Genomic DNA, 255,512 nt, shown 5'->3' with positions numbered 1-255,512 from the left:
GAAAGACGTGCTGAATGCCTGCAGCCAGTGGACACATGCACTCCTGCTCCCTCTAGTTAAGTTGTTTGCTTACCAAGGGTCCTCTGTGTTTGTCCCCCAGTTTTCTCTATTTGCTTATTAAATTATGTCCTTGGCTAAATGTCACATAATCTGATAAAATGCATATGAAAACTGTTAGAAATCTTCAAGGCAGATTGCTAAGAAAATTGTTCTGGCAAGACTGCTAAACAGCACTGGAAATAACATGAGAAAGTCTAAGAATAACTGCCTTTAGAGATCCTGTCAATTGTGCTAAAACATCAAACACTGAAAATAGTAGAAGATGTACTCAGGGTGTGGTTTATATAAGAAAGCTAATTCAGAGCTCCACTCAGGGGACTCTTTCTCAGTTCCTTGTCCTGTCAACAGTTTGTGAATAAATAAGCATGAATATGTTTTGAGATAAAATTAAAATTTTAAGATATAGTTACATAATTTTTAGTGATTTCTGCTTTAACTGATTTTTTTTTGTGTGTGTGTTTCCTGTGAAGGAAACACTGGTCCTGTTCAAATAGATAAAATAATGCCAGAAGGATTCAGGTAACTAACAGACTGTATGGTTTTTGCACCCAAATGGGTTTGGATATGCAAACATTTTGAGTTAGGCATAGAGAAATATAAATTGCTTTAAATAATAAAATGAGGAAAATTTGAAGTTCCCTGGGCCAATCTAGGAAGAAGGGAGTGAGGAGGAAAAAGATAAAAAGAGAAAAGCCTCAAGACTTCAGGGTATGATGAAATACTGGGGAGGATTTTTGGGTCTTTCTATAAGCATGCAATGAAATTCAAAGTCCTTTTATCTAGATCCCAGGTAGGGTGACCCTACTCACACCCAGATTGCTTTCGTAGACTAGGACTGCGACTCTAAATTCAGCACCAGGGCCTAATACTGCAGGCTGACAGCTTTATTTCTTGTCCTTTCTTTTCTTTTCCTGTTTCCTGGAGTCCTCCTCCATTCCAAGAGGAAATCTAATCTTTGAGCAATGTCTTCAGCTCCCTCTTTCCTGAGCCCATTTTGTGCAGTGTTCCTGTGTGTTCAGCAAGGGTTGGGGTAGCTGATTGTTATACACTGGCCAGGGGCAGTTGGAAATCTGTTCAGTTTCCTGGTGAGTCTTGGATTAGCTCCTGTGTCCAGATGGCTGTGTTTACCTACTATGGGAAGTAAGTGCTAGAGATGGTAGGACTGTAGTAATATATCTCAGCTGTAATAAAGTTCTCTGTGCTCTGCAAAGAGCTTTATTGTTTTCTCTTACCTGAAACACAGCAGAAGGAAACAGGCACAGTCCGTTCCCAGAGAGTGGTTACTTGGGCTGTATTTCAATCCTGAAAGGGGAACTCTGTGTTTTCTTATAGAGGAACCAGGTGTTCCTCTTGTGTTTTTCCCCTTACGGTGGTGGCTGAAGGACTCCTTCATTATAGCTTGGGAAAGAAGAAAAGAAAACAGCTGTCAGATCCCTGAAGGGTGAACCCATGAAAGAGCTTCTGCCAGTTTTGTTCACTGATGCATCATCCTTGGCAGGTAGTTGGAAAGGCAGGGCAACCATTTCAATAACAGAATGGTGTGTCTTGAGATAAACAAGCACTTTGAGTCCCAGGAGGCAGTTTGATATACTTAAACAAAAAACAAAGAACCACAAAACTTGGAGCTGCGTCTGAATCTTGTTCTAGCTGTTTGCTAAGCATTTGAATTTTGGGGGCAGAATACCTACATTTGTTTATCTTCAGTTTGCTCATTTCTAAAATAAATTTAATTTCTATTCTAGCCAATGAACCTGAGCTGCAACCCTTGCTAAGTTTGGACATGGGGAGGTATGCCAGATAATTGATGAGATTTGCCTAAGCAATATACAGAGTTGATTCATTCCCAGGGATACAGCCAAGCATTCAACTATAGAGCTTAGTTGCCATATTACTAAAATCTGTCTCCAGTCCAGCCTATACATGCATGTCTTAGTTCAAGAGAGCAAAAGACCTGGAATAAAAAAAGTGAAGGAACAATTGGACAAAGCACTGAATAGAATATTAAATCACAAGTATCACGGCTTAGGGGCCCTCTAGCGGGCTCCAGTACGTAAAGGAGAGGGATGCTGTTCCAACTTGGTCAAAGATGGGCACACTGCTCTAGCACTTTACAGATCCTGCATGGTGGTGTCAGGGTCAGCTGGAGCTGTGGCAGTGACCAGTGGGGACTTCAGTATATTAGCAAAGTGCCCCTGCCAGGGGGAAGAACTCACTGGAGACCCTGATGCCCATAGCAGTACCAGCACAGCCAGGCTTATTGGATGATATTCAAAACGTGTCTAGTGAACTCTAGAAATACTCAGAGGAGTGACTGTGAGTGAAAATTAACTATTGCTGCTGTGAACTTCACAGATTCCAGAATGGGAAAGTTGGGTCATTAAATAAGAAAGTGATATAATGTTCCTGTCATGTAATTTTGGTGCCCAGCTGTTAGTTATTGTTATTCTTTGACTCAATTTTCTAGGTAGTAGAATTGATTCCTCCTTCTTTGGTGCCACTTTTTTGCATAGTAGGTATTTCTTCTTTAACCTTAATTGAAATTTTATTTAACTGAAATTAAATGGAAAATTTAAGTGCATACCAACATTATTATATTAGAAAAGACCTTGAAGAAATTTCAGTTGTAATCAAGAAATGATATGGCTAGATGTGATTAAAAATTAATCCCTAAGACAAATATTTGGAGTGTACCACAGGAGCAAAAGTTCAAACTACATTTATTTGATATACTTCTTTATTGGCTTAAGTATATTTACAGTGACCCACAGGATATATTTGAAAGAAAGAAGTTCTAAAATGCTATAATTAGAAAAGAGAAAATTAATTTGTCAGAATACTTAAAACTTAGCAGAATTATTTTAAGGTTGAACAAATGTCTGATGAAATAGGATTAGACTTACAGTGATAAGAAGACGAAAGGGAAGAAAGTTTTCTTAATCCTTCGAGGGTGCAAAAAACTGACAGCCCAGAGACACAATATATCATATATTAATTGGAACCACATTCTGCACATATCATTCTTCCTTTAAAAATTGAAAGGAGTTATATGGTTTTACTATTGGAATAATGTATCGGTTTTGACTACAATTAGCTTTTTGTATTTGGAGCCAAGACTTTTTTCTTTTAGGTCTCAAACATCTTTATAGGCTTTTAAAATCCCAGAGGTCCAGACGGTGATGGAATGACACTGATAAGTAAGGATGTAAAATAGACAGTGAAAAAGAAGTTAGGCCCATTTTTATAGTCCAGCCTGTTACAAGCACCCTCAACATCCCTGTGAAATGAAAAGTGAGAGTGTTTAAACTAAGGTTTGCCAGAGAAGAGGAAGCTAAGAGTCAACAAAACAAAGTACAAAGCTGTAAATTTGTCAGGAAAGAAAATACAACTATATTGAAGAGGTAAATGTAGGGGCTAGTGACAATTCTTGGCAAAATTATTTGGAGAGAAACCTTTAAGGGTAGATTGGAACAACAACATGAAATCAGCAGGAATGATAATTGATGCAGGAGGTTTGGATTTTATCATGAGCAAATGGAGGAAGTTGGATCCAAAAGTTTCTGGCATCAGTTTCCTAGTATATTACTTATTGCTGTCTAACTGCCACTCAGGGTGTACGGTGCTGCTGATGAGAACTTGAGTTTAAGTTTAAAAAGGGGAGAAAGAGATGACAGCAGTTGAGATACCCCTGTTCATGTTGAAGATTTCCTGAAATGGTGTACACATATGAAACAAAAATCCTCTCCAATCATACTATGTAAATAGCATAGTGAAGATTACTGAGAGGATGGAGAGGGCTGAGGACCTAGAATGGAAGCTCAGCTAAGACCAATAGAGAAGAAGGATGACAATACTAAGGTCTGAGCCTACGACAGTTTGACTTCATCCAACCATGTACTCCTTCTTGCTGGTAAGTGTCACTTACTAAATGTCTGTATGCAAGGAAGACAACAAACAAACAACATATCTATATTTAAAATAGAAATATTGGGCTTGGAGATAAGAGCCTGGAAAATCATAAAAGTGGAAGTGGGAGATAGCTCAATGTCATAAGAATTAACATCTGTCACTTAACACCTACTGGGCATTTGCTTCTCCAACTATCTTCTTTATATTCATTATTTCATTGACTCTTCCTATCTCCTCCTCCTCCCTTCTATTTATTACTGGAGTCTCAGTAATGAGAGTTTTATTTTGGAGAGTTTTATTATCTCCATTTATGGAGGAAGGAAACTGTGAGTCCAAGATCACATGAGTAGCAAGTGATAGAGCCAGATATAGGGTCACTTTTGTCACACTCTGGAAGCAAAGCTCTTTCTTCTGAGCCCATTAGCAGACACTGGGGACTGAGAGCTGGCTAGGAGGGCACAGGGTGACTCATCTGAAGGGTGAGAAATGAGCCCAACTTAAATGACAAAGAAGGGACTTGGGGAGGGAGAATGGGGAAAGTTGGAGAGGAGAAAATTTGATGCGGAAAGGTATAAAAGAGTTGGGCAAGGATAAAAGACCTAAGGGGAGCAAAACAAATGAGAAAAATGGCAAAAACTTGAGAGTGCTTGATTTATAAGGATATGATTACATGCCACACAAGCAATTGTTTCGTTAGCTTTTTTGAAAAGAGGTTATAAAAATAGATTACCCCAGTAGCTGTTTAAGTGGAGGGGAAAATAATTTTCCCTCTACTCTTCTGAGTTCTTAGCTGAGACTCCAGTAATAAAAGACAGATTAACAAGAGAAAAACAAACACAAGTTTATTAAAATGTATGCCTTATGTATAATTGGAGATAACCCAGGGAAAAATGAGTAACTTCCAAGGTGGCTTAGAATTCACTTAAATACCATCTCACTAGGGAAAGGGTAGAGAAAGTGATTTTTAGGGAAGATGAATGAGCCCTTAGAATAGATGTGACAAATTGTGGTTGAGCATGGTGTCCACTACTAGTCTCCTCTCCTGTGAGGGGTCAGTCTTCCTTGATTAGTGGGACTCTGGGGAAAGGGACTTATGACAATTGAATTCCTTTTAGAGGATATATTTTTAGGCAAATGAGGGGAGTTCAGAGAAAGCCTCTGCATTTGGAGTTTTTCAAATGCCTACAGCTCAAAGTAATCAATATACCAAAACAGCCTTTTTTTGGGGTGGCATATTTTGCTGCTCTTCATCGTCTACACTTAACTTCCTAGGCGATCTCATCCATGGCTTTATGTACTCTCTATATGGTGATTGAACTTAAGTTTACGTCTTGAACCCTGATCTCTTCCTGAACACCAGACTGAAAAATCCAACTGTCTTTATGTTTCTATTGGGATGTGGAACCAAAGTGTCAAGCATAGCACGTCCAGAACAGAGGTCTGGATTGCATCCCCTCTAATAATCTTCACCACCCCAGGAAATGGAATCCTTATGCACCCTGTTTTTAATCAAAATCCTAGGAATCGTCCTTATTCCTTTCTTTCCCTCAACCCCACATCCTATAGGGGGCTCTTCCTGTTTGCTCTGCTTTCACATTTCTCTACAAGGTCCACTCTTTCCATTTTTACCACACCAGTCCAAACCATCATCTTGCCTGAGATAGTGTCAGAGCCTCCTAACTTACCTCTCTGCTTCAGCTTCTGTCCTCTTACAATCCATTTGCAACTCAACAGACAACAGATTTTTAAAAAATACTGTCAGATTATGTTCTACTCTTTCCTAAAACTCTCAATGGCTTGCCATTATATTGATTATAATAATGAAAATAACCACATCTGATATTTATCAAGGGCCAAACATAATTTAAGTGCTTTATATAAATTAACTCAATAACTGCAAAAATCTATGATGTCAGTTTCATTATTATCCCTATTTTTCAGAAGGGGAAACTGAGGCAAAAATGGTTAACTAATTTGAGGTCGTTACACGTGTTGAGTGTTGGTTCTGGCATTCAAATCTAAGCAATCTGGCTCTAGAGTCTATATTCTTAAGCAGTACCACTATATTGTCTCTCAATAGAATCTGACTTCATAAATTCATATTGGGAAGTATTAAACTTTTGGATCTCTGGACCCCTTCTTAAAAATTACTGAGGCCTAATTAATATACAGTAAAGGAGCCATGGGTATACAATGGAGAAAAGATAGCCTCTTCCACAAATGGTGATGGCAAAACTGGACAGCTACATGTAAGAGAATGAAACTGGATTATTCTCTAACTCCATACACAAAAGTAAACTTGAAATGGATCAAAGACCTGAATGTAAGTCATGAAACCATCAAACTCATAGAAGAAAACATAGGCAAAAATCTCTTGGATATAAACATGAGCAATTTTTTCTTGAGCACATCTCCTCGGACAAGGGAAACAAAAGCAAAAATGAACAAATGGGACAACATCAAACTAAAAAGCTTCTGTACAGCAAAGGACACCATCAGTAGAACAAAAAGGCATCCTACAGTATGAGAGAATATATTCATAAACAACATATCTGATAAGGGGTTGACATCCAAAATATATAAAGAACTCACATGCCTCAACACCTAAAAACCAAATAATCCGATTAAAAAATGGGCAGAAAATCTGAACAGACACTTCTCCAAAGAAGAAATTCAGATGGCCAACACACACATGAAAAGATGCTCCACATCACTAATTATCAGGGGAATGCAAATTAAGACCACAATGAGATACCAATTCATACCAGTTAGGATGGCCACCATCCAAAAAACAAGAAACAAGTGCTGGCGGGGATGTGGAGAAAGGGGAACCCTCCTACACTGCTGGTGGGAAAGTAAATTAGTTCAACCATTGTGGAAAGCAATAGGAAGGTTCATCAAAAAACTAAAAATAGAAATACCATTTGACCCAGGAATTGAATTTCTAGAAATTTACCCAAATAAAACAGGATCCCAGATTCAAAAAGACATATGCACCCCTATGTTTATTGCAGCACTATTTACAATAGCCAAGAAATGGGAACAACCTTAGGGTCCATCAGTAAATGAATAAAGAAGAGGTCGCATATATACACAATAGAATGTTATTCCACCATAAAAAGAAAACAAATCCTGCCATTTGCAACAACATGGATGGAGCTAGAGGGTATTATGCTCAGTGAAATAAGCCAGGTGGAAAAGACAAGTACCAAATGATTTCCCTCATTTGTCGAGTATAACAATGAAGCAAAACTGAAGAAATAAAACAACAGCGGACTCACAGACTCCAAGAAGGGACTGGTGGTTACCAAAGGGAAAAGGGGTGGGGAGGGAGAAGGGGATTAAGGTGCAGTATAATTAACACGCACAATATAGGTAGGTCAAGGGGAAGGCAGCATAGCATGGAGAAAACAAGTAATGACTCTGTAGTATCTTACTGCGTTGATGGGCAGTGACTGCAATGGGGGGGGAGGACTTCATAATATGGGTGAATGTGGAAACCACGATGTTGTTCATGTGAAACCTTCATGAGCTTGTGTATTAATGATACTTAAATTAAAAGAAAAAGTGACTGAGGCCTGCAAGAGTTTTCATTTATGTGTGCTATTGATATTTACTCAATATAAATTTTAAAAATGTTATCTAATTATAGATAACATAAAGCACATTACATTTTAACATCAATTGATTTTTATGGAAATTAACTCTATTTTCTAAAACAAAAAGTGATGAGAAGAATAGCCTTATTTTACCTTTTTGCAAATCTCCTTGATGTCTCTTTAATAGAAGATAGCTGGGTTCTCATATCTACTTCTGCATTCAGTGTGTTTTAATTTATTATTTTGGTTGATGTATATGAAGAAAACCTAGCCTTATGTAAGTACATAGTTGAAAGAAGGGAGGAGTATTTTAAGTCATTTTGAGTAATTGCAGATAATGTTTGATTCTATACCCAAAGTTGGCAAGTAGTAGTTTTTTAAAGGTTAGTTGGAATTTGAAATTTGGAACCATATCAAGGAACTTTTATACTCTGATATATTAAAATATGTGGGACTGTCTTGCACTCTGAATGAATCTGTCATACATGCATGACTTAACATCATGCACTGGGTATACTTAGGAAAATCATTATTTACTGAGTTACACAGATGTTTCAAATGTTAACACATTTCATTATACAACATCAAAATACCACACTTGTTATATCACCATCGATCTCATTAGGGAAGTCTTTAAGTATCAGGAAGATGTCCAGCTCATAGTCACAGATCCAGTTTTCTAGAATTTTAATTTTTCACTTGTATGCTTGAATTTCATCATTGGTGATGCCACTGTCAGTTGTATTCCTTGAAATGACAGGCTCACGTGACTTACTTTTTGCGAAAATCTCTGCCAAACACCCGTCTCAATAACCATGATTTGTCTTTCAAGTAAAAATGGTTTCCGTAAAAAGGCTACTAGTTCAGCTTGCAACTCAAACAATCACACAAATGATATGTGGTGGGTGAAGAATGTAATGACTACTAGTAGAGTTTGTTGCCATGGCCCTGATTTGTGCTGAGGTGACACTTTTTATCCCCCATTATTTTTGAACTGTTAATACTAATGTCAACAAAGAGAAAAAGGCAAATAACATTTTCGTGTTATTATGAAAATTACTTTTGACTTTGCTGAAGCCTGAAAGTGTCTTGGGGATCCTCACCCAAGGGGTTGATGGACTGCACTTTGAGAACCACTTCTTCACCTTGTAATTATCTTGTCATATTGCAGGGCCCACCTATCACTCTCTGCTTGCTCACAAAGTTCCACCCGCTTAAGGGTATTTGCATCCACTATTTCCTCTGCCTGCAACTCTGCCACTTGGTGTCTTTATCAGATTTCAACTCCAATGGCACCTCCTACAGGCATTTCTTGTGATCACCCAGTTTAAAGAACACCTCTTCCCCTAGTCATTCTCTGTAACATTACCCTGCTTTATTTTCTTTATTAAAGTTATTGTTTGATAGTCTCTTTTTAAAAATAATTAATTTGCCTCCTCCATTAGAATTTTAACTGTGAATTCAAGGAATTGAACTTATTCTTTCCAATAGTATCTCCATCTTCTAGAAGAGTGTAGTCAAAATTCAATACATGTTTATTGAATAAATGGATTTTTAAAAGGACCTTGAGAAATTAAAAGGCGAATGTGACAGTAATTTCAAAAGTAAAAAGCATTGTAAGGTAGTTTGCTGTTGTTTTCAATATTAATCTTGCAATGGTCATTATCTCCTGATAATTATTTTCCATTTAAAAAGTGTTACTATAATCAGACTTTAATAATCTTTTCATATCAATATGGAACACATATTCTTCTATTTTTTTCATTCTCATTGTTACACGGGTGAAGTGCAAAGTATTTTTGGCTATAGAAGAAGCTAGAAAGACAATATAATCTTTTTTACTTGTAAAAATAAGTAAGTAATTTCTTCCATAGTGTCTTCAGGGAATAGTGTAAGGTTTACAAACTATGAATGTGATCAATTTGGGGATATTTAAAGTCTTTAGTATAATGAGTCTTCCTTTTCAGGAACATAGTAAGTGTGTCCCTTTATTTATTTATTCATTGATGTATCTAAATGCGGTCTTACAACAATATGCCTAATGTATATGTAGCTAGTTCTTTTGCCTGTCCACATGTTTGACGATGATATTGTTTATGCCTTCAAAAAGTCTGCCAGTATTTTTATATAAATTGCACTAAACATGTATATCAATTTGGGAAGAACTGCCATTTTTATTATGTTTCATCTTCTAATCTATGAATGGTCACCTTTCCATTTATTTACATCTTACTTGATTATTTCATCAGAGTTTTGTAGTTTCCATCATACAAATAATTATCATACTTCTTTAGGCTTATATCTAAGTATTTCATTTTTTTTTTTTTTTTTTTTTTTTTTTTTGAGAGGGCATCTCTCATATTTATTGATCAAATGGTTGTTAACAACAATAAAATTCAGTATAGGGGGGTCAATGCTCAATGTACAATCATTAATCCATCTCAAGCCTAATTCTCGTCAGTCTCCAATCTTCTGAAGCATAACGAACAAGTTCTTACATGGTGAACGAATTCTTACAGAGTGAATAAATTCTTACATGGTGAACAGTACAAGGGCATTCATCACAGAAACTTTCGGTTTTGATCATGCAATATGACCTATAAACCATCAGGTCAAATATGAATATTCATTTGATTTTTGTACTTGATTTATATGTTGATCCCACATTTCTCCTATTATTATTATTATTTTTATTTTTAATAAAATGCTGAAGTGGTAGGTAGATGCAAGATAAAGGTAGAAAACATAGTTTAGTGCTGTAAGAAGGCAAATGTAGATGATCAGATGATCAGGTGTGTGCCTATGGACTAAGTATTAATCCAGGCTAGACAAGGGCAGCAAGACATCCACGGATGCAGAAGATTTCTCTCAAAGCAGGGGGGGTGAGGTTCTGAGCCTCACCTCTGTTGATCCCCAAATTCTCACCTGATGGCCCCCCTGCGACTGTGCCTGTCTTAGGTTGTTCCTCCCTTGAGGAATCTTACCCGTCTCTGGCTAACCAGTCATCTTCCGGGGCCATACAGGGAAATGTAAAGTTGGTAAGTGAGAGAGAAGCCATATTGTTTGCAAAGGTTAGCTTTTAACTTCTTTGCAGATTTATGCCCTGTGGCTTCTATGCCCAGCACTTGTCTCGAGGTATCTTTACCACCTGGAGGAATTATGATACTCGGTAAATTCGATATGAGGCACGAATTCTATTTAAGGTTTGTAATTAGGAAGGAAGAAGAAAAGCTATAGATGTAGCATATGAAGGAAACTTGGGAGGATTGATTATTTCTTTGACATATCTTCTTGTATAGTACCTTAAGTATGTATAGGTTTTAAACTACTAACTAATTTGCACACACATATTAACATAATAGGAATACGGTGACATAAACAAAGCAAATCTATAATTACCAGCCATCTCCAGTGAAGCCAAGAAAACCATTTAGGCACCCTAGGCATTTGTGAAAATTTATCTATGATATGATGGATATTGTCCAACTGTACTTGAACCATCAGACACATTAAAGCAGCCCATTTCTGGGATCTGTTCACATCCCATATGTTCTTTTAACCATAGATAGTCTATAGTCATGAGATTTTGGGGTGCTACAACTTGCACCCCTCCCAACTCCTGGTTGAGTTCCAACAGTACAGATCCAGTCAAATTCGTTGTCTCACTGTATGCACATGCCAGCCTAGACATCTCCCTCCTCCTTCTTATGGCAAGTCCAGGAGACGGTGGGCTGGATGCAGCCACAACCGCAGCATCGTCCGGATCCCTGTGGAGGCTTTTTGATGATCATCCCCCGGCACGAGTCCTCCAGAGAGTGCTGATGCCGGAAGCTCCTCCTCATATCGTATCTTAGTTCATTTTCTGGGTATCCAAGCTAGGCCTTGATCTTCTGCGTAGAAACAAACAGACCCTTTGCCCACACTTTGACATGCCCTCTATACCACTGTGCAGAACTCATTGGAGGTCAGCACACAGTAACTGCTTTTTTTTTTTTTTTTTTTTTTTTTAATTAAGAGAAAGGAATATTATCCGAAAAGAGTACCTCCATAGCTGATCATCTGACACCCTTTAAGTGATCAACATTAAGGATATTTAAAGCATGCGTTGATCTTTGATTTACCAATAGTTTTATCCTGTTAAGGAGTAATCCCCCTTTTCTTTCTTCCTTTCTTTTTTTTTTTTAAATTTTTAATCTACACTTACCTGAAGAATACTATGTTTACTATGCTCTCCCCTATATCAGGTCCCCCCTAACAACCACATTACGGTTACTGTCCATCAGCTTAGCAAAATGTGGTAGAGTCACTACTTGTCCTCTCTGTGTTGTGCAGCCCACCCTCCCCTTTCTCCCACCCACCCCATGCATGCTAATCTTAATACCCCCCTTCTTCTTCCCCCCCCTTATCCCTCCCTGCCCACCCATCCTCCCCAGTTCCTTTCCCTTTGGTACCTGTTAGTCCATTTTTGGGTTCTGTAATTCTGCTGCTGTTTTGTTCCTTCAGTTTTTCCTTTGTTCCTATACTCCTCAGATGAGTGAAATCATTTGGTATTTCTCTTTCTCCGCTTGGCTTATTTCACTGAGCATAATACTCTCCAGCTCCATCCATGTTGCTGCAAATGGTTGGATTTTTCCACTTCTTATGGCTGAGTAGTATTCCATTGTGTATATGTACCACATCTTCTTTATCCATTCATCTACAGATGGACATTTAGGTTGCTTCCAATTCTTGGCTATTGTAAATAGTGCTGCGATAAACATAGGAGTGCATCTGTCTTTCTCAAACTTGATTGCTGCGTTCTTAGGGTAAATTCCTAGGAGTGGAATTCCTGGGTCAAATGGTAGGTCTGTTTTGAGCATTTTGATGCACCTCCATACTGCTTTCCACAATGGTTGAACTAATTTACATTCCCACCAGCAGTGTAGGAGGGTTCCCCTTTCTCCACAGCCTCGCCAACATTTGTTGTTGTTTGTCTTTTGGATGGCAGCTATCCTTACTGGTGTGAGGTGATACCTCATTGTAGTTTTAATTTGCATTTCTCTGATAATTAGCGATGTGGAGCATCTTTTCATGTGTCTCTTGGCCATCTGTATTTCTTTTTTGGAGAACTGTCTGTTCAGTTCCTCTGCCCATTTTTTAATTGGGTTATTTGTTTTTTGTTTGTTGAGGCGTGTGAGCTCTTTATATATTCTGGACGTCAAGCCTTTATCAGATCTGTCATTTTCAAATATATTCTCCCATACTGTAGGGTTCCTTTTTGTTCTATTGATGGTGTCTTTCGCTGTACAGAAGCTTTTCAGCTTAATGTAGTCCCACTTGCTCATTTTTGCTGTTGTTTTCCTTGCCCGGGGAGATATGTTCAAGAAGAGATCACTCATGTTTATGTCTAAGAGGTTTTTGCCTATGTTTTTTTCCAAGAGTTTAATGGTTTCGTGACTTACATTCAGGTCTTTGATCCATTTTGAGTTTACCTTTGTATATGGGGTTAGACAATGGTCCAGTTTCATTCTCCTACATGTAGCTGTCCAGTTTTGCCAGCACCATCTGTTGAAGAGACTGTCATTTTGCCATTGTATGTCCATGGCTCCTTTATCAAATATTAATTGACCATATATGTTTGGGTTAATTTCTGGGGTCTCTAATCTGTTCCACTGGTCTGTGGCTCTGTTCTTGTGCCAGTACCAAATTGTCTTGATTACTATGGCTTTGTAGTAGAGCTTGAAGTTGGGGACTGAGATCCCCCCTACTTTATTCTTCTTTTTCAGGATTGCTTTGGCTATTCGGGGTCTTTGGTGTTTCCATATGAATTTTTGAATTATTTGTTCCAATTCATTGAAGAATGTTGCTGGTAATTTGAGAGGGATTGCATCAAATTTGTATATTGCTTTTGGCAGGATGGCCATTTTGACGATATTAATTCTTCCTAGCCATGAGCATGGGATGAGTTTCCATTTATTAGTGTCCCCTTTAATTTCTCTTAAGAGTGACTTGTAGTTTTCAGAGTATAAGTCTTTCACTTCCTTGGTTAGGTTTATTCCTAGGTATTTTATTCTTTTTGATGCAATGGTGAATGGAATTGTTTTCCTGATTTCTCTTTCTATTGATTCATTGTTAGTGTATAGGAAAGCTACAGATTTCTGTGTGTTGATTTTGTATCCTGCAACTTTGCTGTATTCCGATATCAGTTCTAGTAGTTTTGGAGTGGAGTCTTTAGGGTTTTTTATGTACAGTATCATATCATCTGCAAATAGTGACAGTTTAACTTCTTCTTTACCAATCTGGATTCCTTGTATTTCTTTGTTTTGTCTGATTGCCATGGCTAGGACCTCCAGTACTATGTTGAATAACAGTGGGGAGAGTGGGCATCCCTGTCTGGTTCCCGATCTCAGTGGAAATGCTTTCAGCTTCTCGCTGTTCAGTATAATGCTGGCTGTGGGTTTATCATATATGGCCTTTATTATGTTGAGGTACTTGCCCTCTATTCCCATTTTGCTGAGAGTTTTTATCATGAATGGATGTTGAATTTTGTCAAATGCTTTTTCAGCATCTATGGAGATGATCATGTGGTTTTTGTCTTTCTTTTTGTTGATGTGGTGGATGATGTTGATGGATTTTCGAATGTTGTACCATCCTTGCATCCCTGGGATGAACCCCACTTGGTCATGGTGTATGATCCTTTTGATATACTGTTGAATTCTGTTTGCTAATATTTTATTGAGTATTTTTGCATCTACATTCATCAGGGATATTGGTCTGTAATTTTCTTTTTTGGTGGGGTCTTTTCCTGGTTTTGGTATTAGGGTGATGTTGGCTTCATAGAATGAGTTTGGGAGTATTCCCTCTTCTTCTATTTTGTGGAACACTTTAAGGAGAATGGGTATTATGTCTTCTCTGTGTGTCTGATAAAATTCCGAGGTAAATCCGTCCGGCCCCGGGGTTTTGTTCTTGGGTAGTTTTTTGATTACTGTTTCAATTTCTTTGCTTGTAATTGGTTTGTTTAACTTTTGTGTTTCTTCCTTGGTCAGTCTTGGAAGGTTGTATTTTTCTAGGAAGTTGTCCATTTCTTCTAGGTTTTCCAGCTTGTTGGCATATAGGTTTTCATAGTAGTCTTTAATAATTCTTTGTATTTCTGTGGAGTCTGTCGTGATTTTTCCATTCTCATTTCTGATTATGTTGATTTGTGTTGACTCTCTTTTTCTCTTAATAAGTTGGGCTAGAGGCTTATCTATTTTGTTTATTTTCTCAAAGAACCAGCTCTTGGTTTCGTTGATTTTTGCTATTGTTTTATTCTTCTCAATTTTGTTTATTTCTTCTCTGATCTTTATTATGTCCCTCCTTCTGCTGACTTTAGGCCTCATTTGTTCTTCTTTTTCCAGTTTTAATAATTGTGATGTTAGACTATTCATTTGGGATTGTTCTTCCTTCTTCAAGTGTGCCTGGATTGCTATATACTTTCCTCTTAAGACTGCTTTCGCTGCATCCCACAGAAGTTGGGGCTTAGTGTTGTTGTTGTCATTTGTTTCTATATATTCCTTGATCTCTATTTTGATTTGTTCATTGATCCATTGATTATTTAGTAGCATGTTGTTAAGCCTCCATGTGTTTGTGAGCCTTTTTGTTTTCTTTGTAGAATTTATTTCTACTTTCATACCTTTGTGGTCTGAAAAATTGGTTGGTAGAATTTCAATATTGTGGAATTTACTGAGGCTCTTTTTGTGAGCTAGTATGTGGTCTATTCTGGAGAATGTTCCATGTGCACTTGAGAAGAATGTATATCCTGTTGCTTTTGGATGTAAAGTTCTATAGATGTCTATTAGGTCCATCTGTTCTAGTGTGTTGTTCAGTGCCTGTGTGTCTTTACTTATTTTCTGCCCGGTGGATCTATCCTTTGGGGTGAGTGGTGTGTTGAAGTCTCCTACAATGAATGCATTGCAGTCTATTTCCCTCTTTAGTTCTGTTAGTATTTGCTTCACATATGCTGGTGCTCCTGTATTGGGTGCATATATATTTAGAATGGTTATATCCTCTTGTTGGACTAAGCCCTTTATCATTATGTAGTGGCCTTCTTTATCTCTTGTTACTTTCTTTGTTTTGAAGTCTATTTTGTCTGATATTAGTACTGCAACCCCTGCTTTCTTCTCACTGTTGTTTGCCTGAAATATGTTTTTCCATCCCTTGACTTTTAGTCTATGCTTATCTTTGGGTTTAAGGTGAGTTTCTTGTAAGCAGCATATAGATGGGTCTTGCTTTTTTATCCATTCTATTACTCTATGTCTTTTGATTGGTGCATTAAGTCCATTTACATTTAGGGTGACTATTGAAAGATATGTACTTATTGCCATTGCAGGCTTTAGATTCGTGGTTACCAAAGGTTCAAGGTTAGCTTCTTTAGTATCTTACTGCCTAACTTAGCTCGCTTATTGAGCTGTTATATACACTGTCTGGAGAGTCTTTTCTTCTCTCCCTTCTTATTCCTCCTCCTCCCTTCTTCATATGTTGTGTGTTTTGTTCTGTGCTCTTTTTAGGGGTGCTCCCATCTAGAGCAGTCCCTGTAGGATGCCCTGTAGAGGTGGTTTGTGGGAAGCAAATTCCCTCAGCTTTTGCTTGTCTGGGAATTGTTTGATCCCACCATCATATTTAAATGATAGTCGTGCTGGATACAGTATCCTTGGTTCAAGGCCCTTCTGTTTCATTGCATTAAGTATATCATGCCATTCTCTTCTGGCCTGTAGGGTTTCTGTTGAGAAGTCTGATGTTAGCCTGATTGGTTTTCCTTTATAGGTGACCTTTTTCTCTCTAGCTGCCTTTAAAACTCTTTCCTTGTCCTTGATCTTTGCCATTTTAATTATTATGTGTCTTGGTGTTGTCCTCCTTGGATCCTTTCTGTTGGGGGTTCTGTATAATTCCATGGTCTGTTCGATTATTTCCTCCCCCAGTTTGGGGAAGTTTTCAGCAATTATTTCTTCAAAGACACTTTCTATCCCTTTTCCTCTTTCTTCCTCTTCTGGTATCCCTATAATACGAATGTTTTTCCTTTTGTATTGGTCACATATTTCTCTTAGTGTTGTTTCATTCCTGGAGATCCTTTTATCTCTCTCTATGTCAGCTTCTATACGTTCCTGTTCTCTGGCTTCTATTCCTTCAATGGCCTCTTGCATCTTATCCATTCTGCTTATAAATCCTTCCAGGGATTGTTTCACTTCTGTGATCTCTTTCCTGACATCTGTGATCTCCTTCCGGACTTCATCCCACTGCTCTTGCATTTTTCTCTGCATCTCATCCCACTGCTCTTGCATTTTTCTCTGCATCTCATCCCATTGCTCTTGCATTTTTCTCTGCATCTCTGTCAGCATGTTCATGATTTTTATTTTGAATTCTTTTTCAGGAAGACTAGTTAGGTCTGTCTCCTTCTCAGGTGTTGTCTCTGTGATCTTTGTCTGCCTGTAGTTTTGCCTTTTCATGGTGATAGAGATAGTTTGCAGAGCTGGTACAAGTGACCGCTGGAAGAGCTTCCCTTCTTGTTGGTTTGTAGCCTTTTCCTGGGAGAATAGCGACCTCTAGTGGCTTGTGCTGGGCAGCTGCGCGCAGACAGGGCTTCTGCTTCCTGCCCAGTTGCTTTGGGGTTTATCTCCGCTGTTGCTGTGGGCTTGGCCTGGCTGGGGCTGTTCCTCCAAAATGGTGGAGCCCCGTTGGAGGGGGAGCAGCCAGGAGACTATTTATCTCCGTAAGGGGCCTCTGTGCTCCCTGCTGCCCAGGGGGTTAGAGTGCCCAGAGATCCCCAGATTCCCTGCTTCTGGTCTAAGTGACCTGTCCTGCCCCTTTAAGATTTCCAAAAAGCACTCTCCAAACCAAAACAACAGCAGCAACAATGAGAGAGGGAACAGAAAGAAAGAGAAAAAAAAAAAAGGAAAAAAAGGGGAAAAACAAGCGATTTTTTTTTTTTTTTGTCCTCAGGTGCCGGTCCCAGGCACCCGCTCACTGGTCCTGCTGCCCTGTCTCCCTAGCACCAGGGTCCCTGTCCTTTCAAGGCTTCCAAAAAGCACCCACCCACCGGTCCCGCAGGGAAGGAACGCTCAATATTCTTTGTCCTCAGGCACTGGTCCCACGCACCCGCTCACCAGTCCCGCCGCCCTGCCTCCCTAGCACCGGGGTCCCTGTCCCTTCAAGGCTTCCAAAAAGCACTCGGCAAAAAGAGAGAAAAAAAAGGGGAAAAACGCGCGATTTCTTCCGTCCTCAGGTGCTGGTCTCAGGCACCCACCCACCGGTCCCACAGGGAAAAATGCGGGATATTCTTTGTCCTCAGGTGCCGGTCCCAGGCACCCGCTCACCAGTCCCGCCGCCCTGCCTCCCTAGCACCGGGGTCCCTGTCCCTTTTAGGCTTCCAAAAAGCACTCACAGAAAAGAGAAAAAAAAAAGGGGAAAAACGCGCGCTTTCCTCTGTTCTCAAGTGCCGGTCTCAGGCACCCACCCACCGGTCCCGCAGGGAAAAACGGGGGATATTCTTTGTCCTCAGGCGCCGGTCCCAGCCACCCGCTCACCAGTCCCGCCACCGTGCCTCCCTAGCACTGGGGTCCCCGTCCCTTCAAGGCTTCCAAAAAGCGCTCGCCAAAAAGAGAAAAAAAAAAAAAAAGGGGAAAAACGCGCGACCTCCTCCGTCCTCAGGCACCGGTCTCAGGCACCCGCCCCCAGGTCTCGCAGGGAGAAACGCAGGATATTCTTTGTCCTCCGGCGCCGTTCCCAGGCACCTCCTCACCGGTCCCGCCACCCTGCCTCCCCAGCAACGGGGGCCCGTCCCTCTAAGGCTTCCAAAAAGCGCTCGCCAAAAAAAAAAAAAAAAAACCGCTCCGGTTTCTCTCCACCCGCCGGGAGCCGGGGGGAGGGGCGCTCGGGTCCCGCAGGGCTGGGGCTTGTATCTTACCCCCTTCACAAGGCGCTGGGTTCTTGCAGGTGTGGATGTAGTCTGGATGTTGTCCTGTGTCCTGTGGTCTCTATTTTAGGAAGATTTTTCTTTGTTATATTTTCATAACTCTATGTGTTTTTGGGAGGAGATTTCCACTGCTCTACTCACGCCGCCATCTTGGCTCCCCCTAAGTATTTCATTTTTTGAGTGATTATAAATGTTATTGTATATTAAATTTTCTTGTCCATGTATTCATTAAGAATATACAGAAATACAACAGATTTTTGTTTGTTGATCTTATATCATGTGACCTTGACCTTGCCTTGTTTACAATCTTGAGGAGGAGTGGGGACAATTCAGTCTTTCACCATTAAATGTAAACTGTAGTTTTGTTGTAGATGAGCTTTATTCAATTGAAATTTCCCTTAATTCCTAACAATTGTTATCATTAGTGGGTGTTGAATATTGTCAAGTGCTTGTTTTGATCAGTTGATAATATTATGCAATTTTATGTTGATGTGATACATTACATTAATTGATTTTCAAATATTGAACCATCCTTGCTACCCTAGAATATAACCTATTTGTTAACTGTGTACAATTCTTTTTATATATTGCTGAATTTTATTTGCTAATATTTTGTTAAGGGATTTTACATCTATATTCACATTAGCCTGTAGTTTTTTTTTTTTCTTCTTCTTCTTCTTACCTTTTTTTGATCTCATGGTCTTCCCAGCTTGCAGAACTATAGATAGAGATTTCTATTGTTTAAGCCACCCAGTGTATGGTAATTTGATACGGCAGCTTGAGTTGAGGAATATAGCATGGTCTCACCGCATGGTTTCTGCACCTGGTGTTTTCCCTTCCTGGAGTAGTCTTCATGTGTCTTCATGGCTCCATCCCTCACCCTCACGTTATGCTCAATATTGCTTCAGTCAAGTTTTCTCTAACCACTCTGTTCAAAATTGCAATACCAGCCTGTCTATCTCCATCTTTTTCCCTTGCTCTGCTTTACTGCTTTATATTTTGAACCATTTGATATACTACATACCATACTTTTTTTTTTTATTTTGTTTCTCCCCAGTTGAATGTACTATCCTTGAAGGCAAGGATTTTTACTTACTTTGTTCACTGGACTAGTCCCAGTAACTAGGACTAGGCACAAAGGATGTCTACTGAATGAATGAATGATGTTTGTTTCAATGAATAAATGGAAAGAGTTTATATTAGCGAGATTTTAGAGTGAGGTAACTAAGGATTTATATAAGAGTGATTATTAGATTTATGTAAGTTCATACAAATAGGTCATGGATATTCTAATAAAAACCCTCTAATTTCAAATCCAATTCTTTTTGCATCAAATGCAGCCATTTGAACGTCATTATATTCTAATATTTGAATGTGGGTCATTTCTCAAATCAGTACAAACAAAAAGGATAGGCATGCAATGGTCCTTCCAGAATTCAAAAGTTGGATTCATACCGAGGATTTAATATGGCACAACTTTCAAATTAATCTCCATCTAGAACTATAGCTTCAGTTCTTTTTTCCTGGCAACAATCTCTTTGGTTGATGACTGAAGCAAATTTTGAAATTTTTTTTCAAATGATCACTGAAAAGCCCAAATCCACCATATAACCCAGAAATAGTTTCTCATTGAATCTAAAAAATATGTAACTTTATTAAACACAATGGCTTTTTGAAAAGATCTAGATGGATTCAAGATGGTTGACTGGGTTGAATCTTTCCTAGGATACAGTACTGGAGATAATACTGAAATATTAATATGCAGTAGTAGGGATAATTAATGACCAGAGGTAATGGATATTCCTTGTAAAAAAGTTCACAGATAACAATAAAAGGGAAATTTCACATACTTCTGAGTAATTACTACATTATTCTCACTCAAATCATAAATTGCTATGTTTCTCCAAATGGATCTTTAAAAAAAAGTTAACAAAATAATATGAATATATGGTATCAAATCAAATAGGATAAAAAAATCTTACGATATCCCTACATCTCAGCCCCACTTCACATAGGAAATTTTAAGTCCTGATTCCCTGTTTTGTAAGTTGAGAATATTATTGCCTCTGTCATTGCCTCCATTGTTCCTGCACATCTCTCATTCCAACAGCATAGAAGTTATATCGTCCAGACTGCTGACATTTACATTCTACTCTGCAAAAACAAAGAAAAAAGCATGCCATGTGACTAACATAAGAATCTAGGTTGTGCTATTCATTTTGCATGAAGCCATCTGCTTTATAGATCCAAATGCAATTATCTACATTCCTCATATTGTTAGAATTTGAAACAAATGAAAAGGTAAATTTTATGGTTGACAAAATTGAAAAGAATTGATGTATCTAGCTTATCTCTAGAGCTGGTACTGCATATTTATTTTTTAGACATAGTATAAGTAGTATGGCATCAACTGCTTGGATGGTTTTGACTAGATTGGTTATTTCAAACAAATTACCAGTAAACCTTATTAAATGCCCCTGTTAACCTTATTCTTCTACTGCAAAGAATGGATTCCATTTTAGCAACCTGAGAGGCCAACTTGATGAACATATTAAATGTTCATTTGAGAATAGTGTATTTCCAAATACGTAGCTAATACAAATACCAAGAAAATTGTCTAGAATTGATTCTTCAAACTCTAAGTAGAAATAATAATTACTGCTGCATGGGCATAAACTGATAGGAAGTTTAATGAGTTACTCAGTTGTTATTTTTGAAGCATAATGTTTCAGTCCTTACCTTGGAACTTGTCACTCTGGGTGGGTTCCCACTCAGAATCACAAGGCCATTTATCTCTTCGTGACAACAGTCTCCTCAGTTAATTGACACAGCGTCCACAGTCCATGGAGAACCCAGATCCACGACCCACTAGGGTTCAGTCCCTTTTGTGATTGAATGCAAGGGCTTTTATTAAAGTTACTCACTAAAGATCCATCAGTAACTCTGTCATGAAGACTGGATTGGGTAGATGTTTTCTCCTGAGTAGTATCAGACCTGAAATGCCAAATTAAGTGATAGCCAAAGTAAGCTAGATACCAAAAGAACATGTCTACAACATGTTGGTGGAATGGGGAACTGCTTTCTGTATGGAGAGTATTGGTGAAAAAATTTCCATTTCTACAAGAATTGATATATTAACTCACATTTATTGGTCTGGCTAAATGTACCATTTATATGTATCTCACATTATATGTATCTCACATTTATTGGTCTGGCTAAATGTACCATTCTTACTATTATGAATTCAAACTACCAGGCATTTCATTATTTTCTACAAATGGCTTCATGCAAAAAAGGAATTGATCACTGTAATGTCTCATATTTATGCTCCAGATTTTAAATTCTTTTATCAGGATATGGCTTGAATCAATGACAATTTCAATGATTTTTTTCACACCACTTCTAATTTATTTCCTATTTCTGGATAAGCAAAGGAGAACAAGGTAATGCTTTATGTGACTTTAATTTCTGTTGTCTTCCTTATATATTTATTTTTCTAATCACTAACCACAAATACTATTACAGAAATGGGTTTAAAATTAAATATTTGATTTAATCAAAAAAATGTATTATGTCATTAAGGTATTTACCTCACTGAGTTTTTTTTATTAAGGTATCATTGATATAGAATCTTACAAAGGTTTCACATGAGCAACATTGTGGTTATTACATTCACCAATATTATCAAGTCCCCCCCCACCACACCACAGCAGACACTGTCCATCAGCATAGCAAGATGCTAGAGTCACTACTTGTATTCTCTGTGCTGTACTGCCTTCCCCGTGCCTCCTCCCAACTTACATTATGTGTGTTAATCATAATGCCCCTTTTTCCCCCTTATCCCTCCCTCCACACCCACCCTTCCCACCCCCTTTCCCTTTGGTAATGTCTAGTCCCTTCTTGGAGTTTGTGAGTCTGCTGCTGTTTTGTTCCTTCAGTTTTTGCTTTGTTGTTATCCTCCACAGATGAGTGAGATTATTTGGTGCTTGTCTTTCTCCACCTGGCTTATTTCACTGAGCATAATACCCTCCAGCTCCATCCATGTTGTTGCAAATGGTAGGATTTGTTTTCTTTTTATGGTGGAATAACATTCTATTGTGTATATATGTGACCTCTTCTTTATCTATTCATCTACTGATGGGCCCTAAGGTTGTTTCCCATTTCTTGGCTATTGTAAATAGTGCTGCGATAAACATAGGGATGCATATGTCTTTTTGAATCTGGGATCTTGTTTTCTTTGGGAAAGTTCCTAGAAATGGAATTACTGGGTCAAACAGTATTTCTGTTTTTAGTTTTTTGAGGAATCTCCATATTGCTTTCCACAATGGTTGAACTAATTTACTTTCCCACCAACAGTGTAGGAGGTTTCCCCTTTCTCCACATCCTCACCAAAATTTGTTGTTTGTTGTCTTTTGGATGTTGGCCATCCTAACTGGGGTGAGGTGATATTTCATTGTGGTTTTAATTTGCATTTTCCTGATAATTAGCAATGTGGAACATCTTTTCATGTGCCTGTTGGCCATCTGAATTTCTTCTTTGGAGAAATGGCTGTTCAGATCGTCTGCCCATTTTTAATTGGGTTATTTGGTTTTTAGGGGTTGAGGTGTATGAGTTCTTTATATATTTTGGATGTCAACCCCTTATCAGATATGTCTTTTATGAATATATTCTCCCATACTGTAGAATGCCTTTTTGTTCTACTGATGGTGTCCTATACTGTATGGAAGCTTTTTAGTTTGATGTTGTCCCATTTGTTCATTTTTGCTTTTGTTTCCCTTGTCTAAGGAGATGTGTTCAGGAAAAATTGCTCATGTTTATATTCAAGAGATTTTTGCCTATGTTTTCTTCTATGAGTTTTATGGTTTCATGACTTATATTCAGGTCTTCGGCTATATATATTTTGTTTTATATCAGGGCTCTCTATTCTGTTCCATTGATTGATGGGTCTGTTCTTGTGCCAGTATGAAATTTTCTTGATTACTATGGCTTTGTAGTAGAGCTTGAAGTTGCGGACTGTAATCCCCCCAGCTTTATTTTTCCTTCTCAGTATTGCTTCGGCTATTTGGGGTCTTTTGTGGTTCCATATGAATTTTAGAATTATTTGTTCTAGTTTGTTGAAGAATACTGTTGGAAATGCGATAGGGATTGCATTGAATCTGTAGATTGCTTTAAGCAGGATGGCCATTTTGACAATATTAGTTCTTTCTTTCCTTGAGCACAGGATGTATTTCCATTTATTGATGTCTTTAATTTCTCTCATGAGTGTCTTGTAGTTTTCAGGGTATAGGTCTTTCACCTCCTTGGTTAGGTTTATTCCTAGGTATTTTATTCCTTTTGATGTAGTTGCAAATGGAATTGTTTTCCTAATTTCTCTTTCTGCTAGTTCATCATTAGTATATAGGAATGCCACAGATTTCTGTGTATTAATTTTGTATCCTGCAACTTTGCCGAATTCAATGATTAGTTCTAGTTGTTTTGGGGTGGATTCTTTAGGGTGTTTTATATACAATGTCATGTCATCTGCAAACAGTAACAGTTCAATTTCTTCCTTACCAATCTGGAAGCCTTTTATTTATTTATGTTGTCTGATTGCTGTGGCTAGGACCTCCAGAACTATGTTGAATAAAAGTGGGGAGAGTGGGCATCCTTGTCTTGTTCTTAATCTTAGAGGAAAAGCTTTCAGCTTTTAAGTGTTAAGTAGTATGATGTTGGCTGTGGGCTTGTAGTGTATGGCCTTTATTATGTTGAAGTACTTGCCCTCTATAGCCAGTTTTTTGAGAGTTTTTATCATGAATGGATGCTGAATTTTGTCAAATGCTTTTTCAGTGTCTATGGAGATGATCCTGTGGTTTTTGTCCTTCTTTTTGTTGATGTGGTGGATGATGTTGATGGATTTTCAAATATTTTACCATCCTTGTATCCCTGGAATAAATCCTACTTGATCATGATGGATGATCTTTTTGATGTATTTTTGAATTTGGTTTGCTAATATTTTGTTGAGGATTTTTGCATCTATGTTTATCAGGGATTTTGGTCTGTAATTTTCTTTTTTTTTGTGGTGTCTTTGCCTGGTTTTGGTGTAAGGGTGATGATGCCATCATAAAATGAGTTTGGGACTATTCCCTCCTCTTCTACTTTTCAGAAAACTTCAAGGAGGATGGGTATTAGGTCTTCACTAAATGTTTGGTAAAATTCAGCAGTGAAGCCATCTGGTCCAGAAGTTTTGTTCTTAGGTAGTTTTTTGATTACTCATTCAATTTTATTGCTGATAATTATCTGTTCCAATTTCCTGGTTCTTCCTTGGTCAGTCTTAGAAGGTTGTATTTTTCTAGAAAGTTGTCCATTTCTTCTTGGTTATCCAATTTGTTAGCATATAATTTTTTATAGTATTCTTTAATAATTCTTTGTATTTTTGTGGTGTCCATAGTGATATTTCCTTTCATATCTGATTCTGTTTATCAGTGTACAGTCTTTTTTTTTCTGATAAGTCTGGCTAAGGGTTTATCTATTTTTTCATTGATTCTTTCTATTGTTTTATTCTTCTCAATTTTATTTATTTCTGCCCTGATCTTTATTATATCCCTCCTTCTACTGATTTTGGGCCACATTTGTTCTTTCTCTAGTTTCACAAATTGTGAGTTTCGACTGTTCATTTGGGATTGTTCTTCTTTCTTGAGGATATTAATATATAGTTTTCTCTTAGAACTGCTTTTGCTGCATCCCACAGATTTTGGGGTGTTCATCTGTTTTCATTTATCTCCATATATTGCTTAATTTCTGTTTTTATTTGGTCATTGACCCATTGATTATTTAGGAGCATGTTGTTAAGCCTCCTTGTGTTTGTGGGCTTTCTTGTTTTCTTTGCATCATCTATTTCTAGTTTCATACCTTTGTGGTCTAAGCTGGTTGGCATAATTTCAAACCTGAATTTACTGAGGTTCTTTTTGTAACCTAGTATGGGATCTATTCTGGAAAATGTTCCAGGTACACTTGAGAAGAATGTGTATCCTGTTGCTTTGGGGTGGAGAGTTCTGTAGATGCCTGTTAGGTCCATCTGTTCTAATGTGTCTTTCCGTGCCTCTGTCTCCTTACTTATTTTCTGTCTGGTTGATCTGTCCTTTAGAGTAAGTGGTGTGTTGAAGTCACCTAAAATGGATGCATTGCCTCCACCCGCTCCCTGCTCCATTTCTCTTCCTACCACTGGTGAGCTGGTATGGGGGTAGGGCTTGGTCCTGCTGGATCACGGCTTTGGTACTTTACCCTTTTCCGTGAGGTCTGCTCTGTTCTCCAGGCGTAGGCAGTCTGCTGCAGGCTTCTTTCCTATTGCTCTTTCAGGATTAGTTGTATTTGCTATATTTTCCTATTATATGTGGTTTTGGGAGGAGGTTTCTGTGTCACCTCTCTCACTGCCATCTTTAATCCCAAGTCTGATTCTTTTTTATCTTCTGTGGCCTTTCATAGAGAGAATTTTAAAATCCTTTAAAAGTATATAACCTCCCTGCACTCTTTCCCTCATCTCCCATATTCCCTTTCACCTTCTTTGCAATTTGCATTTTCCTCCCTCTTCTGCTTCACCCCAACCCTGCACATATTTGCTTTTCCACCAAATAACTATTTCTGTGGGTATTAAGTTGAAGTATGGTAAATTTCTTCTTAGGTCATTAAAATCCTAGGTTCTTACATCTCTAAGAAATTCAAAGTTCTTGCAAAACAGTGAATGCCAGGATCATAGTTTAAACAGTGGTTATACTGCAAATCCCCAACCAGGAGGATCTCAATTCCTTTTCCACTTAAGTGTAGTTGACATACTATATTATATTGGTTTCAGGTGTACAACATAGTGTGCAACAATTATATACATTATGAGATGCTCACTACTGTAAATATAGGTACCAAACATCACCATACAAAGATACAATATTACTGACTCTTAATTCTTAGGAGAATCCCTGAACAAAGTGGAATTCAGTAGTGTCATCACTCTAAGGGGTAGGATTTTCAGTCTTTCCAAAAGGTTTTACTGCAATAAGAGGCTCCAGTATTTAGAGGGTGATTCATAACTCTTTCCTAGGCACCCAGCAGTTGAGAAGCAAATATTTTAATAAATTGTCTCCCTGTCCCTAGTCTTGAAGAATAAGCCTTTCTTGTAGGGAAGGTTTATTGTAAATATTCATATATATCTAATACTTATAAGTTATGCCTCTTTGCTTATCTCCGTAACACAAAAGTGCTTTATTTTTGGTTAAAGATGAATGAAAAAGATTCCGTAAAACACTGCATGGCTGAAAAAAAACCCTGAATAGTTGAATTGTACAGCATGATTTTAATCCTTGACTCCTGGGGAAGAAAAATCTATCAGATCTTGAAGAAATCCTTCTTAAGGATTCTTATGATGATAAAAGGGTTGATTCATTTATATTTGCTAAGACTAAAAAATATCAAGGTTAGAATAATTTTCAAGTTAGAAATCTCTCTTGCTTACAGGAATAAAAGGAAAATAATCCCAATAATAGTGACTGTTAAAACATTTCCAATGATACAGGCAAAAATTTCAGCTAAATTTACAGAACCCATACCAGGTGCATCTTGTTAATAGCTGCATCCGAAATTTATATCACTTATCAGTTTTTCTGGCAGTTATTGGATGCTTACTAATGAACTTAATCTTAAAAATAACACGTTAGGATAGATACATAGGTTCAGTAACTTATGGAAGATCAGCTGGTAAGTGATAGAGTCAGAATATTAGGGGCACTCTGGCTCCAGGATGACTGCTTTAATCATGACAAATACACTGTTCTCAGCTCCAAAGATATTTATTGAGTCTCTACTATAGATAGGTTAATCATTGTTGTGGGCAATAAGGACATATGCATAAATAGTTGGAAACATTTCAATGAAATCAAATCTTTATTAGGATGGGGGGGTGGGTATTTTTCTACTTTAAAGTGGATACTATAATCAACGTAATAGATTACTTAGTAGTGTTTAGCATTACATCGCGTAGCAGTGTAACTGTAATTGTGGAAAATGTTAGGGTAAATGAAATTGCCTCAATGAATTAGCATAAAGCAGTTTCTAATTAAAAAAAAAACTTTATGTTCCAAATGCTATAGCTCCGCAATTTGGGCATGTAAGGACACCCTTGCTGCCGTTCTTCCTTTAGTCTTTTTATACCTTTGAGCACCGCAGGGGCAGTAAGAGGGCTAGAAAAAGGTAATGACAACACCAACGAAATGTCTTGGGCGAAATACCTTTGGGCTCTACTACGAGGAGACCATCAGAATATTCGTGGAGGACGTGATCCACGGGGCCCAGACCAAAAAGGAGCAAGCCGAGGCCAAGACTTACAGCCTCGGAGACCAAGCTACACCTGCGGCCTCTCCGTGGAATCCAGAGGCTCTTTTCTGGCTCATAACGCCAAAGACAAAAGATGTTAAATTTCAGCTAAGCGAGCTTGTGCTTGCTGTGTGTGAAGAAAGCATTCCCATCTAGTCTAGCATTCTAGTCTGCGAAGATTGGCAGCCTATGAGGCTCACAACTGTCACGGTATGCTTAGGAAAGCTCAGATGGCCAGGTCCCTCCGAAGCCTCTTTTGGAGCCAACTCCCCACACTGCTGCGCGAACAGCAGGCACGTCGGAGTTTGCAGGAGGCAAGGCGCGTGTTTCAAGGCAGACAGAATTCAGAAGAGAGGCTGTGCCCTCGCTTGATGAGTACTGTTGCTCACAGTGCCGGCTCTGGAGTCAAAGATAACTACCTGGCTAGGAAGCTGTATTTTGTGGAAAATCCACCTAGAGGGCACAGCAATGTCGCGCACACCCTGCGATCTCAATTGCTACAGCCATTTCTTGCAGGAGCGCTTCGTACTTGTAGACGGAGTTCCTCTTGCGGATTTTTCTGTTTCTAACCGCGGCTCCTTAATTCTTAAGATATTCTTTTCGTGAATATTGAAATTTCAGGATTCAATAAATTCAACGGAACCCTCAATTTGGAGCAGCCGGGTCCTGGATATTCAAATAAGAGGCTATGTAAATGAGGACTATGAGTTTGTCCATTGATTGGAGGGAGCTGGGGGGGGCGCTCCCTCGGCCGGCGCGCTAATTGGGAATGGAGTCTGCCTATCATTGGCCACCCGAGCCAAGGATGTTGCGGCGCCCAATGGGAAAGCGCTGCCTGGCGTCAGCGACTGGTGGGTGGAGGCAGTTCCGGTGTGATACGTTGTATTCTCACACTCGGACCGGAGCCGTTGGGGCGGTTTTCTCTCGCTGGAGTATTAGGCGAGAGGCAGACATGTCTGGTCGCGGAAAGCAGGGCGGCAAAGTGCGCGCAAAGGCCAAATCCCGGTCCTCCCGCGCCGGCCTGCAGTTCCCGGTGGGCCGAGTGCACAGACTGCTGCGCAAAGGTAACTACGCGGAGCGAGTAGGCGCCGGGGCGCCGGTGTACCTGGCGGCCGTGTTGGAGTACCTGACAGCCGAGATCTTGGAGTTGGCTGGCAACGCCGCGCGTGACAACAAGAAGACCAGAATTATCCCTCGACACCTGCAACTCGCCATCCGCAACGACGAGGAGCTAAACAAACTGCTGGGGAAAGTGACCATCGCCCAGGGCGGCGTCCTGCCCAACATCCAGGCCGTGCTGCTGCCCAAGAAAACCGAGAGTCAGAAGGCCAAGAGCAAGTGACCCCGACGCCGCCACCGGGGAGCTGGCTTCCCCAGCAGAGGCTCTTTTCATAGCCGCCCCGCAGTGTTTTTGAATATAATTCCATGGCGTGGAGGGCCGGCGCGGTCTAGTGGGGAAGTGGGCGACGACGGGCCCGCCGGGGTCGGGGGCCAATAAAGTCGGTGAAAATCGTGTGGTCGAGAGAGCTATGTAGTCGCGGATGACCCCGGGGGGCGACCGCGGGCCTCCGGAGCAGGTGCTGGTGGGTCGGCTCGAACCGTGTTCTGGACTGCTTGGTTCCGCAACGGTCAGATGGGGGAGACCAGGAGGGACCCCCTGACCTCGACGTGGGCCGAGGTGGGAGCTTTCCCTACCCGCCTTAAGCCAAAGGAGAGGGAGTAGCTGTCGGTGCGGCAGCTCTTTTGCCTTGTCTAGGCGGTTCAGGACCCGGTTCTGGAAAGAGGCGGTGGGGGGCCAGCTGGTGTCAGGCAGGAAGCTGTCTCTCCTGCCATACTTTTCAGAAAGTGGAGGAGTTTCTTTCGGTCCTGGAATAGTGGCTCTGATGAGTGTCGACAGATTTTTCTTAGCCTAATAGTTACTGTGTTTTCATGCTTTGGATATCAGATATTTTTAAATGTCACTTATGTTCCCATTTCTTTAAAATGAAGGGAACACCCCATAATACCTGTACTACAGAAGCATGAGTCATGAGGTCGAAAATTTGTTCCCTTGACACTCATGTTGGGTAACAATGCCCTATCTTTAGTTTGGACTTATTTATGTTTATGAGCTTCTGAAATGATTTTCTCAAGTTTCTAGCCTCATAATGGTCTTGCCTCCATCATGTGATACTCCCTTGGAAGTGTAATTGCTTTGATTTTGCTTCATAACCTGCTTCAAGCCTTCATAGTCTCCCTCTGGCCTGAAGCAATGACCCAATTTCAACATCTATAGGGGTTTCATTGCTTACTGTCCGGATAAAGTTTTAATATATATGTGAAAAGAGGTAAGGACAGATGATTTAAGTTCAGGAAGAAACGTATTTCAGATCAAGAATCCACGTTTTAAGTTAAACACCAGCAACCCTCCTCTGCCTTTGGTTGACCCTCCATACACTCCACCTGGCCCACAGATTTCACAACTTTGGATTTATCTTTCCTGTGAGTTGGAGTTGAAAAGTCTTCCTGAAAAAAAGTATGATATGTCTCCATCCTTGCCCAGTTTCCCTCATGGGCTTTCTTTCTTTCCCAGTATTTATTGAGCTTTTGTATAGGCCGTGTTCGGGGCTGGGTGATGGGAGTAGAGCTGTGAAGGAGGCCAACTAGTGCCACTCTCTTAGGGCTCTTTTTTTTTCTTCCCATGGGAACTGAAGACAGGACAATGAACAAATAAGTTACTATAGAAAGGATTCCTTTTTAGCTTCTATTAGTACTTGTGTCTCTGTGCTACTTGTGGAAATGAAATGTTGGGATTTCTTCTCCCCGTGGTCATCTCTAAGGTGTACAAAGGCCAGGCACACACATACCTCTGTTAGGAGGCAGATGACTGCATCCTAATTCCTGAGAAGAGACCCCAGTGGTACTGTGGGCAGGTCTAGCTAGTTACTCCACTCCCCACCTTATATGTAAAATCATTATAACTATTTTGAGACAGATTGTTCATTTAGTGTAAGTATTAGACACATCTTAGGCACTCAATAAATTGAAGTACCATTTCCTACAGGATAAGAACTTATCCTTGTAGGTTAAGGTATAGATGACTATAGCTAACAGCATTTTATTTTATTCTGTTTTTTAATGCATCATCATTAGGACTCAGTGTTACCATTTTGGAGACACGGTGGGCAGTGGAGCAAAAGAAAAGAAAAATGTGCATGTCAAGTGCATGTTTTGTCATTTCAGTCTTAATTTACTAGGAGATTTGAGGTATCTGAAAGATTATAACCAAAAGAGTGAAGACATGGGGAGAGGGGCCACCAAAGCATAAGAAGAAAACAACAGGAATCTCTCTAACCCTGTTACACGAAGAGCAAGGCAAGCGAGGGAGAAGTTGCAGTGACTGCCCCCAATCTACCCACCCGCACTGCCACTTTCCCAGGGAGTCTTAGGTTCTCCTGAAATACGGTCCCTGCAAAGTTCAGTCAGACCCTCACTATTGCCGTTTTTGAGGTGTTTTTTTTAACCTGAATTATTTATTGGCAGTTAAAAATGTGAAATCAACTTGGCATGATCCCTGATGAGCGAACAGTCTTGCCAACATATGATTGTTAAGTTAAAAGGCCAATATTTCTTCAAGCATAAGACCATAAGGAAGAAGACTTAAGACAAAAGCTAGTGGGGTCTGAATTTTGATTCATAATAGGTTTATAATCCGTAGTTGTACTTATAGACACATACACTTTTTCCTGCAGGGAGAAACCATTCAGTGTGGCAGGCTCTGACTTGGGCAGGATTTGTTTGTTCTTTGTTTTCCCTGCCAGGCCTGTGTTCCTGTCTCTGAGAACTGGTCTGTTTAGTTTTGTCTGCCTGGCATCAAAAAGGCTTTGGCTCCGTAACTGGTGATGACTGGCCTACTATATGCAAACGCTTCACCTTTCGAATGATTGAAAGGTCATATGCCATGGTGTTTAAGAACTCACTCTCAACAGTGAGACTTAGATTCCAATCCACTCTGCTCCTTACCACTCTACTCCTTACTACTTGGAATGTTACTCAATCTCTTTAAAGTCAGTTACATCTAATAAGTGGACATAATAATAGAATTTACATAATTGGATTTTATGGGGAATTCAAGGAGATAATGTGAATGAGGGCATTAAGTTTCCTATATAGAAATGTGCCCAGTGAATAGAAACTCCTCTCATTTCTATATGGAACTGGATTCAGAGCGAGTAGCAGTAGTTATGGGACCTATTGAAATAGGGAAACATGGCATTCTAGCAATCTTGTGACTTTCCTGATAGCAAACCATAAAAACAAGCTTGGTGGCAGGTTTACTAATTACAGGACATCCACAGTTCCATCTAGAACAGAAAAAAAGTATAATAAATGGTTAAAGCTTTGAATCTGAGTTTGCATTTTCTTCCTCTTTGTAATTAATTGCATGTTAAGCACACCCTGTGTGCCAGTAGCGCACATGGTGATGTGCTCAGAAAAGAGAACACACAAAGGCATGGGAGTCAAAAGACTACCTGCAGATGGAGTGAGGGAGAGGGGAGGAAGTCTGGCCTGGATGTAAGAACTGGGGAGTCTGACACATGGGGACAGCAAAAGCAACTTTTTAAAACTCTGAGGAAAATATTGGTAAAGAATCCTTTAAAAATATATCCTTTATTATATCACTCCATTTAGTTGAACACAGATTTCTACATGTCTTAATTTCAACGATGTAATTGAATTAAGTTTTAATTTTAAAGAAGTTACAGAAACAGTGGTAACTTAGTAAAACCAATGTAGGTATTTTATTTTATTTACTTATTTTCTTAAAGATAGCTAGCTATTAAGTATCACTGGTAAAAAGTTCTTTTAACTGAGCTATAATTAATATACAATATTATCTTAGTTTCAGTTGTACAATAAATGATTAGATATTTGTATATATTGCAAAGTATGATCACCCCAGTAAATCTGGTTGACACCCATCATCACCGTAGCTGCATGTTTTTTTTCTTGTGATGAGCACTTTTAAGATTTACTCTCTTAGCAACTTTGAAATATGCGATACAATATTATTATAATATAGCCACCATGCTGAACATTACATCCCATGACTTGTTTATTTATAACCAGAAGGAAGTTTGCCTTTTGACTGCCTTTATGCATTTCACCTACTCTTCACCCCTTACCTCTGGCAACCACCAACCTACCTACCAATCTGTTCTGTGAGCTTTTTGGGGGGCTGGGAGGAAGGCATTTTTTTTCTTAATTCTGATGTAATATGTGATATCATGGTATTTGTCTTTCCCTGTCTTATTTCACCTAGCATAATGCCCTCAGTCCATGTTATGGAAAATGACTGTATTTCATTCTTTTTTTTTAATGGTAGAATAATTTTCCATTGTATATATACTGCATTTTTTTATCCGTTCAACTATCGATGGACGCTTAGGTTGTTTCCATACCTTGGCTATTGTAAATAACATTGCAGTTGAACATGGGGGTGCAGATATCTTTTCAAGCTAGCATAATATCGGTATTTTAGAATGTTGAACACATCAGGAATTTGACCCTGACAAACCGAATTTTTAAAAATCAGCTAATGTTTAGTTTCCCAGGGGTGGGAAATAGAGAGTAAGAGCAACAGAAAAATAAAAAGGGGTGGGGGGAAGCTGGCTGACTTCAGGCAGATACAAAATTATCGCTGCAAAGCTTTATTTTGAATACAAGGACAGGAAAGAAAGTTGAGGTATTGAAGAACCATTTTTAAAATATACATACACAAGAGAATGTCCGCACGTTGGGATAGTAACTCAGGTCCTTCATAATTTTACCAAGCTGGCCAGTTAAACAGCTGGTGCTCCTTAACTCCAAATTGTGGAAACAAAGGGGGAATGAGCCCTGTATTAGACAACATTATCTTTCTTTTTAGACAAGCAATCTGCTCATGAGGATTTATTTGCCTTTTGTTTAAAAGTACTTCTCAAAAGAACTGTTTTGTTCCTGTCCAAAGCCCAAGTGGTACCTGCAGTCCTAAAATATGCCTGATGAAATTGTGCCTAGTAGAGGGGTAGGTAGGTGTACAGATAACCATGAAAATATGAAAATGAGAAAACAAGAAGGAAGCAGGTGTTCAGCCTGCTCAGCTTGTGACAGCTAGGAAAAATGCAGTGGTTTATAAAGATGGGTCATTCTGATCCTCAGAACTTGGCCAATTATCACTGATGGTGGGTCAGGAAAGAAAATTAGAAGGTTCTCAGGGACACACAGGCAAGAGTGAGGAAGAAGTCTTTATCAGATGAGATATGGCAACATAAAGCAAAGTTTGTCTTAGGTCACTGGTCTGAGGAGGCTTCTTGAACTCCTCAGCCCTTGGGGATTAGCTCAAAAACAGACGTGTCAGACCCATGTCCACATTCTCTTCTTGTGGACTTTGCCTCTTGTAGGCAACACTCAATATCAAATACCAAAAAAGTCCCAAGAGATCAGGGAAGCAAAATAAACAGCACTGAAGAGCTTCATGCCCACAGAGCGGTCTTGCTTTTGGTTCGGTTTTTCCTGGTCCCAGAATGGCCTTATCCGGTGGTGGTAGTCTGTGAAATTGTTCAAGTTCAACAGAACCTCATGAAATATAGGGACTCAATTCAGCACAAACTTCCCTCCCAGCCCTGAGCAGGTGACACCTCACACAGAATCACAAGGGGTCTCAGATGTACGTGTTTCCACTGACTTGAGAGTCCTGGTCCAAGCAATGGGTGCTTTCACGGAACCTGTATTTTTGACTATTCCTTCCAGCCAGAGATCACCAGCAACACACCTGTGGTTGAACAAGTTGAGTTTATAGCATGGAGAACATACTGTGGAGAGGTGTGGGGTGTCTCACTAAGAGGATGTTGGAACAGATTTATTGCAGGTTTTCGGTTTGTGTTCATTGAGTTAGGGGCTTTGCCCAGGGCTGCATGCTCTTGGGATAGATTGAAGTCTATGGGTTGGTAACTTACTTACATCTAACGAGGTGTAAGGAATGGAGGGAGGCTCCAGTGATTGGTGGATCTGCTGATACATATTAGCCAGCATAGGGGCCTGTTTGGTCATTTTTGTAGTTTGGGCAACACTCATGTTTTTGTGTTCAGGCATGATTACATAGTCGTCTTGCTTTTATTTCAATTTTTCACGGTCATGGAATGGCCTTATCTGCTGTTGGTGTTCTGTGAAATTGTTTAGGGTCAATGGGACACCCTGCCGTAGCCAGGCCAGGCCAACTCCAAGCAACACCAAGGCCCGGCCCATTGTCCAGGCCAGTTGCTACCTGTTGTGGGCTGCTTTTTCCTGTGTCAATAGCTACAGAAAAAAATGTGACACTCGAAAGGGTGTTTGCTGAGCAGTGGAAGGAGACACATCTCAAGGCAGATGTTAGGAGTGTCTGAGCACCATGGCAAAAGAGGAAGTCACCATCTAGGGCTATTTCGGTCCTACGTGTATGTGCTTTTAGCATCCAGACCCTCTAACAGCGCCATGATTTTTGTTCAAGGAACTTTATCTTGTGTTTCTCGTGTGTCTTCATATAGGGTAAGAATGTTCTGGTTTCTTTACCATGATAATCCATGCATTTCTAATAATAAATAATGTTTTAAATTTAAGTTTCTATTTATATATACTTACATATAATTTTTATACATTTGAATGTACATAATTGAGTAAGTACTATGTCCTCTCTCTTCTCCCTTCTTCCAATATCCTGCTTCCCTTTGCCCAGCCCAGATAGGAATCAGTAAGTTATTCTTATTGCAACTTGGGTCAGAAAAAAATATTCCACCCAGTACAAATCTAGGCATTTACTTATAAGCTTGCTAAGCTTATAGATTTTCTTGTGCATAAAAGTAGGATAATAATATCTATCCCTCACCATAAAGCAGTTAGTGACTAGTGCATGGTAAGAGCTCAATAAATCACTGCTGTTGTAATGATTGTTATTTTATGTTTTCAACTTCTCTTTCCTCCTTCCCTTTTGCATGCCCATCTCTCATTCAGCGTTTATGGTATACATCCCCTCCCTGTCTCCTGAGTGCCATGCTTCACCTTATGATTTCCAGGAGGTTTTCTCTCAGGGGAAGGCCTCTCAGCCTTGGCCTCTTCCAAGCCAGACCAGCTCCCTTCATTCCACACCCCCTCCCTGATGCTACTGGGTTTGAATTTCTGCTCCCCTAGTTGTGTAGCCCTGGGTGAGTTATTCAGTCATTCTGTCCACAATTGATACATCCCTAAAATTAAGGCCATGTCAGTAGCTACCTCACCAGGTTGTAGTAAGGATTAAATAACTTAGTCCACAGAAAGCACTTCCAAGAATGCCTGGCACACAGCACACGTCCTACGAGTGCTAGCTGCTGTCACCATCCATCTCCTTCTCTCTGGGATCTATACCCTTAATAAACCAGCTTCACATCCTGCATTCCCTAAATGATGTCACTACTATGCAACCAAAGCCCAAAGCTAGAGACCCCAAATTCCTTTTTCCCTTCCTGCCCACTGTCCCACTGATTATCCGGTTTTGTGCTGTCTGGCTCTGAAATGCACCTTTCAGCTCCTCTTCTCCACCCTCCTCTGCTGGTCTGGCTACTCTTCATCCTTTGCCTGCAGTGGTCTCCCAGCACGTCTTCCCACTTCCGATCTGTGACCCTTCAGCCCTACATCACCTATTGGCCTTCATCTCCCCTACATCACCTCCATAGCCTGGTTTTAAAATGCAAATGTCACACTAACCAACACCTTACATTTACTGCACCAAACGCTATCCCAAGAGCTTGGATAATCAGCTCGTTTGTCATCTGTCTTCAGTGATTTCTCCCTCTTTATTTATTTTTCCAATAAATATGAAATATATTTATTTGTTCAATAATAAAAATAATAAATCCTATAGTCATTCAATAAATCAGGTGCTACATCAGCCAGGATCCTGCCAGGCAATAGATGGCATGCCCGAATGTAGTGATTTGAGAAAAGTTTAATAATAGGACTATTTACATTGATGTGAGGAGTAGGCAGGGAGATGCACTGAAGGGCTAGAGGCAGCTGGGCTCCTCCACCGCCCCTAGACTGGACGCGGTGAAGGAAGGAGTGGTCGCCAGACCTGGTCGGAGAAGCTTGTGAGCAGGGGGCCTGCACTGGGAGGAGTCGAGGAGGGCTAATCCAAGTCAGCCCTGCAGCCACGAGCCAACGGACTAACCCTCAAGACTGTGCTCCCCTCCCGTCCTTCAGTATCCTGCCTCTCGCTGGCCAGCCCACGTGAAAGCCAAGTGACAGAAGGCTCATTGAAGCCATCTCTACAACTCAGCCTCCTGAGGGCCCAGGGCAGGGTGGGAACGTGGGAGGAGGGAATCTGGAGTGGCTGACCTCTTAGTTACCGGAACATAAGGGGAGCAGGCACCGCTGCCCTGCGGGAAGCACGTACTGGACCTTTCCTGGCATGACAGTGGTTACCCCCTCCCAGAACCCTCGACACAGTGTTCTAGTTAGAGGACACGTGGGTCCCTGTGTTCCTAAAGTTTTGCAAGAGTAGTCTTTAAAAAAGTATAAAATGTGTGGATTCCAGCCTGTTCTGCCATTTTTCACATAGATGTATAGATATATAGTACATATATGTTTATCAATCACCAACCATCAAATCTACCTCTTGTCTCTTCCAGTGGCAGGGGGAGGAGCTCCCACCTGTTCTCTTTGCCTCAGCCTCTTGACTAGGACCAGCTGGAAGCCTCATCTAACTGCGAAGAAGGCTGGGAATTGAGGAGCGGATGGGATATTTCAGTGAGAACCAGTGTGTCTGGCAGTTTCTCAGCACATTGTTTGCTTGCTTCCTTGCTCTTGGTTTTGTTCTATTGAACAAACCTCTGAAGTGAAGCCTGCCAGTCAATTGGATTCTCTTGAAATTTTTTTAAGAACAGAAATGACAAAAAGTTTTCTCATTAGCTGGTACACATAAGCTAACAGTGCCTAATCACTTGCCAGAAGGAGCTTGAGAAATACTCCATTTTTTTCTTTTTGACAAAGGAATTTGTGCTTATTTATAACTAGGTTGTGATAGTGGGACTAGAGAAAACTGAATTTTCTTTGTCTTGGCGTGTACCAGTGTGTGTACCAGTTATGAGTTTATTACCTCTGAGTTCCACATTCAGACTTCAGCATCTGCTCTGAGATAATAGGTGGAATTTCTTTAGGCACTTGGCCATTTTGGTATTAGGCTCTTCCAGGAGAAAGCTCTGGAAGGACTTTGCAGGAGGAAAGAACATCTTCTGCAGGCTCAGGCCACTGCGTGGTTGTGGGTCAGTAGTGAGGGTGTAAGGCCATCAGAGGGCCTCTGTCCCAGCCATGGCCCAGAATACACAGCCCCTCCATGGCCTCACAGCCTTGGCTGGCTCTGGGGACCACCTTCCCACGTCCTTCCCAACAGGGAGACTGCTCTAGGCCTCCGGCCTTCCACAGTGCCCTAAGTCCCCGCATGCCCACCTCCCCAGAGTCTATGTCCTGAGGACCTTTCCATGGGGGCGTGGAGTATGACAGGCCACCTGCCTGTAGCATGTTTCATACTAAGAAGGTAGGGTTGAGTACTTGTGAGAGAGACTGAATAGCTCACAGAGCCCAAAGTATTTACCATCTGGCCATTTATAGAAAGTTTGCTGATCCCTGTGCTAGTCTGTGAGTGGAAACCAATCAGCAAAATTACAAAATAAACAAACACAAAGCATCTATTTAACTAATTCATGTTGCTCTACTAGTTTTTCTCTATAAATGTGGTACTTTCAAGCTATTCTTTACTCTTATGTTACTCTTATTTTTTGTGACTATGTATTTTATGAATAAACTCACAAATAGGAATTTAAAAATACCTCCTCTTGTGATCTGGGTTACTCTGCAATATGAAAAGTCTTAAGAGCAGATGCGATGCTGGATTTATACTCTGCTTGTGTTTTAATTTCCTGTTATTCAAAAAAGCCATTAGGCATTATTTGCAGTAAATCCTTAAATATCACAACCTTCATTAATTACCAGGAACAAGTCTGGCCTTCATAAAAATAATATGACCTTTCATTTGTGGGTAGTGTATTTTATAAAACCAGACAAGATTTTGGAGCCAAACTAGTATTTGTTTTTCCCTTCCCCCTGCCTGAACTTTAGCTGTCACCTTTCTTCTTTCTTTACCTCACTCCCCATTTTATTGGGGTCAAGGTTGCTGGGTGCAGTGAAAACAAATAATGTAGCTAATTCTGTTTTACCTTGGACTCTAACTTCTGTGGCTTTCTATGGATATAGCCACTATTGCATTCGAATTTTCCTCACAAACTATTGTTAGAAAAATATAACTTTTTTTTTGTATCTCACAGCATTTTTAAAGTGCTAATTTTCCTGCATATCAGTTATTTATATTCTGCAAATGTGGTACAATTCTTATTAATGTGGATTCATTATGGTAAGCTGCAATAGAAAACAGGTTATTTTTAGGCTTTAGGTGCCTAAGAAGAGGAAATACTCTTTTGAATAGGATACGTGGTCAAGGGAATACACATAATTGGAGATCCATGCTTTTTTATCTTTGCAATTAAAAAAAATGTTTTCTCTATTTTGTTGCAGCATCATTAAGGTAAAATCAGTTGATACTGAGTATTTTTTAACTTTCAGAGAAAACATTTCCATTTTTTAACTTTCAGAGAAAACATTTCTTTAAAAAACTAACAAAAATGATAAAGGTATGAATATGCCTTCACTGGCCCACATACAGCAATCGGATTTTTTTTTTCTAAAATTGTTCCTTAGCAGATTTAAAAAAAAAATCTTAAAAAAATTAGCATTGGTAAATACTGTAGTCAAGGAATAAATTTATATAGACATTGATGCTTTATCTTCTAAAATTTCCCTAAAGGCCATGACTGTAGGGACTTCATCTGATTTTGCTTGCCACTGTTTTCCCAGCCCCTAGCTCATGGAAGGCACTCAAAAACTCTCTGCGGAGTAAACAGTTTATCCTCTGACTCCCACACCCTCCCAACTCAGGCATCTCTTCCGTCAGTTACCCTTTCTCCACCCTCTCCCGCTCTCCTGGCTACTGGCCCTCAGCAAAGCCAGCATGCCCATTCAACAAAATCCCTCTGCTCACCACCTCCTTAGCCATCTGCCCTCTGCCCTGCCTTCTCTTCCTCAGAACCAAACTACAGGGCCTTCTTAGAGACAAGGTAACTGAGGACAGTTAATTTGGTCTCACAGAGGTCCCAGTTCTGACAGTTGCCAAAGCCCTTATTTCCAGAGATGTAAATTCTCCACATCTTATTTATATTTTCCGGAACCCAGGACTGGGGTGTGTAGAAATTACCTACAGCACGACTCAGTGAGAGCTTTGCGCTCCAGAAGTTGTGCAGTAAGGCCTGCCTTCCAAACCAATTCTGGCTGAACATTTTTAGGTATTACACCGGCTCCAGTGTGAGTTTGGGACAACTGTGTGCAGTTCAGTATGGGGCAGTGCACTTCTCTGTGCATTTCTACTTGGGTTGGTGATTGTGGCATCTGGTCTGAAGAATTACTTGAATGCAGCAAAAAATAGTTTAATATTAAAAAATGTCCCCAGCTCTGTATACATAAGGAGGTATTTTAATAAAAAGCACAAACTGGAATGTATACAGAGAATTGAAACTAGTAGGAGCTTGGATGTCACCTAGGGCTTTATGTTGATTCCATGCATGGGAGAACATTATTGTGGTTATTCTTAATTCATATTTTATAGTACCTAAAGCCCAGAAAGAGTAAAAGGAACCTCAAAATTATTTTAAGGAGCAATTAATATGTAATAAAGTAGTACTTTGATAAGGACACAGTAATGTTTATTTATATACTTGGAGATCTCTATCAAGCTTCCACTTCATAGCAGTCCAACCAGAGCAAACACTTTTATGAAACCTCGACCTAATCTGTCATGACAACAAATGCTGACCCAGAATCTACCCAGACTCAGAACTGCTGCTTTCCTGCAGATCCACTAACATAGGAAACATGTCAGATTTTGCAACTGAAAAAATTTGCAGAAAACTAGGAAAATTAGGAAATTACACTGATAAACTATCAAGTTTCCTTAACTAATGTGACTCTCCCAGAAAAAAATCTTAATATTAAATGCTGCAGATTAAAGAGGAATTGTTTATGCTTAGATTACAATATTGATTTAACTGTGTTCTATCCTTGCATCTAAGTAAGACTGAATTCACCTGCTGATCTTCACTGATTATACTAAAAAAAAAAAAATCTAAAATGGTCTACACTGCTTGGCAGGATTTAATGTAAAAAGAACAGCTTTCAAGAAAAGTCACATACACACAAGATTACATAACAGAAATCTGAAAATGCATCAGAGGTAAACTCCAAGAAAATGAAAAGCCTTATTACTGTACTGCCTTTTGGGATATCACTAATTTTTGATGCTGTGGGAGTCACATGAAAGGCAACCAAGATAAAATGGAAACTCAGTGCATGCCCTGTGTGTGTGTCTGTACGAAATAGTTCCGGCTACTGGAAACTTAACTGGAGCACTTTTGCTCCAGTGCTCTCAAACGTAACGTGGAGAAAATTTATGTGAAATGTCACTCCCAAGGATTAAGATAGATGAACTAGTTATTAAAGTACTTTGTAAAGAAAATGTCATCAGTGCAAATCAATAGTGTTAAAACATTCTAATTGTTTTTATGTGCTTTTAATAAGTTTATACAACTGACATTGAAAAATGAGAAAGAAGTAATCTTTCCTGGCTAGCTAGTATTTAGGAATGATTTAAAGAAGACTTTGCCACTCAGTTATCAGTTCACATAGCTCTGGAGTGGTAATAAGTCATCTTTGAGGATAAGATTTATCTTCTTAGCAATAAAGAACGTCTCTCTCAATTTCTCCAAAGCCAGTATGAAAATCCTGAAGGGAGGTAATTATTTCTGTTCTTTATCCTATAAAACTTAACTGTTTTAACATTTTCAGTAAGATTCTGTACCAGAAAACCCAAGTTTTAAGTACTTGTTTCTTTTCTGTCTATAAAACAGGTATCATGTTTATACATAATAGTAACACAGAAGATATCTTGGTGTAGAACATTTATTTATTCCATGAAACACTCAAGGTTTAGGTCAGTGGGAAATAACTTTAATCTAAGAATTGTACATTTTCTTCCCACATATCTTGCTTTGTATTAGGAAATGACATTGCAATCCATTTCACTAAAATATTACAAAATATTTACAAGAAAATATTAGAAGTAACTCAGATATGAAAGGCAAGATGGGGTGCATCAGAAATCTCTACTCCAGCGCCCACAGCACACAAAAGGAGAATCAAAACAAGTAACAAAGATCCCCCTGATCACAGGAAGGGAAGAAACTGGATGGCAATGGTGGCAGAAGGGGAAAGGATGTTAGCAGCACTGCTTCAATAACCAATCTATTCTGAATGACATACACTTTATGTAGCAAATTTTGTGCAAGGCTAAACTCCTTGAACTGAAATTAGAAAATACCCTGACAGTAGAAGTAGCTCTTTTCCCTAAGTTTAAAAAGAGCCTCTTTCTCCATGAGCCACTGATGTGAACAGAAACCTGTCTGGCATCAAAAGCTGTCACAGCAGCCCTTCCATCTCTTTCATGAAAGCTTCATAAACGTCATCCTTAGTTTGTACTGAGACAGGAACAGATGGACCAGATTTGGGGGCTGCTTTGGCGAGAGGCACAGCAGAATCATCCTCTGACTTTCTCTGGGGAGCAGTGGTAGCCCCTTTATTCTCCCGACGAACCCTCAGTGCGGTGGGCACGAAGCGAGTGATCTCAGCCTTGGGATTAGTGATCTGTGGCTTGGCACTGATGGTTGCTGTGGCTTTCTTCTCAATGGTGGCTGCGCTTGTATCATCCGCCTTGGGTCGCTGAATCAAATTGGGTGGAGCACTTAAAACCCCTGGGTTTGGCAAGGGAGCTGGTGGGAAAAGCCCAGGTGGGGCAGGTCCAAGTGGAGGCACCAAAGGTGGGCGCATCATGCCAGGACGAGGTGGGGGAATACCTAAAGAGAGGGAAAACAGGCAGATGACCATAGGAACTAGTAAAAGGTAACTATAATTAAGGATGTTCAAAACCTAGGTTGATAATTTTTAAAAATGGGCAATGTATTTACATATTCTGACAGTAAGGAATATTAAAAAAGTGAAGTGACTGTATTCACTTTCAGTCTGTACCCCTGTCCTTATGTTTTCTTCCTCTCTGAGTAATGTACTACTTTATAAAGTAAATTTGGCAACATCAACTGGTTTCAGTTATGATTTCACATTTGTCAATTTCCACTTTGACAGCCCCAGATTCTACTTTAGCTATACAGCACAGATTTTATCAAAACCAAGATCAGAATGTGATTCCCATGCATTATTTACTGATTTCTATATCATTTCTCTCCTACAAAAGGTAACTCAACAGGCCGGAAATAAAATTTTAACCTTCAAACATGAGAATGTAACTAATCACAATATGTCACCATTAATGGAAAAGAATTCATGTCCCATTGATGGTTCAGATATATTTTCTTCATTTAACTAGAACTGTAGATTTAATTTTCTTCAAATACTCTTTTAAGATCAAATATAAAGTACCAAATTTCATCAAACCTAACATGCCACTGCTTACAGACTCAATTATTCCATATACCACAAAGAGAGACCAGGCTGGGAAACTTAACTGGGGACTTTCCCATTAAACTGAGACATTCAGTGGAGTAAACTGGAAATCCACCTGCTGCATATAACAAGACCACAAGGAACTCTGAACAAGCTAACTGATACTGGGTAGAGAGGGAAAAAAAAATCTCTTACAATTTTAAACTTTAAGTTGGTATTCATGTAAATGTATGGAACTACTTCGCAATTGTAAGTATAGTCAAACAAAATCAAGAACAAGAAAAACCTCGAATGGAAAACTTAATCCAAATGGTCTGGCTGAGAAAAGTCCCTCAAGTGATCAATGCAGTCAAATGCAAATACCCTGTGGAAGAACTCAACTTCAATCTAGACCAAAAGCAACTAATAAAACACCATTTTAAGATACCCTTCAATTTAGCATATTGAAATGTAAAAATCTCTTAAAGCAGATAAAATATATAGCAGCCAAGTTTTTATAGTTTTTATAATGGAAATCAAAAGCTTCACCTGGAGGTGCAGGGGGAGGTAGCCTTGGTGGGGGTCCCCGAGGAGGAGGGCCAGGCGGCAGACCTGGAGGTGGCCCTGGGGGAGGGCCAGGGGGTCGGCCTGGTGGTGGTCCTGGAGGTAAAAGTCGGGGCAAAGGCCCTCGGAGTCCCGGCATTCCAGGTGGTCTCAGGAATGGAGGAGCTCCTGAAAAGAGAAAATGGGATAATGAAGGTAAAATAAATATGAAGTAGTAGTTGTGGTATAAAGTAATTCAAACATGGTTTGTCTTATAATTTTAACCTGAAATCAGGTAACTTCAAAAACTGAAACATATGTGGAAACAGGTTTCATTCAACCAATATCTACACAACAGAGACAGGGTATTTATTATGGGATCATTTCTATTTCCCTTGAGAAACAACATATTCAATTACAGCTCTGCTGGGCTGACAATATACAAAGATGAGAATTCTTAAATGGTTCCAATATAAGCTGAAAATGGAATATAAAGCAGGGTGATTTAAAAATTCCCCTGAAACACTTAAACAAGAACTACTGAGAATGACATTAAGACAGGTAGTTTTCCTTTGCACCCATCAGAAAAGGATGAACTCAACTGAAAACTTAATTGGCAGATTGTAGGATGAGGGACTAAAATCATAAATAACCAAGTTGCATGTTATTTCAAATTTTAGTTAAATTTTCAATATTTTTAAACTAAAGACATTACTAATACTGATTATGTTGTCTCTAAAGGCTACACTGACATCCTGCAACCCCCAACTAAAAAAGAATACTTGATAGTATTTACTGTGCCCGAATCCTCCTCACTATCAATGTATCAACTTGTTACACTGAAAAGTAGTCCTGAAGAAACACTCAATTTCTGCCTGCTAAAATCAGACTAAAGAATGTAAAATTGGAAGAGCATTAGAGAAAAAAAGATGGCTGCCAGAAGTACTGAGTTGTAAACAATGCCGTGGGAATAACAAGTTGCACTTATCCGATTTGAGAATCTTTGGTTTCTTAGGGAATTGAACTAGACGTAGACAAGAAAACATCAATATTAATGATGTGTACTTTTTGGAATGACTCAGCTCTAACCACATTTAGACTTAATTGTTTATTTACAATGTATACGTGTTTACCTGGAGGTGGTCCAGGAGGAAGGCCTGTAGGTGGTCCAGGTGGCCGTAAAGGTGGAGCAGGTGGTGGTCCAAGAGGAGGAGGTCCCGGCATGGGAGGTGCTTGTATCTGAGATGGTGGAACAGACTGTGGGGGAACCTGCTGCTGTGAGGAAGCAGGGGATGTGCCATCAGAGAGAGACTCCTCTTTATGCTGTTTTTGTGACTGCTTTTCTGCTTCAGAATCATCGGAATCATCTTCATCATCGTCCTCGGAAAATTCCTCTACTTCCCGTCCCTCCTCAGGGATTTCCTGACCTGAAAGAAATGTTAAGCCAGGTAAATGGTCTTGATCTATTTTTTATTGCCGCAAAAGGGCAATGCCTGAAGACACAGGATTAATAAATGCTTTCTTAAAATTAACAACCAAATAGTTTTCTTCAATAAAATACTTAAGAGGCAGAAGAATCAAATGGTATCCCACCCATCTATGTTAGTGCAGCAAACTGGACTGAGCCCAGGCTTTAGAATAAGACAGACCTGATTTCAGTGTCAGTTGAACCATTTATTAGGTGTGTAACTTTGGGCAGCTTACCTTAATGTCTCCAAACCTTAACTTCCGTAAAGCAAGGATTTATTTACTTTGGGGCTGCTGACATACTAAATGGGACAATGTATGTAAAGCAACCGGTAGGAGGAAATACCAAAAGGTTCATAATTCTTTCCCTGCCTTACCTGCCATTCGAAGCATCATGGCTTGAAGAGGAGTTAGCTCCTTCATGTTCTTCTTTTTCTTCCTTGATTTTCCAGGCATGTCTGCAAATCGTACACTCAGACCTAAGGGACCAGAGGAGGAAGGGAATGGGGTGGGTTTGGATCAACGAAATTCAGTAAATGCTTACTATGTAATACTATGAGGTACTAGTATGATGTGTAACTGCTATTTGGCAAAAAATATGTGCAGAAATAGACAGTTGTATTAAAGATAGTGTATTAAAGTGCCAACTGGTGGCAAATTACGGTGCTTTACAAGGTATAAATTTTAAAAATTTAGAATACTATAAACACGCTAAAATACTGAACATACAGATAACAAGACAATTTTCTAGAGAATTTTAAATTACTAAAATCGGCCAAAGAAGTGGTAAGACCAGACATACAAAAGGTAGTCAAAGATCTATTCTCTAAAAGGCACCTAGCCCAAATTTTACCAGGATGTTGAGCCAAACATTAAGTTACAGAAATCATCCGTGAAAGGGCACAGGAAAAGCTGGGACACTATCCACAGCTCATGAAGCCAGCACAACTCTGATACCAAAACTAACCTAGTGGCCACCACAGAATATAAGCAAACTGAACCCAACAATGTTTTAAAAGAAAAATACATCATAAACATGTAGGGTTGGTCCCAGAAATGCAAGATGGTTTAAATATTAGAAAAGCCATGAATGTAATTCATTACAATAAACAACTTAGAGAAAAACCATTAACAACATTCTAACATTCTTAAAAAATATTTGTAATAAAAACTCTTATAAGGCACACTATAACTTCTTTACCTGACAAAGACTGTCCACTAGACACTATTAAACATCATGCTAAGTGGTGTGACATTAGGGGCATTCCATATGGCAGGGCTTTAGTTTTGTATACTTTGTATCCTTAGTATCTAAAAAAATGCCTTACATATTAATAAAATATCAGTATTAGCTGAATGTCATATCACAGTTAAGACAGCCATTTTCAGCGTATGTGCACTGATGAGTATATGTAAGTAAAATAGGTTGTCACAAAATGAGGAAAATGAGGCCAAAGACCACACAGTGCCAGGGAAAAATGGGGCTTTAAACTCGCTTTTTGGTTTGTAACCATCACTATTAGAAGTAACAGAGGAGAAAAATGTGTCACTACAAATAGTAATAGTAGCAGTATTAATACAGAATTACTGTGTTGTGGCTAAAAAATAATTACAAAAGGAGCCTCGTGACCACTGAGGTGTGAGTGATGACACATTTTGTATTGCTCAGTATTTATTATATTAACCTTTTCTTAAAAATGTCCTAAGTACTTTTTAAAAGTACATGTATCTCAGTAAGAATTTATAGTAATCAAATTAACATATAATGTACATTTTGGGTATAATGTTTCCATTAAATTTTGACTACACTCCAGGTGTACCTGAATTATAACTCTGGTTCTGGTTCATGTAGATGTCATGAGCACAAGAATTTAAAGGGCAGCAGATGTAGACATTTAAGCAGATTTATTAAAAACAAAAACGTGAATATGGTTTTCTCAACACAGGAGCTTATTTTCCTTTCTTTGCTATACATGTACCCATGATAGTACATCTTTATGTTGCTTAATAGCTTGTCTTTTTCTCCCAAAGTGGACTTTATTACATGGATTTTTAAAATAAGCAATATACACTGCTTATTTCTTTTCCTTCACAAATATCCATTGAGTACTTAGTATGTGTCAGTAACTGAGAGTTCTGAGATATAAAGATGAATACGGCTATCAACAGTCCTTTCAAGGAGCTTACAATTACTTCCACAGATGCATTAAATCAGGGCCTTCAGGGTACTATTTATTGATCAAAACCATGGAACTTTAATCTGCACATACCTGACTTCTTTTCTTCATTGTTGTCTCTCTCATTATCATCACGGCGTACAAATTCATCCCCTTCACTTTCTCCATCTGATCTATCAGTGTCGCTGTCATCAGTACTGTCATCATGCTTATCTTGATCCATGTCCTCAGGATAGCCGTCATCCTCACTGGTGCTGGACACATCATCATCATGACCCCGCTGAGCTATAAACGGAGGAGGGAGCAGGGGACAAGTACTATGACTGTCCCCACTACATGGTACCCCAAATACAGAAAATTATGCTATTTAACTCAGAATAATTTGTTTAAATAATTTCTGTGTATCATCTCAAGTATTCACTGTCTGACAATATTCATATAGCAACAGTTTTAAATTCTTTTTGAGAATGTAAAGATTTTTTTAAAAGGTTCAAATTTGAAAGGTACAAAGCCCACTTAGAAACTGTTACACACACACAATCAGTGACTCTACAATGATGCTCTAGTCTAATGATAAAGCTAAAAGGGAAACAGGTATCCAAATCTTAAGGAATTATAAGAGTGACAGCTCTAACAAAAGTCTAATTTAAAACACAACATTTCCATACTTCCTTCTATGATGCTTTTACTTATCTATGATTTATCCACCTGTTAGTATGTACATGGATTCTCATTTTTTTCCCAAGTTCTGAGGGTGGGAAACAATATTTTAAAGAGGGCCAACATAAAAACTGATTGTGAAAAGTTTATAAGAGCAAAGAATAGTCACTCCTTACCAAGTTCAGGACTGTATAACATGTCTTCATCTCGCCTACGAGGAGGAAGGTCTAGGGCAAAGCCCACTTTGCGGCCATACATCTGTAAGACCTGAGGGGGAGGTGGACCAGGGGGAGGGCCAGGAGGTTTTCTGCCAGGGGGCAAACGTGGAACACCATGTCCAAGAAGAGGAAGTATAGAAACTGCCCGAGTTGGAGGTCTGTAAAGGAAAGTTCAGTGACCACATTTACAGTGATGAGACATTTACTTCTTCCCGCAATATTCAAAGGATTTCTTACTTCACATTACATTAAATGAGGCACAGCTTAACATTTATATTGCCTTTATTTCCCACTGCACTAACTTTTGGCACTGGACAGTAGAGGACTCTTAATAAAATGAATGCTATTGGTTAGGCTTCTGCTTCCTTACCCATAGGCTGAGGTCTTCTTAAGGATGGACGGGGGCTGGGCACCAGGAAGTGGAATGTCCTGGATCAAGATGTTGGAAGGAGCATGTGGCATATCTGGCAAAGGAATACTCTCCACTTCCACATGCTGAGCATTCTGAAACAGAGAGAATCTTCAGTAGTTTAAGAGTAAACCACAGGCTCAACACAAAAAATTCAATGTCAGGTGTTTCATAACCTGGGTTTGCTTTCCACCTAAGTATTATGAAGAAATAAGAAAAGATAGCTTTGTCAATATTTCCAAAGACTGTCAATGAATTGAAAAAAATCCTTATCTCCACTAAAAGAACCAAAACCCAGCTGTTTTCTTCCCCTATCAATTAATCCTTTTTGGTTACGGTTTGAAGTAGCTGCTACTAGAAGTCCAACTGTTCAAAGTATGTAGCACCAAAGCCACCCTACTTAATATTCTTAATTGATGGTAAGTAACATACATCAGTTAACTTAGAAATAGTATATAAACCAGTGGTGGACCTTGGTCTCTAAAATTAGTTTGCCTTTGTTGAATTTCTGCCACATATTAGCTGTACGGCTAAGTAAGTTACCTTAGTTTCTATCTGTAAAATGGGTTCCATACCACCTACCTTTACAGAAAATTAAACCATTTGGCTTTTTACATTCTTGAGGCAAAATTTACAATAGAATGTATGAACTCGATGAGTTTTGACAAATGCATGTACCTCATACTAGTTCCCAGTCAATCCCTAACACTACCCCAATGTAACTACTGTTACAAATTTCTCCCTCCATTGTTCTGCCTGTTCTAGAATTTCATCCAAATAAAATCATAACTATAAAAGTTCAACATGTTTTGATATTTATCCTTTAAAAAAAATTTCTTTTACCCTATGTTGTTTTAAGTACCAGTAGATCCTTTTTTATTGCTGAGTATATTCAACTTAAAAAATATACTGGTTTGTTTATCCATTATCCTATTAATGGATGCCTGGGCTGTTTCCAGTTTTTGGGTATTACTGTGTTGGCAGATGGACTTAATTCTCTTGTATAAATATGTAGGATTAGATTTGGTGGCTCATAGGGTAGGTGTATGTTTATTTTGACAAGAAACTGCTAAGAGGAAGAGATTTAACGTGATCCATTTTCCCATTAACAATTTTAAGAGTAAATCTAAATAAAACATTTTAGTTTCTCTCTCAAAAGAAACCTGATTACCTTAACAGCATCAAAATATTGGCTAAGTTGAGCCCTCTTCTGTTCATATTCTACTTCTAGCTTCCTCAATTCCTTGTAAATATCTGGATTCTCTTTTTCGTAGAGTCGCAGAATACGTTCAAAGGTTTCACGCAGCTTTTTACGCTTGTCTTTCAGCACCTTCTCATTTAACTGTGGTTGTTGTACTGGGTTAAACTCTAAGAATAGAGCAGATATTAGAAGGATTATACACAGAAAAAAAGGTTACTCATTTAGGTATTAATAGGCTATACAACTTAATAAAAATCTTACATGTCTAAAGCCTTTACAAGGGATGTAGACCAGGTATATTTTTCAATTTTATTCAAAAGAACTGCAATAGATTTTAAAATTTCACCCATGATGGCCACTGACTTTATTTTCTAAGACATGTCATCTGATTAACTGATTTCATCACCACTGTACCATAAGCCAATTTTTACTCCTCTGTGCTAACAATGTATTAGAGTGAAGCTTCAGTCATCTGAGATCTTGGGCACTTTACTTGAATTCTCTGATCTTTAGCTTTTTCCTGTAGAAAATGGGGTTATCAGCTACTTTACAACAAAGCTCTTGATTAAATAGGATCATAAATATAATATCCAGTGGTGTCTGGCTCACCACCAAACTGTTATTTTTATGACAGACTGGTGTTATTTGTCCAGCTACCATATAACCCTTTGTCTTCCCATGTGTTCAACATGGGGCTCAATTTCAGGTCTTCTGCTCCAAGAGGGATTAGCACAAGACTCCCAGGCCTTTCTGATCAATCATACCTCCCCCTCCTGGGTCCTTCATGCCAGTGACTGATACAGGGATCAATTGGGACATGACCCAAATTGGGATCCTTCTCTAACACTTTAAGTGTAGATGTGGGAAAGAGAGGCCCTCAAAGGCAGGGATAAAATAAACCTAGAGCTGTCTGCGGCCTTACCTTCCAACCACCACAAATTCCACACACATTCTACCCCATTCCAAGAAGTATATCAGCAATATGCAGAATGAGAGAAGGGAGATGAACAGGCTTGGTAATGGTTATCTGGGTTTTTAAGGCTTGCTTCAGTTCAGGAATTCCCAATTACAGGAGTCAACGTATACTTTTTTCTGCTTTAACTAGTCTGTACAGAGTTTTACAAATTGTAATTAAAGCCCTATTGAAGTGTTCCCTTCTCCCTTTTCTAAAAGAATAACAAGTTTAATTATCTCCTTCCCTATATCCTATTAACTGTTAACCTTAGTGATTTATTCAAAATCAGAAGGTATAATCTTACAGAATCTTACTATTCCCAGGGTGATTAATAAAAGTGTTGAATGCCTGAGTTTTAATTCAGCTTTTCTACTTTGTAATAGTGTGACCTTGAGAGAGGTATTTAATCTCTCTGTACCTGAGTTTCCTTACCTGTAAAACAGGAGTACTACACCTACCCAAAAAAAGTTGTGAGGATTAAATGATAACGTGGGAAAGAACTGGTACTGAGCAAAGTAAGTGCTCAATAAGCCATAGTTACTATCATCTCCTTTTAAAAAAACATAAATCAATTTAGGGTCATCAACAGGTAATATCCTGGCACCCTAAGGGTAGAAATTGTCCCTATGGATATTTAGACCAGAGGCAACAAGTGCGATCAGTCACAGTTCAACAGGGAAAGATTTGGGATCATGTATCCTGACCCAGAACTCTTGCCCAGGCTGAATACACAGCTCTTCCACATCTTTTTGAGGAAGCTTGTAATACTATAACCTCAACAGTTCTTGAACCAATCTGGTATGTCACTAAGGAGCTCTACTGTATGTGTTTCACCTGCTATCTGTTTTTGGGCAAACCGTCAAAACTGGGTACTTTTGTAAAATTGTAAAGATCACTTTATATGCAATAAAAAAAGGTGGTGAGGCAGATGACAAAACTAGCAAAAACTTGACAGCTGAAAAACACATAGGCCTTAACACTAGACTTTTATTTTTACATGTCAGAACACTTCTATATAAAAAAAGAAAAATTAAAAAGCCCGCATTCTAATGTTGGGTGAATGGGTATTTGTGGACTGGGATAAAACTTCCAATGGCAGCATTACACAGATGATTCTCAAGCAACAGAGATGCACGGAAAGATAACAAGCAGTCACCTCATAATTCCAGTTATGACAAAACAGTGATACTGAAGATGCATATGAAGGGACTGAATAAAATTATTCAATAAAATGTGTAAAAAAATCCTAACACAGTATTTAAAAAAATTTGATTTTCAGTATTTGATTTCTTTAATAACCTTTCAAGTGGTCAAGCGTCTTTGGATGTTCCCATCAGATGAAGTGGCAAATTGTAAAGACTCATGGGGGCCTAATATTAGGTTGACATGGTAGTTTTCACATTAAAAAACAAAACAAGACAAACAGAAAACCCCAAGGTGATTTCAAAATCCAGATTTTGGTCTTTTCTCAAAATAAGAGCTGGTGAAAATGGGCTAGCATTACCTCCTAACAGTTAGCTCAAGCTAAGTAATGGTTATCTCTTACTCTAGATGAGGTCTTCAATTTACACTAGCCCTCCACCACTCCATTTTATCTTCTTGACACTAAAACTAAACCTAAGCGTCAAATGCCATCATGCTTTTGTCTTTCCTATGCCTGTGTTACTTCTCTCATTACCTGCTTGCCTGCCTCTGTGTATCAGACTTTTAGTCTTACTGTAAAATCTAGCCTTTTTACAAATTCTTACCCATTTCATCCAATTTCTCCATGTCCCTGATAATCTGTTTGGGATCCTTCATCTTCAAAACCGCGGCTCGTACCATCATGCGCTGCTTTTTGTTCTTAGACAAAGAACAGAGCAGTATGTCAAGGAACTGGACGTTAGTGAGTTTTTTTTTGTTTGCTTCAAGAATCTATATTTAAACTGAAGTCAAACTTCTCTTTGATTTCTGATCACTTGTTTCAAACGCCCTAACCAGACCTATATGATGTTTTGCTCTCAAAAATGTTTCAACTTTAGACAAAAAGATAAACATTAATTGCCAGGTGTGCTTTCTTAGTTAGGCAAGTATTCTTTTAACCTTATGATATCTTTAACAGCTACTTAAGATATTTTAAAGGTTGAAGTTAAAAATTACACATTAGCGAAGTTTTGCTTGGGTTTAATGCTAAACGATGACACAGGAACACAATTAAAAACTATAAAAAACCTGAGTTTCCTCAAGGTATTGAGGTATGATACTACAAAGTAAATCCTTTCTTATTCTGGAGAAGCACTTTGCCAAACTCAACAGCTACATAATCAGGAAATGAACACAAAGCTACTTAGCATCACATTTATTTATTCATTAACTCAGTAGCTTTTAACTAGGTAGTATATTTTAATAAACAGCAAAATTATTTTCAGTATTAAACCTAGTAGGAAAGGTAATCCAATAAACGATGTTACAATAACCTATCATGAGCTTATCTGCAGTTATTTCAGTTCAGTTTCCAAGTATAGCATTTTGGATTAGTAAATTTTATGGTTTGTAATAAGAAGCAAAGAATGTTATTTGAAAGCCACAAATGCAGATGTACTAAACACCTGGAATCATACCTTCTTTAATTCTCTCTTCCGAGCTTCTTTTCCTTCAGAGAGAGAGAGAGAGAGAGAAAATGTAAGTTTCAAGTCTTGAACATAAGCATTTCCTCCTATTTCAGGAGGCCGGCCTGTGCACTGTAGGACAGTAAGCCATATCCCTGGTCTCCACCCATTAAATGCCAATAGCACCCTTCTAATTATGTCAATCAAAAATGTCTCAGGAAATTTTTAAGTTTCTTAAAAAAGTAAGTATGAATTGGAAGGAAAAAGATGCTGTAAAATACTAATGAAGAACTTGCAGAACTGACTTCAAAATTCCAAATACAAAAAGAAAGTTTTAAGCCGATTCTACTTTGCAAGTGAATCAATTTAGAAAAACAGGCACTAATTTTTTTTGCATGTTTAAAGTTTCAATGATGTGCCCACAAGAACACTGTGTACCTTTATACATCTGACTCCCAGAACTGCTTATCTTGAAATTAAGACAAAATGAAACAGACTCCTTCTAAATACTTGCAATTTTTACCACTCTTCTTCATCATTCCACATTAATGGGCACTTACGGGCTTGGTCTGTGGGGTTCATAAATTTCCCACTCTTGGTGGATGATGTAGATCTCCGTCCCATGGTGATGACTTGTATGGTTTACTTGTTCATTAAAAAACAAAACAAAATTCTGCGAAAAGACAGAAATAGCTTATTTTGCCTATATTTACAAAACTTCTGCCTTTTTGTACATATAAAATTTCTTTCTACTTATTTCTAAAAAAAAACCATTCCTCTGATTACTGTTTTAATGGACCATAGCATGGATTCTGTCAACTGAAAAAAATCAATCAAAAAATGATTCAACAATATGGCAGAAACCATGAACATCAGTCGTTTTCCAACATCCACGTTTTATTTTTATGTAGAGTGACAGAGGAATAAAAAGGGAATGGGGGGAATGATCTCGGCTGAACAACAACAAATTCATCCATGTCTCTTTCCATGGTTTTTCTTGGCATATATTTCCAATACCACCAAGACAGTAAAAACTCTTTAATTTAAACTCATTTCAGATTTAGTTCTAATTCAGATGTATTTCTTGACTCTCAAGTTAAGGGTTTTAAAACATAACCAAAAAAGCAAATATTCAAAATGAAAGTATTATATGAGGAAGCTTCCCAAAATGCCAATATTAAGATACATATTTTTCTTGTACCTACTTGATTGATTTGTAATTTTGAGGTAAATGAAAGGGATAACTGTTTGCGGGCAAGTATTTTGTAAATCAAAATTTTTATTAGCTGAAGACATTGTCACTTTTTTCTTATTCCAAAGGAGTGAGGTTTAACTCTTTGATACTCTTCCCGATAATGATCATCAAAAATGTGCTTCCTTTTGAAAGCAGACACTTTTAAAAGAATAAGGGAAAATCATGAAGTACATTTTTTTAGTAGCCTATACAGTTGTACCTTCCCTTGTTCCCTTTATTAAGATTTTTGTCAGAACTTATTAGATAATGCCTCTTTCAGCAAGTTTTCAAGTGGCTTTATTTCTGCTAAATGCTTCAAAGCTGTTCCAGTGGCAACTAATCTGCCCCGTCAAGGAAGGGTTTCCTTCTCTAAGTGGAGGAGGCTGAAACAAAATTAGTACAAATACAGGCTTTCTTATCTTTGATGGCCTGTATTTCTTTTGCTTTCCTCCCTCAATAATCCTCAGGCAGACGTTCTGACCTCCCCTCTCACAAGTGAAACACAGAAAAGATGTAAATTACAGAAAATTTTTATGTTAAACACTGGAGCCTCAGTCTGCATAAAACACTTATTTTGTCTAAAGGCAGAGGCAATAGGGAAATCGGGCCACAAAACCGGGGGGAAGTCAAAACAGCCAGAGAGGCCCCAAGGGGACGAGCCCAGGTCCGCCGGGGGAGGCCAGGGCAGCAGCCAACGGCGGGCACCATGGCGACGGCTGACCCCGACTCGACACACATCACCCCGAGCTTAGGGACCCCAGGCGGGAGGCGGCGCTAACCGACCCGGGCGAAGTCTCTGAGCCGCTGGAAGCCTCGTCGCTCCAGGCTCGGGGACCCCACAGTCCGACCCAGGAGACCCCCAACCGCGGGGAGGAAGCGCGGGGCAGAATGGCCTGGTGACCCCGAGGCAACAGCGCAGGCTTCGGGTAGCGCCGGGAAAGGTGAGGAAACCGAGTGGCATGATCCCGCACACTCACACTTCTGCTGGGCTCCTGGGGCTGCGAGAAGCGGTGAGAGGATGATTCGTGTTCTCTCTTACTTCGCAGGGGCCTTCACATCAGCCTCCCGGTAAGCCACCCAGCCACCGCCATCTTGAAACCTCGCGCCCCTCCGCAATCCTACGTCACTTCCTGTCCCCGAGGGCCGACCGTCTCCGCCGATCTCCGAGCTGGTACCATAGAGAGTGACCGAGAACGCCAGGACCAGAGTCTCTTCCGTTTCATCAGTACACTACCGAATGGGTGGGTTATCCGCCGAGAGCCCGCCAATGCCATGTTGACTGACACTGCTTTCTACCAATAGAAATAAGAAAAGTGAGAGGATCGGACATGTGGTTGGCTGATGAGAAGACAGCTCGGTTTCTCAGCCCCGAGACATTTTGACGTAAGTTCCTGGAGCTCTGTTTATTGCGCCGTCGGAGACTTGCTGGTTCTATAGACGGGGGTGTTTGGCGTTGTTTTGTCTCCTGGACTGTGTTTGGTTTTCGAATTTCCTTTTTCTCGTGATGTAAGCAAGTGTTATCTTTTGGTAGTGTCTGAGAAGCAGCGACGCTTGCTCTTGTGTTTGAAGCGCTTCGCTAGCGTCAGGTCCACCTGTAAGTTGTGTCGTTTTCGTAGGGACACAACATTTCTAGGCCTGAGCAAATACATACCCTTGTTAGAGTCTCAGATTGATAATCTGCGGGATTAGTTTATTTAAGAGGAAATGTGGGGATACATGTATAGTCAATTTTAAATTTACGAGAGGCCCGGTTGACATATTGACCCCTCTCCTTTACGGTCTTTTCACCAAAACTCCTTTATGATGTCACTGTAGATACGGTGTTATTGACTTAGTAGACGTCTACGTCCTTACTTTCTCTTCTGTCCACCCCTTTTCTAAGACTCCTTCCCTGTTTTCCCCTTAAAGGTAAGGAAATTCTTTTAAAAGGCATTGTGCTCGGTTATTTCTGATCATTAATATCCCTTTTGGGAAAATATGTTAGAGGCCAATTATTACTATCAATTATGAATATTACAAAATGATGGAGATACATAAAAATTTATAGCAGAATATATAAATATGCACTTAACTGTGTCAGATTGGACCCTTTCCTAAACTAACCTTTGTCAGAAAATTCTTCATTTGGTTTTAGTCTGAAAGAGCAATAACAAGATCTTGTAGTTTAAAGCTCATCAGTCAGGTCATAAAAAATAAGATTGAATTTTGAAGTTGAACTAATTTCTGTAACTTTTCTTCTGAAACATACTCATACGTTTATTGAAAAAAAAAGAAAAAAACAGGAGGAGCATTAATATTGGGGGTGTTCCAACCACAGGAAAGAAAGAATTACGTGATGTTTTGGAAGTGCGAACTATTGCTAGTGGCAGTCATATATTACAATATATATATAGTTATATATATATAGTCATATATATATAGTTATATATATAATGTATCAAATCAACACGTGGTATAGCACCTTAAACTTATGTAATGTTATATGTCAAATTTATTCTAATAAAAATAATTCAGTGGGGGAAGAATGTATTATCCAATATATTAATTTTTTAGCTGTCCCCGTAAGAAAAAGAAAACATAAGTAGATTATACCATAAGTGAAATAAACAGCAGATGAATTAAAGACAGACAAGACGTGAAGCACAGGGAGTGATTTTTTTTTTAAGTTTTAAAATTAGCATATTGTAAAATCGTCCTTTTTTGAAAAGGAAATTTTGTTTTTCTGAAAACATCCATAGTTCTATTCATTTTCACATGTATACAGGGTCATACAACCACCACCACTGCAGTGAAGATGAGGAACTATCCACCATCCCAGAATACTCCTACTGCCACACCCACTCCCCACCACTAACTCCTGACAACCGCTGATCTCTTACCCATCACTACAGTTCTGTCCCTTACTGCCAGTAACTGGAAATAGTATATAGTCTTTTGAGACTATCTTCTTTCACTTAGCATAATGCCTTTGAGATTCATCTGTGTGGTTGCCTGTACCAGTATTTCATTCCACATTATTGCTGAGTAGTAGTCTGCTGTATGGATTCTATGTACCACTTCTTGTTTATCCACTCATTCTTCTACAGTAAATGCCCAGAAGTGGTGTTGCTGAGTCATATGGTAGCAATATGTTTAACTTTGTAGGAAACTGTCAATTATTTTCCAAAACAGCCATACTGTTTTGCATTTTCATCAGCATTGTATGAGAGTTCCAATTGCTTTGCATCCTTGCCGGCAGATATATCAGTACTTTTATCCATTTTAATAGGGGTGTAGTGAATCTCATGATGGTTTTTAATTGCATTTCTTTAATGGCTAATGATGTTGAACATATTTTCATGTGCTTATTTTCCATCCAAAAGTCTTGGTTAAGCGTTAAAATTTTTTGCTCTATTTATTTATTGATACACAGTTTTATATTACAACACAGTGGTTCAGCAGTTACCCATATTATTAAATCCTTATCCCCACTAGTACAACTACTAGCTGTCAACATAGGAAGATGTTACAGAATCATTGGCTGTATTCTTCATGCTGTACTACTATCCCCATGACAAACATTATGATTGAGAATTTTTGTGCCCCTTTATCCCTCTCCCCCTCCCCCATGGTAACCACCAGTCCCTTCTCAGTGTCTGAGTCTACTGGTGTTTTGTTCATTCTATTTTCTTTATATTTATATTCCACAAATAAGTGAAGTCCTATGGTATTTTTCTTGGTCTGGCTTATTTCACTGAGCTTTAATACCTTCTAGAGCCATCCATGTTGTAGATGGCAGGATTTCTTTTCTTTTTGTGGCGTAATAATATTCCATTGCGTATATGTACCACATCTTTATCCATTCTTCTATTGATGGACACTTTGGTTGCTACTATATTTTGGCTATTGCCAATGCAGCAGTAAACATAGGGGTGCATATACCTTTTCAGATAAGGGATTTTGTTTTTTTCAGGTAAATTCTAGAAGTGGCATTGCTGGGTGGAATGATGTTTCTATTTTTGGCTTTTTGAGGAACCTCCATACTGCTTTCCATAGTGGCACTCTACAACGAATTTTAAAAAGCAGTGATGAGAAAATGAGTACATTTGAAAAATTAAAGTAATTCTAGCCTTTTAATTTTTGAGATGTGCTGAGCTTTTTAAATTTCAAGACATTTCTTGGATGTAAGAATCAACTGTAACAAACACATTCTTGCATCAACAGCTCATTAATTTGTAAGTAGAACCTAAAAGTCTCAATGGGTAATTAATAGCTGGTGAAGGATTTAGAAAATGCTTGCATCTACAGAAGTTCAACTGAACCATTAGGACTTCATAGCCTCTAGGTTTTTCTGAAATCAGGTAATTAATGAAATGGGGTCCTTCAAGTTTTAGTAGCAAGAGCAACTTCCTCTGTTCTGCTAGTACTGAAAAGGAAATTTTGTTTTTCTGAAAACTTCTAAGGTAATAAATTATGACTTGCCTTTAAATGACAAATTCTTAAAAGAATAGCAACTTTCCTCTCCTGCATTCCTATGCATGTATAGATGGGATTTGCTTATTTGTTTTTTAAGTGTTTCAGAATATTCAAACATTCAATTGAGGGATATATAGTCATCCCACCACAGTTGATCAGGTTGGTTGCAAATGTAGAAACAGGACCTCTATCTTTTTAGTTTTAACTTTCATCTTTTAAAAATCCATCCAGATTATAGTGTGTAATTAGTATAAGTTTACACAACCATTGCCTCCTTTTGTTGTTGAAGTAAATTGTTATAAACCATATTCAGTCTCTTCCAGTTTATAGGAAATTGGATTTAAACTAATGTTCAAAATTATGGTAGTAGTTTTCTTTTCCACTCCAACGCCCAGGGCTCGTGTTTAGACAAAAGTTACTAAGTGTATTTCCTTAGAATTAAATGATGTCTGAAGCTAATGATAGAAATGAAAATCTCTACATTCAATGTAAATTTTAAAGATTTGGAGGATTAGAAAAGAAAGAGGTAACCTCTACATCTGCTCTTCTGCAATAGCGTTTACCCTAATGTTCTGGTAGAGCAGTAAGAAGACATCTTGTGATACAAGCTTTTACCTCGCAGGTGCTAGCACCAATCTATGAGGCATTCGTTGTTGACACAAAACTCAAGAACTCAACTTCTTCCCAGGTTGTTTACTGTGTTTAAGTCCCTTTTGGAAGCTTATAGAAAAGAAACCCAATCAAAGAAGCAAAACACTATTATTGAGAAGCAGAATAATATTCCAGTGGCAAATAAAGTGGCTGTTTATTTCATTTGGTGTTTCACTGTGTTGGTGACCTCAGTAATGGCGTGATGGTACTTTTCCGAGGCTAACTTGAATTCCACCAGATGCTTCTCATAACTTGTAATGGCTGCTTGAAGCTGTGTTTTCTCCACTGCTCCCAGGATAGCTCGGAAAATCATATCTATGCCAAGGCCAAGAACAGCAACTCCTATGCTACCAAGGAGAGAAGCACCAATTTGCGCTAACACAGTGACCAACTTGTTAATTAGGCCAGTTGTGACATTTGAGCCCACAAGTTTAACGGCCACTGCACTGGCTGCAGAAGTAGCTTCTCCTAGGATGACTGAAATAACCTTTTGTACTATTGCAATTTTGTCTGTTTCCCTTTCTTTAATATCCTGAAGTTTTCTATAGAGGGTTGGCTCTAGTTTATCTTTCAGCGCTTCATCAACCTTTTGCAATTCCTTTTGGATTTTCATCATGGCTTGGATGATGATATCACAGTTTTCTTTGATGGTCCCATCTCTTTTCATCTCAATGGAGGCCAGCTTGCACCCCAAGTGCGTATTTAAAACCCCAGTCAGCTTATTGGTGGCATGGAAGCTGTCAGATAAGCAGTCAAGGAGCTGCTGGTGAAGGCGATTTACTTCTTGCCTCCTCTTTGGGTTGTCTGGGTAGAGGAAGTCACTCTGAGCCATACTTCAAATCTGATCTCTGGAAAATAAAATAGTAAATCTTCACTAAAAACTTTGAAAATTATATGCTGTCTTCATAGATTGGACAAGGAAATCTTTTATTTCGTAAATAGAAAAGTAGCCATATGCTAAGGAGTTCCTCAGAAAACTCAACAGGCTCTTCAGGACAATTATTTTTGTTAATTATTTTATTGATTATAGTTAATATAACTTTATTAATGTAAATACTAATTTATCAATTATTTCAGGTTAAATTTTAATTGCAAAAATTGTGAGTCTGTATGGAAATATGTGTAACAGAATGCAACATATTGATGCATTAATTAAGACATTAGGTATCGTGGGGGGGGAAATTCTAGATAGGAAATATTTGTGTTTATCAACCACCTGATTATTGAGAAATAAAGCATGATATTTCCAAGTAATATTTAACAATGTTTTTAATAGGCACAGTTTGAAATAGTTAGTGCTTGATTACCAATGCTCCTTAATTTTCCCAGCTGCTACTCACCATATTGAACAGATATACTGGGATGATCTCTAGTATTTAGAGTTAAATTAGTAGGGCCCGAAGAATATTGACATCTCTTGAGTTTACAGGGCTATAAATACCTAATTTTGTTTATATACTTTTAATTTTCAATATTCAAATCTCTTTATATCTCTCTACATGCAAATTTATTCTCAGTAAATGTAAGGGACACCCAAAGGCAAAGCATAACATTAGAATCTTTACAAAAAATTCCTCATGATAAGAGTATTCAAGATTCCTTGGATTAAAATCTCACTTGGGGAGAAAGTGGGCATGGTGGCAATTATGACTATCTCTGATTCCCTGTTTGTATAGCTTATACATTATATAGCATGGTCTGTCTTGCACTTGACCCTTGTTCAGATTAGCTAGAGTTAGCCTCAGAAAGAAGATGCCATTTCACATTATCTTCTAGTAAATATTAAGGAATATGTACTAAAAGTACATTATAGAGTGAACAAAATAAGCCTGGTTGGAGTCCTCTTGTGTTTGTACTTCTGGTTCAGAGTATCACGCAGACAAAAAAAGAGAATAAGCATGTTCTGAGTTTATTTTGGTGAAAAAGTTTGAGCCCAGTAAGAACATTGTTACTCAATGTTCATACCTTGAGTAGGCTTTCTGTGTTCTTGCACTTTTATTTTTAGTTTACACTCTTGAGAGAAAAGAGAGAAAATGGAGATCTATTTCTCTGTGAGATCTGGTACATTGTCTCGAGTAAACATCCTTGTTAATTTGGGCCTTATTTATTCTAGGGCCATGGTTCTTAGCATAGATAGGGGAAACCTCAGAAGCATGGGTGAAGGAATGAAGATTGTTCTCAAGAAAGTAAATATGAAAATAACCTATCCTCTAAGTGTGAAGTTACAATTTGGAAATAGAAAGAGGAAATTTCTTAATGGAATAGGAACACAATCATTTATGCTGTTAAGTTTAGAAAAATGCACTGGCACCCCCAGTAGACTAAACCTTGTCATGGTTAGAAATTCATTTTTATCTTTGATTTAAATGCAGTACACACACACACACACACACACACACATACATGTACTTGGGTGTGTGACAGACAAAAAACTTCCACAGAACAGTACTTAGAAAATATCTCAATTCCACTTAAAGAAATTATTGGTCAAGGATCTGGTAAATGTTCCCCAAACTCAATTTGATTGAGTTTGCAAACTGCAATTTGATAACCATAAACTGAACTTTGATTTCCCTTTTTTTCTACTAGGAATTTTTCATTAAACATTTTTCTTTCTTTTCTTTTCTTTTCTTTTTTTGGTTCCTAGTTTTCAGATCTTATCATCAAGTGAAAATTCTGGTCTTTAACTGAATTCAGAAGATCACCAACTACATCTCTATTCAGATATTTAGGCGAGGGGAATCTCTGTTACCTTGAAAAAATGTAAAATACCTCTAGCAGCTATCATACCCCATTATCTGAAGGCATCCTTTCCAGAAAAGGTGTGTGGTTCTATTGACCTAAAGATAAACAAATGGAGCTATGAACCTTCCTCCTGGATGGGAGGCTGCATGCTGCCAAGTGGTCAGTTCCTTCTCAATTAATTCATTGTTTACACAATTTGATAATCATACACATCTGTAAGACTTAAATAGGTAACACTTTAAATTTTTTTAGAAGTAGTGATAAGACTGTTTCTTCCAATATTAAAATACCGTAACAATACAATATTAACCAGTGTTATACAGATATAGATGGAATTATGGAACAAAATAGTCCCCATACTCTTCTATACATTTGATTTAATGTATAATATAGAATCTCAAATCAATAGTAATCGAAGTTACTGTTTCATAAATAATCCTGGCATAATGAGCTAGTTTGGGAGATTAAAAGTTAATAAAAAAATGTTACCAGCATAATACATGTAAAAAAAATCAAATGCTAAAATAGAAGAGAATGGATAATTTTCAAATGTCTATGTGGAAGACTTTATAAACTTAAAGCCAATGGAAAAACGTCACACAAAAATTTGACTTAAAAAGGGTGACCATATAGCAAGAATTAAATGCAAATTGGGGAAAATGCAAGAAAAGTGAAGGATGAATTTCTAAAGACTTGTTATTAATAAGGAAAACAGTAGTAATCTAATAAATGAGCAAACAATTCTGAACAGATAGTAAAAGAACAACAGCAAATTAATTGATGAAAAAAAGTTCAATCATACCAGAAGTCAAAGACACAGTATTTTTTCAATTACAATATTTTCTTTATATACTCAAGCCCTTTACATGCACTTACCCTTCTTCCTAGTTTCCAGATATTAAACCATAATTTTGTGCCAATAACAAGTTTGAGTAGAGACATGATGTGCTCTGAACTACTTTTTACGTTTAATGAAAAAGGACTTTTTTTTTTTGTCTGAATCAGGCTTATCTTCCTAGCTCTTTTTTGCTTGGGAACGTTTCCTTCTGCAGACAGATTTTCAGCAAGCCTGCACCATACTTGCTTCTATATGGAATATAGTTCAATATTATTTCTATCCCAAGTGAGATAATGCTAAGAATTAGCTAGAGTTTGAAGGTGAAACCACTGAATTATTTCTGGGCTGGTGAAATTTGAAGAGCCTGGTGAAGGAGGCAATTTAATAATTCAGTGGCAATTCATCTAATGGAATAGTACCTTACTGTGTATAAGGTAGCACGGTGGGCTCTGTAGAGCCCACGGAAGTCGAAAAGACGTGATCCTTGTTTTGATGGAATTTCTAATGTACCTAGGTAGTTAATACATTTAAAACTCCATGTCAAATTGAAAGTAGTATGTTATTCACAATAGAGGTGGTGCTTGACTGCAGACTTAAAATTTAAACAACCCACACTTTAGTATATATTGACACTGGAGCCATATGGAGACATTTGGTCATCCAGGGGAGGTTAACAATTTGTACCTTTTCAAATGATCACTCTTTAATATGTGCATGATATTGAGAGGAGAGGTTACACACCACGTGGAAAACCGTAGTTGGTCATATGCAACGTTCCCACTATTGTCTGCGACAGTTCTGGCTCCTGCAGTGTTTGCTTCACTCAGTGAAAAGCCCTGCAGCTAACTGAAGTCACCGTCCTTAAACATCATAGTGTTACTTAACTATGCCTCTTACTACATTTTTAGGGATGACCTTGAAAATACTGCCTTTAAAATTCGATCTTTTAAAAATAATTTTAAAGGCACTTAGAATGTGACATTTAAAGATTGGCACCAGCTGGTAACTAAGTTGTGTAAATAACCCAGCTCTGATTACAGGTATCAATTGTATGGTAACTGAACTGCTGCATTACTTGTTACATTATGATAGTACTTCCTGTCAGGGTCAAATTCACTTTGGGAAGCTGCCAGCAGATGGAGCCCTTGGTCTCCTGCTGCGTATTCGGCCAGTGCTGAAGTGGCTGAGCTTTCTTGTGTTGCTCGCTATGTTTGGGTTGAGGATGTGTGGTATTTTATTTGATGAGAGCATTCTGTTGCTAAAACAAAGTTTGAAAATCATGTATTTTGACACTTTAAAATAAGCAAATTTGGAATGCTGATACCAGTGATCAGTATGTTTTAAGAAATGGGAATGGAAACAAAGACCAGCTTCAAATAAATTCTTACTGAACCTAACCTCCTCACTTTTGTTGAATTGAGAAGTAAACATTCATGATTAAAAAACATAAGAAATGGTAGAAGTATGTTGGTGATTGTGTCTGAAAGTTAAGGTTTATTTAGTGATACTATTAAATTTAAGTTTTTCAGGAAAGGAACCACCTTAAAAAATGAAAATGTATTGCTTATATTCAGATAAATTCTCAAGTTGCTTTTGTGAATAGCAATGCATTGATTGTCACATACTATAAAAATTTAAGGAGAGACATTTATATTGAGGTGATAAGAGGATGGTAGCATTTTAACATGTAAATTTTTACAGCAGGATAGTGAGTGTTTCAAAGTCAGAAATTTTGTGAAATATTGTTGATTTGGAGATCACAAAGTCAATTTTAAAAAGAACAGTTTTTGCCCTTGTGGAAATACATACTGAGTATGTTAATGATGGAAAGATTGGGTCTCTCAGATTTGTTTCCAAATAATCTGGAAGGAATAGTAGAGTAGGGTTATAGAGGAAATAAGTGTACCTTGTTTTGATAATATTTAAAGCTGGATTATGGGTACAGAGGAGCTTATTATATTATTGTCTCCACTTCTGTGTATATTTGAACTTTTCCATGATAATAATTAAAGACAGAAAAATAAAATATGACCCTGCCTAAGCCTCTGATATTTAGCCATTAGTGCTCTCTGAGATTTTATCTTTCTTCTTGCTCTCACTTTTCCGGTCTATCCATATTGGGTCCAGCTATCTTGCAGGGTTCACTTATTTGGGAGTGTGGGACTAAGGTATTGGTGAAATTGGAAGCTTTTCGGGAGAAATTAACAGCTACTAGCTAGTTCTGATCCTCCTTTTTAAATTTAAATCAAAAGCATGGCCTTTAATTAAACAACAAAACAAAACGAAGTCAGTCATGTTGTGATGACCCCTTTCGGATGTAAATTCTTCTAAAGAATATTTCTGGCTGGAAAGCAGAATATCAAGGTCCTTCATCAGCATTCATCACATGCTCTTTTTATCACATCCTCTACTAAATGTCTTGAGGCATTAAAAAAAAGTAGACAATGTTCCTTGCCCTCAAGAAGATAACTCTATTTAGAGATGCGCAGCAAATGCCCAATAATAGTTAGATTGCCCAACAATCTAACTATTGTTAAAGGCATAAAGGGGAATGTTACAATCCATGTAAGAAACACATTCACACAGGTGTCATTTCATCCTTAATCCTCTGCTAAAATTGCTGTCTACTGCTTTATCTTCCCTTCTGACTTAATCAGCTGTATAAACTTAATTTTCTTCTTTGGTGTCTTCAGAGAAGTTATAACAAGGAACATGCCATGGGATCCTCTTTAAACAAAGTTGTTTTGTTAATTTATTATATTTATGGCTAGAATTGCAGACATGTTATTTCAAATACCCTTTAATATGGAGAAACAGAATATTTTATCAGTACTGGTAGAAATATGCATATCGCTTACCTTGCTGCGTTCGTGAGTTCAGAAATCCCCACAGTTGTTCAGGAGTATTGTTGAAGTGCTTTTTCATCTGGTTTCATCTGGATGTTTCTGATGGAATGTGATGACTTACAGGCTTTGCTAGTCTCTGCTGGGTCCCTCTGCCTGTCTGGTTTGTAGAATATTTCTGCATGGCTTAGTTCTCAGAATTCCTGTATTTCCTATATTAATATAAAATTACTATATATTAAGTAATATAATTTGAAAGACTAATAAAGTGGTAAAACATGCAATTGTCTGTTCTTTAATGGGCTTTTTATTGTTGAAAAGTGCTATACAAATGAGCTGATTGAATTCAGTAGATAAGATGGCTCTTTGATGGCAGCTCTGAGTTGGCAATTTCCATCTTAGCAGCTATTTCAGATATTTCAACTTCTGTTGCATTTATACCTCTACCTGTTGCTGATTGCTTTGTCTAGGTTCCAGAGATATAAAAACAGATATTTCAGTCAGACATGTTTTTGCATGTGTGTTCTTCTCTCCTGGCTATGAGCTTTTCTCTTTATCTCTGTCTTTCTTATTGTCTTGGTGAATTGTCTTGACAATATAAAAACCTTAAAGACCAACCTGACTCCTTTCTCTTAAAGCCTAGATCAGAGTCTTCTGTGCAGCTTCCTCTAGATTCTGTCCTAATCCCCACTGACTCCTCTATAGCAAAGATACCTCAGTAGCAGGAAAATTACTCAGTCCCAGGATAACTTAGTGGAAAGACCAGAGACTTTAGAATCAGACAGTGCTGATTTTGTATACCCAAAGTACCACTTACTAGCTATGTAACTCTGGAAAGTCACTTAACCTCTCTAATTGTTTTCACTGGTGTAATGTATTAGTTCATACATTATGTCTTGTCATAAGGATTAAATGAGATAATACATGTTAGGCACTTGGGATAGTGCCTGATGTATGGCAGAAACTTGCTAAATGGTAGCTATACTCCTTACATTAACAGCAGTAATTCCTGGTGTTTTGCAGTGGGTAGAGGATGCAGAACCAAGACCCAGCTAGGAGACTTGTAAATCTGAAGGTGCTGCCCTATAGTCCTAAAGAATGACTGAATGGGGATTTATTTTACTTTTGTCCTGATGGGTCATTTTACACTTGATAAACCAAGGGTCCCATGATGTAAGGACATGGCAAAAAAAGGAAAACTGTATCTGTGGCCAGTGTATGTAAAGTAGGAATGCATGGGTAAGTAGTGCAGGTGCAGGGAACACTATGAACAAAGGAAGTGACCAAAAAAATGTAGAGCATTTTCTACAAAAGCAATCCACTGTGCTGGCGGTACAGGATATATGTGAAAGCAGTGAAGGAAAGGCAGGTAGTGGAAAATTGAGAGCTGTCTGTAGGTGGCTAGGAAATTGTATTTTATTCTCTAGGCAATACTGAACCATTGAAGTTTTTTTACTTTGTGATAGTATTAGGAGGTTTGTATTTCAGAAAAGTCATTTCATATAAACTGGGTTAGTGGGTATGGACAATAAAGCATGGGTTACCAATTCCAGTGTCTACAGTAGCTGGATAAGATATGAAGTAATTAAAACACTTAGTGTAAGACATTGATTGGGGTATAGAGGGTGAATGTCCTGTCTCATGTCAGTTCTAGGTAAATTTTCCAACTCAGAACATGGGCTTAGTGCTGCCAGTTAATCTTATTTTTCTAAAAATCAATAGAAATCCAGATTTCTGTCTTTAAATTTTAAAATTTGGCAACTGGTACAGATTTTGAAAATAGATCATTGTGGATCAAACAAAACACATCTTGTTGGATTTTGCCTGTGGATTGCCAGTTTGTGAGCCCTGGACCAAAAATATTAAGATCAAATGTGAGACGATTAAAATTGTCTAGATGAGAGGTTACTGGAGTAGTAGTTAGAGGAATGGAAGGGAGGGGATAGATTGAAATAAATTCACGGAGAGTAACAAGTCTTACGGACTGATCAACATGGGGAAGAGAAAATGAAAGTGGATTTTGAGCCTCAGTAATGAGGCAAAGGTTAGGAGAAAGTGTTTTTGAGATGAGTGTAGTTTGCCATACATTGTGTGTGGAATATACTGGTACATGGAGATGACCAATAGGTAGTTGGACAGGCAGATCTGGAGATCACAAGAACTGCCTTGCTACACGAAGAGATTAGGAGTCATCTGTGTACAGATGGCATTCCTGGTTGTGGAGACACATAAAGTCTCACAGGAGAAAGTGTAGAATATGATGAGGGGTAGAGACTCAGCCTTGGAGAGCACAGGAGACAGGAGCCTTGCAGAGATAGAGCAATGTGCTTACTCTGTCTTAAGTGAAACCATAGGAAGAGAACACTGTGAAATAAATTAGAGAGGATGTAGAAGGACCAGAGTTGTACAACATCTTGGAGGTCTCAGGAGGATAAATTTTTGAGGTAGGAAGTATTGAGCAATAATTGTAAATAATGCAGAGGACTCAAGGTACTTAGCGTCTGGAAATAGATCAACAGACTTGATAATCAGATGTTATTGATGACTTCATAGAAAAATAACAGGGACACAACAAATTACAATGACATAAATAATTTCTCTTGAGAAATTTGAGAATTAAAAGAAACAAATGAAATCATTACTTGAAGGGAAATCAGGGTCAAACTCTTTTATAACTGAGTATGTAGTGTAGTTAAAGAAGAAGGAAAAAATGAAGAGGGAGAGATGGAGAATGCAAGATGTATTAGTGTCGGCCGCCGTAACAAAATGCAATCAACTGGGTGGCTCAAACAACATAGATTTATTTTCTCACTATTCTAGAGTCTGGGGAATCTAAGGTCAAGGTGCTAGTCCGTTCACTTTTTGGTAAGGACTGTTGCTCTGGCTTGGAGGCAGTCCCCTTCTCTCTGTGTCTTCATATTGCAGGGAGCGAGGGAGGGAGCTCTCTAGTATCTTCTCTGAAAAGGACACCAATCCCATTGTATCCAGGCCCTGCCCTTATGACTTCATTAATCTTAATTATGTCCTTAAAGGCCCTATTTAAAATACAGTCATATTGGGGGCTAGGGCTTCAACATATAAATTTTGGTGGGGGACACAATTCAGTCCGCAGCACAAGAGAAAGGGAAGATAATTGACAGCAGAATCCTAGAGGAGAGAGAAAAAAGGAGAGGATCGTGAATGTTGGTGAGGGGCATCAGCTCTCCTCCCTGTAGCAGAAAGGATGAGCTGTAGTGTAAGTACAGAAACAGCTAAGACAGGACAGATGTTCTGGGAGTCTGCATCCAATGGCCTTGATCTTCTTTGGCATGCCACACTCTCTACTTCCTTGGTCTGCTGTTACCCACATTTCAGGGTTACCTGGTAGTTACTTCATATGTTCTATCCAGGGTTTTTAGTTGTAATCAGTGGATAAGATTGGATGGAATGTGCTTTCTTTCTCTCTCAAGTGAAACCAGGGTCCCTCTGTAACTTTCAATGAGTTATTCATTCTTCTCCACTAGATTGAATGATTATTGAGGGTAATACCTGAGAATAGTGTCCCTCCATGTATCATATCCAATTCAGGATCCACATCATATTTGGTATGTCATTTGTATTCAACAAAACACTCTTCTTTTACTCCTTTTAAATTATTTTTTTTCATTTTTGTTATTATTACAGGATCATTCCTGCCTTAAAGCTTTCTTACCCTTAACAGGAGCTATCCTCACATTTAGATTATACTTTGAGTCTCTTAATGGTTGATAAATATATTTTAGTTTTCATTTGGATTGCTGCTTTGTTTTGCAGTGCTGAAACATTTTGTTGGAGAAATGTCTTCAGAGTTAGAAAAGGAGAAAGAGAGGCTGGCTCAAGCCACCGAAATGTTCTTCTTTCACATGCAAGATCTTGCATCCTTCACAAACACACTTGTCGAATTGTTTAATAGCAGTATGAATGCTCAGATTGTCTCGATGGCTCTGACAGAAGATGTTAATACTAAGGATGTCTTTGAACAAATGTTCAGCATTTTTAAGGAGAGGCAATCTATAGTCAATGCAAGATAAGAGACAATGCAAAAGGAACTTTTATGCTCCCAGATTGCAATGGCTTTGTGCTCCAGGCTCGAGAAGAATGCCAAGGCAAAGGAGTTGCAAAAGTCAGCTAATGAAGGGTTCAGAGAGGTCCAGACACCACTCATTGTGTCCGTGCTGAATGATAGTAACATTCCTGAGAGTTTGGAATCTTCCCTTCTACTCTTGATGAAGTATCCTATCATGAATCTCCAATGAAGTGATTTATATAGAAAAGACACCAAAGACCAATCAGATGCTACCACATCTGAGAAAAGCTCAGGTCCAGGTCCATCCAAAATGCTACAGCTGACACCTTGAACAAGTTGCTGGATGCACTAAAAATTGAAAATGACAATAGTATTGTGTCAGCAGCAGAGCAGTTGGAGCAAATTGTTAAAAATATGGGACCAATCTTAGCCTCCAAAAAGCCATACAGAGTATGGAGATGAAGACTCCTGTGTTAAAGAAAGCCAATGACTAGTAGGAATGCATCAATGACTAGTGAGAAGGGCTCATTTCTGTCAGAAAATAAATTCAAATTCATTGTACTTTCTCACCTCTTTGCTGCCAGACAAGTGGTCTATTGGGGCTGGTAAACCATTCAAGTTTTGCTTATCCAAATAAAAATAATAAAAGAAAGCCTGCTTGAAGTGGCAGATATTAAAAGGTTATATTGTTCCAAAAGTCAAGGTAATGTTATATTTGAGGATGTTTCTAAATATAGTATTTCATCTTGAAGTATAATTAAAATGACCCTAATTTCTACTCTTAGTAATTCTATTTACACTTACTACAGTGTGAAGTCCAGGTAAATGTAAACTTACCGTTAGGTAATCTGGCGGAAAACTGTTATGTCCTAGGAAACGTAAAATAACCTGCAATTTGTCACTCACATACTGATTTCTGTATACTCCAGTGTCTTACCTGTTATAAGCCATTACTACATACTTTTGTCATTTATCCAGAAGTAAATAAGAATGATGAATAAGGGGAAATAGAGTTTTCTTGCTTACATAAATAAGACCAGAGCAGATGATCTGTTGGTATTTGTTTCCTTTTGAGATCTTATGATTAGGAGATATTAGAGATTGAAAAATGGAGGTGCTCTAAGCTTTCCCCAAGAAAAAAATCATAACACTTGTAGAAGTAGGATTTCTGAGATGTGCTGGTATTGGGAAAGAAAAGTTAGACAAGTCCATTTGACTACCGTAAAGTCTTTGGCTCTCATACACTATAAATGAGTGTTTGCTTCCAAGATTGCTCTAGTTATACCTAGTAGGCATTTTGTTGAGAAGAAGAAAAGCAATTAATAATTCTAGTTCTTGACTGGAATTTTCCTTTTGAGAATACCTGTTTTCCTCATTTAAACATTTTCTTATGTAAGACTTTAAATCCCATTTTCTCTTTTAAGAAAACTTTTCTGTACACTCTGTTAAAAAAAAAGCTGAAGCTTGAGACACTAAAAGGGAAAAAATTGAGCGTTTGATGAAGAGGGAGGAAGAAGGTATTCCATTTATATACTCTTCAGCTGCTCTGCAATCACTTCCAACAAGGTTAGCAGGTCACCTGCTTAGTCCTGGCTGCTTTGGAGTTGCACTTCTGTTAGCCTGAGCCAAGACTTAGCTCCAAAGTCAAGGCTGTCATTGTAATTTAAAATAATGAATCCCTTTCTTGCTCCTTACCAGTAAGAACTTCAGAATGTCCTGAGGTGAGGGTCAAAGGGATTTTGACCATTTCCAAGGCTAGATGGCCTGGGAGAAGGATGTTTCAATACATTCACTGTGCATTTTTCTCTCAGCTCCAAAGTGGAAACCTTGCTGTTTGCAACAGCTATCCATAGCTGTACTTTTTGAGAAGGCTCTTGAGCTGATCCATTTGCTACCCGCCCCTCAAAATACACATACCTAAGTGGGAGGAAGGAGGTGTGGCTCTTCCTTTGCAACTTTTTCTGAACCTGTGCATGTCCAGGGCTTCACCTGCCTTCTCTTGGTCTTAGGCTGTGTCCCAGGACATTGCAACAGCTAGAGTGTTCACAGGGAAATGAATGGGACACGGACCAGGGAAAGGCCTTGGGCAGAGTGTGTGAAATTAATGGGAGAATGAAAGATGGAAGTTCAAGAGAAGTCTTTATGCCAATGGATATGGCAGCTAGCACAGCCCCTTGATGTTACAGATGGCTAGTGCCCTCTTCAGTTCAGGTGGGTGGTCTTCAAATGCTGGTGTCCCTTGTGAGGTTGGCCACCACTCATAGTGCCTCTCACAGGCATTTTCCCACCACTAGGCATTGCCAGTCTCCCCAGTCTGGTGACTCTTTGTCTGCCACTGCTTCCCAGCTTGTGAAAATATCGGGGGGGCCTGCACTGATTATTCATACTTTATGGTTCTCTCAAATACTTTCGTTTTGAGTTTCTCTCTCCTTCTCTCAATTCCTTCAATTTTTGAAGAACAAAGTGGAGAAGCCTCGCTTGATTTTTTGTTTTTTCTTTTTTTTTCTTTTGGTATCATTAATATATAATCACATGAGCAACATTGTTGTTACTAGATTCTCCCCATTATCAAGTCCCCCCACCACATACCCCATTGCAGTCACTGTCCATCAGTGTAGTAAGATGCTATTGAGTCACTACTTGTCCTCTGTGCTATACTGCCTTCCCTGTGCCCCCCACTATGGTATGTGTGCTAATAGTAATGCACCTCATCCCCCTTCTCCCTCCCTTCCCACCCATCCTCCCCAGTCCCTTTCCCTTTGGTAACTGTTGTCCATTCTTGGGATCTGTGAGTCTGCTGCTGTTTTGTTCCTTCAGTTTTTGCTTTGTTCTTACGCTCCGCGGATGAGTGACATCATTTGGTGCTCCTCGCTTGTTTTTTTTTATGCTTAGTCTCATCCCTTCTCTGAGGCCATGAGCACAGTGTGGCCTCACTCTGATTGAAACAAATGGGGAGAAAAAAGTGAACTGCCACAAAGCAAAACAAAACAAAACATATGGTAATTTACTTTAAAAAGAAAAATGAAGGGAAGAAGGAAGGGAGTCTGTAGTAGTTGTAATACCTTTTTTTTTTCACTTACTAGTTGCTAGTGTTTGTACATCTTGATATATTTGAAAGCACATTGCTCAAAAAATGTGGAATTTTACCAAATCAAGAACTAGCTCATTCAGTAGTGTAAGTGAATTTGATTCAGATCACTAGACAATTTAGGCCAAGAATCCCGATTCCCTAAGCAAATCAAACACTACAGACATTTTTCTTTTGCTGTATTTATTTTTGTTTAGAGTTAGAGTAGATGGAACTTCAGAACAATTAGATACTAAATTATAAAGATAAAAATAAAATAATAAATGGAGCCACAGTATTTTTTTGTATATACAAAAAGGGGAGATGCATGTGTTATTTTACTAAAATTACTATAGGAGAAAAATGCTATGCAACTTTATAGTGTAGTTTCTTAACATCCATGTGAATTTATGCACATTTAAGGATCCATTTTACCTTCAGAAGACATCCAGACTAACAAAGAGTAGATATTACAGTGTACTTTTGGAAACCGGTCTCCTAAAGTTTCATGAACTTAGACTTTGAGGCAATTTAAATCAATGGTCCACTTTACTGACTAATGCACAAAATCTTTAGACAAGGAGAGATTGAGGGAATGTAAACTATGTCCATTCATCCTTAGCTAAACCCACAAATCTATGTAATTCAAAAGAATAATTTTTATCTCCAGAGAATTGTTCTGTAAAGCAGCATTAGGAGGAAGAGCTAAGTTATCTTTTTAAAAACTTGGCTATTCCCTTAAGGGCTGTGTTACTCACATAAATCACAGGCTTGGAGGGCTTACTAAACACACATGTTGGGGTTTCTGATTCCATAGATTTGGGATCAGGCCCTTAAATCTACATTTGTAACAAGCTCTGAAGGGACTGCTGGCTCTGGGAGCACGCTTTCAGGGGACCGATATAGAATGTCTTAGAAAACTGATTTCTCATGAATATCAAAAGCTGTTGGGCTGGCTTTTTAGTTTGACTGAGTGGCTTCACCTTTCCTCTCCAGTTCATGTTACTCCTTCACTCTGTCAGACCTATTTTCTGACCCTTATATACACTGATCATTCCTATACCCTGCCTGTCTTTTCTACTCAGCTCTCTCTTTTGCACTCATCTGAGCCCTGCCCCTACGCCTTATCTCTGATGGAAAGCTGGATCCAAGCACAGCCAGAGGAATCTCATTTTTCTCTGAACTCCAAGCACTTATTATCTATGCTTGTTTTTGGCACTAAGAACTTGCTACATATCCATGCCTAACTTTTTTATTCCTTCCTCTCACCCCTTGCTCTCATCCCAATGTCCTAAGGCCTCACCTAAATGCTGCCTCCTACTTGAAGCCTTCCTGGCTTTCCTTCTTGCCTCAGAAGAAATCTCTCTTTTCCTGAACTCTCATGAACAGCAGACTTGATTTTCCCTTCTTTTGGTATTTCCTTTGTATTCTTAACTTCTCTCAAGAGGTTGTAAACTCAATGATGATCTGGCCTAGTGTATGTGACTTTCAATCTCTAAAGTGCTTTGTACCTAGTAGGGCTCAATAAATACACTGCTATGGCACAGAAGAAAATATGTGCAAGATGTTAGGAGGATTTTCCTAACACAGTTTGCCACTGCTTCACCAAAGCTCACTACAAAGCTCATTTCCAGAGCTAGGCCCTCAGTACTCTCTGCTAGGTAGCCACTAACCTGCCAAAATGGGAGTTGTGTTTTGGAAATTTGATGCTTGCTTTATTAGGTGCAGAGGCCAATGCAAGCTAGATGATAGAGGTACACTTGGCCCTGTTCTCAAAATTCCAATGTGAAGAATGATGGTACTAGATGCTTGAATTCTCTACCAGATGATTTTATCCTGCTAATTCCCCATGATTTTATCCAGCTGATTCCTCTTTTACCATAACACAGGCCCTCCAGGAAGTCCTACTGGGTTAGATGAGCTGATTTCCACTTTTATTGCTTCTTATCCAAATCTCGGAGGGGCTAAAGCATGGACTTTCAGAATTCAAAGGTCTAGAGCTGGCCCCCATCTTCACTCCATTTAGCCCAGTACCTGGGTCCCAGGAGATCAGGTAAAACAATCCCCATCACCCCACCTGAACTGTATACAGCCTGAGAGAATATTTGGAGAACATTCCCAGCTGTGAAGGTCAATGAGTTATACTTTTTTTTACCTAGTCATTTGTACATAATGGAACTTAACATATCTTTGATATTTACCTGGTAACCAGATTGTTTTTTCCTCCTGCATCTTCTTTTTTATCTCTATACACATCCACGTGCTTTTCTAATAAATACACTTAAATTTGCAACAATGACTTAAAATCCAATTTGCTATAAAGTCATTCATAAATTAACATGAATTTTAATACTAACTTTTGTAGAAAAATACCAACTTTTGTAAAGTTTTGTGATATTTTGTAATGTACTACCCATTACTGGCAGCAAATGAGCTTTCATTAATGTCTTTCATTAACTTCCTGTTTTATTCCTCAAATTTCCATATTTCCTCCTGTTTGAGACTACACTGGTTTGGTCTTGAATGCTGGTGAAAATCGCAGAAGAAAAGTCACACCGTGATTATGTCTCTGGGGCTCAAAGCTTTTCCATTTGATGAAGAATTTGTCCTTTGCTTTCTAACTCAAGCTTCTTTGATTAGTTTTTATTGAGGACCACTAAATAAAAAATAAGGAATATCCTTGTGTTCATAACTCCTTTAATTGCTTGAGATATAAAACAATTCAAATTATTTAAACCAAAATACAATGTTTTGATTGATGTAATGAAAAAGCCCAGGTTTCCGACACAGTTGGACCTAGGGACTCAGATGTTCTCATTAGGACTCAGTTTCTTCTCATTTTTCAGCTCTTCCTTTATTGCTTTAGCTCCATTCTCAGGGAGGTAGCCTCTCTCTGGGGGCTGCTAGCCACTGGACACTCTGCTTTCACTAATCTCCATTCCAAAAAAAGGCCTCCACCCTACTCCTTCTCTCAGTTCCAAAAAAAAGTGCCCTGATTGTATCTCATAGGCTCTGATTGGGCCATTTTCTATCCAGCATGAATCTCTGTGTCCATGGAGAAGAAATATACTGTTACAGGCCCACTTGTAGGCAGTAGGCTGAGCCAGTTTTGTATCAGTTGATAGCTGTGCAGAGCGATTCCCCGAGGGTGCTCAGGGTGCCCTGAATGAAGCAAAAGTATACAGGGAAAACAAAGCCACGGAGGTTTTCTTATATTCCACTTTTGGAAGAGATGATGACACTGGTCAAAAATGAGAGAGAAGCAATCATTACATGATTAGGGACACACTTTTTGCTGGAAGCTGTAAAAACAAACAAAAAAGGAGTTAGAGATGTTTTAGGTAGCAGTTTTTTTTTAAGGTACTTTATGTCTCCTTTGATTCACTTTTCTTAACTTAGACAATTCCCAATTGAAGTTAGCTACTTTAAGAAAGTATTTTGTTAGATTTTTCTAGCTAATAGCTCAACTTGCTTATTTTGCAGATGATGAAATAGCACCAAGAAGTTAAGAGATTTACTTAAGGTTGCTCAGCTAGTTGGTGGTAAAGAGCTCCTGATTTTCCATGTTTATTATCACCAGCAGCATTATCACCATCTTAATTATCATGATTCATCACCATTATGAAACTTGATACTGATTTTTATTTCTGTGCCAGAATCTGTTTTATTAAGCACTTGCTAGAAATCAACTCATTTTACCCTCACGACAAAACCAGTGAGGTGTTTATTCTTTATCCTCCTTTTTAGTTGATAAATCTGTGGCATGGAGATGTGAAGAAACTTCCTGAACATCACATGTCTAGTATGCAGTGTAGGCAGCATCCAAACTCAGACAGCCTGGCTCAACTCTATTTTTAGCCCCTATATTGTCTTCCCACATACTGCATGTCCATTCATAGAATGTTTTTATTACAGGGTGGGCCAAAGTAGTCCCACAATCCTGCTTGGTGTATTTGTATGTGTGTGTGTGTGTTCAGCTTACACATACATGCTAGTCACAGGAAGTATGGGAAAGGTTAGCAACTAGTCAGGTGTGGCTGATGGAAGCAAAAGTGCAATACAGAAAATTGTCAGGTATAATTACTGATGGGAACACCATGTGATGAGGCTGTAGCATGAGGTGGAAGATGGAAATTTTTAAAAAATGCTGGAAATAAAAAGTGGAATCTATTTTCAACCAGCCCTCACTGATGATTTAGGGTAGAAAAGAAATTTGGGGTGTGAAGACATTGAACTTGGTAGTTGCCTCAGTATTTGATCATATCATTTAATAGGATGACCCATTGCTTTCACATAATATGTAAATTCCTTTTAGTTTCCTGGAATTTCTATTTGGAATTCTGTACATACTAACAGTAGTATTCAAAAAGAGCCAATTTTCACCAATAAGAGTAGACAAGGAAAATCAATAGTGCATATATATTTCTAAGCTTTTGTCAAAATTTGTGTTAAAACTGTGTTATCTGAATTCTCATAGGGACCTAGGAACCATTAATACCACTTCAGCAGGTTATTCATTAGAACGAATCTCAAATGTTTTTTTGTTTTGCTTTCTCTTCATTGAGGCTAGGAATCACAAGGACTCCCCAACTCCACCCTTTCTCAGTTTGTAAGGGGATAAGAGCCCGCAGAAGGGTCATTAGAAAATATTGATTGACAGCAAAACAATGTAACAGAGAAAGATTATGGGTTTTAGAGGTGATTAGCTCGCGTATTGCATCTCTGCTTCTAGCAATTTGACTGTGACCGTGTCAGCTATTTTCACTGGGCTTCAGTTTTCTCTGTAAAATGAGAGCATCTCGAGGTTTTGGGAACTACTATGGCCACTACCTCTGCTCTTCACTTTGCCTCACTGCTATTATAGTTTAGTATATAATGGGATGAACATACTGTGCTGTAGCCATTCATCTTTCAAAACCACCTCTTAAGCCCCCTTCATAATAATTAGGACGTTAAAAATAGCTTATTTGAATTTTTCTTTCTCAGGTTAAATACCTTTTCTTTTGTTACTTTTTCTCTACCTCACTTGTGGCCATTATCATTTCTACCTCACATTATTATTAATATTATTATTTTTAACACAGATAATGTCTTTATTTAGGAGAATAAATGAAAAACACCTGTGAATTAATTGCAATCTATATACTCTTTCATCTGAGTATATTTCACATTAATTTCATTTTTGTCTTTTTTCTTTTATCCTATCTAGTCAATGCTTTTTATTCCCTTTGTAGCCCAGTACAGTATTTTTCCAATTGGAGGATGTGGTCCAGTAACGGTTTGTGACATCAGTATAGTAGGTCACAACTATCATTCTTGAGTAACAAAACAGGTTAGAATAAAAAACATGAGAGTTATACTGCATGTGAAAAGATTACTGTTATTTGTGTGTTGGTGTATATTTGTAAATTTATGTGTATTCAAAGTGAGTTATGATGTAAACAGTCACAGTCACAGAAGACTGTAACTAAATGGTAGGTTCTCAATAACATTTTTGAGTCGACAGATAAATAGGAAAGCTATCTATAGAGAAAATTGTCCTGAACTTTTTGTCAGAAAACATGGGAAAGGATCCTACTTTTGTCATTTATAAACTGTGTGGATAGTCACACAAACCATTTAACTTCTCTAAACTAGTATTTACATGTCAGTATAGGAGGGTCAGTAATCCAATGTACAGTGTGGTTGTAAGAATTAAACTGTGTGTGAAAGCCCTTTGTAAACTAAGTTCCTGCATAAATATCATTTTACTGGCCTAACAACCTAATTTTGATCATCTCTGAGTTAGGACATACAGTCTGGGGAGAAATACATAATTTTTGTACCTTTCAGTTCCTTAAGTCTGAATCTGTGAATTACATCAAACAGTTCAGAAAGAAAAATCCAATCTCTTAAAAAAAAAAGGCAGAAAATGGTAAAACTGACAGGTAGTATCATTAATCCAGTATTTGGAGGCAAATGCTATCTCTAGCCTCCTTCCGTCAAAATACAGGATCTTTTAGAGTGTTACCTAGGAAGAAGTTGACATGCCAAAAATGGTGACATTGTTTCCTCTGTCTGTTCCTTTATTTCTAGTTTTACTGTCAATATCTCTGCAGCACAAATTTGTGCCATAAAACTATTATGTGGTTTCCTTGTGCAAAGTACTTTCCTGGAGTCTTTCATTGTGTTTGAGAGGGTGGATACCAAGTGCTAACCAAAACATCCCCTTCGGGCAAGTATTGCCCCCATTTTATAAGGACCAATCAGGCTCAGAGGCCGTCCGTTTCACAAAGCCACACAGATACTAACATATGCCCGCTTCTTACTGGCTCCAAAACCTGTTCTCTTTCCACCGTGCCACATGGCCCCTTTACTCATTCAATTACTCATTCTCTCATCTGTTCATCTGAGATGGACACTCTAGCTCAAGGTGAGTATGATGCCACAAATAAGGAAAACTAATCTGAGGTCACTGAAGCCCAGAGTAAAACAAAACAGGAAACAGGAAGTTAATAAATAATAGTAATGGTTATGGTAATAGTAGCTAAAAGTACTTACAGATGTGAGATGCTGTTCTAAGAGCTTTTAGATGCATTATTTAATTTGATCCTCACCAGAAGCTTTATTTGGTGTATTATATGTAAAGAAACGGAGGCACAGAGAGAGTAAGCCATTTGCCCATGTTTTTCTCCTGGTAACTGGCAAGGTTAACATGTAAATCAGACTTATTACAAACAATTGACATATTTTTTCTATGTACATGCTTAAGAATTTTGATTATGTGAATTATTTTAACGAATAAAACCCTCTTTGTGAATGCAGTGATACAGAACAGAGTATGTATTTGTGTGTCTACAGATTTTTGGCACAGATTATTTTGCTGAAAGAAGCAACATTTAAGGACAAATAACTAACGATGTATTTTGCGTCTTCCAGTTGGCATGAAAACCTGTTTCTATGGCAACCAATGTAGGTCATGTGAGGGGTGAGACAAGCATTAGAAAGGAAAGCTGTTAGTTTATAATGTCTTAAACAATTTTTCTTTTGTAAATTCTCTCCCTTAAATATGTTACCCTACCAATTTGACTTCTTGACTCTCTGAGGAAGACAGATTCCTGGTAACTCTGTGAGCATGAGGCCTGCAGTTAGAAGTTAACAGAACCTATTCTGAAATAAACTGAAGGCCTTGGGAAGTTACGCTCCATAACCTACTGCCTCTACATTGGGAGAATTAGTGTCCTGGCTGACCAAGTGCAAAAGTCTTCATGTTGTCTTTCAAATATCACGCCTGTCAGATTGTTGGTTCGTAGGGCCTTTTGGAGACATAGAATCGCTTGTCGTCTGCTAGTGAAAGAGCTGAGGGGATAGGAAACAGTTTCCTGAGAAGTTTCCAGTTTTCTTGAGGAATCAGAACACTATCTGTGAACTCCCTAGGCTGAGGTTAATGGTGTAGTTCAGGTGATTGGCTGGGGAAGTGAAGCAGGCAATACTGCTGGCAGCTATCTAGAAAAACAGCTCTGGGGAGAGTCCGCTGAGCTTAACTCCCTCCCAGTGAAGGACTTCCAGATAAGACAAACATACCACCTCCCTCCTCGCGTTGTTCGTGGGTGGATCGCTCTGATACTGCTCTAGGATGTCGGGATAGGTAGAGTGTTATGTGTCAGTTAGCAGAAATGTCTGAAGAAAGGTTTCAGAAATAGCTTACTCACTGAAGGGAAAGAAAAATTCTGAAGTCAAACTTTTCTTTTGGTAGTGAGTAGACAGAGGTGGATATTGGTTGTGTCCATTCCAAGACCAGTCTTTATGTCCTTGATTAAAGTGCTAACAGTCAGTGGCAGCCTGCGGCTCCCCTCCGGTGGCTTCCCAGTGAGGCACAGGGAAGGTGGGACCAGAGGCGGAGCAGCCTTCTCTGTAACTTCCAGTCAGAGCCTGAAGTCGGGGGAAGGATGGCGTCGCTGCAGCCTGAGTGTTCTCTCCCTCTTCACTCTCCCAGATGGTTGTGTAGCTGTGCTGGTTGGGAGGACCCTCCAGGTCCAGCTCTTGGAAGGTCATGTAGTGTCTGGCCAAAATATTGCCCTCTAAGACCAGTGGTATCTTTATTCTGCCATTTACAATCTCTTTTCCCAAGATTGTACAGTGGTGAATTTCTAGAGAAAATTTAGATATGGTAACTCACATTACAAGTGATCACATTCCAGATCATTTCATTGTGGCTGCAGCTCCTTACTCTTGACTAGGAATGGAACTTTCTAGAATATTTTCCTTTTCTAGCAAATATTAGAACATTTAAAAATCATTTGAATGATATCATCACCTGACCCAAGGTCTAGTTCACTTACTTATTCAACAAATTTATATTGAGCACCCCTGTGTGCCAGGGGACTAAAGTAAATAATAGTTAACACTTATTTGCTATTTATTATATGGTAGGGAATGTAGAAATAATTTAGTATTTTATCTCATCTTCACCAGAGCTCTAGTGGGCTCTCTTATGATGCTCATTATGTAGATAAAGATGCTTAGAGAACTGAAACAACTTGACTGAGAAGACAGCTAAGAAGTGGTAAAAGCTGAATATGAATCCAGACAGGGTGGCTCTGGGGTCAAACTGCTGGATTCCATGCTAAGCTCCTAAATATTATGTAGTCAAGCCCCCACCCACAAAGAGCTCACAGAGCAACACAGATCGATTGTTTAAGTATGATTTGTGATCTGCGATCCAATCAAGACCAACCAAGCTTCCAGCATCTAGTAATGTGCATGGCTAGTGCAGCTAAGCATTAGCCCAAAACCAAGTTTAAAGCTGTGTTTGAGTAGTTTCATCACAGGAAACCAAAAATCAGTAGCTTGAGGGGTAAGGGTCTTGAAATATTTTTCTTTGGAACTTAAAGTGTGGCAGAACATGGGTAATCATTTCTATTATATTACTCTTTTCCCTTAGTTTCCTGTTCCTTGACTTAAACATTAGATGATTTTGTACCTATTTTACGTGCTCATTAACCTAGTAGAAAAATTATCAGTCTCAGATTTATGTTGTGTCCTAAATCCTGGAACCGGGCTGTGAATGTTCACATTTATTCTCAAAATTTCACTATTTTCTTCCCATTCTACTCTAGTTTTTCATTCTCCTCTGCAAACACTCATTTCTGGGGCCCTGGAGCAGGTGCTTGTTCCCCTCATCTTGCTACCTGCCATGCTGCCACTGGGAGGAAGGGGAGATAAACATATTGACAGGTCACTCCACCCTGGTCTGTGTTCACAGAGGGCCAGAGTGCGCAGACCCCAGGCCTCAGTGAAACAAAACAAAAAATGATTTTGAGGGAGAAGGTAAAAATGCTATCTTGTTATGTCCTTTTTTTTTTAAAACCTCTATCAAGAATGCCTCATATATTAGTGCCATTGCAGAAACACATTTTCCTAGAGGTAGTTCAGGAAAAAGACAAGAGAAGAAATGGAGAAATAAGGCAGGTTTTTTCTTATCTGTCAAGTCCACTGTTACTGAAAAGCCTTTTGCATGTTTTTGGTTTTTTTCTCCCCACTCCCACTCAGAAAAATAATTTTTATAAGAGAGTAGTGGTCTGTGAAGTCCTGCTAAGGGTGGATTCAATTTAGATCAATAATAATAATACCTTCTAGCAGCTGACAGTTGTATGTGCTCAGGTTTCCAGCTGACCGCAGTTGTAACCAGCTTCCTCCTGCATGGATGCTTGTATTTACAACTTCAAATAACTCGTAGGGGGGAACCAGGACCTCCTTCTTGAGAGAGAATTCTTGTACAGGTGCACCCAAGCAGGTAAAGATGGTAAATACAGTTTGTCGCCCAAACTTCTGTGCCTTTTCTTTCAGGAGGGAGGCGGAGAGGAACTGACCAAATCGGATGATGGCGCCTCTGTGCGCTTCCAGGTAGACATCCTTCATCTCGTGATGCACCTCAAAACACAGAGAGTCATTCTTCATGACAATCTCTTTCCTCAGCAGCTGGATTGCTGAGGTCAGGTAGTAGTGGAGATATTTGAAATGGAATGAATGAATGTACTGCTGTGCAGACCGAGAAGCATTAGCCATGGCTCTAATAAAGTCCGAGGGAACATTGCTTTTCGATGTATAAACCAAGAGGGCCACAGCATGGGTAATATTCATGTTCTTGGGGAGCTCTTTTGCTCGGTTCAACCAGGTTAAGTGGGCATTCTTCCAGACCTTGTCATAATCCCTATGGGTTTTTAGCTCTTTTGTGAAATAATCTCCTCGACTTAGCTCCTCCATGACCTGTGGGCTGCAGCCTTGGTACTGATCATCAAAGGAATCTGGTGCCAAGTCAAAGTCAACTTTAATTGCAACCTATAAGAAAAGAAAACTATCGTTTCTAATTTTCCAAATCAGATGATGAATGTGGTAGCCGATTGGCCATACTCTGTGAGGCCAAGTCTTCGCCTCAAAAACCAATATTTGCTGAAGTATGTTTCACTCATAATCATTACACAGCTTTGTGCAGCAATGACCTGTGCTAGACTTTGAATTTGGTTTGATAAATATTACTGAAAGCTTAAGAACACTCCTCTTCTTAGGGACAAATGACCCTTTATGTATCACCAAAAACAGTATCCTTGCCTAGTGAGTACTTAGAAGAAAAAACTTGATAATCTTAAAGTTGAATTGTATTTTCTATTTCTTCTACTGACCCCCTTTGCTTTCTCTCAGGGTGCTTTATGGAATATCTCTTTTATGAATACCTAAAATTTATATTAAATCTTTGAAGTTGATTTAAGAAAAGACTTAAATAATGAGTAATGTTGGGAACTCCAAGGGGCCCCCTGGTAAATAAGGGGCCTGCCCTCTGCCCAGGATCTGAAAACATTGAGAAAAAAAGAGCAAATATGAAGGCTAACATATTTTTCCTGCTGAATGAAGCTATGTTGGAGCGCCCATCCTTAGGTCTGATGGCAGGTAGGGTTGTTAAGTAAACCCCAGAATGAGTCCAACATGCCCACCACTTAGCTGCAGACAGTATTAGATGTGGCCTGCCTGGCGTAGGGTCTTGTTGTGGAAGAACACAGAACTCAGGTCCTTTGCCAACAGGCTAACTCTCAGGAGGAGGAATAGCAGAGTCTCAGCATGTCTAGTTACTCTTTCTGATGTTGCCAATCCAATCAACTAAACTTGCCCTCCTCCAGGGAAGTCATGTGAGTAAGGGGTTAGGTGGCAGTCAGCAGAGTGCCTAGGAAAGTCCCTCCTCTTAGAAACCAGGAGTGGGAAAAAGACATTTTATCTTTTTGTAGCCAATTTAATATTATTTATTGATATCTAGTGCATATTAAACTGTAATTAAAGATTTAATACGAATTCATTAACTATCATCAATCTGTCATTTAGAGCCATGTTTTCTATTACCTAAATTCCAAGATATTTCCTTTTTGGCAAAGAAATGATGCTTACTAATAACCAGTACTCCTTAAGGAATATATTAAGAGATAAAATTCCATCCAATCAATGTCAAGGATGTTGCAGCTGGAACGCAAAGACATCCTATTTGGTATTTTTACTGTGTTACTTATGATGAGAACTCATCTAGTTATGTGTAGAACAAATTTTTAAGACTTTAAATAATTTTGACTAATAACTTTTTACAGCAGATTTACAAATAGGCCTATAGAATCTTGTTAAGCCAGATCAAAACATAATCAATAGCATCATGTTCTGTCAAATCTCATGAACTCTAAAACTTTAATATATTACTAGGTCTCAAACATGCACTCTGTTATCTCTTAACATTAGGTTATTTTTCTTTGCATAGAATTTTAAAATATAATACTTCTTTTGAATTGATCCATAGGATACAGTCTAAAGCCAAATAGACTTTGTTTATTTTGCATTATTTGTTCTATAGAAGCAGTGTTTTACTTAAATTTTATGGAGCATCAAGATGAAAAGAATGCTAGCCTCTAGCTTCCATAATGTCAAATTTATAAACTGTAAAGAATTCCACAATTTTTAATAACTGCTTTCAACACTCTTCACTAACACTATTTGTTTAAATGTCTGAATGAGACTTATTTAAATTAGATTCCAACTGACTAACGTTCATTTAAAGGTTGTTCCCAGGGGAAATGCTTTAATCCGGAGCTTTATTGGATCACCCCCTCATTGCACCTTACCTTGGAACTCCCAGCGGGTCTCTGCAGACCAGAAAACATCAGCAGGAGAAGCTGCCCTCGAGAGAGCCAGGCTCTCACCCCAGGAGCTGCAGGGACTGGGAGAGGAGTCCCCCGGCATCTGCCGGTCCATGGCCCGCATTTGCTTGTGTTAGAAGTTCTCCTTCGCTCTTGCAGCTTCATCCTGAAATGAGCTCTCCGACTCTTGCTTTGGGACTTTCTTTGGATGAGTCTCAGCGAGAACCTTCCTTGCTCATTTCTGTGTTGAGACTTCTGTCGATCACCACCAATTAGAAGTTTTTTTCCGAGGGAAGAAATCGGTTCCAACTTATTTGCAAAGCTGAAATCTGTGAAGTAGACAGACTTGTGCACCAAATAAAGGGTTCTAACGTGAACTCAAGTTAGTTTCCTATTTAAAAATTTCCTGATCTAGTCTGTATGCCGGGGAATTCCAAAGGCCTGTTATGGGCCAGGCTCACTCTCTCACTCTTATCTTTCCCAGGAAGGCAGGGAAAGCATGCACTGCACAGAGTTTGAGGCCAAATGGCATTATCTTGAGCTGTGGGCTTCCACTGCGAGTGATTTGATTGGCTTGTGCAGGCTGCGGCAAAGATGCCACGTCAGGGTGGGCCTGTGTCAGGTTCATCTGGGGATGCTGATAGGTCCTGCCCAGATGTGGCTATTATGAAGCAACAGGGACGCTCCCAAAAAGAAGGCTCTCTTTGCTGCTTTTCCATGGCATCGTTGAAGCCCTCCAATCCAGAAATTATACTCGCTGGAGTCACTCTTACCTGTTGTATCTTCTAAGGCTGTCAGATCTTTCATCCACACTATTTTAGTCTGTAACGAGTCCCAAAGACTACTGTCAGAAGACAGCCTCTGAAAGCTTATGTCAGTCAGCAGCAGGTTCTAGTGTGCCCAGTTAATCCAGCACAGGTGTTCTAGGAAACACTCTCTCAGACACTTTCCTTTCTAGCGAGAACATCCTTCCTATAGTCCAAATCCTTGGGATAATTGTTTTCCCATCTACACTTTCTGATTCATTATTTAATTGGGGAAGAAAAGCTAAATCCTGTTTTTGGAAATTCTTTTTTTTGCCCAGCATCCTAAAGTAGTTTTTAATCTAAATTTTCTGATGATCAGAGCAATTCTGTTTCATTACAAAAGTTCAAAATACCTAGAAAAGTGTAAAGGAGGAAAAGATTACCCATAACCATCACCTGCAGAAAGGGACTATTTAGATTTAGATTTTGGTTTCATACACACACACACATTCTGGGACTGAGATAATATAGTATGCAATTTTGCATAGTGTTAAAGTTAACATTTTAGTGTAAGCACATGTCCCCATATAATTTAATGCTTGCTGAAAACTTCAGTTTTTTATGGTTGTACAACATTCTACTATAGATGCTACCAGACAGGGAAATATGATAGTACTCAACTCATTGAATGCTTTGATATATTCATAACCCTTAAAATACCACCTTACACTGAGAAACTGTTCAATAAATAAAAACATCATTATTTGTACCAAAGTTTATAGAATAAATATGTTTTCCTTGACTGAGCTTTCCACTATTGTAAGTAATGATTCATGAACATGTTTTGGACATATATCTTTGCTTCTGCAAGTTTTAAAACAATTCTAGAGATGTGACCACTGGTCAATAATATACATATTTTTTGGACTTCGTGAAAAACATGAGTAGTGTATGAAAATATCCCTTGAAGTCTTTTGACATTCTTAAGATTCCTCATTATTAACTGTTAACTTAGGAATATTGAGGTGTCATGAAGAGAGCTAGAATTATTGTCTGAAAACTTCGGGGTCTATTTATACAGCTTTGCTGGCTAACTTTTAAAAAATGGGCAAGCTGTGCTGAGCCTCAGTCTTCTCAACCTTATAGGGTTGTCAAAATGAAATAAGGTGATCATAATAGCTTTTCATCGAGTCTACCATTCTTCAAGACCCTTCACTGTGTCACCTCAACCCATAAGACAGCTGTGAAGAGTGTGTATGCTGAGACCTGTGAGGTTAAATAACTTGACAGTGATCACAGGCATTTCCTCTCACCTCTGTGGCCCACTGTCTTCAAAAACTACAGGAGTCTAAGTGTCATTTTATTATTGCCTACAAAGGCTTTGCTGATTTTTCTAATGGGACTGCCACTTCCAGAATACAACCACTAGGGGGCAGAAGGAACCTTGGTAACGTTTCTATACAGTCTGGTCTGGAATTTAAAGGAGACCAGCAGAGAGGAAGGGAGGGACAGGCAGGGAGGCAGAGACAGGGACAGAGAGACAAAGACAGAAGAGCCAGAGAGACAGGAAAGAAGGGAGGGAAGAGAGGGAACAGCAACAATAAACTGAGGTAGGGAAAGGCCAGAGGTCTGGAGTGTACATGTATGTACATTTTTTGGATTAAGATGAAAAAAAAGTTTTCTGACAATGTTTATAGAGTCACTAAAGAAAACATCTTTTGCCTTGGGGACAATTTTATTAAAAGTTCCCATATGATAATTTAATACTAGTTAATTGAGAGCTTGGAGTTCACTATTTTCTTGATGATACCCAATTCTTTAAAAGTACAGCCTAGTGGTTCTGCCTTGGTGGGTAGAAGGGATATGGCTTTTGAAGCTGTGCAGAACTGTGTGGTTTGCCTCTATGACTTCCTCGCTTTCATGCATTTAGACAAGTTGTATTAGCTGTCTGTCTCGTTTTCTTCCCATGTGACAGTGGAGATGACGAACACCACCACTCTTGCAGGGCATGTGGACTATGAAATTGAGATACTCTATGAAATATCATTGAGTGAATCCACAAACTATATTGTTTTGGGAGAAGATTGATTAGTGAATAAAAATGAGCTCCTGAGAAAGACTCACTTGGTTCAATTCCTAGTTCTATCATTTCCTTAATGTTTGACCTTGGACAACGTGGTTTTACTTCTGTTCCTCAGTTTCTTAATGCCACTGACACTTAGCAGGTGCTCAAAGCGTATTGACTCTCTTCACATTCTATTGAGATGTTAGGGAGGAAGAATTTTCCTCTGTCCTTCAAGGTTGTTCTAGCTAGCCTAAGGGTCAAATTACCTGAGATGAATTAACAGGAGAAAAACCAAAGTTTAATTATGTAAGACATATGGTGGCCCAATAATAAAATTGAGACCCCAAAGAGATGACTAAGCCAGGCAGGTTTTAAACATTTTAGACAAAGAAACATAAATTTGTGAGAAAACTTAGGCTTGGGAGCTTCAGTCGGTGAGGAATTCTAAGCAGTATTTGGGCTATGGTGGTAAATGAGTAAAAGTAAAAAGGTTTGTTTATATAGGCTTCTTTGAATTCCCTGTCTGTCATGATAAGGATGTTTCTTTACCTCCTTGTGCAAGGAGGACACCTTTCCCAAGGGAGATTTATTTCCTGTGTTCAAGGTAAGGGGGAATGAGACAGGTCAAGGTGAGGGGGACAGGGACTCCTGTTTCTCCAGTCATTTTAAGTCAAAGTAAATCCGTATGCCATGTTGGAGATTCGCCTGCCCGTGGTCCCTACACAGATATTTGAAGACAACACAGGATATCCAACAAAGGGAAAGTTAATTTTTAAATTATTACTTTTTAAAAATAGCTGTTTAAGAAAAGGTTTTGCCAATTTTCTAGAATAAATTCTAGACATTCTAGACTCATTTCCCAAAGCCACTTTCAGAACATGGGTTGAAGTAGCTAGAAGGCCTTGCCCAGGGGCTAATTGTATCTTGTACTGTTGGCCTCAAGGTTTGGAAATGACTCTTAGTATTTCCTGTTTGGTGTTTGTTAAGCTCTTTTGGACTGGTATCAATTTAATGGGGTTGTTTTACTGCCAGAAGTCCTTGTTATCTAAAGGAAAATAGGTTGAGAGAGACACCCCAAATACAGTAGTCAGAATGATTTTAACATTTTGACCTATCAGTTCTTTTTACCCTCCATACCCTTAAAGAAGTGAGTAAAACTCCCTCAGTGATTTCATATTTTTATAACTTTTTATTTGGATACAATTTTAAACTTAAAGAAACCTTCCAAGTTTCTATACAAGGAAAGACTTACATCCGAGGAACGCCACTGTGCCCCATTCGTATTCATGGATTGCTTAGATTTTGCCCCCTTTGCTGTCATTCTTTTTTCTAAACCGCTTGAGAGTAAATTACAGACACCACATCCCTTGTTAAAAGATAACTGAAGACTGTTAAAATGTTTGAAGAGTTTGACTAAAAATAGATTAGAAACCAGAAGTGGTTCCACTGGTAGGAGCAGAGCAAGACTTTTATAGAGAAAAAGCGGAAGCAAAGCAAGAAAGATACTTGATTGGCAGAGCTTAAGTATTTGCTTTATTTGGGAAAGTCTGGTCAGCTGTGATTGGTTGTTTTTTGATTTCTTAACCGTGAGGCCTTTACAGGCTGAGGTTTTGCTTTACTTACATAGGCTGCTAAGGTTTTAGAACCATCTCACTGTAATGGCTTCTTTGTTTAATTAATTTAACACCCTCTACCCTTAAATACCTCAGAATTTATTTCCTGAAATCAAGGACTTTCTCTTACACAAGCACAGTACAGTTACCAATATCAAGAAATTTAACACGTATACAATGCTATGATCTGATCCACATACAAATTTTATCATGGTTCCTATAATGTCCTTCGTAGCTAGCTTCCAGGACCGTAGTTTGCATTTAGTTGTTTAGTCTCTTTAAACCAGAACATTTCCTTGGTATTCATTTTGCGTTTTGACATTGACATTTTTAAAAATTATAGGCCAGTTATTTTCATAGACTGTCTCTCAGTTGGGGCTTGTTGATGATTTCCTGATGATTAGATTTGGGTATTTGGCGGTTTTGTAGGGAAGTCATAGAAGTGATGATGTACCATTCTCAGCCAGGAAGCACGTAGATCCATTGTTTCAATACATTTTGTAACAGTGCTTGTTAGATCAGTTGCTTCATTATGAAACGTTATCTAACCATTCTCAGTTCTGATTTTTCTCTTTAAGCAGAGGACCTTAGTATTAGAAGGAGCTTTGTTTTCCACCTGCTGTAATTCTCCTCCATGTTCTTGTCAGAACAACGTCTTGTTCTTGTCAGAACAACGTCTGCTGTGTGTGTTCCTGTGATGCTGTGATTTATAATAAATATACATTTGGTCCTGTCCTTGGTTCCTGGCACACAGCTCTAAAAACTTTTATAACTTCCCAAGTGATAAGAGCTATAAGGGTCATCTTTTGTTCTCAGTTCTTGAAGTAGCTCCAGAGCCTAAAAGATAAAAGGGGTGTCTTTTTTTTATGTGTAACAAGCCCCTTTGAACTACCTCTGAGTTTATGTTAGTAAGGTGACATAGGAAGCCCCTAAGGATGGTTGCTGGGGGACCAACCTTGATTAGAGAGTTGGAACTGTCAGTCCCACTACTAACAGGAAGGGGAAGAGGCTGGCGGTTGAATCAATCACCAATGGCCTATGATTTCATCAATCATGCTTATGTAATGAAACCTCCCCAAACCCCTGCAGGATGGAGTTTGGAGAGCTTCCAGGTGGAGGCACACATCCATGTGCCAGGAAAGTGCTGCACACCACTTCCACTGGGACAGAAGCTCCTGCACCCAGCGTCTTCCTGGATCTTGCTCTATGTGCCTCTTCAGCTGGCAGCTTATTTGCATCCTGTATAATTAGCTGGTAAAAGAAAGCAAATGTCTCTCTGAGTTCTGTGAGCTGCTCTAGGAAATTAATGGAAACCAAGGAGGGGGTCGTGGGAGCGTCTGATTGATAGCCAGTTGGTTGTAAGACAGTTGGACTTGTGACTGGCACCTGGCGTTGGGGAGGGCACTCTATAGGACTGAATCCTTCACCTGTGGGGCCTGGCATGACCTCCAGGTAGATTGTAGAACTCTAGGTAGTTTGAGGCTGCATATACAGCAGTCAGGAAACAAGCAGGGCTGGGCTTTTCAGAGCTGGAATGAATGGACACATCTGGGGGAAACAACAGCAGAAAGGCAGGAGGAAGCAAGGGAAGAGCAGCATTATGACACAAGAAGCCCTAAGGTTTCATTTTAGTGAGGCTTCCAACATTTCTATTTTGGGGATTTTAAAAAGTATGTGTGTGTGTGTGTGTGTGTGAGATATAATATTTTGGGGGCACATATTCTCCATGCTGTAGAATTTCCCAGTGAACTGTGTTTTGAGCTGTGTTTCTTCATTTTCTGCACTTTCCCCGCTAGGGTAGTTTTGATGGAAGTCCTCATTGTTTCTCACGTGCATTGAACTTGTTGAGGAGACTGAGGTTTCTAACCAGCCAGAGCAACTCTGCATTCCGTGGATTAGCCGCTGTAAATTCAGTCCCACACTCAGGTCGGCTCCCCAGCGCCTGTGAAATTAAGATACTTCTGTTTCAGTATCATAGTTTTACACTAGTTTTTTCTTTCTTTGCACGTTTCCATTTTGCTCATTAAAGTACAATGAACTGGAGACTTTTTACCAGGTTTATACCTGTGTGGTAACCCCTCTTTTTCATTTCCCTTTCTTTTACCAGGTTTATACCTGTGTGGTCACCCCTTCCTTTTATTTCCCACATTATGTGTTTCTGTTACTAAGGGCAGAGATGTAATTCAGGCAGGATGAACCTTACATTTCTCCTGATGATCATTGAGGAAATGTTTCTTGTCGCTCAGAAGTCTGTCTCTTGAGGCTATCTTTTACCTGATTAACCCAAGATAAAGGCTTTGACCCCATCTCCTTTCCTGGGATCACAGACCATTCCCCAGAAATCTAATTCCAGTACCATCAGTCTGACTGCAACTGAAAATTTAGTAGCTTCTGCTCTCTACTAAAAATGGGTGGTCTTTCGCCTATGACCCAGGTATGGCCTCCTTGCAGAGGGAGGTGAAGTCTGGGTTCCCTGTACATTGCTGTTTCTTGAGAGGTGAGAAGAATGAGAGCTGTGTTTCCATGGATGGTGGTAAGGATAGACAATCATCCACACTACAGCCCTTTTCCTCCTAGGTTCTATCAACATCTAAAGTCAGATCCATTCCACTAATTGAAAGATTTTCTTTGAAAAATTCTCACCTCCTACTTGAAAAATCATTGTTCAAGTCATAAACAAATTGATCTTATTCTATGCTAACAGAACTTTTGCTCGCCTCTTCCTCCAAGACATGTTACAAATCTTAACTTTCACTAACTGTGAATGGTATAAACATAAATCACATTTTTCTAATCATTTGTTTTGAGGGTTTTTTTCACTGACCAGAGGAAAAATATTTCATTCTGTCTTGCTCCAAGTGTGATAACATATTAAATAATATATATTACTACATTAATTTCATCATTCCAAATTTCTTTACAATTGTTTTGAATAATCTCTGATGTGTTGTGGCCAAATCCACTCCACCCTAACTGTTCTTTTCTAAATTTGAAGATGCTGTTCGGTTCTTTCAAGTTTTCTGTTTCCAGACTCAACATTATGACTCAACTGTTCCTCAGTCTATCATCCTGGCCATCTTCCTCTTTCTAAATTGCAGAAAGTCAATGACCCTTGTGAAATGTGGCAACAGGACGCTACACATGTGTCTAATCAATGGGACTAAAGGCTTCTTTTGTTCTGAACGCTCTCCTTCACTGATGCAACCAAAAAGCAAAGCAGCTCTTTTGGGCAATTATGTCATTGTTTTGACTTCATGAATTTGCACCTATTAGAAATTACACATCCTTCCCATGTGAACTTCTATTATTAAGTCAGATATTACCAATCCTATGCACCTGTAAATTTGAAGTAGATGTGGCTATCTCATTTTAGGACCTTATATTTATGCGTACTTAGTCTCTTTATTTTAACCTGTCAGTGACTTCATGAATCCTCATTCTGTTATGAAGTGTTAGAGCAGTAACTCCTGGTTTAGTTTTGTGCAAAAATTGGAATACTATTCTTTTTGTATCTTCATCAAAATATTTAAAAATAGCACAAAACTAAGTAGAGAGTCCTGGATGTGACAATAAAAATTTCCTATTGGGTTGAAATAATGCATTGTGAAGTTCTCTTTAGTTAGGCATCAACCAGGTTTAAACACATCTAATTCTGCTAACATTTTAGCCAGGAATTGCTACTTATCAGTTGAAATCAGAAGATATTTTTGGTTTAATATGCATAATATAAAAAAAATTATTTGCTCTCAGATGGATTTTGCATTGTCCTTTCAGCCATAATTCATACCTTTTATTCTTAGGCTAGTTTAATAATATATGCTATTTTCCTGGACTTTCTAAACATTTGAATTTGCTAAGCCTATCTGAATCATTTCACTGAGGATGTAGAAATCTTAAGAGCATGTCACCCCTACCCTAAAGATGAGAAAAAAAGCCATGTAATCTACAAAAATCATAAAATTTCTGGAATTCACGACAGGTCAACTAAATTTCAAAGGCTGTCTGACACGCTGAGGAGAGATGGGACACATGAATTGAAGTAGAGTAGTAGACACATTTTTGTTGAAATAAAACAGAGGCAGTCCCCATGAAAGTGGGTAAAAAGTAAACAAATTTTAACAAATTCTTAAAGATCAAATGTGGGTGAGCAAGAGCGTTTAGAATCTTCTGGAGCCCAGACTCAAGGAGAACAGGCACCTCTTCACAAGCTCTTTTCGAAGTGTCCATTGCATGTTCACAAGAAAGACTGGGGGACAGGACAAGAGACCAGGGATATTTCTCTTTGTGGATGAAAACAGGTACAAGATTTCTCTCACTTAAATCAAAGGCTATCTGCCCCTGGGGGATGGGCAGAGAAACTTGTCTGGCCCAGGAGCCTGCAATGATGCAAAACAGAGGCCTACTATCATTGGGAAGGGGCAGAGAACACCATGTAAGTCCCCCTCATAGATGCAAGGCAGACTTTGGCTGCCATAGTATGGGGGTAAAGGGAAATGACTGAGGAGGAGAAGGAGTGCAGAGAGCCCCATCTTGCAGGCCTGGCCAAGTTTGAAGCTGTACCAGGGAGAACAGAGAATTTCTTCCCCCACTCCATAAAGTGCATAGAAGCAAATAGCAAGGAACAGTTGACTGCTGCAGGGGGAGGAGAAAATCACCCAGAATGATGAACCCCTAGGCCTGGTAGTGCAGGCATAGAGGGTCTTGTGAAGACAGAGTAGAACGGAACACTGAGGAAATCCCTCAGGCACCTCAGACCCACACTAGGCACCAGCTAATAGCAGCCCACTGCTGGGGGAGTTTAAAGTCTGTTATAGTGACGGCAACAATAGTGAAACAAAACCCAAACCCAGCTCACCTACTGAGTAGGTTGGCTTAACTCCCCAAACTAATAGCCTGACAGATGTGTGTCTTTTCAGGGCAGGAATACAACTGGCCTTGGTCTGTACTGTTTTTCTACATCCAGCATCCAGCATTCAACCACAAATTATGACACACCCACAAAACCAAGAAATACAACCCATTGTCAAGAGATAAAGCAGTCCACAGAACCAAACATAGATATGATCCTGATGTTGGAGCTGTTAGATAGGGACTTTAAAAAATCTGTGGCTAATAGGTTAGAGATATGATGAAAAGTTGTCAACTGTTTTCCTAAAATCTTGATATAACTTGTTTAATTCAGCTGCTGTTTTAAGAGTCTCTCCATATAGTTCTGTCCATTTTCTCTTTGAACGTCTGGAAACCTACTTCATTAGAACCTGGTCGATGATGTTATTTAGTTTTAAGTTTCTTCATGCTAATCATTTTGTTTGTTTTGCTGAATTCTATAATTTTCCTTACCTTTTGGTAGAGGTACTGCTCAAATATCCTAAATATAGCTTAAAAAATATTGATTTGATTGGATTGCCATCCCTTCTGCCTTTTATTCTCTCTGCCTTTCAAATCAGTTAACATATTGGTTATCTCATGGTTTCCATATTCTTTACCTTCTTCTGCCATTTTTTTTGCATAATTCAGACATTCCTGAAATTTTTATAGGCTTTTAAACTTTGCTATAAATTTTTTCTCCAGTTCCTATCAGTTTTATTTATGCATGTTGGAGCTATCATTACAGATTGCATTAATATAAAAATTACAGTTCTACCATTTAATATACTCTATTTGTTCTAGGATTTGACATCATTTTATTGTTAAAGCTTAGGTTCCATGTGGCTGACAAAAGAGATGAACTTTTGTTTCAGATGAGACTTTTGAATTTCTAAAGTGAGCCCCAAGGATCCCTAAATTCTCCTTATATTTAGTAGCTAATTTTATTAGGAGCTGATATCTTTACTTAAATGTATATGCCTTGGAGAAAATAGGTAGTGTTTTAAGGGTTTACTGTCTTTGTCTTCTCAGTGGATTTCTGTTCAATATTTTGTTCTTGTTTTTCTTAAAGGCAAAAACATGTTCTTGTATTTTCACTTATATCTACAATTCTGCTGATTTACTACCTATTGATAAGTTGTGTGTGTTGTGTTTCTAGTGGCCAAGATGACTTTATGCTGACTCCTCTCTGTCCTAAACAGTGATGAGTAATCTTGTTTCTTCATTCCCCCTGCCTCAATTTTTAGTCTGATTCACCCACTTGTTTATACTAATGAGTCAAGTTTGTGGGGCTATCATCCTTAGAAAATCATATTACTAGCCTGACTCAATATGCAATTCAGATCAAACAAATACTTAAGTAGCGTTCTCAGAGTGTAAGCCTCATGAAGGCAGAAACCATAACTTCTGTTCACTGCTCTGTCATCTCTGCTTATAATAGTACCTGTCACCTGGAAAGGCCCTTGATAAATTTTGGTTAAATACATTTTTTGTATATGTGCTTGCCTAATACTAGACTAAACATTTTCTGATATATCCTTACTTAATCCACCCAATGATTTTGTGAGTAGGCACTATAGTCCCTTTCTTACAGGTGAGCATATTGAGACTCAGATAGGTAGAGTGCCTTGCCTGGCATTACTCAGTTCCTACAAAGCAAGCAACAGATTTAAACCAGGTCTGCTGACTCTCAGTCAGTGATTATTTGCACTAAACTGCACGATGTTAGAAAACTGAAGGTGACTGTCTAAAATAGCCAAACCACCACCAGCACTTACTGAATACATTCCATTTGCCAGATACTGTGCTAAGTACTGTATCTGCTTAATTTCACTTAATTCCCCCAACTGCTGTTCTTGGTAACAGTATTATGGTGACTCCAGGCTTCCTGACTAACTGAAGTTTAAAGTAACTGAAGTAACTTTCAGCCTTCTCCCCAGTTTCTATTATCTCTTGCTCCAGATCCTTTTTGGGGGTGAGGGGAGTGGAAAGGCATTTGTTCCTGTTGTCCTCCCTCTCCCAGCTTGTGTTTTTGACCCATTACATTCTGAATCTTACTTTCTGAAGACTGTTCGTTTCCCTATCTGGAAGATTTTTCTGTTTGATTCTTGTCTAAATGAAACTATATATAGTACTTTGTGACTCCTTTCTGACTCAGCTTACTTCTCCGAACTTGACAGGGTTTGTCAAATTCACAAACTGTGATATGCAGGCTTTGTGATCCTCTAATCCAGCCTTGATGAATTCTAGATGCAGTTTTATCATCTCTTGGCCAGCCTGTGGTCTTGATGTTGAAGTTCTCAATAGCATTGTCTTACCTGCATGATCAAAGGACTCAATGTTTAAGAGACAGGTGAATGTGGACTTCAATCCTGATTCTACTTTTCCTAGTATGATGACACTAAGCAAATTATTTGCCCTGTTTGAGTCTCAGCTTTCACTGTTGGAAAATAGAGTTAATACCATCCACTCAAATGGTCATTATTAGGACTTAATGGGCAAACTTTATCAGGCATTGTAGAACAGTATGTGTTACAGAGGGAGGTCTCCACTGATGGCAATTCCTATTGTTTTTATTACCATGATTATTCTTGTTTAGAAGGAAGTTGGTGAGACCCAAATTTGTGTCTTTATTGTTCTTAGCAATGTTAGCAATGTTGCCTAATCACATCAAACCAGTCAAAAAATCTATCTGCACATCAGTTTCCTAACAAGTGGGTCTCACTTTTCACATATCCATGTTTTCAGTTGTGTTCAATCAGTTGACAGCTTGGCAGAGGCCTTGGGGAGAGAGGTGGAGGGAAAAGAGATTTAAGTATCTGATGAGGGGCATTCCAGGCTCTTAAAAATTTTTAATTATATAATTCCTTGAACTCGACATTTTATTGCTGTTTGCTTTTCTTTTTAAGCAATCACAAATGTTGTAAGGATGATTATTTTTTCCTTATAGAATAGAATATCTGTATATTTTGCAAATAGATGATTTATAATTTCAATATTTAATTGAAAAACTGTAGATTCATAGACACCATGTTATTGTTCAAATGTAGAGAATAATAATAATATTTTAACTGAGATAAAACAGGTTATCTGGACCTGGCATACAGTTTCATTGCATAATTAATAGAATTTTCTCCCCTTAATTTTAAAAATATGCCTTTAAGTGTTGTTTCAGGCTTGAAGATCTTTGGGTAAAACCCTAATTGCTGTCAAGGAAAACATAATTTTCTGGCCAGCTTAATATAACCACACAGTTCTGCATTCATGTGAGTTGTATACAAAAGCAGAATTGTACTGTAAAATTAAGAAGGAAAGTTTTGGTCAAGTTGGTTCCTCCTGATTTTAACTGTAGTTGCATAAACATTGACATTTTGTGACTAATGGCCAGGATTGACATTTTGTGACTAATGGCCAGGAAAACAGCTACTCACACTAACAGCTCAGGGTTAGCGTTGTTCACTATGTTGGCTTAGCAGAACAGCTTGCTACGGTTCTCTCAGCGCCTTGAATGGCGAGCTTCCGCAGCCAGCTGGGGCCGAAGGGCTGGGCAGCCAAGCACGTGACCTTTCCTACTCGCTCACTTGCGCCCCCTGTCTTCCTTAGATCAAACGAGGGCTAGTCTTGCGGCCCACAGCTGGAGATACATCTGGAAAGGCGATTTTCTATGGAAAGTGTGACACACTGACTTTCATGTATCAGGGTGCACATACCCAACTGCAGATTATTTCCCAAAGGGAGATTTTTGATTGTGGTATGACTTAAAGGGATTGGCATCCTTTACCTAGAGTAAGGGGTTGTGGTGGAAGGCAGGGCAAACAAAAGGGCAGTGAGAGACACTGAAGAAAAACAAACCTATTTTAGGATTTTACCTTGAGATGGTTCTTTGTACGAAGAGTCTTCCATGATGAAAGTTAGGTTAGAAATATTGTGAATTATGAGAAAACACAGATATATGTAAATTAGTGTTTATTTCTGTTTATAGCATATAGGAAACTCCTATTTTAAAGATTGGTGTTAGAAATTTAAAAAAAAAGGACGTGATTTATGATCTGCTAAATAGTGGTTGACTAGTGTATATTTTTATAAGTTCTATATCGAGTAGTATTTAATAGTGTAGATAAAAATATCTAACCTAGGTCAAGAATTCTTTTTATGCATGTTTCCCCCTCATATACTAAATATGCACTTAGCAGTTTAAAAATTCTCATTATCCAATTTAATCCTAATAATAACCCAACAAGTAAGTACAATAGACTTTATTAGCCTTATTTTTCAGGTGAGGAAACTGTGGGTCAAATAGGTTAAATAACTGCTAGGTAGCATATGACTAGCATGTGTTAGGATTAGGCATAGAACCCCATCTACTGTCTATCATTTTTAAGCCCAGATTCTTTATACTATATCACACGGACCACAGCAAAATAAAATGTGTAATACATGTTTATGTTAGTTTAATTACATTTAAGATTATGAGACACAAGATGCTTAGAGAGTAATAGAAATTCTTTTCTTCCTTGTCAAACTCTGGTTACCTGCATTTGACCACATTAAATTCACAACCCAGGACTATGGTTACCATGAGACCTAAAGAATTAAGTTGGTTATCCAAAAAATAAAATCCAAGCTCTAAATATACTTGCCTCAAATATATGTTACCTGTGCGTATTAATGAAGAGTCACGATGTGGGCTCGAAATGCCGAAGAGTTACTTAATTTTATTTCTGTGACCATTTGTCAAATAGCTCAATTATAAACATCTCCTTATTTGCCTACTCTCCCTCTCCTGGAGAACCTCACTTCCTGCAGCCTGTTTTTTTTTTTGCATTTTATGCTATATAATCCTCTCCCTATTGTGAATAGAATGGGGGCTAACAGTTGGCTTTATGGATGTAAGTATTGGCTTCATGTATCTCTCCCCTTTGAACAGAGATACAAAATCACAGAATATTAAGGTTTGAAAGTTCATCTAACTGACTATCCACTCCAGGAATCCCCTTTTATTTGTTCCTGTCAAGTGGTTTATCCCCATGTTTAAACATATCCCAAGATATGACTTATCTTGCATTTCATTTGGTAGTTGAGCCCAGAAAGAAAGCATTTTTCAATTCTCTTTGAAAGCCCAAATTTATGTGTAGCAGGATTAGCAGAGCCAGAAGATTTCGATGGTAGATAAACTAACCATATTAGTTAGTGGGGTGGCCTCTCACCAAAGATCCTGGAAGCCTAGAGGCTTATAAATAGAGATACTGGAAGAACTTTGTAGTATATGTAGGGCTAATTCCGGAGCTTGAATATCTAAATACCTAGTTTATCCTGTCAAGAGCTTATTTAGTTTCTGCAAGTAATATCTGTTTGTTTTTAATATGAGGGTAATAAACCATGTCATTGTTTAAGATAGTAAGGTATGTGTACACCAGGCAGGCACAGACCTGAATTATGACTCTGAAGCTTTTTCACTGCAATGTTTAGAAACCCAGTTCAGCGTGTGGAAAACCATGGATATATTTTGGTTTGGCTCAGAGCCTTCTTTTCATCTTCCAGGTCACTGAGTGCAAAGGAAAAAAAAACCCCAAAACTGTAAATATTTTTGAAGCACTCATTTATTTTTCTCTCTCTTGCAAAATTAAAATTGAGTTTTTGATTTTGTCTAATGGATCTAGTTTGTTCCAAGACAGGAGACTGACTCTTTATCACTGAAAAGTGCTTTTTAGACTGATTTCAAATATGTGACTGTGTCTTCTCAGAAACTGAAAGATGACTGTAAAGGGGTTTGCCATTCTCAACACTTTTCCTAGCATTAGGGTTGGTTGTTATTTTTTCTATGCCTTTGGAAGTCTGGTCAGTTTGCAGACATTGTCCATCCCCAGTTTTGACTTTGCAAAAAGATTCCCAGAGCCTCTTACCTTCAGTCGATGGAGGGGTATTCAGGGGTTGCAGCTGACTTCCAGTGCTGGTTTTGCTTTTACCTTTCTTATGACTTTACCCCAACTGACTTTAGTTTTCACATCTCTTCATTATGTATAATAATTCCTCTTTGCTTACATCCCATTGACGCTATCAGTGCCAGTGGAAATAATGTACATATGTGAAAACATTTAAAATAACCCAGTTATAATAATGGAAAACACCATACATCCAGGGCTCCTAGAGCAGAAGTAAGGGCAGAGCTTGTGTACTTGTGTGGAGAAGGTCTTTTATTGGGTTTGCAGTAAGCTGGGAGAGAGGAGGATTATTTGCACTGAGATTGCTTCTCCTCTTTCTTTTTTACACACGTGCACACACACACAAAGACACATACACATGCATGCATGTGCACATACCATCTCTATCTAGGTCTGCATCTATAGCTGCTGTTCTAGAGATTAGGTCTAGCATGGTTCTCTTTCAGACCAATTCTGACTTCCTATAAATACTGGGAAAATGCAGGGGCTCTAGAAACTGGTAATTCCCAGGGGTCCAGATATGTGTCAGTTCCCCTCCCTCATCTAGAGAATCCCTCAGAGACCACTTTGGTCTGGGCCCCTTTCCCCCTTACTCTTGGTGCACAGCTGGAGAAATGTGCCCAGCTGTTCAGCTGTCCAAGAAGAACCTCTACATGTCGGTAGACAAAGTTGCTACTCTATAGTAGGATTTGAGAGGTACTTTGAGAGCTATGCCCCAAAACATCTTGTTCAGGAGCTTGTCTTTTCTCTTTAAGGCCACTAGTTGAAACTAATCGTTTTGTGTCAACGTAGTCCTCTCCAAGTTCTATTTTTAAAATATAGACGTCTCCTTGGAAAGACAAAGGCAAATTTGTTTTGGCCAGTAGTGGGGAGCGAGCAGGTAGAAAAAAAAGAAACTGGAAAGGAAAAGCCTGGATGTGTGAGATAATATTTTCCTTTTTTGTCATAGTTCTATCTCAAATGGACCTGGTTGCAGGTCTTCCAATGCCAAAGCACGTTAGTACCTGCCTAACGTGGGCTCAGAGCTCGGATGGGGAGAAGTGAGTAAGTCTGGCCTGGGAAGTCCTGTAAACAGCCTTCATCCAGGAGACTTCATCTGACTCATTGTAAACACTTAATGAACTTTCTTTGCCTTCTGTCCTCTTATCCCTGTTAGCTGGATTTTTACTGGATTATATTTTAGCTAATCATGTAGCACCTGATAGCTCTGTTAGGCATGATGAATGGTAAGGGAATCAAACAAGGCCGAGTGGCTGACCACTGATATCGCATGTAATGAACGTACTGGCTCCCTTAATCTGCACTGGGAAGTCAGTAGAGCAGGCCAGCCCAAAGGGGATGCATGTGCTACAGCAGTTGGTACAGTTAACTCTCAAGTGGATTCGAATACCGAGCACTCTCTCGTGCTATCTTCTCAGGCTTTTCCTCACTCTGCCCCTTTTGGCTCCTTCCTCCTGAAGAAGCTGTTGCTCATCCCTACTGGTAAACATATTTTATTCAAAGGCATGAAAGAACATATTCTCATCAAATTTGCAGGGGAGTCAAATCTCCAAGAAAGAGCTAACGGAATAAATGACAGAATTATCTCAACTATTGAATTCAACAAGATGACATTTGAAACAGAGTAAAACATACTTTGCATTTTGATTATAAAATGTTCTTACAAGGTCAGGAAGGGTGAAAGATATGACTTGCTAGCAGTTTATGTGAAAAGCACATGAAAGTCTTGACAGGACATGAGAATCAACCATGAGAGAAGCAAATATATGTTTAGACTTCCCAACAAAGTTTGGGTCATGAGCAGTCAGTTAGGTGCGCTCTGAGACCATCAGACAATATTTTGTGCTTCATATTGACTCCTATAGGACAGATACTGATAAACTAGAACATATTTAAAAAAGACGTAGTGGGGGCGCTGACATAAGCAGGATATTGAAGTAGGAAGCCCTGGATTCTCTTTCTTCCAACAAACACATCAACTCAACAATAATTCACAGACAAATTCCCTTTGTAATAAATCAAAAAAATAACTTAAAGTCTCCTTGCACCAGGATGGTCACAAAACCAGATTCACTGAAGCTGGTAGGGAGACTTGGGACACCTTCACTGGAGTCTCTGCACCCAGCACAGCCCTATGGTCTGTAAGAGACCCTTTAGTCCCCGGATCTTCCTGGGGAGGAAATGTGTTGATTTGTACTTCCATCACCCCAACTTCTTTGAGGGGGATACAGAAGACAGGCTTCTGTCTTGTGAGGCTTGGGACTCTGACAGGCCTGATCCTGTTTAGCCACCTGTGGGAGAATGGAGTGGTAGGTGCAACAGATCCTTCTCCATGCTCGGCACAGAGTCAGTAGAATGAAAAATCTCAGCTCTCAGCTATACCCCAGGGAAAGAAAAAGTTGATGCATGTGTCCAGTGCTCCAACTTTTCCAAGGCTGCCCAAAGAACCAACATCTGCCAGCCTTGCCAGTCTTGGAGGTCTGATGGATCTAGCACAGTCCAGCCAGAGAGGAAGAATGAGAATGGTGGTTTGGACTGGTAGGTAGCTTAAGGGACTAATCAGATTCCACCCAAAAGATCAATCTGTACATTATTGGAATGCTGTAAGTAAAAGAGAGAAAAGACCAGAAAGTTTATTCAAGGAAAAACTGGCTGAAATCTTTCTAAATCTGGGGAAGGAAATGGACATCCAGATTCAAGAAGCTTTATAAAAACCGAAAGAAAATGAACCCAAAGAAATCTACAGAACTTTCTCACCTTATGTTGGGGTTATATCCTGCTAAACATGTCATAAGTTGAAAATGTAGGTTGAAAGTGCATTTAATACACCAAACTTACTGAACATTGTAGCTTAGCCTAACCTACCTTGAACATGTTCAGAACACTTTCATTAGCAGTTGGGCAAAATCATCCAATATCTCATGTAACTCATTTAATACTGAACTTTAAGTGATAAACAGAATGGTTGCAGGATGACTGTAAGTGTCTCAGTTCTTTATGGTGTGATTGTGTGTTTGACTGGGAGCTCTGGCTCACTGCTACTCCCAGCATTGTGAGAGAGTATTGTATGTATATTGCTAGCCTGGGGAAAGATAAAAATTTAAGATTTGAAGTACAATTGCTACTGAATGCATATCGCTTTTGTGTCATCATCAAGTTGAAAAATTCTGAGTCATACCATTGTAAGTCAGGGACTGTTAGTGTACAACAACCACAACAAAATGTAGAGAGGAAGAGAGAAGTTAAAATGTAGGGTTTTTGTATGTGATTGAACTTAAGTTATCAGCTTAAAATAGACTTTTAGAATATTTTATATAAGCCCCAAGGAAAAAAAAAACTATAAAAGTTACACAAAAGAAAAAGAGAATCAAAGTATGCAATATCAAAAAACCCCAACAAAACATAAAAGAAGACAGCAAGAGAGGATAAGAGACCAAAGAGCTATAAAACCAGCAGAAAAAAAACTTAAAAAAATGTAGTAAATCCTTCCCTATCAATAATTACTTTAAAGTAAATGGATTAAACACCCTGGCTTAGTCCATTCAGGCTGCTATAACAAAATACTTAAGAAAGGGCAGCTTATAAACAACAGAAATTTATTTCTCACAGTTCTGGAGACTGGGGAGTCCAAGGTCAAGGTGTCAACATGGTTATGTTCTCATGAAAGCCCTCTTTCTGATACATACATAGCTGACATTTTCTTAACTGTGTCCTGTACAGCAAGGGGCTAGAGATCTTTTTGGAACCTCTTTGGTAAGGCACTAATCCCATTCATGAAGGCTCCATCCTCATGATTTATGCACCTCCCAAAGGCTCCACCTACTAATAACATCACCTATGGAAATAGGATTCAACATATGAATTTGAGGGGAACACATTCAGAGCATACCATTTCCCAATTAAAAGACATACAGTGACTGAATGGATAAAAAATAAAGACCCAACCATACATATTCTGTCACCAGGAACTCACTTTAGGCTTAAGGACAGATAGGCTGAAGGTGGAGGGATGGAAAATGATATTCCATGCAAATAGTGATAAAGAAAGAGCAGGGGTGTCCATACTCTGACAAAGTAGACTTTAGGTCAAAAACTGCAAAAGATACAAAGAGAGTTATTGCATAATGATAAAAGCGCTAATTCAACAGGAAAATATAATAATTATAAATATATATGCACCCAATATGAGAGCATCTATATGAAGCAATCATTGACAGGACTGAAAAGAGAAATAGATAGAAATATAATAATAATGGGAGACTTCAATAATCCACTTTCAATAATGGATAGACCATCCAGACAGAAAACCAGTAAGGAATCAGAGGGCTTAAATAATGCTATAGACTGAATGGACCTAACAGATAAATACAGAACATTCCATTGAACAGCAGCAGAATACACATTCTCCTCAAGCACACGTGGATCTTGCTCCAGGACAGATCACATGTGAGGCCATAAAACAAGTCTTAAAAATTTTAAGAAGATGGAGGTCATGCCAAATATCAATTCTGACCATAATGGAATGAAGCTAGAAACAACCAGGAGGAAAGCAGGAAAATTCACAGGTATATGGAAATTAAATAACATATTTTTAAACAACCATTGAATCAAAGAAGAAATAAAAAGAAATTAGAAATTGCCTGAAGACAACAAAAATGAAAAATAATGCCAAAATTAATGAGGTGCAGCAAAAGCAGTACTAAGATGGAAGTTCATAGCAATAGAACCTCCACTAAATAAGATCTTAAATAAACAACCTAACTTTACACAGCAGAGAGCTAGAAAAAGAAGAACAAACTAATCCCAAAGTTAGTGGAAGGAGGGGCATAAAAAAGATTAGAGTGGAAATGAACACAATAGAAACCATAAAAAAAATAGAAAAAATCAGTAAGAGTTTTTTTTTTTTTTTTTTTTTTTTTTTTTGAGAGGGCATCTCTCATATTTATTGATCAAATGGTTGTTAACAACAATAAAATTCAGTATAGGGGGGTCAATGCTCAATGTACAATCATTAATCCATCTCAAGCCTAATTCTCGTCAGTCTCCAATCTTCTGAAGCATAACGAACAAGTTCTTACATGGTGAACGAATTCTTACAGAGTGAATAAATTCTTACATGGTGAACAGTACAAGGGCAGTCATCACAGAAACTTTCGGTTTTGATCATGCAATATGACCTATAAACCATCAGGTCAAATATGAATATTCATTTGATTTTTGTACTTGATTTATATGTTGATCCCACATTTCTCCTATTATTATTATTATTTTTATTTTTAATAAAATGCTGAAGTGGTAGGTAGATGCAAGATAAAGGTAGAAAACATAGTTTAGTGCTGTAAGAAGGCAAATGTAGATGATCAGATGATCAGGTGTGTGCCTATGGACTAAGTATTAATCCAGGCTAGACAAGGGCAGCAAGACATCCACGGATGCAGAAGATTTCTCTCAAAGCAGGGGGGGTGAGGTTCTGAGCCTCACCTCTGTTGATCCCCAAATTCTCACCTGATGGCCCCCCTGCGACTGTGCCTGTCTTAGGTTGTTCCTCCCTTGAGGAATCTTACCCGTCTCTGGCTAACCAGTCATCTTCCGGGGCCATACAGGGAAATGTAAAGTTGGTAAGTGAGAGAGAAGCCATATTGTTTGCAAAGGTTAGCTTTTTACTTCTTTGCAGATTTACGCCCTGTGGCTTCTATGCCCAGCACTTGTCTCGAGGTATCTTTACCACCTGGAGGAATTATGATACTCGGTAAATTCGATATGAGGCACGAATTCTATTTAAAGTTTGTAATTAGGAAGGAAGAAGAAAAGCTATAGATGTAGCATATGAAGGAAACTTGGGAGGATTGATTATTTCTTTGACATATCTTCTTGTATAGTACCTTAAGTATGTATAGGTTTTAAACTACTAACTAATTTGCACACACATATTGACATAATAGGAATACGGTGACATAAACAAAGCAAATCTATAATTACCAGCCATCTCCAGTGAAGCCAAGAAAACCATTTAGGCCACCCTAGGCATTTGTGAAAATTTATCTATGATATGATGGATATTTTCCAACTGTACTTGAACCATCAGACAAATTAAAGCAGCCCATTTCTGGGATCTGTTCACATCCCATATGTTCTTTTAACCATAGATAGTCTATAGTCATGAGATTTTGGGGTGCTACAACTTGCACCCCTCCCAACTCCTGGTTGAGTTCCAACAGTACAGATCCAGTCAAATTCGTTGTCTCACTGTATGCACATGCCAGCCTAGACATCTCCCTCCTCCTTCTTATGGCAAGTCCAGGAGACGGTGGGCTGGATGCAGCCACAACCGCAGCATCGTCCGGATCCCTGTGGAGGCTTTTTGATGATCATCCCCCGGCACGAGTCCTCCAGAGAGTGCTGATGCCGGAAGCTCCTCCTCATATCGTATCTTAGTTCATTTTCTGGGTATCCAAGCTAGGCCTTGATCTTCTGCGTAGAAACAAACAGACCCTTTGCCCACACTTTGACATGCCCTCTATACCACTGTGCAGAACTCATTGGAGGTCAGCACACAGTAACTGCTTTTTTTTTTTTTTTTTAATTAAGAGAAAGGAATATTATCAGAAAAGAGTACCTCCATAGCTGATCATCTGACACCCTTTAAGTGATCAACATTAAGGATATTTAAAGCATGCGTTGATCTTTGATTTACCAATAGTTTTATCCTGTTAAGGAGTAATCCCCCTTTTCTTTCTTTCTTTCTTTTTTTTTTTTTAAATTTTTAATCTACACTTACCTGAAGAATACTATGTTTACTATGCTCTCCCCTATATCAGGTCCCCCCTAACAACCACATTACGGTTACTGTCCATCAGCTTAGCAAAATGTTGTAGAGTCACTACTTGTCCTCTCTGTGTTGTGCAGCCCACCCTCCCCTTTCTCCCTCCCCCCCATGCATGCTAATCTTAATACCCCCCTTCTTCTTCCCCCCCCTTATCCCTCCCTGCCCACCCATCCTCCCCAGTTCCTTTCCCTTTGGTACCTGTTAGTCCATTTTTGGGTTCTGTAATTCTGCTGCTGTTTTGTTCCTTCAGTTTTTCCTTTGTTCCTATACTCCTCAGATGAGTGAAATCATTTGGTATTTCTCTTTCTCCGCTTGGCTTATTTCACTGAGCATAATACTCTCCAGCTCCATCCATGTTGCTGCAAATGGTTGGATTTTTCCACTTCTTATGGCTGAGTAGTATTCCATTGTGTATATGTACCACATCTTCTTTATCCATTCATCTACAGATGGACATTTAGGTTGCTTCCAATTCTTGGCTATTGTAAATAGTGCTGCAATAAACATAGGAGTGCATCTGTCTTTCTCAAACTTGATTGCTGCATTCTTAGGGTAAATTCCTAGGAGTGGAATTCCTGGGTCAAATGGTAGGTCTGTTTTGAGCATTTTGATGCACCTCCATACTGCTTTCCACAATGGTTGAACTAATTTACATTCCCACCAGCAGTGTAGGAGGGTTCCCCTTTCTCCACAGCCTCGCCAACATTTGTTGTTGTTTGTCTTTTGGATGGCAGCTATCCTTACTGGTGTGAGGTGATACCTCATTGTAGTTTTAATTTGCATTTCTCTGATAATTAGCGATGTGGAGCATCTTTTCATGTGTCTGTTGGCCATCTGTATTTCTTTTTCAGAGAACTGTCTGTTCAGTTCCTCTGCCCATTTTTTAATTGGGTTATTTGTTTTTTGTTTGTTGAGGCGTGTGAGCTCTTTATATATTCTGGACGTCAAGCCTTTATCGGATCTGTCATTTTCAAATATATTCTCCCATACTGTAGGGTTCCTTTTTGTTCTATTGATGGTGTCTTTCGCTGTACAGAAGCTTTTCAGCTTAATGTAGTCCCACTTGCTCATTTTTGCTGTTGTTTTCCTTGCCCGGGGAGATATGTTCAAGAAGAGATCACTCATGTTTATGTCTAAGAGGTTTTTGCCTATGTTTTTTTCCAAGAGTTTAATGGTTTCGTGACTTACATTCAGGTCTTTGATCCATTTTGAGTTTACCTTTGTATATGGGGTTAGACAATGGTCCAGTTTCATTCTCCTACATGTAGCTGTCCAGTTTTGCCAGCACCATCTGTTGAAGAGACTGTCATTTTGCCATTGTATGTCCATGGCTCCTTTATCAAATATTAATTGACCATATATGTTTGGGTTAATTTCTGGGGTCTCTAATCTGTTCCACTGGTCTGTGGCTCTGTTCTTGTGCCAGTACCAAATTGTCTTGATTACTATGGCTTTGTAGTAGAGCTTGAAGTTGGGGAGTGAGATCCCCCCTACTTTATTCTTCTTTTTCAGGATTGCTTTGGCTATTCGGGGTCTTTGGTGTTTCCATATGAATTTTTGAATTATTTGTTCCAATTCATTGAAGAATGTTGCTGGTAATTTGAGAGGGATTGCATCAAATTTGTATATTGCTTTCGGCAGGATGGCCATTTTGACGATATTAATTCTTCCTAGCCATGAGCATGGGATGAGTTTCCATTTATTAGTGTCCCCTTTAATTTCTCTTAAGAGTGACTTGTAGTTTTCAGAGTATAAGTTTTTCACTTCCTTGGTTAGGTTTATTCCTAGGTATTTTATTCTTTTTGATGCAATGGTGAATGGAATTGTTTTCCTGATTTCTCTTTCTATTGATTCATTGTTAGTGTATAGGAAAGCTACAGATTTCTGTGTGTTGATTTTGTATCCTGCAACTTTGCTGTATTCCGATATCAGTTCTAGTAGTTTTGGAGTGGAGTCTTTAGGGTTTTTTATGTACAGTATCATATCATCTGCAAATAGTGACAGTTTAACTTCTTCTTTACCAATCTGGATTCCTTGTATTTCTTTGTTTTGTCTGATTGCCGTGGCTAGGACCTCCAGTACTATGTTAAATAACAGTGGGGAGAGTGGGCATCCCTGTCTGGTTCCCGATCTCAGTGGAAATGCTTTCAGCTTCTCGCTGTTCAGTATAATGCTGGCTGTGGGTTTATCATATATGGCCTTTATTATGTTGAGGTACTTGCCCTCTATTCCCATTTTGCTGAGAGTTTTTATCATGAATGGATGTTGAATTTTGTCAAATGCTTTTTCAGCATCTATGGAGATGATCATGTGGTTTTTGTCTTTCTTTTTGTTGATGTGGTGGATGATGTTGATGGATTTTCGAATGTTGTACCATCCTTGCATCCCTGGGATGAACCCCACTTGGTCATGGTGTATGATCCTTTTGATATACTGTTGAATTCTGTTTGCTAATATTTTATTGAGTATTTTTGCATCTACGTTCATCAGGGATATTGGTCTGTAATTTTCTTTTTTGGTGGGGTCTTTGCCTGGTTTTGGTATTAGGGTGATGTTGGCTTCATAGAATGAGTTTGGGAGTATTCCCTCTTCTTCTATTTTGTGGAACACTTTAAGGAGAATGGGTATTATGTCTTCTCTGTGTGTCTGATAAAATTCCGAGGTAAATCCGTCCGGCCCCGGGGTTTTGTTCTTGGGTAGTTTTTTGATTACTGTTTCAATTTCTTTGCTTGTAATTGGTTTGTTTAACTTTTGTGTTTCTTCCTTGGTCAGTCTTGGGAGGTTGTATTTTTCTAGGAAGTTGTCCATTTCTTCTAGGTTTTCCAGCTTGTTGGCATATAGGTTTTCATAGTAGTCTTTAATAATTCTTTGTATTTCTGTGGAGTCTGTCGTGATTTTTCCATTCTCATTTCTGATTATGTTGATTTGTGTTGACTCTCTTTTTCTCTTAATAAGTTGGGCTAGAGGCTTATCTATTTTGTTTATTTTCTCAAAGAACCAGCTCTTGGTTTCGTTGATTTTTGCTATTGTTTTATTCTTCTCAATTTTGTTTATTTCTTCTCTGATCTTTATTATGTCCCTCCTTCTGCTGACTTTAGGCCTCATTTGTTCTTCTTTTTCCAGTTTTAATAATTGTGATGTTAGACTATTCATTTGGGATTGTTCTTCCTTCTTCAAGTGTGCCTGGATTGCTATATACTTTCCTCTTAAGACTGCTTTCGCTGCATCCCACAGAAGTTGGGGCTTAGTGTTGTTGTTGTCATTTGTTTCTATATATTCCTTGATCTCTATTTTGATTTGTTCATTGATCCATTGATTATTTAGTAGCATGTTGTTAAGCCTCCATGTGTTTGTGAGCCTTTTTGTTTTCTTTGTAGAATTTATTTCTACTTTCATACCTTTGTGGTCTGAAAAATTGGTTGGTAGAATTTCAATATTGTGGAATTTACTGAGGCTCTTTTTGTGAGCTAGTATGTGGTCTATTCTGGAGAATGTTCCATGTGCACTTGAGAAGAATGTATATCCTGTTGCTTTTGGATGTAAAGTTCTATAGATGTCTATTAGGTCCATCTGTTCTAGTGTGTTGTTCAGTGCCTGTGTGTCTTTACTTATTTTCTGCCTGGTGGATCTATCCTTTGGGGTGAGTGGTGTGTTGAAGTCTCCTACAATGAATGCATTGCAGTCTATTTCCCTCTTTAGTTCTGTTAGTATTTGCTTCACATATGCTGGTGCTCCTGTATTGGGTGCATATATATTTAGAATGGTTATATCCTCTTGTTGGACTAAGCCCTTTATCATTATGTAGTGGCCTTCTTTATCTCTTGTTACTTTCTTTGTTTTGAAGTCTATTTTGTCTGATATTAGTACTGCAACCCCTGCTTTCTTCTCACTGTTGTTTGCCTGAAATATGTTTTTCCATCCCTTGACTTTTAGTCTATGCTTATCTTTGGGTTTAAGGTGAGTTTCTTGTAAGCAGCATATAGATGGGTCTTGCTTTTTTATCCATTCTATTACTCTATGTCTTTTGATTGGTGCATTAAGTCCATTTACATTTAGGGTGACTATTGAAAGATATGTACTTATTGCCATTGCAGGCTTTAGATTCGTGGTTACCAAAGGTTCAAGGTTAGCTTCTTTAGTATCTTACTGCCTAACTTAGCTCGCTTATTGAGCTGTTATATACACTGTCTGGAGAGTCTTTTCTTCTCTCCCTTCTTATTCCTCCTCCTCCCTTCTTCATATGTTGTGTGTTTTGTTCTGTGCTCTTTTTAGGGGTGCTCCCATCTAGAGCAGTCCCTGTAGGATGCCCTGTAGAGGTGGTTTGTGGGAGGCAAATTCCCTCAGCTTTTGCTTGTCTGGGAATTGTTTGATCCCACCATCATATTTAAATGATAGTCGTGCTGGATACAGTATCCTTGGTTCAAGGCCCTTCTGTTTCATTGCATTAAGTATATCATGCCATTCTCTTCTGGCCTGTAGGGTTTCTGTTGAGAAGTCTGATGTTAGCCTGATTGGTTTTCCTTTATAGGTGACCTTTTTCTCTCTAGCTGCCTTTAAAACTCTTTCCTTGTCCTTGATCCTTGCCATTTTAATTATTATGTGTCTTGGTGTTGTCCTCCTTGGATCCTTTCTGTTGGGGGTTCTGTATAATTCCATGGTCTGTTCGATTATTTCCTCCCCCAGTTTGGGGAAGTTTTCAGCAATTATTTCTTCAAAGACACTTTCTATCCCTTTTCCTCTTTCTTCCTCTTCTGGTATCCCTATAATACGAATGTTTTTCCTTTTGTATTGGTCACATATTTCTCTTAGTGTTGTTTCATTCCTGGAGATCCTTTTATCTCTCTCTATGTCAGCTTCTATACGTTCCTGTTCTCTGGCTTCTATTCCTTCAATGGCCTCTTGCATCTTATCCATTCTGCTTATAAATCCTTCCAGGGATTGTTTCACTTCTGTGATCTCTTTCCTGACATCTGTGATCTCCTTCCGGACTTCATCCCACTGCTCTTGCATTTTTCTCTGCATCTCATCCCACTGCTCTTGCATTTTTCTCTGCATCTCATCCCATTGCTCTTGCATTTTTTTCTGCATCTCTGTCAGCATGTTCATGATTTTTATTTTGAATTCTTTTTCAGGAGGACTAGTTAGGTCTGTCTCCTTCTCAGGTGTTGTCTCTGTGATCTTTGTCTGCCTGTAGTTTTGCCTTTTCATGGTGATAGAGATAGTCTGCAGAGCTGGTACAAGTGACCGCTGGAAGAGCTTCCCTTCTTGTTGGTTTGTAGCCTTTTCCTGGGAGAATAGCGACCTCTAGTGGCTTGTGCTGGGCAGCTGTGCGCAGACAGGGCTTCTGCTTCCTGCCCAGTTGCTTTGGGGTTTATCTCCACTGTTGCTGTGGGCTTGGCCTGGCTGGGGCTGTTCCTCCAAAATGGTGGAGCCCCGTTAGAGGGGGAGCAGCCAGGAGACTATTTATCTCCGTAAGGGGCCTCTGTGCTCCCTGCTGCCCAGGGGGTTAGAGTGCCCAGAGATCCCCAGATTCCCTGCTTCTGGTCTAAGTGACCTGTCCTGCCCCTTTAAGATTTCCAAAAAGCACTCTCCAAACCAAAACAACAACAGCAACAATGAGAGAGGGAACAGAAAGGAAAAAAAAAAGAAAAAACACGTGATTTTTTTTTTTTTCCTCAGGTGCCGGTCCCAGGCACCCGCGCACTGGTCCTGCTGCCCTGTCTCCCTAGCACCAGGGTCCCTGTCCTTTCAAGGCTTCCAAAAAGCACCCACCCACCGGTCCCGCAGGGAAGGAACGCTCAATATTCTTGGTCCTCAGGCACTGGTCCCACGCACCCGCTCACCAGTCCCGCCACCCTGCCTCCCTAGCACCGGGGTCCCTGTCCCTTCAAGGCTTCCAAAAAGCACTTGGCAAAAAGAGAGAAAAAAAAAGGGGAAAAACGCGCGATTTCTTCCGTCCTCAGGTGCTGGTCTCAGGCACCCACCCACCGGTCCCACAGGGAAAAATGCGGGATATTCTTTGTCCTCAGGTGCCGGTCCCAGGCACCCGCTGACCAGTCCCGCCGCCCTGCCTCCCTAGCACCGGGGTCCCTGTCCCTTTTAGGCTTCCAAAAAGCACTCGCAGAAAAGAGAAAAAAAAAAGGGGAAAAACGCGCGATTTCCTCTGTCCTCAAGTGCCGGTCTCAGGCACCCGCCCACCGGTCCCGCAGGGAAAAACGGGGGATATTCTTTGTCCTCAGGCGCCGGTCCCAGCCACCCGCTCACCAGTCCCGCCACCGTGCCTCCCTAGCACTGGGGTCCCCGTCCCTTCAAGGCTTCCAAAAAGCGCTTGCCAAAAAGAGAAAAAAAAAAAAGGGGAAAAACGCGCGACCTCCTCCGTCCTCAGGCACCGGTCTCAGGCACCCGCCCCCAGGTCTCGCAGGGAGAAACGCGGGATATTCTTTGTCCTCCGGCGCCGTTCCCAGGCACCTCCTCACCGGTCCCGCCACCCTGCCTCCCCAGCAACGGGGGCCCGTCCCTCTAAGGCTTCCAAAAAGCGCTCGCCAAAAAAAAAAACTGCTCCGGTTTCTCTCCACCCGCCGGGAGCCGGGGGGAGGGACGCTCGGGTCCCGCCGGGCTGGGGCTTGTATCTTACCCCCTTCACAAGGCGCTGGGTTCTTGCAGGTGTGGATGTGGTCTGGATGTTGTCCTGTGTCCTGTGGTCTCTATTTTAGGAAGATTTTTCTTTGTTATATTTTCATAGCTCTATGTGTTTTTGGGAGGAGATTTCCACTGCTCTACTCACGCCGCCATCTTGGCTCCCCCTCCAAGAGTTTTTTTTTTGAAAAGGTAAATATAATTGACATACTTTTGGCTAGACTAAGAGAAAAAGAGAAAAGATACAAATAAATAAAACAAGAAATGAAAAAAGAGACATTAAAACCTATGTCACAGAAATAGAAAGGATCCTAAGAAACTATGGTCAATAATTATATGCCAACAAACTGGATAACCTAGAAAAATGGATAAATTCTTAAAACATACAACTTACTAACATGAAGTAAAAATCATGGATATTTCTCCAAATCATAGAGATACCACAGAGAAATAAAAAGTCTAAACACACTAACTTGTATGGAGCTTGAATTTGTAGTCAAAAAACCTCCCAACAAAGAAAATTCCAGGACCAAATGGCTTCACTGGTAAATTCTGCAATGCATTTAAAGAAGAATTAACATATATCCTTTTCAAACTTTTCCAAAATATTGAAAAGAAGGGAACACTTCCAAGAGCCCAGCATTACCCTAATACTAAAGTCAGACAAAGGCGCTACAAGGAAAGAAAAATGCAGGCCAATGTCCCTGATGAACATAGTCACAAATATCTTCAACAGAATATTAGCAAACCAAATCCAATAGTACACTGAAAGGATTTACTCTATCCAAGTGGGATTTATGAGATGCAAGAATCGTTCAGCATATGAAAATTGATTAATGTAATACACTACATTACCAGAATAAATGATTAAAATCACATGATCATCTAAATAGATGTAGAAAAAGCATTTGGCAAAATTCAATATCCTTTCATGATGAAACCTGTCAACAAACTAGGAATAGAGGGGAAGTATCTGAACATAATAAAGATAATAAAATATCTGAACATAACAATGGCAAGCCCACAGCTAGCATCATACTCAGTGGTAAAAAGCTGAAATCTTTTCCTCTAAGATCATGAGCAAGACAAGGATGCCCTCGCACTACCTCTGTTCAGCGTAAGACCGGAAGTCTGAACCAGAGCAATTAGGCTGGATAAAGACAAAAGGCATACAAATCAGAAAGGAAGAAGTAAAATTATCTTAATTTGCAGGCAGCATGATCTCATATAAGAAACCATAAAGACTCTATAAAAAAACCTGTGAGAATGAATAAATGATTTCAATAAAGTTTGGTATACTTCAGTAAAGTTTCTGAAGTTCCCACACTTGTTGGTGGGAATGCAAATTGGCGCAGCCACTATGAAAAGCAATATACCAGTTCTTCAAGCAATTAAAAACAGAGTTACCATATGATCCAGCAATCCCATTTCTGGATATATATCTACAAGAATTGAAAGTAGGATACTGAAGAAATAGTTGTACTCGCATGTTCACTGCAGCGCTGTTCATAATAGCCAAGATAGGGAACAAGCTAAATGTCCACTGACAGATAAATGGATAAAGAAAATGTCTATACATACAGTGGAATACTATTGAACTTTAAAAAAGAAGGAATTGTGCATGTGCAACAACATGGATGAATCTTGCAACATTATACTAAGTGAAATAAGGCAATCACTGGAAGAAAACTACTGCATTGTTCCACTTATATGAGGTATCTAAAATAGTCAAATTCACAGAATCGATGAATGGATAGTGATTGCCAGGGATATGGGGTGGGTGGTGTTGAGTTACAATTCAAGGGGCATAAAGTTTCAGGTAAGCAAGAGGAATAAACTCTAGAGATCTGCTGTTCAACACTGTACCTATAGTTAATAATGTACATTTAAAAAATTAAGAGAGTAGATCTTATGTTAAATGTACTTATCACAACAGAACAAAATGAAGTAATAAAAAGTAATATGTAGCTTTGCTGTCTTAGAATAATGGAAAATGGAACATACGGCATTGGGTCATTTTTTGCATTGATATAAAAAGGAAGTTTCAGTTAGTAACAAAATAGACCCTATTCCTGAAGATTGTGAGCTCCTGGTCACCATGTCCTTGTCAGACCCTGACTGATGTACCAGGTTCCATGTGAGTTTTCTCATTTTCTCAAAATTACAAATAAATAGACTTTGTGTTTCTGTTTGCTAAAAAGAGGGAAAAAAAGAAAAGGTTCATGAGTGTGAAGATGTCTGAGAAACGTATCAGATGCGGAAGCTTGAAAAAAAAGTGAGGCAATAGAATATATTCATTCTGTTGTTCTAGAGAGAATTAAGGCAAAATGTTTAAATTGATTCAATATAAGAAAGGTTTCTATCCTAACACTTACTTATCCTAAAATGAACTAGTGAATCATGTGACCTAGAGAATTTCATGACCCTGGAGTTTTAAGTGCAAACAGAATGAACATCTGCTACTGTATAGCCGTATTGTATGGCATAAAGCAGGTACATGGTAAATATTTTTTAAATGTCAAATACATGCTAGCATGGTAGGGAAGGAAAAAGTGAGAGGTTGGGCTTCCTAGCAATTCTAAAATAAGCTGTGCAAGATACTGATTAATACTCCTTGAAAAGAATGTTCTATTGTCAAATTATCTTATGAACCCCTTTGTTAAATAAACTCAGATTCCTTTATTGATGGGCCACACAGAGGGTTTAATATAACAAATTTCATGTATATATACACACATATGTATATACGTATAGATATTTGTGTGTATGTATCTGTATCTATAGATTTGTATCTAAGAGGAGATATTAAAGACAATAGACTAACTTGGTCATAAAACAACTTTTGGCAAACACAGCTGACTGGAACACTGTTCCTTAGAATACTTAGAATACTAAATTTGCTCCATTTTTTTCTTCCAACTCTTAGTTATTTTTTGTTTTCAAAGAGAGAGTTGCTATTTTCTATATGTTTCTTCTCAACTTTGTAGTTCCAGCCACCTTTTCCTGTGTACTGGTGCTACTCTATAGAAATGTGTTTACCAGTTTAGTAAAAAATGTATTTCCTCTTTCTCAGCTCTCATGTCTTCCTTAGTATACTGTCATGTTCGGCGTCTCACTCACTCCCATGAGTGAGCCATAGCACTCGTGATTTTCTTTGAATACTTCTATAATGCAAAATCATTGTCCTTTAGGAACCTCTCCAAGACTCCTTCTAAGGAAGAAAATTCTCTCTCAGAATGCTTGAAAACATGTATGCAAATGTATGTGGATTATTTTCCTACTTTATTATAGGTTCATGGTCTAAAGGAATGATCATTATCCTTAGATGAAACAGGCAGAGACAAATTTTGTGTATTGCTTTCTCCAAAGTAAAAGAGTCAGAGTGTTTCTAGGCAAATACCATAAAGATCTCCTGTATTAACTGAGAAAGAGCCCATTTCTTGAACAGTATTTTTCAAAGCTTAACCTCATGTTTTAACAACCCCAGATGACTTATGTTCCTGGCTTTCTTGTTTGTTGGTTAGCTTTCAATGCCTGAATTCAGAGAAATGAGGGATGGAAAAAAACCCCAACAGGTCACCCAGGTCATTTCTTTAAAGAAATTAACAGATGAATCTCATAATGTAGTCCATCATATCAGCTTACTTGAGGGTAGTTGGGGCAGCATTTACATTTTTAAATCAGAAAAATTGGGGCCAATTTCAATCCCAGGATGAATTTTGAGTCCAAGAGGTTTCCAAATCCTACCTCAGCTTTTTGTGTGAGTGTGTGTGCCTGCTTGCATGTGTATGCATGTATACATCTGTTCATAAACTGAGCAATTAAGCACAGATGCAGTCTGGCTTTTAAATATTGAGCTGGCAGGGGAAGGGAAGATAAGAAAGAAGCAACCACAAGGCTGAAAAATATCAGTGTCAGGGCAAAGGACCTAAGTCTTTAAGCCCCTGCATTGACCAATTTTTGGATATGAGCTGTTTCTGGAAAGGGATGTGACTTGGGGCAAGCTGCCCTTTTTAGGTAATGGCAATTTTAGGAGGGACTCAACCAGCTGAAAGCCATCAGCTGCCAGCATCTGAGGGAATGAGCTCTTCAGTGCTGAAGGAGGATGTGGACAGAGCATTAATTAGAGTCCATACTTGCAGTGTTACAGCTGCTTGCTTGATGCAGTATGTTCCAGATAGATCTTCTCCAGGTTTCTGGTTGGTTTCTTTCCCAGGAAAAAAATTATAAGAGATAGGCACTAGTCACAATTTCCTGGATTCTTTGTCTGTTTTAAAGAAGTGTATTTCACATTTGTAGTGTAACAACTACCTCCTCTTTTCCAGCTTTATAATTTCTCCTTTGGTATACTCTCCCTGAAGTCCGGTTCACTTCTGGAGTAAGTCAGGATGCTTGTGAGGGTTAGTGGGACACACTCCATCCCCTGCTGCTGCAGCTGGTTGCAAGACCATTACTAATACTCATTGTCTCCCTCTTTAACTACTTATCCCAGATACCCTTACTCTTAGCACATCTGGTGGTCTAACTGTCTAATTTAGTAAGTGAAATAGACCCTCATTTGTAAGAGTTGTGAGCTGGTCACTATGCCCTTGTGAGACCATGGCTGGTATATTTGTATGTTTACTATCATGATTGGACAGAGAAATACCAAGGGATATTCCAGTGGATTACCTGGACACCAGATGCATTTTTCCCTTCTTAGATTCAGAAGCCCTACCTTCTACTGATGAACAAACTTAATTACCCCCTTTAGGAAAGATGATTCCTTTACTTGGTAACTGTCCTCTTAGCATGAAATGATTAGACAGCATATAAAGATGGGATGGGACTCTTCCACTGTCCCATGGTGGACTTTTTCCTCTCCATATGAATCAAGATTTGCAGGCCCACAGATACTAGAATGCTAAAGATAGAAAATATGAATTCCTTATGTGTGTTTCAAAATATGATAAATAGAGTCACTCCTGCTTCCTTACTTTGGTTCTCAGACCCTTGTATTCCTCCTCCTGGGGACCTATCATATAGTTTAGAGTATATAACACATCCTGGATAAAAGTGTCCCATTCTCTTTTTTTCCTTTTTTCTGGTTTACCACCAATTGCCAGGGATTCCTAGTGATGAATGAGGCATGGCAAAAGACATATCTGACAATTGTTAGAGAGGTAACGATGTCTGTGTTCCAGAGGAAGGCCATCTAGGATGAAAAAGAACCCTAGTTCACAGAGAGAGAAACAGAGGCAATCTAGGGTGCCAGGTTTCAAATCAAAATGAGTTCAGGATAGTTCTCATTAGAATTCTGTTTTGTCATGAGTCCAGAAGCATTAGGATTGAGGAATTGAAAGAAAGGCTACTAATGATGATGGATAATCAAGGTCCTCAAAAATTCATACAGAGAAAAACAGATTACTTGCAGATTTCCCTTATTGAAAACATAGATGTAGGGATGAAAATAGTGCTTGAATATAATATACTACTAGTACTAGTTAAGCATATAACTTTAACTCACTTCTAATATGGATACTTTTATGACTACATCAAAATATGGCCACACAAATACCAAAAACAGCTGATCATGAAAGCTCAGACCATGAATTTTCCTTAAACCAAAATGAACTTCCCTGTCCTAGTCTTCTGAAACTGCGTGCTTCCTCAGCATAGGCAGATATGACGTGGTGGAGAAGAGAGGTAAGTAGAATGCATATAAGCTGGCCCCTGTTGTCAGCAGTTCTTGGTCTTGCTGGCTGCTTTCAAGGTATGAGTGGGAAACTCCAAAGAGGAATTGTCTCACCATTTTTTAATATCCATGGTACATTGCAACGATCATAATAGTACAATAAAAATAACTGCAGAATTTGCTAACATTTATTAAGCACTTACTCATGCCAGGTACTGTTTTGTGCACTTTACATGTATTCATTTATTTCGTGTTTACAATAACTCTAAGATAAGTACTAGAATCATCTTATTTTACAAATAAGGAAACTGAGGCCCAGTGAGATCAATTTCTTGTCTAAAAACTTCACAGCTTTAAGTGGTGGAGCAGGGAGGTCTAGTTCCAAATTCCATGTTCTCAAATATTATGCCAAAATGCTAAATTGCTTTGTTGGGGAACAGAGCATTCCACCTGTGTTTAAATACTTCTTGGCTTCCATGATGTTCTATTCCATGAAAGGTCTTACCAAGATTGTGAAATGGGAAGAAAATTAGACCTGTGACCTATCACTATATATGTCTTGGCTCTGAAAACCAGAGTTTATCAAAAAAGAAATTGAACTGAGAAGGTGGATAAATAAAATTGTGACTGAAGTGGATAACAACAACTTAATCAGATTAGAAAGTAGGACCATATACAATGGGAGGTTGGTACAAATATATTGAACATTTGTATGTACCCTTTTAAATAAATTCGCTTGAGGAATTAGATTTTATGAGGTCACTACAGTGAATTTTTCCAAAGAATAGGATTACCTGCCTTTGGAACAGTCATTTGGTCTCTAAGATCTCAGATTACTCCATGTAAAATGAAGGGGTTGAATTAGGTTATTGTTGAACTCTTTTGCAGCCCAAAAACTATGAATCTAGTGTTGTATAAAGGATAAAACAAGAGGTCTGGAGCTGGAAGACGCTTGTCTTCTTTTTAGAGCCTTTCTTCTATTTGCCATCTGAGTGACTGTCATAGATCTATTCCTGGGAAACAGACTCTAAGACTTGAAGACTTGTGTACAGTTGGTTTATTTGGAAGCACTCCTGAGCACAACATGAGGTGGATGAGGGAAGTAGGCCTAGGCAGAGTGAGCGTTTGAATTCTTATGCAATTGCAGTCAATGCCTCAGCTAATTTTATGGTGAAACTCTTCGGCTGGGATGACCATTCAGAGTAGTCCTTTCTATTAATGGGTTTTTAGCTAATATGGTATCTCTGGGATGGGATTTACCCTCTCTTCAGAAACAAAAAGCAGACAGTACATATGAAACAATGATTTTCAAGATACCAGACACCAACAATGAAAGAACAATGAAGGATGGTGATCTCTAAGAGTGGGAGAAAAAGTCCTGTGACTGTCCCAGCTTATTGTCTTAAGAGAGTTTCCAGGCCATGGCTCAGGGAGGGGAGGAAGCAAGATGGAATCCAGTGGATGTTTTGAGTTGAGATGGAGTTGAAAGTCCTTGGAGAATATGTTGGTTATAGTTTACATGGCAAACTGCAGGAAAGGAGAGAGCTACAGAGAGAGGGATCTCTTGATATGCATGGAGGGCACTCCTCATATATGAAGCAAAGAACTGATTGGCATATATGATGGGAAATAATCATCTAAAAGGGAACAGTGGCTGGCACTGACTTAGGGCTGAGGTTATTGCCTATTCCTACCACCCAGTCATGGGACACTGGGTGCAGTACTCAGAAGATCTTGCCTCAGTGTAGGGGAAATAATTGGCCCCAGGCCAAGTACTGCATTGGCCCTATCTTAAATGCAAGACCTAAAAGAATGAATATTTTTCCAAGTGCATCCCAGAACAAAGGCTCAAGAATATACCTACAGAAATATACAGGAATATTCAGCACACAAACAGGTAAAATTTGCAATGTCTGGCATCAAATAACAGATTACTAGAAATTCAAAGAAGTGGGAAATTATGATTCCCTAATGAGTAGAATAATCAAACAAACAAAACCAATCTGGAAGTGAGCAGAAATTGTAATTGACAAAGAAGGACATTAAAATGGTTATCATAATTGTATCCAATATTTTAAAAAGTTGAGTCATGGAAAATATGACAATGCCCAAATTAAACTTCTAGAGATGAGAAGTATAAAGTCTAAGATGAAGAATACACTGGATAAGATTAACAGTAAACTAGATCTTGCTGAAGATAAAGTTGGTAGATTTGTAGTCACATTAAAAGACATGGTCAAAAATGGCACACAGAGGAAAAACCACTTGTAAAAATAAAATAAATCAGGGAGCTGTGGGACAATTTCAAGCGACCAAATGTGCATGTCATTAGTCTCCAAAGGAGAAGAGATATGAGGAATGGAAAATATTTGAAGAAATAATTACTGAAAAATCTAAATTTTGTGCATCCCAAGAAGTTCAATAAACCCCAAACAAGTTAAAAAAGGAAAACCACACGAAGGTATGTCATAATCATTTTGGTTAAAACCAATGATAAAGAAAAAAACCTTGGAAACAGCCAGAGATGAAAGACACAGTACATACAGAGGAATAAAGATAAGAATGACAATGGATTTTATAACAGAAACAATGCAAGCTAGAAAGACAATAGAACATCTTAAAAGCATTAAAATAAATCACTGATAACATAGCATTTGATATACAGTGAAAATATCTTTCAAATATGAAGGCAGACTTTCAAAACTTAAAGAATCCAACAGACCTGCACTATGGGAAATGTTAAAGAAAGTCCTTCAGGCAGAAGGATGCTGTCAGATGGAAATCTGGATACACGCAAAATAATGAAGCATTTTGGAAAGGGAAACTACACGGGTAAATGTATGAGACATTTTCTATATTGTCTAAGCCTTCTAAAAAATAATTTACTGTTTAAAGCAAAAATAATAAAAATATACCATAGGATCTATAACATATGTAGAGGTAAATGCTGGACTGTTCAGACCACTTACTATACAGAGATTATTGAGATAGCTAATTTTTAGTCAATCATCTTGCCATTTTCTTTTTCCATTTGTTGTGTCTGTTTTTTGTTCTCCTTTCCTCTATTTTTTGCCTTCTTTTGTATTACTACTGATGCCTAAGGGATGGGAAACAAATGAGGTGAGCCCTATAAATGCCCCAATTTCTTGAAGAATTTTCAGGCCATGGGACAGAAAATGGAACCCTGGCAAAGCCTTATGGCCTTCCAAAATTGAGGAGACAGAGTTGGGAGTCTAGAGACGTGGCTAGCAATCACAGGGAAGATTACCAGAGAGGAAAGAGAAGTACACAAAAGAGAGCTCTAGAGATAAGTAGAGAGTTGCGTTCAAGTCCTTAGCTGGGAACCATCAGATGCCAGTATATCTGGTGGCCAAGGGAATAATGCCTCAGTCTGAGTGGCACACCATTGCATTTACTATAGTGTCTTCAGAAAGTTACATCTATTATTCTCACTTTTATCATCTAGTAAATATTACTTATCTTCTGGATTGCTGTAAAATCTAATGATCTAATGACTTACTACATGTGAAAAGGGTTTAGAAATTATAAAACACATTGTTATATTAATATGTGATGTTTTAACTTATACAATACACATTATTAACACATTATTAGGATGAATCTAACAGTTCCAGAATTGGTTGATGGCTTCCAGACATGACTAGTCAGTCTGTTCTTTATCTAGCTTTCACTGAATACCCTTTGTGACAGAACATAATACCAGGGCTATAGAGAGAAAAAAGAATTGTAGTTACAGTGCCTGCTCTCAAAAAATTTGCTATGTTAGAAAAGAAAATACACATAGAAAGAAACTTTAATCAAAACATGAGTTGAATAGTCTTATTGTGCTTGACTCTTTACATATTTTCTAGAAAGGCTAGACCTGTGTGATGGGAGCTGGGTACATTTAATCATGGATTCACAAAGGACTTGAATTTTGAGCTGGATTTTGAAGGAGGAGAAAGGTATTCCACTGAAGAGCTGAAGGCAGTGTGGGCCTACAGAAGGAAAGGATGTAAAAGATGGTTATAAACAAGCTCTCATGGCAGAAAACAAGGTCTGAATTGGGGTCAAGAAGTCCTTGGCTTTGACCCTGCCTACCAAGCAGGAGACTTGGAGCCTCATTTCCTCATTTGCAAACCAGGCTTAAGCGAGCCCTGGTGTCTTGTCTGCATGATTCCACAGTCATCCATTTAAAAATCTCTGGTGATTGTGAAAGCAAACATATTTTCTTGGCCCAAGTAAGAGTCAAAACTGTGGCATCTTAGTAAATAACCATCAGGTGAAGGTGATGAACCAGGGTAGAGACTGGAATTTATAGGGAAAGAATTTAAGGGCCATTTAAAGTTTGGGAGCAGGAAAATCATGATTAATCATCTGTGATTCAAAATCTTGGAAAACACATAATGGGTGGCAATCATTCACTGACCCCAAGGTAGAGAGAGTCTAGACAAATCATGGCTCAGTGAGAACCTCCCAAGGCTTATTCTCTGTGCAGTTATGCTTCTGATCAACACCAGAACATGATTGACATACATGGGCTGCGATTGAAATATCTCAGCATTTTCCCAGGAGAAATCAGACTAACAAAATGAAAGTATCCAATCAGAAGTTTATTATGTAGTAATCACACATCGTTAACTCCCCCTTGACTTCCGTTTACTACACTGCACTTTGATTATTTAACAATCTGGGGGCAGGAAGGAGGGGCAGAGAGAACATTTAAGAAGTAATTCATATGATATAGTTCAGCAATGCTATTGCAAGGGAATATGAAACCAGGCAGAGGCTCTGGGAAGAGAGAGACTTTCTCCAATCTCATTTGGTCCCCCTGCGCTGTCGGAAATAGCGGTTGTAGGCAGCATTGTATCCATAAACCATGGCATAGCGTTCACAGAGTTTGAAGTCATCACAGGCTTCCCGAGTGATCTCATAGGCAGGCTTGGTGCGTTCTCGGATTCTAGAAGGTGGAAAAAAGAGACCCAGTTGAGAAGCATAAAGTGACTGGGGTTAAGAAAAAGAAGAAGAAAAAAAAGAGTAAGAAAATATCGAGAGATATCCCGTTCATCCTTCAATATTAAGAGATATTTGAAGAACCAGGAAGGAAAGGAGGAACAGGGAAAAGTTTTTTTCTTTTAATATAAATAGAAATTTTCTTTATGTTCTTTCCCTCCCTTCTGCTCCCTTCTGGGTCTTTCACAAAATCCAGAAATTTGGGGAAATTGAGTTGTTTCTTGTACATTGTTTTAAAATTCTTTGATTTGGGGATACAATAAAAGCAACATATATGACTGTTAAGAAACCTGTTTCTCACTCCATTCAGGTCCAGGATGCTACCCTGGGAAAAAATGTCCTCCCCGCCATTAAGTGTTGTTACCCACCTCTCTTGGGCTTTAGCTCTCCATCTCTGCTGGGGTGACATGAAGGTGTTAGCATTTCTCCTATTAATGAAGGGACCTTAAAACAGAAAATAAGTAATTGCAAATTTAGGGAAACAGTAGTTGAAAATATTGCCATGAATATTCCCTGACACAAACATACTGGCAAGCTCATTAATTCATGCATTTTATGTAACTAGAGATCTGCAAAAATCAAAGGGAAAGACAAAACAGATTTCATAAACTGCCCAACCAAAAGACACCAGCCTATGTTTCTTAGAGACATGTCATGTAGGCCACAATGATTTTTGCTTGTTTATTTTGCCTTTGGCCAATCCCTTTGCCTTTTTCAATTGATATCCCTACTCAGTGTGTTTTTAATTCCTGCAAGGAGAAATTCTCTCTGCCCTGAAAACTTGTAAAGCATAACTTTAGATTACAAATAAATGAGCAGTGTAAACATAATTAATGAACAAATTAAGAATGAAATGAATATGTTATTTCTTCCTATTACTCCATCTTTGTAATCCAGATATTCAAAAACATTCGACATAATGTTGATGACTGTGGTCTCCCAGCTGACTCGGCCTCCAATTCCCTACTTTCCATTCACCATTCCTCTTCGTTTTCCATCTGTGGTTGAGGTGGAGTCAACTTAAAATTTCCAAATGCGATTTTATGGCCCCTAAGTATGTTGAATGCAGTTTAAATGCCATATTAGACAACTTCAAGCTGTAAAAACCACTCATTTGGCAATTTTTATAGTCATTTGATTTTTAAATTAAGTTTATCAAAAGAGGTCCTCTTTTTCCTCCCTGTATTACTATTTTGTCTAAGAATAGAGAGAGATTCTCTAATACATGAGATTTAAACAAGCAAGTTAAGTATTCACACTTACTAATTTCATAGGATTCCATGCTTTCATGAGATTCTGGAATTAGAAAAAACATTGTATTGTTATTTATCACACACGGCAGTAGTCTAATTGTAAGGGAGAAGGAAGAGAAGAGTTGAAAAGATGTGAGAAATATTTTCAGCAGTGAGGTTATTACAGAGTTCTGGCACTTAGGATATGGGAGTTCTTTCTCTAGCTCTGTCCTTGCTGTGAGTATCACTTCAGTTTTTCTGATGCTGAAGGAGTTGCAGTGGCCACGATCCTAGCTAAAATTTCCCAAGGGCTGTGAGGTCTTCAGGCTAGTGAAATAACACAATTTAAGTGCAGCATACAAGTCTCCAGAGAGCCTTCTCTGATTAATTTGAGACCTGTCTGAGAGCAAGGTTGAGAAAGGGACAGAAGGGTCTAGAAAACACCCCGGTACCTCCCGGCAGGCTGGGCAGATGCAGATGTTCAGCTGGGTTTTACCAAGACAGGTTTCTAACAGGTTCCGAAAGCTTCTTAAGATCCTGTGTTTAATTGGCAGCCACAGAAACCGCTGGCTGCAGCTGAGAACTCACACTGGGCACAATGCCAGGTCAGAGGAAGAACTCAGATGAAGCCAGAGCAAAAGTCTGCCTCTTTCTACCATTCTTCTGAGCACAGAAGGTCGCTTGGGCTTCTGTTTATAAGCAAGTGCTTTTGCTTGAAGAGTTAAAAAGGAGGTGAAGAAACCAAACCTCTGACACAGAAATCTTGTGATAATTTCAAGTAAGATGCACAATGCATATGATGGGAAATACAATTTTGGCTTAAAAACATCTTAAGTATCCATATAATTGAAGCATAAGATGGAATGATCTAAATAACTTTGCTTCAGATTTCCCTTCATAAACTTTGAACAGACATAGACATATGTAATGACATATAGAAACCAGGCAAAATTTATCCTTTGACTGTAGACATCATGAAATCTGATTTTTTCTGAGATTCTTTAAATATAAAACATCATTTTTAAATTAATTCATGAAACAAATGTAGGAAGTTCACAAGATTGTCCTGTCCCTAGAGAAGGCTATATTAAGACATCATGTGAACAGATGTTCTTAAAGGCGACTGATTCAACTAATACCCTTAACCAATTATTAACAAAGTGTAAATAAACATCCTTAAAGATGAGAGAACTCAGGGGTTAAGGGTTTGACATCTTCTCCTGAAATAGTGATGTTTCCAGGTGTCTGGCGACTTACCTAGAAAAGCCTTGCCTGTTTACTTGCACACAAGAACTGGATATTTAGGACAAAAATTAGACTTGGTGGAACAGATAAGTGTCCTTGGGGCTTCGAAAATGTTAAAGTAATGGTACTTTAAGATTATAATAGAGAAAGTGGGAAGAAGAGGCAGGAGAGGGAAGAGGGAAAACAAGTACAGTGGTCGGAGGCAGGAGAGAAGAACCAGAGACATGGCAGGAGAAAGGTCGCTCACCATAACACAAAGCAGCCAGCGCCAAGGCAGCCAGAAGGGAGAGGAGGAGCAGGGTCCTCATGGTCTCTCTGGGGTCCTGTCAGGTCTTGTGCGGCAGCAGGGGGAGGAAGGCTCCTGCAGGCTGTCAGTGAAAGACTGTGGGGTTTTTATAAGAACTAGAGCAGCTGAAAAGGGAGGAGCCAGTGGGAGGGAACCGGGAAGGTGGGGACCTGTTGGCACTATACCAGCACTGGGACTTTTCCCAAATATTCCTTCCTTCCAGATATTGTGTGGGTCAGCAGCTCTCTCTCCCTCCTGGACCTGACCATGCTACAACAGGATGCTGCCCTGGTACAGAAGCTATGGCCACCCTATGTTTGGGGCCGGACCTGGGCAAGGTCCACGGAGAAGGGAGTTACCGCAAACATGTGTTCGCCTCTCTGATCTACCCTTCTGGCCCGGACTGTGGGCCTTTCAGGTTTGGCCCGCAGACAGAGCTGTAGTGTTCTGCCCGCCCCCCTGATGGATGGACAAGAGGTTCTGGCAAGAAGGACTTCACTTGTTTGCAGGTTCTAATTCGGACTTCTTTTCCCAGTCGGGCTGAGCGGTCAGTCCTGGACCAGGCAGGCATTTGTCTGGCAATGGGCACTTTTGCATTTTTCCAAGTGCTCCACAGGGTAGAGATGCCCAGTGGCTCCATCGGGTTCTGCTTCCTTAACTGGCTCCACTGTCACTTGACCATCCAGTTTTGTGATGTGAGTCCAAACCTGTGCCCTAATGCTCTCTTAGGCTGGATATCACTGACCCAAAATGCCGCAGGTATAAGGGTACCCATCTCATACTTTCTGAAGGCATTGTCTTGGTAATTAACTACTTCAGTATGCTTTCAGTGAGTGGCAGATGAGAGGCAGGCTACCTGCTAGGTGCTATGGGCAATCTAGAGACAAGCAAGATACGTCCCTGAGGAGGCAGGTAATAGCTACCTGCTCTTCGCTTGCTCTTGACCTATCATACATCCTCGAGCAGAGGTTCTCACATTCACACATCGACTGCACCCCCTGTACCTGAAGGAGGAGGCCAGCCATTTTGCACCTCTGGTTATCTTGTAGGCAAAGCAGTCTTTTTTTCTTCTTTTTCTCGAACAATCAGAAAACCTTTTCTATCAGATGCATCTCTGTTGCCTGGCTACCCCAGAGTCCTCTTGGCAGACAAATAGATTTGAGTCACAGAGCAGTGGACTGTAGAAGAGCTAAAGTGGCGGGACCTCTGACTCGGGCTGGAGCAGCAAAAGGCTGGGATGTGAGTGGGTGGGTATCCCTTTCAATAATGATTTATTTCTAGGAGCAGTGGTGAACAACTAGATGGAGCCTCATGCCTCATTCTTTTTGTTTTATTTTATTTCCCTCCCAACCTTGTCCTATGAAGGACTTTTATAAATGCTAAAGGATTTACTGTTAAAGGAAACAGCTCAGTTGTAATCTGAAGAAATAATGAATTCTAGGGGCCAGCAAAATTCAGGTTTTCCCTCCAGATATTTTCATATTAATTAAAATTAAATTAAAAGAATATAAAGATATGTTCTTTGTGATAAAATCTGAAAGAGACCCTAAAAGAAGACAATGTATATTCATCCTTGATAGAATCAACCATCATGAATTCCCTTCATGAGGTTGGTGTGTTCCCCTCCTTAAACCACAAACTTGCTCTCAGTGTTGGCTTCTGTGCCTTTTTTCCATGATAAATCATCCAAATCACTGTATTTGCAAAAGGCAGTTTACTACATTGTGTGGTTTTGGGGGAACAGGCCAGCTATGGCTTGTTTATACAGCATTTCACATGTCTGCAACTTAGTCACTGACTTCCAATTAATATGATATGAAATAAGTTTAGTTCTAATGTTTCCCCTCTAAAGTGACTAGGCTATTTGCCCCCAGCTCCCACCCCATCTCCCAAATTAAAGAGATTTCTCTCTTTTCCAGCTACAAACATATACTTTGTAATGTACATTAACTATCTTTTCCAACCAGGTTCCAGATGTCTCTGACTCCCAAGTTCAAATGGCAGCTGTTCTCTTTCAGCCTTCTGACATCACAATTGTTTATCTTTATACTCTGTGAATCCAAACTTGAAAATCTTGCACTTCTCTTTCCCACTTAAGCTTCCCCTTTTTTCACAAGTTGTTTTCATCACTGGGTTTCCTAATCATTTAAGCATTTCTCTTTATCACCTTGCTTTTTGTAAGACTAACACTTTCTGGTGGAACTGTCTCTCACCAGTCACTCATCTCCTCCTTCCATTGTTTTCCAGCTATTCCTGGATTCTTCTCTGGTAAATCCCATTTATATATTATTCATAAAAACTATTAACATGTATGAGAAGTCAGAGCTATTCTCCTCTTCTCCCATGTCACTCTCCATCTCAATGGCAATTTTGTGTGTGCCAACTCCAGTTGTGTGTTTTTTTGAAGACAATTTGGACTAACTTGATGGGGGCTTTGTATTGGAAAGGGCCAAGATGAATTCATCAAACATAAGAGAGAAGAGAAAAAAATGGTGGGAGAGAAAAAGTGAAGGGGGAAGGGGAGGAACTAGAAGAGCCTTGTAATTTGGGCTTGCTGGATGGGAGAGTTTTAGGTAGAGACTGAGTTGTAGAAGAGAAAAGCTTTGAGGCAGTCATAGGACATGAGATATGGGAAGACAGAAATAAGAGTTGCTTTGGTTACGAATAGGATTGTTTGAGATGTTCAAAGATTGCTTGAGAATTGTCAGAAAATATTGAAATTGTTCTTAATGTTGGCTGCTAGTTTGTGTTTTCTTAACTGAGATACCTTGTAAAGACTTGACCATGTGAAGCTCCAACATTCATATAGATATTTCTCCCTGACCAAAGAGGAGTATTCTTTAGTGGAAAGAATATTCAAAAACACTCACAGAAATGTCAAGAAAGGTATGGGTGATATGATTGCTAGTTTTTTTTAGATTGTATGGGAATCTCCTCATGTAAGATTGGCAGTGTGATATAATCAGGCTACAGAAGCCATAGAGCAGCATGAGATCTCCTATTCCACCTACTCTCAGCAGGAAAAGAGAGGCATGACCCCACCTTCTAGGGCCAGAAGTAGCCTCACGGTTCTTGTTCTTTCATCCATCCATCCAACCATCAATTCATCTAACATGTATTGAGCATCTACTTTGTGCCAACTCTAAAATGGAAATAGAGGAGAAAAATACAGATATGTGCCCTGCTGTCATGAAGAAGTGTGTTCTTAGATCACAAATGTAATGAGGGGCTCCTCTTCTTTAAAAATTTGTTAGGTACCCAGAGGACCCTACAGAAGACCGAATGATAGCTTTCTCAGTAGACTGACCTTTTTATGGGAACTCAGGACACTTGTTTGCAGAACATTGCAAAAAGCACTGATGACAAGCTCAGATAATTCTCAATTCAGGGAGAGAATGGAAGGGAGGAAAGGTTGGTAAAGCTGTCAGGAATTACAGGGGGAGAAGCTTCTCAGGAAAGTATCTGCTGGAGGATATACAAAAAGAGTTATCCATTTTCTATAGTAGTTCTGTGACTAAAATAATGTCAGAGTGATAGTACAGCTAAATGTATTTTCCCACCAATTCTACCCCCTCCTCTTTCTGTCCTTGCTTATCCTTCTCTTTTTCAGGCTGCTGGGCATTTTATTTCTGAGAAATTTTCCTGGCTCCAGTTAAATTTTTTTTCTCTTCTATGAGGTTCAGCTTTATTTACAGAATGTTGGTTTTATGAGTTCATGCTATTATTTTACTGGCAGCACCCAAACGCCTACTGTTGCCAGTAAAGGAAAAAGGCAAAAGAAAGAAGAGTTAGGAAGCAGCAGCCATGAAAATAAAAACAGAAATCACTTTCTAGGACATCAAAGGGCAGAGAAAGGAAGAAATCTAGCCAGCTCCATGGGATGGTGTTGACCTCTTGATTCTGTTCCTTTAAAGGAAGCCTTTTTAATGGATTTACATCTCAGATTTCTTAATTGACATAACTTTCCAAGCACCAAATCTCCCAGTCCTTTTCTGAATTTGTCTTAACTAAACTAAGGGAAAATGAGTATTTGTTGAACTCATGTATGGGAGGAACATCGAATGAATCCTGGGCAGAAACTTTTGGGGAAAGGTGGAGAAGACTAGATGGTAAATAAACTGGGTTCCTGGTTGGGAAGACCTGTAATTTTTCTTTTCTTCCCATATATTTCCTCTACTCTTTTCCTTTCCATTAATAGCTTCATCTTTTAAATAAGATAACATATATAAAGTAATAATTATACAACTATCCTAGTAATGTTATCATATATCAACTGTTTGCTATACACTAGGTATTATGATAATCACTTTTTAATTTAATTTAATTTTTTATTAAGGCTTCATTGATATATACTCTTATGAAGGTTTCACATGACAAACATTGTGGTTACTGTATTTACCCATATTATCAAGTCCCCCCAACACCCCATTGCAGTCACTGTCCATCAGTGTAGTAAGATGCCAGAGTCACTACTTGTCTTCTCTGTGCTCAACTGTCTTCCTCATGACCCCATAACACCATGTGTGCCAATCATAATGCCCCTCTATCTCCTTCTTCCTCCCTCCCCACCCACCCTCCCCAGTCCTTTTCTCTTTGGTAACAGTCCATTCTTGGGTTCTGTGAGTCTGCTGCTGTTTTGTTCCTTCAGTTTTTGCTTTGTTCTTATGTTCCACAGATGAGTGAAATAATTTGATACTTGTCTTTCTCCACCTGGCTTATTTCACTGAGCATAATACCCTCTAGCTCCATCCATGTTGTTGCGAATGGTAGGATTCGTTTTCTTCTATGGCTGAATAATATTCCATTGTGTATATGTACCACATCTTGTTTATCCATTCATCTACTGATGGACACATAGGTTGCTTCCATTTCTTGGCTATTGTAAATAGTGCTGCAATAAACATAGGGGTGCATATGTCTTTTTGAAATTGGGATCCTGCATTCTTAGGGTAAATTCCTAGGAGTGGAATTCCTGGGTCAAATGGTGTTTCTATTCTTGTTTTCTGAGGAAACTCCATACTGCTTTCCACAATGGTTGAACTATTTTACATTTCCAACAGCAGTGTAGGAGGGTTCCCCTTTCTCTGCACCCTTGCCAGCACTTGTTTCTAGTCTTTTCTATGTTGACTATCCTAACTGGTGTGTGGTGATATCCCACTGTAGTTTTAATTTGCTTTTCCCTGATAATTAGTGATGTGGAGCATCTTTTCATGTGCCTGTTGACCATCTGAATTTCTTCTTTGGAGAAGTGTCTGTTCATATCTTCTGCCCATTTTTTAATTAGGTTATTTGCTTTTTAGGTGTTTAGGCATTAGAGTTCTATATAAATTTTGGATGTTAACCCTTTATCAGATTTTGAATTCGATTTACAAGTAGATTCTCCCATACTGTATGGTGTGTTTTTGTTCTACTGATAGTATCCGTTGCTGTATAGAAACTTTTTAGTTTGATGTAGTCCCATTTGTTCATTTTTTTTGCTTTTGTTACCCTTGCCTGCAGAGATGTGTTCAGGAAAAATTGCTCATGTTTTTATATTCAAGAGATTTTTGTCTATGTTTTCTTCTAAGAGTTTTAGGGTTTCATGACTTACATTCAGGTCTTTGATCCATTTTGAGTTTACTTTTGTGTATGGAGTTAGACAATAATCGAGTTTCATTCTCTTGCATGGAGCTCTCCAGTTTTGCCAACACCAGTTGTTGAAGAGGCTGTCATTTCCCCCAGTGTATATCCATGGTTCCTTTATCATATATTAATTGACCATATATGCTTGGGTTTATATCTGGGCTCTCTAATCTGTTCCACTGGTCTGTGGATCTGTTCTTGTGCCATTACCAAATTGTCTTGATTACTGTGGCTTTGTAGTAGAGCTTGAAGTTGGGGAGCATAATTCCCCCTGCTTTATTCTTCCTTCTCAGGATTGCTTTGGCTGTTTGGGGTCTTTTGCAGTTCCATGCATTTTAGAATGATTTTCCTCTAGTTCTTGAAGAATGCTGTTGGTATTTTGATAGGGATTGCATTAAATCTGTAGATTGCTTTAAGCAGGATGGCCATTTTGACAATATTAATTCTTCCTATCCATGACCATGGGATGTGTTCCCATTTATTGGTATCTTCTTTAATTTCTCTCATGAGTGCCTTGTAGTTTTCAGAGTACAGGTCTTTCACTTCCTTAGTTAGGTTTATTCCTAGGTATTTTACTCTTTTTGATGCAATTGTGAATGGAATTGTTTTCCTGATTTCTCTTTGTACTAGTTCATTGTTAATGTATAGGAATGCAACAGATTTCTGTGTATTAATTTTGTATCCTGCAACTTTGCTGTATTCAGATATTAGATTTAGGAGTTTTGGAGTGGATTCTTTAGAGTTTTTTATGTACAATATTATGTCATCTGCAAACAGGGACAGTTTAACTTCTTCCTTGCCAATCTGGATGCTTTTTATTTCTTTGTGTTGTCTGATTGCCATGGCTTCCACCTCCAGAACTATGTTGAATAAAAGTGGGAAGAGTGGGCATCCTTGTCTTGTTCCTGATCTTAAAGGAAAAGCTTTCAGCTTCTTGCTGTTAAGTATAATGTTGGCTGTGGGTTTGTCATATATGACTTTTATTATGTTGAGGTACTTGCCCTCTATACCCATTTTGTTGAGAGTTTTTATCATGAATGGCTGTTGAATTTTGTCAAATGCTTTCTCGGCATCTCTGGAGATAATCGTGATTTTTGTCTGTCTTTTTGTTGATGTCGTGGATGGTGTTGATGGATTTTTTAACGTTGTACTATCCTTGCATCCCTGGAATAAATCCTACTTGATCATGATGGATGGTCTTCTTGATGTATTTTTGAATTCGATTTGCTGATATTTTGTTGAGTACATTTGCATCTATGTTCATCAGGGATATTGGTCTGTAATTTTCTTTTTTTGGGTGTCTTTTCCTGGTTTTGGTATTAGAGTGGTGCTAGACTTGTAGAATGAGTTTGAGAGTATTCCCTCCTCTTCTACTTTTTGGAAAACTTTAAGGAGGATGGGTATTAAGTCTTCAATAAGTGTTTGATAAAATTCAACAGTGAAACCATCTGGTTCAGGAGTTTTGTTCTTAAGTCGTTTTTTGATTACCAATTCAATTTCCTTGCTGGTAATTGGTCTATTCAGATTTTCTGTTTCTTCCTGGGTCAGCCTTCGATGGTTATATTTTTCTAGAAAGTTGTCCATTTCTTCTAAGTTACCCAGTTTGTTAGCATATAATTTTTCATAGTATTCTCTCATAATTCTTTGTATTTCTGTGGTGTTGGTAGTGCTTTTTCCTTTCTCATTTCTTGATTCTGTTTATGTGCATAGACTCATTTTTTCTTGATATGTCTGGCTAGGGGTTTATCTATTTTGTTTATTTTCTTGAAGAATCAGCTCCTGCTTTCATTGATTTTATTGTTTTATTCTTTTCTATTTTATTTATTTATTTATGCTTGATCTTTATTATGTCTCTCCTCTTACTGACTTTGGGCCTCATTTGTTCTTCTTTTTCTAGTTTCATTAATTCTGAGTTTAGACTGTTCATTTGGGATTGTTCTCCTTTCCTCAGGTAGGCCTGTATTGCAATATACTTCCCTCATAGCATGGCCTTTGCAGTGTCCCACAGATGTTGTGGTGTTGAATCATTGTTATCTATCATTTGTCTCCATATATAGCTTTATCTCTGTTTTTATTTGGTTATTGAGCCATTGATTAGTTAGGAGCATGTTATTAAGCCTCCGTGTGTTTGTGGGCTTTTTCATTTTCTTTGTGTAATTTATTTCTAGTTTCATGCCTTTGTGGTCTAAGAGCTCGTTGGTACAATTTCAATGTTTTTGAATTTACTGAGGCTCTTTTTGTGGCCTAGTCTATGATCTATTCTTGAGAATGTTCCATGTGCACTTGAGAAGAATGTGTATCCTGTTGCTTTTGGATGGAGTGTTCTGTAGATGTCCGTTAGGTTCATCTGTTCTAATACATTGTTCAGTGCCTCTTTCTCCTTACTTATTTTCTTTCTGGTTGATCTGTCCTTTGGAGTGAGTGGTGTGTTGAAGTCTCCTAAAATGAATGATTGCATTCTATTTCCCCTTTTAATTCTGTTAGTATTTGTTTCACATGTGTGGGTGATCCTGTGTTAGGTGCATAGATATTTATAATGGTTATATCCTCTTGTTGAACTGACCTCTTTATCATTATATAGTGTCCTTCTTTATCTCTTGTTACTTTCTTTGTCTTGAAGTCTATTTTGTCTATTAGTTGCATGAAATATCTTTTTCCATCCCTTTACTTTCAGTCTGTGTATATCTTTGGGTTTGAAGTGAGTCTCTTGTAGGTAGCATATAGATGGGTCTTGTTTTTTCCATTCAGTGACTCTATGTCTTTTGATTGGTGCATTCAGACCATTTACATTTAGGGTGATTACTGATAGATATGTACTTATTGCCATTCTAGGCTCTAGATTCTTGATTACCAAAGATACACTTACTATCTTACAGTCACTTAGTATGACTCACTTAGTATGCTATTATAAACATAACCTAAAGGTTCTTTTTTTTCCCTCCTTTTTCTTCCTCCTCCATTCTTTATATATTAGGTATCATATTCTGTACTCTTTGTCCATCCCTTAATTAACTTTGGGGGTAGTTAATTTGACTTTGCATCTGCTTAGTAATTAATTGTTTTATGTTGTGGTGGTTTTATTTCCTATTTAGCCTTAGGAATACTTCCATCTATAGCAGTCCCTCCACAGTGCACTGTAGGGATGGTTTGTGGAGGGTAAATTCTGTCAGCTTTTGCTTATCTGTCAGAATGCCTCCTTCAAATTTAAATGATAACCATGCTGGGTAGAGTATTCTTGGTTTCAGGCCCTTCTTTTTCATTGCATTAAATATATCATGCCATTCCCTTCTGGCCTGTAAAGTTTCTGTTGAGAAGTCTGATGATAGCCTCATGGGTTTCCTTTGTATGTGATCTTTTTCTCTCTCTAGCTGCTTTTAAAAGTCTGTTCTTATCCTTGATCTTTGCCGTTTTTATTATTATATGTCTTGGTGTTGTTTTCCTTGGGTCCCTTGTGTTGGGAGATCTGTGCACCTCCATGGCCTGAGAGACTATCTCCTTCCCCAGATTGGGGAAGTTTTCAGCAGTTACCTCCTCAAAGACATTTTATCCCTTTTTCTCTCTTCTTCTTCTGGTACCCTTATAATGCAAATATTATTCCGTTTGGATTGTTCACACAGTTCTCTCAATATTCTTTCATTCTTAGAGATACTTTTTTCTCTCTGTACCTTAGCTTCTTTGTATTCCTCTTCTCTAATTTCTATTTCATTTACTGTCTCTTCTACTTCATCTAATCTGCTTTTAAATCCCACCATTGTATGTTTAATTTCAGATATGAAATTTCTTAATGATTGAATCTCTGTTCTGAATTCATCCCTGAGTTCTTGAATATTTTTCTGTACCTCCATGAGCATGTTTATGATTTTTATTTTGAACTCTCTTTCAGGAAGATTGGTGAATTCAGTTTCATTTGGCTCTTTTTCTGGTATTTGTGAGATTCTTGTTTGAACTAGGTTCCTTTGACATTTTGTATTTGTATGTGTCGCCCTCTAGTGCCAGAAGCTCTAGTCTCTGGAGCTGCTCAGTCCCTGGAGTGATGTCGGGGGTCACACGGGAGCGGTGCTGGTGACTGGGGGAAGGAAAGAGCTGTTTCCTGCTTCCCAGCTGCACTGCCTGTCTCCACGGTCAGATCCACTGGGCCAGCACACAGGTATAAGCCTCTGTGCTTTGCATTTGTAGCTGCCATAGGCGGGGCCTCCCTCTGGCTGGCCTGACACCAGGGCAGGGACTGCCAGTTTGTGAGCTGGTGCCAGCAGAACAGGAGGGAAGCACCGCAGGCTGTGTATCACAGTGGGGGTCCTCAGAGCTGAGTAGCCAGCCATAGGGATGGAGTGCCTGAAGCTCCTGAAAGTTCCCAACCTGCTGGGCAGAGCATGCCCAGACAACCTTGTCCACCTATCCCTTCTCCCGTGCAGCAATCTCCATGCAAACCCCGCCCCTTCAGCAGCCCTCTCACTGCTAGGAAGCCTCTCAGAACATCCGCCTTTCCTTTGTCCCAGAGTGGCCAGATGTGGATCCCTGTCCTCCACAAATGGCTGGAATATCAGTTTCTCCAAGTATTCCACCCGTCATCTTATCTTTCCAAGCCTACTAATCTCCAGAGCACCATGCCATGTAGGTCTGTGCTCCCATAGCAGATTTCCAGGGCTGGGTGTTCAGCAGTCCTAGGCTTACACACCCTCCCCACTCTGTTTCTCTTCATCCCACTGGTGAGCTGGGGTGGGGGAAGGGCTTGGGTCCTGCCAGATTAGGCTTTGTTATGTTACCCTGTTTTGTGAGGTCTGCTCTGTTCTCCATGTGTATGCAGTCTAGTGTAGCCTTATTTCCTGTTGCTTTTTTAGGATTAGTTGTAGTAACTGTATTTTCTTAATATATGTGGTTCTGGGAGGAGTTCACTGTCTCACCTCTCATGCTACCATCTTGAATCTGGTTCCTCTGCCCATTTTTTAATCGGGTTATTTGTTTTTTGGTTGTTGAGGCATGTGAGTTCTTTATATATGTTGGATGTTAAGCCCTTGTCGGATATGTCATTTATGAATATATTCTCCCATACTGTAGGATGCCTTTTTGTTCTACTGATGGTATCTTTTGCTGTACAGAAGCTTTTTAGTTTGATGTAGTCCCATTTGTTCATTTTTGCTTTTGTTTCCCTTGCCTGAGAGGATGTGTTCAGGAAAAACTTGCTCATGTTTATATTCAAGAGATTTTTGCCTGTGTTTTCTTCTAAGAGTTTTATGGTTTCATGACTTACATTCAGGTCTTTGATACATTTCGAGTTTACTTTTGTGTATGGAGTTAGACAGCAATATGATAATCACTTTTTATTCATTGTGCTATTTCCTTCTCACAATAATTCTACAAACTGAGTATAATTACCTATATCCTATATATGAGAAAATCAGGGCTCAGAGAGGTTATGTATTTTATGCAAGGTCACACAGCAACTACATGGCAAAGGCAGGATTCTAACACAGGGCTATTTGAGTTGAAAGAATATTATTTTAACCACTAATGTGATCGTGCAATATTCCTCAAGGTTCTAACACCTGATTAAAGAATTCTATGACTGTGTCTACAGGGATCCTTGAGTCTGCAATTCACGACCTAAAGATAAAATTAAACAAAGATAATGATATTTAAAATGATGTTTTCTTCAATGTCCTTTAGCATAGGTCAGTACGAATTATAGATTTGTATATGATCACTTAAGCACAGAATTCTAAAATCAGAGAAAGGGATGAATTTGAAATTGGAATCCAAGGCCCCTATTTCCCTATCCAGTATACTCTGCACTCTAAACTGTCTGTCCAGACAAGTTACAACTCAAATATGTTGCCCTCCAAAACATTTTGACTCACTTCAGAAATCGCCAAGTCTCATCCCAGTCTCTGAACACTCATGTTTGCAGACTGTCATATGACACTAACTTTGGTTTGGTGTAAGAATACAGGCTTTCACAGTGTCTACAAAAGTCAAATTCTATGGTTACTGAGACCCCAAGCAAAACTGGAAATCTAGGCTCCATTTACAAGATGCTGCTTCAACTGGAAGCAAAATAGAAAATAGATTCTATGTCTCTCCTGTCTTGGCTGGAGAGGAGTTTGGGAAAGGTGGGCCATTTACTCATCAGACTCTGGCTGCTTCTTCTGAGTGAGGTGTGAAGGGGAGTTTCTCACAGTGCCATGGCCTCAGCTGGAAGGGAAGGAATCTTTTTAGATCTATTCTATGGTCACCCCACACCTGGCCACATACTTATCTTACCCTTTCATTATTCCAGTTCACCAACATAAAAGTATTACTACCTAATTCAGGAAATTTACAACAGCAATAAATGGACCTAAGTAACTTATAGGAGTTCAAGGATATATTGGTGTCTGGCAGAAACAGGAGACTTGAAGACAGGACTGATGAGACAGAGTATGAGAAGTATGAAGTGATGTCTCTGTTAGTGAGATGGAAGCAGAGCGGGAGTATGTTTAACATTTGTCAAGACACAAAGGGAAGGGAGAGGATGATAGCTTTGCTCAGCAAGTCATAGTACATAAGCACTGTGTAGTAGTTTCAGTACACTTATAAGCAGTTTTAGGGAAAATAGCACAACAGCTTTAAACAACAGCGAGTCACTTAATAGAAATTTAAGTAAAGAAATTTAAACTAAGACATTTAAATTTAATGATAACATTTATATTAAGAGTTAAAAATAGTTGGCAACTTTTAAAGTTGGCATGAGAAATGAAAATACACTTTTTGAAAATCCTTTAGTCGGAGATGGATATGTGGACGGACCTGTGTCTAACGCAAAGATACATACTTAAATGGAAATTTAAATCATTCTTAAAGTGATTTTTAACTTTAGGTAATAGATTGACTAGAAGAAAATCTGCGTAACTCAAATCTACTGAGTCCCTTTGTAACCAGCCTGTATTCTTTCTTCTATTGCTCTTTCAGGCAGAACAAACAAAAAAATTGGGCAGAGTGACATCCCCCATTTTCACTCCACCTTGGGATTCCCTTCATAATGTTGGTACCTCCTCAGACAATCATCACATAAGCTAGACTGGACTCTGAAGAAAAGCTCTGTAGAAAGTAAATAACTCTTTTGGCTGAAGGATGTGCTTATAATAATAAAAAAGTCTATGGAAACCTTAGTGTCTGTTGACAGATAAATGGATAAAGAAAACATGGTAGATATACAATGAAATGTTATTCAGGCATAAAAACTATTTGTAACAATATGAATGAAACCAGAGGACCTTATGCTAAGTGAACTAAGCTAGACACAGAAAGATAAATACTGTATAATCTCATTTATAAGCAGAACCTCAAAAAGCTGAACTCACAGAAACAGATAGAACAGTGGTTGCCAGTGGCTGGGAAGGTGGAAAAATGGGGAGACATTGGTCAAAGGGTATTAACTTTCAGTTATGAGGTAAGTTCTAGGGATGTAATGCACAGCATAATGACTATAGGTAATAATACTATATTGAATACTTGAAGTTTTCTTCAATGGTCACACACACACACACACACACACACAAAGGTTACTAGGTGAGGTGATGGATATGTTAATTAACTTAATTGTGGCAATCATTCTATGGTATATATACATATCAAACCATCACATGGTACATCTTAAATAAATACAATTTTTACAATTTTTATTTGCCAATTATACCTCAGTAAAACTGGAGGAAAAAAAAGGAAAGCCTAGATTTGAATTCTGGCTCTGCCACTTATTCCTTGTGTGACATTTGAGGTTGTTTAAATTTATAAACCTCACCTTTTCAGTGACCCAATTAAGGATTATAAAATCCAACTCACAGGCCTGTTGGATGGATTAAATAAGACAATAAACGTAGAGCTGTTTGACTGATGGCTGGGGTAGAATGCCATGGAGTACACACACACAGCACATGTTATTTAAAAATAATTGGTTTAACTCCATTGATTTAATATTCCATTTTGCTCCTGTAGTCAAGGAATAGGTTGCAGAGGACGACCAAAGCAGAGTGGACAATACACGAAGTGGGCATAATTGAATTAACAAGGTCTTGTCCAGTGGGAACCAAATCGGGAGCTGGAAGAGCTCAGTTTAGTTCTGACACTGCCATCAATGCCTGTATTACTTTTGAACAAATGATTTCATTCTCTTTTCAAACACGAGTTGGAATAGACTTCTAGATTTTTGTGCTTCTAGATTATTTCATCCTTGAATAAACAACATAGGGAAATTATTTTATAAGTCAATGTTTGAAGGAACAGTCTGTTCTTAATGCTGTTTTGCAAGTGCTGCTTCCAGGGTTGACTGGTGTTTGGTCGTGCGCCCTTGGTCCTGAAAACCTCCAGAAGATGCTGTGTAAAAGCTCCATGCAAATCACTGCTGCCAGTACAACTTGTCTGCCATGATTTCCCAGTGTAGTCAAATAACTTCATTCATTCGAGTTGCATCTTGATATGCTTTGCAATCGTTGGGATCTAAAGGGCAATCTTTACAGCCTGGGTTTGGTTAGTAGAGAAAAATCTTGTGGCAGCGATCTGAAACTGCAATTCCTCTCCTTTGTCCCATCATCTAGTCATTGCAAACCCTGGAAATAGGATGAACTTCAGGAAAAGGAAATTTAGAGGGACACAAGCGAAAAATGTCCAGGTTAATATTAGCGAAAGTCTAGTGCAGAACATGCCTTTGTTGATCAAGCTAAGAAGTGAACAGGCTGTGAAATAAGAGGTAGTCTCCACATGTGATTTCTCCCTGGTAGAATTGTGATGGAAAATAATGCAGTGCAATGTGGCTTAGGATGACCTGTGGAAATTTAATTCAGCTCTGTCCGCTGGCTTCCACTTTGTAGTTTTAAAGCCTGTGCTTGTTTGAACCTTGGTGGCCTCTCCCCTGACCCTGATTCTTTCAATTTATCATTCTCTGCATTTCCTGACTTTCTCATCATCTTAGATTATATATTTTTGGCCACTAGGGTATTTTGAAAGAGACTTTTACTTTGTTGAGGGAGTGAAAGGATTTTTCACTGGAGTTCTTTCTCTGGCTGTTGGTAGGAGATAAACGAGTGGGAGTAAGAATGGGATCAAAAGGAAGGGACGATAAACTGAAGGGAACAAGATGTAATGTAATTTCTTGTTTTGTTTTGTTTTGAGGTAGCAGCAGAAGGGCAGTGAAATGGATACGGGCTGAGGTGTGGGATTAGTAACGAGGAGAGTCTGATATGAATGCTTGTTTGTCTTGCTTTTCCACTAGTCTTCAAGGTCATTGAGGTTAGCCCCTGGCTTTTATTCATCTTTAAAACAAAACAGCTGCTCATTGCTTTAAGTAAGCCAATATCCCTCTCACATGTATTCCCAATTCTCTGGTGACTTAGCAGATGGGAGGGCTTTGGAGTCAATAGGACTGAATATGAATTCTTCTCTGTCATTTATTAATCTCTGCCGTTTCTCCAATTTCTCACTTCCCTTATATAAAAAAATGGTAGTCATAATGGAAAGTAGTTTATGGAGTTGCTGTGAGGTTTAAATGAGCTAATGCATGTGGGCATCTAGCTGCCACAGTGCCTGCATATAGTAAATGCCCCATAGAAGTTATTATTAGTAGTATTATTTCTAACTAGCTATATGACCTTGGATGAGTCATCTCACTGTAGCATGTGAGGGGTGACAATTGTAACATAAGCTGTTGTAAAGATTTAATGAGATGATCCTTGTAGAATACCAAGGAAGTGTCTGTGATGTAGTAGTTGCTCACTGAATGTTAGTTCCCATCTCCCTTTTCTATTCTTTATTTATGCAGTTTCCCAGCATGTAACCAATGCTCTAGCCAAACTGAGCAACTTGTTGGTAAGATGTCCCTCAGTGTTTGCCATCACGCCTTCGCTCATTTTTTTGAATACTCTCTTTTTCTGCTTTCCTGTCTCTGTCTATAGCTACTTTGAGCATTTTTTAAGGCTTATCTCAAATGCCACCTACTTCATGATATAGCCCATAAGTAAGCTTCCCAATGGGTTATTTCTCCTTTTAAACACTCCCTTAGTGCTCTATTTTATATCTAAACTAGCCCATGTTTTCTTCCTTTCTGAATTAGAGGCATTTCTCTTCTCCATCTGGTCACTCCCCTGCTCCCCAGGTATTGATGGTACAGTCACTGGTCTCCAGGCACATTTATCCCCCAGACGCCACTCATTATTTAGGAAACTGTCATGTCTAGAAAGATTGAATTCTTTCTTGCTAAAAAAAGAAAGAATTCTCTTGATGAATTCATATGTTGCATTAAATGAATCTTGTATTTGCTCATAATAACTCTAGGATAACCTTTCATCAACCTTACCTGATACCCATTACAGAATACTGACATTATCTGTTTATATGACTGTGTCCTACCCTGAATTTTAAGCTCTTCAGGGGAAGCTAGGACTTGTCATCCATATCTGTGGCCCTAGTCCCTTACATATTGTCTTATCTGCATACCCAGTACAGTGCTTGAAACCACAAGAGCGTAGAGAGGTTGCCCTTAACAATGCATTCCAGCAGGCTGATAGCACATACTCAGACTATCCCTGCCCTTCAATTGAAGTATAAATTTGATCCCTTGTGAAGATAGGAAATTGCCGTAATTTGAAACACAGAATAACTATACAGTACGCTAAAAAAAAGATGGGGGGGGGGAGGAAATGCTGTTTCACTTATATTTTTTTCTATTTTTGCTTTAAGTGGCAATCTGACTATTAAATTAGTAGATTACCCTCTTTATGAAATAGCAATATTCCTGAAAGTTTTCCAGATAATAACATTGTAAAATACACGTATAGCCTAAATACATGAAAAAGTATATTCCTTCTTAAAGGAAAATCACTTAAATAGCAAGGATTCCTTTGGGAGAATAAAACAAGAAAAGTCCCTTTGCTGTGTGTGAGGTGTAAATTCTGCCTGTATGTGGCTTTTTGTTACTTCTAGATTTTTGTACATTTATCTGCTGGAGTGGACCTATGCACACGACATGAAGTTATATGAAGAAGCCAACCCATTCATAGTACCAAACTATGCTAATTAAAGACATAAGTTCAATGGAAAGAAAACAAGAATATGTTGCAGATTGCCAAAGGGCAGAATTAATTAATTAATTTCATTACTTTTTAATAATTAAAAATGAATAATTAATATTTATTAAGTAACATTTCATTTATTTCTCTTCTCTACTTTTTTCTGGTTCACCAAAACAAGCCTCTCAGCTATGCCAAATAGTTTAAAGCAGAGCACGATTTTTAGTTTGAAAACCAAAAATATGACTTATCTGGACGTAATATATACAAAAAGTTAACTCATGAAAGAGAGATAGTAGGGCTATGCAAAAGTTGCTACTCTCTCGCTATACAAATTTTTTATATTCACTGAACATTTACTGAATAGCTGAAAGGAAGACAATTTTGTGCCATTTTCCCTTTTCTCAGAAGCTGTGCTGTATCTGTTGGAATGAATTTTAGTGCTTTCTTCCCATCTTCAGATGATGATGACATAATAACTTTCTCACAAGGTCAGCAGCCCAAGTTGGAGGATCTGTGGAGATACATGTTTTCAAGCCAAAGACTCTTGGGAATGAGAGGGGATGCAGATCCAGATATTGGCTGTTCTATATACTGGGGACTCTCTGGAAAAGCAGTGTTTAAATACTTAATATTTTGGTGCCAGAAATAAATCAAATGGACAATGGTGCAAAAAGAAAAATGTTTCTGGAACAACTGGAGGTCAATTTTCACCTTAGCTAGTATAGCAACTTGAACTTGAATTTCTCAGCCCCCACATTTGCTCTTCATATTGTGATTTGTACCTGGCCTTGCTCCTTCCAAGGACACACACAGTTCATATGGCTGGGTTTTTTCCTGTGTAGGCTTAAAGATAAGCAAAAAAACTGACTCATTGCTCTTCTTGCCAACATGTCTTCCTGTTGCACAAAAAAGAAGGCGGCCATGAATAGATTTGGCAAGGCTGACTTGTAGGAATGATTTCCATATGGCAAGATTAATTATTCAAACACAGGATAGTTAAAGAACCCGAAGGCTTTTGAGTGTCCTGGAAGAAAAGATCAAGAAAGAAAAAATTATTGAAATGTTTCAGTGATTCTCTAAATAAATTTATACAGGCCATGGTATAGAGCCTATTTTTAAGTCATCTAGGGCTTAAATTATGTTTTAAGGAAAAAATATCCACTAATGGCACGTAACAATTTTTTTTTTGTCAAATGACCAAAACATTTATGTTACCAGATGCAATGAAGAGTTCACATTTACTTAGTATATTTTGTGAGGAAAATCTCTACTTCTGTCTATATATAGGAGACCTAAATAAAACTGTTACAATTTTGTTAGGTAAAGATGTTTTTATCTCTAAGCAGTATGAATGTTTTAGGTATTTAGAGAGAAAAAGAAATGTAGATAACCTGAGAAACGAGCTTTGTGAAAGTCATTGTATCATTACTTTGCCCTTAAACCATCTTCCTCTGTTATTCACACGCTGCCTACAAAGATGAGTCGAAAATTTAAAGCAGCTTAATTCCTTTCCCCCATCTTCCAGTCAGAAGTTTAGGAATAAAAAAATAGAATGTATGCAACTCTTATTACTCTTCAAAGAGGACTGAGAAATAAAAGGCATGAAAACAACAAAACAAATCTGTAATAAAAATTCACATATACATGTGAATACAAAATACAGCCTAAAATATTATCTTGCTAAGGGGAAATATAGCTTATTTATTTATTTATTTAAGGTATCATCGATATGCAATCTTCTGAAGGTTTCACATGAACAACATTGTGGTTTCAACATTCACCCATATTATCAAGTTCCCCTCCCACCCAATTGCAGTCACTGTCTGAATATAGCTTATTTTTATAAAGTTCTTATGGGAGATGGAGGTTTAGAGCTTTCAACTGACTTGTCCAAAGGGATACCAGGAGTCACATGCCTTGAACTTTGCTTGACTTAGAATAGTTCTCTGTGTGCATACTTATGTATTTGTGTATATATCATTTATAATAGATTACATGTAATTTAGAGTATAGATATCTAAAGAGTGAAGTCAAATGGCACAGGGCCTAGCAAATAGTAAGTACTTAATTATATATATATATATATATATATATATATATATAGAATAAGTTAACACAGTGCCAGGGCAGTTTCTAAGCACAATAATGATAACGTGTTAAGTTGTTCATTTATTCTATAAACACTTATAGATTGTCTACTCTATTCCAGGTATAGTTCTAAGTAGAATTCATAACGGCCTTTAAGAAAAGTAGTCTATGGAGAGACAGGAAGATAGATAAATAATTATAAATACTGAAAGTTTGTAGTTAGTTGTGTAAAAAAATTACACTGTAGAAAATAGTCCTAATATAGTGTTAATTTTAGTTAGTGTAAATGGGCCAAACTTACCAATTAAAATACAGACTATATCAAAATAGATGCTAAAAAGAAGTCTAATATTATATGGTCTCTATGAGAGACATTTAAGACAAAAAGAATACAAAAGGATTGAAATTAAAAGAGTGGAAAAATTATTTCAAGCAAATTTGAACCAAAGGAAAGTGAGAGTATTACTCTTAGTATCTAGTAAAGTTGAAGTCAAGGACAAATGTTGTAAGGACAATGGAGTATGTTTTATACTGAAAAGAAAATATCAAGAGATGTTTTACACTGGAAAAAAAATGAAAAATAATGTATACTGATCAAGTGGCTTTATACCAGGAATGCAGGCATTTTTAACATTGGACAATATATCAATGTTATTCACCACAATAATAGATCAAAAGAGAAAACTTGTACAATTTTCTCAATTGATGCAGAAAAGCATCTATCTTTTGATATATCTTTTGATTTTATGTGTATTTGTATGTACTGATTTTGTATTTATATATATTATATATAAATAATTGATACAAAGTTATCAAGTTAGGGGCAGATGTAAAATTCTTTAAATTGGTAAGTTATATGCCAAAAACTTACAACAAACATTTTTCTTAACGGAGAAAGTTAAAACTCAATTCCTTTAAAGGTAGGGATAACAGAAAGATGCTCACTGTTATCACTATTATTTATCATAGACCTGGAAGATATGACCAATATTATACTAAAAAGAAAAGAAATAAAACCTGGAAGGATTGGAAGGGGAGAGAAAGATAAACATTTTTTTGAGACAATGTTATCTAAATAACATAAAAAATAATCATCCATTCAACAAACTATTAGAATCAATGAGAGTTTAGTCAATTTGCATGTAGAAAGTCAGTTGACAAAAACAGTACTATTTCTCTACATCAGCAATAACTAACTGGCAAATACAATGAAAGTAGGATACATTTCACAATCCCAATAAGAACTGTCAAGTATATGAATTATTTTAACCAAGAATATATAGAATCTCTATGTAGAAAACTAAGATTCCCAACAATAGCAATGAAAAATAATCTGAATAGATGGAAATATCATCCATGCCCATGGATACAATGATTTCCTATTATAAAGATAAATTTCCTGAACTTAATTTATAAATGCAATGAAATCCCAATAAAAATTCCAGCTGTAAATTTTGAGATGACATAAAGATAATCCATTAAAAGTTTTACTTTTCCTTTTTCACATCTAGATCCTTAATCCATGTTGGAAGAGTTTCATATGATGTGACGTGGGGATAGTTTATCTTTTTCCACGTGGATGGAGAATTGTTCCAGCACCGTTTCTGTAATAGCCTATGTTTCCTCATTGGTTTTCCATGTCCTCAAGCTCCCATAAAAAGGGTCTGTTTCTAGTTTCTGTTACACTGGTGTTGTCCCTGTGCCAATAACATAGCTTCGAATTTCCCAAGACATCTAGTAGTTTGCCATCTAGAAGAGCAAGTTTTTCCCTTTTCTTAAAATTATATTGGCTGTTCTTAGCTTTTTGACTTGTATAAGTTTTTGATTAGCTTGTCAAATTTCATTTAAAATCTTTTGGAATTTTTCTTGGAATTTCATTTGGGTTTATTGATGAATTTGGGGATGCTGACATATGCAGAATATTGAATTTCTTCATCTATGGCCACAATATAATTTGAAATGTATTTAGCTACTTTATGTACATTTTATAAAAATTTTACAATTTTTTCCACAAAGAACTTACACATCTTTTGTTTTATCTGTTAAGACTCCTAGAGTTACTGTGAATGGCATTTTAAAAGCTATATTTAAATATAATTTTTACCGATGTATTTAGGAACACTGTAGGTTAAAAAAAACTATAAAACATGGCAATATTATTGAGCTATCATTAATATTAACAGTTTGTCTATGGATTCCTTGGGTTTTGCCTGTAGGCAATTACATGATCTGTGAAAATTGACAATGCTTTTTATATTCCTTTCAAAATCATATACTTTAGATTTATTTTTGTTGTTTTATTGCACTGGTAGTAATAAGGTAGATAGTAGGTATCCATACTGTGTTCCTAACTAGAAAGGAAAAGCTTCTCATATACCCCAGATTATAATGTCACATATTTATGTTTTTTATAAATGTATTTTATCAGCAGAAGAATATTTGCTTCTAATCTTAATTTGCTAAGTTATTATTTTTAAGATGAAAGGGGTGTTAAATTATAACTAATGTTTTTTCTTCTCTATTGCATTATCATGAATTTTTCTCCCCATTGATCTCTAACTAACTATGGTGAATTGCAATGATAGATTTTTTAGTATTGTCTTTATTAAATTATTTTTGTCTGCTTGATTAACATATTAATGATTAAAATTCCAGCTATAATTGTGAATTTCTCAATTTTTACTTTCACAATTTTTACTTTATGTATTTTAAATAGAATGCTTTCTCTCTTAAAGTTTATGTTAATATATTAGTTTAATTTACTATTGACAGCTTTATTTAGCTAAGTATTTGGTTGGTATCATTTTTTCTATCTCATTTCTTTATATTTTTATAAATCATATCTGTGTAGCTGTCTTGTTAATGGATATAGATAAAAATTTTAAATGTAATTAATTTACATTTATTCTCAATACTGATCTATTTAGGTTTATTTCTAAGAGTATTTTGTGCTTTTATTTGCTGTGAATTTTATGCTTTTATTTTTTAAACATTTCTTTATTACTTCCATTGGCTTATTTGAAGCTTCTAAAGAAGTCCATATCATCCCTTTATTAATATGCAGATTTTATATATTATATTTAATCTTTAAGAGTGCTTTCTCAAATTTTTAACATTTATATTTAACTTAACACAATCCAAAATTAATCAGTACCTCTATACATCACCTGAACAATACAAGGACATTACAAGGTTTTAAGGTCAATTAAATTATTCCCATAATTAGTCACTGTTACCATCCATTAATGTTTTATACATAGTTTGTTTTGATTTACATGTTTGCCAATTTCTTTGCATTCAGTTTCTTCTCTCTTTTCTGATGTAAATCCTTTATGAACAAGGTTTTCTTTCGTGAATGGGGAACAGTTACAGTATTTCTCTAAACATGTATTTATTTTGTCTGTCCGCTGAAATGATAGTTTATTTAGAAATAACATTTTAGTTTGAAAGTTGCATTGCCTTGTCCTTTCAAGATGTTTTTTCATCATCTTCTGGCTGCTTCTGACACTTGCAAAATCCAAGGTCAGTCTAATAGTTGCCTTTTCTCATCAGTGATTTTAAGATGTTTCTCTAATTCTTTGGTGTTCTGTGTTTCACTATGATGTGGGTAAGTGTGACTATCTTCCTGTTTACATGGTTAGGACTATACTCTGGTGTGATGAATTCATGTCTTTCTTTAGGTAGGTATTTAAATGAAGACATCTTTAATTCAGAGACATTGTTTCTTCAAAAAAAAAGTGTGCCTCTGCCACACTTTAATACCCCCTTCAACTTTTGCTGATTTGGTTTGGACCTTCTCATTTTATCCCCTATGTGTTTGAATGTCTCTTTCATACTGTCCATTTTTCTCCTTACTGAATTCTAAATAGCTTGCTAAAATATCTCCTCCTATTCACTCATTTTCTCAATTTTTATTTTATTTTTTGTCTCCTGACTCATGCTCTTGGTGAGTTTCTTCATATATTGTGTAATTTGGATAATGAGTTTATCTTTACTTGGTTTCCTATCTATGGGAATCCTGAGCAATTGAATCATTAGATTATCATTCCAGAATTGTTCCACTTTCCATTCAGTGCCCCAAAGGGCAGAATTTTGTATTAATTTATCAACTTGAGTGTTCTTGGGCACAAACGTAGTATATATTTAGACCCCAAACCCATGTGCAGAGCTGGCCTGTTGCTTTCTCATGGGAGACATGTTTTTAAACCCATATACTAATGAGCATCCCTGTGACCTCTCTGTGTGGCTGGAGGAACTTTTTTCTGGTCTTTTTCTGACTGTTATTCAACAATATTTATTGCGTATTAACTGTGAGCTACACACTGTACTAGATGCTAGTTGCTTTCACACAAAGATGTACCTGACACAGTCCTCAAGAAACCCAGAATGTACAGTGGTTCAGTTAGTCACTCAAATGTCACAGTAGCAAAAATGCAGGTGCTGCTGCATTTCAAGGAAGTAGAGCCTCCTCAGTAGTTAGCCAGGTTCGTCTGCACCAGGGCATACAGACTAGACTTTCTACTTCAGACTCCAGAACCAGGAAATGTTGTGTTTAACCCTTCCTAATTGGGAAGAATGATGTATGGGCATGAATAACCTTGGTCAGTCTGTGCTGCTCATTTCTCTAGCCTCTGAAAAGCCCCACAGCTCAGCCAAGCCTAGAATCATGGCCTAACACTTTCTCCTTGCTCATAGGTCTGCTAAAGTGGGGTTTTGAAATTTAGGCTGCTTAGAATATATAAAAAGGGTGAGAGAGTTATTAGAGGTTCACACTTACCAGAAGTGATAATCAGCTCTTTTCTTTCTCTGTCTTCCAGTTAGCTGTGTCCAAACTTATTATTAACTATATAATAAATACTGCATATGATTAAATACAAATATATAAATATAATAGTAATAATGATAATAATAATAATAACAGAGGAGGCTTACAAAGCTGTTGTGTTCAACAGCTATGATACTGTAACCACACATCTCACAGCTACTTTCTATGTCTAGTTCCTTCTCCATAGGAACTTTTTTGGATATTCATTCCTACTTTCCAGTCATACATATTATTCTTAGATAGTGATCACCTTTACATGTTTATACTGGTTTCTAATTACAGACATTATTGCCTTCTTCCTTGGGGCACAAATCCATCTTTTGACATAAAAGTAATTTCCTTTGAGTTGGTTCATTAACATATTTTTTTTCATACTGATAGCAGAGGAGACAAATGATAAAGTAATAAAAATAAGTAAATAAGTTTATATGACACAGTGGTAAATGCTAAGAGAAAGTGGAAAGGATATAGGAATTGCTTTGAGGGTCTGAACCTATTCCACATGATCTGCAGTTCAGTTATTTATATTTAGATGTTCTTTAGGATTAACCCATGCCCAACACATGCTCATCAAATTGTTGTGCTATGCTAATGAGCAAGATGGATAGATCTCTACCCTTGTGGAATGAGATCATGAAAATGCATGATTATAAACTTTGATAAATATTATGAAGGAAAGGTACTGCAGGTTAAGAAAGTACCTGACAGAGGATCCAGACTGGTTCAGGGGGTTAGGAAGGTATTTCTTGAAGAAGAATGTTTGATCTACAATTTGAGGTATAAATAAGAGGTAAATGTATAAAGGGGGCAGTAAAAACAGGAAGAGAAAGAGTCTTCCAGGCTGAAGGAGCAATAACCATATAAGTTACAAGGCAGAATGAGGTTTTGTATGTAAAAAGGCACAAGATCTTTTTTTAAATTAAGGTATCATTGATATACAATCTTATGAAGGTTTTGAATGAGCAACATTGTGGTTACTACGTCCACCCATATTATCAAGTCCCCCCAACCCCCATTACAGTCACCGTCCATCAGTGTAGTAAGATGCTCTAGAGTCACTACTTGTCTGTGCTATACTGCCTTGCCCATGACACCCCTACATTATGTGTGCTAATCATAATACCCCTTAATCCCCTTCTCCCTTCCTCCCCACCCACCCTCCTGCACCCCTCCCCTTTGGTAACCGCTAGTCCCTTGGAGTCTGTGAGTCTGCTGCTGTTTTGTTCCTTCAGTTTTTGCTTTGTTGTTGTATTCCACAAATGAGTGAAATCATTTGGTGCTTGCCTTCCTCTGCCTGGCTTATTTCACTGAGCATAATACCCTTTAGTTCTGTCCATATTGTTGCAAATGGTAGGATTTATTTTCTTCTTACCGTTGAATAATATTCCATTGTGTATATTTACCACATCTTCTTTATCCATTCATCTATCGATGGACACTTAGGTTGCTTCCATATCTTGGCTGTTCTAAATAGTGCTGCAATAAACATAGGGGTGCATATTTTTTTTGAATCTGTGATCTTGTTTTCTTTGGGTAAATTCCTAGGAGTGGAATTCCTGGGTCAAATGGTATTCCTATTTTTAGTTTTTTGAGGAACCTTCATATTGCTTCCCACAGTGGTTGAACTAATCTACATTCCCACCAACAGTGTAGGAGTGTTTCTCTTTCTCCTCATCCCTGCCAGCATTTATTGTTCCTTGTGTTTTGGATGTTGGCCATCCTAACTGGTGTGTGGTGATATCTCATTGTGGTTTTAATTTGCACTTCCCTAATGATTAGCAATGTGAAGCATCTTTTCATGGAAAAGGCACAAGATCTTAAGTGTTCTCCACACACACACACAAACACACAGACAGGTAGTTATGTGATGTGATGGCTGAGCTAATCAGCTTGAATATGGTAATCATCTCACAATCCATATTAAGTCATCATTTTATGCACCTTAAAAAAACAAGATGTGTAACCTACACATATATGATTTTTGTCAAACACATGAAAATAAAGACACAAAATGAGGCTGGGGGATTAGGTAGGACCCTGTGAAAATGCTGATGATCTAACATTTTTTATCTAAAAGGTAATTGGGAATCATTGAAAAGTTTAAGGAGAGGAGAAACATAATAAGGTTATGCTTTTTTTAAAAATGTGTCCGGCTGTAGTGGAGAGCACAGATTGGAAAGGGGCAGGAGTTTCTGCAGGAAAATCAGTTTGGGGGCCATTGTCCTAGCTCTGTGCTTGGTGATGGTAGCTTAAATTGAGATGACGTTTAAAGGGAAAGGGAGAGGGCTATTAAAATTATTTGGAAGGTAATGTTGAGCCAATGACTGTAAAGGTGTGGTGTCCAAGATTGCTCCTTTGTTTCTGGATAATTGTTGCTAATCCATAGTAGTTCACAATATGCAGAGAGAAATGAAAATGGGTATAATAGGTTGAGAGGTTTATGTGATATCTAGATAGAAACATAGAGTAAGTGGTTGGGGTTCAGCATCTAATCTGAACTGGAAATAAAATTTGGGAGTCATCATCTCATACAAATAAAACACATACATTTATTTTTCAAAATAAATGCAAGTACACCTTTCCCTACATGAGTTCTCTCTGTTTCCTGTTATGGAATGAACTCCCTTGTACTCAGGGATGGGTGAGGGGATGAGCCCTTAGGAGTGACTCTCACTTCCTTTTCCTTACTATTTTTAACTCCTTCATGAGTAATACTAATAAAACCAAACAATATGTTGCACAATCTCAACAAAATTGAGTTATACTTAGAGAGTATAAACCACATAAGCCCCTTAGGATAATTTTCTCAGAGTAAGGGATCAATACATATTTGTTGTTTGACCAAGTCACACTGAAAGTATTGTTAAATCACTTTTTAAATGATGGCTTATAATTGGGTTTGTTGAAAGAAAAAACATGACTGTAACCATGAATACATTTAGAATCTGCTTTAAGAAGACAAGAGAAAGCCCTTTCCATTCTGGAGAGGCTGGCTTTGGCTTTAGAGTCCAGTGACCTGGCATAACCTCAGACCCAAAGTTTCAGTTCGTCGCTTAGCCTTTGGTGGGCCATTGGCCTTCTCAGCTAATATAATTTGGCAAACATGAAGTGTTTTATGAGAGAGGCAATGTGGAAAGAACTCTGTAGTTTTGCAAAAGATTTTGCCAATGTTTTTAACCACTCATCTTCCAAAATACCCTGCCTCAGTCAGATGAATTGACAGTTACAGTATTTTCCACTTCCTGCCTAGGGACCAAGGGCTTGACATGAACCCTAGCTCTGACAGCCTCATGGGATCACACTGAGCAATCATCTGGAGGGATAGGAAAAAGATGCTACTTAAGGGACAAGTTCAAATTATTATCAAGGAAAGGGACTCAGGGGAACCAGAGGAAATACTGTATGTTGGGTCCTAGGGTAGAGTTCAGATCTGTTGATGGGAAATGTGGCAAGAAGTCAAGAGATCAACTATAGGTCTCTGGGCCTAGTGCAAGGATATAAGAATATGGAAGAAGGTCTGGAATGTAGATCTGACTAAAACAAGAGTATCAGGAATTTCTTCTGGTGGGAATGGCAGGGCCTCATTTGTATGGTCTTTTTAAGGGGGTTTACATATATGTGTGTACACACACACACACACACGCATATTTTCTAAGAGGTAACAAGATAAACTGTGTGGTGCCTCCTGAGTTGTTCAGATCTGGTCCTGAGGTTGAGGACTCTCTTAAAGTTCCACTTGCTGTGTTCCAACTCTGTGCTCAGAAACCTTCTCTGTGCTTTCTGATGGTCACTGTCATATGATCACATATTTTCAGATCAGCATAGACACGGTGGTAGAAACAAATTATTGAAAACAGGTTTTTGGATGTATCCCAGAGCTATCTAAACTGTGTGTTCAGCTCTCAGTGTATGCTATATGCTTTTTAAAGGAGGTTAGACATAAATATATAAATTAATAGTAGCAATAAGATGAACTCAATGCTGCCTGAGTCAAGACCTGTATCATGTCCAGAAGCTTGAGGAAGGGGGACCCATTTGAAAGGGACCCTAGATGGCTGATGAGGGGCTACCACCTAGGAAAGGTGGGTAGATAATCTAGGTAAAATCAGTATCTAGTACCTTAGTACGAACCAGGAGAAAAAGGGAAAAACAAAGAAAGCTTGTGAAGTGTGTGATGTCTGCCCCCTTGGGGATATTCCTCAAGTATAATGATTAATGTGTTCTCTGGGCCAAGTGATGTTCAAGTCCTTAACTTGTGCTATTTCATTTGATCTGCTCAATATACCTACAGTATCTGCACAGACATTGACTGTCCACCCCCGAGCTTATGTGCCCACTGCCATTTTCTGTTGCCTTCCTCCAGGCTTTTCCAAGTGTCTGTTGAAGAAATAGAAATAATTGTTCGGGTGATTCCTTTTGCCAGTCACTTGTGTACTTGACTAATCATAAACCTCTATGTTTTCATAGCACTTCACAAGATCCTCTGAGGAGATAAGAGGTAGCCCAAAAGGAAAAGGAAACCCTGAAAGGTGGGAGAGATTGGGCTGAAATCAAACCAGATCCTGGATTTGGTTATAGAACTGAAAATCCTGTTGAGAACGCAAACCATAAAGGCCAGCATCCTTAATTAAAGCCAGAAGGGCACCAAGTGCCAAAACACATGGAATGCAAAATTCAGACAAAAATGTGTCAATCATTGGGGCTAATGGGCCAACTTTTATAAAAGGAAGATAAAAGATCTGACCAGGGGTCAAGCCATTAATTTTTGGTCATGTTAAACGTGTATACTTTAGCTGACTTGCAGAACTGCTTGTATTCTTGGCTTTATTATCCACAAAGGGCCAGGTGTCCTGCATGGATCTGGGGCAGTGGTCACATGGTGGAGCCCCAGATTACAAGGGCTGTTGGGAGCAGATTTGAGAGAAAAGAGTGAAAAGGAAGCAAGAAGGAGGATGTTTATTTTTCATAAGGGGACCCTGCCCTTGCTTCCTGAACTCAAACTAGTCTAGACTTGTTTTTTCCAGTTTGCACAATGTCCGCAACAACAGAATAAATTTATTAAAGCCAAACAAACTGGGGGCTGAGTTTTGGCACCGAAACTCAGACAGAAATAGAATCAGCTGCTTTTGAGTTGAGTGTAATGGCTGATTTACAAACGAGTGGTACATTATGGCTGTACTGGCCTTAACTGAACCAGTTATTTTCATTATGAGGAGACAATGGGGAGGCAAATGTCTGGCCTGGTACTCAGGATATAAACTGGTCAGTTTGTGAGTTCTTTCTCTTTTTCCTTCAATTTTTGAAACTCAAAATGTTAGAGTTAGAAAGAACTTTTACCACCATTTTTCTCCTCACCTTATTTTGTGTGGAGGAAACTGGACTCAGAGGAGTTGGATTATCTGTCCTTCTCTTGATAGCATTAGAGCAACACATCATGAAATTCCCGACTACCTACAAATGGGGAGAGTCCATTGTGGTTTGCCTGGGTTGGAAAAATAAGTGTGGGAATAATTCAGCGTGCACACATTTGAGCATATGTTCAGAGTCAACTCTTTATTAACTAACAGACTCTATTTGAGGACCATCCACTGTTCTTCCCTCTCCTTAGCCATTTTCCGTTGCCTGTAGCAATGTTTTGGCATTTCGACATGGCGGCTGTGTGTCTAGTGAGGGCTTGATCATTGGAGTTTCTGAGTCCGGGCCAATGTCAATGTGTATTTTTACATTTCAGAATGCTTTCCATTCCTCATCTCATTTTATCCCTACTGTATGCTTGTGAGGAGACAAAGTTAAAATTAACTCCATTTCACATGGTAATGGGGTGGGAAAGGGAAAATGAGACACAGTGATGTGCCCAAGACGACATGCTGAATTTAGGGGAGAATTCAGGATTCAAAGCCAGATATGCTGTCTCATCTCAGTTTTCCTAATAGTAGGGGCTACCCTCTCCCACACTCTCCATCGATATGAATTAAGGAAGTTGTGTAAGAAAGAAATAGTATAAGATATATATGCTCCTCTGTTCATTTTTACCAAAGATGCTTCTGGCCTATTTATTTACTTAAACACATTGGGCTAATTTTGAAGAGACATATGGCATTTGGAATCATGAGAGTCACTTTTTTTCTGGATCCCATTATTTTAAAATTTAACTCTCCATGTCTGGACTAAAGAGGCAGGTCCTTTCACAGGCCTCTTTGTAATGAACAGTACTCCACACCTGACTCTTCTACTGGGTAATCATGTTGCTATGACAGATTATAAAAGATGGATGTCTTGATTAAACAAAACCTTATGAAAATCTTTTGAGTGCTCCACAGAGAAATGCCCCTGATGGAAGGGATAGCTGCTTGGAGAAGTGATTTTTTTCCCTCAGGAGATTCCCATTCCTTTGAAATGTCTTCTCTTTCATACAACTGTGACCACTTTGCTCAGATCTTATGCTCAATCTCTCCATAGGAAAAAAAAAAAATAGAACCTTAATCTTAGCAGTTTTTTGAGTATCTGTTAATTAAAGGGGTGTGTCCCTAACAGAAACATGGCCAAGAGTTTGTAAAAATGCATGAGAAACTAAACTCGCTGCACAAACAGCTTGGCTGTGGTTTGGGTTCTATTCTTCTTTTGGTGACTACAAATTGTAACTAATATATGGCCTCTTCCAAATGGGTCCCTTTTAAGATCCTGCTTGATGATTATCACAGCTTTCCTTATTCATTCATTAGTTATCTAGCAACAAAGTCCTTGAAGTGTATCCTTAACTTCTCTATCTCTTCTTGGAACTTGAAAGTACCATGCCTAAAAATAGGCATTTGAGAACCATGTGGAAATTGTGTTTTATGATTTGAGCTTTTCGGAAATGGCTATGCTAAGGAACTAAGATGTAATGAAAATCACACACACTGGAAAATGGTGACTTTCTCCTTGAGGAAACCCTGATGAACTTGAATATTCTGTAATTTAATAAATGGAAAATGAGAAGGTGGAAGGAGAAGAGGAGGGTCATAAGCTGGATGGTGACACTTCCAAAACTATAGCCCTTAGCGAATTGCCATTTTCACACTTGGTCTGGCTTCCATAATTACATCCAGCCTTAACCTCACTGTCTACCATTCTTTTCCAAATGCCAGAAGGTCCCAAATGGGCAATGATTCTCTGACTCTTTTCCTTCCCCTTACAAATCAACATCACATCATTGGCACTACCATTCTTGCATTTCACAATCATGGAAATACCTTGCCACAGACCACCTGCCTGCCACATACACCTAACATTTCCACCTGTTGACTGACTGAGCCTCTTCCCTTCTCCAGAACTGCGTATCATTAGTGATGTTAAGAGAAAAAAAACCCTGTGGAGTGAGCAAAATGAATTAGTTCAAGAGAGGCTGCAGGTCTAAGGAGTCAGACCCTGAGTAATTACCCATTCTCATTCTGTGGCACATTTGCCAAAGTGTGGTGGAGTGATGGTCACTCATTCTGTGGTATGTTTGCCGACGTGTGTGGAGTGCCTTTTGGGACCAGTAGGATTCTCATGGTCATAGTGTAAAGCCAAGTGATGGCAGGACAGAGCCAGAACTTTGCATATACTGCTCAAGGTGTATCCACTTCCCTCCAGATACTTCCTTCCCTGACTATACCCCTTTGTGCTCAACCTGCCTCAACCTCTGCCCCATATAGAGACCAGGAGCAATACCCTAGGAAGAGGTGAAGATGGAGGCAGAAGTAGAGACAGAGGCCGTGAGATGGCAGGGAAGTAGTAAAGGATGGACCACAGGGTGAGTGATTATTAGTAAGAAGGTTGACATACCAGGGGGAGTGAGGAGCGGGAAGTGCAGACAGGAAGGTCAGGCACCATCAGCTGTGGACATAAAGGGAAAAGATACTTAACAAGAAATGTGATGGGGTCCTCAAAATGTAATTGGTATAAATGAGCATGATGGTCAGAATTAAGAGGTAAATCTAACATCAGTCATTGCTCACTCATAAATTTACTGTTCAAGTCTTCATATTATCTTTGTTGAGTGTACATTATTATCATCAACATCATTAAAATATTTGAATATCCATTAAATATGTTGGAAATTCAGACCATTCCTCAAATCCCCGGGGAACTCTGTGTGTGTCCTGTACTCAGGAACTCGAGGGCTGGGATGGGAAGGCTGGCGTCACCACCACGCCGTGTGGGGTCTCATCTGTTCCTGTCACCTCTTCATCGCATGGTGGAGGCACTCAGTAAATGCTTGATAAAGGGACGAATGGGTGAATGACTGAGAATGGGCACCCCCATGCCGCCCTTGGAAGCCTGCCCTAATTGTCTCTGTGTCTCTGTGCAGACAACATAGGCATATGTTGGTCCCCACCCCCAAGTCAGTGAAAGCACTACATATTTTATTTGATAAAATACACTCACTCTTTCCTCATTCTGTTGTATGGCATTGGTGCAGTGATTATGGGAGCCTGACACAGACACTGTTCTAGGCACATGTGGGGGATGCTGTGGTGAGCCACGCATCTCACCCCCAACTTCTCCAGGTCAGATGCACTCTTCCCCCATGTCTTAGTCCATTTGGGCTGCTATAACAAAATATCACAGACTGAGTGACTTCTGAACAACAGAAATTTATTTCTTCCAGTTCTGTAGGTTATTAAGTCTGAAATCAGGGTGCAGGCATGGTCGGGTGAGAGCCCTCTTCTGAGTTGCAGACTTCTACTTATATCCTCACATGGTAGAAGAAGAATCTCTCTGGGGTCTCTTTTGTAAAGGTACTGGTCCCATTCACAAGGGCACTCCTGATGCAATCACCTCCTAAAGGTCCCACCTCCTAATATCAGCATACTGGGCATCATGCTTTAACATACACATTTGAGGGACACACAAACATTCAGTCCATAGCACCCCAGCTGCTGAGTATATTGATAGACAACAATTCTTAGCTGAATCACACTCACCAACCTTCAAGCCAGAGATTTCCCTCTGCTAAGGTGACCCATCTTTCCCATGATCATATACCTTTTCTGTGTGCAGCTTGCATCATACCATCCACGTGAATGTATGAAGGTCTGGCCGCCATTCTCCAACTGGGACAACTCTGCAAGGACACTTCAGCACTAAATATCCCCATGGGAGAACCTGAGCCTCTGTTGTGACTATGTCACAGCCCAGCTTTTCCTTCTGCCCAAATCCTACTTTCTTCATTTCCCCACAGGTCCCAAGAGCCCTGCCCAGTAAACTTCCTGTGAGGAAATTCAGTCTCAGAGTCTTCTTCCTGGAAAAGGTGACCTCTAGCATAACATGTTTGTTCATTTCAAAATTCTTACTGCACCACAGCCAGAATTATGTCAAATCACATCTATTTTTTTCTTCCTCAGACTTAGGCTAACACTGTATTCCCATATTAAGCCTAGTGGGCCTAATGTAGAATTGAATCCTGCTAGTAAAATTTAGTGCAACTGAAATTACAAGTGGTAGCAAGGAGTGGAGAGAAGGGAACCCTCATGCCCTATTGGTGGGACTGTAAATTGGTGCAGCCATGATGGAAAGCAGTACAGAGGTTCTTCAAAAATTAAAAATAGAGCCAGCATACAATCCACCAATTCCACTTCTAAGTATTATCCAAAGAAAATGAAAACACTAATTCAAAAGGACATGTGAACTGCAATGTTCACCACAGCATTACTTATAAGAGCCAACATCTGGAAGTGTTCATCAATAGATGAGTGAATAAAGAAGGTGTGGTACATGTATATGATGGAATATTACTCAGCCATAAAAAAGGATTAAATTTTGCCATTTGTGACAATGTCAATGGACCTAGATATTCTTATGCTAAGTGATATCAGTCAGAGAAGGACAAATGCCATATGATTTGACTTATATGTGGAATCTATAAAAGAAATGAACAAATGAAAGAAAACAGAAACAGACTCATAGATACTGGAAAAAACCTGATGATTGCTAGAGGGAAGGGGGGCTGGGGAAGCATAGAGATGGATGAAATAGGTGAAGGGGACTAAGAGGTACAATCTTCCAAGATATTGGGATGTAATACACAGCATAGGGAATATAGTCAATAATTTTGTAACAACTTTGTATGGTGACAGATAGTAATTAGATTTACTGTGGTGACCATTTCATAATGTATCTAAATATCAAGTCACTATGCTATACTTCTGCAACTAATACTACTGTATGGCAATTATTCTTTGATTTTAAAGAAAGAGTTAATACAACTACTTGGACAAGGAACCATTAAAGTCTCGATTCCACACAACTTTTTATAACCTATAGAAGCTGAATCCCTTTACCCTTCACTCTTCCTCACCTTCTACTCCAAGTGGGACTCAGCTATTCATTGTAAAATCCAAGAAATAATGACCTCTGGTTGCAGAAGGAGAAGAAAAGAATGATATACTGGCTTATCTTTGAAATGGTTTGAAGGACTCTCCTATCAATCTTCAGAGGTATAATTTTAAAATTCATTTGTTTCTTTGATTTGTTGAGTACCTTTTCTCCAAAGGTTCAAAACTTAAAAGATGTTTTTAACTTGCTCCTTTTTTTATTCTCTAGAAGTGTTAAAGACTGTAATTTGGAGCATGAGTCAGATACATCCCACTCCCTGTTTTATTTTCCTCTGCTTAGAAAACCAGGTACTTTCAGAAAGGTGAAAAAATTAGGCCTAGTTCCAAATTCAACTGTGACATAAAGTTTGTCTATGACAAGCCTCTTCCCTTTTGTAGTAGACTCTTTCCCTTTGTGGTGTCCCTTCCTCAACTCTGGGACCTCCTCGGTCCATTGCCAGCCTCCTGTCCACCCCTCCCTACAGCATCCCTTTTCTCCATTATACAGATTCCCCTATTTTTCCTGTTCCCTGTCCATGACTCAAAGTCAGTCTGATGGCTTCCACACTGTCTGTTGTCACTACAGTGGAAACTTACTGTTCTTCAGCTCATCACCCAAGGCTAAATTTGCTTTCTTAGAAGGCAATTTTGCCTGGCTCACTCCTGGTTGATTAGTATTTAAATAAATGAATGAAAATATGAATAAATAAACTGCTCTCCCATTATGCACCACTTAGCACCCATCCCCTCCGACCTCCCCCCCATCCCCCGCCACCGCCACCCATTAAGTGTGTATTGTTAGGGGCATGATGAAGACAGCATGCTTTCCTTTGTAGCATGACCAAACTAGGTGAGTTGGGAGAGGCCTCCCATGCCACGTGGGTGTTGGAGTGTTGTGTTAACACTGTGTGACTGATGCTTTGGTATCCAGGGCTTGCTCACTGGAGAGATTGCTCCTTGCAGGGCCAGCCAGCTGCCAGAGTGTAACAACTCACCTGCTAGAGCATCTTTCATATGCCAACCAAGCAATTCAGAGCCAACCCCAAACACCTCCTTTACTGAGTTCTCACAGGGCTCTCATGCTGGGTCACCATCTATCTGCCCTAGTTACCCCAGGGTCAGGTTTGAGACAGGGAGGGGCGATTCCTGTGCTCTAGAAATTATTCAAACCAGCCAATCCTAAGCCTGCTTACCCTGCTTTCCTGTTCCTTCCCACGGAAACCATCATCACTGTTTTTGCCCATATTTTCCCCTTGCTCCTTCTGCCTCCTGACCAACCCTGGTCTTCCCATGTGGCCTGCAGTCACTCTTCTTGGGAACTGTAACTTTTCAACAGCAATTGCCCCCTGATCTGTTGGCCTTAGTCTACCTGAACAGTAATAAAGCTTTAGCTATTTTTCATTACGGAATCATTCATTGGCCCTAGTTGGCAAGATTGCCACACCTTTTCTTTAAAGTGTGGAGGAAGTGGTGATCTTATGAAACAGACATTTTAAAACAGTTATCTCAAATACTTTTTTAATCTCCAGGGTGAGATTTCCCATGATAATTATTTTAAGACCCTGTAGGAAACATCTCTTTTTCCAAAATTTCTAAAAATTGGAGAAATGAGTTTTACCCAGAGAAGGCACAGTAATAGTAAGTTAAAAAGTAAAAGTAACGTCAGACTTTACTTCTATGTATTATCACTCTGCAATATCAGAAAAAAAACCCACTGTGAATTACTGTATTATCCTCAATGAACTGAAGTTCAAAGACAGGTGGCTTTCCTAAGGTCACAGAGCCACATATGCAGAAGAGGTAAGATCCAAACACAAACTTTCCCGGCATTCCTCTGAATCATGCCTTTCTCTCATTCCTTCCATTGTAGTCTTCCAAATCTTCCAATATCTTTTGTAAAGTTGTATCGCATAGGATCACCGCTTTCTTCATACTTTAAAGAGAAAGTGTGGCAGTCTTGCCAGCTAGGGCCAAGGAATGATTCCATAATGAAAACTAGCTAAGGGGTATCTAGACATTTCAATAATAATATGGCCTTGGAGAAATGTATGTAGAGTCTTAGGAAGATATTACCCCAAGACAGAGAAGATCTAGAAATTATAGAACTTTATAGTGCTAACTTTCTAATATTAAGTCTGATCTTTAGTGAGTGAATGAGAACCTTTAGAAATATTTTTTGCAGGAGTTCCATTCTTTGGTCATGAATCCCTAGAGCTACAAAGAACAGGACTGGCTGTGATGAAAACAGGCAAAAATTTCTTGCAGTTTTGGAGAGCCTTATACTGAAGAAATAATTCAATATCATAAAGACAAAAATAAGCATACAAAAGGCAACACATATAAAATTGCTATTGAATGTCATTAAGCAGCAAAATGCACTGTAAAAATGTGAAGATCTCTGTGGTCAGTGTTGATCACAGTTGTCAAAGGAAACACAAGTAAAATAATTGAAAAATTGACCCAATATTGAACAAAATATAGCTCACAGGAATTTATCCTGTAGCATTTCCTAAATTCTTACTATAGTTTAGAATACCACTATTTTAAGCAAGAAAGAGGGAAAGTTGAGAAGGAGGTAGAGAGAACAATAATAAACTGAATTAAATGACTTGGAAATTTTTTAAAAAAGTACAAGAGTTGGATAATGAGTACAGAGAAAAAAAGAGTGTGGGTAAGGGTTTTAAGAGCAATTAGCAAGAATTGAAGGCACCATTTGGATATGGTGACTGGCAGCCGTTGAGAATTTCCTTGGAGTGTAGGTAAGAAGAAAGACGCTTATGTGGCTAGATGACCTCAGCCGGGTATCGGGGAGAATTTCCTGACTGAATGTCAAGAGCTCTGGTTCACGGGATCAAAGGGAGGCTTCTGGTATGTGCCTAGCCCAGGAATATTTTTCAGCCTCAGGCAAGATACTGGGTGGTTTTCTGCAGCTGCACGGGTGGACTGGATGGCCTTCTCAGAACCCACGGGCCTCATGTTGCTGAGTGCACGCTTTCAGGGTCCCTGCCAGCTGCCGACCCCCAGCTCGGAGGCTGTGGCATTTTCCCCACAGAAAGGGACAACTAAGCCTTTCACTCTCCGTTTCTCCCTCGGACCAGCTCTTCAGTGCACACTGTGGTTTTTCAGCTCTTCAGCACTTAGGCACTTTCCTTCTGCGCCAAGGGCCTCCTGGGAACAATGTAACGTCTGTGTGTTGACAGTAACAGCCTGTGGGCCAGAGACTCTCAGCCAAATTCTCCTTCCGCCCCACATGGGCTGGAGTGCACACCTCACCTGCAGTGATCATGCCTCGTCGGCCCTGGCTGGCCTTGCTCCCAGTGCTCCTCTGCTCCCAGCCATTTCCAGCCTTTTACCTCATTCAATTCCTACCTCTTCTGCCACATTTGTACCAGTTTATAGCATTTATACCATTTATACCCCATGCAGAATCATCTCTACCCACCTCCCATCCCACGCACAGAGAGAGCAATAACACATTAGTGACTTATGGCCTGGCACTAAATAGTGGGCACTGGAGGGTGAGGTGTTACGTATTGCTTAGTTGGGCAGCTGGGTATTTGCAAAAGGTTTGGCCTGCAAAGAGATGCCAGTCTTTTCCTATAACGTTATTGCCTTTTATTTATTATGCAGTTATTGATTTAGAGGGGAGTTAGGAATGCTAAACAAGCATCGTATTTTATACATAGTCTGTTTCTGCTGAGTTAAGAGACTTGGAAACATCATTTAACTCTGCCAAAAAAAAAAAATTCCAGAAAGCTGTTTAAAACCATCCCTTTGTTCTTGGGTGAGAGGGACATGTGCTTATGAGGAAAGTAGTTTTAACCCTTAAGTAATCCTGAAAGAGAAGAATTTATGATGTATGTAAGTCATGTGCAGTGTACAAATGCAATAATAAATGATAGATCAGAACAACCTCCCTGTAGGAACCTCCCTCCTTCTTAGGGCATCACAGTATCTCTCAAAGGCTCTATTCCATAGTGTGTATGACAGTGCATGGGCCTACGCATAGAAGAAAATGGGATGGGCAAGTGAAAGAGTGTACAAAATTCAAAAAAAAGGACAGAAGCTTAAATGAGATTTTAAGGAACAGGCTGGAGCTGTGTGTGTGTGTGCGTGTGTGTGTGTGTGTGTGTGTGTGTGTACACATGCCTGCCCCACGGCCTGGTGATCCTGATGTTCAGTGTCTCTGTGGTTTGAGTTGCTCTTTTTAATCGATCACATTGTAGGTACTTGGTAGTACGCAGAAGTATCAGAATCAGAGTTCTGCCTTTAGAGTCTTCTCTTCTGGTTCATGATTTTCTCTCTGAAAAATACCATGACACTGATATTTAGATCTGGAGGCTGTTTATATGGAACTTGTTTCCCATTATACCATGAACAGAATGATGATGTCCAAAGCTCAGCTCCTTTAAATAGGCAAGACCGTTCCAAATGTGCTTTTGTAGTTCTATTCCCAAGGCTCTATCGTCTCACCACCATCTCCTCATGTGCCCTTGTTTTTATTTCATTGAAGTATTGTTTATATACAATCTTACATTGGTTTCAAATGTACAACATAGTGGTTCAACAGTTACCCATTTTATTAAGTCCTCACCCCAGCTAGTATGGTTACTATCTATCAAAGTAGAAATATGTTACAGAATCATTGACTGTATTCTCTGTGCTGTACTGCTGTCCCCATGACCAACTTATATTGTGGTGGTGAATTATTGTGCCCCTTTATCCCCCTCTCCCTCCCACAACCTCTCCCCCTTCATAACTGCTAGTCACTCTCAGTGTCTGTGAGTCTATTGCTGTTTTGTTCCATCTGTTTTGCTTTGTTTTTATATTCCACAAATAAGTGAAATCATATGGTATTTGTCTTTCTCTGCCTGGCTTATTTCACTGAGCATAATACCCTCTAGATCCATCCACATTGTTGCAAATGGCAGGATTTCTTTTCTTTTTGTGGCCAAATAATATTCCATTGTGTATATGTACCACATCTTCTTTATCCAGTCATCTACTGATGGACACTTAGGTTGCTCCCATATCTTTACCTCTGTTCTTAATCAAATCCAGGAGAACTCAAAGATTTTTATTTGACAGGATAAAAGGACATATAAAGGAAGAAAACTCAGCTTGCTTCACCTGAAGTCTCTCACTTACCAGCCGTTCCCCTTTCAGGAATCCATCACAGAAGTTTTGCACATGCTCCACTGAAACTTCTGCTATGGGCAGAGCATCCCACTCCTCATCCACAGTCTGGTAAATAGCCAAAGCAGGCAGTTGAGACTCCTTTAGTTTGAAAAATGATATCACCTTTCCATTTGCCTTCACACCACTGTTCACCAGGATAAAAAGAATCTGCATTTGGAGAAATTTGAAAGAGAAAGAACTATTTGAGGTCCTAAGGAGAAAGGAGACGCTTTGTAACTGCTGTAGTTGACCCTGATTGAATTCATGGGCTGTGCTACACAATTCAAATCTCAATGAAGTTAGAATGAATTTCTTCTTATTTTGCACTGCTTTGGCATTTTATCTCTTGATCAGGTTTGTTTAATTTTAAGAACGTAGAATCAGAAGCAACTTTAGTGACTAGCTAAGTGAGAAAGTATAGCTTAATGGTTAAAAGCAGAGAATAAACTTAAATTTTGCCTCTGGTAGTTTCTAGCTGTGTGACTAGACACAGCTGCTCAGCCTCTCTGAGACTCAGTATTCTCATGGGCAAAATGGGTTTTTGCTGGGGGAGATAAAATGAGAGGATGCATTTAATATTTCTAGTACAATTTAACGTATAGTAAGTGTTTGATAAATGTTAACTGTTTTTCATTATTAAATGAAACCTTCTACCTAAAGTAGAAATCTTTATAATAGTCTATATAATATAATTTATATATTATAAATAAATATAATTAGCGGATCATCTATATTCAGTAACACTGAAAACTTCTGGCATAAGGGAAATAATCACCAGAAAGTCAGCTTATTTTATTACCAGACAGTCCTCATCTTTGAAGAGTTCCTTAGTTCAATGTAGTAGCTTTGAAGTGGTTGAAGTTTTATTATTTCAATGATATCAAGCAGAAATTCACAAATCAGGGAAGGAAAAGAAATAAATATTGATTGGAAATCTAGTAGGCAGCAGGTACATGATAGATGTTTAGACCTGATGTCTAAAACTTTAAGAGGTTATGTCAAGGAGTGACCACATTGTGACAAATAGGTGATTTTTATTTTCAGTATCATTGGATCTCTGTTTTCTCTTCATTTATCAATGCAGAAGAAAAGAAGTAGACTTGTCATTAAGGGAAGGCATGATTACATTGGTTTTAATAGCACAAAATGCAAAATACTTTATTTTAAATCGGAGTAATGTGATTTGTTATGTCCCATTTCTTACATTATCTCTTACCTATACTCATTTTTCCTAATTTCTCTCACTTCTCTGGCCCCACTTCCCTTATTTGAGTGTCTTGGCACTGAATATGACAAAGGGTATCTCCTATTCCAGACTTACCTTCCCCTGGAAGAGCTTAGCTGCTTTCTGGTATCTGTTTATGCTTTCTTCATACTCTGGAGAGGCCTTGTTCATCATTAGTAGAAGATGAATCTGAATCAGGCTATTAAATAGGCCAATCACTGTCTGGCAAATTGAAATGTATGATAGTCAAATGAAAGAGAGAAGGGAGAAGAAAATTAGTGGCCACCCAGTAAATAGGTAGACTGAAACATAAGTGAGAGCTGTCCATCTATAACATAAATGGTAACTAGCCTCCAAGATGGCTCTGGGTAAGTCTCAGCCTTTGGTTTTCATGCAGCTGTGTGGATCCCTCCTCCCTGCACTGAACAGGGCTGAGCTGAGTAACCAATAGGATATTGAAGAAATGATGGAATGTGACTTCCAGGGTTAAGTCATGAAAGACAGTGGCTTCTTCCTTACTGTCTCTTATATCACTTGCTTTGGGGAAAGCCAGACCCAATGTTAGCTAAGCAGCCCTAGGAAGGGATTCACATAGCAAGGAGCTGAGACCTCCTACGAAAAGCTAGCACCAACTTGCCAGCCATGTGAGAGAGTCATCTTGGAAGCAGACCTGTCAGCCCCAGTCAAACCTTCAGATGATTGCTCCCCTGACCAATGCCTGCAACAGGAGCTACCAGATCAGAAGCACCTAGTCTAGTCATTTCCAAATTGTTGATTCACAGAAATTGTGTGAGATAATAGCTTTTTTTTTCAGTTTTAAGCTGCTAAATTTTGGGGTAATATGTTATACATCAATAGACAACAAATATACCATGAAAAAGTAGTTACTTTTTCAGTCGTCTGTGTTATAAGAGCAGTCAGATACACTTCCAGCATGATCTTTGACTACATATTAGTAATGTATACTTTTGAATGCTGACTATGTGCCAGGCACTGTTTTCAGATCTTTCATATAATAACTAATTTAATCCTCAAAGTCACAGTTTTATAAATGAGGAAACTGAGGCAGAAATCCTCCCAAAGTCATGGACTAGGATTCACACCAGGCAAGCTGGCTCCAGAGTCCATGCTCTTAACCCTGAGGATGTACTGCCTCACACACAGATGATTGCAAAGTCCATACAAACATTTTTAACAAAAGTGTGGTTTTAAACCAGTCTACCTCAGATCAGTGATAAGATGAGCTCTTCAGGAGACTAGAGGCATTGGCTTCTTTTTTTGCTGATTAGTGATGGTGATTTGCCATAAAGCTTTCAGTGATGAACGGCTGTGGGGCAGCCATGAGCCCCAGAGAGGAGAGGAAAGAGAGAGTGAAACTGGCACTGGCTCCCTTCCTTCCACTTTCCTGAACTAATGCTAAAAGCATCTCTATTTTAATCCTACTTCTTTTCACCTCTCCCTTCTAAATCCAGAAAGCATTGCTGTACGACTAATATGTGCACAGGAAGCGAGGAGAGTATGGTGGGTTAATGAACCATTGGGTATAGTCCCAGGATGGTGTGAAGAGGAGCAACTAGGCAGGATCCTTCCAGAGCTACTCTGCACTACTCTGTAGAGATTGTCCAACTCTACTGGCCAACATGTAAGCAAAGAGGACCCAAAGGATTCTTTCCCAAAACCTTCTCCCTGGAATTTAAAAGCACTTCTTAGATTTTAAATTTAGGAGGCTGCACGTTAAATAATTGTCTTTTGTTTTACTAGATTCTGCTACTTAAATTTAGAGCATGCACCTACCCTCCTAGAGCTAAGTTGGAAGATAGTTCTCGGGAAGAGGTAAGAAGTCAAAGCTAAGGGGTCTAAAGGTACAGTTGTCTTAGAAGGGACTGGCCATTGTAAAAGTGCTTAGTTTAATCCTAACATACAGCCTGGTTTTTTTACCTTGAAATTGAGTATTGAGTATGTGCATTAAAAATTGCACAATAGGCCAAATACATGGCTGAGTTTCTGGCCATTTGCTACTGGTGCACACCGCTGCACGAGGAGCAGATGAAAAATAGTTATAGTACTATAAGGAGATCTCCAAGTAAGAAAAATACTACTTTGGGAAAATGAAAAGTCACAGTAAAAGCTGACCTTTGTTTTCTAAGGCAATTCTTGCCTGACTTTTTCTTGATGAGATTTGCTTTCACTACTAATGTGGAACTTAAAAAATGTGTCATTATTTTTTAAGATAGGAGATGGACCAACCAGAAGAACTCAGGAAGGTGGTCCTTGCTCCTGCCTTAGTTAGCCTGCAGAACTCCAGGGCCATACATGCAAGGGCCATAACAACTATCTTTTCTGGTCCACGTGCACTCATGGCAGCTCTATAGATTCAATGACATGGTCTAGGAGAAAAATGCCTTTTCGATATTGCTGCCAGTACCCCCTGAGGTGTGCCTGTTTGGAATCTTAGCAAAAGGGGATATGGAATCACCACTCCACAGGTACAAATATGGTGTCAAAGGTGGACCGGAATTTAGTCAACAGGAAAAGAGGTGTTTCCTATTGAAGCTGTATGGGGCAATGGAAAAACCACAGGCTTCAGTCAGGCAGAGCAGTCATGAAAAGCAGAGACAAACAAGTACAGAGGGCTGTCTCTGAAACTCGAATTATAGGTATATGACCTTGAGGAAGTTACTGAACTCCAATTTCCTCTCCTGTAAAATGGAAACAGACAATATGAACTAATGCATCATGAGTTAAATTTTCTGCTTTCAATTATGGCTTTTCTACTTACTGTGTGATCTTGAATAAGTCACTTGGATCTTGAATGTTTTCCACTCTAAAATGGATTTCAATTTTAAATAGATAATAATTTCCTCTCTTCTAAATAAAAAAAAATCAATGTGAAGATTGAATGAGAAAATGAGTGGGAAAGGGCTTTGTGTGTTCTAAAAATCATGACATGCTCAAAAAATACTGTTATTAGGAAGTGCCCAACATTTCTGAGTTGATGTAGATCACTGGAAATTAATTCTCTGTCACTCTATGATCTATGTCAGGGAAAATAAAAGACAGGACACACAAGGGAATTCTGTAAGCTGGGGTATGTTACAAGCCTGGAAGATTGTCATGACGCACGGACCAACACCTTCACCCAGGTTATATGCAGCACGCAACACCAGAGGAAGATAAACCTAGAAAGAAAGCTGAGTCGCTGTGAGGGGCTAGGCACACGTGGGTGGTGCCAGACCAAACACTGTGAGTTACTAGTTCACAAGGAGGTAGGCACAGAAAATGGGAAGAAGTGTTTATAAAGACATTTATGGTAATTTTACATTCATGTGGCATCCAAATATGTGATCAGTGGGCTTTATTTTTTTAATTTCATTTGTCTTTTAATTTATTGTATTTTATGAAACTATTGGTCACCAGTGCTTTAGGAAGAAAAAGGACCATCAGCAGGAATTGCAGTTTTGTTTGGGAAGCATGGTCCAGAGTGTTGCTCAGATCAGAGTTGCCTGAACTGAACACTCTGAGGCACCAAAACTCAGGTTTTTTTGAATAGGTCACTTTAATTGCATTCTGTCTCTCTTTCTTAGGTCATTTAATTTTTCTAATTCCTTTTCTCTCTTTATTGAATAGAGACAAGCCTATCAATTTTGAAGGGTTGTGGTAAGGATGGCAATATAAATGACTAAGTGTTTAGTTAATAACAGTCACTGTTGTTATTGGTCAAAGGATCAGAGAGCTCCTGGAGAAAAGGGTCTCTGCTATGAAGACAAGTACCCTCCCTGAGACAGGGACTTAAGGGGCTGGAGAGAGAGACTATTATTGTTTACCACAGGGTTGTACTCTGTCACCAAGTGGAGGCTGTTGATCTCAATGAAACGGCTTAATTTGGTGGCATCAATGCTTTCAATGTATTCGCTCTCTAAATCCAGTCGTTCGTTATCCACCTGGGTAACACAAAGAGGATAAAACTATCACTGTTCTGTCTTTATTCCCTCACTGATAAATGTTTCTGGACTATTTACCACGTCAGGTACTAACTTAAGATCCAAAGACATGAAGGTAAATAGGAAGTGTTCCCTGCCCTTGAGGAACACATTGTCTGTGGGATTCAGAGATGTGAACAGAAATGTCTCCAGAATGTGGCAGGTGTCATCACAGGCCCGCATGTCACCTAAGGGGGAGCAGGAGGGCTTCCAGGAAGACGTAGCTCTTGAAAAAAAGCCAAGACTCGGTCAGATGAATGAGGATGGGAGGGAGTTTTAAATAAAGAATAGTATTTGAAAGGGCAAAAATATGAGAGATGACATATTCTGGAAGCTACTGTTAGTTTACCAGGAATAGAAAAGTAGGGAAGTGTGGGTAGGAGAGAGACAAGGTCAGTGCGGCAGGTTGAGGCAAACTTCTGAAGGGCCTTGAAGCCATTGCAAGTAGACTAAATTCTAACCTGAAGGCAAGGGGAGCCTTTTACATGATCAGATTTATGTTTTATTTATGGACCCTCTTGGTGTGAAATAAAACACAGAGAAAAGCATGAAGTAGGAAATGTAAAACTCAGTAAGTTATCACAGAGCAAATAACTGTGGAACCACCATTCAAGTGAAGAAATAGAGTATTGTCAGGATCCTGAAGCCTTCTGTGCTTCCTTCTAATCAAAAATACATTCTTTTCTGCCAAAGGGTGACCACACTTCTGATTTTTATGGTGACCATTTCATCCTTTCTCTTATTACCTCTTGCATCTCTAAATCTTGTTTAGTTTTCTAACATTATATAAATGGAAGCAAACACTTTTTTTATGTGTACCTTATTTCTTTTGCTTAACATTTTGTTTACGAGTCACCCATGTTATTGCATGTAGCTATAGTTTGTTTTCCTTGCTGCATAATATTCCACTGCATAAATCTGCAATATTTATTTATTTTACTATTGATGGATATTTAAGTTGTTTCCAGTTTCTGGTTATTAAAATAATAAGGGAATGAACACTCTTGCTCATGTCTCTTGCTACATGTATGCCTATGTATCTGTTGACCATATATCTAGGATTAGGATTTTTGATTATAAGGTATGCATATTTTCAACTAGCAGAAAATGCCAAGCTATTTTCCAAAGTGGATAATAATTTACACTTGCAACTATATTGTTTGAAAGGTCCTGTTGCTCCACATCTTTACCAACCTTTCTAGTGTGTTATCAACTTTTCTAATTTTACTCATTTTCATGAATACTGGTAGTATTTCACTGTGATTTTAATTGCATTCCCTGATTAACCACTGTATATCCTCTTTTATGAAGTATCTATTCAAGTTGCTTGCCTATTTTTCTATTGAAATGTCTTTTTCTTGCTTTTTAAAAAATATATTTATATATTCTGTTATATGTATATGTTAAAATATATAAATATATTTATGTACATTTATATATTTTATATATTTTTATATATTCTGATATGAATCCTTTGTTGGTTCTACATTGCATATTTTCTCTTATGAGACCTTTACTTTTAATGGTGACTGCTCATGAACAGAAGATAACTTCAGTGTAGGAGAGGTTATTAATTTTTTCCTTTATAGCTAGTGTGCGTTTTGATTAAAAATCTTTGACTATACCGAGGCCATGAAGATATCTCTTACATTATGTCCTAGAACATTGTTATTGTGTCTTTCACAGTAGATCTAAAATCCACCTGTAACTAGTTTTTCTTACTTAAAATGGGTGCTTAGATTCTTGATTTTTAGCATTACTTTTTTCTAAAATATACATGCAGATTGCACATTTCCTCCTTAGAAGGCCATAAATGAATCCATAAATTTTATATGTAAATCTTATCATTCATTTCAAAATGTTTTCTAATTTCTCTCATTTATTGTCTAAGTAGCTATTTAGAATCATATTTCTTAAATTTAAAATGTAAGATTTTCTTATTATATTCTCGTTACTGATTTCTAGCTGAATTTCTACATCTTATTTATATCACTTTTCAACATCAAAATATGTTATATATATCCTTGAAATTATGTATATTCTACATTTTTTGGATACAGCATTCTGAATGTGCCCATCAGGTCATTTGGTTAATTTTATAGTTCAAATTTTCTAAACTTTCATAGATTTTTTTTTAAAAAAACAGTTTATTCTAACAAAAAAGGAGTGTTAAAATCTCCCACTGTGATTGTGGATTTAGCTACTTTTCTCAATTCTGTCAATTTCTGCTTAGAAATTCTCAGGCTGTGTATTAAATAAATGGAAATTTAGAATTGTTAACTCTTTTGGGCAAATTGCAATTTTTATCATTATAAAGCATCATCCTTATCTCTAGAGATGCTTATTGCCTAAAAGAGTACTTTGCTAATATTACTGTTCTTAGATCAGCTAATATTAATATGCTAATATTAGCTTATTTTGGAAGTGTTTGCATGGTATGTCTTTATCCCTTTACACTTAACCTTTCTTTATATTTTACATGTGTCCCTATGTTTTAAAATGATGTGTCCCTTGTACAAAGCACATAGCTATATTTTTTGCTCCAGTCTGATAATCTTTGTTTTTTAGTTGGATTGTTTTTATATGATGTTATTACTAATATGTTTAATGAAATCTGCATTTTCCATTGGTTCTGCCTTTCATTTCCCATTTTCCTTCATTTCTTCCCTACTTTGAATTGATTGAGCACTTTATATTATTCCTCTTCCCCTTTGTTGGCTTAGAGGTTACCCAGACTGTAATTATTCTCTTAAGGATTACCAGCTTGAGTTTCAACCTGCATGCTTTAGTTATCAGAATCTAATGTTAATCAGCAATTCCACCCTCTCCCTGGACAATGCAGACATTAGAATATTCCAGTATAGTTCACTCCCTCCACTCCATTCCCTGGCCCCACACTCAAGACTTACAGGCGATATTATTTTATGTTTTCATTCCAGATCTCACATTATTATTATTATTATTATTATTGTTACATAATCAGTATATATTTATATGTATATACATATTTACATTTTGGCTTCTCTTCATTTCTTCCTTTATTTTTGAGCTTCTATCTGGGATGTTCTTCCCTCTGCTTGGAGAATACTTTTTAGTGTGTCCTTTAATATGAATTAGATCTGTTGGGTGATGTTCTCTCAGTTTGGTTGTTTAAAATATCTTTATTTCACCTTTATTTTTGAAGACTTTTTTTGCTGGGTTGGAGTTCTCAGTTGACAGTTATTTTTTCTTCAGTTTTTGCAAAATACAACTCTTTATATTCTGTGTTCCATTCTTTCTACTGAGAAGAGTCTCAGTATCACCTCTTTGAAATTATATTGAGGGTAATCTGTTCTCTGATTTAAAAAGTTTCTCTTTCTCTTTGAGTTTCAGCTATTATACTATGGCATGGATAAGGCATAGCATATAATTATATATGTGTGCAGTATGTGTGTGTGTGTGTGTGTGTGTGTATTTGTATATATGTGATCACCCTAATCAAACTTCATGGATTGTGATGACTTGACTGTGCACCAGTCTTTGGAGGGCTGATCTACTCGGGGTTCATCCTTGTTTTTAGAGTACTATTCTTTAATGCCTAAAGTGAGGCAAAGAGTATTTTAATAGATTTACCCCTACTTCTTCTTCTGGGCCCTGGATTTCAACATTTACTTTTCTGGCTCTTTGAGGGTCTCAAAAATGCTGATAAACCTCCCAGCCTCATCTAGAATGGGAAAAACTCCTCACCCACCCCAGATGGAAAGTGGTCTTCATACAGGTTTACCTTTTAGGTTTCCACTTTCTTCTAGATCTTAGTCTAGACATGTTTCCCTCTCTTGCTGGTTCTCCAAAGCAACCCCGCAAGTCCTTTTTCTCCCAGCTTAAAAAAAATCATCTCAAGTGGAAGGGGCCGTCTAGTTACCTGGCCCTTTATCCCAGATTTGCATTTGAGAACTACCTTTCCACTGAACTCAGATATATTAAAAGGACTTCACACTGCCAATCATTGTTCCCAGGCTTTCCCATTCTCCTCCCTGAATCTGTTCATGCCCATAAGGACACGGCTAAAGCTTCCATCACCCACAGCAACTATGCTTATAGATAAAATGATCAGGGATAGCTCTTAAACAGTTCTGTTTCCAGTAATAGTTCAGATTACTTTTGAGATCCTCGGGGCATCCCAGTCCTTGGACATCTCCTTCACCCTTTTCCCTTACATCTGTGTCTCCCTACATCTCATGTAGGTCCTACCTGATCAGCTCTTACCCTGCCTGGATCAGAATCATCCTTTTCTCCCAAGCTCCCCAGCAAACTCAGAGGTACGTGTCATTTTAGTTTATGCACAGGGAGGCCAGGCAAAGGTAAACTGAAGTCACTGAGCAATAAAGTCATTAAAGAGTCCAAGATTGTTCATTATTGTTCGTAACCATCATTGCCTATTTTTCTCTTCTTTTGCTCAAGATAGTTTCCCATCAGCTTAGTTAAAAAAAGCAATATGAACTTCCAAGAAGTCCAGTGCACTCTCTATGGTTACTTTGATTGATTCTAGACAAGTCTAGTCATTCTCCTATATGCCCTTTGTGTATGAGTTATTTGCTGAGTGCCTACTATATAGCAGGCACTGTGACATAGAAAGGCTGACATTCACTCAGCAATTTAACCACCTCATTTTCTGGCTGCTTTTCACAACTCAAATTTGTGACATAAATAAATGCTGAGGTACAGAAAATGTTTGTATTTCAAAAAAAAAGGAATTTTGGAAAATAAATTCACCCAAACCACAGGATATTTTAAAATGTGAACTCCCTTTGTATATTTAATTGTTTTAGAATTCACAAAGTTCTGAGTAGAGAGCTTGGGGCAGGAATATAAAAGCAAGAGGAAAAGCCTGCCTTATAATATATAAGGAATATATAATATATAATATATATATATAAAATATATATTCCTGCAGGAATATAAAAGCAAGAGGAAAAGCCTGTGTAGGTGCAGTCCTTGCCTAGCCCTGTCCCCAGTCTCCTCCCCAGTCAGAAGGGGAAAGAGAGTAAGAAAGTGAGCACACAGGATCTTTACTGCTGCTCAGGGTCTGGTTTGCCTGCTGGTGTGTCTCCTTCGCACTAAAGGCTTTGTTAGTTGCAACCATCAAAATCATCATTACTATAATCAGAACCAGGGCCCTTTTAATATTTAATGTGTCTGAATACTTCCTGATTATTTTTCTAAGAACTTGTGGGCCTGGGGTCTGTGCTCTGGGCCAGAAGCCACCTCCCTGCTCTCTCTTCCGGGCAGTCCCTCAAGTTTCCCAGAACAGGGACAGCAGGAAATGCCAAGTTACCCCAGGTGTTTCTGAACTTGAGGAATGCAGTATTTTGGAGGCAGAGGATGTTAAGTGGTGATAACATTCTTAAAGAAGCAAAGAGCTTTAATAAAAACCATCCTTCCAAAGTGTCTCCTGTTAGGAGTACTTTTAACGAACATGCCTGATTCTTTCATTATTTCTTAAACTAATAAACTCTGGAAGATTCATGTGTAGGGTTCCTGGAAACAACGTTTGAACAGGAAATCTCCCTTCTGTAAAGGGAATTTTTTACATAGCGCACTGGAAAGAAAATCTGACCCTGGAATCCAGAGTTGGGGGAAAAATTTTTTTTTATCTATTTTTCTTTCTGGAAAGAATTTTACTTGAGATATCATTTTGTTGTTCTCCTCAAGAAAAGCGGCACCAGAGGAAAAATGAAAACAGTAAACTGGAAGGGTTGCCACTTTGAAATATAATTTTGAGTCTCCTCAAAAATATCTGATGTGGATTATTTTAGGTTGTAGACAATATATCATACCAACAGATTTAATCACTTTTTCCATTCATTTGTATTTCAGCAATATTCTTTAGAATTCTTATGCATTTTTCTAATTAACAACCCAATGTTTCATAAAAAATGTATTAAAATCATCTTGGTTTACACCACCAGTTACAGTGTTAAATATCTGGGGTAACACTGAGAAATCATTTGTTAAACAAATGCTTCATGTCCTTGGATTTGTTTTTGTAAGCTGCTTAGCTCACCATGTATTTGATAAATAAATACTTCAAAAAAATATTGAATAATTTGACGTATCTTGCTTCTTGCATTTCTGATCAGTTTAATTTCATGCACTAGTTCCCTTGGATTCTCTCTGTTTGGCAAGGTGCATTTTTAATAGGTATCAAGCAAATAACTATAAAAGGAATGAACGAATGCCTTCACTGCGTTTCCATCACTATCTTATTAGGTCAAAGTTAGGTTAATTATATTTCTTAAAATAGAGGTGATTGAGAAAACCCAAAGCAGAAAAAACATGCAAATAATATCTGAAATTCCATTTTAGGACAGACTCATGGTCTGTTCAATCTAGAATTACATTTCTGTTAGGGTAACAGTATCTGTCCTGTTGGAGACCCTGGCAGGGTTGAGGGGGGTCTCCCTGCAGCCACACTCACAAAGGATGAGCTGCCGTACACAACCAAGAGACAGTTTGTCATACACAACTTATCATTGTGCATTTATGAATTAGGAAGATAGTTTAGATTGTTGGCCTACACTATTTTTGGAGCATGATGTGTCCCATATATATAGCATTTGTTGGCTTCTTATTCCCCCAATATTTCAAAGTATCCAGTAATGTCAACTAATTTTAATCTTACTTTTTCACTTATTATTTCAGCTTATCTCTAAATATGTTCTTACACTTGAAAATTCTATACTGTACATCTACATCCTGAGATTTCTTTGCCAAAACATATACTGCTCAGATTAAATCTTGAGAAGTTTGATTAAGTAGTGCCAGGGGAATAGAGAAATGGTTTAGGAGAATGTGGTTAAACAATTAGTAGGCTTTAGAATGAGGAGCATTAGAGTAGATAGAATCTAGGAGAAAAAAACAAAACTTCTCTTCAGGGGTAAGTACTTTAGGAAGTCACTATCATATCATAGAAAATGCATGCTTTGGAGACAGCAGTGCTCGGTATGAATCAGATGTCCTCTATTGTATGAGACTTTGGACAAACTGAGTCAATCTCATGGACCTTTACTTCTCATATTGACAATGCAGGGATAATAATGATTTCATCATATTCTTATGAGAATTTAATGGAAGGCCACTGGAAAATACCTAGTGTAATGCCTAACATAAATAAGGCACTAAAAACAAACAAACAGCACGAACTATAGATCTAAGATTAAAGTGGGTGCCAGAAAATTTGCAACAGGCTCATGTTTCCATATGTAAAACAGAATAGTCTTGGTTGAGGTTCTCTTTAAAAAACAAGTCACCCCAAACTCCTGAATAATAATCCTATTAAAATACAGACTATACTTTTGTAAGTGTAAACTGAGAAAAAACTGTTTATCTAAAAGCTGGCATGGCATTAATTGAACCTCTCCCAGACCTGCCAATGGAGTAGGTAGGGGAACCAAAATGTTTATTTTTGGTATGGCACATAAATAATCTGTCCTCAACTGTTGCAAGAGTTCATCCAGAGTAGTTCTGTCACTAGTGGTAAACAAAAAACAGATGCTAAAGATCAGTAAATAGCTCTGGGAAGTCATCAACAGGGCTTAACAAAGAATAAATTGTGAGCAAAACTAATGTGCCCGTTAGAGGTTGTAAAGCCCATGGAGACATTGGAAGCACTTATTTCCCTTCCCACATTTGTATCTTGGTAGTACTAAGACCTTTAAATCAGACCTTTATAAGATCTATAAAAAATAAACTGGGAAAGAAGTGCTTGTGGAGCTGTAGTTGGTTAGAATTTTTCTATTGAAGGTTTACTACCAATGATTCAATGGCAGCATGAAAAGCATTAGCTTAGTTTTCCATATCTTTCTTAGCAAAGCTTTTCACATGAGATCTTGATTCAATGCTGTTTCACGATGGTGAAAATGCAAACCTGCAACTGTTGTTCAGGTGGGGAAAGGATTGCAGAAGGGACTCATCTACTTTTAGTTCCTCAGCACTTCTCAAGTGACTTCTAGGTAGCAGAGATGTATTGTAAACCTTAGGAATACAAAGTGAGTAGGTCAGGTTCCTGCCCTTGAATAGCTCATGGTCTAATGGGGTACTAGGTGAAACAGGCACAGGAATGCATGACATGCACTACAAAGGGGTAAATGAAAATAGAGATGTAGAGGTATAGAGGAATAGGCCAATTTGAAGATTCAGGGAGGCTTTCCAAAGGATGTGCTGCCTGGAGGATATGTTCCACTGGAATATGAAGAGAAGGGAACTGGGTGAAGCTAAGCAAAAAGGTGGCTCTTGATGGTGGTGCCATTCTAGGCAGAGGAGCAGCCTGTGTGAAATCATGGAATTGTACATCAGACTGTGTTCAGTTGGGTAAAGAGAGAGTAAAGCCTAGGGTTCCCTCAGCTGGAAAAGGGATTAGAGATGCAGGTAATGGCCAGGTCATAAAGACCATGTGTACTATTCAATACCTTGGTTTTGGTCTTGTAAGAAATGGGGAATACTCAAGAGTGTGTAACAAGGGAGTGCCGTGGTCCAATTTCCATGTGAAATACATTACCATGATATCAATCTAGAAATTAGATCTGATGTAGTAAGAGGAGATCAATTAAGAGGCTACTGAAATTATTTATGCCGAAGATGGTCAGAGTCTAAATGAGGAAAGAAGGAGAAAGAGTGAAGGAGAATATAGATTAAATAAGATTGGGGATACAATTAGCAAAAATTAGAGACTGAATGAACATAGCCATTCAATTAAATTGTTTCAGAGGAAAGAACATAATTTAGCAGGTGCAGATGATAAGTTTAATTTTGAACATGTTAAGACTGTAGTGCTTGTGAGGGAATCCAGGTAGTTATAGTCAGAAAGCACTTGAATCATGAGAGGTTCCAGTTAGAGATAAAAAATCCAAATCTACAGCAAACACATAATAGTCAAACAGAAGAAAGAATTCTATTACCTAAGGAGAACAGTTAATGAGCATCTGCTTACATGGCAGCACTTTTTTAGGCTCTGTCGTTGAAGTCGTGAACAAAATAGTCTCTGCTTTCACAGGGCGTGAATTCTATGAACTTGACTGGGAAGAGCCATTGGTCAGGGTGGAGGGTACCTGGAGGAAGAGAACAGGCCTAGGAGACTAAGAAGAAGAGGCAGACCAAGAGAGTGGCTCTTAGAAGTCAAGAAAAAAGAGAACATTGAAGACAAAAGAGAATTCAACAATGTCAAATAGGGCGGAGATGTCCAGTAAAGTAAGACCGAAAAAGTGTTCCTTGGGTTTGGAGATACAGAAGCCATGCTAACACGGTCGAAGCAGTTTTAATGGAGTGATGGGGTATAAGCTAGATCGTAGTATGTTTAAGAGCTCAAAGAAGTTGGAGACACGGAGTATAAAATACATTTAAAGGAGATTTGGATGAGAAGTGAAAGGGATAGGGTGGAGGCTAGAGAGGGGAGGACATTCAGAGAAGTCTTGAAAACTGTCTTTTGCCCCAGTTTCTCATTTCCAGTGGACCCTGCATGTCTTTACTTGATAATCCACCAACAGTGGGAAGTCAACACCAACTAAAGCATCACGAATCCCTACTTCTGCCCTCACTACTCCTAAACACCTTGGCTTTAAACATGGCCTTCTTTCTGTACTTTGATAACTATCATTGCAGAACCTTTTCTTCACTTTCTGTACCCTGAGATCCAGTCAAATTGGCCAGGTCACTCTTCCTGAGTTTAATTTTTTTCCCCACTCTAGCCATGAATTCTCCTCTACTTTGTCCAAATTGTGTCCGTCCTATAAACCCCAGTTCATTTGTGTCCTTTGTAAATTTGTTGTCAGAATTCCTACACTGCATTTATCCTTTAACTCGTATAATATGTTGCCCATCTTGATGCTTTTTACATTGTAGATATTCATCAATTGTTTATGATCTCTACTATATTTTAAGATCTATGAGTGCAAAGGGCATATTTAACATGTTTTAATTATCAGTATCTTGCACAGGGCATGCAATAACTGCTTAATACATGCTTTATAAATGTAAGTGAACTCCCAAAGATAGAAAAATATAAAATTTCAGAGCTTAAGATGACCTTAGAGATATGTCCAAACTCTTTTTTTTTTTGAACTGAAACTAGAAGATGTTCAGTGACTCCCCCAAGTCCCATGGCTCGTCAGCGACAAAGCAGTGCTACAAACCCTATCTCCTGACTCTCAGCTTCATCCTCTCTCCATTTTATGACAGTATATGCTTAGAAAGCTTGGGTTGAGCCATCATCCTTGTCACCTGTTGTCCCTGACTCTGGCACTGTTGTTAGTGTTAAAGGTATAAAGTTTTTTCACTTTCTAGTCTCCAAGTGTGTGAATCCACAACCTAAAGAAGCACTGGACGAAGGCTTGAGCTGCCCACCCAACTCACCAGACGAAAGAGGGAAATGGCGTTTCCAGTGATGTTGTAGTGGGCCAGGACCTCGGCATCCGTGCTGATTCCAAATGACACATCTTGGAATTTTTGCACCATACTGTGGAATATGGACACTACTGGTATTTCTAAATCCTAAAAAGAGGGAAAAAGAAACCCCACAGGGGTTGTTTTGGAGGGGAGAGACATAGAAACAGAATGAGGAATAGAAATGGGATCACTCATAGAAATCACCCACTTGATTTAGTGTCCACTGAAGACCATGTGCTTCTGAGAATGTGGGCTAAATTTGTAGTGGCACTGTCACGTTTTGCTAACAAGCTGAGTGGGTTAATGGGTAACTACAAAACTGTGGCTAAGCCTGGGGCTCCTGTCTGGCCTCACCGTAGAACTTGCACTTTATTAGTAGCTGAGAAGGGCCCCCAAATCACAGAGGCCTGCACAGTTGGGCTGTGCTGTCTCTAGTATATCCGAGGAGGGGAATGTTTTGGGAACAATTTGTAGAGGAAAGAAGATGTGCAAAAATAAGAAATAGGTGCTGTTAAAAGGACCAACAAAGAAAATGCAAAGAATGAAAGATATTAAAATGAAAGCTCCGACCTGTTATTAACAAAGGTCCCCCTTCCACGGCATATAAGTCTGAGGTATTGCTCATGAAGATACTGTTCGTGAGTCCCTCCAGCTCTAGAACCCAGGCCTGCAGGAGGGAGCAGGGACACCGCTTCTCAGTGATGATTCCAGTCCTTCTATAGCAAGTGGGCATCATTTTCCCTGCCCTCACCGCACCTCAGCATGCAGCAGCCCCAGGTAATGCCCAGGAGTGAACATGTTCTCCCCAATATCTTTATGCGCTGAAGGATGAGGTACGCAAGAGAGTACAAGATGCTCCATCTGAGGCCAAGCAGAGGGAGCTGGAACCTTACTCATTGCCAAGGGCGTGTGGAGTTCATTCGAGGCTATGCACAATTGTTCATCTAGGCTTCCCTTTTCTTATTCTCCGCTTTGGGATATAATTGCTCAGAATCAAAGGACGGCCTCTGGTGGCTGTGTTAAGTCACTGCACATTCTTCCAGTCGCACGTTCTCACCCTCCCTGCCTTTCTGCAGGCAGCTGTTTTTGTCTACAGCTCAGATCTCTCCTCACTGAAAAACGTGTCCTCCCCACCTCCCTACCCCCACCCCCAGTCGTCCTTCCTGACTTGCATCTCATTGCAGCTATTTCCAGTTGTGTACACAGAATGGGCAGGGGGGTGGTGAACTGGAATTAATGAATCGAAGTGTATGAGGAAAGTCTGCAACGAGAGAGGAGGGGCTTGATCAGTGTGAGAATAGCCAGATGTTACCTCCAGGAAAGATATAAATGCTGGAATGAGTCCCTGTCATTTCATCATCCAGGGAGCCAATCTAGAAGATGGAGGCCGACACCTTCAATATACAACATATCATCCTTTTCCAACATTTCAGAGCAAACAAAGGGAAAGATCAGGACTACCTATTTGGCAAGGCTTTGGACAGAGGTAACTACTGACTCATGTATGGCCTGGATGATAGAAGCTGCATGTCCTCTGGCCCCTGCCTCAGCAATCCAGACACTGACTTAAGCTTCAAAGCATCTATAGATGAGGAGACCCAGCCAGCATCCTCCCAACTCTTGAAACAAGCATAAGAAAGATATAATCAGACACTGGGAATATCTTGAAATTGAGATGTCTTGATCGACAATCTCCAAGCAGACACTGTGATCCTTGACTTCTAAGCAGTGTCATCTGGCCAGCAGGTGACTGTCATGGCTTTTGAGATAGAACATTTCTGGTTCTTTGGGAGAACAGCAAGTGGGGTGTCTGGACAAACCTGGAAGAAGCCTATGACAGCCACCTCAGTAGCGGCGATGAATTCCATGGCAGCTGGGACATCCGTGAGCCACACAACTTCCTGGGAAGCACCGGGACCATCTAGACAGAGAAAAAGAGAGAGAGAAGCAGAGGTGCTGGGGCACTGAGTGGAGAAGCAGTTCTGAATAAGGAAGGTATCTGTACTTTCTCTCTCCACACTAAGGCTGAGGAGATCAGTTACCAGGCCAAGGCTTACTCTTTTTTTTTTTTTTTTTTAACCAACATATGGAGGGCAACCTCAGCTTATTGCTGAGGATAAGGATAATGCCAGACTTCTCTTCTCCACTAGGCAACACAAGTCCACGTGCAGCATTTCCTGGAAAATGTTCTACATTTGGAGGAAAAGTGCCCAGGGTACTACCCTGTTCCCTTGCCTTCTCCTGAGAACTTCCACACTGTGGTCACCCACCTGCTTCTTCCTTTTACCTGAGGGTTCCTGAGCCTCAGCAGCAACTTCTGGGGACAGGCCGCTCATGAGGAGTAATAATAACAGCAGGCATCCGGACCAGTCCGCTCCCATCGTTGTGCTGCCCCTCCAAGCCCTGGGCCCCGTGCTTTTGGGGTGCCGGTTCAGGGCAGCCCGCTCTGCAGTGCGTTGGCTGTGGTAGTGCTGGTGCTCTGGGAACTTTGCAGCTGGCTCCAGGGGAACCTTCAACCTCTGAGATAAAAGACCAGGTTCAGTGACGGGGGCCTCAGAACAAAGCCAACCAGAAGAAAGCCAAGTGGTTCATTTAAATGTAAAAAAAAAGAAAGATTCTCTGCAGGCATTGACCTAAGCACTAAGGATACCAAGAAACCTAACATCTGCTCCAACCAATCCTCGCTTAATTGTAATGGGAGAGATGGACAGATAAACAGACGTTTTAAGTATAAAATGGAAGGTGATAAAAAGTTGAGGAACTCAAGGTGCTAGGACTACCCATTCAGGGTGGGGTGCAGTGAAGCTTTCTTCCTGCAGGGGGAGCCCAAGCAGAATTTTAAATAAGATTTGCCAGGCAACAAAGGTGGAGTTTCAGGTTAAGAACTACAGCACAGAGATGCAAATGTAATGTGAGAGAATTATTAGTTATTGAATATTAGCTCAGATTGTAGGGGGCATGATGCACAAAGTGTAGGAGCACTAGTTTTCTTTCCTCGGCAATGGGAATCCATGGATAGGAATTAACAGAAGAGAGACAATGTCTGATTTGGCCCATACAAGCCTTTGGAAATTCAAGATGAGATTCCCAAAGACAGTGGGGTGTATAGGTCTCAAGCTCAAGAGAAACTTCCATATGATAATGCCATAAAATAGAATAATTTGAGGTTGTCTACCATCCATCTTCTGAATGCTCATTGCCTATTGCTCTGGAATAGGGGTACCAAACTGTTCCTAGAGATGTAAAGGCCTCCTCTATTATGTCCTTTTCCCACTGCTGCTAAGGAAACTGTCAAATGTGAGCCATCAGTTGTCATATTAGTTCAAAAGAAGAAAGCAGAGAAATGAAGGTCTCAGTCAGATCATACAACTGTTTTATTTTCTGTCTTATGCCATTTACAGTGTCTTCCAGAAAAGAACCCCAACTGGCAGGTAATGTGATTAGGGACTTTTGTTGAGCCAGCAGCAACCACGTAAGGATCCACAGGGGGGATGAACTACTGGAAGCCAAGGCCAAGGGACTCTGAGGGGCAGTTGACCCATTTCCTGGCCTCTCGTTGCTCAAATGGGAGTAAGAGAAAGAGTTATTAAATGATTGTGTTTTGAGGGAGAGAACTTTGAAGATCTGGCCATGAGGGGGGTCAGAAGGAGTAGGCAGGAGTAAAGCCTGGGTTTTAAGCATCTTATGCTAAGGACCACTTTGAGAGACAGTGCAGGATAAGATGCGTCAATAAGAGAACGTGGAGAGTATCGGAGCTGAGCCCCGGCTGCGAACAGGGAGGAGGGGCACGCTGGTGACAGGAACGAGAGCATCGCTCAGGCGGCCAGGGCAGGGGAGGGACGGGCAGAGGCACTCATTCTGTCCACTCCTTCCTAATGGACAGGTTCCACTCCCAGGTGAGGTGGTCGTGCTTGTCATCGTCGGTGAAGAAAGACTTATTGTGGTAAGTGCCTCGGGCCAGCATGCCCTTGGGGGCCTCCTCAGCGGGAGTCAGGAACTCATACTCCTCTGGCCGAGGCCCATAGCTGCCAACCATAAATGTTGCTTTATCCACTGAGAAGAAAGAGAAGTTCATTAGGGCAAGAGTCTGCTGGAGAAAAAACAAATACGCAAACTGGAGAGTTTGGAGCACAGTGTACGGCGATCAAAGCCAAGAGCAATAGTTTCCAAGCCTGGCTGAACATTAGATTTACCTGGGGCATCTTTCTTTTTTCTTTCTTTTCTTTTCATTTTTTTTACTGGAGTGCCTTTTAATTATACATCTTCCCTTGGCCAACTCTCAGAGATTATGGTTCAATAATCTGCTGTGGGTCCCAGGAATCCATGTTTTTAAAAAACATCACGTCTGATTCTGAATATCAGTAAAGTTGAGGAATCAGCGTACTAGATCAAGGGGATTAAGACTCTCTTTATGGAAATGTAGCTGATTATACCATTAAAAAAAACCCCAAATTAGTTGAAGAGCTGAGTTGTGGTCTCATAAGTCACATAAACATTTTGGGTTTCTGTTTCTTTTTATATATAATGAACTTCAAGGATCTTCTATCTACCAACTATCATATTGTGAATATGTCAGTTAAGGAGATTTCATTAACAGCTGTTGATCAGAATGAACAGAATTCATGGATGGAATAATAGGATGGAAAGGGAAAACCAATAATTTGGTTAAAAAAAAAGTGAAGAACTAGGGCACATGATGAAAATAGCCAAGCAAGGTTATCTATCTATGAATAACTGGGATATATATTAAGAATAGTAGGGGATTAGAAAGTATAAATAAAGGCAGATAGACAAGCAGACCATGTAGCTGGTAAGTGTCATGACTACGTTAGAAGGAGCAGCTATAGACAGGCCATCATCCTGTTGTCTAAGGGAGGCAACATAGTCTTTATGTCCAAGGGAAAAAAATAGACAACCGAAGTATTTTTCCATAAGACTAGATATAGGAAAGATCAATTAACATCTTTCAGATCAACAGCCTTCTGTGGGGTTTGAGTAATTGAGTGGCTTTCTGTGTCATTCAAGTTTATTAGATGATTTCTCCCTTATCCTTTGTTTATTAATTTGGTGGAATGGACCTGTGCATTACTGTTTCACATCTCGGGAGAAAGAGCCCCTCAGGTGAAAAGGAACTGCAAAAATGCTTCTATGCTTTCTACCTGTCATTTCTCACTGCCTATAGTAATGGAAGAAAATTGAAGACAATTTCCCAAAGCATATACAATCTGGCAAGAACAACTGAATATTAAGTAACGTTATCTTATTTGTTTCAATTCAGTAGTTTTTCTCAGTTCTAGAAAGAGTATTTATTTTCCTATTTTTCTTTGTTTAGCAAAGTAAATGCTTCCCCTGACACCCCTGCCCACATGCTTTTCCCAACTCCCATTCCCAAAAAACACAAGTACCAGTGGATAAGTCTTTCCTGTCTTGGCTTTCTCTGATACTCATGTTTTATACCTGTGAACAGCTTTTTTTAAAAAAATTTTTTCAGAGTATTTTTATTAAAACATATCTTGGTCACTCATCCCTTTTATGAGTAATAAAGTTGAATTCCAGGAGCTGAATGCTGAAAGTTAGTGTCTGACTGAGTCTAAGCGGGGTCTTTGAAGGTAAACCTTGCTGCTAATGTCTAGGTCAGAAGTATACACGTGCCCTTTCCTATAGTGTGTGTTGTCCATAGCTTTTATCAGATTCTTTAATGAGTCTATGACTAAAAATTGTTAATAGCCAGAAGCTTACATGTGAGTGAGGAGCAGAGTTTGGGTTAGTGTGAAGTGTGGGTCCCTTACCTTTCACCCCGGTCCGATAGGTGTGCTGAACATATTTCAAGCCTGACACAATATCCCTGTTCACCTGTAGGTGGGAAGAATCCAAGCAATTCAGATTAAAGAGGGTCTTTCATTTTTCCTAATATTTCATGCTTATCCTATCCAGCTGAAAATTCTCTGAGGGTGAAAGGATAGCAGATTTATTTCAGAATTAGTGTTACTGTTATCATTTAGCATGGTGGGAGGCAAAGACTGGAGTGAGGAGTCACAGACTCAACACCACCAAGCTAGTTTGAATCATCACATACTGTGATTTTTTGCTTTTAGGTGAGGTGGTACTTAATTAAAACATTGTCTCAATATTCTTCATTACATTTCTCCTTCCCCAATGGTCCAAAGAATGTTTTTGAACTCCCCCTCCCTGCTACTACTGGCCCGAAGACTGTGCTTATGAGAGGAACGATTATAGAGGTACCAATGGAAAGTATTATGTAAATATCTGAAAACCCTAACCTCAGAAATGATGTACCTAGCATATGAAAAACAAACAACAAGGAGAAAAGCTGTAATGGAAAATCAGGTCTAGCAGATGGTTGTGCCTGCAAAGTAATTGAGATTGGAGTCTAGAGATGAGGAGGTGAGCCACACAAAAACATCCTCCCCATGTATAAATAATGGGTGACATCCACTTGTGTCTGGCAATGATTTTTAGTTGTTTGCCATATTCAGACGTCATCTGAGATCCTGCCTCTTTCCCAAGCCTTTCAGAGAAAATCCACTCAAGTCGGATGAAAATATAGATAGCTCAAGCACTTTTTCCATGACTCATTTTACCTAGGACTGAACCCTGTTGTCTGTTAATTTTACACAGTGGTCAAGTCTAAACAAACAAAGTGCGTCATTAGCTGAAGGGTTTGGTTAATTGTCCACCAAAATGAAGAATTAAAGCATCTTCAAATAATTTTTTCCCCAACAATAATTATGGCTCCCTTTTTGTTTTGGACAGAATAAATAAACCAATCTATCAGTTAGTGATGAGGTTTTTCTCCCATTGGAGGCAATGCCAAACCGCTGAAGTGGATGGCACCTGAGAACCCCTTTCTGTGCCCTCCTCTTCTCCCCCACCTTAATGTGTCACCCTGAGCACCTCATGCCCCATGGCCTTCCCACCCACCCAGAGGCCCCCACTCCAGGCCTTCCCTTCTCTTCTAGTCACATCAAAATCTACCTGTCACCTTTCATTTGGCAAAAACTGGCTTACTAACTTGACAAATGAAGGCAGTAGCCTTAATCACTAAGAACTGGACAGATGCATAACCCATTCTAAGCATATTTGGATGTGATACCAAACTCTCAAGTGCTTCAGTAATAAATAATACTACAGGAAGCAAGCAAATGAGCTAAAGCTCAGTGCATATAATAGAGTAGGCGTCAACAAATATTTCCAGAATGAAATTATTTTGAGGCGTATTTGTATGTGGTGAAGAGCGAGGTCCGAGGACTCTGAATCACACCCTGAGGCCAGGGGAAAGAAAGCCCAGTGAGCAAATAGAAAGGGCAGGTGGGGTCTTCCTTGGTGCAGCCCAGGGCCTGGAAGATGTGACGAGTGGGAATCAGGAGCAACCAAGGCAAATATAAGCAACTGAGAGCAAACAGTGCATTTCTGACTGACGTGTTTTCAGTCAAAGGTTATTTTTCTCTTTGCTTTATTGCTCATTGGGAAGTGTGTCTACTCATTATATGTCCGTTTATCCCCTATTTAGTTCCGTCCATACCTGTTCACCTGTTCCTCAACTATAATTGTCATTTCCAATTACCCAGGACCGCACTCTGTTTATTTATGTAATTATTGAGCAATTAGAACTGAGGCTTTATCTGTTCTGTTTTCTTTTCCTATTAATTAATTCACTCATGCATCTACTTCTCAATAAATATTCACTCAATAGTGATCATTTACAAAATTTTGTGCGAAAATTTGGAAAGATGGGATATCTGCTCTCTCCCAGTCTCAAGGTCCTTAGGCTGCGTAGGGGAGAAGCGACACAAATGGGACAGCACAGAGCAGTGTGTGCCATGTGGATGGAGTACCAGGAGTTCCCAGAGAGTGGGACCCCATTGGCTTAGGTGATCGGTCAGGAGAGGACCCTGGCTGGGAAGAGGCATGAAACAAGGGTGGGTCTCAGCAGGTGGACGCTCAGAGTTGGGCGGAGAAAAGTCCAGACCCAGGGAGAAAAGAAACAAACAAAAACTATCCAGCATGATGATACAAGAAAAACCTTTCTTTCTCTTACTATTGGAAGGATTTAAACTTTACCAAAACATACAGGGCAAGATACTTACTTTGAAATGAATTTTGACTCTGTACTCAACACCTTCCTTTAACACAAAGGTTTCTTTCTTGAGGGCTTCAAGGTCCCCTGTAGAAGTGGATTTAGAAAACGCTTAGTCTCAGCAGAAGGAGATACAGAAGGAGATAAATGAAATTGAAGCTCTCGGGCCATTTGCCGGGCCCATCAGAGTAACATGGTCCATATGGCCTCAACAATTCAAAGAGCATTTGAGATTAGTTCCTGCACACACACACACAGCTTCAAGTGTTCATTTCAACCTGAAATCATACAGGTAGCTATGAAACACGGAAAAGCTATTTATCCCCCAGGTTTGACAACTCTAAAAATATACAAGATGTTACCAGTAATAAAAATAAGTCTTCTAATTGTCAATAATAAAAACAAGTGTTATCGATCATCTTAGAGGTAAGTCTGAATTATTTTTCTATTCTTCTTTCTCTTGAAGATCATATTATATATATGTAACTTAATGAAAAGATGTATAAAGAACATGTCCCTACTCCTCAAATAAAGAAATGTAAGAAAAATATTATATGGGAATATCAGCTATTTGTGTTTATAGATCTGGTAATATTTGTGGTATTTTCTAGCTTTAAAAAATTTACTCATTTTGGTTCCTTTTTCTAATTCTAAGTAATATTTACTTTTGTACTTAATTTTGCATATGTTTTCTTAATTCCATATTATTTTTCTTAAGGAAAGTCACTTAAGTTATAAAAGCTTCAGGGTCAGTAAAACCAGGATCTGCCCCTAATTCCCCTACCCTGGTTAGAGAGGGAATCATTCTCTGATCTTCTCCCAGTGCAGTCCTCTATAATTGTGTGTGTGTGTGTGTGCGTGTGTGTGTGTGCGTGCGTGTGTGTGTGTGTGTATTTTGCACATCTCTGTCCATGTGCTTCATTGTAGAGCTGATGCAAGTATACTGTGTATCTCTCTCTCTCTCTCTGTCTCTCTACTGGGATTCCCTTCAGTGGCCTTTTTGTGACAGAAGACCAAAGTTAGGTTTCCTGATGATGGGAAAGGGGCAGAGACTATGTCTTTCCCACAGTATCACCAGGGCCTTCTTAGATTTCCTTAGTGCTAATTCAGGCCCCATCTTGCAAACTGACAGTTGTACTTGGTAACACTACACAATTTTGCACAGGAAGAGGTCTGAGTCCTGGTGAGAGAGACAGAGAGTTTCTCTCCTGGAGAGACGTGGGAATGTGGGGGCAGTTGAATTTGTGTGTGTTCTCTAATGACTTCAGTTGAACCGGAAGTATGTCTACTCAGCCTGATTTCCTCCCTCTGACAAAAAAGCCCATATAAGGTAAAGGCTGGATGCTCCTGCATGAGCGGAACCACCTTGCTGCTCGGGAGCCCTGCTTTGCTGTCTCAACAAGTCCCTTTCTGAATCTGGTAGTAAGTTTCTTTTCTCATTTGAGACCTGCCCTTAATGCCCCGGCCTCCTCGCTCTGTGGCCCTTCCCTTGTTCCTCTCAGATGCCCTTTTCCCCGCAACACCCACCTTCCCTCCCCTGCCTATCTCCTCAAGATCTACATTTCAGGAAAGGTCTTGACCCTTGCTAGTAAGCTGAAGGAAAATAACCACATTGTAATTCGTACATCTTTAGTGGGGGAACTTTTTTATTTATCAAGAATCAGAGCTTTAGGCTAAAATTGTAAGTGTTTAACAGTGGAATTCCTAGCCTCCAGATCTTAGATTGCTTCTTGCCTTCAGGTAAGTTCTACAGCTGGTCTAAGTTCAATACTTTTCCTGATGTTTTAATTGTATAAGTGTTACAATTCCAGAAGCATACAGCTTACTTCTTATTATTTCAAGCAGCAGTGTTTTTACATGAATAGCTCTTTTCCTGCTATTGTGTGGAGAAAATTCTTGTAAAAAAATTCTCATAAAAATACTTGTAAATATGACAAGTAAACATCCAATACTTATGCCCACAACCTCCTCACTTCACGTAGAGAGCCAGAGGTCAGGTTTTTTATTAAGCATGGTGAATACTCTGAGAGCAATGGTGTGTGAGCCGGTCCCAGTGTACATGTGTCTGGGATTCACCTTGCTGCGGTCGTGTTTTACTGGGACAGAGACAGAGACCACGTTTTCCCAGTGGTAAGATTAGGCCCCTCCGAACAGAACAGACGTGTCCACTTACCAGTGAGGTCCATGGTGATCGGTCCTGGAGCACTCTCACACACCAGGGTGAGCCGGGTGACAGTGACATTGGGAGCAGATGGATCTGCAGGATTCAAAAGGGAATGTAGGTGCAGGGAAGAGATGCGTTTGCACAATTTCAAGTCGGGGAGAGAGAACAGAAAGAGTAAGGTGATAGTTCAATCTTAAGCAGAAATAAAAATGGAAGTGGCAGATTCGCCATATTTGGTCTTAATGGCCTTATAAATTATGGTGACGCTATTTCTCCTTCAGGCACTTGTAGGCCCATCTTCATTATCAACAGCAAACAAATCTTGAGTGGCTGTGGGTAAGTTACTCTGCTAGCTGGGCGCTGCTCAGGTGTATCTGCGGGCAATGTCTTATTCCACCGTTGTGTGTGTGTGGAAGACGTGGATGGTTGGTAAGGGAGGAGAAAGAGAAAAAGAAGGAGAGAACGTGGAGGAGAGAACAGAGAGCATACAATTCTAACTGGTAGTCTGGAATTCTTTCCAAATTCTATGTGTTTTTTTTTTTTGCCTATTTCAATGCTGACTTGGGCTTTACAGCCAAAGAGGACGTAGTTACATAGTCTGAAACTTTATGCAGCACACTGAGAGTATGCGTCATGCCCTTAATCCTGGAAGCGCTGGGTGTTCTCCTTTGCACCTGCTCCCAAGGAGGTGACATGTACATCTTATCTGGGACCCTCCACCTGCCCCCCATCCCCATGCACACACACCTGCTACCACGGGACCATCCCCCAGGAGCGTTTTCTTGTATTTAGCGAGACTTTCGTCATCTTTGTCCATCTCCTGCAGCTCTTTGAGGGACTTCTGTGGCGGAGGCTTGTAATTGAGCTTGCCGTCCAGATCCTCGTCATCCTCCTCCAGGTGTGGTTCTGGGGCCTTTTCAGTCATTTTGATCTGTTTCGTGGAGAGAGAGGGTGTTAGTCCATTAGCCCAAAGTCAGTGGATATGAAAACTGTTTGTGGGGCTGCCGTCAGCACCATCCTTGCCCTAATAGATGTCTGGAATTGTCAGTGATTTTCCAGGAGATTTTTCCCTAATTTGACCTTGTTAAATGTCATGAAATAAGAATATCATGTATTTCGTTTTTTGTGTTGCATCTGTGTGTCCTGAGATGAGTATTTCTTACTCACTGAATAAAACTGACGAGAATGACATAATTCATTTGTGAAAAATATACCACAAGTGAAACAACATACACATGCAGTCCCGAATAATGAGCAGATAGCCTGAGTTCAGGTAGTAATAGAAATTTTCACTGTCCTTTGAATCCAGCCACCCTTGCTAAGTGCTAAGGATCTCAGCACACACCATCCCAGTGATGGCGGTTTCAAGACACAGGCTGAGTACTTGCTTCTTTCCATTAATTGAATCTTTCCCTGAACTCCTGCAATACCTTGAAGGCAACTCAGGCGAAGGTATAGACCCCTACGACGCCCGTCGGACGTGCCTCCTGCACAACATTGGTTCCCACACAGCATTGCTCAAAACTCCTTGAGACCAGGTACGAGGTTCTGTGTTTCTCTTGAATATCCCATAATACTTGAATAGTTCAGGCTTTTTTGATAAATATCCATTATTTGATTTATTAGATATGTCTAAACACCCTCTCTTCTTTGGAAATGACACAAAATAGCAAAAGACCCTTTAAATTCCTCCAGACAAAATTATAAGTATGTCATCGGTACCCTTCCATGGACCTCCCCTTTCTGGATGGTCTTCCATTAGCTCCTCCCTCCCTCTCTGGGTTTTCAGTGATCTTATGTTCTGAGGTCTCATCTGAGCAGACCCTAGAGTCTGTCTTCTTTCATCACCATCTGCAAGTATTTGCTTTGTGTTAAAACATTGGGAAGATTTTTCATAAAATTATTCACACTTAAATGTTAATGACTGAATAATAGATTTAAAAATTATTCCTCTTAGGGCATGTATTGTCAGAGATTTTCAGAGCAGAAATGGACCTTAGAGGTGGTATATTCCAACCCCTCTTGTAATTATTGAGAAAGTTGAAACCCAGAGTTTGAGAGAATTGCCCAAATTCACGTGGCTGGAGGAGCTGCAGTGTTCTAATAAAGAGGAAGAATTCTGTACTGGAAGAATTTCAGGGCCTGTGGCTGGCAGCAATGGAGTTATTTGGGGAAACATGAAAGATATTTGGGCAAGGAGATAACTGCCTGCATTCCTTCAGTTCTACCTTGAGGATAGCTCTCTTCCCTGCCTGTGGGTAAAGGCTTCATTGCTCCTAAGTGACACAACTCTAACCCAATAACTAGCACATCTCATTCTGAGTGACTCTGCAAACCTCTATACAGCCCCCTGAGAGTGAAGCTATCTCTGGCCAAAATCAGTTGTGGTTTCGAATTTCAATGTCACTGTCATTGCCAACAGGAAGAAAAATAATTTGTAAGTGAAGTCAAACAAAAGCAACTTAAACAGAACAACAAAAAAAAAAAAAAAGAAAGAAAGAAAAAGAAATGAAAAAAAAAATCTCTTGGTTTATCAATCTTCCAGCAAATTAACAAGCCGAACACTACGAGTTTGATCAATCCTGAAACAGCGTTGCAATCCGCAGGTCCACTTCCTGTGCAGGAAGGAAACATGCAGGCCTGTTGCTATGGCAACTCTTGCCTCAGCTGAAGATACAGCACCACTCAAAGCTGAGTCTCTATAGAGGACAGCTCAACAAACATAGTGACTAACTCAGCTTGTGTTCCAAATAACATGCTGGGAAAGTGAATGAGCTGGTTAAAGAAACAATGAGGGATGCAATCAGTGGGGGTTGTAGGTCAAACTACCCTAGTGGGTAGTAGAAGGTCAACCATAAAGAGGCCAATGCAGAGCAATCCTGGTCAAGACTAATCAGATGAGGCAGTCTGTCCTCTGGTGACACCCAGGAGCTTGCGTACGTACTCTGGGTGGAGGTCACACAACAACCCTGTGGGTGGAGCATCAGGAGGGCTATCCACAGATGAGGGACCCTTGGCCCCATGGACAGGCCTTTCTGGCATAGATCACTTGTTTCTAACAAATCATCTGCTAAAAGTCTGCCCATCAGATGACATCAAACCCAGCCACTAACTAGCTTGGGGTGATTCCAATAACCTGTAGGGAATAGTCAAATCTCAATTTTGGAAGGAGAATGAGAAAGAGGAAGATTGAGAGAAAAAATATGGCCTAGGACAGGATTTGACAACCCCTAACTGTTTGATCATTGGGAAATCAATTTATCTGTTATCTAGATCTTGATCTTATTAGTAAATCCAAGACTTAATGTCAGTTCAGAATTTCCTTGATTCATTGGAAACAGGTACAATAATTGCTCCATAAAAATAAGACACAAATTTATTTAAAGATACTGAACAATAGAGGATAATGTGGGATTACCAAATGAAATTGCTATAGTCTAAATGAGAAAATTCAGGACCACATTAAGATATTCGGGTCTAATTATACAGCATAAGCAAGAGAGATGAGGCCAGATGACCCCCAAATCAGCTCACTGTGGAAAGCTGATTAGAAAATGGTGAAAATGTAATAATACAGCAAATAAAGGACTGATAAAGCGGTTCTCAAAGAAACCCCTCTAAAGCAAAAGTAAGGTCACAAATATTTGGCGAGCACCTAATATTTACAAGACACTGTGCACACAGTGAATTTTATACTCTCCAAGCTCGAGAAGGGGCTGGAGGATGGGAAGCCATCCATAAAAGGGCCAGTCACTTTGATGGATGATTCTTAGTCTTTTTGGGGATTGCAGTTGTCGATAAAAATCATGGCCTTTATAAAAGGAAAAAAAGGAATAAACCCATGAAATTGTGCATGCAATGCAGGGGTTCAGAGACATTACTGAAGTCCCAGATTAGGAAGGTGACCTTGAAATTGTGACTTCTTAGAAACATGAAGCAGAGAGCTGAGAGTTGAAGAGGAAGCTCGCTTCTTTCGCAGGCCTGGCCAGATCAAAGACACTGCTTAGCGTAAGGCTGAGTATCATGTCTATCAACCCAAAATGTTGGGTATGTAGAATCAGAAGGAGGTAACGTCTGTACCTGAGGGAGGCTGACTACAAAGCTCACAGAAGAGCCAGGTACACTGGGAGCTTCTCTTTAGGAGAAGAGTTCTATGGTTAATCTACTTGATTTTGGATAATTATCTCTTCATTGAACTAAGCCTCATTATGCATAAATTTCAGTTCTGGTTTCCTACTAATTAGCTGTGACTCTCTGAGCAAATGTTTCAACTACTGTGGATCTTACTTTCTTCATTTGGGGGTCTAGGGGTTAGAGCAGATTATCTCTTGGTGCTTTTTTCACTGAGGCCTCTACTGCATATTTCTCCTGACCTGCAGTCATGTGTCAGCTAGGTTGCATTCAGCTACCTTATTTCACTTGTGTATATAAGAGATTTTCTATCTGTTTTATTATTTAAAATTTACACAAATTCCCAAAAGATGCTGAATTTTTACTGCACAATTCATCCTTAGGGAACCTCAGATTCTCCCAAGCCTCAGCCAGCAGTGGTTTCCCCAACTGTGTGTCTGTGTGTGTGTATTTAACCACACTATCAGTTTTCTCTTTTTATCCATTTTATGGATATTGCTGAAGTGAGAAAAGGAATTTCCTGGAAATTCTATAAACTGCTTTCTATAGTCTCATTGTCTAAGAACAGCTGGTCTTATTATTGATGCTAATAATTATAATAGTTATTATACGAGTGCTAGATGAGGATAATCTCATTGAATCCTCCCCACAATAGTAAGGGTGGGCATCACCATCATTCTCTTCTACAAATCAGGCATCTAGAGCTCAGGTAAGGAACTTGTCCATGAAGACCTATTGTGTAAGGGGCAGAATTCGTATTTGAACCCAGGCTGTTTGACTTTAAGGCAACAGGCTCTGTTGCTTCAGTTGTCTTTATGAAGGAGTAACAATGAAATTATAGAACTCATTAGTCATCTTGGGAATCTACCCAGAGGGTGCTTTGCAAAACTCTGCAGGCTTTAACAAGGCAGGAACTGTCATATAAAGAGCATTCCAGTGCAACTCTGCCCGTGACGCCTTGTGCAAGTAGCTGAACCTCTCTGCGCTCCGGATCCATCCTTTGCAAAGTGAAATCATTGCATTAGGCGATCTCTGGGGACCCTTAATTCAGTGGCCCTAATGAGCCTTAATTTAAAGAGGACTGTAAAATGAGAAAGGGAAAGAGGAAGTGGAGGTGGGGTGGTAGAGAGTGTAGCCCATCAGCATAGAAAATTCTGGTTGGTTTTTTCTTGCCTTCCTCTGCAACTCACCCATTTTGAACAAAGTGAAAATTTGTTTTATCTGTTGGTTTCTTTGTCTGTTGCTTTTGACTTTGATTCCTTACACAGTAAATGTGAAATGGAGAATTAACAATTATATATTCAATGAAGTTAACGTGGACTCTGTCAGACCTCAAAGCACACATTTTTTTTTCATGTACTTACTACACCAGTTATCTCTATTTTCTGCTTCACGGATGTATTTTTACAGTGGACACATCATGTTTGCTCTTCAGTGAAATAAGGTCAAGCATTGGATATACTGAGGTGAACTTAATCTTCTCAGGCTCCATTAAAATGCCAAATTAAATTAGGGTGGTTCAGGAGTATGGCATAGCCAAAAGAGGTATTTTCATTTGCAAATTAACTCAAGTTTCCAAGACCTGGAACGTGAAATACTCTTAACAAGTTACACTAATCTCAAGATAGAGCACATTCATCTGTTTCATTAGTGCATTTCCAGGTAAGGTGAGGGCAAGAAAAGATGAAACTCCTGAGTTTAGATGAAACAAATCACCTGGTTAATTGAGAGAAAAAGGACCTACATGCCTACTGGAACATGGACTTTGAACATGGATTTAAAAGGTGGCTCTGTATTGACTTACAGGATCTACACAAGATATTAACTTACCACGCCCAAGATTTTCCACTAGTCATGTGGGAATAATAATAATCTGTTTACAAGGTTGAAGAGTTGGAGAAAACATATGAAGCGTTCTAGGACTATCCTAGCCAATAGGAGGTGACCAGTGCCTATCCCTTCTCTTCCTCTTCTCCCTTCCCTGCAAGCCGTTTTGTTGAAGAGAAGTAACTGACTGCCTAGGCACCACATGCTTTCCCCTGGGATCTGCAGTGTTGAAAACATCCCCTCCTTCCTCTTTAAAAATAGATTTTGTTTCTTTGAGGAATACAGAAGAGACATGGTGTTCTGGGAACTGCAAGGATTGTTTATGAACCGAATCAGTCTTAAAATGGAACTGTCACTATTATATGTCTTCTAAAAACTTCCATGGGAGCCATTTAATTTTAGATTTTATTTATTGCTTCCTTTCATAATTGAAGCCAGAGGGCCCTCTGTGAGTGTTAAGAAATGATAGCTGAACAGGCACAGCGCCTGGAGAGAATTCCCTCTGGCTCTGGAGCAAAATAGTGTGGAGACTTAATTCATGATCATGCACCTCCAAGTACAGGCCTGGATATTAGATACAAGAGGTAGAGATGAGAGAGGAAGAGAGAGAGATGTGGAAGTACTAGAAGCAGGCAGGGGATTTCCTTCAGAGAAGTGACTGTAATGAGAATCAGCATTCTCTGTCACCCTGCCATCTCTTCTCCCTGCTGACCAGGATATGTCCTACTTTCTCCAGATCTGGGGCTGCAGCTCTAGAGCAGATGATGGAGAGCTGGCCATCTCAGGAGCACAGCCGATATTTCAGAGCTGGTTAAGGATTTGCATCTGCGTGGTGATTTGGCACTTTCAGGGAGTCCAGGATTATCCCTCACCGCACTAGAGGTCATCTTTGTCCTGGAATCCTCCCCAAAGATTCAGTATTCCCTAGAAACATGGAGGGCTTGCTGCTTCTGGGGTTCCTCCGGGCTGCTGTCTACCAGCTCAGCCCCGTGAACATGTACGAAACTGCAAAGCTGGGTGAGAAGAATCAACCCAGTACTGAGAGGAGAGCCTTGTCATATACAATAAATATTAAAATTAATCCAGCGGAGGGAACAAATTACTAGAAGCAGAATTCTTTAGCATTTCCCTCGGGAGAGAAACGGTCGTCATTTCCTGCCCATGCATTCATAATGAACTTTTCTGAGCCATATTCATATGCAAAAGGAGAGAACTCAGTGAATCCATTAAGTTTTCTGAGTGTCTACTGTGTGAAGTCATGTGTAAAAAATAAGCATATGTATTTAAAATTATCCTGAAAGAAAACTGCACCAAGGGAGCCATTATTAGGCAAAAGAGTATGCTGAAACAACTCAATACATTCACAGAAGTTTTAAACTAAGCATGAAAAAGTAAAGACAATTTTTATGATCCTTTGTGCTTGGAATATTAGCCCCGTTAAGAAAGCTCAAGTGAATTTTTAACAGCTATGGCTGTGGAAACTGGAGTGTCACACAGCACAAAGCAATTCAATAAGGGGTTTGTATGGGTAAACTTTGTTGAAGTTTGGGGAACGACAGGCGACCCATCTCTGGGTTTGCCAGTGTGAATCTAATCCAGGATCCTGGGTACTGATAACCATGACCTAAGAACAAAGATACTCAGAACGTGGAATTAAAGAAAATTCCTCCTATGGGATATTTCCTACATGTCATCCTGAGGCTTTGAAACTGTTGTTTCTTTTTTGTCACTTCAGGTAAATTATTAACACTTCTGAGCCTTACTGTCTTCCCTGTGCCCTCTCAGGATTCAAATGTGAAAGTTTCTAACACCAGGCCTGGCACAGATGTGGCACTAAACAGATGGTGGCTCTTTTTCTCTGTCTCTTGCTGCTCCGCAGTCCTCCTCTCTTCCTGCCTGCTGGAGTCTATAACTGTGCTCCCAAGAACTGGCCCGGGCCCTCATCTTTCTGTCAGAATGACCACTGTGCTGAGCTTCCACTAGAAGCAGAACCGTGACGTTGCACGGAGCATACTTCCCTAGGGACGAACTCCTGCCCTCCCAGACAAGGGAGGGACCGTCCCAGTGCCGGGAAGCTGTCGGCCGGTTTTTGTTCAGCTGTGACAGATACTCCACATGTGCAGCATGAGTGGAGAATGAACTGTGCTCTCAGAATTCCACACCTCTCACGGAAGAGTAAGATGAGCTTGTTACTCTGCTCATGTCACGTTTGGATTTGGGAAGGTTATTTGCCTGTACGTTTAACAAAAGAAAGCAATGGCAAAGGTGAATGGTGCCTGCCTCTGACTGCACCCTCCCCCAGGCCCAGGCCAACACAGACCTCTTGGTATTCCTGCAGTGAGGGTCCAACAGGCTAACCCTGATTTCAGAGCTCTGGGTCCCTACGTGAAGGCGCGACTGTGGTCCTCCGTGTGAGAGCAGCCTGCCTTCCTCCACTTTGCAAGAAAGAACAATGAAGTGTTCATCAGACCGGTGCCACCATCACCTTAAGCCTAGAGCTTAATTACAGACTATGTTTATACAACCCACTGGCTGAGGTGTCCTTTTAAAGGGGAGAAAGTATTTCAGATCATGCCTAAGGCACTTCCAACGGCTGCCAAATCCAGACCTTGATATTTTGAAGGTCCACTAGCCATGTGTCCTAGCTGGGCCCATTTGGGTTTTTTCTAGAACCTGTCTCTTAATAAATTATCTGGCCTTCCGTGTTTGCTTTCAGTTATCTCAGATGTAAAGATATTCTTTGGCAGCCCCAGCTATCTTCTGCCCATATACCTGCAGGAATTCAATACACATTTTTTGTTAGTGGTAGAAATTCTGTGTGACTTATGAGTGTATAGCAATGTGTTGTACTCCGCTTCGCTCTCGATCAGCCATTGTATTCTAAGGGAGGATTTTTATTATGCGTTTCTCTTATAACTCCAGAAAATTCTTTAGCAGATAATAGTTTAATATTTGACAGCTTTAAGCCTTTTTTTTCTTTTCAACCAGTCTCTTTAGTCCTATTTAAAAACAGGAAATCACACATCTCCACCGCAGCACCAAACCACCACCTACCATATCAGTTTGGATCTACGGTCTTTTTTCTTCTGAGCTTGACCAGATGCTTGCTTCTACCTTGCAGGAAACCCCTTCAGGCACTCCGCAGTAGCTACATCCATGGTCCTTTTCCAGGACATTCAGGGTTCATCTCCTGGGCTGCTGTGCACATTCTCCCCTCCCTCACCGAGCTGTCTCCCCTGAGTCACTGCGACCATTCCTCTCCCTGACTTCCTCTTCTTTGCAGAGTCACTCTAGCAGCCTCCTTAGTACTTTGTTAGAATCATAAAGTTTGCTGTAAAGAGGAACTACCCCTCCAAGGAAAGAAAGAAACTGTAGAGTGCCATAGTCCACTTGAGAGACTTCCTACATTTCTCTGTGCCCACCTGTAGCCTCCCCAACCCCAGGGTGTTTCAACTTACATTCAGTGGTTCCCGTCTCTCTCTGGGGTGCCTCTGTCTCTCAACTCTGACTTCTGAGTACTGGCAGTTAGAACAGGAAGGAAGTTAGTGAGAAAAAAAAATGTTTCAAACCTACTAGAAGAGGAAACTCTGGGCTGTCTCAAATCCTGTTCCTTTGCATGCATATCTCTTGATCAGCTAACTCAGAGCTGCATTCTTGTCAATTAATGGCAAGGGAGCTTGACTGCCCATGAAATGGATATGCATGGGTGTTTATGAAAGGGTATCAGCGCCATGAATGACTGTGCGGATGTGTCTAAAAATCAAGTCATTTCAGTTCATGAGCTCATTGAGGCAAGTAGCCTAAAACCAGTAGCAATAAATTCATATAGGCTTTACTTTAGTTCACTAACTTCTGTTCCAATGTGGTCTCTACCAAGCTTCTTTATCAGACAGATATGTTGAATGTTTGCTAGCAGTGAATGCAGAGTGGTAAGAAATCATGAATGTTAACTGCATATACTTGACCCTAAATTAAAACATTTTTCCTCCAACAGATCTCTGGAGTTTTGTTGTTTATAATTTTAAAATGTCGCTTTGTGCTACAGCACAATCAAATGTTGTTTGTCGCAGTTTTCACTGATTTTTCTGTTTTTAAAAAAGTAAGCATTGCTTTTGATTAAATCTAGGAATGCAGATTACAAAAATATAGTAAAACTTTGGGAATTCATAGTCCTCTAACTCAGAATTCGTAAGAATTTAACAAGTGCTAAAATTGACTTTGCACCATATTTGAGGAAATGGTTTGTGAAGGAATTTAAATGGGAACAAGTTGCAGAGGACATATTTAACCATTTGAGGGAACAGTTTTTAAGCATTCAAGCCACACTCTATACATTTCCATAGCTGCTGCCAACAACGAAGGGTTATTTATACTAGTGTTTAAATATTCAGTATTTACATTGTTTTGATATGTTTAGGGCTCGCTAATGAAGCAAGTATATTTAGAGAAACTGACATTTATTTTGTTGTCATTTAATGTACTACATTTTGTTCACTTCATTTTGTAAATTGACATCACTGGGTGTATGCTTAGTCAATGGAAGTGAAAGTGCAGGAGAGAGTGGTCATTTAGTGGGAGAAAATAGATTAATCTAGAAAAACATAAAAAAACTATATAATTAAAATTAACAAAAGTTCTAAAACCGAATTTAAGCTATACATTTTGAAATGATACAGATGGATGATAGCCCTCGATATACAATACAGTATCTGAGTTATAAATAAAAGCAAATATTAATTTACACAGGGACAGTGAATTTTGTACTCAGTATTCTCAACAGGATACACATTTCTCCTCTCAACATTTGTAAGCACCCCTTTTCTTCCAGGTACGGTTCTGGTTTTGTGATACAACAGTAGACAGCAGGCAAAATCATTGCTCTTTTGTGGAATTTATGTTCTAGGGGAGACAGAGAATTAAATAATAACATAGATAGAATAAATTATATAGAACAAGAAAGATTTAAAACTGGGGCATGGTAGATTCATGGTCTCCATGAGTGAAGTGAAACCCGTTTCTCACACTATTAGTGGAGAAACATTGCTAGTCAAATGGGGTATTTTTTTCTGCTAAGCCCAGTGTGTCCTCACAATTTATCTTAATGCACTGCTTTAGGCACAGATGTCAGAAGGTATGGAAGCCCCTAAAAGATGTCTGTAAAGATCAATGTGTGTGTGTGTCATATGTGTGCCTTCATTAGGGGAGGACAGCATTCATAACTTTCACCAAGTTCTCAAAGGGGTCCATGACCTTCAAAGGACTGAGAATTGCTGATTGAGAGCCTCTGCTTGATGATATAATGCTGGGCTTTCAGTAAGCTGGAGGACAACGGCCACTTTCTCCTAAAATATCCTCTGGTATCACAATCAGGGTAGGGATCTACATGAAATTCCCATTTCTTATTTTTATCACAGTTCATTATTCACATGTATTTAGCAGATGGCAAAATTGAGATTAAGAGACTTCTTGAAGAGGTCTGAGATGGGAGGCACTGCCTCTAGCCCATGCTGACAAAAATGTGCTATGTCCCTTCCCCATATCTAAGCTTTTGCACATGTAAGAAAATACCCATCATGACACAAAGAATGCTATTACTCTAAGGACCTTAGCCCTGTAATGCCAAATAAAATCAACGGAACTTGGAAATCTGCATAGGAATTTCCAGAAAAATGATCAAACCTTTGAAGTATCTTCTAACTTTTCTTTGTTGTTATGAAGATGCAGCTGAGAGGTAAGTTCTAGGCATATCCTCCACCCAGTGGTATCTTTGAATGCGCCTGAAAAAGTGACAAATGACTGCAGACTGTTAAGACTTCCCCTTTTTGCACAGACATATTTCTTTGAGGCCAAATATATCAGTTTTTCCTGTTATGTACTTTCACTGGCATGTTTAAGACCTCTTTGCTTAGTCCAAGGTCCTGTTTTTTCCTAAAAGTTTATAGTTTTACATTTAAAAAATAAGTCTGTGATACATTTTGAGCTGGTTTTTACACACAATACAAGGGTTAGGTATGGAATTTTAGGCCATCAAATGTGAGGTTTAGGTTAAGAGTTATTTTTTCTTGGATGTACATGGACAAAATATCCATGCTTATGATCATTTATTCATGCTCCAGATGTTCATTATCCAGTCCATTTCTTGAATAGTCTATCCTTCCTCCATCGAATTGCTTTTGCACCTTTGTCAAAAATTACTTGGGCATATTATATGGGTCTGTACTGGGTTCTCTACTCTGTTTCATTGAGCTGTGTGTCTATCCCTCTGTCAATAACATACTGTCTTGACTACTGTAGCCATATAGTAAGCCTTAACATTAGGAAAACAGACCTCCTTCTCTGTTTTCTTCTTTTTCAAAATTGTTTTGGCTATTCTAGTGCTTTCTGCTTCCATAGAAATTTTAGAATAAACTTATCTATGTCTGCAGAAAACCTTGCTGGAATTTTTATAGGAATTGCAATAAGCATAGATCATTTTAGGGAAAATTGATATCTTTACTATGTTGAGTCTTCCAACCCATAAACATGGTATGTTTCTTCAACTGTTTAGGTCTGCTTTGATTTCTTTTTAATCACATTTTCTAGTTTTCATTGTATAAAAACAAATCTTGTGAATGTTTTATTAAATTTACACTTAGATATTTCATTTTCTTTAGAGCAATCATAAATGGCAGTAGTTTAAAAATTTCAGTTTCCACTTGTTCATTGTTATGTCTAAATATAATTGATTTTGGTATTGATCTATCATTCTTTAACCTTTCTGAACTCACTTATTAGTTATAGGAGGGTTTTTAAAATGTAGATTCCTTAGGATTTCTAGGTAGTCAATCATGTCACCTGTAAGAAGAAATAGTTTTATTTCTTCTTTCCCGATTTATATGCTTTTTTTTTCATGCCTAATTGCGTTGGCCAGAAGTTTCAGTGCCATGTTGAATAAGAGTAACAGGGCACCTAGTTAGGATTTTTTTTCCCCCTGAACTACCATGGCAAGAATCTAGTAATACGTGTAATTATTAAGTCACTATGTTGTATATCTGAAACCAATATATCATCTTTATTCCAATAAAAAATAACAAAGAAAGAGTAATGAGAACAGACATCTTTCATCTGTTCCTGATCTTAGAGAAAAAGCATTTAGTCTTTCATAGTTAAGTATGATGCTAATGGTAGATTTTTTTATAGATGCTTTTATGAGTTGCCCTCTGTTTCTAGTTTGTTGAGAGTTATCATGAATGTGTTCTAGATTTTGCTGAACACTTTTTCTGCATCAACTAAAATAGTCATATGATTTTTCTTCTTTAGCCCACTGATACAGTGCACTATTTGACTGAGTTTTGAATGTCAGACAAGGCTTTCATGTATGGAATAAATCCCACTTGATCATGGTGCATTATTTTTTTTATATATTGCTGTGTTTGATTTGCTAATATTTCACTAAAGGATTTTTATACCTAAATTCATGAGAAAGATTGGTCAGTATTTTTCCTTTTTACTGTCTTTGGTTTGGTGTTAAAAAATTTCATGAGGGTAAAATTGGCATCATTAAATGAGTTGGGAACTGTTCCCTCATCTCTATTTTCTGAAAAAGAGTATTGTATTTTCAATTAATACATTATTTGTTTTAAGATTAACAGTGTTCTGAAGAATCCACAAACATGGTAGGATATTAAGGGAAGAAGAGGCCAGCTTTGTACATTTCTCCTTACATTTAGGTGTTCTTCTCTGGAGTCTACTGTGCATTTACCAGTGGGAATCTCATTCTTGAAGATTCCAAATGTGGAGGAAATGTGTCTTTAATGTGTATCTTCCTACTGACTGGTATTTTAAGAAACACTAAAGTAAGATTAGAGATTAGCACTTGTGAAAGCAGCTTATAGCACAGCTAAAATTTTAATTACTTTCTAATTACCTAATACATGCCTTTTAACTCTTTTCCTATGTATAATTACTAATACTTTCCCATCTGTCAGAAAGAATCATGAACCATGGGTTATAGAGCTATGAAACATGACTTCTTTTTTTTAAAGCATTTTATGATGTTTAGTTTTAAAATTTGCATATAGTGAAACCAGCTCCCCGTGGCATATAGTTCTATGGGCTTTAACAAAAGCATAGAGTTGTTGATCTGCCTAACAATTAAGGTACCAAATAATTCCATCACTTTCAAATATCCCTTGGATTTTTTTCTTTATCATCAACTCTTCTCAACTCCTGGCAACCACTGCTCTATTCTTCAATGTCACAGCTTTCCCTTTTCTAGAATGTCATAAATGAGCTCAATCTGTATACAGCCTTCTGACTCTGGATTCTCTCACTTAATAAAATGTATTTAATATTCATCTGTTTCATTATATCAATAATTCTTTTTTGTTTTTCTTTTTTTCCAACAAGATTTCTGCTGGCTTTATTTCTTGTGTCTGTGAAATCTTAGAGTGTCCACATGACCAAAGTTCTTCCAGAAAAATTCCTTAGTCATTGATCACCTTGTGTGGAGCCATGTAACCTGGTAGATAAAATCAGAGATAGACAACTGACAAAAAGTCAGCTATCACTAGACTAACTGGTGACCAATGAACTGACCTGGTAGAAGAGCTCTGTCCAACAGTCAGCATGTATTCACTGCTGATTGGCCGAGTTACTCAAATCTTCTTAAACTCTGGCAGCAGGAGTAATAGAGACAGAATCGGAAAGAGAAGCCACATAAAACACGGGGTATTCACTGAAGATACAAGAAGACCAGATCTTCAGAACTTCACAGTGTCTTGGACAATGTTTCAATCTCCACAAAACCTTGCTGAGGGCAGATGATGTCCCTGTCTTTCATACCTCCCTTTGTATCATGTAATTTTGCTTTCTACATAGTCCTTCTTTTTAGATGTTCAAAAAAAAATAATTTTTTTTTTATCATTTCCTTTCTGTTTCAAGAATTTCCTTTGTATTTTTTTAGGTTAATCTTCTGTTACTAGATTCTCTTAGTTTTCCTTTTGTCTGGGGATGCCTTTATTTCCTTTCATTCCTTAGGATAAACCCACTCGATATAGAACTCAGAGTTGATAATTTATTTTCTAGGACTTGAAAAATGTTGTGCCACTTACCCCATGGTTTCTGATGAGAAATCCTCTGTCATTCAAATTGTTTTTTCCTATAGGTAAGGTGGTATTTCTTTCATTGCTTACAATTTTTTTCTTTAGTTTCCTGAAGTTTGGTGATGATGGTTTTGGCATAGATTTCTTTGGAGTTGTCCTACTGGGTTTGCTAGTTTCTCAATTCCATAGGCATATATCATTCACCAAATTTGGGAAATTTTCAGCAGTTATTTCTTCAAGTCCTTTTCAGCCTCACTCTTTTCTCATTTCCTTCTAGAACTTTGATGACATGAATATTAGATCTTTTAGTTTCACGGGTCTCTGAGGGTCTGTTGGTTTTTGGGGATCTATTTTATCTTTTGTTCAGATGGGTAATTTTTATTATTCTGCTTTTAAGTTTACTGATTCTTTCTTCTTTCCTTTTCATTCTGTTGTTGAGCCCATCCACTGAGTATTTTATATTAGTTAATGTAGTATATATTATTTTAGTTTTGTTAATTACTATATTTATGTTAGTTATTGTGCTATACTTTTACAGCTGTTTTTGTTAGTTATTTGTATTTTTTTATTATGTTATTCATTGTACTGAATTGTAATTTTCATTTTGTTCTTCTTCAGATACCTTGTTATTGCTGGGTGGTGGGGAAAATTCAGATCCTTGCTTGGCCTCCTCTGAGACCACTCTGGTAGGAAGGAAGAGCAATGCCTCCTTATCACTGATTGGAGGGGAAAGTCTAGGATGCTCTTGTGGCCTTCTCTGATACTACCCATGTGGGAGTGAGTTAGGGCTACCTCATTATAGCTGAACCAGGATAGAAGTCTCCCTACTCAGCCTTTGCTGATGGAGGTGAGGTTGACTATATACTTTTTCCATAATGCTGGATTTGTTTCCATGGTCTAGGGTGGTTTTGTCTAAATATTCTCTGCCTTACTAGATTTCATCCTTCCAGGTCATTTGTCTAGAGAAAGCAGGCCTTTTGAGAGGATTTGTTTTGTTTGGTTTTGTTTGCTTGTGTGTTTGGATGGCTGCCTTCTCCTACATCCAGTTCAGGATATCCAAAGCAAAAAGAAAACCCAGAGAACTTTTTGCCATTACATATGAAGGAACTGAGACTTGAAAATGTGTCAGTCTTGCACATAGAAGAGATTGTGGTCAAACCAAGCCTACACATGAGTCTAATTTAGTGCTTCTCAAACATTAATGTGCCAACAAATCACTTTGGTACTTTGGTAAAATTCAGCCTCTGATTCAGCAAGTCTGCAGCAAGCCCAACATCCTGCTTTTCTAACAAATACCCAAATGGTGCTAATGCTGTTGTTATACTTTGAGTAGCAACATTCTAGAACACGCAGCTTATTGCTATTTCTACTGCCTTCACCAAAGACCCATCCAGGGACCGTATACTCTGCTGGCTCTGGAAGGTGTTTGTTGCCTTCAGACTACTCTAATTTTGGTAAAGACCATAGGAACGTTTATCAACAAAACAAAAAAACCTTAAGCCATTTAGCTGCTGTGTAATCTGCTTGGGGCTGTAGATTAAGAATCTTTCCCTGCCTAGGAAGGATAAATTGACCTTCTGTCTCTATGATTTATGGAGTGCAATTGTCTAACAGGTAACAGTTTGGGGAAGGCATGCTCTCATTCACTGGCAAAGCATGAATGACTGGAGCACATGCCCCTTGGTCCATGTCTGCTCTGTTGTATAGTAGAAATACAGCCAACAATCTAAGGTGTGCCCAGATTTGGGGCTTGCTTCTGGCTCCACTACTATATATGCAGTCCAGAAAAAAATAATCACTTAATTTCTCAATGATAAACTTGTCAAAAAAGCTTAATGATACTGCCATATGAGGGTAAGGTCTACTTAAAACTGCATAAAATGATGTATAAATTAATACTAGTGGCTTAATTCAATTGGAAGACTGAAGCCAAGTGCCCCAGTGGATTGGCTTGCAGCCTGGGCCCTATACCTTCAAGCTTCTAGGTATGGACGATCGACCAAGCAATTTGCCAACAGATGTCATCAGTTAACAGTTCCCAGATATCACTTGGGATCTTTCTCTGTCATGTATCACTGCATTTTATGTTATTCTTGATTTGTGATTCCAACTGCCTGAGGAAATATATACAATACAGTTAGGGAGAGATAGTTTATATTTCTCAGTGTCATGTCTCATATTATCAATGTCCCCACGGTGGCAGGGGGCACTATGGTTCACTCTCTTCGTTCCAGTTCCCTAGAGTCCTGTAAGAATTATGACATGGGTGTGTGTGTGTGTGTGTGTGTGTGAGAGAGAGAGAGAGAGAGAGAGAGAGAGAGAGAAATTTGTGCAGTTGTATGTGTGTTTTAGGGAAAGGGAAGGAATGGGGGCAGCAAGGGCTAAAGATGGGAATGTAGGAGGGCAAAAGATACTGAATCACAAACTTAACACAGGCTGTAATGTTTGTGTGTGTTTGTGAATTCAGTGCCTATTTGTTGACAGGAGAGAGCCCACATCTTTCTTGTCAGAGTATCCAATTATCAGAAAACTGCTCAGCTGTCCTAGTCTCACCCCCTGTCCTTCCATCTTCTTTGCGCCTGGATTGGTGCTCTAAGCTTATGACAGGGGGATTACGGAGCTTGAGGCAAGTCAGGATGCAAAGACCCTTTATTCATCTACTGTGAAGAAGACGGCTGGACAGCTTCTTATAGGAGCACCATTCAACTCTGAGTATTTCCCAATATCTGGTGAGTTTAAGGTGATACAATAGAAGGGCTTTTGGGGGTGAGGCTTGATCTGGCTCTTAAACAAAGAAATGGAAGAGGAGAACACGCTGAACCTGGGGGTCCAGACTGTGGCTGGGCATGGAAATGAGAAAACATGAAGGATCGCATCCAAACTTTCTTCTAATGCCATGTGGCAAGTTTACGAGCAAAACGGGATTATTACACGGTCACTGCAAACCTTGATTACTAAATTCATTTAGAAGGAACCCCAAACTGACCCTCCCTTTTTGTGGCTCCATAGCAAACAGTTTTCTGGGAAAGGAGAGGTCTAGGGCACCGAATGACCACAGAGCAAACAGTTCTTTACGCCCACGATGGGCTTGACAAGTTGACCCAGGCACCCCGAGGCTGCCCAGAGCGTGGGGATGGGGAGAAAGCCGAGGGCAGCCTGGGGATGACGGCAGCGCAGCGCGGGTGGCTCAGCCCGCCCTCTGGGGTTCGCGTGTTTGCCCCAGTCTGAAGCAAGGTACCCGGTGGGTTTTTGTTTTTGTTTTTCATGGCTTCGGTTTGGGTCTCCTTGGCTCTCCAAAGTATTTGATTCTCTCTGTGTCAGCAGGACCCTGGGGACGTTTTCACGCCCAGCCCCATCAGCAGGGGAAACTGCTTTTATACTCACCGCCTCCCCACCCCCTCTTTGTTCATCAACAGTAAAATCATCTGTCTGCTCACGTCTTTGCCGAGAAAGCAGGACCTGGAAGTGTGGGGTGGTAGCAGCAGAATGAGAGAGCCCTCCTCAAGAACCTCCTGAAACTGCTCGTTCTTAGCTGGAATTCAGGAAGCTCGTCCGTGTAGTTTTCCCCCGGCTGAGCTCGGCTGTCTTGTCTAAGGCAACACGGGCCCGGTTCCCCACAAAACTGGGATTTGAAATTATTACCTTGCCGAATCCACCACCTCTTTCTGTGGAAGAGTTTGCAATCTTCACAAGGAGAAGGGCTAACGTTGCTTTAAACATTCTGCCTCAGAAAGGAACGGGCTACTTGACACTTTGGGAGGCAAAAATGTGAAACATCCTCTGATAGTGAAAATGAAGTCTGGTACTAGAGTCAGGATTATTCAGTTCCAGGACGCCCTTGGAATTCCTAGGAAATCATGGTCAGGGTAAGTTCGGCCTTTGGTGTTATCTGCGGCTGACAGGACCGACTTCCAAGGCTGGAAAGACTCATCTTTGTTCTGCTCCTTCCAAAGCTTTTACAGGAAGAACTGGAGGGTGAATCTGTGGCAGAAACCCTCTAGGGACTGGTAAATGCTCCTAGGCACTCACAAATGAGATACGGTACATGAAATGCACAGGAAACATAGTAACAATTATTATCCATAGTGCAAATCCTGAAGGCCATGAGGGCCCAGGGATTAGCCAGGCGACGAATATGTAACTCTTTCCGAGAAGAATTCTTTTACAGAATGCATCACACTTAGAGTCAGACATGAACTCCCACCAGGCTTAGAGGTACAGCTTCAAAATTACATAAACATGCAAAGAAATCTTGCCAGAAAAGAGGGAAAGTGTAGTCAGGGGAAGATGGATTTCAAATGTGATTTTTAAGTCCTTTGGTGTCACTATTAGTGCTGTGAAAGGACCCAAGGCTTCCACAGGCAGACTTTGAGACCATGAGTCAATTAATAGTTGGGGCATTTGAGGGGTGCAGAGGGAGATGCAGCCAGTGTTGGTGGCAGTCGCCTCTCTGAGTCATGACAGGGACTCTTCGTAGTTGACCCGGGAGATGGGGTGCAGGGAGTCAGATGAGCCTGAGTCACAGCTACAGACCTGTTTGCCCGGCTGCCTCTACTTCCAGGAGCTCTAGAACCGTTACTCTTTTGTGAGCCCTTCACACCAAACACTCTGTTTACGTTATCCCACTTAGAGTTGCCAGGTAAAATAGAAGAAGCCTAATTAAATTTGAATTTCTGATAAATAATAGGTAATTTTTTCAAGTATAATTATGTACCATGAAATGGGATATACTTACACTAAAAAAAATCACTTGTTTATCTGATATTCAAATTTCACTGGGTATCCTGTATTTTTATTTGCTAAATCCTAGTAACTATCTCTCCAGATGACAGGAAGGAAAGTGTGTGAGTCCTTACTGCTTTGAAAGAATGGGGAAGTCCAAAACAGAATCTAAGAGAAATTCTCTAGTTTTCCTGCGTGGCCTTTGTCAGAACCAGCATGTGTCAGTTACTGAGACTAATTCTGCCCTTGGCAGCTCCCCAGCCTTTGCCAAGGTCCCAACCACACTTGGGAGAGGCACCAACTTTGCCTGTTTACCAGGGCAGGACAGGACCCACGGCACAAGAATCGGATTCACTGAGGAGAGGAGCTGGCAGCCCATTTTCTTAAGACCAACTGATGCCTTCTCTGTGGTCTGATGGAGAAGTCACAGGGTGAAGGATGTCAGTTTCTTCTTTCATTTATTCACTCATTTGGCAGATATGCATGGCACACCTACTATGTGCCAGGTACTATTGAAAGGTTCAGAATCCACAGAAATGAACAAAACCTGAACGGGCAGCCTCATGGAGCATATTCCAGTTGCAGGGGGTAAGACAAGATCTGTAGCTGAGCAGGTGACCCAGGGGCCCGGAGAGGCTCATCATCCTAATACCAGCTCACCGGTTAGTGTGTTTCTACTGAAGAAGCTGAGGACTGGCAGAAGAGAATGAAAATAGTAATTGGGGAAGGGAAAATAGGGAAAAATGTCTTGTAGGCAAGGATAATAATTTAACCTTATTTTGAAAGTAATAAGACAAAGTCAATGAACTTGAAGTTATACAAGGTAAAATTTGAGGGCTGTGCACTGTGCCAGAAAGAGCTGGTTAGCCTGGGCCACAGATTGGCAGGGAGAACTGAAGCTAAGTATACTGGTATAAATCTCTAATGGGTGAAATAAGGATTCTTATGAAAACAAAGATCCCAGGTAGTAGGTAATGGAAGAGGTTGGCTCAGGGCAAGAGATTAAAGCTACTTGGAAGTCCTTTGGAACTTTTCAAAATCTTTCTTCCCAGAGTAAGTATTACCTCCTTTTGTGATAGAGAAAGAGAAAGAAAAAAAGGCATTTTAGCTTAACATATTTATTTTTAAAATTTACCTTAGTTAATCGTGTTCTTTTATTTGTTCTTGAAAAATGACAATGGACATTTCTGTAGCTAAAATAAAAATCTATGAAAACCACACTGGATACATCCATGATTTGGATAGAAGAAAATGTTGAAGATGTCTGAGAAATGTGTGGCTAAAGAACCTCATGTCTGCTTGTAGAATTAAAGCACAAACTTACTACTTAATATCCGACCCTGTACTGACCTCCAAGTGTGTGTGTGTGTGTGTGTTGGAGTGTGCTGAATACTGCATGGATGTTGGCATCCCTGATTCAGAGCTCTGCCTGTTGAGATGGCTGCATTGTTATCCCCCAGAATTAGGAAAGAGGTCTCTGGATCACATGAGGACCAAACAAAGTAAGTATTATATAGAACAAAGCCCATACAATGAGTCAATAAACATGGAGACTCAGATTGCTTTACAGCTGGATGGAAAAATATCTAAAGCTTAAAGACCGTATCAGTGCTATAGAGCCTGTAGATATCAGTTAGTCCATTTATTTCCTCTCTCTACAGATGGCGGAACTGGTGATGACAGAGGGGAAGTACACCATGATAATAAATTTACCTAGAAAGCTAGTAAAGGATTTATTAGAACAACATATCTACCTAGATTTTTGGTTTCTAAATCTGTCATTTATTACAACCTACTGTATTGAGTGCCTCCATAGATTTATACCATATTTTCTTGAAAATCCCCTTGAAAGATGATAACTACTTCTTTTTTGTGTCAACACAAAACATTGAACTTTTCCTGAGCTTGTGGTGAAGGTCAAATAAGCAACGTTCCCCATACAGTGAAGGGTCTTCTTTTCTCCCCTCCCTGTCTAAGGAGCCTGGAGGAGAATTTCGGGCACCTGAAGACCATCAGAATGAGTGACAGCTCTGCTCAGGCTCCTCCAGCTTCAGACCAGGGTCCCACTGCCCCACGCAAGGGGCCCCCTAAATTCAAGCAGAGGCAGACTCGCCAATTCAAGAGCAAACCTCCAAAGAAAGGTGTGAAAGGGTAAGACCAAGGTGAAAAAGCAGCTTTCCTGTCTTCTTTTTTCTCCCACAAGACTGCTTTGGTTTTGAGAAATGAATGCTCACAGTATTAAACAGGCTTATAAAAATGTCCGCCCCATCCTCTGCTTTCCTCTCGCACGCAGTCTTCACTGAATCATGTCTTCAGCCCTTGCATGTTTTCTCTCAGCCCCCAGACAAACTTAACATGGCAAACAGGGCCTGTCACGGTAACCTTTGACCTGACCTTCCAGACTCTCCTTGGCCACTCCTTTGTATCAACATACTCTCTGTTTTAATCTGGAATACTGACACACTGGCCATTTCCAGAGCACATAGTTTATTTTTATGGCTTCAAATGTTATGTTTTCATTAATTTTTCTCTATTCCTTTTGGGCAAAATCCTGTTTATTTTTCAGTACACAATCATATGTTAATTTCTTTTTGAAGCCATTACCGACTTTCTTAAATAAACATTATCACGTCTCTCATATTTGCATTGTGTACATTCAGCTATCATAACTTGTGCTATTTCACATTACGTTCATCTATTTACCTCTGCTCCCTGAGATGGTGATTTCTCAGAGAAAATTTGTTTTTTCCTTATGCCTGATACATAGTAGATACTTAATAAATGCTTTTGGATAACTAACTAAATGGATAATTAACTAATCATTTTAATTCCTATCATACTGCTTTCTCATTTTAACTTGTATTTCTAAAAATGAACCTTGACTAAATTGCCCCACCAATAGTTCATTCTGGCTCTTGATCATCTTAGGCTAAATTTTTACAAGAGAAAATATCTCTCCACTTGTCCACACTGTGTAAAGCCTTCCTGAGTGGTGTTTTCTTTGCCCAGTTCAATGCACATAAAAGGAATTTCTCATATACAAAACCTTAAATCTGTGTTCTTCCCCCTTGAATCAAGACCTTTCTGTGTGAGTCATTCTACATCCTTTTTCTCTGATCTCAGCTATCTTCTCTTATTTTTCCCCCCATAGGTTTGGAGATGACATTCCAGGCATGGAGGGGCTAGGAACAGGTAAGCTCCCCAAGGATTTATGTTTTTATCTTTTTATATACCTAAGGTCTCAAGGGACTGTGGGAACTGATAAGAAATACGCAAGGCAGCAGATCCTTTGAAGGTATAGAAATGTGGAGGTTTAATCAAGTACGTGTATGCCCAGATGCCAAAATTTTAAAGAAATCTGGGTAGGCCTAAAGTTTAATGAATCCTCTTGTTCTGTTAAATAACTCCTGAGGGCATGTCATGGTAAATTGTAGACTTTCATGGTGGAAAGATTCACCGAATTAGTCTAGCCAGCCCAATTTCTTAATTTTTTCAGGAGAGAAATCTGAGATGTAGAGGAATTAAGTGACAATCTGAGGCCACAGAGTGAGGTACTGGAAAAAAGGGTGGGGCCTGGAGAACGTTTGACTCCACCAGGCAGACCAGTCCCTTACCAGCTTCCTCTTCTTACGCATCCTCTGGCACCCAGAACAGGGCTGTGCACACTGAATGTATTATCGAAACAGCAGGCAAACTGAAAAAGAAATTAAGGCCTTTATTTGGAGTCTCAGATTTGCAACTCCTGGCAGCAATTCGAAACAGTCCTGTCTGCACAGGGGAGCAAGAAGTTTTTATGAGAAAGAAGAAGAGAGGGCATTTATATGACTTGGACAGAGGAGGAGAAGGAGAATGGGAATTATTGACTAACAGGCACCAACAGGCTGAGTTATTTCATTAACAACACTGTTTGACTAATTCAGTGACTCCATCAAGTGAAACTAGTCCTGGTAAGCTTGCATTAACTACCCTACCTCTGTAAAGTCCAGACATACTATTTTTTCTTTATGGTCTTTTTTGGGTTGCCCTGTTGATTTTATGAGAAATTTCTTACAAAAACAACTCCATTTCTGGCCAAGTTCAAAAGGTCTTTTTGCCCAGTTCAAAAGTTCATTAGTTAGAAAGGAAAGTGGAGCTTCAAAATGGAGTCTCTCACATCCAGAGATTTTATACAATTCCGGAGTATACAATGCAATCTTTTTTAGTTGGCTAGAACAACTTTATTCCTTGACTAATGAGTGCAAATTACTGCATATTCCTTTTAAGAATTAATATTCTAATTTTAGAGCAGTTTTAAGTTTACAGAAAATTTAAGCAGGAAGTACAGAGCCCTCGCACACCTCCCCTGCATCTTTCCTACCCCTGTTCACAGTCTCCCATTTTATTAACATTCTACATTAGTGTGATATATTTGTTACAACCGATGAACCAATATTGATACATTATGATTAACTAAAATCTGTAGCTTAGATTTGAGTTCATTTTTTGTGTTGTCCAGTTCTATGGGTTTTGACAAATGCACAATGTCGTGTATCCACCATGACAAGTTCATAGAGACGAATTTCATTGCAGTAAAAATCCCATTCTCCACCTGTTCATCCCCCTCCAGCCCTTTTCCGCAAACTCCTAACAACCACCAGTCTTTTTACATTTCTAGTTTTACCTTTTCCAGGTTGTCATATAGTTAGAATCTTACACTCCATAGCCTGTCCAAACTGGCTTCTGTCACTTAGAAATATTTATGCATTTAAGATTGCTCCATGTCTTTACATGGCTTGATAGCTCATTTCTTTTATCACTGAATAATATTTCATTGTATGGTTGTATCATAGTTTAGTTGCTTCCAAGTTTTGGCAATTATAAATAATATTGGTACAAATATCATTGTACAGGTTTTTGTGTGGATATAAGTTTTCAACTCATTCAGTACACTTTTGACAAATCAGCATCCAATCTAAAATCAGCCAGACAATTCTTAGTGCATTTGCTTTTGCAGTCAAATACCATTCCTGGGATCTCAAATTTTCTAGCCAATTTATAAAGCTTATTTGCTATTCTTCTAAATCAACTGTTTCTGTGGTTTGGGCAAGTGTATATAAGAGTAGCAAGGTCACTGTGGGCTGTGGCTGATAGGCTTAGCTCTGCCAACATATATGGAATAGAGGAAAGAGCTTTATACAGAGGGGAGGTCTGAGGCCTTTGGCCTGGTCCTAGCTCCGTTTCTACAACAGTGATTCTTTGCTGGATGTTTAATCTCTCCGGGTGTCAGCCAGATTCTCTGTAATTGGGGATAAAAATATCTTATCGCCTGAAGCACGAGACTAGATTAGATAATGCCTTGAGATCGTATCTCAGTGTGCAATTAGCTATAGACATTTCTAAATGTAAAGGAACCAAACAGTGAGTCAGAGAAGCCCAAAGAATGCATCTGAATTGGTAGTGGGGAAAGAAACTGGCTTTCCAGACCATGGGAGTTTAAAATACTTCTATTTCTCATTTTAACCTTTGGCCTGACTAGAATTCAACTTCTTTTCCCTTAGTGATTGTGCTTTGGCCTGCACCCCCATAGGCAGCCCCAGCCAAAAGCCTTGGGTCACTTCTCCAGGGAGGATGCAGAATGAAACCAAAGGAGATATCTGGGGGGCCTATTCTGGGGATATCTGAACCCATCAGCAGCAGAGGATTAATTAAGCAAGTGGTCTGATCCTTCCTGAGCTGCATTCTAGATAATGTCCAGGTTACTGGGACAGAGAAGAGGCAAGAGGAATGAGGTGTCTCTGCCTGAAGAATGTCTTTGCTGAGAAGAGGCTCTCCTGAGGGTGAGGGTGGCTTACGAGTTCTTCCGTTTCTTGCAGATATCACAGTGATTTGTCCCTGGGAGGCGTTCAGCCACCTGGAATTGCATGAGCTTGCTCAGTTTGGGATCATCTGAGGCACCAGAGGTCCTGCCACTCTCAACAGCATCTGCCATAACTTCAATTACTTTTGCCCGATTGTCTGCTAGTCTTGAAATTCAGCTGTTCGGAAGTGGTTTCTTTGGCTTATACAGTCATTTCCCATTAGTTATTACTAACAGTTTGCTAGTGTCAGACTCTCTGTTGCAGTACAGCTCAGCTCAGAATAGTGGATGAACATCAACTTCTGTTAGGGCGTTTCAAAATTTACCACCTTTTCCTATCAGCCAGTTAGAAGTCATCAGTATTTCTCCACAATTCGTTTATTTATTAAGTCCTTCAAATCAGTTTTTGCTAGGCACTCATTACGAACACTGGTAAGCTTTTAAAAGAATATTTATGTCACTCCCCTCCCTTCTCATTTAATAAAGGAGATATTTACCTTGACTCTTATGATGAAGTTGTATTAAATGATATATGCAGATACTGATGTCCTGTTGCGAGAGCCAGTTAAACAAAGAAAGCACAGTAATACAGGAAATAAACATATTGTGCGCAGAAGAGCACAGGATTTAAGAGTCAGGTCCTGACTCTGTTTTGTACCTTTGTAAATCCTGCACTTTTTGGGTCTAAATTGTATTGAACTAGGTTATCCCTGAGGTCCTATGCCACTTTAAATTATAGAACTCTAAATTAGGGAAGACTGGACAATTGAACTCAAGACTCGGACAATGTGAGCCTTTTTTACAGTGCCTTGATTGAAAAGATTTATGTACCCTAAAGTTTAGACTCAGTTGCAAGGGAGAGGTAGTTGAACCCGCTACACAAAGCGATGGTTTGCTTCGCCTCCAAGGTTGTGTCAAATGTAATGTGCACATAGTGATCCTTCCCCAGTACTTTCAAGGCAATTGTGCAATTGAAATGCTGCCTCTGTGTGGCTTGGATGATTAGGGCACTAGCAGTATTAATTTCTTCATTTCAGTTTTGTAACCTGTGGTAAAAGAATGGAGTAAATTAACTGAAAAGAAGGGTAGGATTATAGAAAGGAAAGAGATCTGGGTTCTAATCTTGACCCTCCCAGTAAATCGTTCTGTAATTTTAGGTAAAGATTCACCATTTGGATCCCCCAGTTTGCCTGAATTTGGTGATCGTAAGTTCGTGGTAGGGATAAATTCTGTGATGCTGATGTCCTCGGAGACGGAGCCTAAGAATTACAGGAGCTCAGCATTCAAGATAATTTCTTCTGCTACAGGCTCTGTGCTGCTTATTTTGCACAAATGACCTGGTGACTTTCCGGCCAGAAAACTGGAAGCCCAAGGAACACATCTATATTGGAAGCGGGTAAAGAGACTGAATTTCCAGACCATGGGAATGTAAAGTGCTCTTATTTCTTACTTTTACCCCTGGGCTGACTAGAATTCCATTTGTTCCCTTCTTAGTGGAAAAGAAAAAAAATACAACAACAAAAAAAGTGTAAAGTCAAAAGTGTAACCATGACATTCAAAGAATGTAGTGGGGATGTATGCTTCCCCATCAGGCAGGAACTCCTGGTCCTCCCCAGTGCCTGTTTTTGAGTTCGTGCCTCCATTCAACAGCCAGAGCCCTTGGTGTGCACTTGTTCACCCCAGGGTGCCCCTCAATTAGGATGGTCTGGGCTCTTCTCTAGCTGGGGGAGACTCTGGTGCACGTTGGCTTACTTTGCAAATGTTCCTTTGAACATGAAGCCATAGAATTGACAAAATAGAATGTACCCAAAGCAACATATCCAATGGCCAGGATGGAGAAGGATCTAGAAACCATGCTACATGAGGAACTGTTGAAGGAACTGGCAATATTTTAGTCTAGAGGAGACAATGTTAATTGCTAGCAAATATTTGAAAAGTTGTAATGAACAGGATGAAGCAGACCTGTTTCATGTACAATTCCAGCTTATAGTGCTAAGCTAGAACAGATATCATTTAAAGTCCATTGAAATTCTAGAATTCCCTTCTTTCTATGCTCAAATTCAAATCCTATCATTTCTGTTATTTCTAATAAGTAACAAGAAAATCCTTATTACATAAATAGCACATACAAAAGAGGTAAAAGTAAATCACTCTCCCCATCAAAGTCCTGCCAGCAGAGATGGCAGAATATTCAGAGTAACTGAGGAAGCTTTAATAAAGGAACTACTTGTAAAGGCTTGGGAAGGGTGAAGGGGTATCTTTAAGACATAGAGCAGTAACTTGAGACTAGCAACTATTGGGGCTACAACATTACCAATAGTAGGCCCGAGGAGCCCCAAGAGGTCTGCTCTAACTCTAAGTGAGGTCTGCCGAGAGGGCTGTGGTCTTTGGCAGAGGGGCACAACCACCCCACAGCGATCCCAGGGGTAAGCAGGAGGGGTTGGGGTGAAGCTAATAAATACCCCAGTGTTGTTCTTCCATTCTCTACTCTCCTGCTGAGGCCTCCCATTGGATAAACCCAATTGGAAGTCAGAGGGCGAAGGAGCCCATTGATGTGGTCAGGAACATTTACCTCCCGCAGCAGAGACCAGGTGGGGAGGGGTGGACAGGGGATGTGAAGGGGCAAATGGGTAACATCCAGCAGAGAGACAGCTTCAAAGAACAGAAACTGTCCACCCACTAGGGACTTTTAGTTAATTTGGGAAAGTGCTTGGATATGTTTAAAACCTCCAGAGGTGATTCTGATGAGAACCACTGGTGTGAGGGAAGGACAACAATAAATAAGAAGAGCACTTGCCAAAGGAAATTGTCATAGAATGTAAGGGTTTAGAAATCTTCTGACACTTTCTTGATACTAAAAACCATCTAGGATGTCTTGTTAAAAACACAAAATTTGGGCCCCACTCAACATGTTCTGAATAAGAATCTCCAAGGGAGAGATCTCAACATCTGTACTTTTTTTAAGGGTCCCAGGTGATTCTTGTATTTGTGCCAGTTTGAAAACATGGATGTAGTCCAAGCCTACATTTTGAATATTAGGAATTAGTTAATTCTTAACTTGTTACCACCCAGTGACTGATTTAACTGGGTCTACTTGCCCCTGAAAACATATGTCATACAGACCAGAACTAACATCTGTGTGTCCTGACTCAGACTGTTGGTTGACTGATGGATAGACATGCTCACTAGCCCAGACCTAACCCGGTTAAATGCTTCTTCAACTGCAGAGAATGTCTGAGAGTTTGGAATGTCAGTGTTGGACTGAAGCCATTCGGGCTGCATGATTCCCAGGGCTGACCTCACATAGCCATTCTCCCTCCGCAACCTATGTCACTCCCTGGCCTTGTCGGCCTCCCCTGGAGCAGGGGGACCAGGGGGCTTCATCTGGGTAGGGGTATGCAGTGACCTTCACTTACCCTCCCTGCCTTTCCTGTTTGTTCCCATTGTTAGGTAGAAGCAGGGATTGATGCTGGTGATGAGGTAGGCACCAACCCTCATTCTAGAGCTCAGCAGCATTACAGTCAGGGCAGAACACAGGACACAAGGAGAAAATGCTCCCCTGCAGTGTCCCACCCTAGGCACACATACACAGTTGTCACTATACAATTGCAATGCATTTGACCTCTGTTTTTCTTCTTTGCACAGTGAGAAAAGCAAGAATCCCCATAAACTGAGGGAAGGAGAGGGAGCATTTTTTCAACTAAAGAAGCTAAGGGAAAATGCACACAGATGAGAACAATCAGTAAGACCAATATTCAGCACAAGAGGAAAAACAGTTACACAAGCCTGAACAACACAAGAACTGATACTATAGCTAAGCAAATATGACACTGAATTGTTTGAAAGACAGAAACACAGAAGGACTCAGGTTCTATAAAAGGCTAGAATGAAAGTCTTATTCAGGCCACAAAAATTGTATGTTTGTACAAACTAGCCCAGCCCTTTTGGCAAGTCTAAATGAGTTATTTGACTTTCTTCTGACTTCTTGAGGGCAGAGTCAGTTTGATGAAAACTGAAATTTAAAAGCAAGAATCATGAGCTGATTGTCCATCAGTCACACCGTCTCTGTGGCAAGGTAGTCAGGAAGACTTGCTAGATGATTAGCATATTCACTTGTCTCCTGTCGACTCAGTGTTTGAGAATAAAGCAAGGGTATTGGACTAAAGAATTGCAAAGGCCCTTTTAATATGAAATTCTAAACACCAAAAAATAAATCTAAACCTATTTCAAATATAAGCAAACCATTCTTTTTATGGCCAGAAGTCCTAAGGCGCTGAGCCTCAGTTTCCTGCTCTGCAGAATGAGTGTCTACATTCATTTTGCATTTCTCCAGGGCTCAGTGGTAAAGTCAAATCACGTTTAGCAGTGCCACCTGCTGTAATGAAGGAACACTTCACAAACATTTGGAAGATGATTTCTATTAGATTTTTAAATCCATTTAGCTAATTCTGAATTTCTACCCACTTGTCGATCAATTTAAGCTGTTGTACTACCTGTCTATCCATATTTATCATGCACATATTTATCCATGCACAAGGCAAACATTAAAAGAGTATACAAGTGAATATAGTACAAGGGAAGTCTCATTTCCACCCAATGCCATGTCCCGCTCCCATTCTCAGTCAACCCCTGTTACCGGTTTCTTGTGAATACTTCCAGAGATTATCCCTGGATACACATACTTATGCATATATACTTATTTCTTTGCACAATGGTAATATATTACATTATCTTTTTTTTTTTTTCACTTATCTTGGGAATTGCCTCAGGTCTGTATAATTTGATCTACCCCATAGGTTCAATGTGTATGACTGACGTCTTAACTCATTTATCCAGTGTTACACTTAAGGCCATTTTGGATGTTTTCAGACTTCTATGTCTCTCTTCAGATGTCAGCACATGTATGATACTTTTGCACAGATTCATCTCCAGGATAAATTTCCAGTGGTAGAATAGCTGGATTTTGAAGGAAGGATATTGCCCAATTAGCCTCCAAATAATTTGTAATTATTAACACAATTAATAAATATTTTTCCTAACACTCTCATTGACACAGATTATTATTAAATTTTTATTTTGCCTGAGATGGAGCCAATTTTTGTAAGTTTAAAAGTCACTTTAGTGTCTTTGTGAATTGTTGGCTTTAATGTGCTTTGCTGTTCTCCTATGAGATGATTGATCTTCATATTGAATTGTAAGATATTTATCTCCATTTATCTACCTGCCCTCTATTTATCATCTGTCTTCTTATCATCTATTATCTATCTATATCTATTACATTTATTTATCTAAAGAGAAATGCCTGTTTGTGTTTTATCTGAAGTACAAATATTTTTTTCCCATTTGGTTTCCTCTTTCTTTTTTACTCTCAGTTATATTATTTTTTTACAATGCAGACACTTAAAATTTTATAGTCATATTTAACAATTTTTAAAGGATTTCATATATTTATTTTACTTGGGTTTTTTCCATTCAAAAATTTTAAAAAATTTCTATTGTCTCCCATTTTTTAATTTCCTTTTTTAGTTTGAATCTTGGATCCATCTGAAAATTGTTTTTTCAGAAAGTATTTTCCCCAGATAAGTAGCCATATAGACCTATGGAATTTATTTAATAATCCATGTTCCCACTACTTTATTGAATTTCTATGTTTATCACATGTGGCTACTTTCTGCATAGTTACATTGACCTGTTTATTAAATAGCTATTAATCAGAGTATAAGATCTATGAGAACTTTCACTGTCTCATTATGCTTCTTTTTCATACATTTTTCTGATTATTATTGCATGTTTACTTTTCATTTAGAATTTAGAATCCGCTTGTTTAGCTCCTTCTATTGCCATCCTCCACATGCATTCCCCCAAAAAATTCTCTTGAAATTTTTCTTTTATTGTGGTAAAAAACACAATATGAAACCTACCTTCTTAAATCTTTGTGTACAATGTTGTTAATTATAAGCACAACGTTATACAGCAGATCCCTAGAGAATTTTCACCTTGTATGACTGAAACTCTGTATACCTATTAAATAGTAACTCCCCTTTTCTCTTGCCTCCCAGTCCCCAGCACCCACCATTCTACTTTCTGTTTCTAGGAGTTAGATTACTTTCGATACCTCCTGTAAGTGGAATCATGCAGTATTAGTCCTACTGTGACTGGCTTATTTCACAGAGCATAATATTCCCAAGGTTCATCCACTTTGTAGCATATGGCAATAGTTCCTTCTTTTTTATGGGTGAGTAATATTCCATGTATGTATATACAACATTTTCTTTATCGATTTTTCTGTCAGTGGACATTAAGCTTCTTTCCACACCCTGGCTATTGTGAATAAAGCCACAATAAACATGGGAGTGCTAATATCTCTTCCAGGTCCTGATTCTGTTATTTTGGATACATACCCAGAAGTGGAATTGCTGGATCCTATGGTAGGTCCACTTTTTATTTTTTGAGAAACCTCCTAGTGTTTTCCTTAATGGGCTACATGACTTTATATTCCCACCAACAGGGCAAAAGGATTCTAATTTCTCCACATTCTTGCCAGCATTTAGTTTCTGCCTTTTTTTTATAACAGTTATTCCAATAGGTATGAGGTAATATCTCATTGATGGCTTCAATTTGCATTTCCTTATGATTAGTGATGTTGAGCATCTTTTTTTATGCCTGTTGACCATTAGTATGTCTTTGGAGAAATGTCTGTCCATTTTTTTTTTTTTGAGAGGGCATCTCTCATATTTATTGATCAAATGGTTGTTAACAATAAAATTCAGTATAGGGGGGTCAATGCTCAATGTACAATCATTAATCCATCTCAAGTCTAATTCTCGTCAGTCTCCAATCTTCTGAAGCATAACGAACAAGTTCTTACATGGTGAACAAGTTCTTACATGGTGAACGAATTCTTACATAGTGAATAAATTCTTACATGGTGAACAGTACAAGGGCAGTCATCACAGAAACTTTTGGTTTTGATCATGCATCATGACCTATAAACAATCAGGTCAAATATGAATATTCGTTTGATTTTTGTACTTGATTTATATGTTGATACCACATTTCTCCCTTTATTATTATTATTATTATTTTTATTTTTAATAAAATGTTGAAGTGGTAGGTAGATGCAAGATAAAGGTAGAAAACATAGTTTAGTGCTGTAAGAGGGCAAATGTAGATGATCAGATGATCAGGTGTGTGCCTATGGACTAAGTATTAATCCAGGCTAGACAAGGGCAGCAAAACATCCACGGATGCAGAAGATTTCTCTCAAAGCAGGGGGGGTGAGGTTCTGAGCCTCACCTCTGTTGATCCCCAAATTCTCACCTGATGGCCCCCCTGCGACTGTGCCTGTCTTAGGTTGTTCCTCCCTTGAGGAATCTTACCCGTCTCTGGCTAACCAGTCATCTTCCGGGGCCATACAGGGAAATGTAAAGTTGGTAAGTGAGAGAGAAGCCATATTGTTTGACAAGGTTAGCTTTTTACTTCTTTGCAGATTTATGCCCTGTGGCTTCTATGCCCAGCACTTGTCTCGAGGTATCTTTACCACCTGGAGGAATTATGATACTCGGTAAATTCGATATGAGGCACCAATTCTATTTAAGGGTTGTAATTAGGAAGAAAGAAGAAAAACTACAGATGTAGCATATGGAAGGAAACATGGGAGGATTGATTATTTCTTTGACATATCTTCTTGTATAGTACCTTAAGTATGTATAGGTTTTAAACTACTAACTAATTTGCACACACATATTAACATAATAGGAATACGGTGACATAAACAAAGCAAATCTATAATCACCATCCATCTCCAGTGAAGCCAAGAAAACCATTTAGGCACCCTAGGCATTTGTGAAAATTTGTCTATGATATGATGGATATTGTTCAACTGTACTTGAACAGTCTGAGAGAAATCAGACAAATTAAAGCAGCCCATTTCTGGGATCTGTTCACATCCCATATGTTCTTTTAACCGTAGATAGTCTATAGTCATAAGATTTTGGAGTGCTACACCTTGCACCCCTCCCAACTCCTGGTTGAGTTCCAACAGTACAGATCTGGTCAAATTCGTTGTCTCACTGTATGCACATGCCAGCCTAGACATCTTCCTCCTCATTCCTATGGCAAGTCCAGGAGACGGTGGGCTGGATGCAGCCATAACCGCAGCATCGTCCGGATCCCTGTGGAGGCTTTTTAATGATCATCCCCCGGCACAAGTCCTCCAGAGAGTGCTGATGCCAGAAGCTCCTCCTCATATCGTATCTTAGTTCATTTTCTGGGTATCCAAGCTAGGCCTTGATCTTCTGCATAGAAACAAACAGACCCTTTGCCCACACTTTGACATGCCCTCTATACCATTGTGCAGAACTCATTGGAGGTCAGCACACAGTAACTGCTTTTTTTTTTTTTATTAAGAGAAAGGAATATTATCAGAAAAGAGTACCTCCATAGCTGATCATCTGACACCCTTTAAGTGATCAACATTAAGGATATTTAAAGCATGCGTTGATCTTTGATTTACCAATAGTTTTATCCTATCAAGGAGTAATCCCCCTTTTCTTTCTTTCTTTTTTTTTTTAATTTTTAATCTATACTTACATGAAGAATACTATGTTTACTATGCTCTCCCCTATATCAGGTCCCCCCTAACAACCACATTACGGTTACTGTCCATCAGCTTAGCAAAATGTTGTAGAGTCACTACTTGTCCTCTCTGTGTTGTGCAGCCCACCCTCCCCTTTCTCCCTCCCCCCGATGCATGCTAATCTTAATACCCCCCTTCTTCTTCCCCCACCTTATCCCTCCCTGCCCACCCATCCTCCCCAGTTCCTTTCCCTTTGGTACCTGTTAGTCCATTTTTGGGTTCTGTAATTCCGCTGCTGTTTTGTTCCTTCAGTTTTTCCTTTGTTCCTATACTCCTCAGATGAGTGAAGTCATTTGGTATTTCTCTTTCTCCGCTTGGCTTATTTCACTGAGCATAATACTCTCCAGCTCCATCCATGTTGCTGCAAATGGTTGGATTTTTCCACTTCTTATGGCTGAGTAGTATTCCATTGTGTATATGTACCACATCTTCTTTATCCATTCATCTACCGATGGACATTTAGGTTGCTTCCAATTCTTGGCTACTATTGTAAATAGTGCTGCGATAAACATAGGGGTGCATCTGTCTTTCTCAAACTTGATTGCTGCGTTCTTAGGGTAAATTCCTAGGAGTGGAATTCCTGGGTCAAATGGTAGGTCTGTTTTGAGCATTTTGATGAACCTCCATACTGCTTTCCACAATGGTTGAACTAATTTACATTCCCACCAGCAGTGTAGGAGGGTTCCCCTTTCTCCACAGCCTCGCCAACATTTGTTGTTGTTTGTCTTTTGGATGGCAGCCATCCTTACTGGTGTGAGGTGATACCTCATTGTAGTTTTAATTTGCATTTCTCTGATAACTAGCGATGTGGAGCATCTTTTCATGTGTCTATTGGCCATCTGTATTTCTTTTTCAGAGAACTGTCTGTTCAGTTCCTCTGCCCATTTTTTAATTGGGTTATTTGTTTTTTGTTTGTTGAGGCGTGTGAGCTCTTTATATATTCTGGACGTCAAGCCTTTATCAGATGTGTCATTTTCAAATATATTCTCCCATACTGTAGGGTTCCTTTTTGTTCTATTGATGGTGTCTTTCGCTGTACAGAAGCTTTTCAGCTTAATGTAGTCCCACTTGCTCATTTTTACTGTTGTTTTCCTTGCCCGGGGAGATATGTTCAAGAAGAGGTCACTCATGTTTATGTCTAAGAGGTTTTTGCCTATGTTTTTTTCCAAGAGTTTAATGGTTTCATGACTTACATTCAGGTCTTTGATCCATTTTGAGTTTACCTTTGTATATGGGGTTAGACAATGGTCCAGTTTCATTCTCCTACATGTAGCTGTCCAGTTTTGCCAGCACCATCTGTTGAAGAGACTGTCATTTTGCCATTGTATGTCCATGGCTCCTTTATCAAATATTAATTGACCATATATGTTTGGGTTAATGTCTGGAGTCTCTAATCTGTTCCACTGGTCTGTGGCTCTGTTCTTGTGTCAGTACCAAATTGTCTTGATTACTATGGCTTTGTAGTAGAGCTTGAAGTTGGGAAGTGAGATCCCCCCTACTTTATTCTTCTTTTTCAGGATTGCTTTGACTATTCGGGGTATTTGGTGTTTCCATATGAATTTTTGAATTATTTGTTCCAATTCATTGAAGAATGTTGCTGGTAATTTGACAGGGATTGCATCAAATCTGTATATTGCTTTGGGCAGGATGGCCATTTTGACGATATTAATTCTTCCTAGCCATGAGCATGGGATGAGTTTCCATTTATTAGTGTCCCCTTTAATTTCTCTTAAGAGTGACTTGTAGTTTTCAGAGTATAAGTCTTTCACTTCTTTGGTTAGGTTTATTCCTAGGTATTTTATTCTTTTTGATGCAATGGTGAATGGAATTGTTTTCCTGATTTCTCTTTCTATTGATTCATTGTTAGTGTATAGGAAAGCTACAGATTTCTGTGTGTTAATTGTCCATTTTTTAATCAGGTTATTTGGGCTTAGTTTTGCCATTGAGTTGTAGAATTTCATTATTCATTTTGGATACTAATCACTTAACAGATATATATGTATGTATGTATATGTATATGATTTATCTCTCTCTCTTGATTCTGTGGGTCACTATTTCACTCTGGTGATTATTTCCTGTGCTGTGCAGGTTTTTAGTTTGATGTATACATATACCTGTTTTACGGTGCTTTGTTATAGGAGCCCTATTTGCTTTGGTTATGACAGTGTCAGGAAATTATACACTGTGTTAAATCTTGAAAGGCATACAAAGGCTGATTATGTATTCATTCACCAAATGTCTTGAGCACAAATTTGTGCCAGGTACTCTTGCAAAGTATCGCAGACACAAGAAGAAACAAAAACAGACACGGTCCCTGCCTTTGTGGCACTTACAGTGTAGCTGGGGAGAAATGTTAAACAAAAAACCACATATAGGGGAGCCAAGATGGCGGCGTGAGTAGAGCAGTGGAAATCTCCTCCCAAAAACACATAGAGCTATGAAAATATAACAAAGAAAAATCTTCCTAAAATAGAGACCATAGGACACAGGACAACATCCAGACCACATCCACACCTGCAAGAACCCAGCGCCTTGTGAAGGGGGTAAGATACAAGCCCCAGCCCGGCGGGACCCGAGCGCCCCTCCCCCCGGCTCCCGGCGGGTGGAGAGAAACCGGAGCAGTTTTTTTTTTGGCGAGCGCTTTTTGGAAGCCTTAGAGGGACGGGCCCCCGTTGCTGGGGAGGCAGGGTGGCGGGACCGGTGAGGAGGTGCCTGGGAACGGAGCCGGAGGACAAAGAATATCCCGCGTTTCTCCCTGCGAGACCTGGGGGCGGGTGCCTGGGACCGGTGCCTGAGGACGGAGGAGGTCGCGCGTTTTTCCCCTTTTTTTTTTTTTTCTCTTTTTGGCAAGCGCTTTTTGGAAGCCTTGAAGGGACGGGGACCCCAGTGCTAGGGAGGCACGGTGGCGGGACTGGTGAGCGGGTGGCTGGGACCGGCGCCTGAGGACAAAGAATATCCCCCGTTTTTCCCTGCGGGACCGGTGGGCGGGTGCCTGAGACTGGCACTTGAGGACAGAGGAAATCGCGCGTCTTTCCCCTTTTTTTTTTCTCTTTTCTGCGAGTGCTTTTTGGAAGCCTAAAAGGGACAGGGACCCCGGTGCTAGGGAGGCAGGGCGGCGGGACTGGTGAGCGGGTGCCTGGGACCGGCACCTGAGGACAAAGAATATCCCGCATTTTTCCCTGTGGGACCGGTGGGTGGGTGCCTGAGACCAGCACCTGAGGACGGAAGAAATCGCGCGTTTTTCCCCTTTTTTTTCTCTCTTTTTGCCAAGTGCTTTTTGGAAGCCTTGAAGGGACAGGGACCCCGGTGCTAGGGAGGCAGGGCGGCGGGACTGGTGAGCGGGTGCGTGGGACCAGTGCCTGAGGACCAAGAATATTGAGCGTTCCTTCCCTGCGGGACCGGTGGGTGGGTGCTTTTTGGAAGCCTTGAAAGGACAGGGACCCTGGTGCTAGGGAGACAGGGCAGCAGGACCAGTGCGCGGGTGCCTGGGACCGGCACCTGAGGAAAAAAAAAAAAAAATCGCGTGTTTTTTCTTTTTTTTTTCCTTTCTGTTCCCTCTCTCATTGTTGCTGTTGTTGTTTTGGTTTGGAGAGTGCTTTTTGGAAATCTTAAAGGGGCAGGACAGGTCACTTAGACCAGAAGCAGGGAATCTGGGGATCTCTGGGCACTCTAACCCCCTGGGCAGCAGGGAGCACAGAGGCCCCTTACAGAGATAAATAGTCTCCTGGCTGCTCCCCCTCTAACGGGGCTCCACCATTTTGGAGGAACAGCCCCAGCCAGGCCAAGCCCACAGCAACAGTGGAGATAAACCCCAAAGCAACTGGGCAGGAAGCAGAAGCCCTGTCTGCGCACAGCTGCCCAGCACAAGCCACTAGAGGTCGCTATTCTCCCAGGAAAAGGCTACAAACCAACAAGAAGGGAAGCTCTTCCAGCGGTCACTTGTACCAGCTCTGCAGACTATCTCTATCACCATGAAAAGGCAAAACTACAGGCAGACAAAGATCACAGAGACAACACCTGAGAAGGAGACAGACCTAACTAGTCCTCCTGAAAAAGAATTCAAAATAAAAATCATGAACATGCTGACAGAGATGCAGAAAAAAATGCAAGAGCAATGGGATGAGATGCAGAGAAAAATGCAAGAGCAGTGGGATGAGATGCAGAGAAAAATGCAAGAGCAGTGGGATGAAGTCCGGAAGGAGATCACAGATGTCAGGAAAGAGATCACAGAAGTGAAACAATCCCTGGAAGGATTTATAAGCAGAATGGATAAGATGCAAGAGGCCATTGAAGGAATAGAAGCCAGAGAACAGGAACGTATAGAAGCTGACATAGAGAGAGATAAAAGGATCTCCAGGAATGAAACAACACTAAGAGAAATATGTGACCAATACAAAAGGAAAAACATTCGTATTATAGGGATACCAGAAGAGGAAGAAAGAGGAAAAGGGATAGAAAGTGTCTTTGAAGAAATAATTGCTGAAAACTTCCCCAAACTGGGGGAGGAAATAATCGAACAGACCATGGAATTATACAGAACCCCCAACAGAAAGGATCCAAGGAGGACAACACCAAGACACATAATAATTAAAATGGCAAGGATCAAGGACAAGGAAAGAGTTTTAAAGGCAGCTAGAGAGAAAAAGGTCACCTATAAAGGAAAACCAATTAGGCTAACATCAGACTTCTCAACAGAAACCCTACAGGCCAGAAGAGAATGGCATGATATACTTAATGCAATGAAACAGAAGGGCCTTGAACCAAGGATACTGTATCCAGCACGACTATCATTTAAATATGATGGTGGGATCAAACAATTCCCAGACAAGCAAAAGCTGAGGGAATTTGCTTCCCACAAACCACCTCTACAGGGCATCCTACAGGGACTGCTCTAGATGGGAGCACCCCTAAAAAGAGCACAGAACAAAACACACAACATATGAAGAAGGGAGGAGGAGGAATAAGAAGGGAGAGAAGAAAAGACTCTCCAGACAGTGTATATAACAGCTCAATAAGTGAGCTAAGTTAGGCAGTAAGATACTAAAGAAGCTAACCTTGAACCTTTGGTAACCACGAATCTAAAGCCTGCAATGGCAATAAGTACATATCTTTCAATAGTCACCCTAAATGTAAATGGACTTAATGCACCAATCAAAAGACATAGAGTAATAGAATGGATAAAAAAGCAAGACCCATCTATATGCTGCTTACAAGAAACTCACCTTAAACCCAAAGATAAGCATAGACTAAAAGTCAAGGGATGGAAAAACATATTTCAGGCAAACAACAGTGAGAAGAAAGCAGGGGTTGCAGTACTAATATCAGACAAAATAGACTTCAAAACAAAGAAAGTAACAAGAGATAAAGAAGGCCACTACATAATGATAAAGGGCTCAGTCCAACAAGAGGATATAACCATTCTAAATATATATGCACCCAATACAGGAGCACCAGCATATGTGAAGCAAATACTAACAGAACTAAAGAGGGAAATAGACTGCAATGCATTCATTGTAGGAGACTTCAACACACCACTCACCCCAAAGGATAGATCCACCGGGAAGAAAATAAGTAAAGACACACAGGCACTGAACAACACACTAGAACAGATGGACCTAATAGACATCTATAGAACTTTACATCCAAAAGCAACAGGATATACATTCTTCTCAAGTGCACATGGAACATTCTCCAGAATAGACCACATACTAGCTCACAAAAAGAGCCTCAGTAAATTCCACAATATTGAAATTCTACCAACCAATTTTTCAGACCACAAAGGTATGAAAGTAGAAATAAATTCTACAAAGAAAACAAAAAGGCTCACAAACACATGGAGGCTTAACAACATGCTACTAAATAATCAATGGATCAATGAACAAATCAAAATAGAGATCAAGGAATATATAGAAACAAATGACAACAACAACACTAAGCCCCAACTTCTGTGGGATGCAGCGAAAGCAGTCTTAAGAGGAAAGTATATAGCAATCCAGGCACACTTGAAGAAGGAAGAACAATCCCAAATGAATAGTCTAACATCACAATTATTAAAACTGGAAAAAGAAGAACAAATGAGGCCTAAAGTCAGCAGAAGGAGGGACATAATAAAGATCAGAGAAGAAATAAACAAAATTGAGAAGAATAAAACAATAGCAAAAATCAACGAAACCAAGAGCTGGTTCTTTGAGAAAATAAACAAAATAGATAAGCCTCTAGCCCAACTTATTAAGAGAAAAAGAGAGTCAACACAAATCAACATAATCAGAAATGAGAATGGAAAAATCACGACAGACTCCACAGAAATACAAAGAATTATTAAAGACTACTATGAAAACCTATATGCCAACAAGCTGGAAAACCTAGAAGAAATGGACAACTTCCTAGAAAAATACAACCTCCCAAGACTGACCAAGGAAGAAACACAAAAGTTAAACAAACCAATTACAAGCAAAGAAATTGAAACAGTAATCAAAAAACTACCCAAGAACAAAACCCCGGGGCCGGACGGATTTACCTCGGAATTTTATCAGACACACAGAGAAGACATAATACCCATTCTCCTTAAAGTGTTCCACAAAATAGAAGAAGAGGGAATACTCCCAAACTCATTCTATGAAGCCAACATCACCCTAATACCAAAACCAGGCAAAGACCCCACCAAAAAAGAAAATTACAGACCAATATCCCTGATGAACGTAGATGCAAAAATACTCAATAAAATATTAGCAAACAGAATTCAACAGTATATCAAAAGGATCATACACCATGACCAAGTGGGGTTCATCCCAGGGATGCAAGGATGGTACAACATTCGAAAATCCATCAACATCATCCACCACATCAACAAAAAGAAAGACAAAAACCACATGATCATCTCCATAGATGCTGAAAAAGCATTTGACAAAATTCAACATCCATTCATGATAAAAACTCTCAGCAAAATGGGAATAGAGGGCAAGTACCTCAACATAATAAAGGCCATATATGATAAACCCACAGCCAGCATTATACTGAACAGCGAGAAGCTGAAAGCATTTCCACTGAGATCGGGAACCAGACAGGGATGCCCACTCTCCCCACTGTTATTTAACATAGTACTGGAGGTCCTAGCCACGGCAATCAGACAAAACAAAGAAATACAAGGAATCCAGATTGGTAAAGAAGAAGTTAAACTGTCACTATTTGCAGATGATATGATACTGTACATAAAAAACCCTAAAGACTCCACTCCAAAACTACTAGAACTGATATCGGAATACAGCAAAGTTGCAGGATACAAAATCAACACACAGAAATCTGTAGCTTTCCTATACACTAACAACGAATCAATAGAAAGAGAAATCAGGAAAACAATTCCATTCACCATTGCATCAAAAAGAATAAAATACCTAGGAATAAACCTAACCAAGGAAGTGAAAGACTTATACTCTGAAAACTACAAGTCACTCTTAAGAGAAATTAAAGGGGACACTAATAAATGGAAACTCATCCCATGCTCATGGCTAGGAAGAATTAATATCGTCAAAATGGCCATCCTGCCGAAAGCAATATACAAATTTGATGCAATCCCTCTCAAATTACCAGCAACATTCTTCAATGAATTGGAACAAATAATTCAAAAATTCATATGGAAACACCAAAGACCCCGAATAGCCAAAGCAATCCTGAAAAAGAAGAATAAAGTAGGGGGGATCTCACTCCCCAACTTCAAGCTCTACTACAAAGCCATAGTAATCAAGACAATTTGGTACTGGCACAAGAACAGAGCCACAGACCAGTGGAACAGATTAGAGACCCCAGAAATTAACCCAAACATATATGGTCAATTAATATTTGATAAAGGAGCCATGGACATACAATGGCAAAATGACAGTCTCTTCAACAGATGGTGCTGGCAAAACTGGACAGCTACATGTAGGAGAATGAAACTGGACCATTGTCTAACCCCATATACAAAGGTAAACTCAAAATGGATCAAAGACCTGAATGTAAGTCACGAAACCATTAAACTCTTGGAAAAAAACATAGGCAAAAACCTCTTAGACATAAACATGAGTGATCTCTTCTTGAACATATCTCCCCGGGCAAGGAAAACAACAGCAAAAATGAGCAAGTGGGACTACATTAAGCTGAAAAGCTTCTGTACAGAGAAAGACACCATCAATAGAACAAAAAGGAACCCTACAGTATGGGAGAATATATTTGAAAATGACAGATCTGATAAAGGCTTGACGTCCAGAATATATAAAGAGCTCACACGCCTCAACAAACAAAAAACAAATAACCCAATTAAAAAATGGGCAGAGGAACTGAACAGACAGTTCTCTAAAAAAGAAATACAGATGGCCAAGAGACACATGAAAAGATGCTCCACATCGCTAATTATCAGAGAAATGCAAATTAAAACTACAATGAGGTATCACCTCACACCAGTAAGGATAGCTGCCATCCAAAAGACAAACAACAACAAATGTTGGCGAGGCTGTGGAGAAAGGGGAACCCTCCTACACTGCTGGTGGGAATGTAAATTAGTTCAACCATTGTGGAAAGCAGTATGGAGGTGCATCAAAATGCTCAAAACAGACCTACCATTTGACCCAGGAATTCCACTCCTAGGAATTTACCCTAAGAACGCAGCAATCAAGTTTGAGAAAGACAGATGCACTCCTATGTTTATCGCAGCACTATTTACAATAGCCAAGAATTGGAAGCAACCTAAATGTCCATCTGTAGATGAATGGATAAAGAAGATGTGGTACATATACACAATGGAATACTACTCAGCCATAAGAAGTGGAAAAATCCAACCATTTGCAGCAACATGGATGGAGCTGGAGAGTATTATGCTCAGTGAAATAAGCCAAGCGGAGAAAGAGAAATACCAAATGATTTCACTCATCTGAGGAGTATAGGAACAAAGGAAAAACTGAAGGAACAAAACAGCAGCAGAATTACAGAACCCAAAAATGGACTAACAGGTACCAAAGGGAAAGGAACTGGGGAGGATGGGTGGGCAGGGAGGGATAAGGGGGGGGAAGAAGAAGGGGGGTATTAAGATTAGCATGCATGGGGGGGAGGGAGAAAGGGGAGGGAGGCCTGCACAACACAGAGAGGACAAGTAGTGACTCTACAACATTTTGCTAAGCTGATGGACAGTAACCGTAATGTGGTTGTTAGGGGGGACCTGATATAGGGGAGAGCATAGTAAACATAGTATTCTTCAGGTAAGTGTAGATTAAAAATTTAAAAAAAAAAAAAGAAAGAAAGAAAGAAAAGGGGGATTACTCCTTAACAGGATAAAACTATTGGTAAATCAAAGATCAACGCATGCTTTAAATATCCTTAATGTTGATCACTTAAAGGGTGTCAGATGATCAGCTATGGAGGTACTCTTTTCTGATAATATTCCTTTCTCTTAATTAAAAAAAAAAAAAAAAAAAGCAGTTACTGTGTGCTGACCTCCAATGAGTTCTGCACAGTGGTATAGAGGGCATGTCAAAGTGTGGGCAAAGGGTCTGTTTGTTTCTACGCAGAAGATCAAGGCCTAGCTTGGATACCCAGAAAATGAACTAAGATACGATATGAGGAGGAGCTTCCGGCATCAGCACTCTCTGGAGGACTCGTGCCGGGGGATGATCATCAAAAAGCCTCCACAGGGATCCGGACGATGCTGCGGTTGTGGCTGCATCCAGCCCACCATCTCCTGGACTTGCCATAAGAAGGAGGAGGGAGATGTCTAGGCTGGCATGTGCATACAGTGAGACAACGAATTTGACTGGATCTGTACTGTTGGAACTCAACCAGGAGTTGGGAGGGGTGCAAGTTGTAGCACCCCAAAATCTCATGACTATAGACTATCTATGGTTAAAAGAACATATGGGATGTGAACAGATCCCAGAAATGGGCTGCTTTAATTTGTCTGATGGTTCAAGTACAGTTGGAAAATATCCATCATATCATAGATAAATTTTCACAAATGCCTAGGGTGCCTAAATGGTTTTCTTGGCTTCACTGGAGATGGCTGGTAATTATAGATTTGCTTTGTTTATGTCACCGTATTCCTATTATGTCAATATGTGTGTGCAAATTAGTTAGTAGTTTAAAACCTATACATACCTAAGGTACTATACAAGAAGATATGTCAAAGAAATAATCAATCCTCCCAAGTTTCCTTCATATGCTACATCTATAGCTTTTCTTCTTCCTTCCTAATTACAAACTTTAAATAGAATTCGTGCCTCATATCGAATTTACCGAGTATCATAATTCCTCCAGGTGGTAAAGATACCTCGAGACAAGTGCTGGGCATAGAAGCCACAGTGCATAAATCTGCAAAGAAGTAAAAAGCTAACCTTTGCAAACAATATGGCTTCTCTCTCACTTACCAACTTTACATTTCCCTGTATGGCCCCGGAAGATGACTGGTTAGCCAGAGACGGGTAAGATTCCTCAAGGGAGGAACAACCTAAGACAGGCACAGTCGCAGGGGGGCCATCAGGTGAGAATTTGGGGATCAACAGAGGTGAGGCTCAGAACCTCACCCCCCCTGCTTTGAGAGAAATCTTCTGCATCCGTGGATGTTTTGCTGCCCTTGTCTAGCCTGGATTAATACTTAGTCCATAGGCACACACCTGATCATCTGATCATCTACATTTGCCTTCTTACAGCACTAAACTATGTTTTCTACCTTTATCTTGCATCTACCTACCACTTCAGCATTTTATTAAAAATAAAAATAATAATAATAATAGGAGAAATGTGGGATCAACATATAAATCAAGTACAAAAATCAAATGAATATTCATATTTGACCTGATGGTTTATAGGTCATATTGCATGATCAAAACCGAAAGTTTCTGTGATGACTGCCCTTGTACTGTTCACCATGTAAGAATTTATTCACTCTGTAAGAATTCGTTCACCATGTAAGAACTTGTTCGTTATGCTTCAGAAGATTGGAGACTGACGAGAATTAGGCTTGAGATGGATTAATGATTGTACATTGAGCATTGACCCCCCTATACTGAATTTTATTGTTGTTAACAACCATTTGATCAATAAATATGAGAGATGCCCTCTCAAAAAAAAAAAAAAAAAAAACCACATATAGAAAAATAAAATTTCAGCTGTGGTAAGGTCTATATCTGTGGTACATAAACCTGTAAGTGCGTATAATGGGGAAATAACCTAGTAAGGTTGTCAGGACAGGTATTCTTGAAGAAAGGACAATTGAAGTGAGATCCGAAGGAAAGCTAATTCTCTGGCTGGTGAAGGTGTGGTGTGAGTGGGAGCACCCTGGGCAGAGGCAGGGGAGCCCAAGGCATGAGCGAGCCTGGCAAGTTCAAGGAACTGATGAAGACCACGGACGCAGGTGCAGAGTGAGGCGGAGGAACGCACTGCAAGATGAGACTGGGCCAGCAGAGGGTTAGACACTATGCCTCGTTGGCCGTGCCAAGAATTAGGCCTTTATTTGTCCATTCCAAGAGAATGGAAGAGGAAGTCAAGGTATGTAAATTTGGTCCAAAGAAAACAGTCAGTGGCTGAGGGTGGGCATGGACACGAGTATGCCCTGGATTCTTCCACTGAGATCATCCTGTGTCCTGAGACTCAGGGAGGAGAGGCGATCATCAAAGGCCATGTTGTTGAAATCTGGGGGAAGCATTAAGGGAACAAGCGAGTGTGAGTATATTCAAAGCCTGGGAGGTGCAGCTTCAATAATTTGGGGGAGTGAAGGAACACCACCAACATTTGTATTTTGGGGAACAAATGTTTTCCTTAATGGACTGCACCACTTTATATTCCCACCAACGGCACAAGGATTCTAATTGCCCCGAAGCGCTCCAGCAAGAAGAAAGGAAAATGGCAGAGAAACAGGATGGTCAGTTTTACGTATCTATCAATTTGACAAGTCTATAGTGCCTAGTTATTCAAACACAAGCTGGGTAGGCTGTGAAGGTATTCTGTAGCTATCATAAACATCTGCTATCAGTTCACTTAAAGGAGATAATCCTTGCTAATCTGGTAGGCCTGTTCCAACCTGTTGTAAAGCCTTAAGAGCAGAATTGAGGTTTCCTTGAACAAGAAATATGGTCTGTGGAGTTTCCAGGCCGCCCTCCTGACAGACTGCCTAAAGACTTTAAATCTACCTAGCCAGCCCCCAGTAGCAGCACGTTTCTTGCAATAAATTTCTTAATGTGTTTACACCTTGCTTGCTCTGCTTCTCTGGCAGAGCGCTGCCTGATACAGAAGTGAGGGTGCTACAAGGTTTGGTTGGTGCGGTACCTGCCAGGGATCTCAGAATAACTGGAGTGGTTAGGGCAGTGCACAGTTGGTAGTGGAGGTCCGAACCAGAGAAAGACGGTTTTGGCGATACAATTTGCATGCCATTGGAGAAATTTAGTAAATGCTTGAAGGTAGTAGGGAGCTAAGCCAGGTCTCTGGGTGTTATTTACAGCCTTACTGACCTCTTCTTCAAAATAAAGTGCCTTATGCGTTGTCATTTCTCCCAGTAAAAGAAAAAAAAGACTCTCTATAGAACTGGACTTAGAGTGCCATCTTGTGGATAGTTGGCTTCAGCGTCTAGTGCTGAAAGAAACAAATACTGTATGTAAACAAGCATACACACACATTCCTCAGAAGTGTTAAAACACAAGAGACTTTAGATTATTCACTGCAGACTCATTTTATGGCTGAGAAATTGGGTCACAGAGGATGAAATGGCTGGTTACTCGTGACATTTTCATTTGGCCAATCCCATGGCCATTTTGAGATGCCAGCTATGTGCTCCTTTCAAGCTTAGTAATGGAGTTGGAGAAACAGGTTGGCCAGATAATGAGTTTGGGGATTAGAATAAGGATGGGATGAGGTTCACAAGTGGGATGAGGCTTAGGGATGGTTCTTAATACATTATTTTATTGCCAAACTAGTGTTATAAAATCAGTATAAGAAATATGTGTTTAATAAAATGAGCTTATTATAAATAGCAAAACTTCGTTTACACCCTTTCTGTTCTCCACTTACTAGAGGAAACTCTATGTGCTTCCATCTAGTAGTTACCACTGTTAACTTTAAATAGCTTACACCTTTAAACAGACTTAAACAATATTTCTAGGGTCCCTGTTATATAAGAGGGGATATTAATTTATACCCTTGGCAGCTTTTCCTATCTGTTTTCATTCCCTAAATTCCATGCTTACTATTTTAGATATCTTACTGATTATCACTATAATTTCACTCATGTAATTCAAGTGATATTTCTTTTTCCATCAGCTTCAGTCACTATCTCGGGTCTTTGCTTATCTAGGATATGACTACTAGTGTCTTTACTTCTGTATCCAACTTTTCCTTCCTCTTTCTGCATTCTGTCAGCCATTCTTTTCCTTTACATTCTCAGGGTTTTTAGCATTCACCTTCTGTTCACTAGCCCTACATGACCCTTCTGTATTTTTCCTATAAATTGATTCTCAGAAGAAAACTAATCAACAGCAGTTACATTACTCTTACTATATAATTTCTTTTTTTTCAAAGCAAGTCAAGTAGTATGCTTAGAAAACACTTCCTTCTCTAGCCATTGATTGTCTACATTTCTGGGCTGCTTGGTGGAATGTCTTTCCATCATCAAGGTCAAAAGGAATCTCTTCCTTTACATGTCATCAATTACTTAAAGTCTTATAAAGTTTTTGTTTTGTTTACTTATTTCTCTCTTGTTTTCCAACTGCCTTTAATATTTCTAAGCGAAGAATGATATATTTTTGATATGATATTTGATATGCCTTTGATCTGATATATGCCATATGACATAACATATATGTCATATGCTCAGGGTTACCCAGCTTCACTGTTACTTTGTCTATCACACCAAGTCCTCCCAACTGCTTTGGGGGAGACATCCCTCAGAGGCTCTCTCTTACTGGCCCCTCTGGGCTGGTTGTTTTCCAAGCTTATAGCATAGCTGTGTTGTCCTAGACACACTCTTTTCTGGATCAGATCTGTGTTTTCCTTTCTGTAAATGTTTATGATTCTTTTTTATCATTGATGCTCTAAAATTTACAAGGATTTCTCACTCATGCTACTCAGCAATCAGAGATCACTTCTCTGCTGAAAACTTTCGTCTTTCTCAATTTGGGAGATTTTATTTTTCCTACTATTTCTTTGCTAATATTCACTTCTCCATTTTCTCTGTTCTCTCTGGGATTCTAAGTCAAAAGACAATGTCTCTATTTCTTTTATATCTTCTCATATTATGTTTCTCTTTATCGTTTTGCTTACATTTTTGTATATGTTTGTCCTATATTTTCCTATCTTTTATTGTGCTTTTTGCTATCCTATTTTTAACTTTACTGTTCTCTGCTTATTCCTTTTTCTTCTCATCCTATCTATACGTGGATGTCAAATCTTTTCGTAGACCCAAGTTTCCTTTTTTCCCTGTGGTTCTTCTTTTTTCCTTTTTATTTATCTTCTTCTCTTTTTTATAATGCTTTTTTTCCCCCACATGTCTGTTCATCTTCGGTGTGTTTCTTCACATTTAAGCATGGAAGATGGGATCTGGTATAGGCACCTCCCAGCTATATTGGTTTCCAATATTGACTTTCGGATAGGCTACTCTGCTGAATGGAAATTCTGAAACAATTTTGTTTCCTGGGCAGAGCTTGCCAAATGGCATATTCATATGCTTGGCATATATCAGTGTCAGCGCTCAGGGGGCTGGAGAGAGGAGAATTTAACTGCTGTACCTGTTCTCTGTTTATATTTTCAGCAAACCAGTCTGCTTCCAGGATGTAGACTGATCCCTCATCCTGAGCCCAGAGCCCCTCTGAGATCCCATTTGGCAGATTGTGGCATCCCATCCCCCAACTCAGCCCCCTCATGGAACATTCCATAGAAGACTGACTGCATTTGCTATGGCCCATCAATATACTGCTATCTGTTTTCTGTCTTCCAGGGATTTATTGAAATTTATCTCTTGGTTATTCTTGCCCTCTGCCTCTGCTGTTTTCTTGATTGAGTATGTGTGTGTTTCTGAACTAGTTCGGTCTGTTCTGGGAGGCACAGGATATAAATGCATGTGCCCTTGAGCAATTTAATAGATTCCCTTTAATGTTAAAATGTTCTATGTCATTAACACTGATCTGGTTTTCTGATTCTCAATAAAATAACTCTTCCCTTCGTTTGTTTTGTATTCTGTTGGTTTTCATGGCAGGGAAATTATTTCACATCTATTTTCTTGAGTACAGATTTACAAAGGAACTTGAAGACAATTTCTGCTCCTTCCAATGAATAAATCAAGGACTCCCTGAGGACCTCCAGTGCTTTAGAATAGGATATGCACTTTGGTTCATAAAAAAAATAGCATATTTTTATTGTTGTTGCTGCCTTCTGGGTTTAAATGACAATTGCAGGGACAAAATTTTTGAAGAGAAGCAAGAATCACTAAAAGAGATTATAGAATGAAATCTTACATTGTATAAAATAGGTTGATTGTCTCTTGAACTTTTCAGCAGAGTGAGAACCGTGAGGACTGGAGGTTGCACGGGTGGTTCCTTGGAGAAGATGAACCCGAGCTTGCATGTGGTGGGACCCTAGCTGGAGACAAAGGGGCTCAGATGGGCCTGATTAGGTCACATTCAGAGGACCATGAGCCCGGTAAGGACCCAGTGAAGACAAGCCTGTTACTGTATCATGAATGAGACAAAAGCTAGTCAAGTGTGTGGAATCACTTCTTTAGTCAGTAAACATTAATTAAACGTCTCCTGTGTGTAAGGTATTGTACCAGGCACTTGATGAAATGGGGGAAAAGATGTGTGAAAGCTATCATTGTCCCTTATCAGTTTATCTAAGTAGATACAGTTGATGGAAGCATGAAAACGTATGTAAGGACAGCTTCCATTTTAGGTTTCTCAGTTTCCTCCTTTGTAAAATAAGGATTTTAGATGAGATAATAGAATCTCTAAGCCTTCTTTCAATGATTATAACTTTTTTAGTCAATAATCACATTTAGAAGGACTGAAAGTCATTGGCCTATTCTCTTTTGGGCCTAGGAGCTTTCAAACTGTTTGAAATGACTGGCAAGGACAGGCAGAGTTGAATCTATCAAAATTCACTAGTTTTTTCAAGCATAAATATTAGTGGATAGTGATATAATGATGAATCTTCACTATTGTAGCTGGTTGCATAAATCGTAGCAGGACACTTTTTTCCTAAAGCAGTCTTATCATGAAAGTATGGAAGGACTCCAAATGTGGACAGAGCTAAGTTTACTATTCTTAGCTGATCAAACAGGTACAAAGGCCACTGGGGAAATGGGAACTCAAGGAAGATCTTATCCAGAAGTTTAGCAAAATACTCTACCATGAAAAGGAGCATAAATAAGGGCTCAGTGTTTCATCCCAGAGAAATGGAGAAGTAAATTTCTAAGTCTGCTTTTTCATTTTCCCACAGAGTAGGTTAATTCTTAGTGTGTGTGTGGATAAAATGAGACTTCCTGTTGCCAGGATTCTCACCTGGCCCTGGTTGACTAGCTCACTGTACACCTGTGGGCAATTTGACTCTATATGAAGAGCTCTGCCCAGTGCTCTGGGTGGGACACAGTGGCAGGGTTGTAAGGCTGCAGGAGAGCAGAGCAGAGGCTGGAGTGGTGGCAGCACCGAGGACGAGGCCTAGAGGACAGCTGTGTGGGACGACTGTGCAGAGGGGCCCAGAGGATGGCTGTGTGGATGGCTATGCAGGCAGAGGGGCCCAGAGGCAGAGACTGGCTTGCTGCATGCACACTCACTCTGAGTGAATGGGATTTTAGTGACTGACCTGCTACCTGGAAATAAAGTTGGGTATACCCCTTTCATCCCAAGAACATTTTACTGTCATTTTCTTTGGTCACATTGAATTTATAGCGAACTTGCTCGGGGCTGAAACCCATTGGCAAGACTATGTGTCTAGAAGGGAAATTGTTTGAAGACTGTAGAGAAAATTTGGAAAACATGTTGTGGATAAAGTGAAGGTTCCTATGGCCAGGATCCTCACCTGACTCTAAACTACTTGATGCTGTAACTGGCCTGCTGCTAGGCTACTGCTTCCACACCTGTAGGCAATTCACTTTTATTGACTGAATCACTGCATAAAGAGCTCCACCCAGTGCTCTGGGCAGAGGTGGAGTCGAAGGAGGATTACACACCTGTGGACTGTTGGATGCAGACGTAATTCCAGTGCTCGACCTATGCTGGGAGAATAAGCCAGGTAACAAACCCTTTCACCCCAAGAATATTCCATTGTTATTTCTCAGTCTCACTGAATCCATAATGAACTTGCCCAGGGCTGAAACCCACTGGCAAGGCACATGTCTTCATTTCTAACAATCCACTCCTTCAGACTCTGGGTGTCCTGAATACATTTATATTTCCTATCCCCAAAATGTGCTTATCAGAGAAACTATATTCCAAATTTAACCTTTGATATATATTGATTAGGAATGTGTTGTTACAAATAATAGGAAATCTGTCCATGTTAGTTTAAACCTTTTTTTTTTTGAAATCTTCACTTTAAGAAAAATCATATAAAAGGAGACTAAAGGTATATGTAGATGCAAGTGACAGTTCAGTTGCTCAAAGATGTCAGGGTTGCTAAAAGATGTCACAGTTTATGCTTTTGGATTGTCAATATCCTTTTCTTCATGACTGTAAGATGGCTGTTTCAGCACCAGCCATCACATTTACATTTATGATAGGATGAAGAAAATAGGGGAAAAGCCAAAATAGCCAGAGAATACAGTGCCTATTCCTGTCCCCACTCCTGCAGACTTTTGCAAATGACCAGAACTGTATTACATGGTTACCTCCAAACAAAGGAGTCCATAAAGCTTTCAGCTGCTATATAAAGTGACTGCAAGGATGAAGGGGTATATATGTGGCCCCAGCACTACTGGGCATTGGTTATGTTTTTGTTGTCTGTCTACATTAGAATACATAAGACAGGGAATTTGTCTTATTCACTATGATAACCATCCCAGCACCTAGAAAAATGTCTGGAAATAGAAGGATGTCAGTGAATATTTTTTGCGTGAATAAGTATAAGAATAAATGAATGATGATTATATGTGTGCGTTGATGGTTGCAAAGATCAATATGGCACATACAGAGGCTTCTCTGCTCTAGATACAGCAATGCTGTTGTCTAATTGCAAACTGCAGGAGCCGTGGAAGTACCTGCTGTGGTTTGTGACTCTGCCTCAGTTTACTTGAAGGGCTTGCTGAGAAGATACTGTGCTGATGTATGAAGCTACTATCTTTACTCCAATCCCATCTTTCTGTATTGAGCTTTCACGGAGGAGGAGGCTCTGTGAGGCGGAGGGAGGGTGGTAGAGAGACATCTTGTTTCTGTCACAGCATTCCCCCAGCAACAGCTCCCTCTCCTTGGCTTCAGCCAGGTTCCGGTTTTACTCAATTCGGCGCCCCCTACTGTCTGCACGGGTGTCAGCACCGGCCAGGCTGGGCTTTCTCCTTTGAGGTCTGGTAGGCTCCCAAGGGCCCCTTCTCCACCCCTTCCCTCTATTCCACCTTCCCCACAGTGCTTCCTGCCTCTAGAATGATCTCTGTACCACCTCAATGTCCCCTTTTTGCATTTTCAGCCCCCTGACACCTGTTTAGACAATTCCTTCTAATTGATTATAATTAATTCATAATAAATTCCATCTTAAAGGAATGAGTATGCCTTCTAGTTTCCTGAGCTAGACTGTCATGGACAAAGATTCTCATCATGTTCTTTATCCTATAGCTATGTGTGTTTCTATAAATTCTGTAACAGTTCACCACAAACTTGCAGGATTTATTTTAATTTAATTTAATCACAAGTTTTCTCTTAACTTAAAAATGTTTTTCTGATGACAGGTATTTAAATACATAAAACACATGGAGGCATGTATGGAATATAAATGCTATAATCCCATTTATCAGTTTTTACATAGTTCGGGTGGATCAATGTTCTCTTACTTTTAAAATCCCCTCTTTTTAAAAATCCAACATATAAAACCCCAAAGGTTCATGAATTCTGAGATCATCCCCTTTGGTGAGTGATACTGGAAGGGAACAAAACTTTCTACAGGTTGATAGGCCTACTCCCAGACAGGTAATCTGAGAACCACAGCAGAGACTATTCTGCCGGCTGGGTCAGAGTCGGGGCAGTTTTCAAACAGGGGATTGTCCACTGGGAGTACCCAAGCTGTGGTAAGACGATCGACAGAAATTGCCACCTACGATTGCTCAAGTTCTCTGTGATTTCACACTTGGGCCCACAGCAGGCTTTTCTCCCCAGAACTGTTGACCTAAGTTTCAGCAACCAACTTGACTTTGCTAATTACAGCATTTTCTCATATCTCGCCAAAGATGAACTCGTAAAGCAGTGGGAAAGCCATCCGTGTGGAGTGCCACTTGACAGGCAGAGAGGGAATAGATTCATGCTCTCCCTCTCACCAGTTCCGGTAGCCCCCATCTGTTGAGTGCCTGTCACGTGCAAACTAACACCCTAGGCACTTTGTACTGGTGATCTCTCAGAATTTTCCACAAACCCACAATAGAGGCATTAGGATAGCGGCGTTTACCGTAAGATCTGAGCTCAGAATTTCATGCTCCACAACTAAGTGGCGAACTAGTCAAATCTAAGTCTAAAGCCTGACATTTCACCTTTTTTTTCTCCCTTCCACTATAAACACAATGTGTACCTTCACATAATCTTGCAGGAGCAATTTTTCTGTCGTCCTTTAATAAGGGACACAGAAGACTTAGGTTTTTGACTGCTTCTAATCTCCCATGTCTTTCACAACTTCTTTATTTGCATCATTTTTCCATTTGCAAAAGCAGATATCATGCCATTTCTTCTATTTTTCAGTACATTTCATGGTATTGATTCTGAAAGCTGTCCCTGAGGGTTTCAGGTCTGAAGCTATTGATCCCTCAAACATTCCTCCTTTAATCTTCATGCTCCTTGGTCCTTGAAACTTCAGGTTTCACATTTCCTCCATAAATAGCCTTCCAGTGGAAGATGGGGGCTTCTTTTACTGTTTTCCTAAAATTATGTCATTTGTGGGTATTTTCTTTGGCGAACATTGACAGAACATTTATTATATGTTTGATACTGGAGTGCAATTCTTGTTGCAATAGTATTTATTGCAATAGGTAAAATGAATAATCTAGTTTGTAAATGAGAGAAACTGCCGCTTAGGAGGTTATTGCTCAGTGTAACTAGACTAGAAGATTATGGAGCCATGCTTCAAACCCAAACCTATTCGAAGCCCAAAGTCTGTTCCCTGAGTCATGAACCTCTATCCTCCCCTCACATCCACCGCCTTCCCACCAGCACCCAGAACGTGTCTCAGAGCAATGGCTGACAGAGCACATGCCTGCTGCCCTGTTCCCCAGTTCGTTCATTTCAAATGTTACTGTGTTGATGCCTGCGGGGCACTGATCTAACTCTGTTGGAATTGTTTACTTCTGTCACCCCAACTTGACAGAAAGGGTCTTTTTCATTGTTAAATTCCAGCACATGGCAGAGTGAGGAGCACATAGTTGAAATCTCACCAATATTTACTGAATAAAAGGTTGAATGATGCTGGGCTCGCCGAACATATGCTTCTGGGTCTTCATCTGCCTGGAGAACTTTCCTTTCCATCAGTTTCATCCCCATAAATAAATGTGGTTGCTGTTGAGTTAGTGAGGGATATTTGTTGTTGATGAAGCTGATAACTTCTCTGATTATCTACTGGAGCAATAAGAAATGTTCTTGAGTGGAAACTGTTGTAACTGTACATTTTACTGAGATTATATTGGCTGTGCCTTCTTTTGTTGTAAGTGGCATAGACCCAACTCCCGCTAGCTTAGCAAAACGTATGTTTGTAGCTTTTAACATGTAAGTGGGAAATAGACTGTTGAGGCTGGCTTCAGACCCATCCCAGAGCCAGGCAATCTCGTTCAGGTTTCTCTCTGTGTGCTCCCCTCCTTTCGCTTTATTTCATGTCTCACTGTGATTTTATTCTGCAGGAAAGCTTTCCCCAGCTGATCAAGAGGAGGACCATAAGTCCATGGTTCTCAGAACATGCTCCCAGAACATTCTGCATTGCCTGGAAGCTGGTTGGAAAGGTAAATTCTCAGGTCCTATCCCAGGCCTTATTGAGTAAGAAGCTCTGATAGTGGGGACTGATAATCTGTGCTCTAATAAGCCCTCCAGATGATTGTGATAAAATACACACTAAAACTTGAGAACCACTGGATGAAGGATGGGAATTGAGTCCTGAAATAAATGAGCATCACCCCCTCACATTTTATGTACAGAAGTGGAGAAACATGGAGATGGCCCCAAATGAGAGGTGTAGGTCTGGAATCCATCAGAAGGTGCATGTCACTCATTTGAGAAAAGCCTAATTAATCCACCTTTGGAGAAGGTTTAGTGATGGTTGATTATTTTGGCAAATCCCACCTTTTTGACTGACAAAAGAACCGGAGAACAGTGGAGTCTGTGTTCCATCTGAGAAAGGTACTCAGGATCAAAATAGGATCAAGTTCTATATAAACTTTATGAACCCTGTAGTCCTCAATTTTATTCATTGTTTAAACCACCATTTCTTTTGCTCTGTAGTAACCAGTGATAAAATCCTTGGATGAAAAAGGGTCGTTTGTTAATTTGGGGCAATTGATATGAAGAGAGAAATGTCAGGGAGAGTTGCTATCCCCTCTAAAACCAGTTTTGAGGAAAAAAGAATCCCAGTAGATGAAAACAGAAGCCACAGCTCAGAAGAAGAGGGGAAACAGCTTAAATTCCTTGTGCTTCAGAAATAAAGGGGCCCTGGGATGACAAACGATCCCTAGAGACCTCAGGTCCTTTAGAAGTAGAAACAAATCACTTTGGAATGCTGTATTGTGTACAGTAGCCCCCCTCCCCTTGTCCCTGGGGAATACATTCCAAGACCTGCAGTGGATGCCTGAAACTGCAGATGAAATGCAACCCTATATATACTATGCTTTTTCCTCTTTGAGCTCACCCGTGATACAGCTTAATGTATAAATTAGGCACAGTAAGAGGTTAACAACAATAACTAATAATGAAATAGAACAATTATTATGCTATATGCTGTAATGAAAGTTATGTGAATGTGGTGTCTCTCTCAAAATATATTATTGCACTGTACTCACGCTTTTCCTTGTGATGATGATAAGTGATAAAATGCCTACATGAGTGAGTAGGCAGGCATTGTGTCATGCTGAGGATAAGATGACAGTTGGATCCCATCTTCACACGGAGGGGCTCCTGATGAAACCTGAACGATATTGCTCAAAGTGAGTGAATGGTGCAGGCATTGTGACATAACTAACATTGGGCTGCCACTGACCTTCTGACCAAACCTCAGAACGTGGATCATTTGCTTTTGGACCGTGGTTGACTGTGGGTAACTGAAACTGCAGGAAGAGAAACCAAGGATAAGGGGGGACTGGTGTATTGTCTTACTTTTCAGATTGTAACTGGTTTTATTCTTGTTTTGTCCTTTAATTTCTTTTTTGAAAAAAAGGATATAGATGTTCCCTCCTTCTAGGGCTCATAGAATCATCCTTATGGGGGTCATAGCAGGAAGGTTGTCAGGATGCTTTTCCAGGACAGTGAAGTTAGTGCAGCAGCTTGGAAGTTCCTGAGCTAAAATTAAGGTGAGAATTACAAAAAGGCTAAATAATTCTAAATAGTATAGCAATTCAAAATAAAATACTCCTATTCGTTACTCTGAACAAAAATAAGTCTAAGTAATAATAATGGTAATATAATAATTGTGAGCACTCACTGATCTCTTACGGTGTGCAAGGTCTTTCCATAGTATTAACTCATTCCGTCTTTGCAACTATTGTCCATTTTTCAAATGAAGAAAAACTGACAGTTTGTCTAAGTCAAGCAGTTTTTTGATGTAAACCTATGAAGTTCCATCCTCAGTGCTTATGCAGTCTATCATTACATAATGTCACCTCTTGAGAGAAAGTGCATCTCATCAAAGTATGCAGAGGTTTGCTGACATTTAATACTCCTTAGTGTTGAGAAGGCCATTGCATGTAGTTTTCATCAGGAGCCCCTCCGTATGAAGATGGGATCCAACTATCATCTTATCCTCAGCATGACATGGTCTTGAACGTTTTGGTGTGAAGGTTAAAATCTCCTATCCCTATCCGAACGGTTTTATGGGCTAAAGCTAACTTGAAGCTAACCTGGGAAACACCACATGGACCTCTGGAATTTGAGTAAATGTAACCTGACTTCTTCACAAAGCAGTTGACATTCACATGCTGGATTTTATTCTAATTTGTCATGGTTCTTAAAGACAGCTCAGAACATTCAATTGTATTTTTATTTTCACTGTTGGCTTAGCTGATGAACTCTGTTCTTCTTTCCTGAGCACTATTAGTCTAGCACGAGCTTACATCATTCCACAAGAATCAATTTATAAACCCTGTTTACTTCAGGATTCTAGTTGACACATAAATTTAGCAGCTACAGAATTACTGATAGCATTACCAAGCAGCTATTAGCTATTCTCTTAGAGATAATATTTATAAATGAAGTATGATTATTGCCTGAAAGCACACTGTTTGCAGAGCTAAAAGCAATAAAGCTAAAGCAATAAAGAATTTACTATTAGTTCTCTTGGGAGAAGGTGGCCTCCAGCAGAATGGGAAAGAGGCAGGGATGAGGCACGGTGCTGGGAAGGGGAAGGTAGAAGAAGGAAGGGGATCAAGAAAGAAACCAGGCATTTCCAGACACTGCGTGTGCTCCGGGCAGCTCTAAAAGAGCAGAGACTGGTGCCTACAAGGACCAACAGTCTCCTGCCCTCACTGGAGAAGACATTTTAAAATCTTTTTCCAACCTGATAGAAACTTTCTCATGGGAATGCTTTGCTCACAGATGGTTTCCCAAAGATGCTTTGTCTTATTTTCCCAGATAACTGGATTACAATTCATTTTTAAATGAATACAACCCAACAAGACAGGTAATATACCAGCCTTTTGTCCTTGAAATTTAAATGCAGGTCAGTAAATATTTATTGAGCAAGTACTCCCATATGCAAGATACTTTTCTAGCTATTTTGAGAGATACCAAGGTGCATAAGATATGATCCCTGCCCTCAGGAAGCTGAGATTTAGAAGGGGAGAGAGGATTCATGATACTGCCATTTCTAATACTAGCTGTCTGTGTCAGGCTTTATTTTCAGGGCTGAGATGTATTAACTCATTTAATCCTCCAGCACCCCTACAAGCAGATGTCATCACTATTTAGTTTAGTACATGAGGATAATGATGTGGAGCACTACTAATACCTAATCAATGTTACACAGCTAAAAGTAAGTTGAAATTTGAGATAGAGGGAGATGAAATACTTGCCTTAAAGTCATCCAGTGAATCACTGTCAGAGTCTGGACTATAATTCAGCTGGAGCTTTCTGACTCCAGGACAAGGTTCCTTTTATTAAACAAAACTATGAAGTCTTTTAATTTTTTTTTCCTTAATAATGAATGAGACTGGAAGGGATTTCCACCCTCTGTCAAAGACGCCTGCTTGCTTATTCTGAAAAAGCAATCAACCTTAACTCAAACTTTGTTTTTGGAAAGAGTCTCCAAAAGTATTCACTAAGGGCTTCATAAACTTTAAGGAAAGCACTGTTTGTATAAATACCATTTTAAAACAGTTTCTGGCCAGAACTAATATAAACGTGCATTTACTGTTGACTTTAGGAAGGCCTTCATAGGACTATCAGTATTTGAAGTTTATTTATTTTTAAAAAATCACTCATTTATCTAAAAATAGGCACTTGGAGTTAGTATGTCTGAATCAAAGCTCATGAAATAATGATTTTTATTGGGAAAATTGGTTTTAATTACATGAAATATCTAAAGCATAACTTAAAAGAAATATGCTAATTTAAAAATCACCCTCTAAACATGTGATTTTTTTCCTGAATGAGGTTTAAGACATCAGCAGGGTTGACTAACATCAACCTGGATCCTTGGACAAAAGTGCCCAGCAGGTGACCTCACTTCAGTATCAGTTTTATCCTGTTCTGTTCATTTCACCTGCTTTCTCTTTTCTTCCTCCATTGTCGTATTGGTCTTCCAACCACTTGGGATGTCGTCTTGCTCCTATGCTGTTGGCAGCCACTGAAATTTTATTTCTACAAATGAAATTTTCTATTTCACTCTCTTAGATTATATGCCTTCTCAGTGTTTGAGGAGATAACTACGTGGATAAAGCAGTTAGTGGGGATGGGTGCGTCCGTTTCCTAGGGCTGCCGTCACAAAGTACCACAAAACGGGGAGCTTAAAACATCAGAAATGTGTTCCCCCACCAGCCAGGAGGCTGGAAGTCTGAAGTTAAGGTGCCAGCAGGGTCACACTCCCTCTAAACGCTCTAAGAGAAGAAAACCTCTTTTTTACTCCTAGCCTCTGGTGACCCCTGGTGAAGCCGTGTTCCTTGGCTTGTGCCCAGATTACTCTGATCTCTGTTCCTAGGTCTCTTGTTCCCTGTGCCTCCTCTCTGTCTCTTTGTCTGCACCTCCCTCCCTTACAGAGACTCTGGTCATTGTATTTAGAACCCACTCTAATCTGGTATGACCTCCTCTTACTGACTGATTCTGCAAAAACCCTGTTTCCAAATAAGGTCACATTCCAGAAGGACATGAACTGTGGGGCCGCCATACAACGCAGCACAATGAGAAGGCAGGAGGGAACGTCTGCTCATCAAACAAATATTGATTTAATATGAGAGGAATTGTAAGGTTTCATCCACCCAGAATTACTTTTAAAATGTTGTCATAGTTTTATAGCTGATTGGTAAGTCCAATGACCTCCTTCTGTCTGACACCATCTCACAAAGCCGTGGTGACAAACGCCCATGTTACTCAGGAGAAGAGGAAGGGTTTACCTTTGGTCAGATTAATTCATCAATGTCACTCATTATCTTCCTGAACAGCAAACAGAATTAGGCACGTCTTGAAGAAAAGATTGTTAAAAGGGAGTGACAACTTGAGCCTAGTGAAAAGGCTTGAGTCTTTAGTGTCAGACAAAACAGTTCGATTCTCAGTACTGCCATGTGTCTGTTTCCTAATCACGGACAACTCCCTTAGCAGCCATCTCTGGGGCAATTAAATTTACATTTCAGGTTAGTTGTTTTTAGGATTAAAGAAAGATATAATAGGTATTCAAAAATAATGGCTAATATGTTTCCTTAGTTAATAATAATAATAATAATAATAAGGCTGCCAAAAGGGAATAAGGTTGTCATCCAAACAGATGGCATCTAACATGCATTTTACCTTATATTTTTGAGGAAGTGAATCCTATTTCCACACCCCAGAAGGGGGCAGTCGGCTACCTTAGCATGCTAAAACAAAAGATCCAGTATTGACCGGGGTGGCCGAACCTCTGAACTCTCATCCTTTAAAGCTGTGGTCGAGTTTGTCTTGTCTCACCTTTGGCAGAGTGCCAATGAGCGCCTGCTGACTCACAGGGCCCAGGCCCAACCCTTCCCCACCATGGCAAATTCCCACAGTACTTGTGTTGTATAAGGAGGGTAACTCTAAAGATTAAAAGAAGGTGAGAAGATGACACTAATAAAGAGAAAGTAGTGTGTATTTCTAGCCTGCTGGCTGTTCAGACAGGATTCTGATGGTATATTTTGAACCCCAGGTATGTTTGTGTTTTACCACGAGCTGGTAGGCCAACTTCTTGCTCACTGTCTCTCAGTCACTCCCATTAGTCTGTGGTTTCCAAAATAATGTGCCTGGGTTGTCAGTTGTCAGTTGTACTTGACATGGTTTAGGCCTGGGCCTGGCTTAGTCCATAAAGTCGGTTAATGCATCAGAGAAACTTCGGATAGTGTCATTCCACACCCAGTTTTTTCTCTGAATTTCAGGTCTCTGGCCCTCTCTCTCAGGCCCTTGGCGGATTCTTTGCCGCGTCTGACCCTCTTTGCACACTGTCACCACGGACCTGTCCCACAGGCTGCGACCCTGCAGTTTGTCTTGTGGTAGAAAGCGTTCAGGCAGAGCTGTCGTTTTAAAAAATGCTCACTAGGGGGCAGCACATTGAAAGGCTTAAAACCGTTGTGTTTCCTTCACTGGGTGGATTCATTTAACTTTTCTAAACAGTAATTTATTATAAAGGTAAAATGTATACTTTCACATGAAGTTCTTCTTTGAATATTTTTATTAAGCTTTCAGGACAAAAAGATAGTACTTTCTTGACACCCACTAGTTATAGAAATTTAACTAGGCTCTGGGAGAAGGTAAACTAATACGCAGTTTGCTTCATGGAGGTCAAAACACACCTTATTTTTCTCATCCTAAGTGACCCCCATCCTTCCACTTTGAGGAAAATAACCAAGAAAGTATTCTGTAACATGATTCTCTCCATTCCTTTAATCTTACCCTTCTTTGAAATATCTGCTACTGCCAACAGCAAAGGATTCTCTAAGGAAAACAATTTGTCCTTGCTAAAGGATAAAATAAGGGTCAACCTTTGGAAGAAACTCCAAACGTGAATTGAAACTAATACAGCCTTAAATCCTATTTTTTAAAAAAATCATGATCCTTAAGCTTTAAAACTTGAAATGGAAGAGCAAGGGGTAATTGCATTATATTCTATGCACTCCACTGGCCAATGTAGAGATAGAACCTTATGTAAGAGAAAGAACTTCTATCACCCATAAATACCTGGAAACAATTTCCTACTTTCTCTTTTTCTGATAGTCTCACACACACACACACACCCCCCACACGCTCAAAATTGATTATGTTAGAACTCAAGCCCATTTATTTCTGTAGATGACTTAGATTGTAACTGGTGGATTATGGCTAATTGGGACGAAAGCTCAAAATAAATGCACTTTTCCATGTGAAGTGGCAACTAGAACATATATCCTCAGACAATTCCAATCCTATAGAAAAGGAAGAAAAAGAAGTGATGTAAGTACTTGAGATGTTCTGGTAACAAAAATAACAAGAAAGGAAAGGTAACAGTTGAGTGCCCATTCCTCTGAGCTGCAAAGTAGTCAAGAAAAGAGCATGGAACAGTGTCAAGTGCCAATAGGGCCCAGAGTTAGAGAACAAAAGTGGTCCCTCATTTAGCTAAGTGGAGGGGAGAAATTTCTTGGGACTGAGAAAATTGGAGTTCGAAAGTAAGAAGTTCAAGGAAAATGTTTTCAAAAATGCATTCAAATTAAGTGAGGAGAGCTCATTCAAAATACTGTCATGAGCACAGAAATGGGAGGACAATGAGGTCAAAGGACATGTTTGTGCTTTGAGCTGGTCCCACATGAGGGTAGAGAGGAGGAACCGAGAAGAATGGAATTGATCAGGTCAGAGAAGGAAGAAAGGGCGCTTGTAGTTAAGAGCAAATTGTTCTTTGTCCTTGAGATGCAATGGACTTCAGCACTGTTGGTTAGAAATTT

General features: G+C 39.3%; 9 protein-coding genes across 17 annotated transcripts; 3 read left to right on the top strand and 6 right to left on the bottom strand.

Moving 5' to 3' along the window:
- The first annotated feature begins 28,711 nt into the window (after positions 1 to 28,711).
- Positions 28,712 to 29,346, top strand: H2AJ (H2A.J histone). The gene has a single exon (XM_017644660.3). It carries the CDS (start codon positions 28,784 to 28,786, stop codon positions 29,171 to 29,173), a length of 390 nt encoding a protein of 129 aa, XP_017500149.1. The 5' UTR covers positions 28,712 to 28,783; the 3' UTR covers positions 29,174 to 29,346.
- A 12,558-nt stretch (positions 29,347 to 41,904) lies between these two features.
- WBP11 (WW domain binding protein 11) lies at positions 41,905 to 56,034 on the bottom strand. Its single transcript, XM_017644661.3, has 12 exons — positions 55,885 to 56,034; positions 54,234 to 54,346; positions 53,686 to 53,717; positions 52,834 to 52,927; positions 50,101 to 50,297; positions 48,891 to 49,024; positions 48,479 to 48,678; positions 47,736 to 47,927; positions 45,843 to 45,944; positions 45,132 to 45,425; positions 44,005 to 44,187; positions 41,905 to 42,872 (listed from the first exon to the last, which is right to left on the bottom strand). The coding sequence occupies exons 2-12, from the start codon at positions 54,295 to 54,297 to the stop codon at positions 42,439 to 42,441; spliced, it is 1,926 nt and encodes a 641-aa protein (XP_017500150.1). The 5' UTR covers positions 54,298 to 54,346; positions 55,885 to 56,034; the 3' UTR covers positions 41,905 to 42,438.
- A 118-nt stretch (positions 56,035 to 56,152) lies between these two features.
- PDE6H (phosphodiesterase 6H) lies at positions 56,153 to 242,164 on the top strand. Of its 6 annotated transcripts, XM_073223442.1 has the most exons (6): positions 56,153 to 56,290; positions 83,380 to 83,436; positions 214,560 to 214,733; positions 215,734 to 215,774; positions 224,791 to 224,846; positions 241,815 to 242,162. In XM_073223442.1, the coding sequence occupies exons 2-6, from the start codon at positions 83,411 to 83,413 to the stop codon at positions 241,938 to 241,940; spliced, it is 423 nt and encodes a 140-aa protein (XP_073079543.1). In that variant the 5' UTR covers positions 56,153 to 56,290; positions 83,380 to 83,410; the 3' UTR covers positions 241,941 to 242,162. The 6 variants fall into 6 exon arrangements, with proteins under 6 accessions (XP_073079543.1, XP_073079544.1, XP_073079545.1 ...); XM_073223443.1 differs by lacking the exon at positions 83,380 to 83,436; XM_073223444.1 differs by lacking the exons at positions 56,153 to 56,290; positions 83,380 to 83,436 and adding an exon at positions 56,327 to 56,815 and having other exon boundaries at positions 241,815 to 242,164.
- On the top strand, positions 56,323 to 71,215 carry C15H12orf60 (chromosome 15 C12orf60 homolog). Its single transcript, XM_037023129.2, is given in 4 exon segments — positions 56,323 to 56,413; positions 70,232 to 70,792; positions 70,795 to 70,911; positions 70,914 to 71,215. Coding segments are annotated over 3 exon segments (720 nt in total). The 5' UTR covers positions 56,323 to 56,413; positions 70,232 to 70,254; the 3' UTR covers positions 70,979 to 71,215.
- SMCO3 (single-pass membrane protein with coiled-coil domains 3) lies at positions 56,809 to 66,692 on the bottom strand. Its single transcript, XM_017644666.3, has 2 exons — positions 66,455 to 66,692; positions 56,809 to 60,861 (listed from the first exon to the last, which is right to left on the bottom strand). The coding sequence occupies exon 2, from the start codon at positions 60,843 to 60,845 to the stop codon at positions 60,168 to 60,170; it is 678 nt and encodes a 225-aa protein (XP_017500155.2). The 5' UTR covers positions 60,846 to 60,861; positions 66,455 to 66,692; the 3' UTR covers positions 56,809 to 60,167.
- ART4 (ADP-ribosyltransferase 4 (inactive) (Dombrock blood group)) lies at positions 73,739 to 87,215 on the bottom strand. Of its 2 annotated transcripts, none has more exons than XM_073223440.1 (3): positions 85,686 to 87,215; positions 83,163 to 83,871; positions 73,739 to 76,853 (listed from the first exon to the last, which is right to left on the bottom strand). In XM_073223440.1, the coding sequence occupies exons 1-3, from the start codon at positions 85,863 to 85,865 to the stop codon at positions 76,762 to 76,764; spliced, it is 981 nt and encodes a 326-aa protein (XP_073079541.1). In that variant the 5' UTR covers positions 85,866 to 87,215; the 3' UTR covers positions 73,739 to 76,761. The 2 variants fall into 2 exon arrangements, with proteins under 2 accessions (XP_073079541.1, XP_073079542.1); XM_073223441.1 differs by having other exon boundaries at positions 73,739 to 76,792.
- MGP (matrix Gla protein) lies at positions 124,661 to 127,956 on the bottom strand. The gene is made up of 4 exons (XM_017644659.3): positions 127,806 to 127,956; positions 126,345 to 126,377; positions 125,450 to 125,525; positions 124,661 to 125,028 (listed from the first exon to the last, which is right to left on the bottom strand). The coding sequence occupies exons 1-4, from the start codon at positions 127,864 to 127,866 to the stop codon at positions 124,887 to 124,889; spliced, it is 312 nt and encodes a 103-aa protein (XP_017500148.2). The 5' UTR covers positions 127,867 to 127,956; the 3' UTR covers positions 124,661 to 124,886.
- ERP27 (endoplasmic reticulum protein 27) lies at positions 165,430 to 185,139 on the bottom strand. Of its 2 annotated transcripts, XM_017670060.3 has the most exons (7): positions 184,845 to 185,139; positions 184,378 to 184,478; positions 182,525 to 182,662; positions 171,983 to 172,099; positions 168,255 to 168,380; positions 166,904 to 167,101; positions 165,430 to 166,058 (listed from the first exon to the last, which is right to left on the bottom strand). In XM_017670060.3, the coding sequence occupies exons 1-7, from the start codon at positions 184,936 to 184,938 to the stop codon at positions 166,011 to 166,013; spliced, it is 822 nt and encodes a 273-aa protein (XP_017525549.1). In that variant the 5' UTR covers positions 184,939 to 185,139; the 3' UTR covers positions 165,430 to 166,010. The 2 variants fall into 2 exon arrangements, with proteins under 2 accessions (XP_017525549.1, XP_036879023.1); XM_037023128.2 differs by lacking the exon at positions 171,983 to 172,099 and having other exon boundaries at positions 184,845 to 185,129.
- Positions 185,914 to 202,295, bottom strand: ARHGDIB (Rho GDP dissociation inhibitor beta). 2 transcript variants are annotated; one of them, XM_017670066.3, is made up of 6 exons: positions 202,236 to 202,295; positions 193,567 to 193,750; positions 192,829 to 192,912; positions 190,666 to 190,742; positions 188,347 to 188,410; positions 185,914 to 186,610 (listed from the first exon to the last, which is right to left on the bottom strand). In XM_017670066.3, exons 2-6 carry the CDS (start codon positions 193,742 to 193,744, stop codon positions 186,411 to 186,413), a joined length of 603 nt encoding a protein of 200 aa, XP_017525555.1. In that variant the 5' UTR covers positions 193,745 to 193,750; positions 202,236 to 202,295; the 3' UTR covers positions 185,914 to 186,410. The 2 variants fall into 2 exon arrangements, with proteins under 2 accessions (XP_017525555.1, XP_017525562.1); XM_017670073.3 differs by lacking the exon at positions 202,236 to 202,295 and adding an exon at positions 201,832 to 202,164.
- Positions 242,165 to 255,512: the final 13,348 nt, after the last annotated feature.

The sequence above is a fragment of the Manis javanica genome, chromosome 15 (genome assembly GCF_040802235.1).
Source record: "Manis javanica isolate MJ-LG chromosome 15, MJ_LKY, whole genome shotgun sequence".
Taxonomy (NCBI): Eukaryota; Metazoa; Chordata; class Mammalia; order Pholidota; family Manidae; genus Manis; species Manis javanica.
The sequence above is the reverse complement of the archived record's forward strand: the minus strand, read 5'-3'. Positions and strand labels throughout refer to the sequence as shown.

Coding starts and splice junctions, on each gene's coding strand:
- MGP (XM_017644659.3), bottom strand. CDS start 127,866: ATGAGGACCCTGCTCCTCCTCTCCCTTCTGGCTGCCTTGGCGCTGGCT. Junction 125,526..126,344: donor CATGGAATCCTATGAAATTA/GTAAGTGTGAAT, acceptor TTCTGTTTTAAG/GTCCCTTCATTAATAGGAGA. Junction 125,029..125,449: donor AGAGCTAAAGCCCAAGAGAG/GTGGGTAACAAC, acceptor TCCACCTTCTAG/AATCCGAGAACGCACCAAGC.
- WBP11 (XM_017644661.3), bottom strand. CDS start 54,297: ATGGGACGGAGATCTACATCATCCACCAAGAGTGGGAAATTTATGAAC. Junction 52,928..53,685: donor GGAAGAGAGAATTAAAGAAG/GTATGATTCCAG, acceptor TCTTTGTCTAAG/AACAAAAAGCAGCGCATGAT. Junction 44,188..45,131: donor TCCTCCTGGACCACCTCCAG/GTAAACACGTAT, acceptor TTCTCTTTTCAG/GAGCTCCTCCATTCCTGAGA.
- PDE6H (XM_073223442.1), top strand. CDS start 83,411: ATGATGGCGCCTCTGTGCGCTTCCAG. Junction 214,734..215,733: donor CCAAAGAAAGGTGTGAAAGG/GTAAGACCAAGG, acceptor TTCCCCCCATAG/GTTTGGAGATGACATTCCAG. Junction 215,775..224,790: donor CATGGAGGGGCTAGGAACAG/GTAAGCTCCCCA, acceptor TATCTCTTCCAG/GTCCTGATTCTGTTATTTTG.
- SMCO3 (XM_017644666.3), bottom strand. CDS start 60,845: ATGGCTCAGAGTGACTTCCTCTACCCAGACAACCCAAAGAGGAGGCAA.
- ERP27 (XM_017670060.3), bottom strand. CDS start 184,938: ATGGGAGCGGACTGGTCCGGATGCCTGCTGTTATTATTACTCCTCATG. Junction 184,479..184,844: donor TGAGGCTCAGGAACCCTCAG/GTAAAAGGAAGA, acceptor TTCTCTGTCTAG/ATGGTCCCGGTGCTTCCCAG. Junction 172,100..182,524: donor CCATTTCCCTCTTTCGTCTG/GTGAGTTGGGTG, acceptor TGTGTTACCCAG/GTGGATAACGAACGACTGGA.
- H2AJ (XM_017644660.3), top strand. CDS start 28,784: ATGTCTGGTCGCGGAAAGCAGGGCGGCAAAGTGCGCGCAAAGGCCAAA.
- ART4 (XM_073223440.1), bottom strand. CDS start 85,865: ATGAAGCTGCAAGAGCGAAGGAGAACTTCTAACACAAGCAAATGCGGG. Junction 83,872..85,685: donor GACCCGCTGGGAGTTCCAAG/GTAAGGTGCAAT, acceptor CTTTTCTTATAG/GTTGCAATTAAAGTTGACTT. Junction 76,854..83,162: donor CAACTGTCAGCTGCTAGAAG/GTATTATTATTA, acceptor TTGTTTTTACAG/CTTCCAGCAAAAAGTGTGTC.
- ARHGDIB (XM_017670073.3), bottom strand. Junction 192,913..193,566: donor GGATGGTCCCGTGGTAGCAG/GTGTGTGTGCAT, acceptor TGAATCCTGCAG/ATCCATCTGCTCCCAATGTC. Junction 190,743..192,828: donor GATCACCATGGACCTCACTG/GTAAGTGGACAC, acceptor CCACTTCTACAG/GGGACCTTGAAGCCCTCAAG.